The sequence below is a fragment of the Galleria mellonella genome, unplaced genomic scaffold, assembly GCF_026898425.1.
Source record: "Galleria mellonella isolate WM207_F2 unplaced genomic scaffold, CSIRO_AGI_GalMel_v1 utg1260, whole genome shotgun sequence".
NCBI classification, from domain to species: Eukaryota; Metazoa; Arthropoda; class Insecta; order Lepidoptera; family Pyralidae; genus Galleria; species Galleria mellonella.
In genome coordinates this window covers 268,899-543,780 of record NW_026441985.1, presented here as the reverse complement: position 1 = coordinate 543,780, position 274,882 = coordinate 268,899, and the positions used below count along the sequence as shown (strand labels likewise).

Genomic DNA, 274,882 nt, shown 5'->3' with positions numbered 1-274,882 from the left:
ATTTTTATCTAATGTCTAAGTCGTAATGTTTTTTGTGTTACAATTTTAATTTAATTTTTAATAAAATACTTATAATGGTAAAGGAATGTAACTAACAGAAAGTAGATTTTCGAAACGAAAGTAATTTTTTATGCATAATATTTATGCTTAAATCTTATCTTAGTAATATAAAATATTAACTATAAAATGTAATTGTATTGTTGAAATATTTAAAAAGAAAAACTAATGAGAGGAATCTTTAAAAATTAATACGAGGAAATTATGTCTGTCTCTAACTGTATGTTTGTTCCAGTTTTTTATGTTACAGTTTTCACAGTTGTATTTATAAAGGTTTAACTTAAAAATTGGTATATTTTTGATTTGGATAAGTTATCTACAAGTGGCCTATTTTATAGATTTTTTTACTTCTGAAATGCACGCGTACGAAGTAGTGAGCGAAAAGTTGGTTGTAAAATAAAATCTTACTCTAAAAACTGTACAAAGCTAAAGGTAAATTAAGACATAATAAATGTGATTGAAATAAAAAATTAATTTTATATTTCACTATTTTTTTTTTGTAAATTACTTACATAGAAGAAGCTAAACCAATAACCTCGGAACATTGAACCTAGACGTCACGGTTAAATAGTAGGGTTTTAACATCGATTCTAATTATGGTAATTTGCTATTTTGCATAAACGTTTATAGAATATTTAAAGAAGGGAATATCGTTTCTAAGTGTTCAGAAATGGGTACGTACGTTGTATATCAGTTATTTCAAAATATTTCGATATCTATAGATAGATATACCTATCATATACTTCTTTATTTCTTCTTCTTCTTTCTTTACCATCATAATGTAATCGTGTCGTTATCTTCCTACTTTTCCCCAAATCTATTAGGATTTTCTAATAATGACATCTGATAATGACGATGTTAATTCCTACTAGCAATTTACTCTATCAAGCCGATCTTTACGCGATTCTTTATGAAAATCATTCTAGTTAATTCTAGTGAAATTCGTCGTGAGCTAACAGACATACATTCATCCTTACCTATCATCTCTTACTGGTGCTCTGCCAGTGTATCCCAATAATGCAAATAGAGTTACCAGTCTATTTTCAGTCAGTAATTAAAATAATATATTTTTCTCATTCATTTATATCTTTTTACAGTTATCTGAATACTCCCTTTTAATGGTCATGTCATCATTCATAAATATCGTATCATATACTGAAATTTTAGAAATATTAAATATTATTGTTTTGGATTGTGTTATTATCAAAAGACCTTACTGAAACCAATTTGCGATTCTTAGATTTCAAACATCACTAACGATGTCCCAACGCGACCCTCATTTTTTGCCCATCTTGCTAGGTATTTGGATTATAATCAATGTCATTGACAAGTCACTATGTAATCTGTGACTTATTATTATCATTTAATATTGTTCAGGGCTTGAAGCTAAGAAGCTGATATTTTTTTTTATATTATTGATAAATTTTATAGCAACTTTCAAGAATATATTATATTAACTAAAATGCGGTACTATATATATATATATATATATATATATATATATATATATATATATATATATATATATATATATATATATATATATATATATATATATTTAAATTGCGGGTTAATTATAAAATATTGTATTAATTTATTATTTAAGTTCAATAGTTAATCAAGATAAATGATAAAGAACAACGATATTAATAAAAAAAAAAATACTCAATGCTGTATATAATATTTTATGGAATGGTTATTCCAATTTTGTCTTTAAGGTATAACGAATTAAAGTAAAATGTATTATTATTGTCTTATATTTAATTTTTGTATTACGGCTGTATTACATTTTATTTTTATAAATTGCCCGGTTTCAGCTTATGGCATCGTCAAAAGCCTATAAAAATATGTATAGTAATCTTGATGTACTGTCATGTGACGTTATACTTTATTTGCTAGTTTTAATATTAATTATGTACTATAAAATGTATAGAGTTGCTAGTCGGAAAAAAAAACCTCTGTTATGGGAGTTTGATGAACATTATTTTTTTGTAAAATAGTTACTGTGGAATTTTTAATAATGTTATAGAGATTGTTAACTGTTTGTATAAAATATGATATTTGTGAGAAAGTAAATTTTTTATTAATTAATTTAATGTATGTGGGAACAATTATGTCCTTGTGTATGATATAAAAAAAATACAGAGCGATGTAAGAGCTATTTTAATTTATTATTTAAGTAAATTATTACAAAATATTGCGATTAGACAAAAGAAAAGAGATAGAAATTATAAAATTCAAAAAAGTGTGAAATAATTTATTACGAAAAATACAAAAAGATCGATAAAGGTGTTCTAAATGTTGTAAGTCAGTGTTAAATTTTGTAAATAGTAAAAAAAAAAATAGAATTTATGTGATAAGCGTAACTGAAACATTTTTATAGTATAAATTGAAAAACTACCATAAAAACTATTTTTTGACCAAATAAAAACCGAATTCTTGACTTGACGTTTTATTTGAACCCTGAATAATATCATAAAGGTAAAATTTGAGCCTGTTGTTGACATGTTTCTTTTATTACACTCAACTACCAAATAGATTCGCTTGAAAGATGATAGAAAATTTAAAACATACAATTTCGCTGGTACTAGTTGTTTATTTTGTAAACAAACTTGGTATGTTTAAAATATGAATGAACACTTATAACTACAATTCGTAAACAACGAAGAAAATATAATAATTTTAAGAAAAAATACAAATTGAAAACGATAAAATGTCTCATTGAAGATGAAATTCACTAAAGCATTTTACACGTGGGAGTTATACTAAATTAAAGAAACCATAATTTAAAATTTTCATATAATATGTTCGATTTATTTGTGTATTTTCCAGAATACACGTTAAATAAAATAAAATTGAGAAATAAATATTGATTGTCACTAGTTATTTCCCGCGGTTTTTACCGCGTAAATCGAATTATAAGGTATCCAATGTGTTAAGTTAGGATACCCACTTGTGTACCAAATTTCATTCAAATACATTCAGCCGTGATTTAGTAAAAGAAATTTAAACATTGAAACATCTTTACCAACTTTAATATTTATGTTACTAGTAGAACGAGGAATATAGTGTAAATTCAGAATCATTATCCTTATATTCACTTTCCGAGACCCATGTTAGTGAAAGAAACATGGGTTGGATAGCAACAAAGAATTTCAAAGCTTCCATTATATTTTGAGAGTTGGATACATTATTTTAGGATGGTGCAATAGTTTGTGTTGTTTTTTACTCGTAACCAATGTTTATTTGCACATATATTAGTGTTGTGACGTCACATCACTTTTACGTGTATAATGAAAAATAAATTCACTAATGCAAAATTATTGAAAATTAAAAATTATATAAATTAAATACGATGTGTATATATGAACAGCGGGAATTTTATGATCTTATTATGTTAGTCATTTCTGACAATTGTTTCGACTTCATCTGAAAGTCTTCTTCAGGGGCGAATGGCTTTTTGCGTCAAGCCAACGTGACCATTTATTGTTTATGCCAGAGCGAGACATCTACAGAATTATATAATAAAAAAAAGGTTTTGTGCGGGAAAAGTACATTTTAAGTTATCTTTTGGTTTTGGGACATCGGAACAGACTGCCTGAAAGCGAGACTGTCCCACCCAAAGCGGGACATATGGTCACGTGTAGTCATAACGTTTCGTCTTGCACTGCAGGTTGCAGCTCGTATAGCCCTTGAGGACGTCAGTGCAGGCGGAGGTGGAGGTGGAGGTAGCTGTGGTAAGAGAGAATGATGTTGTGCGAAATGACTGGATGTATTCAGTATCGTTGTAGTTGACTGTAAGGGACTCTCATCTTCACTGCTGTAGTTTTCTGAGCTTTAAAAATAATAAAAAAAAATCATAAGTTTAAAAATAATAAAATAAAACATTGAAACATAAAGATAAAATAATAAAATATTCAAGAAATGAAGAAGAATATAAGCTAGGAAACTCGGCTGGAGATTATGGAAGGGGTTACTAAAATGGCCACCAACATATCTATAATTGCTTTAGTGATGTGGGTTCACATGACAGTTACTTACCATCAGGTAACTCTCACTACATTGATACAATTTATGTACTATGTGATGATGAGGTGGTGGAAGAAAAAAAACTTCTATCTCGGAAGCTGGGACATGATAGCTACATCAGTCTACTCGTGACCACGGCCGGTGTAACTTAGTCGAAACCTTGAGATAAATTAGGTAAATTATCGTAGTTTACTTAAATAATATATATATATAGGCATGGCCGTGAGGTCCCGGTATAGAATAAGCCATCCCTTCTTTTCTCGTGGGTGTCGTAAGAGCCGACTAAAGGAGGGCAAGGGATGGGCAGCAGCGTCTTTCTTAAAACATCTCTAAAGCCTGACTGCGGTTGCCAAATCCGCCTACTAAGCCTGGCAATTACCGGTAAAATCCCCCAAGTTGTGAGGCTTATGTTAAGCAGTGGGCAGTTAAACGTTGATATGATGACCTAAATATTTTCGTTAATTATTTTAAATCATACAACGTGCAGGGCGAAAGTCTAAAATTTAATACCGTCAGACTTATCTGACATTAAATTATAGTGCCTCCTGTGTTATAAAAAACACCCACAATTGCAAACAATGCTTCTGATAACATAAAAGGTAGTATTTTACTTTGATTTATAGCACCTCGGAAAATCTTCTCGTATATTTATAACATTATTTATACGAGACCTTTCCTTTCATATTCCATACCATATCGTGCAATTTAAAAGAGATGACACACGTTTAGTTGAGTTGGAGACCATTTTATGAATACCTTATATTTCTGTGTTGTATACGTAGATAGGAAAACCAATTAAAGAGACCACTAGTTCGCGTATCAAGATAAAATAAATACTGGATTTTAAGTAAGACATTTAGAAAAACAACTATCAAACCTGTATTTAGTTTGATGTAGAAGTTTTTGCGTGATACTGGAACAAATATGCAAACAGAAAGACGGCCAGACAGACAGCCAAAGCTTGTAAAAATAATAGCTATCATTAAAACCTATGTTACAATTTTTTTTTAACTCTTCCCGTGCACAGACATCATCTATTTACGATTTCATTATATTACAGATAACAAAGTCTAAAAATAAATAAATATAATCCGAAAACTATGTACAAAAGTCGATTACTTGGGTACCTCTGTCCCATTTGTGTTTCAACCGTGAAGCAGTTGTGTTTCGGTTTGAGGGATGGGATATGGCGTGAATTTATTGGGTACAGAGGAATAACACCTGAGTCCTCAGGAATGGCAATGCATGAGGGGTATCATGTGCGAAACAGTATACTTTGTTATGTCCATGGTACTGCTCATGTCTATAGACGACGGTTACCACTTTCCATCAGGTGGGTCGTCAGCTTGTTTGCCATTCTAAGTTGTATAAAAAAAAATCCTTTAACTATTCTTAAAACATGATTACTTACATTATTTTATTATTTCAATCATTAATTGTCCACTGTATAATGTCCAATGTATATATATAAGTCTTCCCCGTAAGGGGAGTTCTTTAGAAGTTGCCACGCTGGGCGGGCGGATTGGCAACTGCAATTAGGCTTTTGGAAATGTTTTAAAAGGGTCGCTGCTGTCCGTCACTTATCCTTCCTTAGTCCACTCTTACGACACATACATACATTGCCATAAAATAATATATTATAGATATATAAAATATTGAAAATAATTTTTAAGTAAAGCTTAAATGGTAAAATAACTGTACCGTGCTCAAGCATATTTGTCTACCAAATCTCTGTTGGTATGTCTGTTTGTCTATTTATTTATTTCCTCGTATTATTCAAACATTTGAATAGATTTTAATAATTGGATTATTATTGAGTAAGTGGTGAGTTCCCAGAGTGAATTGGTAAGCAAAATGAGAGCCATTGAAACTTGTAATTTTCGCTTACTTAGATTCCGGCTAAATTTCCTATTGAATTCCGCATGATATTGTAAAATAATCAACAAGGAAAGTTCTTATTAGATAAAGCCACGTGTACAAACAATGAAGGTGAATAGAAATACATTGTAATATCGCAATCATCGATTTACATTGGCAATAATCATTACTACTGCATGTCCGTGTATGATTAACTAACATTATTTCAAAAGTGCATTGTGTTATTCGACCATGCACGGGCTTTTAGCGACCATATAATTTTAGACATAGTATATTTTGATAAATACACATAATACTAACACAGATTTAAAAGAGTAACTGTTAAGTTTCTTGTGAGCTCTTCAATATTCAAAATTCAAGTCATCTTCATTCAAAAAGTCTTTTTTACAAGCACTTTTAAATCATCTTTTTTTTTAATCTACTGCAGGAAGGTTGTTATCTGTTGACAAGAGCTCGAGAAGAACTGGAGCTTCGCGTACAACGATGTACAAAGGCATACTTTTTAATTCTGCATGAGAAACAATAAAAACGATGCACGTTTTAAAAATGATATGTTATGTATATTCGTATATGTATTCTTCATTACCCAAAAGTTGCCTTAGAAAGATTTCTTGTACCAGTAAGCCTGTCCTGTTGCATTCATACCAGCAATACATATATTTGTGGTACTGGTGTCATTATCTTATAATTATTTTGTTTATTTCGCTACCATTAGTACGCGAGCGACTGCCAACGCTCGAATATTGTTTACTAGTATAATTATCAGAAGTTCCACAACCTTCCATATTAGCTAACAAACTTCGACCGCCATTCCGTCCACGCACATTTTGCGATACGTGTTTCACCACTAAACGAGGCATCTTCCGACAAATTAATAGATCGCTGCTCGGAGCCTAGTGTGAATGAAAAATAAAAAAAAAAAAAATATACTTATAAACAAAAAGCTGGGTAATTCATATCTTGTATTCGTATTTTGTCTTTTTGTGTTAGTAACAAAATTGTTAATGTTTATTACATTTTGGCTACTATAAATATTCATTGCGTATTCCATGTTATATTCATTCTATAGCAGATTCATTACATATGAGTCGGTACGTGGAATTTTTTTAAATGAACTCTTCGCTATTGATGATTCCCTCTAGATCACACCTACGTCTTAATCCAAAACCAATGGATTTATCCGTCAATTCAATGAATAAATGATGAGGAATCCACGTGTACTCTATGGGCACGTTGGATTAGGCGCGCAACGATACAATATGTTTTTAATTAATAGCCAATTCCGTTATGGGCAAAAAACTCATACAGTTACGTTAGGACATTAATTATTTTTTTTTATATATATCTACCATTTAATTGGAGTCACGCATAATGGTTCACTTGTACAGGGTTATTGTAGCTTTTATAAACGCTGACACTCTAGAAATTAATTGGACCTCTCTCTACACCTATTAAATAAAATCGGTCAGAGGCGAGATGAACGTGCGTCGAGGGTTCCGTGCACAAATATTTAAATATAAGATAAAATGATTTTCATTAAATTTTTCATACGAAATAAACATGTAATAGTTATTATTATTGATACTACAATTCATAATATCTCATATAAGGCCAAAATTATGATTAAAATTGGATCGAATACCTAAGTTCGTTTTAAAAGGATTTTTGATAATTTCTCAAAAATAGTGTCAAAAACTTTATTTTATTTTTTCTGTATAACTATTATACTGTATTTATTTTTGCTTCACTAACTTAGTTGATGAAAAGGCGTGCGAGCTGATGGTGCTTTCCCATATTTTGAATTGTAACCATCGAAAATAAAAATAAATAAAAATCAATTTCAAAATTATTTTGAAATTTTCAGTAGCTTAAAAAATAAAAATATTTTTCTAATTATTTCTATTGCAATATTTGGGGGCAACAATATGTAAAACTATTACAAATTTTAAATAATATTAGTAGTTGTTTTGATATAGTACTGAGACAGTCGGATGAACAGACAAAGTCGCTTCCATAAAGGTTTCTCTGTAACCTTATTGATACGTAACCCTAAAAACAAATTACTTGGTAAAGTGGAATTTAACAATGATATGAAAAAAAAGCTAAGATCATAATCATATTACGTTTTGAAGTTTGCGTTTAGAGATTTATATCTCCCGTTTTGAGAAGCAAGTAGGCAGTATTATTTCCATTTATTATTGTTTACATTAGCTTGTGGTATTTCTAAGTACTTTATTAATATAAGAAACTGTTTTTCTAAGAAACCTTAAATACACATTAATAAAGGCAATATTTCTATTACAATTTCTCCTTTCCCTGAAGTTGTTTTAGAAGCGTTATCTGTTACTACCCACCATAGGACTTTCTAACAATTTTCATTACCATTGTTTTTCTTACTTGTTTATAATATTGGCATTACCTCTTTAGTTTACCGCCTAGTTACAGAGTAACATTACGCCCAATATAATGCTCAATATATTGTAATACAATAATTGCCGTTTAATCCCAGTATAGAATAAAGCGCCCCTTCTTTTCCCGTGGGTGTCGTAAGAGGCGATTAATGGACGGCGAGGGATGTGTAGCAGCGTCCCTCTTGATACATCTCCAAAGTCTAACTGCGGTTGCCAATTCGCCTGCCAAGCGTGGCAACTACTGGCAAAACTCCCTAAGGAGGAGGCTTATGTTCAGCAATGGATAGTTAAAGATATGATGATGATGATGATGATGACAATAATAACAATAAAAATATGCAGCATGGGGTTCTTCAAAAGGGAGGTAAAGAGGTTTCTTTAGGGTCGGCAACGCGCGCGTAATACTCCTGTTATTGCAGGCGTTTATAGACTACGGTAACCTGTTACAATTAGGAATGCCCTATGCTTGTTTGCCACCTCTGTAGCATAAAAAAAGGCGATTTGCCTTTTTTATTATAATGTCAATATCAATAAAAGAATAATATTTTACGCCTTGCCTTACACCCGTGTAATCTAGACTCAGTAAAGGCACATTTATATATCGACAAATATCTTTTAGGTCGTGAATTAATACGAATGATTTTTATTCACGTTTGTATTGTTTGTAAGTTTATTCTTTAGGCAATGTTTCATTGTTTCTAACTCTAAAAGGATTTGTAGATTTTTCATAACAATATTAAACGTCAAAGGTTTACAATGATGTTTGTGTAGCATGCTGGTAGGCATATCAGCATGCTACACAATAAATGTTATTTAATTTGTGTACAATATGTACTCGTATACTGTTGGTGTGCGTAATTCGAAATAAATAAAATAAATAATGCTTTAATAACATGTTGCAGTTTTATATTCATTAATAATTATTAGAAAATTAATATAAAATGATGTACATTGCACCGAGAGTTGTTCTTCATTCTATATTTAGTAACACGAAGTGAATAGTAATTGTTTGTCTAGAGAGAAAGTGAGGTCATCAACATATCAGCCTTTTACTGTCCACTACTAAACATAAACCTCCCCCTTGAGGGGGTTTGGCAGTAGTTGTCACGCTTGGCAATTGGGTCGGCAACCACAGTTAGGCTTTAGAGATATTCTAAGAGGCCCTCCCTTAGTCGACTCTTACAATACTCACAGAAAAGGAAGGGGTGGCCTATTCTATGCTGGGACCACACTAGAAAGTAATATAAAAAAAATATTACAAATAATAGCTTTTTATATTTCCAATACTAAATAATTAATGGGCAATTATAATGCCAAGTTATAATATAATTATATTGTGCTTATAGTGTATTAATTTAAGACCCATTAAGAACAGGAATGTTTCTAAAACAAGAATTAAACACGAGTTAATTATTTAAATCTACGCAGTAAACTAGAAAATTTTAATAGCTATCGAATTAAAATAATTAGATCTCCTTGGCAACTACAAAGATCTCATGAGGTCTTTAATATTACATTGTCCTGAGCACAGATAATATAATACTATCCCTGAGTAAATAATTAAATTGTAAATAATTAATTATCATATTTATATACACTTGCTAAGCTACAACCTATCAGTGGGTCGAAACACGCAGTCAGGCTCGCGCTTGTGTCACAGTTGCTCATGATTAAGAATCACGAATTGTCGAGCTTTTTCGATCTAATTACACACAAGTTAAACTGGTAAAAGATATTGTATATATTATGTTTTTTATTATTATTGTAGTACATTACTGCAGCGGCCAGCAACTGAGGCATTGTTGGACGAACGTGCAAATGTGGGCCGAGGCGCAGCCGAGGCACACATACGTGAGTCCATCAATGTCTAGTAGTGGCCAAGGCTTGTATAGTACTTTTCTCAAACATTGCGCAGAAATCAAAAACATGATTTTACTTTTTAAGTTCAATGACGAATAACAAACAATAATAAGTTCGAAATTTAAATAAAACCTTTTATTAATTACCTCCTTGGTAGCCATGTTTCAAAGGAAAAGGTCATTCTATTTTTAAATTACAGGACAGATATGAGTTTACATAGTAATTTATCTGGCCGCAAAATACGACAGATATGGATTTTCATACAACTTTTGCCGGCCGCTGCCCGCATGTATCTGGCCAGTACGGCAATTTTGATTTATCTCTAAGAAGATTGTCAAAATAATGCTCACATTTCCAAGCATGTTTGAGAAATAACTTATAGTCATCGGTGGTCTATTGTAAATATGAAATAAATATCTCAACCGGTAATCATTAAAAATGTAAAAGCTATGACCTGTTTCACTTAATGTAAACGTAAATGAACTAATAATTGACCCGACCATGAGACATTCTACTAAGGTACAAATAAAAAATCTAATTATTATAAATATTTCCATTTTTTTTTATAATTTCATTTATGATGTGTTTGTGTAATAATTTCAATAAAACTTGCTTACATTTTCATTAAATTTATCGAAACAGATTATATTTCAGTTGAAAGTTTCAACTCAATCATCTGGACGAGTGGCGGTCTTCCACCGTGCGTTTTTCAAGGCACTTTCTTCCACGCACAACCATTCTTTGGAATCAACTTCCAGCAGCAGTATTTCCGAACCGATACGACAACATAACCTTCAAGAAAAGAGTATATTCCTTTTTAAAAGGCCGGCAGCACACCTGCAATGCCGCTGGTGTTGTGGGTGATCATGGGCGGCGGTAGTCACTTACCATCAGGTGAGCCGCATGCTCGTTTGCCCCCTGTGTTGTAAAAAAAAATATTTCTCTTTTTTATATATATCGTTACACTGGTTTTTAATGATTCTTTTTGCAATTCATCATCATCATATTAGCCGTCATCTGTTCATTACTAAACATAGGCCTCCCCTATAAACTGTTATAAGGAACGGTCCTGAACCATCTGCATCCATTGACTCCTTTTATTACGTTTGAGATCATCTCTCTATCTAGTGGGGAATGGGGAGGATCCTGCCGCATTTGCTTGTAAGGGATCGCTACTCAAGAACCTTTCTTCTCGATTGTCGATCGTTGAGTTTTTTCTCTCAAATTTTTTTTTATACAACTTAGAATGACCAACAAGCTGACGGCCCACCTGATGGAAGGTGCTAGTCTTTATTAAAAGTGAAAGTGTATTTGTTTGTTTGTTATCTTTAAACGCTTACAGCTTAACTAATCACTATGAAATATCGTATAGAATTACTGTATTGGATGGAGATATTTTTTGTCTTAGTCATACAAACGAAGTCGCGGCGTTAAAGCTAGTAATAGTATAAAAGTATTTACAAACAAGCCTGTTTGAGTTCTTTTGATTAATTGATATATATATATATATATATATATATATATATATATATATATATATATATATATATATATATATATATATATAGGTTATAAAACTGATCGCAATTACAGACAAGCCCCAATTGTTGAGTTGCCAGATGTTTAACTACAGCTAAAACTTTATCAATTTGACCGGTCTCCATGGAGATCTGTCATAGATCGCCTTTAGTTAAAAATAAACCATATAATATACATGTAGATTTATCTAATATATATTTAAATATCATCATATCAGCCATTAACTGTCCACTGGTGAACATAGGCCTCCCCCATATGGGAGGTTTCGACAATAGTTGCCACGCAGGTAATGTTTTAAGAGGGATGCTGCTGTTCATCCTTCAACTATTAAGTTCCCTTATTCACCTCATACGACACTCACAGGAAAGACAGGAGTGGCTCATTCTATGCCGAGACTACACAACTATCAACATGCAAATTTTATCTAAATCAATTAGCTGCCTGAAAGTTTTTGTCCATTACTTGATACGCGTAGATATCAGAAGGAGACTTCGTACAAAAGTCGATTCCTTGGATACCTCTGTCCCATTCGTGTTTCCACCGTGAAGCAGTTGTGTTTGCATGGCTGTGTTTCGGTTTGAAGGGAAAGTGGCAATCGTCACCTATAAACATGAGCAGTACCAAGGACATAACAGAGTATACTGTTTCGCCCATAATACTCCCCCCTTCCATGCATTGCCATTCTCGAGGACTCAAGTGTTAATCAAAAGAAGTCATCACAGCCTATTAATATAGTTATTTTAAGTATTTGTATTTATGTAAGTTTAATTATAAAATAAAAATGAAAACATATTTATAGGTAATTTTAAGTAACTTCGATGTTCGAGTTTTAGTAATATACTTGACCGATTTTATTTTCTTTACTTCATATGTAAAATATATGTTGTAATTATGAAACATTCATCTCTCACGATATAAGCCAAGTGGGAGATTAGATACTTAGTAATTTTATACTAAATTAATTCTTAGAACTAAGATGTTAATTTATTTTAATATAATTATTAGAAGTACTCGTTACTTCGTTTCAATTATGGTATATAAATAAAAAGAAAATTAAATAATTCTTAATAATTTACATCTACGTACAGTGGAAATGTCTTTTTTTAACTATAATTTTGTATTTATTTATTATCAAATGAGTAAAATTTATGATAACCTATAAAAAACTGACAGTGATCCGATCCGGCTTCGCACGAATAATTTTCCAGAATAGTATAAAGTCTATGTTACTCGTTCCTAATGTATCTTACATATGAATGTATTATGTACATAGGTGAGATTTTTTTAAATCGGTTAAGAAGTTTTTGAGTAAAAAATGAAAAATTTTAAATGATCAAATGTTTTCTCTTTGTAATATTAGTATACATATTATATATATAAAATCAATTTATCTTTTTCACCCTGGTTTCAAGTTTTACACATTTTATGACATCCTTATCAGTATTATAAATTTACCCCTTTACAAAATTTGGTGTACACATCAATCCTAGTATGAGTTAAATAGCTCCTTAGCTAACGATATAGCCTTTCAGGTATACACCCATGTGGTTCTCCCTGGAGCCCTTCGTAGTTAATTTCTATTGAATTCATCGCGATGAATCAATTAACCTGCTTTCAACCTTATCTATAATCTCTCATTAGTACCTCGCCATCGTACATCGATAGCACAGACGGGGTTAGCATTCCATTTTCACCCATTAAAGAAAGTCCTATTATGACGTAGCCCATTCTATATTAAGACCACACAGTAATTATTTTTATTAATTGGTTGCACGAGTATATTTCAATTCGTTATTAATTTCATTTAAATAGAGTTCCATTTTTTATTATATTATTGTATGTAATTGTACGTAAAACTTGGTTATATATAATTCTAATACATACAAAGTTTTATTAAAAAAGACTGCATTGTACCAGAGGGAGACATTGTATAAAAGTTGTTTGCTTAGGCACCTTTGTTTTATTCGTATTTCTACCGTGAAGCAGTTGTGTTTGCATGGCTGTGTTTCGTTTTGAAGGGTGCGATAAGGTAATGAATTTACAGGGTACAGAATAAAAATATCTGAGTCTTCAGGAATGGCAACGCATGGGGGTATCATGGGCGAAACAGTATACTCTGTTATGTCCATGGTACTGCTCATGTCTACCTATAGGCGACGGTTACCACTTTACATCAGGTGGGCCGTCAGCTTGTTTGCCATTCTAAGTTGTATAAAAAAAAACACGTAAACGAAGTCGTAGGTAAAAACACGTGATTATTGGCATAAACGCTTTATAAGAATTCTATTACATAAAATATATGTAATATGTAAGTACCTAATCTAAAATGTAATAAAGTGACTTGGCAGCGTAACCGAAATTCTAAGAACCTCAATTCATATCAACTTAACACTACATCAAACTTGACAAACAATTGTATAACAACTGTTGATTCAGTGTTCCTGATTAGTATATTCCCCGTTTAATTTAGTTACTTTGAGAGCTCTGTCTTCAGCCCGTTGTTACAAAGAGATCGCTGGCTTTGACATAAACATTTTGTCTGTCGTGTATACTATGCATAATATGTTTAAATAGAATGTACTTTAAAAAGGTAAACAAGTTTTTCAGAAATTATCACACAAACTTTCTTTAAATAAACTTAGTAACAAATTAAAATGTTTAATCGATGAATCGCTGAACAGACTGTCTTTTAATCGTGCGAAACTGTCAACTATTCTTTAATTAACATTTTCATTAATTTGTACATTAATTAATTAAAACAGTAAATATACTTAAAAACTCACATCATATCATAATAGCTTTTAACTAGTAATTGCTGAATATAAGCTTCCCCCTAGGGGTGAGGGAAGGGTTGCTAGTAGTTGCTACGCTTGGCAGGCGGATTGGCAACCGCAGTTAATCTTTGGAAATGTTTTAAGAGAGTCGCTGCTGCTCATACCTCGCTCCTCCTTAATCGTCTCTTACGACACCCACGAAAAAGGAAGGGGTGACTTATTCTATGCCAGGACCACACGGGAATTAAAAATCTATGTTAATACCTAATTACTAATAATGATCAAGTCCTTTAGGCAAACATTCTCACGAGAGGACTACTTCATTATACAGTTGCCAATCCCGCTTATTCTCTGTAAGAACGAAGCTGTCTTTTTCCGCAAGACTGCGTCAAAATTCTCTGTATGAGCTTCGGTAAATATTGTTGATGCACTACAGAAGCGCGGAAGCTGCAACACTAATTTAAAATTGTTATTAAATTGGATGCGTAAGGTATTGCATGTCTCCCAGGTATACTGGGATCACAGACTTGCCGAGTATAAAGATATAAATATATGTAATATGCTTTAAACAGTATTTATTATATTCTGGTAGAAAGAGTATTATAAAATATTTTATTAAACTTAGTGTTACAAACAATTTGACGGTCCACCTGATGGGAACCTGATTATCATTTTTATAACATCATGTGCTTTTATAAAAAAAAAATTAAGAGCAGTTATTAAGCTATAATGAAAGAAATTGGTTAGCTAAATAATTGAGTTGTGTCTTTTTTTATTAACTTTCAACCAACTTCAAAAAGAAAGAGGCTTTCAATTCGGTTGTATCTTTTTATGTTTGTTATCTCATACCTCCGTCAGTTCTAAACCGATTTGAAGAATCCGTTCCTTATTTGAAGGAATATACTTACAAATTAGTTTCGTAGAAATTTTATCCAAATCGGTTTAGTAGTTAGTTTTTAAATCAAAATATAAATAAATAATACTGCTTTTGTCACAATTGAAGTTGTTGTTTTTTGTGGGACACAATCTAATTATTTAGTTAATGGTTAAAGTTATTTATTTTTATAATTTATATATATAATTTATAATACAATTTATAAAATATAATATAATAAATTTTATAATAAAGTTGTTAATTAATTAAATAAATATTATTATTATATTATTACTATTAAAGTTTATCTTCAGTAGATCAATTAGTTTATGTATGAAAATAAATTAAATTAATTTAACAGAACAATTAGTTTAAATACCACAACCTAAAGAGCTTATCACCACACCACAGTTAGTAAACCTTTAGTACGTAGTTATTTAAATTTAAGTATATAAATATAAAGTTTATAAATTTTAAATATTTAAACTTAAGTAACTTTTACCCGCGACTTCGTCCACGTGAATGGGATATATTTACTGATCGGGATAAAAAAGTAGTATCTATTCTTCTCCATTTAATACAGTACGTGTATACCAAATTCCATAATAATTAATTAAGCTGTTAAGGTAGCAAACAAACAAACTCACTTTTACATTTATAATATTAGTAAGGATTATCAATAGCTTTTTTTAGTACGCAAAGTTCAAACCAGTTACGGATCGGAACAAATATACGGCACTTGACTAGTATTAATCATAAAAATCTCGAATGTAGATTTATTTGGTAGACTTCCACGTTCTTTACGATCTATAAGAAGTATTAATATACGACTGAAAGATTTCAGAATCCCTACAAATTTCCCTCGAGTCTAGAGGCAAGAGAAGATACTGTTTATTGCTTTATGTAAATAAAGTATGACCCAAGTACATTCCTAATGATGTTGAAAATATGAAATTGAGTACGTCTGTTCGTTCTTTATATTATCATGGTTATGTTTATGGAGCGAATTGGATGAAATTAAAGAGAGAAGTTTCGAGTAGCTTGACTAAGAGTGGACATAGAATATTTTAATTAAATTATTAAATGAATTTTTTTTATTGTTTATTTCTAATAAAAATAAATATTGAATAAATAATTAATATATGTAGATATCGCTAGAAGGACGGGTTTGTCGTCATCGTCATCATTGTATCAGTCATCGGCTGCCATAAAGAATGGATTTAAGTCACCGAGAAGGGGTTTTTATGGATGATAATGGAATGGCAACCCCACTTGCGCTAATGGTATAGGCTGGCGGGACATCAATTAAGGATGATAGGTGAGGATGAAAAGGCAAGTCAGTTAGCCTATTGTGAGAATGCACTAGAATTTAACACGATGGTTTCTAGAGGGGACCACGTGGAGATCGATCTAATAAGATATATTGGTAGCAATGGGATTGGTAGTATGCATTACTAACAATCCCTTCCTCCCCAATTAAGGCATTATACGCCGTTAAAGTTTCATGCCTACTTTACGTAACTTTATCTCAATGATATAGATTTCATAAAGAGAGGATATAAGAGGTCAGTAACCAGAGGTATCGTTATAACCATAGACTTAGTATAACTTACTATGTATTTTATAATTTATTTATTTATAGTTTATTGTATACAAAAAATAGATACATATAATTTATATTAAATATTAAATAAAGGTAAGTACAACAGTATAGTTGTTTCTATTAATAAATATGTTTACATACAAAACATATATATATATATATATATATAATTAAATATCTTATATAAAATAAAATTTATCTACATATATAAAATACGAACATATACATACACAAACATAATTTCGAATTTTCGGACTCTATTTCGTGTTTTTATTTATACCGTAATCGACTCGGTAAACGGAGCTTAACATTTGGTTAGTCATAAATCCTACTACAAAAGTCTGAAGAAATGTTTTTTTTTTTATTTTTTTTAAACAGAAATTAAAAATAAATAAATGTCGGAAAAAATATTATGGTAGGCCCTCTGCTCTTGAATATATTCAACGATTGACTTTCGCGAACATGCAGTGGTAGAGAGTTCTATAGTCTAATCTTTATGGTTATGGTAATCCATCGTTAGATTTCAAAACTGATTTTCTCAAACCGAAACACAGCTATGCAAGTGCAGTTGATTCACGTCAGAAACACGGATTAAACAGAGGTACCTATGCGATAACTTCAGCAGAAAGTTTCTCTCTAGTAATATGTAAATATATTAGAATATATGAAACTCTAACTTCCTTATAAAGTTTACTTCACCTGCAGATGCAAACATAATTTATTTCAGACTTATATTCATGTATCAAAACAAAATATATATATATACTTTCCATTCAAATTCGTATAGTACTTTTTGAATGAAACAGTAACAAATATCCATCCATTCATTGTTAAAAAATTTCGAATTTATTTCAATTTCAATTTATTCTATTCATTACAATATTGCATTGTGTTGAATATTTTTACAAGTGACAAAAAGATATCGTAAAATATAACAAAACAAAAAAAATATGAAGCAACACAATAACCAATAATAATTATCAAAAATAACATTACAATCAATTTACAAATGTCATTAGGAAGGCATAAAATAACAAAAGAGTATTTTAAAATTCATCAATTGAGTAGATGCACCTTTCCAACAAAAGAGTATAAAGTTTTATTTTCAACATTCTCCAATCTTTAATAGTTGTAGTATATTGTATTAATAGGATTCAATAGGATCGGCATAGAACAAGCCACCCCTTCCATTCCCGTGGGTGTCATAAGAGGCGACTAAAGAAGGGCGAGGGACAGGCAGCTGCATTCTTCTTATAACATCTCCAAAGCCTGTCTGCGGTTGCCAATCCGCCTGCCAAGAATGGCAACTACTGGCAAAACTCCCTATTGGCTTATTCAGCAGTGGACAGTTAAAGGATTATATGATTATAATGATGATGATATTAACAGGATTATAACTTAGTACCTCAATAATTGACATGTTTATTAATAAATAAATTAATTTGTACGCAGTATATCTAAATGACGTATTACGCGTGGCATCAGGTGGCAGTCCTCGAATACGTCGGAATACGATATTTTTTCGTCCACCGTTTTATGAAGATTGATGGACGTTCAGTATAGAATCTCACCTTACGGTGAACCAAATTGCATTTGACTCTTGTGTTTATTTCTCAAGGATGAGATTCAGTGAACAATAAAGGTGTGCCATAATTTGTTAGATGTTCCATCGTCATCATCATTTAAGCCATTATCTGTCCACTACTAGACATAGGTCTCCCCCATAGATTGCCATAATAAATGGTCCTGAGCCACCTGCATCCACTGAGTCCCTGCAATGCGTTTGAGGTTGACACTCCATCTAGTGGTGGGTCGTCCTATACTGCGTTTGCCTGTACGAGGTAGCCACTAAATAATCTTTCTTCTCCATCGGTTGTCGGTTCTTCGATCTATATGACTATCCTGTTGCCACTTCAGTTTGTTAGATGTTTAGAATCACTTTAAATGTACTACATTAATATGAGCATCTTACTTCAAAGGCCAGTTGGGCATTCGCGGAACGTTGCTGAGTTACAGTCGTTAACTAAAGTTTAAAATTAACTAAACTTTGACTACGAACTCTAATTATGGTTGGCTATAAGTAAATTGCAATCTTCCAACATCTACTGAGACCATGTTGAAACTAAATTAAGAGTTTTGACTTATTTATTCCAGAATTTATCAAATAGCAAGCAGCCAACTACCGGGTGTAATCAAAATCATTAGCATGTTTTTAAGAGATTAATAATAAAAAAAAAAATAAGAGAATAAGAGAGAATATAATATAATAAAAAAATAAAAAGAACAAGAGAGAGAGATACTCTACAAGAGAAATAAAAAAAAAAAATGTGGATCGAAATACGACAAAAAACTTTATAAATATTTAACTGAATTAGGGTTTATCTTGCGAAAGTTCATATCACTGGTTATTTGTTTAGAATTATTTTGTTTAATTCCGCTATCATTAATACATAAGGTTGTGAAACTTCTAGTAGTAATAGTGGTGGTCAATCTTTGAGTGTTGGCAGTCACACACATACTAATTATAAGGTAGCAGAATTAAACAAAATCTAATCAAGTAAACAAAAAAAAATATATTTTGTGCCATATTAACAGGTCCTTATAACTACAGATAATATAATACTATACTAGAATATTACATATAACGAATATTAGACGCGATATATAATTAAAATTCATCATCATCACCATTTCAGCTGTTAACTGCCTCCTACTAAATATAGACCCCGTCCATAGACTGTCATTCTCATAGATTGCTTTAAGGGATTTTACCAGTAGTTATTATGCTTGGCAGACGGGTTGGCAACTGCAGTTAGACTGGTGATGTTTTTAAAAAGGACGCTGTTGCCCATCCCTCGACCATTAAGTTCTCTTAGTTGTATCTTACGACACCCACGGGAAAAGAATGGGTGGCCCATTCTATGTCGGGACTACACGGCATATCATATATGAGAATGTATTAATTTCGCTTTTGTATGGCTTATATTCCGTACCATAAAAGGAAAAATGGAACCCTTATAAGACCACTTCGTTGTCCATCAGTCAGTGTGTCAAGACCCTTTTTCTCAGGAATGCGTAGCGGTACCAAGCTGAAATTAATATCGAATAAGACAAAAAGAATCAAGCTTCTAAGTCAACGCCATGAAAAGATATACAAACTTGTTATATAACCTTATTTATGAGCGTATAATTTAAAACTTCTCATGAAGTTTGTCCAGCAGCAATGTTATATAGCACAAGTTTAGATTGTATAGATAAAGCATCGGGCTTCAAAAACGGCTCAATTTTTTGTTAGCTCATTGTCAAATTACCTGACTCGGTTTTTTATCAGTGTCCTATATATTTACGCATAAAATTTATCTTGACGTATTATTTTATAAATAAAATTAGCATTTACGAGATTTACCAGAGCGCCCTCTGGTATCTTATATCATCTTGCGTAAATGCTAATTTTATTTGGAGACTTTGTACAAAAGTCGATTGCTTGGGTACCTCTGTCCCATTCGTGTTTCAACCGTAAAGCAGTTGTGTTTGCATGGCTGTGTTTCGGTTTGAAGGGTGGGATATGGCGTGAATTTACTGGGTACAGAGGAATAACACCTGAGTCCTCAGGAATGGCAACGCATGGGGGGTATCATTGGCGAAACAGTATAGTCTGTTATGTCCATGGTACTGCTCATGTCTATAGGCGACGGTTACCACTTTTCACCAGGTGGGCCGTCAGCTTGCTTGCCATTCTAAGTTGTATAAAAAAAAATCAGAAATTATAAGATGAAATAAAAAAGGAATCACTCATAACTATTTATCACACAAAATTGTATGAAAAAAATGTCGACCCACTTTTCTCGAAGCATACATGAATGGAGACACTCTATCTACCTACATACGAGTATATAATCTAAGAGCACAAATAAAAGAAAAAATCTGAAAGATCATAAATTTGTAGTTACATCGCAATAACAAATAAATCTTATTGTTTTTTTTTAATCAATATTTGTACGGAACTCTCGGTGCGGAAGTCCCACACGTACTTGATCGGTTTTTTTTATTCACTCCAACCTATATCAATGTCAAATCAACTGAACGTCATAACAAAAAATGGAATCCATTTTTTTCAGTAATTTACAATATTATGTTCTTTTTCAATTTCGTTAATTTACAAGATTCATTTAGTTATGTGTAGGTCCCGGCATAGAATAGGCCACATTTTCCTTTGTCGTGGATGTCGTAAGAGGGGACTAAGGGAAGCCGAGGGACAGGCAGCAGCGTCCTACATAAAACATCTTCAAAGCCTAACTGCGGCTGCCAATCCGCCTGCCAAGCGTGGAAACTATTGCCAAAACTCCCCAATAGGGAGGCTTATGTTCATCAGAAGAGAGTTACAGGCTAATATGATAATGATGAGTTAGTTTTTAGAGGGAGGATACATTCAAAATTTCTCTGCCCCATTCGTGTTTCAACCGTAAAGCAATTGTGTTTTCATGGCTGTGTTTCGGTTATATGGCATGAATTTACAGGGTACAGAGAAATAACACCTGAGTCCTCAGGAATGGCAACGCATGGGGGAAATCATGGGCGAAACAGTATACTCTTTTATGTCCATGGCATTGCTCATATCAATAGGCGCCAGTTACCTTTCCATCAGGTGGGCCGTCAGCTTGTTTGCCATTCTAAGTTGTATAAAAAAATACATTCAAAATTCAAACTTCATTCCTATTCATATTTATTTCTCGAAGTGTGGTTCTTGAATGTACATTATTACAGTGGTCATTCTTGAAACAGGGGGGAAAGGGATTGTTAGTAATAGAATCCCATTGCTAGCAATATACCCAACCAGGTCGACCTCCTCGCGGTTCTCCCTGGTAACTATCGTGGTTAATTCCTGATGAATTCATCATGATGGGCTAATTGGCCTGTTTTCATTCCCATTTATCACCCTTCACTGGTGCTCCGCCAGCGTATCCCGTTAGCGCAGGCGGGGTGGGGTTACCATACCATTTTCACCCATAAAAAAAACTCTTGAAACAAATTCCAATAGATCGATATTGGAATTTAGTTGAACACTCTCAAATTGCAACGCTAGCGATATAATGGTTCCACATTGTTCCAATAGATGCATATTAGCTAATTATTTGATTGATCCAATTGTAACCAAATTCCTAACTGTTCTTTCATGAGTGCAGTACAAAATTGTTATTGGCAATAAACTGGATTAATATCGATATTAGATTAAAGAGTAGACCTGCAGTTGTAGAGGGAAATATGATAATTTAATGGAAATTTAGTGTTTGAATGTATTATATTTTAAGTCTCAAGAACAAAAAAATATAAGAGTTACCACGAGCATTCCACAGTCTTAACATAAATATGTATGAACTATCAGGTGGACCGTCAGTTTCTTTATCATTTCAGTTTGCATAAAAAAGATTTATAATAATCACGCGTTAATAGTACATTATTGCAGCGGCCAACAACTGAGGCATTGATGGACGAACGTGCAAATACAGGGCGAGGCGTAGCCGAGGCACACATACATGAGTCCATCAATGCCTAGTTGTGGCCAAGGCTTGTATAGTACTTTTTTCAAACAATGCGCCGTAATAAAATACACAATTTTACTTTTAAAGTTCAACGACAAATAATGAACAATAATAATGTTCACGCGCTGTAATGTTCCTTTGTTTTTTTTTTCAATAAATAGCCTTCTATTTGCAAGCCAGTTCGAAATTTAAATAGAACCTTTTATTAGTTACCATGTAGTAGTTAGTAGTAGTTCGATGGTAGCCATGTTTCGAAGTAAAAGGTCGTTTCATTTATCAATAATTTATCTGGCCGCAAAACATATATGGATTTTCATACAACTTTTGCCGGCCGCTGCCCGCATGTATCTGGTCAGTATGGCAATTTTGATTTATCTCGAAGAAGACTGTCAAAATAATGTTCACATTTCCAAGCATGTTTGAGAAAAAAATCTTTCAGTTATATTTATTTGATACTATACCTACGTATATATCGTCAATTTTTTTTTCTATTAATATTATAAATGCGAAAGTTTGTAAAGATGGATGGATAGAAGTTTGTTACTCTTTCACGTAAAAACTACTGAACTAATTTGAGTGAAATTTAGTACACGAGTAGATTATGTTCTAAGTTAGCACATAGAATACTTTATGTAATAAACAACGTGAGCAAAGCCGCTGAAAATAGCTAGTTATATGTAACTAACGATAGCTATATATAAGCTAGTATTAGTACTTATTTCTAGTCAGGTTGCTTACTCCACTCTTTCCGGGTGTATAAAAAAGTTATTGATAATAAGGCCTAGCAACAATGATGGCGGAACCACAGAAATTCATTCCACGTACAGTATTTTATTATTTTCAAGTTTTACGGTAACCATATTACCAGAGGGAGACTTTGTACAAAAGTCGATTGCTTGGGTACCTCTGTTCCATTCGTGTTTCAACCGTGAAGCAGTTGTGTTTTCATGGCTGTGTTTCGGTTTGAAGGGTGGGATATGGCGTGAATTTATTGGGTACAGAGGAATAACACCTGAGTCCTCAGGAATGGCAACGCTTGGGAGGTATCATGGGCGAAACAGTATACTCTGTTATGTCCATGGTACTGCTCATGTCTATAGGCGACGGTTACCACTTTACATCAGGTGGGCCGTCAGCTTGTTTGCCATTCTAAGTTGTATAAAAAAAAAAAAAAAAAAGTCTACAAGAGACCCGGTTATTGTTATTTATGGTATTGAAAAGACCGCTGCTTAATATTATTCTGATCTGAATTACCAGTCCATTCTTAGCACGTTTCAGAATGAACGTGCTTGTCCTAATTTCGTTGGTGAAATAATGCTATCATGCGAAAAGAAATTAGATATTTTTTTTTCTCATATTTGACACTGGCAGTTAATAAGGTCATATGAAGGTTGGTTACCTATTAGCAATTTCAAAAATAGAACACTTACAATTTTGCACTTTAAATAAAATGTTGTTTGGCGGGAATTTATTCGCAACAATGAAGACATTGTAAGTCGACGTCACTTCGAATAAGAAACCATTTGTGTGAAATATATGCACTAGTTCATTGAATTTTAATATTTTGTACTATAAAATAGGGTGATATGTATTGATGTTTTGCATACATATTATAAATAGTTGTATAATACTATGAATAATTATTTTTTTAATAAAATATTTTTTTTTACATTTATTACCTCATAACTCCATTAATTGTAAACCGATTTGGAAAATTCTTGTTTATCTAAAAGGATATACATATAGATTAGTTCCATAGAAAATTTGTCAAAATCAATTCAGTAGTTGAAATTTAAATAAAAATAACTGGTTAAGTTGCAATTGAAGTCACGTTTTATTTTTATGGAATTGTAAATTTATTTCTATGATGGTTGCATAGATTCATTTTACCAGTACCTTGAATTTTAGGACAGTCGACTCTTAATATTTTTGCTAATGTATTTATAACTATTAAAATGTTTTATACCAGGAATGTTCTGTACATTTCGCTTCTACTTTGGTTGCGTTTTGCGTGACAGACTCTGAAATGAGGATATCTCCAAAAGAACCAAAGTAATCAGCATGGCTCGAAGGATAAGCAAGCTGGCAATGTGTTGGTCACATAGCTTAAAGAACTGACAACTGATGGAGAAGAATGGTTCTTGAGTGGCGATACCATACGCGCAAATGCAGTGTAGGACGACCCCCCACTAGATGGAGTTAAATGCAATGCAGGAATCTAGTGAATGCAGGTAGTGGAGGAGTGTTCCTAAGGGAGGCCTATTTTCAGCAGTTGTCAGATAATGGTCGATGTGGTGATGACGATGATCTATAACATAAAAAAATAAAAACTTACATTAATTTTTTTTGTAAATAGAAAACGAAAAAAATTCCTTTAATTTTTTTTTGTAGCTACCAAACGACAGAAAATAAGATTAAATATAGACACGCATGAGAAACAACGAGTCAGCTCCGTTAGCTAATTGCCGGACAGTGGGTGGATTGAGTTTTCTGCTTATATACTAATTGGATTATTTGTCTATAGTACATACCCTTATATCGAAATGTGAGTTTAGATTACGTAACGAGACGCCACCAGATACACAATACGTGACCTAATTACGACTACGTAGTACATATCCGAATATTTATGCTTAGTTTTTTTTTTATAACACAGAGGGCAAACGAGCGTGGGGCTTACCTGATAATAAGTGTTTACCGCGCGAATGTTGCCGGCGTTTAAAAAAGGAACATGATCTTTTATTAAAGGTTAGGATATCGTATCGGTTCGAAAATAGAAATAGAAAGATAGTTTTTTTTAACATACTTATTAGTAGTTATAAGTTTCTGTGGACATTGCGATATAGCCCAAACGAGTCGGCTATCTAAGGCTAAGCTTATAAGCTGTATAATATATATATATATATATATATATATATATGGTAACTAATATTTAATATATATGTTATTGGGTCAATATATGTATAATTATTGTAATTACAATTTATGTTGTATATATTAATGTAGGTTTTTTTATATTTTTATTTTTATATTACCCACCCTTAATACTTAGTATTATCAGTACATTGATTATCCGATTTACGCACACAATGATAAAAATGTTGACCTGTTTTTCGGGAAGCATTTATATGGAGACAATCTATCTATATAATCTAAGTATTTATGACTCATTTGACAACGACTCCCGTGGCGCTCGTTGCTTTGCGTAAATGAGGTCACGGGTTCGATTTCCGGTCGGGCTAATATAGAAAACGTACTTATCCTCCATTTATTAATTTTGATTTTACCATACTTATTAGGGGTGGGTATTATATAGCAATATGTATATATTTTAGTTCCTATATATATATATATATATATATATATATATATATATAATAATGAGAGGTTGCCGTACTATAAGTACGAGCCACAGCCGGTCCTCGAAAGCGACAGCGTCAGGCTCTACTGGGACCGATCCATCATCACGGACAGGACTGTTCTTGCGAACAAACCTGATATCGAGGTGATGGACCGGGCACTTTCGAGGGTGTTTTTGGTGGATGTCACCATACCGCATGACGAGAACCTCGTGAAAGCCGAAACCGAGAAGAAGAGAAAATATCTCGACCTGGCTCACGAGGTGACCGAAATGTGGGGGGTGACATCTACCGAAATCATCCCAATCGTTATGTCGGTGAACGGTCTTATCCCAACCAGTCTGGAACAACATCTCAGACGGTTGGGATTCCGAGGAGGCTCACTCCCGGGAAAGATGCAGAAAGCGGTGCTCTTAGATTCTGCCCGCATTGTACGCCGGTTTCTCTCCCTGGGGCCCTGAACCCCGGCCGACTGTGCTTCTGCCGGGGGTTAGTTGCCATCTCCTCTCCTTAAGAGGGGAGATGAGAATTTTGGTAAAATTTAAAAATAATAATAATATATTTTATTGACTCCAACTTAAGTAGTTACAGTTATTCTTCTTATAAACTATTACATTTTTGTTAAATACGCATCATACATATGATTTACCAGTAGCATCTATACTAGGCCGAGCCTGTATCATAGATACTACCTTCTTCCAGCGACAAATAGGTAAAAATTAAAATGTTGCAATTGCGTGGGTAGATTTACATTTGAACTTGTACAAAATATAAATGAATTGCATTGTCATCAATCCATTTGCAGCTCGTAAACAGGTTTACAAGTGACCCAGCGCGACCACAATAACCACGAACACAAACAATATAATAACGTTAGTTAACAAACTAAAATAATATAGTTTTTAATTTTATCTTTGTATATTTTGAATGTACGGTTAATCTTAAATTTGTTTATAATAATAGTATATCGTAGATGTATATAAATATATATATTGCTTGTTTAAGGTGTATATTTTTAATGTTACATTTCATACTATTTAATAAAGAGATGTATATAAAATGGTATGTATTGTGTTTATGTGTGTGTGTATGTGTATGGGTGTGTGTGATGTTTGTATATGTGTGCGGTTGTATGTGTATGTACTCATGTCATTTTACTGCTATAAGAAGATTTTCAATATCATTGTAATTTAATGATTTTAGCCATACTGTTAGAATTTCTTTACATTTGAAGTAATTGAGGTGATTTATATCGATAATTTTATTAATTTTATTATAAAGCATAGGACCGAGGTATATTTGAAATTTATTAATAAAATAACTTTTGAAGGGAATACTTTGGCAAACATCTTTTCTACGAAGTTTCATCAAATCCATGCTAAATGGAGTTTTTAGGTGTTGGGACAACACTGTATCTCTTACAAACATTTGTCTAATGGTTAGCACATCAGTATCTGCGTATAATTCTATAGTGGGATATCGAAAAGGTTTGAAGGTCATTACTTTTAGTATTGCTCTCTGTGCTTGCTCTATTTTTAATAAATGGGTTTTTCGTGCTCCACCCCAAGTAGCTATACAGTAACTTAATATTGACTGAACTAATGCAAAATAAACTATTTTAATTAATTTAGAATCTGCTATATGTCGTAATGTTTTAAAAATATAAATAAGTCGTCGTGTTCGTGATGATAGCAGGTCAATATGAGGTTTCCACGTTAGGGTTTCGTCGAGTATAACTCCCAGGTATTTAATGGTGTCTGTTTTACATATGTAAACACAGTCACAGCTGTTGTTATTTGCGGTCGTAATATCATTGAAGCATTTATGTATTTTTATGTGAAAATTTTGTTCTGTGGGAATTAATCTTTTTGTAATGCTAAAAGTAATATATTTTGTTTTAGAGATGTTTAGTGTTAAAAGATTAATCTGTAACCATTGAGCCACTATTTGAAGTCCTTTTTCAGTTAGGATTCTCGTCTCCTCCCATGTCTTCCCATAAAAAATTAAAGCAGTATCATCAGCATAAGTGAAGACTTTACAATTTTGAATTAATAAATTACAGAGATCATTGACATAAAGTAAGAAAAGGGTAGGACCGAGGACACTACCTTGTGGGACTCCATGGGATATATCAGCTTTAGGGCTATAATAATCACCAATTTTAACTATTTGTTTACGGTTTTTGAGATAATCTTTGAACAAATCAAGCACTTTACCACGAATTCCACATATTTCCATTTTCTTTAAAAGAGTGGGGACATAAACAGTATCAAAAGCCCTGGCAAGATCCAGAAACACACCAACACACTTATTTTTTGCATCTAAGTGAGTGGCTATAAATTCAGACATTTCTGAGACAGCGTCTTTAGTAGACTTTCCTGGTCTAAATCCGTATTGATTTGTTGACAATATATTATTATCATTAAGGTAAGACAATAGTCTCCTATTTATAATTTTTTCAAGAATTTTAGACATTGCAGGTAACAATGAAATAGGACGGTAGTTGCTTACATTATCACCATCTCCCCCCTTATATATGGGATGTATTATTGATGTTTTAAATACGTTGGGAAAGGTAGCTGAACTTAGGCTCAGGTTAGAAATATGCGTAAGCAAAGGCACCAAAATGTCTTTTGCCAGTTTTAGCAGTCTAGTAGGAATATTATCGTGTCCCATTGCTGAATCAGTTTTTAAATCAAGAATTATTGAATTTACTTCATCTTCTGTAGTTTCGAGCATAACCATGGAATTTACAGGACTATTTTCATTAAGATTTACTATGTCTCCATTATAATAACAAAAATCAGAATTTTTCAGTAGCTTATCTGCTAGGTTCCATCCAACATTGGCAAAGTAGTTATTTACACGTTCTACAGCTTTCTCAGGGGTTTGTTCTATTTTAAGCAAATTAGTTTGAGGTGACTTTATGGTATTTCTATTTGTTATATTATCAATAATCTTCCACGTCAGTTTAGGATTTTTAATGTGTTTTTTTAGTTCATCTTGTTCATAAATTGTTTTTAATCTTTTTAACAAATCATTACAAAAATTTTTGTACCTATTGTAGGTTCTGTTTAATATTAAGTTCGTGGGGTCCTTTTTTGTTCGCATGTGCATCCTGTCCCTATTTTTAATACAGCGTAATAAACCTGGTGTAATCCATGGTTTGAGGCACCATTGTTTTCTAGGAGCAAAAATTTTATGCGTGTGTTTTGCAACTAGTTCTGACAGAGTTTTAATAAGCATATCTGTCGCCCAATTTGCATCAGATGATTTTAAAATGTCTTCAAAATCCGTTTTCTCTAATTCAGCGATGATAGCATTGTAGTTAATTTTGTTCTTAGCATAGTTACGCGGAGTTTTCTCGAGTTTATTATTTACTTTGATAGTAGTTAGAACTGGAGAATGATCGGTTAAAGGAGAGGAAAACACAACAGTAGTTGCCGGTAACCTACATTTGAGCATAACATAATCTATGCAGTTTTTACCTCTAGTAGGAAAATCATGACCAGATAAGAGTCCATGGCTTGCCAACAAATTTAAATAATCGAAGGAATTTTGGTCTTCACTATCCATTTTAATGTCAATATTAACATCCCCGATAATTACAATATTTTTATACTTCGAATATGAAATTAATATATTATTAAGTGACGTAATAAAGTTATAAATAATTCTATGTGAGGGTGATCTATAAATTGCTATTATAACTGTATCTGGGTTTACTATAATAATCATGCATGTTGCGTCAAATAGTTCTTGTTCCTTTACATTACAACAGAAACCTACTTTTGCATACACAACGATACCATCATTCTGATTATAATTTTTTTTAGAGTAGTACGTATCATAGCCCTTTAATGTAGGAAAATTAGATAAATTTCTATTCCATGTTTCAGTTAGTATATAAAGTTCACACTCTATTTCTAACCTAGAAAGGAAGACTTCAAATTTTGAGAAGTTACAGGATATACTCCTTATATTTTGAGTCAAGACTTTAATATTATAATCATAATCCTGTTCTGACTTTATTATTATTTTACAGGTTTCAGGATCGCATAAATATGACATGCCTGTTGATATTTTATCTATGTTGGAATTTAATTTATTATTATTTAAGAAATCGAATTTTATACAGAATGTTTAAGGACTTTAACAAAACTAACAGTAGGCTTCCCATAGCAGATACTTGAATGTATATAAATAGAGTAGTTGTATAGTACTTTTCAGTGTATGTGTATATAAAAATATATGAAACATTATATATTGTATTTTGTAATGTAGGTTTTAAGTAATAAATATAAATAAAAATAAAATTAAGTATTTCTAACCTAGGACATTTATAGTTCCTCTCGTTGCCCACAGAGACTAGTCATATGACATTCTTGATACTGCTTAGTTGAAGTTCGTCCTTTATTTCAATGTGTGACGATTCTTGTGTTTTCCTAATATACACCTTTCCATTGCTTGTCCAGCAGAATTTGTACTGTTCCGATTTTGCTACATTACGAGCCAGAGAAAATAGTGTGCGACTCCTATTGGTAAGCGCTTCAGATACGTAAATTGGCTTTGATTCTCCAGCTAGTCCGATATCACCAGAACTTAGTCTTTTATTAGGATTTTGTCTGTTATATATTCGGGCATTTCTAATAATATCATCCTTTAGGATGTTTCTTGTAAACTCCGTAACTATTGTGTTATTATTACCTTTGCCCTTTAGTAAAATTACATCCTTTATGTCACTTTCTGCAACGGTTACGTTCAGGAGTTTGCAAGTAGATTGTACTATATTGCACATCTCTTTTTTGTTGTTAAATATCTTCTCCTTAGGTAGATTTCTAATTTCTATAGAGGATTTTTTAATAACCCTTTGCAAGTCTTCAACCTTTGTATCCAAGTAGGCTATCTGAGCCATATGGGTTTTACGTTCAGATTCTAAAATTTCAATTTTTTCTCTCATATCTTCGTATTTGCAACTAATAAATTCCAGTGCTTTTTCAATTTCCTTGTTTGATTCTTGTATTTGTGAATTTTGGAGTTTAATTTCGGCAACATCAGATACTAATTTGTTCAAAATTCGATTTTGTTTTTCCTGCCAGCTAGACATCATATTTTTTATATCTTCGGAATGTTCTTTATTTGCAGGAGATCCCCTTCGCCGTTTTGTTCTTTGAGTGATAGGCGATGTGTTGTCATGGTCAATTTTAGTTAGATCTGTATCAGACATCGTAGTCTTTTGATCACGGTTAGGAGGCGATCGGATTGTTTTTGGCATTTTTAATGATTACTAAAATTGTCTTGTGTTCAAAGCTTCTTGGGTCACACTAAGCGTTCAGAAACTTCCAAACTACCTTGAACCGTAACTTCTATTAAGTAGCAGGGTAATAGAGGTCTTGTTATACTGTTTTTTTTGAATAAAAGCGCAACTGACATTTAAAAGAATTCTATTTAAATTTAATATTTTTATGGAAATAAAATATAGTGGACACGACTACACGCAATCGCGACTCGGACGGATAAGATATATATATATATATATATATATATATATATATATATATATATATATATATATATATATATATATATATATATATATATATATATATATATATATTGCTTCAATAACGAATATATTAAAAGTTTGTTAATAAAAATAATATTAAACAATCATCATATTTGAAAATAGATATCCGACAGACATTGGCGATGTCGAAATGAGTAATGACCTTTTTTTTTTCCACCAACAGTGTCCAGAAGAACGAAATAGTATAGATATCAGATCGGTATCATATCTCCCATACCTAGTATATATAAATATATATATATCTCAGTACATGTATGTACATGGCTTTGCACGGATAGTAAAGCATATATGCTTATATTTTTTGCAGCAGCTTCTTGCGTCGCTTATGAATTTTTTTACAGCACAAGGGGCATACGGGCATGCGGATCACCTGATGATAAGTGACTACCGCCGTCCATGATCATCCACAACACCAACGGCCTTTTAAAAAATACTATGCTCTTTTCTTGAAGGTTTAAATTAGATTTAAATGTACCATTACTTGGAGTGTTTTTAACGTAAATTACATTTTTATTTCTATACAACTCCTATCCTGCTAGTATTTAATAATGATTAATACTGTATCCGTTTAAATATATTTTGCATATACCAAAGATACGACAAGATATGCCATTATGAACCTTTTTGTAGATCAATAAAAGAGAAACAATCCCACTATACTTGTACATTGTTTTGTTATATCTCAAATGGATTAGGCAGCGTTTCTGACGAAAACTCTCTGATTTGGCTTGATTTTTTCGGACATCTTCAACAATCATCATCATATTATATATGTATATATTTGTGAAAAAATATGTATGTAAAAATGTGTATAAATCTAAATTGTTTATGTGTCTAAAGTTTATATATTAGTTAATAAGTTTTGTAAGTAGAAGAGGGCCCAAGACTTCGCGACACAGGGAATCCTAGTGTGAAGTTTTGGGAACAAATGTAAAATTAAAACATGTATTTTTGGATTTCATAATAATAATTATTATTATTGTATATTAACTATTTTAAAAAGAAACTTAACAAATTATACACCTAAACCTTTCTTAGGAATCGACCTATTGATTAATAAAAATCGTATAAAATCCGTTCAGTAGTTTTTCAGATTATCGCGTACATATAGACAGACAAACGCGGCAAGGCACTCTGTTTTCAACCGACTTAAAAAAGAAATAGATTCTCAAGTCGATTGTTTTTTTTTATGTTTATTACCTTATAACTCCAATTGTTATAAATATGTCATAAATATTGGCATATTTATAAATACGTACTCGAATATTTTTGAATATAATACAACTAGCTTTCAATTTTACAGTTATTAGACGTAATATCAATTGTTAAGGTTAAAAATAGGATCCATCCAATAGTCGTACATATGATATGAATAGGTACTAGTTTCAGTGATGGGAATAATAATGAATCCCTTACAAACACTTACTCACAATAGAAGCCAGAGATTAATGTCCTTTGAAGTCCCGATTCAATTTGATTCAGCAGATCTAGAATGATCTATTCTAATATATTTTATTTGAAATTTTAACACTATAGACTTTTGCTGTATTGTATTCTAAATTGTCAAAATTTTTGGAAATTATATATTAGAATAGATCATTATAGATTCGTATATTTTTTAATGACTGAAAATGGAACGGTAATCCCGCTTACGCTAACGATATATAATATTATATTGTTTTGTAATATGTAACATGTATAATTTATGTTATTTTTCTTAAAGAGCGATTGTATCTAATTAATGATATTATTTAAATGAAAAGTTTGTTTAGTGTATGTGTAAATAAATAAATAGATATACACTGGCGGGGCACCAGTGAAGGATGACAGGTGAGGATAAAATGACAGGTCAGTTAGCACGATGGTTTCCAAGAGGTACCACGTGAAGGTTGACCTGACAGGGTATATTGCTAGCAATGGGATTTATCGTCCGCATTACTAACAATCCCTCCCTCCTTCCCTATATACATACGTATTAGTGCTCGCAATCAAGCAGAAACACTATAGAGTTCATATCGCTACATTGTCATTATCGTCATATCAGCCTTTAACTGTCCATGGCTGAATATAACCCTGTCGTGGGATTTTACCAGTAGTTGCCATGCTTGCCAGATGGATTGGCAACGGGAAAGAAAGGTGTAGCCCATTCTATGCCAGGACCATATGGCATATCACTACATTATATATAATTAATTAAAGAACACAGTCTTATAAATAAAAAACCGACTTCAATTAGATATGACAAAACCATTTATTTTGATTTAAAAACCATGTTGCCGAATCGAATTTGATAAAATTTCTATGGCAGCAATCTGTAAATATATCCTTTCAGATAACGGAAGAATTCTCTAAATCAGTTTACAAGTAACGGAGTTATGAGGTAACAAACATAAAAAAATATACAACCGAAATAAGAACCTCTTTTTTGAAGTCGGTTGAAAATATATTACAGACGACAATTCATAGAACACCAAAAAGGGATTTAATATATTTCTAAACAAATTATTCTTGGATTTCTTCGTAATCCGTGTGCTTGTTTTTATCAAGGCGTCCTTGCAGCGCCTTATCTGTCAAAGAAACTTTTCTGGCTTCGGTCCAAACGCCAATGTACTTTTACATAATAGCCACTAACAGTCTAAGCCTTTTCAACGTTCCTAAAATAAAATTATAGAAATTGCTTTATATATTCCATTACAGTTGAGAAATACAATATGTTTTCAACCGTCTTCAAAAAGAAATTCTCAATTCTGTTGTATTTTTTTGTTTATTACTTCATATCGTGTAGGTTCCAGAATAGAATGATGTATATATACACATATATGGTCCATTCTAAGTTATATATATATTATCTATATTACTTTAAAGTATATATGTGCGTGCACGCGTGCGTGCGAGCGTGCGTGCGAGCGTGCGTGCGTGCGTGCGTGCGAGCGTTCAGAGAAAAGCCTACCCCTAGTATCGCCCTTATTCATAAAGACTATAACCTACAAATCTACTTCAACTATTACACTGTTTTGTCACTTCCTTTCAAATTGGAAATTTGGTATAAAAGAAAAAGACGAAACAGTTTTATAGCTAAAAGAGGCTTGACTTTTTGTGAATAAATGGATATACCTATCTATATGAGTATTATAGAAATGTTTTTTTAAATTTAAGTCCAAATTAGATTAATTTTTCTAAGTTCACAAGTTTATTTTTATTTTGTTTATCGCACTATTAACATATGGATTGTTGAAGGATTTTTAATAAATATAGTAAAATACAAGGGGTGGTCTTATTGTTATGTAATCTTTTCCAGACAACTAATAATTAACAAATAATAAAACAATAATAAACAAATAACAATAATATCTCCAATATTGCCCATGACTTTACAGATATTTTTAGACTAGAAAGTTCTAATAATGCTCTGAAAGGAATATTAAAATGAGGATTAAAAATTTAATTAAAATACTTTTGCTACAGGGTTTACAGGGAGATTAATATTTTGTCGTTTGACACAATTTTCAACTAGAAAATATTTAGCTCAACTTTTACATACTACTTCATATTACGAACTAAAACTAATATTATTAAACATATCTGTGTAGGTACAGTGCTTTATAATCAGTCACGTAAGTAAGTAATGAAAACATTTCAAAATATAAATTAATTTCAATTAATATATTGACAAAAAAAAAAATATAAATTGAAGTGTAGTTAATATTTCTTTTTTTTTTTTAACCGGTCGCTCTTGTGAGAACGGTCATGGTTTCTATTATGTTTCCTTTGCGTTTCCACTTAATATTTGTTTTGGTAATTCAAATATAATAGTATAATAGTAGACATTTGTTTGTTATTTCATGGCACGTTAACAGAACAATCAATCATTACGAAATTTGGTTTTTTGAATAGATTACGCTATAGGTTAATTTTTTTTATCTAGATCTAGTTAAGAAAATGTTATCTTATTAATATAATAAAATTGTAACCGGACAATTTTTATACACAGAAGATATGGAAGAAAAAATATTAAGAAAGTCGTCAATAAGAGGACTAACAATTTTGTCTGTATATATTTGTTCCGGCATCACCTAAAAATTACTACATTGTATTCAGTTTTTATAGTTGTGTTCCTGAAGATCTAGCCTAAATTTTAGTGTATGTTTTATTTTGATATAATAATAATAATAATAATTCTTTATTTACGGATTACTAAGATCCATTTTTGTTAGTAACAATTGACTTAAACTATGTTAGTAGAGAAAAAAATACAAAATTCATTTTATAGCCCCTATAATAATTTTGACCCACAATGAGAGGATCGGGCTATCGTATTTATTACATAATGCCCTCAGAATGCCGTTACTACTGCCACGCAATCGGTATAAAAGAGATGCAATCCGTTTGCGTCTGATGGCATAGAAGTCATCTGTCCATGCCGCTGCAAACATTGTGGATGCACTACAAAAACGTGGCAGCCGCAACAACACCCTGAAAACATTATTGTATTGAACACGCAGAGCGCTGTATGCCCGCTGTGTATAGTCAACCCACAGGCTGCTCGTGTAAAAAGATTGGCAATATGCCTTGAACAATATTATTTTGACTTCAGTCGAGCAACGAGCAAACCTGCGAGCCAACATATTACCCCTTACAGAACAGCCAGTTCAATGTCAGCATTATCTTTCAAGTCATCGGTAATAATATGTCCTAGATATTTAAACTGACTAACTATTGAGAGGAACACCGTTTAGAAGAATTGGCGGGATTTGTGGATTCTTACTACCTAGACCGAAATACATAAATTCACTTTTTTGTGTATTATATTTCAAACCATGTTTTTCAGCATACTTTTCACACACGCTTAGCAATTTACGTATAGCTCTGATTGATGGACTCAGCAGCACCATGTCGTCAGCGTAACTCAAGTTATTTACAGCAATCCCGTCTATGTAACAGCCCGCATGTATACTGCTGAGCTCAGCGATCAGGCTATTCATATATATATTAAAAAGTGTAGGCGAGGATATACCACCCTGTCTCACTCCACACTCCAATCCATACTCTTCAGATATTTTATCCGCCCATTTAACAACGTTAATTTGATTATCATACCAATACTTAAAAATACCAATCAGTTCAGTAGGAATATTCAGCTTTTGAAGTTTGTTCCACAGGATCTCATAAGACACCAGGTCGAAGGCTTTTGACAAGTCCAAAAAGCACGCGAGGACTGGTGTCTTTCGTTCTAAATAATACTTGACAGTATGCTTTACACTGTATATAGCACTCTCAGTAGAAAGTCCAGGCTGGAAATCAAACTGTGCCTCATGTATTTTAACATTTCCCCTGAGATGAAAATTTCCCATTTGAAAAAAGGTTTATGTCATTGGTTTATTACTTTTAAAATCCATGCTTACGTACTAGGAGACAAAAAGCTAATTGAAATCTGTTCGGGTGATATATCCATATTATGAAATTTAAGTTTTGCTTTTAATTTCGTTCACATGGTGCTTTGTTGGAAGAGACATCAGGCGATTAAGAGTTAAACCAGCTCCATAGCACACTGGCTTACTGTGTAGAAATGGATCACCGAATGGATCACTTAAAAGGGTTCTATAAGGTGAAATGATATAATGATAAATTTTTTATCAAATAAAGTAATAGAATTCCAATAAAAAATATATATGTATATGAAATAGAATATAAAATAGAATGGTGAACAAGCAAATGACCAACCTAATGGAAAGTCGTAACCGTTACCTACAGACATGAATTACACTCTGATTCCATAGTACCACTCATGCGTAAATGCGTTCTCAAACGACAACGCATGAGTGGTAATAATATACCTAATAGAATACTTTACTTCTCAGATTTCTGAGGAAAAAAGTGTTTTATTAGGTATATTATTATTTTTTTAATTATGTACTTGAATGAAACAAGTCTACATATCAAAATATCCGTAATATAATAATACTACATACAATGAGTACAAAATAAAATTAGTTCTATTTATTATCTAAAATCGTGTTACCGTGTGGCCCCGGCATAGAAAAGGCCACCCCTTCCTTTCCTGTGGGTGTCGTAAGAACCGACTAAGGGAAGGCATGGGATAGGCAGCAGCGTCTCTCTTAAAACACCTCCAAAGCCTAACTGCGGTTGCCAATCCACCTGTTAAGCGTGACAACTATTGGCTAAAACCTCCCCAAGGGGGAAGCTTATGTTCAGCAGTGGACAGTTAAAGACTAGTATGATAAAGATGACGATAAGTATCTAAAAATTTATCCTAATAATACATACATATAAGTATATGACCGAAAAGTATACGAATTCGTTACAATATTTCCTCAAATTATTTTTTCAGTTGAGTTGATTTTATGTAATATTTCTAAGAAGTACTCGTATATTTGCTACTATTTCCATCTATAACCCTTCACTGAACTGCTGTTATATAATTTGTTAAAGAAACTATGCCAGTATTTCACTTCACCTTTATAATTTCTGGAAAGATAATATTATTTGTTAGAATTTAATTTAAGCCTGTTTAAAATTAACTTTTAACAATATTAAGTAATACAGGGGGAAGTTTGTGTAATTCGCCTAATCTTACCTCTCATAATTAAACAAAATATTAACCCATGAGTTTGTCTTTCTGTGTGAAGTGTGATACAGGATGTGCAATTTCCGATATAAGAGACATGTAAGTATATATCTGTGTTACATATGGAATGGAAATTCTCGAGTATGCTTCATTCATATGAGTCTTGTTTATTACTAAATGGATATTACGAGTATAATATAATGTAATTTGTGATGTTCATGGTACATGCTACATAGTTCATGATACATGATACGTCATCATGTACATAGTACATGATGACGGTTACTATATTAATGGGTGAAAATGGATTGGTAATCCCGCCCGCGCTATCGGTATACACAGACGAGGCACCAGTGGATGTTAATAGGTGAGAATGAATGCAGGTTAGTTGGCCCACCATGATGAATTCTATAAGAATTAAACATGATGGTTTCCAGGGGAAACCGCGTGGAGGTCAACTTGAGAGAGTATATTGCTTGTAATGGGGCTATTAGACCTCATTACTAACAATCGTTTTCCCCCCGACGGTTACTATTTGTCACCAGATTAGGTCACCAGCTTGTTTGCCATACTAATATAAAAAACTTATACTGTGTTATTATTATTATTATTCCAGCCGTTCACTGTTGGATATAAGCCTTTCCCATAAGGGGAGTTTTGCAGGAGTTGCCACGCTTGGTAGGCGGGTTGGCAACCAGAGTTAAACTTTCAGAGATATTTTAATAGGGACGCTGCTGCCCATCCCTCGCCCTCCCTTAGTTGCCTCTTACGACACACACGGGAAAGGGAGAGGTGGCCCATTCTATGCCGGGCCACCCATGACGATATACTGTGTAGTATTTAGTAATAATTTTCTTTGATTTTTGCTTTACCATAAAATAACATTAATGATATAATATTGTTGTCTCACCATAATAGAAAAATAACAAGATTAATTAGGGCATTATTGTCATTCTTATTAAGTGATATGGTATTGATATTAATCTATACCCTGTAAATTCACTGCCATATCTCACCCTTTCAACCGAAATACAGTCATACAAATACAACTGCTTCACAGTAGAAACACGAATGGGACAGAGGTGCTCAAGCAAACGACTTCTGTACAAAGGCTCCCTCTGGTGAATTCTAAAATTATCATCATATTTGTATCTGTATTTTACAATTATAAAAACAATTAGGTACTTAATCATCATAATGTATTTACACCTCGTTAACGTCGCCAAATTTCTGTTACTTCCATAAAGCAAATTGGTTTCTGCCAGGTAACAAAATTGTGTAATTACTTAACCTAATTTCATTACTATGTTAAAATAGCTATATAAGATTGCCACAATTAAGTTTTAGTTTAAAAGAATAAGTTTAACATTCTAATGATTTTATGGTTACCGGTAGGGCAGTTATAATGGAAGGAAGAGATCGAAGCATACGTAGGCAGCGCATTTTTGAGTAGAGGAAAAATAAAGCAGTACTTGATAAATTCATATATATATATATATATATATTAAAAGGATGACTTTATAAGAAGTGGTGATTTTCAAGGGCTTTTGACTTGATATATTAAAGAAAAAGAAAAAAACTTTAAGCTGTATTTAGTGAACTAAAATAAATAAAAGTAAAATTTGTCAAAAGCACAAAAATTTTACAAGTTTTACATTTATAATATGTGTTAATAGAATTTTAATACATCTTTTTTTTTGTCTTATGTTTTAATAAGAAATAGTCTATTTGTTTACATAATTTCATTTAAATTTATCTAGGCATATAATAAAAATCTGCATAATATTTATAATATCAGTATTAATAACTTAAAAATCGAGGGATGGACAGCAGCGGAGCTCATAAAATGTCATCAAAAACCTAACTGCGATTGCCAATCCGCCTGCCAAGCGTAGAAACTACTGGCAGAACCCCCATTATTATATTCAGCAGAGAACAGTGAACGGTTGATGTAAATAAAATAATATTAATAAGGTTTACCTAGAATTTTCATGGTCTACTTAATGGAATTATTAGAGCATTTTTACTATTAGTATTTACTATTACGTATGCCATTTCTATATAAGCTTATTTATATTTATTTATTTATTATTCAGAGAAAAGTAATAATATCGCAATACATCTAGGAAGAAATATAATATCTTTCCTTATGCGAAATACAACGGAATGGATTCCCATACTATAAATTATGTATTCCCCGTTCGTTATAGACAACTCAAGGTTGTTAATCCAAACGTCTAAAAACAATATAAACAAATTGTTGGTTATCACAGTTATTTTATATATAAAAATATACATATAGCTCGAAAAATCAGCAAGCTGATGTGGTAATAGGCCATGAACAAAGAAGTCTTTGCATTGGTTTTTTCTATAGGTATATACGCAAGCAATCCCAATGCAAAGACGATCCTTCAAATATTAGAGTGATGATCTCGCATGTATTTTTTTTAATGGGTGATAATGGAATGGTAACCTCACCCACGCTATCGGTATATACCAGAGGGGCACCAGTGAAGGATGATAGGTGAAAATGAAGCAGATCAGTTAGCTCATCGTGACGAATTCAACAAGAATTGTTCACGATGGTTTCCAGGGGGAACCCGTAGAGGTCGACCTAATAAGTCATATTGCTAGCAATGGAGCTGGCAAACTTCATTGCTAACAATCCCTTTTCCCCTCTCGCATGTATTTAAAACAGACAGAAGGAACATTACTTGTATTTTGCAATACTTCCAAAATTCCAAACTTCACTCTAAAATTTACATACAACGGATAACAGCGTGAATTGAACACCTTTTTTGAAAATTTGGGAACAGAAAGCTCGTCAGGAGCATGATTGAAAGTGCTGTGCAGACAGTAAATGGCCAGAAATCGTGTTACGTGTTCGAATCTGACGCGCCAGCGATTATCGCGTGAGTTCAGCTGTCAAATTGTGATCGTTTCATTTTATATAGAATGTTTTTTCATCTATCAGGATAGATTAACACTTGTTTTAACCCTACAATGCATTCTGTACCATATCTGGTCAAATAAAATAATTAAGTCTACTGTTCGTTTAAAGACACCTAGCGTCATTTGTCGACCGACAGAATAATCTTTATACATTTAGCAACGGTTTAGTAACGGCAATTGTCACCAGTACGTGTTAGCTATCGATTGATATTGTATTTCGTACACAATTTCAAAGATCGACGCGAACTCGTGGTTTACGTAAATAGAAAATTCTTGAAAAAATAGCTTTTTGAATATTTGGAAGCGGAAAAAATACATTTACATTGGAAATAGTCTATATTAAATGAAGGTAAGTTATTTTTTGAAATATTACTGTTTTATGTTCTAACATATCAACTTATTTAAGAGTACCAGATATGGCACATCATGCATTAGTTCACTTCTAACATTTTGTTTCGGTTGGATTTTATTACAGATTATGGTGAAGAAGGTATTATCTAACGAGTTGATTGAGCAGTATTTATATACCGTCAGGGAATGCAGACGGTCAAGGCTTTTTGGGTGTGGAAAATGATGATAACATGGCGAGAATCAGAGAAAACTTGCACCAAATGAATAAAGATAGTGACTCTTAAAATTATATAGAGCCTACGAGGTATGCATCATTTTCTTCTACTAATTGTGGTACTACCTTCGCTGAAAATGAGAATGAAAAATCAACAAATTCTCAAGCTAGCATTTCAGGGCCAAGTACGTCATGACACCAAAGTAATTTTTTCACTATGCCAGTTTTGGAGTTCTTTCTTGGAAAGTATAAAATAAAAATACATACTAAAAGATGGTATCTGCGTTTATTTTAACATTTTCTAGATATTGTCACCATAAATTGCTGGCTGCTGCACAAAGGGTAAGAGAATAGAAGAATGACCTAACTCAGATTAAATTAGAACATTTTAAACTGGAAATCGCTAAAAGACTTTGTATGAGTGGTCCATCGTTACAAAGAAAAAGAGTAAGATCGCCTTCTACCACAGATGACATGATCGAGAAGAAGAAAAAAAGAGTAATCCTTCCCCCTCGAGATGTAAGATTTGATAAATTTGATCATCTTCCTATATGGAATGAGAAGAGACAATGCTATAAGTATCCACAATGTAAAGGAAATACATATATATTTTGCGAAAAGTGTTGTGTTAAGTTGTGTTTAAACAAAGACAATAATTATTTTAATAAATTTCATTCATAAATAAAGCTATTCTTAATGTAAAACTAAATATATGATTATGTTCATTGTTCCTAATTAAAATCCAAATATTAGTGTTAATGCATACAGTACCACATATGGAACAGAATTGAAAAACTAAATATCTACAAAATCAATGAATTTTAATTGTTATTATTATCATTTACTATGTCTAGACACTATATAGAACCACATATATTTTTTTGACACGATTTAAAAAAATCATGCATTGTAGGGTTAACTTTAACTTTACATTCTACATTTAACCGTTTATTATGTTAATTATACATGTTAACCAGTTAGTTACCAGCTGGCTGGTAACCAGCGCGCGTAATGCCCTTGGTATTGCAAGCATTTGTAAGCTACGGTAACCGTTTACTATCAGGTGGGCCGCAGACTTTGTTTGCCATCTCAGTGGTATAAAAAAAAAATATTTTATATGTGAACAAGAAAGAGAAAGAAATCACATAGCAACTACAAACATTATATTTTTCTGTAAAAAGTTCCTTTACAAATGAAAATCTTGTAAAATAATATGTATTTTTTTAAATATAATTATACTAAAATTCTCTTTGACGAGGTTTCTTATAATAATATTAATATACTTAACAGAATAAAGTTCACTAAGAGAGCATAATAAGCATTAATTTGAAATAATATCTCTGTTTCTACCTTCAAATATTAAATTTATAGGCTTCAATTAGGCAAGTTACAATACGTTTATTTTTTTCTTGTTATGATTCTAATTATTTGTAAACATGTTGTCTTTAGTTTATTATATTTAAGTCCTATTATTTTTCTGTTACACTTTGACCAGACACAATATTAATTATTCTATCCTAAGGTTGCCTGGAAGAGATCGCTGTTTAGTGATAAAACCACCTATTGTTGCCTCTTTGTCTTGCTTTTATGTAATTAAGTATTTAGTTTGGTTGTTAACTTAAGCTTAACAATATTTTATTTATTTACTTATTCGCTCATTTCTTCATACAATCATTCACTTGCTCATTCGGTAATTCATTCATTCGCTCACTTTCTCATTTACTCATTCATCCATTCATTCATTCATTCACTCATTCCTTATTTAACTTCATTTATTTACATTATTATTTATGCAACTTAGAATGGTAAACCAACTGACGGCCCACCTTATAGAAAGTGGTAACCGTCACTTATAGCCGTAAGCAGTACCATGGACATAACAGAGTATACTGTTTTGCCCATAACACTTCTATCCGTTGCCATTCCTGAGGGCTTAGGTTGTATTCCTCTGTACCCTGTAAATTCACTGCAAATTTATCTACCAGCTAACCATTAGGTAAAAACAGAAAGCGCATGAAGGGCAGATGAAGTAAAAAATATGTGACATAATTATAACTTATAACAATATTCAAGCTTTATAATCTGTATCAATATTTGAAGGGAATAGTTAAGAGTTTTCATTCATTCATTCATATTTCATCCAATTATTTTTTCTAAAAAATGACTTTTCATTCATAAAAAAATGACTATTAAAACATATAATTGTTTAATAAAATAAAGATTGTTTTATTAAAAAAACAGCTGAGTTTCCTTAAGTCTGTTCTTCTAAGTTATTTGTACGTCCTTCTCACCTTAAATTGCATTCCGAACTGGGCAGTAGATTAATAAAAGATGACTATACAAAAATACTTATAATTATGTTTAATAAAAATATATTTTACTTTACTTTTTAAGCGATTTATGTCGAAGTCTAGCGTAGTCTGCATCATACGATTATTTTAATTTTCGTAAACAATTTAGTATTCTTTGTTCTTAAATGGATTATTCAAAAATCTACTTTGTAAAACATAGCGCAATCATAACCTGTCATAAGGCATTTGACAGCGATTTCATATTTTGCTTTTGAAGTTTCAAGACACATTTTTTTTTATTAAGAGTAACAAAATCATAATTATACTATTTATAAAGTTATTCAATTTCACAAATCACATATAAGTTTACTTCTAAAAGCCTGTTGGAAATTTCAGAAATAAAGAAGAGCCTCTTACTTTTTTCTGTTCAATGAACAGGTTTAACTAATCTTAGGTGGCAAAAACATAAAATATTGGACATAAAAGGGGATATAACCTTCACCTCTTGTTTTTAATGTTACAACTGATACTAAAACCTTTAAGGAAAGAGCATATTCCCTCATTAAAGGTTACACACCTGCAAAACTCGAATGTTACGGATGCCTATGGGCAGTGGTAATCATTTGCCATTAGGTGAACTGCGTATTCGTTTCTTCTCTATGTTATAAAAAATATACATCATTCTACATAATTGTGTCTCAATGATCTAAGAGCGTCATCATTATCATTATTATATCAGTCGTCTATTGCACACTGCAAAATATAGGCCCCTATTAATAGGGGGTTTTCTCTAGTAATTGCCACGCTTGGCAGGCGGATTGGTAACTACAGTTAAGTTTTCTTGATGTTTTAAGAGGGACGCTGCTCCCATCCCTCAGCCATTAAGTTCTCTTAGTCGCCTTTTACAATACCCATAGGATAGGAAGGGGATGGATCGTTATACAATATATAGGTATTGGTGATTATTACCCATCCCTACGGCTCAGTTGTGATGTTCGAAGTATTGCGAAAGTAAAAGCATCATATATATTTCATCATATATGTATATATATATATATATATATATTTGAAATTCCATCTGAATTCTACAAGGAAAGCGTAAAATATTAATTACGGAGTTATAAGGACTAACTCATAATGGATATGTACCTACATCTACAAAAAAAATATTTAATAATTTATTTAATAACTTTAATACACCAATAAGGTGTAAATAGCGGTTTTAACGCTTTATGGCGTTATCTACCGGTCGACCGTAGACGGGAATAACAGAAAAAATTAATTTTACTTTATACATTTCACGAGAATCCTTTTTTATTTAATAAAAGGTGTAAACAAAAACAGCTTTTGATTATAAAGAACGTTAAAGCTGTCATTCGCATCTCATTGATTTAAAATCATCTACGTAAAATGATATTTTCATGACTTTATTTTTATTAAGAAAGACGTTTCAAAAATACAATACTTATTGTTTTAAGTACCACAAAATACAATTGTAAATTAAGATTTAAAATTGAATTCTACAGAAAAGTTATTTTGAAATTCATTTTACGCATTTATTTGTTGTCTTCTGTATATTTTAGCTGTGATTCGTTTTAGATGTATTTCTTTCATTTGTAAGTTTAACATTATTCAGTTTGGTTCAATACACAGATAACGATTACGTTGAATTCACTTCACATTTTCAAATTTATTGTTAGAACTATTTTCCACTAGCTATATCGTGCGGTTTCACTCGCATCATTTAGTGTATATAAAGCATCCTATATATCAAGTTAGGATATAACCTACTCGTGTCCTAAATTTTGTTCAAAACAGTTCAGTAATTTTTCCTTGAAAGGATAACAAACATCCATCCATATCTTATATACTTTCGCATTTATAATATAATTAGCTATATTCTGCGACTTCACCCGCGTTAATAAGTGTATAAAATATCTTATTTGCCAAGTTAGAATATAACCTATTCGTGGACCAAATTTCGTTCAAAACAGTTTAGCAGTTTTTGCATGAAAGAGTAACAAACATTTATCTATTCATATGGTTGGAAACATTCACATTTATAATATTAATGTCAATCCATGACAAATGACGCTTGAATAATATATGCAAGAGAAGGATGAAACCACGCATGCTATTTTAATAAAATTTTGTTAATACATTTAATAATTGTTTGTTGCAACTTGAGAAGTTTTCATCTGGATAAATAAATAATAGAGATTAGTCAAACATAGAATCTCTAAAAATAGACACGGTAAATGGTAATAGGGGGGGGGGGGAATCTACGTTTTGGGTTAGCTAGTTATTAATTTATAGTCAAAGATCTAATGCTTTTTAGTAGTACCAAATAATAATAATTATTGTTAGAGACAGAGTTGCGACTAATTTAATTGACAGTACAGACGTTACGAGTCTTTTACCTATGAAGTAGCTATGAAAGCAATTCATCATTAACTTCATCATTATCACCTTTGATCTCTGTCGTCGTTTTACTGATATTATAGTATATGATCATGTGTATGTGTATATTTATATTTGTATGTATATTTTTAAGATATATATTTGTATATGTAAGTAATAATTGTTTAATGTACTCATGTAAGTATAGTTTTCCATTTTATGTGTTGTGTAATTTATAAGTCAATATGGATACATCTGTAACTGTTATCTACAACAATTTTCAATTTTTCAACACATAATTACACTTCTGATTTACCAAAGGTTGGCTAGAACAGAATGCTATATAGCATTAAGTTTATATTTTGTACAAAACGGTTTTTTTTAATGTAGTCTATCTGTTTACAAAATATGTCAGTTTTATTTTGATAAAAGAAATAAGAAGTAAGTAAAACCTTTTTGGCACGGTGCCATGTTACTGCGTACAGGGTAAAAACTAAATCGTACCGAGTCAAACTCAACATGCTTTAAAAAATACTGAACGTTTTTCCAAACAGATATAGATCGAAAATCGAACGAAAAGAAAAGATATACACACACACACACAATAAAATGATTTTTTTTCTGTCCTTTATTGGTGGATGTTTCCTTGGAATAAATATTTACTATTACTGCTTGAATATTAAAATAAAAATATGATTTCCATGAAATTAACAGTTCATGAAATATGGATAAATATTCGATACACATTATAATCTATTTCACTTGAAATCACAGAGTACAAAAATTACACATGTTTTTTGGGAGAGTCGCGCAAAACAAGTTTATATAGGAGTAGATACAAAATATCTTTGTAAATTTTGTACTTACTAAATTACGGAAATAAACTCCGTACTTATTACTTGCTTATTAAATTTATACGCATTCATTTTATATGTTAATTCAGACTCTAGCTGTAGCGCCTACAAAATGAAATGAGCAGACACGTGCGATAGTTCAAATAGACTATTACGTGTAATTTTCGTCTCTATATTCAAAATAGGACTTTAAAGGATCTTATCTGACAATACAAATTCGCTTTATCAAGAGCCTTGGTGCAAATTCTCTCACCCATGGTAAAATTAATGATCCCAAAAGGTCTAAAGTACTTCAAACCGCATATTTGACGGTATATGTATTTGCCTCGTGTTACATGGAGTTTTTGCACATTTTAAATTGTCGAGTTTAGCAATTTATTTTCTTTTAAATTAGTTTGTAACTTAACATAAAAAATACACCTAAAATATATGTCATAAAATATATAATAAAAGTTTATTTTTATTAAAAAAAATGCGAATTATTGATACTATTCGATCGGTAAAGAATAATATTACAAAACCTGTGGTAATTTTTTTTTATTGTTAAGGAGGCAAACAAGCAGACTAGTCCACCAGATGGAAAACTGCTACCATCTCCTGTGAACACCTACAACGCGAGAGGAGTTGCTTGTGCTTTGCGGGCCTTAAATCAATTAAAAGTACTTAATACTTATTTCTGGTTATTACTTATTTTGTTATTACTTATTACGTATTTAAGTTAACGAAAAACTGTATTATTAATAAGATTGTGTGGGAGATATTGCTATATAGCATTAGGTCCGCCTTTTATACCAAACATTTTTTGTAATGAGGTCAATGAAGAATAAATAATTAATTATTTTTTTAATTAAATCATAAGCTGCTACCTATTCTTCTAATACGTCTTGAGAAGATTACATAAAGAAATTAATTATGGATAATAATGGTAGGTTTAAGTAAATTATAACTAACAAACTGGACCTTATGCTGACTGAATAAATAAATATTATTATTATATATATTATATGTCTAATAGGCATAGAATAGACTATCCCTTCCAGGGGAAACCCTGGAATGTCGTAAGAGGCGACTAAAGGAGAACGAGGCAGCAGCGTCCCTCTTAAAACATCTCTAAAGCCTAACTGCGGTTGCTAATTCGCCTGCCAAGCATGTTAACTACTGTCAAAGGGGGAGGCTTATGTTCAGCAGTGGACAGTTCAAGGCTGATATGATAAAATTATAGATATAGATATATTTTATACAGTTTATAAGCTTACAAGTAAATTTAGTTTAATTTTTTTATGATTCTTAGAATTACAAATAAACTGATGGTCCACCTGATGGAAAACAGTATCAGTTGCCTCTGGACACGAATAGTAGCATGGATATTACAAAAAGCATGATGCCCCTAGTATTACAAAGTCTCCCTCAGTTATTTTTTTTTTATTTAGCGATGGCTGATAATATTTTTTTTAAATCTGTAAATAGAAAAATATCTCTATATTTTGCTTGATAATACGGGAAACTTAATTTTTTTTAACTCTCGAACCTAATCAGCAACATTAGCACTTGGAATGGAGTCCGAATTACTATTATCAACTCATTCCAATCCGTTGATTGTTATAGGCCTCACTCATTGCCTTCCAAGTGCTATTTGCTTTTTGCAGCGGATTATGAATTCTTTGTAATGTATTAGTAAACTTCTCTTAGTGTAAGCGTGATAAATAGGCAAATATTTGTCTGTCATGTTCTCTCTCTTCAGTCGTACACTCTTGACAGAGTGGTCGTGGTTTTCACAATGACAGTGCATCATCGATGAGGTTCTCCTTCGCGATTGAAGTCCTCGCAATATGTCTCCATCTACTTCTGTTCACAGCCGAGCGAGAGCATTCCACAATAGACTGCTGTGTGGCCGTTTTGATGAGGCCATCATGTTCTAGCAACACAATATTATGACTGCAATAGAAGCGGTGATACTTTCGAAGGAAGTCGAGTTCGTCTTTGAAGACCTTAGCAAAATATCGTAGATTTATGATGATGCTGTTTAATACAGAACGGCTTGACAGTCTTTGTCAATTAATTATCGGACAAACAACATACTAGTTGTATGAGCTTTAAATAGTTTGAGATTAGATAATATTAAAGGTTATTTATTTTTTAACAAAGTATATAAATGTGTATGAAAGAAGAGTATAACTCAATGAAAGGACAACCTTAAATGTACCTGTTAACGGATTACTGTCAACGGATGCGATGGCTTTATTCTATCCTAAAAAGAATTATGAATTCCCAAAACACTTCCCTAAGGCTGATTAGTAGAGAATGCTTTTAGCATTAAGTCCACCTTGTATACATACCTGTCATCATCTTTATCATATCAGGCTATAACTGTCCATTGCTGAATATAAGCCTCTTCCATAAGGGGGCTTTTTGTCGATACATGTCAAACATGGCCAGCGAGTTGGCGAACGCAGTTAGGCTTTAGTAATGTTTTAAGATGGATGCTGCTGCCTATCCTTTGACTATTAAGTTTCCTTAGTTGCCTCATACGACACCCATGGGAAAGTAAGGATGTGGCTCATTCTATACCGTGACTTGTACTTAAAACTAAATGAATAAATTAATGATTGAAATAATAGTGATGAAATAAGGAATAATAAAGAAATATTTTCTAAAGGTGAGTAAAAAATTCATTGCGCAAACAACATCACGTTGTCGGTGGCGGTATTACTTTTACTACCGAACTTGACTTTCTAATTAACATAGATCGTAAAACATAATCGAAAACCGGGTTGTCACAAATACCTAAGTATCTTTCACAAGTAATGCATCATGAGCTATCGCGTAAAATCTGGGTTCCGCATAAACAATGTGTATTTAAATCAAAACCTAGCGACATTCATTCTTGAGATGGACAAACTTTATTTTATAGTTATGGGAATAAAAATTATGGAAAACTTGACTTTATAATAGAAAGAATAAAGCTTTAAGTGGATATTGAAGTAGTCGGTAACCATTAAGTGGGTAAAGTGGGGGGAAAGGAGGCTCTCGCGTGTGCGCAGCCAGTGTGACGCGAGCGTTGGTACGAGCAGTTTTAACGGTTTGTGCTAAGCGCCAAATCGAGACAGAACTGCTTTCAACGAGTGAAAGTGCCAGGATATTGTGAAATGCACGTGTTTATTGTGGAAGTGTTCATGAGTCTAGCATAATTATTAGTGTATGCGTAGGCAAAAAGGACGCTGGGATTTACTTTGTGTACGACCTTAAGGTATGGTTATACTATTTGAAAAATTATTAACTATTGAGAACACCTGTTATGGTATTATTGTCTTTATTTCTATAACGTTATAGTCCATGATAATGCAAAAATCTATGGGCCTATTTTTATCTGTTAAGAATTATTAAGTAAGCAAATCAAGACAGCAATTAAGAAAAGCGAGCATGTTAACAAGTAGAATGATTAATAATTCATTAAGTTTACCAATGAGTATTATAATTCGATCAATTTATACTTCCGTGTTCGGTTCATTGAAGGTTAAACTCGGATAGAAGGGTCTGTTGTCTAAAAACTTGTCTTTAAACTCTACGTGAAGGTCGCCTTATAAGATCATACTAGCTTAAATACTTTGTATTAGTCAATTGAAGTTAAGATACGAGAAGGTATTAGGTCCAAATTATTGTAAGAAACATCAAATTTCAACTATTTTATTATATAAAAGTAAAGAAAATCGACAGATACAAATTAACATAACAAAAACAAAGTTTTTGAATTTACACAGGTAATTTTTAGAGTACCGCACGTTAATTTTATGGAATTATATGGAAACCATGCAAATAATGAGATTTTGATGGAACTATATTTGGATATTATACAGTTTCTTAAACGTTAGGTAAACATAATAAAATGTTTTCTGAAATAAGTTCAGTAAGGTGTTATTAAAAAAAATGTCACAAAATTGTAATTTGTTTATTCAAGGATTCAAGATCATATTGTAAAGATGAACCAAAATCGTTGGACAAGAAGGGTGGTAGAGTGTAGGCCGGCAAAAGGTAGAGAATCACGGAAAGATGTAGAGGAGGCCTATGCCCGAGAACAGACGGTGCAAGATAGATAAATAGTTTCGTATATTCAATACGTAATCGTCCTTGTGCCGGTGGTTATTCTATTTAATATTTAAATATGGAATATATTTCCAATTCATATCCACAAACTCAAATGTTTGTAATGTTTGTAATAATTTTACTAACAACTTACTTTATTATTTAATTATTTAAACCGCTTATTAAGTATCTTTGCACATCCTAAAGCATAGTAGAGAAAGCTAATAGCATTAGGTGCGCTTTTTGTACCACATTTTATTGGTCAATAAAGTCCAAATAAATAAAACTTACGAAAGCAAATAACTCAGTCGTCATCCGATTCTGTTTTCTGAACTAATAACTTTTTATTATTTAAGATAAATTTTGAAAGTGATTCATGAAATAGTAATAAAGTTATAATAAAAAAAATCTTTAAAATTAATATACTATACATAAGTTTGATAAAGATTTACGTCTTTGTTTTTTGATTACCAACAATTTAGAATAGGCCACCCTTTCCTTTCCTGTGGATGTCGTAAAAGGCGACTAAGGGAGAGCAAAGGTTGGGCAGCAGCGTCTCTCTTAAAACATCTCCATAGCCTAACTCTGGTTGTCAATCCACCTGCCAAGCGTGGCAACTACTGGCAAAACCCCCCTAGGGGAAAGCTTATGTTCAGCAGTGGACAGTTAAAGGCTGATATGATATGATGATATGATGATGATGAATGTAAAACATTTAATCGCTATTCTTGCGACTAATGCCTAATTGAAACATCCCTAGTAGTTTAGTCAAATGTTTGTACTTTGCAAAAACAAAACAATCAGAAGGCCAGCCAGTTAAACTGCTATATTACATACATATATTATTTGCTTTAGTTAACTCTATTTAAGTTTTTATCATGTACAATGAAGAGAATTTATGACTTTAATTATATGAGTTACTTTGTATATATGTCAACATATTTATTATTTCTTAATAGGAACAACTATATTGTTTCCTCCTCTATTATTTGTAGTTAGGTTTTTATACTCAATCAGTTGGTAATTAATGCTCTTTACCATTCAGGATTATGCTGAAAGACAACTCTTACAAAATATATCAATCGCCTGTTGTACATCTTTATTTAATATATATTATATGTTTGTAATTTTTTATGTACAATAAAGTATAAATAAATAAATAAAATTTAGTAACAAACATTGAAATCCTAAAGTTTGTTTAGCTCTCTTTTCTTCTTTCTCTATGTTTCATTCTCATTATTCAAGCCCAAATTAAGTGCGGCTCCTACATAAATAATTATTAACTCAATATTGTCATTTAAGAGTTGTAGTTAGATAGACAATTTATTTGCAAACAAATGTACATCAACACAGTGTTAAAAAAAGTAAAAAAACAAAAATACAAAAACAAAATACTGGTTAAATGCAGTGTACCTCTTGAAATATTTTCAGTTACAGTATTTAATTAATGAATTAACCTAAATTATAGATATGTAGTATTATTTACATACAAGTAAATCTATTTAAAGTTGATTTATAAATAAAATAGTTGTTGAGTTGCAATTTATTATTATGAGTGTATAGAAAAACGTCTTCATACATACAAACAGATAAAAATGAGTATACTCTTATTGAGCGAGAATCGAACAAGCGACCAATCGGCAGGTAAATCAATATGATAAACCGTTACACCACCAAGGTCAAATTGTATGGCAAGTTTTTATTTGCTCTTTTACATAGTAAAAAATACTGGGTCAAACCAGTAATCGATTGTAAACGTATCTTAAACAGTTACTATGTGTAGTGGGAACCGAAGAACCGCTAGTAATCGATCATAATTCTTATTCAATAACTTAGCAGTCTTGTACTGTTGTTACTTAGTAACCATGAATTAAAGATAGCAACAGCTGAGTTGCTGTATTTTATTTTTGTATTTATTTCATCATTTCAACCGTTAACTGTCTACTCTTTCGCCTTAAGGAGAGTTTTGGCAATAGTTGCCACGCTTGGCAGGCGGGTTGGCAACGGCAGTTAGGCTTTTAGAGATATTTTAAGAGGAACGCTGCTGCCCATCCCTCTACCTGATGGTATAGTTCCAGGCCAAGGGGTGACCAATTCTATGCCAGGACCATACAGCCATTTTTTTGATGTTGTATTTATTTAATTGGGTTTGATATGTTTCTTAACCTCCTATCAGAAAACTTTCTTAAGGAGTCTTTTTAAAATAGTCACCTGTTTCATTAGTTTTGCAATTAATCAATAAAAAAATTCGCCTACAAGCATTTAAAAGATTGGAAATACACAGTCAACATTTCCGAAACGATTCCCCTGTCCCTTCAGGTAGGGATCGTCTTTCCGCTGAAGTGCCATCTGCACTCGGCCTCGTTACCTCCAGTAAAGCTGTAAAGGCCATCTACGACCAAGAGCATTAGAATAGTTCGGATAAAAGGCAAGTGCCTTCGTGTTGCAAGTATTCATGGGTGATGATAGTCGCTTCCCATTAGGCGGACCGCCTTTTCGTAAGCCTCCGTAATAATAAAAATAACTGTACTTGCATAGCTGTGTTCGAATTTGAAGTGATGGAATATACCAATGAAATTACAGAATACAAGAATAGAATAGAATTTATTACTTGCTAAAAAACACATAGTTACAAACACAAAATACAATGGGCCCCACACTAGGTGAACCTGTATAGTGGGCACTCGAAAGATAAATAAAACACAATGTGTTATAATAAAATAGTATACAGTGGGCGGGTATTAATTTAAAGAAGGAATATAAAATTAAAATAGTGATCACGATCTGATATGGCAATCCCGAAACATTATACAGTGGTATAACATCTCAGTCTTCAGGTATGGGAACGCATTAGGAACAATATGAGCATCATAGTATGTTCCATGGTACCCATGTGGGTACCAGTTACACAAAAATAAAAAATGTATATAAATGCAAGTATTTTAAATCTATTGTGTTTACGAAAAAACCGCTTCATCCATTTGTGTGTTTAAGTCGCTTTGAATTCTTGTTCTTCTGAAAGTGATATTATTGGTAAATGTTAGTAATTTTGTTGTAATCAATGTTGTAATTTTCTTTTTAGAGCGATATGTAACTGTTACTTGTATTACTCCACTATTTAGCAACGTTACAATTGCAAGTAGGTATATGTTGATTTATTTTAACAAAAAAATACCTCATATCCTACACTATCCCAAATATTACGTTATATAAAATTTTATCGTCGATTGGTTGAGTCGTTGAGACGCCAAGAAATAACAAACAAACACATTGGAAGAAGTTATTTACTATATTTACATTACTATACTGTCTATTGATTTTCATTTAATGTCTCTTTAAATTTATGTTATTTTTGATACTAGCAGTTGCCTGCGACTTCGTCCGCGTTTCTGTCGTCACTGCTCTGCTCTTATACATCGTAGCGTGACGAAAAGTAAACTATAACCTGCCAAGGAGTATGAAGAAGAATTGTACCAAGTTTCGTTAAAATCCGTCGGGTAGTTTTTGTTTTTATAACGAACATACAGACAGACAGACAAAAATTTTACAGATTGCATTTTTGGCATCAGCGTCGATCACTAATCACCCCCTGATAGTTATTTTGGAAATATATTTCATGTACAGAATTGACCTCTCTACAGATTTATTATAAGTATAGATAACATAATTATTTGTATTGGTTAATAAATCTTAATGAATGTTGACGACATAAATGGTATATTTTAAACTGTTACATTCCCGATCTCATCAATTTTAATCCCCATTATGCAAGAGATGATTTACTATCTCCTCAATAATGGGAATTAAAATTGATGAGATCTGCGGGAATGAATAATTAAGTGCTTAAATGGATTGTAAAAAATGTCATGAGATATACTAGTAATAAATAGCAATTGGTACATACGAATTGCATATGATATGTAATCGCATATGATTACGAATTACTCTGTAGATAGATGGGACAATAAAACAAAATGTTTTTCATCACAAAAATGTCATAAGAAGTGATTAGATAGGAAAGAAAACAATACACTGATAGAAGAAAAGAAAAACTTGACTATAACAATACAAACATAATGAATATAATAAACAATAAATGTAATTAATAAAAGACAAAATTATAAATGCAGTGTTAAATTTATTTATACATTTTAATAATATTCTTACCTAGATTGTTATACAGTCACTTTATTTTATTATTGACATAAATGTAAAATTAAGAAAATTATACAATTGTAATTTAAAAGTGTGAATAATATGTGTAGTTAAAATTAAAAGCATGCATGAATCTAATTTCAAAAATAATCAAATATTTGCATGCCTTTTCAGAGGCAAAATATATAACGTTCATTATCTTCTATAAAAAAAAAAATACTTATATTATTGCAAAGTAAAAAAAAAAACATGAAAAAAAACTGGACCATATTATATTGACTTGTCCAGTGATGGGTCTTTGTAACAATGAGGATATATTGATCAAGAATAGTACCTGACATTGACAATATAACGTCTAGTAATTTTTTTTAAAAAATCTTATACCAATTTGATATATGACCAAAGAGGTAGAGTTAGAATTTTAAATTATTAATATTATAAATATAAAAAATGATAATGATAGATAGATGGACGATACTCTCTCAAGCAAAAATTACTGAACGGATTTAAATGAAATTTGGCACATGGATAGAGTATATCCTACATTAGCAGATAGGGTACTTTACGAATTAATTCACGCAAGTGTGATAAAGCTAGGTATAAAATATTACATGTTCTAATACAAACTGATAATAACCAACTGCTATCATCCGTATAATATTACTGGTGGTCTATTATCACTGCGATGATTCACAGACAGTTAAAATAAAGTGACCATTAGCTTATCTTGATAAGAATGTCGTCAAACTCTCAGTAATTAGAGTCCCATTAGTTTTCATTACGGCAAACAACATCGTACTTGACTCTTCGTAATGTTACTAATGAATTGTGAAAGTTTGTAAATGACACTTTTTATGTTATTCGGAATGGCATACGAATCATCTGAAGGAAAACTGCAACCGTCGCCTAACTCCGAGCGTTATTACTTCTTCTTCTATTTCTCCAGGACTAAAGGGTAATTTGCTTCCTTATCTTGTAATTTTACTACTATATACAGAGGGAGACTTTGTACAAAAGTCGATTGCTTGGATAAGAATGTCCCATTCGTGTTTCTACCGTGAAGCAGTTGTGTTTGCATGGCTGTGTTTCGGTTTGAAGGGTATATGGCGTGAGTTGATTAGGTACGGAGGAATAACACCTGAGTCCTTAGGAATGGCAACGCATGGGGGGTATCATGGGCGAAACAGTATACTCTGTTATGTCCATGGTACTGCTCATTTCTATAGGCGGCGGTTACCACTTCTCATCAGGTGGGCCGTCAGCTTGTTTGACATTCTAAGTTGTATAAAAAAAATCTTCATATCGAGCGGTGGGGAAGAGATTGTTAGTAATGAGGAGATTAGTCCCCATTGCTAATAATATACCCTGTCAGGTATGCCTCCATGCAGGCAGTTCACCCTGTTATGATGGATTGACTGACCTGTTCTTGTCCTTACCTGTCATCTTTCACTAGTACTCCGCCATTTCATTATCGTCCATACCGAAATGTAGCCCTGTAATCTCTGCTGCTTGGAGACAGAAACACAAATGAGAGAGATGTTTGTTAATCAATCACTCACAATGACAGTACAAATTTGAAGAGATATTTCAGATTAAGATTAGAATATTTTCATTCCGTATTCTAATAAAAACTTTCAATGCTTTAAAATATATGCCTTTCAATACCGCAGAAAATCGTGAATTACAGCTGGTAGGAAATAAACAAGTTGGTGTGTTTCTCAGCAGAAAACAATAAATCAAATCGTGACGAACTTAATATTGTTTAAATATATATTAAGAATTAAAAATATAACATCTTAATTTTAAATAATATTTAATTTTAGAATGCGAAATCGTGTGTCTAAAGTGTTTTAAAGTTGTACGAAGAAAAACGATTAGTAAAATAATATGAGATACACATACTAACCTATAATTCTAAAAATAATTAGGAAAGCAAATTCAGAGCGAACAAAGAGAATTCTTTCTTTAGGAGCTATTTAAGTATATATTTTATTAGCAAATAAGATTGACTTCCGCAACCTTATACTTAGTCCGTGCAGGATAAATAAGCAATATTTGCACGAATATTATGTTCATATTGCGAGTATAATGGAATCGTTGGCGTCACTTACAAGAAATGATGCTAGGGATTTCCTGACATTTGATATACTTCCTTATATAGTTTCCAGGACCCAAAAGTCCGTTTATAGTTAGTAATATTTATAAATAATAATTTATAATTAGTAAGAGAAACTTAAACCAAATGTTATTAGAAAATGCCTTATTTATTTTGCAACGCTCTTCAAGAATTCTAGTGTATCAGGAATACGGTATTTTATAAATAAAATTAATATATTATAATACAATTAGCTCTTATAAGTTTAATTTTGTTATTTTATATTTATTTTTCTGATAAAATTTAATAATATTCAAAGTTAGTCTAAAAATAGCAAAAATTTTAGTACTTCACACGAGAATAAAGTCGCTTTGTTAGTAATATATTCGTATGGTAGATTTATTTAAAAATTTGTATATAAAATATGATAAAAGTTTTAAGCAGATATAATTATATAATTAATTATGTATAAACTTAAGCTTGTCTAGTTCTTCTTGTTTGAAAATTGTCACAATATTGTACACCGCTCTACTCGCTGTCATTGATGCTCCTTGCCACATTAAGTTTCCTGGAAGAGAATTCTTTTAGAGTAAAGCTCGCCTTTGTATATTTGTTAACCTATATCATATGTTTTATATTAGTGTATATAGTAAAGTATAAACAATATAAAACTATAAATTAACGAAGTCGAGTCAATTAGACTCGATCACAATACAGTTTGTTGATGTCCAATCTAAATCACAAATTGATTAATTGAATGTTTCCATTTATTACTAATTTAATTTAGAGAGTCTTTCTGTGATAGTTTCATTAAAACTTAAATCATACAACACTTAGATCATAGCAGAAAACTTAATATGTAACTATTGAATTGACCCAAAACTTTGCTCGCGTCATTGACTGAAATAGATAAAGTGAACAGGAACCCTTCCTTGTCAAATATGGAGTGTTAGCGGTGACACATTCCTAAATCTTTTCCGAGATCTCGATACCTTCTCCTAATAAATTACCGCATACATAAAATCCTTGTAAACGATTCATCTCGAGAGGTACGACATTGGGAACGAGATAGATTTATTACAAGGTCCGTCATTATTCTCGAAGACTTGTCTCTGGCCCACCTGTCGCCGTTGCCATAGTAAAACCTGAATTTGACATTCAAAATACAAGTGTCGTCTTATATTGATTAAATACTACAAAGTTTTTACTCGCGATTTCTTCTGCGTGATATGTTAACTTATCGGGATAGCCTATATGCTTCTTGGTCCTATACGTATGTACGGGTATACTATATTTCATGATAATTTATTAAGCAGTTAAGGGAATAAACAAACTCACTATCAAGTTTACAATATTAGTACAATATAAAGATCTTTTCCTTAATTCTTTACCAGAGAGACTTTATACAAAAGTCGTCTGTTTGAGTATTTATATTCCATTCGTACTTCTGCTGTGAAGCAGTTGTGTTTGCATGGCTGTGTTTCAGTTTGAAGGATGGAATATGGTAATAAAATTACAGAGTACAGAAGAATAACAACAACAGCTCAGTACTCAGGAATGACAATGCATGAAGGGTATTATGGGTGACAGAGTATACTCAGTTGTATCCAATGTATATGGACGATAGTTACCACTTTCTATCAGGTGGGCCACCAGTTTGTTTGCCATTTTAAGTTACATAAATTATTAATATACTATTTATGTTAAACAGAGATATTTTATATATGTAAATATGTAGACTGTATATATGTAGATTCTTCAAGAACTTTTCATCAAGATAATTTAAGTATCAGGTGTGATTTTTATTTAGTAGCTACAAAGTGGATATTATAATAAATTGTATTATACTATGGAACAAATTGAAAAGATTGAAGTTCACATTTCAGGAGTTTTGATTTCTAGTTCGTTTATATGCATGAGTTATTCAGTGAGTTACCATACTTTTTCGGAATGCATCAGTAATGGCGGGTCCGTTAATGATAAAATTTTATACGATATACAAACTAAGTAAGCCACTTCCTTCGAATGGTAATCGAATTTCACTTAATTACTTTTACAAATTAGTTACTTGAATAACGATTTAATTTACTAAGATTCCTTCGTATGCTTCCATGATATGTAAATATATCTTGAACTTAATTTTACATAGCATTTTAACATATTTTCTTTTTAATTTGATTCAATACTCGAAAAAATTATAATTCAACCCATACAGAGGCTATTTCATTCTCTATTACCCATATTTTACAATACAATTTCATCAAATTCCTGCTACTTTTTTAAGTGAAACACTAATTAACCCACCTGCACAGCGTAAAAACTATTGGCAAAACCCCCCTTAGAAGGAAATATACGTTTAACAATGGACAGTTTTACGGTTGATATGGTATGATACATGAAATATTATTTAAATTTGTTACAATGTACTTTGCTACAGTATTAAAGACACTGAAAGAAATCTCACGACGACAGTCAATGTAATAAAATACAAACAAGAAGTCACAACACGAATAGTGAATTAAACAATAACATTGTGAGTTTGTTACGATTTTATTTATTACGTAAAGGTACAAAGATATTAAATTATAAAACATGTGGACTAAATTATATTATATTATAGCTTTGATGTAAGTTTCCAAAACAGCTTTTCACACGATGAGATATTAGTAAATCGTGGAAGTGAACAGGTCAAATATTTGTCATGATTCGACTTGTTTACTAGTTCTAAATATTTCGGAGTAGTACGGATAAACGGGAAAATCAACATCGGTTTATATTGTTGTTAACAATTCGAGTTTGCTAATTAATTATACTTAGTATAGGTATAGTAACATTTAGATGCAAATATTCTAAATGTCATATTAAAAAATATATAAATTTTAATTGTCTCTTATTTATTTATTTTATTCATACACACATTAAAATATGTCTACAGGGCGGACTTAATTCCTAATGACATTCTTAACCAGCCAACCGTTACGCTAAACAGAGAGAGGAAATGGCAGTGCATTTGTATTTGTGCAGTAGATTTGTATTTGTACTATTAGGTATGTGTAATATTGTATATGTATATATATGTACATGTATGTATATATGTTTGTATACGATAATATCTATACAATAGTGTGCCACATACCCTTTGTCTTTTTCTCAATGTCCTCTACCTAAAGGTTGTCTGAAAGAGATTGCTTAGCGATAAAGCCTCCTTTTGTAACACTTTTCATAAAAAAATACTGTATTTATTATTTTTAATTGGCGCAATAAAGTGAAAATAAATAAAATAAATTTAAGTTTATTTGAATCCATTTTTTTCTTTCTTTCTAATTCACAGTTAAATAAAGTCAACAAATTTACGTATATCTTGAAACTGTACGTATATTAACTGTCTTTCCTAAAACTATAAATGTGAAAGTGAATTTATTTGTTACTTCTTAACACCTTAGTGATTAAACCAATATGTATGAAATTTGGTACGTACATGGTATTTGAGATAGAAATTGACATAAACTTTTTCTCTTCACAGTATGTTAATATATTCCAGTCAAGCGGACGAAGTCGTGGGTAAAAACTATTAAATACATTAAAAAAAATATATTTAAAGCTTATGTTTATTTTTATTCAATGTCCATATATATGATGATGTAATTGAGTGAGACTCATATATTGGATATCTTGGATTATATTGCTCGTTATTATTATCTTCTGGATAAGGTCTGGAAAAGAGGTAACCAGAAGGAAATTAGAGGAAATTAATTACTAATGTGATATTTAACCTGTGAGCATGTTGGGTACATTTGTTCTTACTTTTTCCATTTCGTTTAATGCATAAATTAATTTGAGGTTTTCGTTGACGTCACCTTGTTCGAAAATATTAATTAATTAACGTAAATGTATGAATTTCATGCATGAATTATTAGTCAAATTAAACTTTAAAATTTAATTAGACCTACTTAACTATATCATTAAGTAATATGCATTAATTATGTATCTATTATGAGTTTATAATTGAAGTAACAATTTCTGTAAATATTAAAATTTATTTTATTTACAAGAAGAAATAATAACAGAATATTAAAATAAAAATTTAGCGTACTCCAGATAGTTATCAGAATGTCTTTTTTCATAACATTTCCATTATGTACATTTTGAGGCGTAATTTGTCTTCCTTAAGATTGATTTTTGGATTTTTTTTATTTCATATAGCTAAAAATATACAGTCTAGAAATATAGAGAAATGTATTGCAGTCAGTAAAAAGTATTTAATCTAATTATAATATCTATAAAAATATGTTTATTTTTTATTTTACTTTATCCCATATGATTAGTCATCCTAACATTTTTATTGATTGTACCAATTTACGAATAAAATTACCATTGATTCTATTATTAATTCATAATCTCTCACTGCTGTGCAAGGGTCTCCCTTATATACTTCTTAAAATTTTTGCTTTTTGCCACCTTAGATCAATCTCTTTTAAATTCATTTAAATCACTCCATAGCTTTCTGGACCGGTCTCGGTGACGCTGTCCATCTGTAGGCACCCACTCACTGGGGAAAGACTTTTGTCTATCTCTCGGGACTCATGTGGCTAATTTGACTCACCCAATCTCACTTAAGTCTAGCTAACTTCTGGTCTACGTTTATAATACCAGTGGGAGCGACTTATATAGTTGGATACATGATCATAAGGATATAAGATACTCTTTAAATTTAGTCTTAAAAATATTTAGGGATTGACTCTCATGAATAGATATGGAAAGATAATTCCATGATCTAGCAGTATGGATGGTAAAGGATCCGCTATAGTGCTATTTTTATCTATAAAATACTTCGTTCCATTACTTTTTGAAAATATTGAGTGTGAATTTTGTCAAACTTTTATTTATTTATTATATTATTATTATTATATTTAGTATTTATATCTAGTAATGTAGTAAGGAGATAATATTTAAAATATTATCTCCTTTTTGTCACCATCGGATACAAAATAATGTTAATATGCCTGGTCAGCGAAACTTTAAGTAATTTAATTTAATATCGTGACTAAGTAGGTACATGGTGAAAGTTGTGTAAATCCATTAACCGTATTAGGCTATTTATTAATCACAGTGTTTAGCATCAACAAAGCCGATAGTCTGACATTCAAAATAATATGAAAGCATTGACCCATGATTACAAGTAATTATTCATAAGTACCTACCTATTAGTTATCTGACTTCTTTCTTGTTAATATAATGAAATTGTAACTAGACATGGGAGATATTTAAAAAAAAATGAGATTTCTTAATAAATTCCAATATACAAAATTGATAATTTTTAGAAATTCTGTCTCTCTGTCTATGAATTTTTGGCCGGTACGGTTAGGGTACAGTACGGTCGGTACAGTTCCGGCAAATAATAGGCCACCCCTTCCTTTCCAGTGGCTGTCGTAAGAGGCGACTAAGGGAGGGTAAAGGATACCCATCCTTTACCCTCCCTTAGTCGCCTCTTAACTAGCGTTCTCAAGCAGCGTCCCTCTTAAAACATCTCTAAAGCCTGACTGCCGTTGCCAATCTACCTGCCAAGCGTGGCAACTACTGGCACTCCCCCCCGGGGGATGCTTATGTTCAGCAGTGGACAGTTAAGGGCTGACATAATGATGGTGATTACCACTACTACTGAGTGGTAGTAACTTACTGTCAGCCTAACCGTATGCTCAAAAGAGAGCTCGCTTTTGTTGTAACACTTCCTGTGTTACAAAAAAATCGAGCTCTCGTTTTTAACGTTCCTGGTTTATCTTGGATTACATTGTGAGTTATCGATAAAGACTTTGGCCCCCTCTGTGGTGTGTAGATGGATAAATAAAACAAACAATAAATTAAATACACTATAAATTTGTCACTACAGAGATGAATTTTATATGAATATAAATAAGTTAGATAAATAAAGTCAAGTGCGATGTCGTTTAGAAACAGACTGATTATTGAATATTTCAACAAGACTAAATATTCAAATACAATTTTGCATTAGCGAAAAACTAATACAATTTAAATATCATGAATATGAGATTATGTTGATATACTTGCACATAGTACGTTATCAATAGACTTTAAAAAGAAGGATTCGGTCGTTCATTAATCAATTCGGCCTTTTTTTCTTTTTTATTACCTTATAACTCCGTTAGTTTTAAACCGATTTGGAAAATTCTTAATTTATCTCAAAGGATATACCTACAAATTAGCCCCTTGAAAATTTTTTATCAAAATAGATACAGTAATTTAGTTTTAGATCAAAATAAATGGGTTTATCACAATTAAATTAAGTTTTTTTTTTTATGTGGGATACTATAATTTATTATACTACATCTATGGTTGATATGAGATTATAAAGTATATAGGGTAGTAATGTAAAAGAGACGTAACATAAAAACATATATGTTAGAGGGAGATACACAAGCAAGGCATTTCCCTACACGGTATATGTAAGTTCGAAGTTAATTTGGCGGCAGCGTAAACCGAACAAGTTCTAATTACGTTATGCAGTGGTACTAATTTTAAATGAATGTATAGATTGTTGATATTAGTACCCTTTTGTTTTGTTTATATTTTAGCCTATCAATAATACATCCTATTTTTTTGCCCAAATACTCGTATTTTTTGTAATGATATATTCCTTTGAAAGGACACAATAATGAGTTTTCATTCATTTATTTATTAGTTTATTCATTAAATGTTATAGTTTAATTAATTTATTATTTCTTATTTATTAATTTATTTATTACATATAATGTTGAATAGGAATGTCAATGACCTCAATCTGTTAACTGTCTCTTAAGAACTATGACGTTTGTTAATACACTATGAATATTGTTTTTCATAAAACGTAACACAAAAGAAAAGAAAATGTATAATTTTAGCACTAAAGTTTTCAATGCTGACTCATATAGGTCAAAGTTATTAAAATTTATTAACAGTTCCCAATTCCTTGATGAATACCACATTCACCGCATCCGAGCTCTGCTACTGAGAGAAACGATCAAACAAGACAGTAGTAGTATATTTTAACATGTATATTGTTATTTTAATTAGCTAGTTTAATACTCAAGGAAAGTTATACTGGTATAAGTACCGAGATTTACTCGAGAGACTACACCATAAGGTTCTATAACAAAGAGGAAATTGAAAATTAATAAATCCCATGACTAAACCCATCCAATGAACAGAGTTTTATTAACAGTTCTCGTGATAAATTGATTTTAGTGTAATCTCATAGCCTATAAATTGGAATTTCAATATTTTATTATGTGGAGCTATATATATACGATTAATATAGCTCTCAATGGAATTTTGCGCTTATATTCCTACCGTGGTATAAGAATGGCAGCGTTGGCTGAAGCCCTAATATGCCATTTTACAGCATTTATTAAGTTTTTTTAAGACCGCTGTATCTAGTACGTGTACAGTTATTTTAAAGCGTTACAGCGCTATGAGGTTATAAACAAACGCACTTTTACATTTTAAATTGAAGTATGGAATATTAAATTTATGTCGATGAGCAATGTTACTTTTAATATTGTTTTTCACATATTTATAAATGAGGTAAAGTGAAGTAATTGGTTTATTCCGAACAAAACAGCTTTTTTATTTATTCCAAAAAAAAAGTAGATCTCATTTCGTAAAATGTTGCCGTATCGAATTGCTTTATAGTCCAATTTTGTTCAACGGAGCATTAAACTTTGGTATCTAACGATGTGACAAAACGTTTACCGGTATTTGCTCCGTCGTTACAACGAAATTATTTGGTTCTACCTATTTATTTTATAAAAAGTAGTATTTCTTTTATTCATATATTATATAGATAGAATAAAATTGAATATAAAGATTATGTGCTATAAAAAAAAATTACTTCTATTGTAACAAAAGCAGTTAGGCATTTTGATCAAAAAACTAAACTGCTGAACCGATTCTATGGAATTAATCTGTGAATATATCCTTTCAGATAAAAAATAAATCCAAATCGGTTTGCAACTGACGAAATTAATTAAACTGACAAATATAAAAATACAGATCTAAAATGTGTACCTCTTTTTTGAAATCTTTTTTTTACACTTACTTACTTACTTACATAAATACAAATACTTAAAATAACTATATTAATAGGCTGTGAATTAATTTTTTTTTTTATTCAACTTAGAATGGCAAACAAGCTAACGGCCCACCTGATGGAAAGTGGTAACCGTCTCCTATAGACACGAGCAATACCATGAACATAACAGAGTGTACTATTTCGCCCATGATACCCCCCATGCGTTGCCATTCCTGAGGACTCAGATGTTATTCCTCTGTACCCTGTAAATTCACGCCATATCCCACCCTTCAAACCGAAACACAGCCATGCAAACACAACTGCTTTACTGTTAAAACACAAATGGAACAGAGGTACCCAAGCAAACGACTTTTGTACAAAGTCTCCCTCTGGTAAAGTTGTTGGAAATAGAATTTATTTATTCAATTTTATATAGAATGAATTTTAAAGTTTAGTTTATTAAATGGCATAATATTTTTATACCTCGTAACCTACACCTAACTGTAGTTATTGGGGGGTGGGGGGAGGGAAGAGATTATTAGTAATGCGGACTACCAGTCCCATTACTAACAGTATACCCTCAGATCGACCTCCACGTGGTCCTGGAAACCATCCTGTTGAATTCCAGGTGTATTTATCAGGATAAGCTAACTGATCTACCTTTTCGTTCTCACCTATCATCCCTCACTGGTTCTCCGCCAGCGTATACCGTTAGCGCAGGCGAGGTTACCATTTCATTATCATCCATTAAAAACACTATAGTTATTTGCAAATGCTATGAAATTATTTTCATACTCATAAATCTGTAAAGAAATGAGTCAATAGGTCAATAAAACAAATTGATATTATATCTTCATTGGGCAGTACCTAGTTGTTATCTAAAAACTAATAAAACATAGTTTTGCCCCAGTTTTCTCTTTCATTACATACGAGTCACGAAGTCGTGAGCCAAAAGTCGATAACGTTCGAGATATTTCTCGATATTAATGTATGATAAACAGGAAAAATATCGGCATGCTCATGAAATGATGATTTCCTAAAATTATTTTGTTTTTATTAAAATAAGATTGTGTAGGCTGTCTTCTCATTATTTAGGATTTTCAGCAAGAGTAGTTATAACTTTTACCTACCTTCCTAACTGGTACTGTTTTTTCATTTACATTTCCTAAAAAAAACTGATACCCAGTGTGCATTTATTATTATTTATTTCAGTCAATTAGAGTTTATTTTTTATTAATACGTGTACTATATTATTACTTAGTCACTAATAATGAATGACAAACTTCTTATGAGGGACGCTATGTTCAGCAGTGGACAGTTAACGGCTAACATAACAATCTATCTTTGCGGGCTTCAGAATTATTAACTTCGTTTTTTTTTTATACAAATTAGAATGGCGAACAAGCTGACGGCCCACCTGATGGAAAGTGGTAACCGTCGCCTATAGAGATGAGCAGATATAAAAGACTTTTGTTTATGTATTTGAATTAACCATATTTTGCGGCTTCGCCCGTAGTCATAATGTAATGTTAAATAAGCGTCCTTCCTCAAGAAATATGCTATCAAGAGCAAAATAAAAAATTTACAATCCAACTGGTAGTTACAGAAATTAACACATTTTAAACAAACAAATATATTTCTCTATAAACTGCCTTATAGGTATGTTAGTATAGATGAAATAGCTTTCTATCAGCTTGTATGTCATATTAAGTTATGGTATATAAAAAAGAAAGGATCCCTAAACAAATATTTCTACTTGAATGGAAATAATAGACACCGCGTGGGCGACACCACGGAAATAACTTTTCATATTTATATATATATATATACTTCCGTGACAATCCGGTACGTATTTGAGACTTTTGTTCCATCTTATTATCCCACTGGATGGACAGACGTTAATAAATGATATGTTATTAGATACATCGTGATTTCTGAAGTGAAATAGAATTATGAATCGTTCAGATGGTAAGTAGTAGAATGATAGTCAACTTTTATGCCTCTTCGTTATTTATATTATTATTGCAAAGAGGAGAGATTTAAAACTTTCATTTTATTGACACATATTTTAAATACACTGTTGAGACTTAAAACGATGATGATTTATATATGTATTTAGTCGACATTTTATTTAATTATTTTTCTTTACGTTTGTCTGTGACTGTATGATTTTATTTAGGCATTTTCACGTAAAAAAGCAGTTTCAGCTGTCTGATTGTAGTGCTATTGATTATTTTAATAAAATCATTCCAATATTTCTTATATTTTTCAAAGTATTATGAATAAAGTAACAATAGGTAGCTTTGAAAAAGTTGTCTGAAAAAAAAACAATAAAAAAGAAATCTATAATAGCTTGAATGAATATTAATAAAAAATAATTGTAAATTAATATTTCATTAAAATTTGTAATATTAATTTATTGAAATTTGCCAGCACATCTATTGACATTAGTATCCAATGGACCAATTTGGATGCTATTATCGCCAAGTCAATATTACCAATTTGTAATATTAGTAAAATTAAATTGTAACGTAAAATATTCACCTGATTGAGTCTTATTAGAATTCAGATAAGTTTAAATAAAAATCAGTCAGACGAAAATGGTATAATAAAGTTAAAAATAAAGTTAATATATATATATAAAACTAACTAACTAGATGTTTATTGAAATTTAATATTACTGGACAAAATGATAACATTTTATTTACTGAAAAATTTTTTAACACTTATTTTTATTGGTGACTTCGTTAGTTTAACTGGTTTAATAGTGATTGAAAGAAAAAATAAATAAAAAAAAATATTGAATTTTTTATCCTATAAAGTATTAAATAAGGGAAGGATGAAAAAGGCCATATTTTTTTTCACAGCGTGGTAAGTACCACGTTCTGCATACTGAACTTTATGATAAGATGTCAAGACTAAACTAACAAACTTACTCTCATATTATTATAATATTAGAATGAAATGAAATGAATTGAGATTTATTCGTATGAACATAACTGTAGTTTCTTAAATTTACTAATATTAATATTATAATTTTAAAATTATTTTAGAATTATTATTATAAGTATTTTAGATGCAAATACTTATAATATTTTTAAGAAATTTGATATGTTTTTATGGAATTTCTATCCAAATATATTATTGTATCTAATAAATAATATTGACTGTTGATTTTTAAATTATTTCTTACTAAATTTTACTCACAACAATGTCAAATTAATATGTCGTTTAACAGAGACATAAATTTTAAGATTTCATCCAAAAAACAACACAGAATTTAATAATGACAAAATCAGTTATTTTGATTTAAATACTACTGAACAGATTTTGATGAAATTTCTATGGGACCAATCTGAAAATATTCTTTAAAATATAATAAAAGAAATTTCTAAAAAGTTCATTAAAACTTATTTATTTATTAAACTTTAGCAATAAAAAGCAAAGCCGCGAGAAATAGCTAGTTGCATAAAATGTTGTGTATGTAGCATATGTGGTGTACATATACCGGTTTAATGGCGTTGATATTATAGGTATTTATGAGAAGTGGGAGAGTCATAAATAGTAAGAGGTTAGTGATGATAAACTGGACTCGTTAGGGCAGATTTCCTCAATGGGCCTTCTTTAACGAGTACATCTATTCCGTAGTAATGATAATGGCAATAACTGTATTACATTTTTAACTTGTTAATTCCTTACTAATAGTTTAGGGGGGAAGGGATATTTTTTTTTATTGGATGAAAATGGAATGGTAACCCCGCCTGCGCTAACGAGATACGCTGGCGGAGCACCAGTGAAGGGTGATAGATGAGAATGAAAACAGGCCAGTTAGCATAGTTAGGCCATCATGATGAATTCATCTGGAATTAATCATGATAGTTTCGAGGGGGAACCGCGAGGAGGTCGACCTGGTTGGATATATTGCTAGCAATGGGTTTCTTAGTCTCCATTACTAACAATCCCTTTCCCCCCGGGGGGAAGAGATAGTTACTAACTATCCCTTCCCCCCTAAACTATTAGAGATTATACAGATTACCAGTCCCATTACTAGCAGTATACCCTGTTAGGTCGACCTCCACGTAATTCCCCCTGGAATCCATCGTACTGAATTCCAGATATATTGTACACGATGGGTTAACTGACCTGTCTTTTCATTCTCACCTATCGTCTCTTACTGGTGCCCCGCCAATGCATACCGTTAGCGCAGGCGGGGTCAGTATTCCATTTTCAACCACTGAAAAAAAGTACTTTTTTTTGTTGGGTGAAAATGGTATGGTAACCCTGCCTGCGCTAACGGGATACGCTGGCGGAGCACCAGTGAAGGGTGATAGATGAGAATGAAACCAGGCCAGTTAGCCTATCATGATGAATTCATCAGGAATTAATCATGATAGTTTCCAGGGAGAACCGCGAGGAAGTCGACCTGGTTGGATATATTGCTAGCAATAGGATTCTCAGTCTCCATTACTAACAATCCCTTTTCCCCCGAAAAAAAGTACTAATATTATGTGAAAGTGAGTTTATTTTTTGTTTGTTACCTCTTAGCGTTTTAACGCCTTAATCAGTTATTATGAAATTTGGTATATGGAATGATAAATGAAAGGTCAGTGAATATATCCCGATCACGCGGACGAAGTCGCGGGTAAAAGTTAGTATATAATAACATGTATTACGTCTCCATATGTGTTTAAAAATGGATAGAATTTTTATCGTGCCTCCAATCAAACTGTTTATAATTACTCCCTTCCACCCAAAGGTTGGTTAGAAGAGATCGCTTTTAGAGATAAAGCCGCCCATTGTTTACTCAGTGTGATCTTTTCTTGTAATTGTTCGCATTTATAATAAGTTTACTACAGTAATATTTTGAAAGAAATAATAAGAATTATCTAATCTATAAAAAAGGTTATTACAAAATGTTAAATAAATGCTGTGAGCATTTTGGGAATAGTGCTACATTTATTGTATTTTTATTACATTATTAATTTAAGAAAATTTCATTCAATTTAATATTTTATTAAATGCTCAAGTTGTTGTAGTAAGCTTTCATATTTTTAGTTTTATTTTTATTAATTACAAAGATAATAAAATAATTAAACAATTAATTACACTCACGACTGTTATAATAAAAGATTAAAAATAAAATAACATATTCATAATTATTTCTACAAACTCTATAAAATAATTACTAATCTAATCCAGAGACTTCAATATTTAAATATATGGTTATAGGTTAAACACTGTACGTACCTTATCTGTCTACATTTACAGTTCACACTCGTATGGCAATATTGTTAATATTTTAAGGTAGTACCATAAGAACAATTAGATTAATTTAGGTGTATTTTATTTGAGAAAGCTTGACTAGATTCGTGACTATCCCTAGTCAGGTTCACGCTTGCTTCTCGGCTACTCATGACTAAAGGTCCCGGATGGTCCTGAAACTATTTGAGCTTTCTTGACTAAAATGCACGTAAGTAGTTAGTTCTAGTGGTTCATATATCAAAACGTAATGTATACTGACAAAATTTTTAACAGTAAAAAATTGTTAATGATATTGACCATAGAAAGTTAGAACTGCCAGTACTATTCTCAATCAATGACAATTACTCAGATCAAAACAAGTGAATAAAATTATTAATGTATTTTACCAGAGGGACACTTTGTACAAAAGTCGTTTGCTTGGGTACCTCTGTCCCATTCGTGTTTTAACCATGAAGCAGTTGTGTTTGCATGGCTGTGTTTCGGTTTGAAGGGTGGGATATGACGTGAATTTACAGTGTACAGAGGAATAACACCTGAGTCCTCAGGAATGGCAACGCATGGGGGGTATCATGGGCGAAACAGTATACTCTGTTATGTCCATGGTACTGCTCATGTCTATAGGCGACGGTTACCACTTTCCATCAGGTGGGTCGTCAGCTTGTTTGCCATTCTCAGTTGTATCAAAATCAAGTATAGTATAGTAGTAATCAGTCGTATAAAAAAAAAATGTATCATTACTAGTTATGGGTTTCTTTTTCCCGTAAAAGAAGAATAATATTACCACGCTGATCAGGTGGCTAGGTTAAGGTTTGCATAAAAAATGTTCTTTGTACCATCGCGTGACCTATGTTCAGCAATGAATAATGTATGGATTAATAGATGATGTTGAGATGTATACAATATTTCTTTTATATTTTTTCTTTATATTAAATAATACTTATTTGTTGTTTTTATACTTTTATTTTTATATTTTATTAAAATTTTAACAAATTATAATTTAATAAAATAACTATCGGTTTAACTTACGTGAAAATAGATTGAGAAAGCTCGACTAGTTTTGAGACCAATTCGAATTCTTTCATCGTGTGAAGCTTTGTCATCGCTTCCTCGATTTAAACTGCTAGTTTAATAACTATATTAAATTGTTAACACAAACCTTTTTCTCTTACCATAGACAATAATATTATTATTTTAATAATTACAGAACATAAAAAAACTGTGTCTTCAATACACTGACTTATAAATATATCTCTATACTATCAACAGTTTCTTAACTTTGACGGCACGTAACTTTGTAAACTAAGATTTCAGGGGACCCTTATTTCTTTTCAAAGGTTACATCGTATAATGAGTTACCTGAGGTATTCCCTAAAGATCACATTAGAATCTAGTTTTGGGGCTGTACTTGAGATTTTTTTCAATGTTGGCATTACGTAATGTAGTAAATAACGGAGCACTAAGGGCTTTATTATTTATTTTCAAGAGAATTATTTGCTTTTATAAAAATCTTATATATTCCAATTAAATTGTATATAGGTCTACGTCAGTACATATGTCATAATATCCAAATAGAGATTTTGTATAAAAAGTCATTAGGATAGGTACATATGTGACATGTGTGTTCTATTTGTTTTTCCATCGCTAAGCAGCCTTAATGACTGAAAAAAGTTTTTTTTTTATACCGCAGGCTAAGGTAAGAAAACAAGTATAGCCCGTCTGATGGTAAATGGTTACTGTAGCCTATGAATGTCTGAAAAGTTCATCGGAAATCCACGCTACTCCACCATAGATCTCTGACACTATCCGACCGCATACTGCTCCCGTCTCCTCTTAATACTGGTACTAACTAACCTAAAACTAAAATTATTAGAAACCAGACACCAAATATCAGAGAACAAGCCAAAAAACCCGTAACAGAGGCGAATTTCCTAAATTTCTTTCTAAAATTCGTCCGCGAGTCGGATCTCATTTATGCAATCTGACTACCAAACATCCCAGAAAGTCCTTAAGGTGTTATACTCGTAAATTATCCTGCAACATCAATTTGTAACTAAATACGACTGAAATGAAATATGACCTTAACGATGTTTACCTCTTATTTTGCTGTTGAATTAGATACACATTTTACTAGAATTTAGGTATAATATATTACAATTAGACTTTTAGAGATAGACTTTTAGTCGGCAGTAGTCGCTTACCGAGTAACGAATTGAAGATCAGAGATTATCGTCGACTGTTCAAATACGTATTCTCAAGTACTTCGGCCATGTCATTCGGAATGGAAATTGTATGGAGCGTTAATATTGTCCAAGGGTCGGTACAAGGCAAGCGTACTCGGGGTAGATCACCAATGCGAGACTGACCTTATCAAAACGGCCACACAGTCTATTGTGGAATGCTGTCACTCAGCTCCGAGCAGAAATAGATGGAGACACATTGCGAGGATGTTAGTCGCGAAGGAGGGCCTCATCGACGATCCACTATTATCATAAAAACCACGACCACTCTGTCAAGAGTGTACGACTGAAGAGAGAAAGAGAGAGTCACTTATCACGAGGTGAGCCGCATGCTCGTTTGCCCTTGTGTTATAAAAAAAAACAGATTTAATTATTTGTATTGATAAGTGTATAGAATTTTTTCAATATAATAACACTTAAATTACATACTTAACTGTGGTTCATATCATAAAATAAAATAAAAAAATCTATTTAATATCTAATATTTTTATTTGATATATACTCGTACGAATAAAATTCTATTTAATAATAATTTATATATTTAATATTTCTATTTTATAATATAATATTTCTATTTTATAATAGTATTTACAGATATAATATTTGTAATACTACACTTATGTAAAGATTGTGATAAATTCAAATCATCTCAAGAAAATCTTTTATTTTCATATATTTTTAACTGGCTGCATCCTGCGGCTGCGTCCGTGAATTAGTACATAAAGTATCCAGTATACTATGTTAAAATATAACATACTAGCGGCCCGGTACGTACTGCGCTACGTATAAATTGAAATAATAAATAAAAAAAATTAACATTAAATTTATTTATTCAAACAAAAAAACTGTCAACACTGAAAAAGTTTCAATTTGACAGCACAATACCTATCTTAAAAAAAAAATTAATTTGACACAAAAATCCCCATTAACAAAATGATTCGCCAGTTATTGAATTCATTTGTTACAAAAAATGTGAACTATGTAATATAAATGAAGAACCGCTCCATTTTGAGCAAACTTCACATAAACCATCTACTAAATAGTTCGAATAAAGCCTAAACATTTGGTTCGGATAGGTGAGCCCATTCTTGAGTTATAAAATTACGACGAAAAGTGACATTAATTTTTATATATATAGATCCGTGTACCAAATTACATCCAAATCCATTTACAGTAATTTTTTAAATATGTAGAAGAGTAACAAACATCAATTTATCTATCCATCATTATAAACTATTGCATTTATATTATTAATAGGACTATATAAATCAGAATATTTTGGTTTCTGCATACAATTAGGAAAAATAGTAGATTACTGCAGTGGCTAGCAACTGAGGCATTGATGGACGAACGTACAAATGTGGCTAGCGCTGAGGCATTGATGGACGAACGCGCGGAAATACACATTTTTATGTAAGTTCAATGACGAATAACGAACAATAATAATTTTTCACGCGCCATTATGTTCCTTTGTTTTTTTTTTTCAATAAATATCTTTCTATTTGCAAGCCAGTTCGAAATTTAAATAAAACCTTGTATTAGTTACGTGAGTCCGTCATAAAATTACAGGACAGATATGAGTTTAATTTATCTGGCCGCAAAATACGACAGATATGGATTTTCATACAACGTTTGCCGGCCGCTGCCCGCATGTATCTGGTCAGTATGGCAATTTTAATTTATCTCGAAGAAGATTGTCAAAATAATGCTCACATTTCCAAGCATGTTTGAGAAAAAAACATTTTCTTAAACATCTGCTATTTGAGAAAATGTTTTGGTATTACCATTGTATACATAAGAGCGAGTTCTGTAACTGGGGCAAATTTGAAGGGTCAAACCCTTGTTATTCAAATGGGCGAGACGCATGCAAACATTGTTGTTAGGATTAGGATAATAATAACAGTATAGTCTTCTTATAACACACGTTCCCTTAAATATGCTATATATATAGTTATATTAGATAATATATCTATATATAATAGAAATATGTAGTTATGTAATTCAGAAGCAAATCTATAAAATCTCAAGATAGATAATAAATTAAAGTAAAAATTGTGTTATCAATATATGATAATTAAATACCATTGAATATGTTACACAGCGACATCTAGTCTGGAACTAAGCAAAGCTCCTACTATGAATATGGATATTAAAAACACGCTTATCTTTTTTTTGTAAATATATACATGATATACATAACAAACATCCAGACTAATAAACATGGACGTACTCATAAGGATAATTTTTTTTATACAAAGGAGGTGACAAACAGGCATACAGCCCGTCTGATGGTAAACGGTTACTTCCTGCAACACTAAAGGTATTATGTGCGCGTTGCCGACACTGAAGAAATCCTAATATAGCCCATTTTGAAGAACTCCATACTGTAGTCTCTAGGGGAAACCTCAGCAGAGAGCTCATTCCACAGCCTGAGCGTTCGCGGGAGAAAAACTCTTTGAAATCGCACTTTACGTGACCATTTAGGTTCAAGCATGTGAGGATGAATTCTCTATCGATGACGAACGGTGCGATGATAAAAGATGGCTATGGACATAATTTCAAACAATTCCATAAAAAACATATGTTTGTATTGAGCGAGGATCGAACCAGCGATAAGTGAAATGCGGTATTTCAAACCACTAGACAATCAAGGTCAAGGTCATTCCCGTAGCATTATTAATTAATACTTATAATCCTCGGATTTATCTGCTTGAATTGTGGTAAAAATTACTATGTTATAATCTAGATATGTCAGTCAAATTGCTGAACATCTACAGAGATAATTTCATAGTGGCAACGCATCCTCAAATGGCAACGAATTAAGGGTTTTTTTTTTTTTTTTTTACAACACAGGGGGCAAACGAGCATGCGGCTCACCTGATGGTAAGTGACTACCGCCGCCCATGATCATCCACAACACCAGCGGCATTGCAGGTGTGCTGCCGGCCTTTTAAAAAGGAATATACTCTTTTCTTGATGGTTATGTGGTCGTAGCGGTTCGGAAATACTGCTGCTGGAAGTTGATTCCAAAGAATGGTTGTGCGTGGAAGAAAGTGCCTTGAAAAACGCACGGTGGAAGACCGCCACTCGTCCAGATGATTGGGATGAAACTTTATTTGTGGCGGGTTGTACGGTGGTGAAAATCAGCAGCAGGTATCAATCCGAACAATTCCTCAGAACACTCCCCATGATAAATTCGGTAGAAGATGCACAGAGATGCAACATCTCTGCGCAGTTTCAGTGGGTCGAGTCGGACAGTAAGGCGTTGACTATCGATAATTCGAGCCGCCCGACTTTGAATGCGGTCTAACGGAAGGAGTTGGTACTGTGGCGCTCCTGCCCACAGGTGAGAACAGTATTCCATATGCGGCCTGACTTGGGCTTTATATAATTTCAGGCGGTGTTCTGGCATGAAATATCGTCTCACCCTATTGAGCACTCCTATTTTTGGAAGCTATCTTAGCCTTCTCCTCCAGATGACCGCAAAACTGGACGTCGCAAGATATATCAACGCCCAGAATTCCTAGACTCGACTTTTTATCAAGGGAAGTGCCCTGAAAGTGAGGAGATACGACAAACGGCGTCTTTTTTGCGGTAACGGGCATCATTGTATATACTGTTATGTCCATGGTACTGTTTATGTTTATAGGCGATGGTCACTACTCTCCATTAGGTGAGTCATTACCTTATTTACCATACTCAGTTACATAAAACGTTCTTTTTTAATTTCGCTCTATTAGCCAACTTTGGTAAATTTTAATTTCTATGCGAGACTTTTGAAACAGAAAGAACGAGTTCATTTATATCATAAATTTATCTAACTACTATAACTTGCAGATTTGACCTAATAACTACCTATTTTGTAGAAGCTCAGACGACTTAATTTAGAAACAAAAGTTTCTTACTTACTTTGGTGTGGGCGATCCCGTCTCGAATTAGAGTAATAGAATTAGATTCCAACTGAAACATTTCAACTTATAATCTGGTATTTTCTGAAAGAACAAGGCATTACGCATATTTAAAATTTTATTTGTCATTTAACGAATCGACTTATTGAGATGGCCAGATTTGTAGTCATTGGTTAATTTCTTTTTATGCAACTTAGAATGGCAAACAAGCTGATGGTTCACCTGATAACCATATCCTATAGAATGAACAATACCATGAACATAACGGAAAATATTGTTTCCTTTATAGATCATGTAAATTTTCTTCTATCAAAATTTTAGATTTAATTGTAATAATACTAGATAGAATAAAGACTATGGTAAATAGATGTGACAAGGTTTCTAAAGGCTTGACAACTACCGCGTGATCTGTCTGGTGTCGCAGACGTCTATATTTGAATTGACAGTATGTTTGTTAGATATCGCTGTTATTTTAAAAAATCTGTTTCCAAAATTGGCCTAACTGGGAATTGAATTTGTTATATATGTCACAATTCAATAAACTGTCGGTGTTCCTATGAATAAATAATAAAATAAGTAATATGTCCACCGCTCCGACACGGAAGTCATCTTATACATACGTACGAATACATACCGACTATCGTGTCGCCTTTTTTAAACAACTTAAAAAAATAAGGAGGTTCTTAAATTCGGTTGTGTTTTTTGTATTTGTCACCTTATAACTCCGTCAGTTGTAAACGGATTTGGAAAATTCTTTTTTATCTAAAAGGATATAGATATACTTATAGATTTGTTCCACTAGTATTGTCACAATTGAAGTCAGTTTTTTTTTTTATGGAACACAATCTTAATTGATTGGTCATATTTCAGTCGCCAAGAGCAGGTAAGGTCATATCAGCAGGTCTATTCTTGACTCCAATCTCAATATTAATCCAATCTATTGCGAATGACAATTTTTTTGCTGCACTTATGAAACAACGGTTAGGAATTAAGTTATAATTGGGATCGGTTTGCAATAGTTTGCATTCGCAAGTTGCACTAATATGCATCTATCAGAACAATATAGAACCATTGTGTCACTAGTGTTGCAATTCGAGAGTGCGAAACGTTTCAATTTCAATATCGATTTATTGGTATTTATTCCAAGAATGACGCCACAGGTCAATAGAGATACAGGAATTGGTGATACTGTATGGCGTAGTACTTAACTTATGTACTATCAGCCTACTTATACTTCACAGCACGTGCGTACGTGGTCAGTGACTCGATCTAACGGCAGTTAGGACAGACCACAACTCTCAGGTGGTCAATAGTGACTGATTGAACCGCTTTTGGTAAGAACGAGATGCCTGAGTTCTTTTTGGGCTGCACTTTATTATCAACTTACCCCTTAGGTAATGAGGACGTTGTATTATGTCTATTATTTACTTACATTATCAAGACAAATGTATACTAAATATTAAACTACATATGTATACTAAATATATAAACCGCTCTACTAACATTGATGTTCCTTTCCACTTTGGGTTTGCTGGAAGAGATCTCTTTTAAATTTATGCTTGCCTTTGTACATTTGATTGCTTCTATCATATCTTTATATATAATTAGTGTGTACAATAAAGTATTAAATAAAATATAAATAAATAAATAAAAAGTGAAAGAGTTTATTAGTTTGAATCTACTAATCTCTAGGACGTCCAATCAGATTTGAAAAAATCTTTGTGTTTGGATTCATATCTCGTCTCTTGAGGAAGATTGTAGGCTATTCAACATCACAGCGAAACTGCGGGATACAGATAATATTATATACAAGTATTTTTCTGCGAAGACAATAACTTTAATCTTGATTAAAGTAATATTTTTTTTTATTCCACATAGGTGGTAAATAAACATACATCCCATCTAATGGTAAACGTTCACTGTAACCTATGGACACCTTCAATCTTAGGAGCATCACTTTGGTGACTCTGAATATTTTCAGGATCGTCTTAATATACTCTTTTTGAAGAACCTTATTCTGTAATATTTAGTGAAAACCTCGGCAGGAAAATTTCTCTAAAACAGTACTGTACGTGACCATTTATGTTTAAGCGTGTAAGGATGAATTACCTGTCGATGACGTCGGTGCGATAATAAAAGGTGACTCTGGGCATAATTTCAATAAATTCCTATATACTGGTTGTAATCTACATATTATTATTTTAAAATAAAGCTAATGTTCCAAAGAAATAATAAATTTTAAATATTTAAATTTAGAACTCGATATCAATATGTCATCGCATTAATTTAACGACCTTGGTGGTATAGCGGTTTAACATAGTGTCACCTTCCGTGGTTGCAAATTCTATCTTCGCACAATACAAACATTTGTATTCTTGAGTATGTTTGTATTGATTTGGGTGTTTACTGTGAATAATATACATATATGTAAAATAACGTATTTATATAATTGTCTGTTTGTACTGTGATTTCCTGATGGAGCTTCAAACAAACAAAGACATAGGAAAAGACAGTGAACAAAATACAAGTATTTTAAATAATCCATCCGTAACATGGCATATTGGATCCCTAAACTATTATAAGCATTTATGCTTTCATTTATTTGAGAATATTGTCTGATTAGTCATGTTGTAGATATTTATAAAAAAAGTATTTAAGTAATTCTATCAGTTATAACTCTCTCATACTTTACTCATAGTAAAGTTTTCTTAAATTCTGCTTAGTTTGCAGCTAGATGGCGCTTTGTTATATGTTAAAAGCGACGTTTGACGTTAATATTTTAATGAAATATTTGACTTGGCATCTAGTTAAAGTTCGTGTGGGGAAAAGAAAAACCGGGTTTTGCATTTTTGGCGGAATTTTTTATTTTCTCTTTATAAGCATTTTCCACGGACTTCCACAAATATTTGTATAAAAATTAACATAATTGGTCCAGCCGTTCTTAAATTTATGTATATATTTATTATTATATATTTATGTAGAAGACTAGCTTTTACCTGCGACATCGTTCACTCGACCGAGATATGTTTATTGGCCGGTATAAAGTGTAGCCTAATCCATCTTATATAGTATGTATGTGCCAAATGGCATAGTGATTAGTTAAGCAGTTAAAGCGCTATAAGGTAAGAAATTCACGTTTATATTATTAGTAAAAATGATTATTAGATATGTTTATTTTTATTTATTTTATATATTTAATTATGAAAGTACTGCATAACGAGTATACAAATCAAATATAAAGGCGATGAACTGTGAATTACTGTCTACCTTCTTAAGTTTACTTAATTCCCATTTGTCCAATTTTTTCTCGTAACCTTTGCCTTTTCCCGAGACCAACATTATGTAAATGCGATGTGTCTCTGTAGATCCCATTTAATAGATGTCACAACCTAGTGGCGGGTTGTATCGATAAGAAAAAATCTTTCGCAAAACAAAAAACAACCTCACCGACGTGTAGGCTTTACGTAGGATACACAGATACGAATTTGTTATTCTAACACATTTATTCTTTGAATTTCTGATAAATTTCTTTCTAAATCCTATATGAATGATATATTAATCGTAAATCTGTTGAATTTTTATTATTGTTTATTCAATGTACAATGATACACAAATTTATGGTACTGACCGTTATTTATGGGTATGCACAGTTTGATATCCATTTTGAAAATTGTGTAAAATATTCAAAATATAATACTTTTAATATTTCATAACATTAGCGTCTCATAGAATAATTATTGTTCCTTTACTTATAAAATATAAAATAAAATCAAATAAAAGAGAGATAAAGTAAAGGAGTAAGACAATAGTCTATTTGATTATTATAAATCGCCGTATAGTCCTGGAAGATCCCATAGAATGGGCCAACCCTTCCTTTCCCGTGGGTGTCGTAAGAGGCGACAAAGGAAACTAGTTGATCGAAGGAGGAGCAACAGCATCCCTCCTTAAACATCACTAAAGCCTAACTTCGGTTACCAACGGTTATATATATATTAATAAAAATATTATATAGAGGAAAGATTTTATTGTTTGTTTGCATGTTTTTGTAGTAAGTCGTCTAAACATATATTGAATACCTGACGTTTAATTTTACGTTGACAAAAGAAATGCATACTAATAATATTATGAAAAGGAAAGCCTTGTTTGTTTATTTATTTGCAATGAATAAACTCAAACTCAAACAGTACTCTACCGACTTTAAAAATTCTTTCATCTATATTATCAGCAAGTAATTTAGGCCATATATTATTATATATCGCGATTCGAATCGCTAGCATATCGTAATAATCGTCTTTCTTTAATCTTTAAAAGTAAGTTTCTTTTTGGTAACAATAAACAAATGAGTAAAATCTTGAGTAAAATGTTGAAAAATGCTTTAATTAAAAAACATATATCTTCAAATCTTTATTTACGAATCGACACTCGTATAGGGTTAATAAAAAAGTACCAAGAAATCCGCTGAATAATGTTTTGGCAAACAAAAATCGCCTGATATGTTTTCTTCGTAAAAAAAACTATGTTTATTGTTTATAATCAAAATAACTGGTTTTGTCACAATTGAAGTCGGTTTTTTATGGGATATTATTTTTAATTAAATTATAGTAAAAATGCCTTGTTATATCAACAAAATAAGTACTAAGTTATTATCATACTAAATTTTAAAATTGTTTCCAATAGTTTTTGCGTAAATCTGTGCATTGTTATAGTTTTATTATATGCAACAAAAAATTTAAATTATTATTTTTTTTTTATATTACTTCTTACCTATGACCTCGTTCGCATGATGTATACAAATATATTTATTTTTTATTTTATTTATTTAATAAGGTTCACCCACAATTTTTATATTTTACATGCTACTTAATCAATAACACAAAAAATAATTTTGCCTAATGTAAAAGTCTTTTACAGGCGGACACCACATGCACTGTTATAATATTTAATAATTATTAACAATGACAATAACAATATCTGAATAATAAGTAGATTAAGCACTTATGTCTAAGATTTTCCTCAATATATAGTTATATCTGCTGTTGATGGATCCAAAATTGATGTCAATTTGATCGCTGATTGATTGTGAGCATTCAGAATCCTACATAATCTGGGTACAGGCGAGTTGGCTCCTAACACTGTTTTTCTTAACGGAGGACATAAAGGTGTTATCTGTTTCCAAGGTATTCTAGAGGGAACACGAAAGTTAAACAATTGAAGCATTTGTATATATTAATTGATCAAGACAAAGTTTAGCCTACGTTTTTCCCTGTCTTGACTACTCCTTTTTTAAAATTTACCTTTTTTCCATCACTCCACTCATTACATTAATGTTGTTACAACAAATCTATGCTTTTAATTTTGATGGCAATGCTTTTTATAAAGCGAAATTATTTAACCAAAATCTAATAAAGTAATATAAAATTCCGATGGATCATAACTATTTTTTTATTTCGCCATAATCCTTGTATGATGTATCATATTATGTGAAAGTTGGTAATAAAAGAACCATAATTATCAACAGTCTATCAAATTAATATGCGTTCAGTAACTCTTGGTCATGGTGCTTGCGATTGTGTTTTCCCCATACAACCTGCTATAAAAGTAGATACCAAACGGTTGATTTTCCACCTTTTGTGACTGTAAGTGGAGTTGAAATCACTTCAAACTATGGGTAGGGAGACTTAATGTCATTGTAATGAGTAGTGCGTACGTACGTCCAGTCAATCGCGAGATCCAGTGCGCGCGCGTCGTATCGACGCCATTTTGGATTTATAAAACTTTTCTTATTGGCCACCAAGTGCAGTGACAGTTTACTAAAATATTCAATAATCGAAAATTAAATGGAGATTTTATGAATGTGAAAATATTATAAAGATGTGATAACTTGGATTATATTTAAGAAAAAAGGTAATATTGTATTTTTTTATTGAAATAAATTTAAATAAATCAATATTAAGTAGTGGCTGGCTTTAATTAAATTATGCATCAGAAATAATCAAGTGTATCGATTCAAAAAACTTTCTATGTCTATTTATTATTTTTCTAATGAATGGACATGACTTTGTACATGTGAATGAAATGTCTGGACGGTTGTCATGCTTTCTTATCTATTTTATACTTTCTCTAACACAGCATCAAGAATTACGTCAATGCTTTCCGATATTATTATCTAAGCACTTAAATATTTTTTGGATGCTAGAATATTCTTAATGTAAATTTTATCTAATATGAGTGAACAAAACAAATTATGCCGTTTGCGTCATGATTTACTGTATCTAAATATGAATATTTACTAATAAACAATTGAACACGATAAACCTACAGAAACCCGACATTTATTATTTAATCTTTGACAGTTTTATATCTGCTATATAAGAGGTTCTGGCATAGAATGGGCCACCCCCTCCGTTCCTGTAAATGTTGTAAAAGGCAAATAAGGGAAATTAATAGTCGAGGGATAGGCAGCAGCGATGCTCTTAAAACCTCACCGAAGCCTAACCGGTATTGCCAACTCGTCTACCATCTTTGATAGACGAGTTGGCAATACCAAACTACTGACAAAACTCCCCAAATGACTAATGTTATAATGATAATATTGTTACCTACTAAAAATAGACTAATTAGGTTTTTATTCGGTCAGGTATAAATTGATTTCATAACATATTTTATATATATAAATGTGTGCCTATATGACAACATAACTATATTGAGATTTATTTGAAAAATCTTTTATTCGTCCATAATGATGAGTGATTCATCGAGTTGGTATATAGCTATATCGTTTATTTATAACTAACTTTTGCCCGCAACTTTGTATGCGTGGATTTAAAGATTGAAAATTGTTAAGGTGTTAAGGTTCACTTTTCAATATCAATTTAAGGTGCAAGAAAACACACGTCTTTACTGAAATGGATATATTTTCAACTAACTTCAATTTCATAACATTGTTGCTTTTTTATATATATAAATGTACGACGAGACATTAGTCACAACATAACTATATTGAATATTATTTGAAAAACATCTTTTATTTTAAGCCATAATGATGAGTGATTCATCGATTGGTATATAGCTATATCGTTTATTTATAACTAACTTTTGCAGTGTTTGTTTCTATTGTTGACATTATAAGTAAATTACGTTAACAAAAATAGTTAATTATTTCTAGATGCCGTGTAGTCCCTGCCTTTCCCGAGGGTATCGTAGGAGGTGACTAAAGAAACTTAATGGTCGACCAATGAGCAATGTTTCTCTTAAAACATCACCAAAGCCTAACTGCGGTTGCGAACCCGCCGGCCAAGTGTGGCAAATATTGGCAAAACCTCCCATGGGGGAGGCCTATGTTGCATGCAGCAGTGGACAATAAACCGCTGACATGACGATGACGATGAATCACTTTTAGATAGCGTACCAAAATAAAACAGATACCAGATTTTGAATTAGACTTTGGGGGAGAAGGAATTGTTAGGAATGGCGTTTAACAGCCCCATTGCCATTAGGTCAACCTCCACGTAGTTTCCTCTGGAAACCATAATAATAGTGAATAATTCTTGTTGAATTCATCACGATGGGCTAACTGACCTGCTTCATGCTCACCTATCATCCTTCACTGGTGCCCCGCCGGTATATACCGATAGCGCGGGTGGGGTTACAATTCCATTATAATCCATTAAAAAAAAGTCCAGTCATAAATCAAGCATAGATCAAATACCACAGAGTAAGTAAGTAATTCCGTTCGGAAACACATTACAGCAATCATCTTTTATATTTTATAATGAAACACCCGATATAAAGACTGCATTTGTCACGAATGAATTCTTTTGGATGGATTTGAATGAAAAAAAAAACATTAATGATGTCTTTAGGATCAATTTTGTAAATGAATAAACATCGTTCGCGTGTACAATCATGTTATTGTTATGGAGGATACTCGTGCAATTTGACTTTTTTAGTTCAAAAGAAATTCTTTTATGAAATGTATTTTAAAAAACAGGTAATTGCATTGTGCAACGAAGCGGATCCTGCGTATAATTTGACCGCCAGACAACTGTTGCATAAATGCGAATTACGTCATTGGTATCGGTATTCCCAAAGTAGTTAACATATATGTTTAGTTAGTACTGATTTGCATAGCCTATAGAAAGTGTTAGAGTGTAGCGAGCATGGATACAGATGTGAATAGATAGCGCAATCATAGCTACAGTTTGTATCGTGTCTCGTTCATCAACGTTTGTTTTCAAGTCGGTTCCACAAAGTTACTTAATTTTTTGGCTAGATTTCTATTAGGAGTTTTTACATAAACTGAATTGTTGAAACATGTAGTGTAATTAAAATATGTGTAAACAATGCGAAAATTTTAAATTAACTAAAGAGATTTGTTCGAATCGAAGCATTTGACTTTTCATTGTTTCTACCTACCCTAATGAGAGATAAATACATATATGTATGCATGTATGTATGTATTATTTTGCTTTCACAGATCATAGATAGATAGTTCATAGGTAGACTCTTTATTGTTTCCTCCAAAAGATTACAATAGTAAACTTATTATAGATTACAAACAATTACAAGAAATAATCACAGTGAGAAAACAATGGGCGGCAATCATATCCTTGTTTAACACATAGATAGAGTACTATAACATATATTCTAATTTACTCGAGAAAAGCCGTTTATTAAAAGCCAGTATCTAATATAATATTTTCAAACATTAATATACAATATTTCAGCAAATAAGAAGAAAAAGTCGTATGCTTAGGCACTTTGTCCCATTCGTGTTTCTACTGTGAAGCAGTTGTGTTTGCATGGCTGTGTTTCGGTTTGAAGGGTGCGGTATGGCAATAAATTTACAGGGTACAGAGGAATAACATCTGAGACCTCAGGAATGGCAACGCATGGAGGGGGGGGGGGGGGGGGTATCATGGGCGAAACAGTATACTCTGTTATGTCCATGGTACTGCTCATGTCTATAGGCGACGGTTACCACTTTCCATCAGGTGGGCCGTCAACTTGTTTGCCATTCTAGGTTGCATAAAAAAAAAAAACAAAAATACTGATTCATGCAAAATTTCGTAGCTAGTAAAGAATAAAAATGGGCTAAGATAAGAAAAAAATGTTTATGTTACTTCATTTCCTTCCAAGAACATTATTAATATAGTGATATGAGTATCTAAACTTTATCTTAGAAACTCTATAAGGTTTTATAAGCACATATATTGTTGCTTGATAGTCATACCACTTCAATGGTATCCCTACATTATACCACCGGTGTTTATACCATTAGACATATCATAAACTTGTTTATGTTTTACACTGTAGTGAGGGGGGGGGGGGGGAAGGGATTGTTAGTAATGGGGATTAGCAACCCTGTTACTAACAGTATACCCTATCAGGTCGACCTCCTCGCGGTTCTCCCTGGAAACCATAGTGATTGGTTAATTATTGAATCTGTCACGATAGGTTAATTGACCTGCTTCATCTTCACTCATCATCCCGCACTGGTGCCTCGCCAGTGTATACCGATAGCACAAGCGGAGTTACCATTTCATTATCATCCATTAAAAAAAACACTGTAGCGGAAAGTAGTAAATTAAAAATAAATTGGACTAATGGATGTATTCTCAACGCGCTTGTTTCTTTTTTTTTTGCTTTTTGTTGGTATAAGAACTTCAACAATAAAAGGGCATGATTGGAACGCGTGACTTTGTTGAGGGCCAATTATTATACGATGAATTTAATGCCGTCATTACTGAGATATGTAATGTATTAATTGACAACTACCTGTTCTTACCAGTAATTGGAACATTCCTGTACTCGTTATGTTCTAATTTCTATTTCTTAATAACTGGTTTACGTATCAATAATTAGAGTTTACCCGTGACTTAGTTCGCGAGACTGGAATATATTGATTTACCAAGAAAAATAATTGAGATTATGTTCCACAAAAAAAAAACTACATTAGTTGTGATAAAACCAGTTATTTTGATTTAGAAACTAAAGTACAGAACCGATTTTAAAAGCGTGAATTTACTGGGTACAGAGGAATAACACCTGAGTCCTCAGGAATGGCAACGCGTGGGAGGTTTATGGGCAAAACAGTATACTCTGTTATGTCCATGGTACTGTTCATGTCTATAGGCGACGGTTATCTTCCATTACGGGTACTTTCCATTAGGTGGGCGGTCAGCTTGTTTGCTATTCTAAGTTGAAAATATAAAAACAAATATTTAAGTTTTGTTTAGTAGTATCAAAAGATTACGATTTTATTGATATTACAAAGAAAAAATATTTATTTATATTATAGAGTAATCCATATACTATTTATAGCATAGGTTACTAGTGTGGGTAAGTTACGGATTCACAAACGGATATGAATTGAAAGAAAGTAAAAGGTGCTTTTGTTGAGATGCGAGTATTTTTCCTCAAACAGATAAAATGTGGAGGATGCAGCTTACCATCCATTTATTATATCCGTATCTATGAGTATCGTAAATAATATTATAAATATAAAGTGTATAAATGTGTGTGAGTTCCTTTATTTGTTTGTTACCTTATAGTACGATAATGGCTTAACCAACTCACTATAAAATTTGGCATACACTTTGGAGATAGATATAGGTCACTTTTTATCTCTGTCAGTAAATATATTCCGGTTATGAGGACAAAGTCGCGAGTAAATTATTTATGAATATCCTTTGCTTTTAAATATTCTTTGAAATCAACTTCCAGTACAGATAATAAAAAAACCTTTAAGAAAAGAGCATATTCCTTTTTAAAAAGATACAATTCTTCACTTACCATCAGATGAGCATAAAAAATTAAACTTATAAGTGAATTAACATTGTTTTCAATTTGTTAAAATATAAATGGGCGTCCTTTTGTTTAGTAAATAATTTAAAGTAAAAATATTGTTATACATAAAAAAAAATTGTCTACAGATAATAAAAAAAAAAATCCGATACAACAACATATAAGGCATCCATGTATATATGCCAGCATAATCATTTATAGTCAAATTAACAGTCCAAAAATATTAATTAACTCTCGATTTACCGTTTTCACTGTCATCTTCATCATCATATTGGCCTTTAACTGTTCACTGTTAAACATAAGCCTCCCCCTTGAGGGTTTTGCCAGTAGTTTCCACGATTGGTAGGCAGATTGGCAACCGCAGCCAGGCTCTAGAAATGTTTTAAGAGGGACGCTGCTGCCCATTCCTCGCCCTCCCTTAGTTGATTCTTACAACATCCATCCACGGGATAGGAAGAATAATTTCATTGTCATATCAGCTAATATCTCTCCACTGCTGAACATAGGCATCCCTCATAGACTGTCATAAGGCGCAGGGCAGTTCCTTATGGTCGTTTACCATTAGGAGATTTTACTAGTTGTTGCTATGTTTGGCAGACGGGTTGGCAACCGCAATTTGGCTTTTGGTGATGTTTTAAAAAGGACGCTACTACCCATCCCTTGACCATTAAGTTCCCTTAATCCCTTCTTATAATACCCATGGGAAAGGAAGGGTTTACCGCTTTGGTATCTTATTATTTTCGAATTACTGTATTCAGAAAAATAATGTTACAACTTTTACTTTCCAGTGGAAACCAATTTCATATGGATTGCATTTGGTTTCGAACTAGCAATAATCGAAATATATTCGAAAGAGTTCTGTGAAAAAAATAATGAGTTTTCACAGTTTTGTAATAACCATTTTATAAATAAATGCTCGTACGATGGCGTTTAATGTTGGCTCTTTGAGAAAATTACTTAGCTTTTACATTACATGTACCGACTTCTTTAGTTTTTTTCTGATTTGACCATTTTTTTATAACACAAAGGTATTGAACAAACATACTGCCTATGTGATAATAAATGTTAACGGTAGTATAATATAAATTCTCAATAATAAATAATACGCATATGGCAACTATTATGGTATACGCCTATAACATAGTGGTTGCCATATACGTATTTTTTTATTATTGAGAAACTTTTTAAATACTCCAATTATAAAGAAAAGTCTTTTAATACTTTCAACCGACTTTAAAAAGAATAAGATACTTAATTCGCGATTATGATGCTTGATTACTGCGCAGTTTATTGCGCAAAATGTATGTATAATATATCCGTGTGGTCCCAATATAGAATAAGGTCACACCTTCCTTTCCTGTGGGTGTCGTAAGAGGCGACTAAGGGAAGGTGAGGGATGGGCAGCAGCATCCCTCTTTAAGCATCTCTAAAGCCTAACTGCGGTTGCCAATCCGCCTACCAAGCATGGCGACTATTAATTAAACCCCGCAACGGGTAGGCTTATGTTCTGTTCTGGACACCTAAATGCTGATCTGATGGCGATAAAAGGGCAAGGCATGGCGGCTGCTTTCTCTTACCCCCTGGGTACGCCCATGATAGTGAGACTCAAAATTTTTTCAATGTAAAAGTATTCAATTTAGTCGGTAGAATACATCTTTCAAAGAATCCTTTTGATTTCGATTTAATTCTATATATTTATTTAACTCTTTATTGCACCGTAATAAATAAAATAATAATAAAAATAAAAATGTTTATTTGGGAACCTTAGCTTAATTTACAGTTTTTTTAGGATCGATAATAACTGCGTTAGTCACAAAAAGACTGTGTCGCAGCTATAAACGTCCGCTCCATAACATGGGGTACAAAATTTAAATAACTATAACGCAGGAGAAAATTAATGAAATTACTAAAAATAAAATAATCAAAGGATTTTTTTTTATTTTTTTATACACTTTAGAATGGCAAACAAGCTGACGGCCCACCTGATGGAAAGTGGTAACCGTCGCCTATAGACATGAGCAGTACCATGGACATGGACGTATACTGTTTCGCCCATGATACCCCCATACGTTGCCATTCCTGAGGGTTCAGGTGTTATTCCTCTGTACCCAGTAAATTCACTCCACATCCCACCCTTCAAACTGAAACACAGCGATGCAAACACAACTGCTTCACGGTTGAAACACGAATGGGACAGAGGTATCCAAACAATCGACTTTTGTACAAAGTCTCCCTCTGGTAAAATCTTTGGACTTTGAAGTCATATCCCTTAAAAATAAATAAAATAATAACTATAATATAATAAATAAAATTATGTCTATGATTGTACCAAACATTCAAAGATGATCCTTTCATTTTGACAAAGATGAATTGCAACCTTTAGGTAATTAAGATAAGATTAACAAGGAGACGAGTGGGCGTGGGACCACATGGTTTATTACTCAAACATATGTATATTGTATATTATATTAGAACAAGCTAAAGTTAAAGTGATAATTCTATGCACTTATACATATGTATATATATATTTATCCATTTACTTATTTACGTATTTATTTATTTATTTATACACAGTTTGTGTTTGTATGTCGTATTTACATTATTTCTACTGGTACCTTCCCTGCACTGGATTACCCAAATTATTTTCTCTCTAACTACACTGGGTTGGCTGGAAGAGATCTCTTAAAAAAGAAGTAGGTTTTCAATCGATTTGGAAAATTCTTTTTTTTTTTATATGAAAAGACATATGTACAGATTAGTCCCATAGAAATTTTATTAAAAGCGGTTCAATAGTTTTTGTTCAAAATAACTGGTTTTGTTATAAATGAAGTTGGTTTCATCTTTTTTTTTCTATGCAACTTAAAACAGCAAACAAGCTGACAAATCGTTATCGTCATCATGTCAGCCATTAACTGCTTACTGTGAATAAAGGCCTCCCTTATAAGGAGGGTTTTGCCAGTAGTTGCCACGCTTGGCAGGTGGGTTGGCAACCACAGTTAGGCTTTTGGTGATGTTTTAAAAGGGACGCTGCTGCCCATCACTCGACCATTAAGTACCCTTATTCGCCCCGACGACACCCACGGGAAAGGAAGGTATGGCCGATTCCATGACGGGAATATGCGACAAATTTTAGGAATAAATTGTTGTAATAAACTGCGACCAATATATAATAATTTTTTTTTAATATTTGAAGATGGGAACTTCTGTTTTTCTTTATAAAATAAAAAATGCTTAATGGTAAAGTCTACTTACTTACGTATTACATACACTAGACATGCGATTCCGCGTATTAAATTCAAATATTTCCATCTAGCTGTATATCGCGACTTCGCCGGCGTGAATCAGTATAGTTAAAATATCCTATGTGCTAAATTAGGATATAACCTAACCCTGTAGCAAATTTCATTTAATCTGTTCTATAGTTTTTACGTAAATACGTAATATATAGCAATAACCATACATTTTAGTTACAGTATCTATATATTGGTCCTAAAACTAATATGTTAAAAGTCTATTATCCAAAAAAAAAAATTAAATAGTAGAGTTTTAACATATTCGAACATAGATATCGGACATATAGATAGACAAAATTTACTAGTTTATCTTATTATATTATTATACATGTAACATAACGTAACATATAACACGCGTATGTAACGACAAATCGGGCTCACTTTCACGTAGTTCGACACGTCATTCACCGGCTTTGGAGTATATCATTTTTGTCAAACTTGTGATGCAGAAAATTGTCAATTTCCTATAGCTCCATAGCTGTGTCATACTACGAGCCACATAAAAATATTTGTGGTATGCTTTGTAAATCGTATATTGACATTATCCGAATATTATTAATGTTCTGATAATGTTAGCGAAATAACACATATAACACTTATATATTGATATAATATTATAAATAACTATATATTAGTATTTTATTTCGTATTTTTTTAGGACGGCCATAAGTTGAACTATAAGACGTTTCATGGATATCCATTCATTACCGGACACCCTGTATATATATATATATATATATATATATATATATATATATATATATAACTTATTACATAAATCTGATTATATATATGACAACTTAGGTGATAAAGATACTTGGTTAGCTGATAGAGAATGCCGTATGGATTTAAGCTCGCCACTTGTACAAAGCTTTATTGCTCAATAAAGAATAAATAAACAAAGGACTGATTCGGGATGAACATTTTATTCATAAGAAAATGAATGGCAAACAAGCTGACTGCCCACCTGATTGAAAGTTGTAACCGCCACCTGTAGACAACTGTTTATGGGTATCATAGAATATATTGTAATGTCTATGGTGTAGAGACGGGTGATATCCGATATATATATACATTGAGTTCTTTTGAACATTGATGACCACCCACTGCAATATATATATTCGATAGTTATATGGTATATATAGTTCTATTATAGAGTTACAATATTTGTTAAGGATAAGCAAGCTGAAGTGGCATTGAACTGGTCACATAGCATGAAGAACCGATAACCGATGAGGAAGAAAGATTCTCGAGGGACGGCTACGGGCAAATATGGAGTACGACCTGAAATGCATTGATACTGGATGCATAATATCATTATGGCAGTCTATGGAGGAGGCTTATGTCCACCAGTGGACGAATAATGGCTGAAATGTTGAATATAGTATATATACATATATATGTATATTACTCACTCTCACTATGGTCCTCCTCATATAAACGTATGGTAACTCATTCTTGGGAACTAAGACGTTATGCATCCGTATCTCATAATTTTACTGACTTAGTTATTAGATCCTTCATCGAAACAGCCATGCAAATAATTGTTTCATGGCAAAATATCAAAGAGACAAACAAGATGTATACAATAAGATCTTTGACCGTACAAAATCTGTGTTTACATATTGACATATAATTTATTAACTTCATTATACCATACCGACTAACTCAGGTATGTGGGAGGAGGTGATTCGCGTTTAAAACATCTCAAGGACATCATTCTATAGGTATTCTCTTGTCTGTACAAATATGAGGGGTCGATGACTTCACTAGCTTGAATGAGTCATTATTATGATGTTGTGCAATGGAGCAATCACAGACTGTATGTGCTGTTTAGAATTTGTCAAATGATATTATGGTTGTCAACCTGAGAAAATTGGGGGAAGGGATCGTTAGTAATGCGAGCTACCAGTCCCATTGCTAGCAATATACCCTGTCCGGTCGACCTCCACGCGGTTCCCCCTGGAAACCATCGTGCTGAGTTCCAGGTGTATTCTATAATGAGCAAAAAAACTAAATTGTTGCTTTTTTCAAACAGCAGTTGAATATTTTTTTATTATTTTTGCCTTCTCATTAGCCAAATCTTTAAATTTTCCATGTAATATTTTAGCATGAATCATCGTCATCGTCATATAAGCCTTTGACTGTCCACTGCTGAACATAAGCCTTGGAGGGTTTTATCAGTAGTTGGCACGCTTGGCAGGCTGATTGGCAATCGCAACTAAGCTTTGGAGATGTTTTAAGAGGGAAGCTGCTGCCCATCTCTTGCCCTCCCCTAGTCGTCTCTTACGACACCTTCAGGAATGGAAGGGATGACCTATTCTATGCCGGGACCACACAGAATTTTGCATGAATATAAACTAGTTAATTTTAAACTTTCGCATTGTTTACACATATTTTAAATACACAATCGGGACTTCTTAACGCGATGTAAAAACTTTTACAGGTAAATAGTACCTACATATTTGTTTCTTTATTGCTGACGTTTCAACGTGGATTGCACCACGTAGTCGCCAGGAAAGTCCCAATTGTGTATTTAAAACACGAATATAACCTACCAAATAGCTGAAGATTATAAGCGTGAACGAGTTTGTTTATTACCTCTTATTCGGTTAATAAGTTAATTATTGGTGTTTACGTTCCATTGAGCATTGCAATATTGGATTCGAAATGAAGTTGATAATTTCAACAGTAATATATATTGGCTAACAATTTAAATAGGGCAAATTAATTATAAAACACGATTGACAACCCTAAATGAAATATAATATATAAGTATTTATTTACTCATTTTGTATCGAGTTAGTTACTAGGGTGAGGTCTATGAAGCGCAAAATATTCGAGTAGTTCATAGAGGGAGCATTAGACGAGAGGGCAAGGACACTGAGTGCCTTCTTATGTTTAGAATAGTTCGTTTGATTTAGTTTATTTTAAGATTGTGAAAATGTATTATTTTTATTCTAAAATGAAATCTTTCACTTGGATACTTTTAAAGTCAGCAAGATTTGATTTTGATACAAATAATACATAAAAAATTAGCACTGAACCTATTTATATATATATATATATATATATATATATATATATATATATATATATATATATATATATATATATATATATATTTTCTAATCCACATCTACTATATGTGGGGGGGGGGAATATACGAGATTAAATTGAAAATATTTGATGGAGACACAGAGAATCCCATTGCTAGCAATATACATAACCAGGTCGACCTCCTCGCGGTTCTCCTTGGGAACTATCATGGTTAATTCCTGATGAATTCATTATGATGGGCTAACTGGCCTGTTTTCATTCTCATCTATCACCCTTCACTGGTGCTCCGCCAGCGTATCCTGTTAGCGCAGACGGGGTCACCATACCATTATCACCCATTAAAAAAAAATCCACATCTACTTTTGATAGCATTTAGAGAATTGGTTTAGCCTGTGTATGTAACCGTGGCCGGTCCATCAAATGGTGAAAGCCGATGGCCGGCACGATTTGCCGCGCCGTGATCAAGTAGATCACGTTAAATTTCAACCAACTAGCTGTTTATTTTGTTCATTGTTCCGATGAGCGCTATACACTCGAAGCTAACAGTAAAAGCGGGCTACGGACGTGCCGAGAGTTGCAAACTCTTGTATATATATGTATCAGGTTGACATCTCAATAAAAAGTCATTTTTTAAAAGCTAAGCATGCGTAGGGTTGTCTCGTCTTGTAAAATCAACAAATCGAAGACAAGTTAAACTGAACTCTCTTATTAATTAAAATGTCAAATAATCATATACCTATTTCAGCCATAGAATTTTTTTTATGTAACTTAAAATGGCAAATAAGTTGCGGTCCACTTGATGGAAAGTAGTAACCATCGCCTAAAGACATGGGCATAACAGAGTATACTGTATCGTTCATGATACCCCTCATGCGTTACCATTTTTGAGGGCTAAGATGTTATTCTTCTGTACCCTGTAAATTTATTACCTTATTCCACCCTTCAAATAGAAACACAGCCATGCAAACACAACTGCTTCACAGTTGAAACACGAATGGGACAGAGGTACCCAAATAAACGACTTTTGTATAAAGTCTCCCTCCGGTTGAATTGTTTTGACTCTTTTTTTGTGCTCAATTTAAATAAAAGTGACAAAACAGTGTTAAAAAAGGTTTAATAGTTTAAATAGAGATACTGCGAAGTTTTGGAAGAAATCTCTTTTAGTATTTTATCAATAAACTTATTGTTGTTATAAAATATATATATATATATATATATATATATATATATATATATATATATATATATATATATATATATATATATATATATATATATATTTTAAATTTTTGGGGCTACCAAATTTTGATAGAGAAATTTATTTAACACATTCAAAAACAATAAAGTCGGATTACGAAAATATTATTAATTAATTCTGAAAGTTAATAATCAACATTACTAATATCATCTTACCCAGACATTCGTGGAACGCCACCCAGACGTAAACAAGTACGTGAAAACTCGAAGGAATGGAAACCCTAACCACTTATACACAGCGAAGGAAACCGCTAGCATTTTTTTTTTTCGAATATTAAATTTTATCAAAATTATTTCAGTATTTCTTGCAGAAGGATCTATTGTTGTCGGTAACAACGCTGTCTGTCCATATGTCCATCTGTCAGGACTATTATTTGTTAGAGATGCTGTGTACGCAGTCATGTGGATAGTGATAAATGTAAGAATCCCTACTAACATTATAAATGTGGAAGTGAGTTTGTTTGTTTGTCAGTTACCTTATAGAGCGTTAACAGATTAACCGATCATTATAAAATTTGGTATACAAGTATAGTACTTGAGATAAAGAAAGATATAGGCTCCTTTTCATCTCTCTCAGTAAACATATGCCAGTCACGCGGTCGAAGTCATGGGTAAAAGCTAGTATATTATTTGTGGAATATTTTTAAGTATTTACTTCGGATCCCTTCGAGAAGGATTTATCTATAATTGTATTGTGGCTATATTACATCACTATTTGTGGACTGATTTTAATTATTCCTTTTTGTAAATGATTGGAATTATTTCCGCATTATTTTTGGTTGTATATGTTGTATAGAAGAGGCAAAATGCTGGGCCATCTTATACGACATGTCGATTTTTTTAAGAGTATAGTAGAAGGAAAAATAGAAGGCAAAAGAGGAAGGGGGAAGACCAAGGAATGGACATGGGACAGATAAAAGAAACATGCTGGAAGAAGATGCATGAATTAGTTGCATCGACAAGAAAAAAGTCTTAATTGAAAAGAGAGAGATGTTGTATTAATTTATATTTCACAAGAAACCGACATCCATTGCGGCAAAACCATTTACTTTGTTTTGAAAATTAAAGTGCTTAATCAATTTTAATAAAATTCTTATGGAATCAATCTGTTACTACGAGTATATTCTTTTACACAAAACAGAACTTTCCAAATCCTTTTATAACTGACGATATATTATAACTAACGAAGTAACAAACATAAAAAAAATAGAGACGAATTGAGAATCACTTTCTTTTTGAAGTCGGTTGAAAGAAAAATAATAATAATTGATTTATTCAGACAACATAAGCCCCATTCTGTTAGTTACAAATTTACTTAATCTATGTTAGTAAACACAATTATAAACATATTATAAACACAAAACTGCGCATTCTAAATTCAAATATATCCAATCAAACGTATCTATGACACATCTCTTTATTTATCCGTGTGTGTGTATGCATTTGTACTTCGTCCTAGTTTTAATCCCAACTGTAGCCAGAATCAGCTTACCTGCTATTTCTATTCTACATTTTCTGATATTGTGCATCTTATTCTCAGAAAATGTATTGTACTTATTATCATAAAATCATTTGCTATAGTTTGAGTACAACTGTACTTAGATTACTGCTTCATTTCATAATTTCTTAGGATATTATGAATAGAAGTGGTGATAATATTATTAGTACATTAAAAGTCAATGGTAAATGGTGACAGTAAATTCTAAGTATAATATTATACTCAGAATTATATAATTCTAAGTATAATACGATATTTTCAGCATTCATCCTTAAGTCAATAACCGATAAAACCCCACAATATTAATGCCTCATCAGAGATATTAGATTTTAGGTATAAATAATATATATATATATATATATATATATATATATATATATATATATATATATATATATATATATATATATTCTTGAGAGGTGACCCGATAGATACCCTTTATTGTTTCCTCCAAAAGATTACAATAGTAAACTTATTATAAATATAAAAAAATTACAAGAAATAATTACAATGAGAAGAATAATTACAATTACTCTTCCAGGCAACATGTGTGTGTGTGTGTGTGTGTGTGTGTGTGTGTGTACGTATGTGCGTGCGTGCTGGCATGCGTGCGTGTGTGCGTGAGTGCGTGCATGCATGTGTGCGTGTGTGTGTGTATGTATGTATATGTATATATATTGTTCAAAACAAAATGAAACAAGTAGATATCGCCTTTCGATAAAGAGAGAGAACAAGATCAATCAAGTTCATGTTCTTGTCAGGTCTTTGTAATAAAACAATTAATACTTCCCCTTCAGCATATCCGATAAAATCAATACAACGCAATAACGAATTCTACAACAACTTTGTTTCATTTGAAGTCAACCGTGTTCTTTATGTAAAATTACGCCATATTTTGAGTGGTCTTAAATAACATTTTAAGCGTATTTAAAAAAACTTAAAGTCTCAATTCGTCTGTATATTTTGCTAGCTATACTATGCACATTCACTCGTGCATCAGTATCATCATCATCATCATCATCATCATTTCAGTTATATATCCACTGCTGAAAATAGGCCTCCCCCATAGACAACAATAAGGAACGATCCTGAGCCACCTGCATCCACTGATTCCTTGCAAAGCATTTAATGTCATCACTCCATCTAGTGGGGAGTTATTAATATATATATATATTCTTTATTGCACTAAAACATACAGTAATAACAATAAGTTAATAACAATGTTAGCTAAGGTGAACTTATCTCTAAAAGAGATCTCTTCCAGTCAACCTAACACAGTGGAATAGGAAGTAGTGAGTGGGCAGTAGTAGTGCAAGACAGAAATTATAATAAATATTTACATAAATAATAAATCATTATATATATATATATATATATATACAATATTAAAACATACATATGAATATAAACCTACATAAATAAGAATATATGTACATACACACACACTCGTACATATAATTTTATAAAGGCGAAAGATTGTAACGATTAATCGATAGACGGATAGATAGATATTTGTTACACTTTGATGCAATATTTTTTTTTTTTATACAACTTAGAATGGCAAACAAGCTGATGGCCCACCTGATGGAAAGTGGTAACCGTCGCCTATAGACATGAGCAGTACCATGAACATAACAGAGTACACTGTTTCGCCCACGATACCCCCCATGCGTTGCCATTCCTGAGGACTCAGATGTTATTCCTCTGTACCCAGTAAATTCACGCCATATCCCACCCTTCAAACCGAAACACAGCCATGCAAATACAACTGCTCCACGGTTGAAACACGAATAAGACAGAGGTACCCAAGCAATCGACTTTTGTACAAAGTCTCCCTCTGGTATACTGGATTATTACTGGACGGTTTTGAATTAATAATAAATAAATAGATAAAATTTATCTATTTATAAAATTTATATATATATATCCTAACTTAGCATTTAAGGTATGACTTATGTATTGATTTACGTAAGCATAACTGCGGGACACAGATATTAATAATTTCACATTCTGAATTCAAATAATTTCAATGTAATGTATTGATTAAATACATATACATTCGTCAATATGTTCTATTCATTTAAATTCGGAATAGCAATTGATTAAATTCCTCATTTGAAATCGTAGTTTTTTTTTTATATTTTACTGAACTAGGTATTATTTTTGCGGAAATCCATGTCACCGGTCATTTGATTAGTGTTTGCAGTCACACGCATACTAATGTTAGTGGAATTAAACAAAATAATTCTAATCATATAACCAGTAGTTTTTATAGCAGAACAAAATCTACATATTTTAATATACATCAAGTTTTTTTTATTACTATATACCTATTGTCTATATTAGCATACCAATTACACCGCAAAATTAGTAATTCTAATTATTATGGTCATTGATCGATATCAAATTATGTAGAACGGTGCTAGACTTCTTGTCGTTGTTGAATTTGAATGTCTTTGACTATTACTTATTTGTCGAAAAGATATTTTAATTATAAGAATAATTACTGTTTTACTAAAAAAGTGAAACTAGTGATGGGCTATATAATATGTTTACATGGCATACTACAAAAAGGCGTCAAGCAAAAATTTACGTGTAATATTTTACTGTGTGTGTGTGCGAAAGAAAGTAATTAATTTAAAATTTTAATACGAGTACAATAATCTATATAGATTTGATATATAAAGTTAAGAATGAACATTATTGCACTGATTAAAAATTTTTACTTTGTAGTAAACATTTATTTTGTTTAAATTATTATTTTGTTTAATTCCGCTATTATGCTGCAAAATAAGTCTAATAGACTAACTAGTGATATAGACTTTCACATAATAACACTAACATTAAAAAAAAAGTTTCGTTAAACACTGTTTTAATAGGCAATATTTTAAATTATTATTAAATAAAATAGAATAAAAAATATTTATTGCCAGAAAAACGCTTAATTATAACAGAAATTACATAAATACTATACAAATTCAAATTATCTTTATTCGAATAGACTTGTTTATAAACACTTTTAAATCTTCATTTTTTTTAAATCTACTGCAGGATGCGGAGTCGTTATCTGGTGAGAAGGGCCCGCAAGAAACTCAACAGTTACTCTTGTAAATCTCTGTTAACATTATGTATATTTATTTAAATGTACCAAAATTACATAGTCACTAAAAAGCCCGTGCATGATCGACTAGCACCATGCACATTCGCCATTCAAGCAATCATTTACAGGGTAATAGGCTTTGTTCAATAAGTATTTTTTAATAACAGTTTTAAATTTATTAAAAGGTAGATCCAAAATATTTTTCGGTATCTTATTATAATATTTAATGCCCATTCCTATAAAAGACCTATTAACTTTTTCTATATGCGTATAAGAAGTATCTCATAATAGGCAAAAGGAACTGACTCAGCGGATGCTGGGAGTGTCCCAGTGAAATGTGTATAGCTGCACAGCGCTGGTTTTCAGCCAGTCCAGTATTTTAGTGCGACCATTAATGTCTAAAACACGTAATATATCTACCATAACGTTAAGAGTAAATAAAATCTTTCCAAGTGACCCGTCCGAAATTGCAATCCCGCTAACAGATTTCTGTTTACCTTCACCCGTACCTTTATTTTCATGACACGTAGATTTATTAAATTATCCGCATTCAAAAAAGACAATTCCAGCAGAAAAAAAATACGTTTTCTGATTCTAAAATTATCTCCGAAAGACAATGTCATGAATATGTAAATTCCTTTTTACATTTCGTTCATTTATATTATTATACGCCTGGAACTGTTTCCTTGCTTTTGTGATTTCATTATTAAATATATATTTATAAAATATAAAGACTTTGAACTTTGTAGCCTTCTTTATACTGCGTGTAAGTAAATGTAAGACTACAATCAATCCTTTATATTTTGTACCCGAATTGAGTGCATACTTTATTGTTACTAACATTTTGATGTATAGAATTCCTTACGTAGAAATATTTTGTTAAGTATTTTCTAAGAACAGTCTATATTCCTTTTATCTGTTTATAGGAATTTGTGTAAAAAATTCACAAAATTGCAGGGAAGGTCTATGTTCAGCAATGTACAGTTAAAGGCCATAAGGAACGGTCCTGAGTCACCTGCATTCATAGACTCCCTGAAGTTCATTTAAGGTCATAACTCCATTTAGTCTGGGGGGAGTCTTACACTGTTAGAAGAAAATGAAAAAGCAGGTCAGTTAGTCCATCGTGATGAATACGTCTGGAATTCATCATGATTATTTCCAGAGGAAACCACGTGGAGGTCGACCTGACAAGGGTGTATTGCTAGCAATAGGACAGGTAGCCCGCATTACTAACAGTCCCTTCCCCCCAATGTGTAGTAGTTAGTTAGTAGTTGGACTTTCGTTTCCAAATTTTAAGGTATTTTGGAAGAGAAGATGTGGCGTAATTTTCTAAACGCCTACTTGCATACCTACCCCTTATGTCATCTATATTTCAGCAAAACCGCAAATAACTCTAAATTTGTTATTGTCACACAAATTTCAATCCCACGTGCAGGTACGTAGGTATACTTTGCCTATTTGTCTGCGTCAAACATCAACGATTTATTGAGTCTGCACTAATTAGAGGATCGAGTTGGCAGTGTATAAATTATTTGCAACATAAATAAATTCCACTTAAAAAATTCAAAAGCAATACAATCTTTATTAAGATTATAACTATGAAAATGAGTTTGTTTGTTTGTCATCTCTTAGCGCCTTAACAGCTTAACTAATCACTATAAAAATTGGCCACTTAATGAGAAGGAGAAGGATAAACGCTACTTTTCATCTTCGTCTATTACCGTTAACAAAGTCGCGGGTATAAGTTACTATCATTAGTTAGTATGTTTTTTTTTTAATTAATTTAATAAAAAATATGAGATGAAAACGATGAGATATTATGAAAATAGATTGTAAATATTTGAATTTAGAACACGGAACCGCGTTTACATGTATATTTTGCTTCGCAATTCTTATAAGCATTTATAAAACGTAAAAAAAACATTTTTTTTTTGCAACTTAGAATGGAAAACAAGCCTGATAGAAATTGATATCAGTCGCCTATTACAAAATTATTATAGAATCAATATACAAACTTAGGTTTCATGTATATTTTTATAATTACTCGTAATAACGCAACTTTTAAAATATTTGTAGTCTATTATTATTTAAATCATTATAATTGTTACTTCATTTTCTCGCATTGTATAACTATGTTAATGTAAATGCTGTGAATACCTATAATAGGCATGTGCATTAATATTGTATTATATTTAATGTTTGTTATATATGTTATAATGCAATATGCTGTTGGTGTTCCTTTGTGGAAATCTGTACAGAATTAACGACATTGCAAAAAAAACTAGATTAATCGAGTAGTCGACGTTTAAAGATATTTATCATTATTGGCTCTGCGATTATCGTATTATTGCGATGATGTATCTTCACAATGCTGTTGTCAAATCAAGTGCCTCAATACAAAAGAGAAAGTTCCTATTGGTATGAGATGAAAGAATATTGTTATCTCCCACTAACGATCTAAAGGTCAACGCTATTATGAAGAGAATATCTTACATAAGAATATGTTGCGCAAATCTTAAAGCGACTTTCAATACAAGAAATGTTATGAATTCGTCCGTACTTTTTGTGTATAGATTATGCAATATCGTCGTCAATTAAGGGCCAATTTTGATAATTCTTTTTACAATCAGTGAAGTTTACTCTCATATTTTTCCAATGTAAACTTTGAAATTAATAAAGAAAGAAAAATAAAACTATCTAGTGAAATACATAGACATTATAGGTACTATCAGTATAAGCAAATTTTAGTCAATATAGTCTTTTAGCATAGCATATGTTTTTATGGCTCTCTGACGCTAATCTTATTTTTTTTCTTTTTTTTTTCCTTCATCTTTGTCCAATGTATTCTTTGCGGAGCAACTCCAACTTGTAAACACACGATTCTGTGTTCTAAATTCAAATACTTTATTTGGAAATATTTAAATACTAAACCCTAGATTTGGGAAACTTAAATAACTAACACATTGAAAAACTAAAATTCTTTTTAATATATGTAAATTTGAAAAACAATATTTGTATTTTAAATGTAAAGTTATGTTTCACAGATGAATTATCTCATGGTAATTTTTCGTGGGTAATTTTTGTGCGTTTCGAAATAACAATTGTGAGATTACTAGTCAATGTTAATTTTATCAGCACTGAGATATCATTCTTTTTCGCTTTAGAGCTAATTCGACTGATGACGTAGATTTCATTTTTTATTGTTATAATTTTATTTGAAGATTAGTTTTCCTAAACACTCATATTTATTTTTATTTGTTATATAATAATTTATATTGTTCTAGTAATTTATAATAATTGAACTTATACATGTACTCGTATAATTTGAAAATTTTTCAAAATTTGTATATGATTTAAACGAGATTAAACTATTTTCAAATGACTTCAAGAAAGGGAAGGTTCTTAAGTCAGTGTTATTTTTTGCGTTTGTTATCTAATAACTATCATTTATAAAACGATTTTATCTGAAGGGATATACTTTTAGATTAGTTCCATAGAAATTTTATCAAAATCTGTTCAGTATTTCTGAAGTCTTTGCGGAACAGATCTTAAATTATGTTTAAAAAAGTAAAATCGCGTAAAAGAAAAATAATACGAAATAACTCCTCTTTTCCAAGTCGCGTAATAAAACGCCTCATTGATTTTATAGATTCAATATCGATTTGTGAATTCAGACGTTGGCTTTAGAAGAGAACAATTTAGCTTTTGAGACAGGTAATGTAAAAGCATAGAAAAAGAAATACTTGTTCACTTTTTCATGTGTCATAAGAAATAAAATCAACTAATCACAAATGGGCTGTTTATAATATTTTTATATATCTAGCGTATTCATTAAACATGCTTGATAAGTAATTTTATCGAAATGCGCCATCTATGAATTGAATATACAAAAAATAATTGCTAGAAAGTATTACCTACCTACCTACCCTGTATTATTTCGTTTAAAAGAACAGTTAGACAAGTTAGCAAACTTCATTCTTATGTTTCCATTATTACCTACTATAAATTGTGATAACTCTATTTCATAAGATTTTTTTTTATTTTTTTTTATACCACTAAAGTGTTAAACAAGCATACGGCATATCTACTGGTAAGCAGTCACCGTAGCCAATGAACGCCTGCAATACCAGATACATTACGCGCGCGTTACCGACCCTGAAGAAATCTCTTTATCCCTTTTTTGATGAACCCCAAATCTTTTGAAAATATCATTATAATATCAATAGAAATACATGTTACAAACATAAACAGTGAAATAAAAACCCATTTGGAGTTTATTTGTCACTGTTCGAATACATTTACTCGCACTGTCGCTTATTTGGAAAATAGTTTGGCAAAAACTCAATTGTTTTTACATTTTTGTGTCATTAAAATCGATTAAGTAGTTTAGTTTTTAGATCAAAAGAACTGGTTTTGAACTGGAGTCGTTTTTTGTGGAATACTACCTAAATATTTTGTGTACATATTACGCAGTAACTTCGATTATTCGGTCTCAATTCCAATAGTTATTTAGGTTTGATTGTATTACAAATCTCAGAACCTCATTGAATACGTATTACTAATTCCACAAATTAATTTATTATTGACTGAAATTGATCACCTACCAAGAACGAAGTTCTTATAAAATGGCGTTAATTTGGAAAACAATTAGTAATGATTAGATTGAATACTCTTAATGATGGAATCAATCTTTTTAATCAATATAGATTATACAGTATACTATAATAACAGATTAATAATTTAAAATGTATAGTTTAGGTAAATAGCTTAATAATTAGTTTAATTAGTATGCGTAAATATTTTACTTGTTCGTGATTAAATTGGATATTTTTTTATCCAACTTAGAATGGCAATCAAGCTGACGGCCCACCTGATGAAAAGTGGTATCCGTCGCCTATAGACATTAGCAGTACCATAGACATAACAGAGCATACTATTTCGCCCATGAAACCTCCCCACCCCACTCTACTCATGATACGCGTAGTTGCCATTCCTGAGGATTCAAGTGTTATTTCTCTGTACCCTGTAAATTTCTTGCCATACCCCACCCTTCAATCCGAAACACAGCCATGCAAACGCAACTGCTTCACAGTAGAAACACGAATGGGACAAAGGTGCCTAAGCATACGACTTTTGTACAAAGTCTCTCTCTGGTGATATTAAATACTAGTAATAAGTAGGTGAGTGTCAAAAGGGAAGGAAGGAGGACGAGAGATGGGCAGCAGCGTCTCTCTTAATACACCTCTAAAGCCTGACTACGGTTTCCAATCCGCCTGCCAAGCGAGGCAACTATTGGCCAACCCCTCCCCCAAGGGAGGCTAATGTTCAGCAGTGATCAGTTAAAGGCTGAAATGATGACGATGATGATGGTGATGAATATTAAGTATATTGCAGTAATTTACTGCCAGATAATCTCAAAATTAAATATAATAATTAAGTATCAATAAATATAATATATGGCTATATCTTATTAATATTGTAAGATGCTTATTACACATTACATTGGTTAAGTTTTAATAAACAGTCGACTAACAAATAACAACTCTATGCTATAACATAGTATATTACAACTGACTTCAAAAGGAAGGTTATCAATTCGGTTGATTTTTTTTTATCTTTGTTATAACTCCGTCAAGTCTAAACCCTTTTGGAATTTTTTTTTCCAGTCGTGGCCAGCCTATAAATTTTCCAGAACCCACGCATAATCTGTTCTGATGATAGTTTTAAAAATAAAACACCTGTTTCGATAACCATAAAATTTGTTTTATTTGTAATATAATTATTCATTAAAAAATTTAACAAATAAATTGCATACATATTCTTGCTCTATTCATTCATAAAACTAACATGGATAACATGATAATTTATATTATTTTTTCATGGATAGTTTTTTTAACTGACTTTAAACCCACGCAGACTCTGTTCTGATGTAGTTTTTTTATGTTTGTTATACAGTATCTCATATACTTCGTCAGTGGTAAACCGATATAGAAAATACTTTTTTATCTGATAGGATATACAATTTGTATGTAATTTTATTGTAATGTTATCAAAATCAATTTATTAGTTTAATTTTTGAATCAAAGTAACTGATTTTAAACCATATGGAAAGTTTTTTATTGATACAAAAAACAAAATTTTTTTTTATGAAACATAATATATACAATCAAACTCACGATTGTCTCCCATTTTTTAAGCAGAATCAAAATGCCAAATGCTTTTTTTCAAACAATTATCTTAATTACATTATATGCCTATTTTGGTTGTAAAAAAATCGCTTTTCGATACAATGCAGATGAAAAATTCAATAATATCTTACTTCACGCCGAATTCTTTGTGGTGTAAAAGGAAGGAACTAACTGTCAAAGGCCTATTATTAAACACACACACACACACATATAAACACACACACACACACACACTTCATCTACTTTTATAACTATACGCGTATTTAGAGGAGTGATGCAAGATGCAAGCGAAGCTTCACAAAGACGTGTCTGAGCCTATGCGCCTTTTTAAGGAACTACCCTCCCCAATCACTAGAAACAATCCTAACACACACCAATATTCATAACTCATTAAGAGTTGTACTCTTTATAGTTATGAAAAGCAGAAGACTTAAGAAATATAAAATGTTAAGTTGTTTACATTAATAATTTTTACATTTAAATTGTATATATAGAGCATCGAGTTTCAAAAACAAGTCAACATTTGAAAATTTTTAAAAAAATTGTCAAATTAGTTGACACGTTTTTTTATCAATGTTATATAATATATACATACGCACATAATGTACTTTGCTGTATATTTAATTATTCAATAAATAAAGTAAGTTTTTACACATTAAAACGATGCAAAAATATATTAAACAAAATAAACATAGAAGTTTTAAGGAAACCCTCATAACTACAGGCAAAATTGTATGAAAAAAATTACCCGCCTTTCTCTAAGCATTTGTATGGAGACAATCTATTTATATAATCTAAGTTTATAAAATACAATTTTAAATCGAAAGCACAAACATAGCAGCAAAGTTTGTTGAAATGAACAATTTTCCTGCTAAAACTGCATTCAAATTTAGCGGTAAAATAGTAAAACTTTTAACTTAAGTAAAACATAAGTTACTTGAATAATAATAATTTCTATTCTAAACTATGCACTTTGTTGTTACAGATTCAAATGGATTACACGAGTGCATCAGATGTGTTGTTGTGTAACAGTGTGAAATATCGTGCATGAAGTGAAGTGATGACACAGTGCAGTGAGATAACGTCATCAATGAAGCGACGTAAACAGCGAACATTTTCCAATAGAAGACCGGCAGTTCAGTGAAATTGTACAATATGTATGCTGTATCAGTTTGGATATTGTTTACAGCATGTATAACAATCGGTAAGAACATTTTATTTATAAATAGTTTAGCTATATCGTTATTTTTTTTAGGGTTTCTGACGTCCTTAATGGAGTACCGTTTGAACACACTCCTTGGAGGAAAAGAACTATTAGTAATGAGGATCTGACAGTTCCATTGCTAGCAATGTACCCTATCAAGTCGACTTTTATGCGGATCCTCCTGGAAACTATCTTAGTCAGTTTTTATGGAATTCGTCACGATGGACTAACGAACCTATTATTTCTCACTGGTGCCCCGCCAGTGATAGCACAGGCGGGGTTACCACTTCATTATCGTTCAATATAGAAATTTGCACGAAATTTCATTAGTACGTCTCTCTCTCTCTCTCTCTCTCTCTCTCTCTCTCTCTGTGTGTGTGTGTGTGTGTGTGTGTGTGTGTGTGTGTGTGTGTGTGTGTATATGCATGCGTACGTGCGTGCGTGCGTACGTTCGTTCGTGCGTACGTGCGTGCGTATGTGTGTGTAATTTATTTATTTTTGCATATATGATAACATCTTTATTTTTTATATATCTGTGATAAAATAATAATTAAAAATGTTATGTGTAACAAACTAGTGACTTAGTGGTTAGCATCAAAATTTAATTAAACATCTTTTAATTAACATTTTAAAATTGAATTTTTCAATTCATTTGAATACAAAACTTTTGATTCTATCATGGTGTTCATAATGGTAGTCGTTTAAAACGTTTTAAATCTTTTCACGGCCGGTACTGTTTCAGGAAAACACGAAAAACCTTTTAAAAAATTAGGAACTTTAGCACCAAGCTTAGCATGCTATTACAAAATACCTAAGACATTTATATATCTGAAGCCCTAGATACATAATCAAAGATTTAAAAAATGTCCTTATATATAAATTTTGGTATTATATTTTTTTTATGAAATATATTAATTATATCAGAAGAGATTTAAAAAGACTACTTCCACTGTAAATAACAGCATTTTTTTTGTATTTTTTTTTATGTTTGTGTCTTCATAAATATTCTTTTTTATCTGTCATTTTTATTATTTTTTTATTTAAGGAATATATATCATTATTTCTATTGCTTTTTTATTATTATTACATATTTTTTATTCTTATTATTGACCATTGATATTTCATGAATTTAATAATTGACTAAATAAAATAATTGAACCAATTTTTTTTTCATATTTTAATTTGTTTTTCTTATTATGTAATTAATAAGAAAAACAAATTATATTTTTTTAAACATTTTAAATTATTGAACTTTTGCCTTCAATATTTGCACATTTTTCATTTTGTAATTCAAAAGAATTAAATAAGGTTCTCAATTCGATTGTATTTTTTTTATGTAGAACCTGTTTCTTTATAACTCACGTCTTTTAATATCCAATATATTATTAATAATAATTCATTTATTTGGAAAAGTTTTTACTGAACAAAGTTTTTTGCATCTAAACAATCAATCAATCTCTTTATTCATACAGATTAGATACCCATGTATAATTATAATAATTACTATAGAAAATAATATTGAGTTAAGAAAAAATGCAATAATTACATTTACAATAATCACATTAATACAAAATTCAAATCCATTCTTTTGTCATTTAAATAGTCATTTTTGTACAGAGAGTGTAATAAAAACGTCATCTGGAAGTTTATTATAAAAACGTAGTCCCCATGAAAGATGTTTTTTCTGTAGGATCTAATAATTTTTAAAAAGATAATTTTTACTACATATTATATTATTATACCTGTTTGCTTTTTTTATTATTATTACATATTTTTTATTTCTATTTAGTGATCATATATGGGAGCCCCATTGCAACTTATAATCAACTACTATGATATCTTCAAATCTAATTAATAGCTTTCACTTTTGGATATGGAAAATCTGATACATTTAGTTTTTTTTGAATTAAGTACTAATTATTTGACGTAAATATCAAATAACAAAGAACATTTACATGGTCAAGGTTATGTTAACTTTATTTGAAGTTCATCATTTTTTTTACGGTATCATTCATGTATACAAGAAAAAGAAAAGGACCCAAAATAGATCCCTGAGGCACACCCATTTCAATATAAGATCCACTAGAATTGACACCGTTTACTTCTACTATTTGAATTCTTGAATTTAAGTAAGATTTTAAGAGATCTAAAGACTTATTTCTAACTCCATAATGTTCAAGCTTCATTAATAAAGTTTTATGATCGACGCAATAATGCCTTAGAAAGATCACAAAATACACCAATTACATCTTGTGAATTCTCCCATGATGCATTGCATTAAATTAATTTCAAATGCATCGTCCTTTTGTAAATCCATATTGTTGCTTGTGGAGTAAGTCACGTAAATTGAAATGGTCTTTTGTAGAAGAATTAATTTTTCGAAAATCTTATAAATACTGGTAGAATTGAGATTGGCCTAAAGTTGTATATCACCAGACTTAAATAACGGCATTATTTTACAAATTAATTAATTCCTTGATCAATACTCTTGTTAAATATTATAGCCAGATATTTCATTTATTACAGATTTCATTACCTTTACTGACATACCCCAAATATCTTCCGTATTTTTCAAATTGAGAGAGTTAAAGGCTTTTATTATACAAGAAGAATTTATGTAATGAAACCTAAAATCATAGATAGATACAGGAACTCACAGTGTTTTTTAATAAATGTTTAGCTAAATCAGGTGATGAATTTAATGATTTTGTTGCTTTTAAAGGTATTGTTGAGAAAAAATTTTCGAAAACTTGAGCAACTTGATCATTTTTATCAACGATACCATTTTCAGTTTTCAGCCTATATTTTAACTGACGACTTTTTGTTACCTATTTCCGTGTTTATTATGTTCCATAGTCTTTATTTTGTCTTTAGATGTTGTAATTTTACGTTTTAAGTGAAGTATCTTAGCAGCGTTACACACTCTTTTAAATATTTTTGAGTAATTTTTCACATATTCAACAAAAATAGGTACTTTAGTATATCATACAGTTGATACATATTCTCTCTACTTTTTCTAATACCAAACGTAGACCATTAATAAATTTTGAATTCTTAATCTTTGACTTCTTAATTGGAAAATTATTATCAAAATGAGATTTTACTAATGTATTGAAAAATCGGTCATATAATGTACTAGGATTTATATTATTATCATCATACTTTAAAAAAGGTAGGCTTTCCTTTAATCTATCCCTGAATTTCTGCAATTTATATGCTGTTGTTGGTCTATAGAGTTTATAGGTATCTTCCGTAATTTCACTACATGTAAATGTCACACTTTGTCCGCAATTTTGTTATTTATGTTAATGATAGCTGAATTAGGCTACCATTAACATTAATAATCCAGGGGAAATGTGGTCTGACTGACCTATTGATCCATTACACTCTACCTGGTCGATCTCCACGCGGTTCCGTTTGGAAACCATCATAGTTAATTCTAGTGGAATTCGTCACAATGGGCGAACTGATCTGCTTCATCGTCACTTATCATTTTTCATTGGTGCCCCGTCAGCGAATATCGATAGCGCGGGCGGGGTTACCATTCCACTATCACCCATTAAAAAAATTAATAATCCTAAGTAATATTATAAACAATAATATTTAACTATATTTTAATAATATTATCTTACACTTACTTTTGTAATTGTAACAATTTTTTTTGGTTCCAATAAAATATATTATATTATTTTTATTATATCAAAATCGATTATGATGAACTTTGGTACAGAGATAGATGTGACTTTGAAGATGGTTACAGGTTACTTTCTCTTGCGAAAAACTTACAGGAGTTGGAGTGAACGAGGGGTAACTTTTGTATGAAACTTTCGTCGTCAGATTTGCTTCAAACTTTGCAAAATTATACATAATTAATGTATACATATTTCTTTTATTAAATTACTCCGTTAAGGGGGTAAGTTTCTTTTTATAACTATTTTATCCCTACCTATATCAATAACTAGTATTACTAGTTTACACAAGCAAAGCCAGCTAGATAAGAGCCAGCCCACTTGACCAACATGACCCTAATAAAGAAAAGCCTACGTCCAGCAGTGAATAGTTAACGGCTGATATGATGACATAGGGGAGGGGAGGATGGGTTAGGTCGACCTCTACGTGGTCCCCCCTGGAAACCATTGTGCTGTGTTATATATATATATATATATATATATATATATATATATATATATATCAAACTGCTCGTATCTCAAAGCAATTTTCCCCATTTAAATGAATTGAAATGCTATTAATCCGTAGTCCCAAAAAACCATCTCAGTTGTTTTTGTTAAGTGTTAGTCTGAGGTGGGAGAAACTTATTCACCAACATCCACTCCGCATGTTGGAGTCGTATGTAACAGTGTAGTATGCGATTCCTCGTATCTCAAATCTTGCTCTCATCTCAAAGCAAAATATCGATCGCTCGGCGGCTCATATCTCAAAACAGTAGTATATTAGGGCACTCGTATATCGAGGTACCACTGTATTACTAAGATTTTACAGTTATATTAAAATTGCGTGCCATGAGAGTACCATCTCTAATCTCTAAATAGTATAAAACAAATTGGCTATTCGTGTCTGTTTGTATATCCAATTATATCTAAATTACGCAACGTACTTACGAGTTTGATACTGGTTTCACTATCGTTTGAAATTTTCAAGAGATTCTCAATTCGGTTTTTTTATGTTTGTAACTTCATAACTTTATTAGTTGTATACCGATTTGAAAAATTCTTTTTTTTTATCTGAAAGGATATACTTATATATTGGTTTCATAGAAATTTTATCAAAATCAGATTAGTTTTTTTTTTGTATTATTCTCCAGTTCATTAGTTTAGTTTTTAAATCAAAATAACTGGTTTTCCCACAATTGAAGTTGTTTTTTTTTTTCCTGGAACACTATCCTAATAAAAACAAAGGATGTCTACAATTTGCATCCACACGAAGTCGGAAATTTCGCTAGCATATAAATTTATATTTATTATCAACACATTTTTTTTTATACTACTTAGAATGGCAAACAAGCTAACTGCCCACTTGATGGAAAGTGATAACCGTCGCCTATAGACATGAGCAGTACCATGGACATAACAGAGTATACTGTTTCGCCCATGATACCTCCCATGCGTTGCTATTCCTGAGGACTTAGGTGTTATTCCTCTGTACCCAGTAAATTCACATATTTCTATAATACAAAACAAAAAGGAATTTAGTTATGCATGAGGAAATATTTTATATAATCATTTATCATTATTGTCGTATATTATAAATATGTAACTAATTTGATCATAATTATGTTCATTAATTTAATTAAATTGTCCTTACTATGTGATTTTTTTATTGCATTTTAGTAGCAATGGCTAGTTCTATTAATAATCTATTTGGTATGAAAAAGGACAAGTCTATTGTTTGTCCTAGTACATAGAAAAAATCGCAGCACCAGTTTGAACATATTAGAAACTGGGTTCTAAAATGCATTAGAATTCCTCAAAGTATTAGATGTTCTTAGAAAGTACTAGGATATAAGGAGGTACGAGTAGGTCTAGCCTAGCGTTCCCTACGGCACGCAATCCAGAACATATACGAACACATACGTACGTACCCGTCTATGATCCTTGTGACTGTTTCGTTCTAACACATGAAAAGGAGGGAGACGACAAACGGGTTTGTGTCTAGCGTAGGTGTATTGAATAGGGTTAGCATGTCGGGTTGTCTCGTTGTAGCGGTAGTGTGGATGAGCTTTTCTTAGTCTATCTACACACGCTACTCCTATTGTACTAGGATAACAGGATATTGTAAGAGATGTGCGAATAAATAAAATGTGAACTCGTAGATTGGCCTTATTACTGCGTACATAAATATTAAATCGATATAATAAATAATAACAGTTAATACATGAGGTTATAGAAAAAAATTTTTTTGTTTACGAGCCAAATGTTATTGTAAAATAGGTAGCGATTATAATCGAAAATAATATGTTAATTATTATTATAGGTTTCTATCTTTTAACAAACTCACTTTTACACTTACAATATTAGTAATAAAGTAAGGACATTAGAAATAAGGATAAAATGTAAATAAGGATTCTAATAGAAACCAAATTGGTATGTATTATATAAATAAATTGTGTCTTACTAACTTCTCTGTAAACCGGACAGATGGGCATTCCATAAACGTTTTTAATTATTACCGGGTTTCGCATTTGAAAAAAAACTTGAACAGTACGATTTCTATCAGCTTTCGTTTTAAAAAAAAGTCGATTCCATTTTATGAGCACAACGACGATAGTAGTTTTATGTCTCATCGATTACAATAATAACTGCAGAGCAACTAATCAGTTAATAGATTTAGTAGATATTTATTTATCTACTATTATTTTAAATGACAGTAGATAAATAAATATTATTAGAAACTCTTTTTATTGATTTTTATACGTTTTAATCAAAATGCTTTATAATTTAAAATAAGAATTTTGTGTAAAAGAAACAGACCTATGATTTAAAATTTGAATATGGAATAAGAACTTTATTTCATTCTTTTTTATCGTTTGTATTTAGAAACAATAAAATTAAGCTTACTCAGACAACCGAGAGTTCTGTGTATTAAATAAACATCTTTCAAATATAACTTTCTTGTTCAATTGTGTACACATAAACACATGTACTAGGGTTACTGTGTAAATAAATTTATAACTTAAACAAATGTAACTAGTAACTGAGAGTGCATAGTTTTAAAGTACACATTATTTAGTAAAGCCGGTTTATATATTCTCTAAAGAGGTTCGAACATTCTGCTGCACGCGGTCGCTTGAAATATTAGTTTTGTTTCCCAAAGTTCTTGATAGTTTAAATGTTTTTGCTTAAAAAATCTTGCCGCACTATTAAGCTTGTTGGTGCGCATTTTATTAGTATTCAAACACACGCCTGAGACATTAAATTTATGTCTTAGTATTGTTGAAAATAGACTTTAAGGCAATTTAAAAACTTGATCCAATATGGTATATACCTTAACTTAGGAGTATAAGAAAGGTCTACGACCTCTGATATCATCTGATATATCTTGCAGTTTGCAATAATCAATAATTGCTAGATATTAACTCTCAATCGTCATTTTTAACATATTTTGTATCATTTAAAAGGGATTAGCGAACGAATAGTAATAAATATTGGTATTGCCTCTACAGAGCGATTTAGGAACTAAAATTAATTTTATAAATGAGTTCTATTTCCAATTGAGAGCTAGCGGTGCTATTTATCAAGGAAGCGTGCATCTTATTCATTTAGCAATTAGGAAGCAATCTTGCTAAGTAATAGCTACATTTTTGATATATTGTATAAATCGATCATGGAATTATCGTACAGGATTTGTAAAATAGGTATCCTACTATTATAACTAAAATTAAAATATTGAGATCGAAATTCGACGTAAAATAGTAAAAAAAAGATGAAAACTGGCCATCGTGTTCACTCGATAAACAATAATAATGATGGCAGTATGTGTATGTGTTGTTGCATCCCTAGTATATATATTGTTGTTTGTCCACTACTGGACATAGACTATTCCCATAAACTGTCATAAGAAACGGTCCTGAGCCACTTATATCCTTTGATTCTAAAATGTATTTGAGATCGTCACTCCATCTAATGGGAGGTACTCTTACATTGCGTTTGCCCGTACAATATTGCCACACAAGAACGTTTCTTCCCCATCGGTTAACGGTTCTTCTAGCAATATTATTACCTCATTGCCACTTCAGCTTGTGTACTAATACAGGCATATTATTGTTGTATGGTCCCGACATAAAATGGACCACCCATTCTTTTCCCATGGATATCGTAAGAGGCAACGAAGGAAATTTATCGGGCTAGAGATGAACAATAGCGTCCCTCTTGAAATATCGCTAAAGTCTAACTGCGGTTGCCAACCCGCTTGCCAAGCGTGGCAACTATTGACTTAACCCCCCAATCTATGGGGGAGGCTTATATTCAACAGTGGACAGATATGGGTGATATGATGAGTTGAGTGAATCAGTGCGTAGTTAAAGCATAGTAATATACTGCGTAAAAAGTAAATAAATAACTTTTGTGTGTGGTATTTTGTTTAATATGAAAAAAATGTCCCACACTAAATGTATATCTAAATTTAATATATTTATAAGAGTCAGCAAAACATTCTCTAAAAACGCATTATGTATAGGTAGTAACTGAATGTTAGATCATAAATCTACAAAATCATTATCCGTGGCTTCATGTTCACACTGAAAAGAAAAAAATATTGGCCTTCGCCTTTTTTTATCTATGAATTCACGAATTTAATGCCACCTGGCTATAAATATCTATGGTTTGTGCACCTGCCGATCGTTTATTACTTTATAGTTCTAGTCTTTTAAAAATGTTCGTACTTTCTATCTATTAGTAGGGTCGATTTTGAGTGATCATTTTTCTATCCTTAAAATTAAAATTTCTTATGAAAATAAAATCTTTATTGTAAGAATCAATATGAATTAAATTTCAAATAGGTTTAAGTAAAAAAAACGGAATTCAAAGTTAGCAAACATAAAAAAATAAACGAGTTGTCAGCCGCTTCCTTTTTTAAAATCCGATGAAAAAGAAAATAGAATTATAACAATCTAAAGAACTTTCTACCCTATCCTAGTTGTTATTTACGCTATGGTCTTATTATTATCTGTGGTATTAGTAAGTAGAAAATTTCAAATTTCGAGAGTCACTCATTTGGGTCACGCGTTAATATGTAAGACAAACATTCAGTTTCTAATCTTACATGTATATTAAACGGATTTATTCGTACGATAAATGACAGAGTAAGAATATAGTGTGTTATCGTTCTGTTTCATCTCCAGAATGTAACAGGCGACTAAGGAAACAAAGCAATACCAGTGAAAGAAAGGGCTAACTCATAATAAAAGTATAACAGATTTATCATAATGATAATAAACTACTTTATAATGTAATCTTTAATCTAACGATATTTTTAACCGAAACAGAGGAAGGTTCACAATTTGTTTATATTTTTTTTTTATGTTCAATTCTGTCAGTTCTATACCGATTGGAAAAATACTTTTTTAACTGTAATATTACAGTTTGGTTCCGTAGAAATTTTATCGAAATCGGTTCAGGAGTTTAGTTTTTTAATCTAATTACCTACTTTTGTTAAAATTGAAGTCGAAATGACTATTAAAAATTACATTGTGACAAAATAATACTATAAAATTTTTTGAAATATTTATGTAAGTAGGTAAATTTACATATATTTATATTCATATATTACAGCGTTTATTGGTATGTACCATTATCAAGCTTTTCAGAATTGATGTGAATTGTTTCTGTATTCACACATTATTGTCACTATGTAGGTGAGTACTCAATACGAAGCACCATTGGCAAGTACTAGACGCAGTTTCCGCCTGAATGAGGTGGCATGGTGTCCACAAGAAAGTTCACATCACATAACTTCGCTTTGACAGTACCAACCAATAAGTATACACGACCTTGTCAGTTACATACATAACCGTGACGTGCGAGAGAGACAAACGATGGCAGCTGCATGTGAGTCTATGTGACCTTGATATATGGTATGAGAGTCTCGCCGGTGCGACACGTATGTGTTGGACGCTACCAAGCCAGCATAAATGCATTGGAGGTTCGATGGAAATGATGTGAATTTATATTCGACCTTTCACGTACGCATTTAAGTTCTAATATTGTTTGATGGGTATTGGAAAAATCAGGAAACAACGTATAGTGTGTGTTCAAGGTGTTTCATACGCAACGTTTGTGCATTTAGCTTGCTTGTAGTAAGTACCACTTAGGAGGAACAAGTTTGTGTGAGTGAGTGTAGGTATTAGTATAGTACCTACTACACTTACAAACATATTATAAACTCCTAATATAATATAGAAATAGTTCGATATCTATAAACACCTAATATTATAATTAAAGAATAAATTTTGTTTGTTGGTTTATAAAATGTAGAGGGTCACAGTGAAAAATAATATTCTTTAGAACAACAATATATATATATATATATATATATATATATATATATATATATATATATATATATATATATATATATATATATATATATATATATATATATATATATATATATATACATATACGATACAACAATTTGAATAGAAACAAAAACCGCTTAGAAAAATAATATTAACATATATATGTGGCCAGACTTAAAATTACAGCATGGCCACAAAGAATCTTATGGACTGTAAAATAAAACATAGTGATAAGAGGTGGCGAATATTGTAACAGGGAATTTGAGAGTGCGTGTTTAATGCGTAAGAGAAATGAGTTCTATGGCTCGAACGTTTAGGGCATCTCTCTCATCAGGGAAAGGATGTATGTAAACTTTTAAATAAATGTGGCATGAATGTAAATGTTAAGGAGTTACATAATTTACATAATTGTGATGTATGTATGAAAGGTAAAATGTCCATGTTGCCCTTTCCCGTTACTGAAGGACCTTGCAACGAGAAATTAAGAATTGTATACACTGATATAGTCGGTCCAATGAGAGTACAGTCAAGAGTAGGCTCAAAGTATTTCATTACTTTTATTGATGACTGTACACGTTGGTGCGAAGTATATTTTCTGAATGCAAAAAGTAAGGCTTTAGAACAACAATATATATATAATATAAAAATGAATTTGTTGACATTTTAAATTAAACGACGCTTTAAAAGGTGAAGAACAAAATATAAATTGTCTTGTTTAATTACACATCTGACATTTTAATAATGATCAATAAATACCTAAGTAACCTTACCTCTTTTTAACCTCCAACGCAAAAAGAGGGGTATTATAAGTTTGACGCATCTGTGTCTGTCAGTGGCATCGTAAAAAATAACAAACTTAAATAAAATACAACCGAGGAACCTTCTTCTTTTTTAAAGTTTGTTGAGAAGTATGTCAGTTCCAAAGAGTTGTTTGGCTCTTCAGTCATTATTCGATCTAATTAACCAATATGAAAGTAGCAAGGTATTAACTCCTATGAATATTTTAAATGCGGAAGATTGTAATTATGGATGAATGGACGTTACTCTTTCACATAAAAACTGCTGAACAAATTTGAATGAAATTAAGTGCACGGATAGGTTATATTCTAACTTAGCACGCAGTACATTTTATATGCTGATTCATGCAGGTAAAATCGCGGAAAACAACTAGTAATAAATAATTATAATACATGTATTTTTAATCTATGATAACAAAAAGGATAGAAACTGTGGCTCCCTCTTTCTACGGTCTTTATAATTTATTTTATTATTTCAGCCATTACCTGTCCACTGCTGAACATAAGCCTTCCCCATAAGGGGAGTTATGCCAGTAGTTGTCACGCTTGGCAGGCGGGTTGGCAACCACAGTTAGACTTTTAGAGAAGTTTTAAGAGAGACGCTGCTGCCCATTCCTCGCCTTTCCTTAGTCGCCTCTTACGACACTCACTCTATTTTATACATATATAATAGTATATAATAAAATAAATATTATATTTTAATGAACTACGTGTATTTTGTATAAAAAAATATAATCAACTAATTAAAAAGACAATTTACCCGCGACTTTAATAACCAGGATAAAAAAATAGGCTATATCCTTCTCCGTCCCATATAGCATGCATATACTAAATTTAATAATGATCGGTTAAGCCGTTAAGACGCTAAAAGGTAACAAACAAACTCACTTTCACATTTATAATATTCGTAAGGGTTTCGACATCGCCAAAAGGTAGATACCATGTTATATCACTTTGTTTTCTGATACTTCAAGGTCAGCAGCGACGTAAAATGTTTATTAACATCCGTGTCTATAGTAGCCAATAAGGTTTGATGTAAGTATTTAATATCCGCTTGTATCCGTTAATGTCATAATCGTGGTTATGGCCCTCAGGCGATACAGTTTTTTTTTTTATATAACGAATGTAGCAACCAACCAGACAGCCTCTCTAATGGTAAACGGTTACCATCCTATGAACACTGCAATCGGGAGTGTCAAATGTGTATAGCCAACCCTAAGGAATTTCAGTGTCATCTTTTAAGTGGTAAATAATAAGCAGGGTATTCATACTTGTATAAAAAATGAGATAGATACTATTCCGACAATTCTATACAAAGTACATCAGAAGGAAACATTGTACAAAACTCGTCTTCATATTTATATATTTCATATTTGCCTTTCTAAATATTCATATCGTAAAAAAAATTATATTTCTAAAAAATTTCATCATTTGAGAATAATGATAATGAATCATCATCAGTTAAGAAATATTTTCCTATTTTAAATATTCGTATTATAAAAATGTATATTTCATTCACATTTAAGAATGATATTGATGAATTATGATATCATCATTAATTGAGATGCATTCTTAATATGTCACTTTGACTCAACTCGAAAAAATATTTTGAAATTCCATAGATAAATACAATTAAAATAAATAATAAAAACTTTCATAATGTTCTAACGTTTTTTTGTACTTATTTATAGATCAGTAGTAATAGATACTTGTAAAAAGTTTAAAAAAAAATTGTGTTGAACAATTGGGGAAAGTTATTTAGTTTCATAAGGTTTCGAGATTTGAGTATATACATCCCACCAAAAACATAAAATGTAAAAATATGCCAAGTCTCACAACACAGTTCATTCATTACAAAAAGTTGTAAAACCTCATATAAAACCAAGTCAGTTATTTTAGTAAGTGTCTAAGCACCTATTTAATAATTTTGTTATAAATTATTATGTAACCAATTACCTATCAACATGTATGGTGACCGTATCAATGTTAGACATCTTTATTTCTATAATAATTATACAAGTAATGACAATTGTATGGCACCATTTGTAAACCATAAAGTATAGGTATATTAGCATTAAAGCCAGTTATTGTGTGTTCTTTTAGTAAGGGCGAATAATATATAGCAATATCTATATATTATAGTTACATACATTGGCTTAATAACAGATATATTAGATATCGGTCATCCAGGATATATATATATATATATATATATATATATATATATATATATATATATATATATATATATATATATATATATAAGAAGAATCCGCTCGTAATGAACACAGATATCCAACTGATATGGGCGATATCGCAATAGGTGGTTATAAATGTCTAGAAAACTCAATATATCGCTTCAAGAAAAGGATGGTACGACTGTGCTCAACATGACGGGTGCACTGCCGTGCCTCCTGATCACAATAAACCCTTTATTATAAGCAAAGCGTTCAGAAATAGAATACTAATCTGCTTTAAATAAAATCAAAACCAAATTCGAAGAAGTAATAACGTCATTTGTTAAAGTAATCGTATTACTCTGTAATCCAATATAATTATGCACAATGTAATTGTGCTTTGCAGCTTACAGTCTATTTTTGTGTATACCATCAAAAGAGGAGTAGGATGTAAATTTTGTCTTTATTTATTTAGGAACTTTGATCTACTTTGAATACGACAGTCCTATTATACCTTAATCAAATTTAGAATGTCACATCATGAGGTTTATTCTAATTTAAAAGATGTTCCAGTAATAAAACATTTAATACAGTATGTGATCAATAATGTTTCGTTACATTTTTATCTATGGTTTCAATCGTAAAGCAGTTGTGTTTGCATGGCTGTGTTTCGGTTTGAAGGGTGGGATATGGCGTAAATTTACTGGGTACGGAGGAATAACACCTGAGTGCTCAGGAATGGCAACGTATAGGGGGTATCATGGGCGAAACAGTATACCCTGTTATGTCCGTGGTACCATCTTTTACCACTTTCCATTAGGTGAGCCGTCAGCTTGCTTGCCATTCTAAGTTGTATAAAAAAAAATTATCCAACTTAGAATCGTCGCTTATAAACATGAGCAGCATCATGGACATACCAGAGTATACTGTTTCGTCCATGATACTCCCCATGCGATGTCATTTCTGGAGGCTACGGTGTTATTCCTCTATACACTGTAAATTCACTGCCATATCCCACCCTTCAAACCGAAACACAGTTATGCAAACGCAACTGCTTCATCGTAGAAACACGAATGGGACAGAATGATTTTGTTTTTTGAGATCTGGCTTTGAATAATATCAATATTCTAGTGTAAATACTCGTATAAGATAAAAATTTCTTACAATAATGAGAAAAATTTGAATTTCATAACGTCGTTTTATATTCATCATTTTAGTGGTTATAATTTAGGATTGTTTCACAAAAAAATCTACTTAAATTGTGACAAAACCAATTATTTTGATGTCGTTTAAAAACTAAACTACTGGGATTATTTAGATATTTTTTTATGAAATTAATCTGCAAGTATATCCTTTCTGATAAAAAAGAATACTGTAATAAACATAAAAAATATAACTGAATTAAGAACCTTCTTTTTGAAGTAGCTTCTTTGTGCAAGGATTTACACAAACTGACAAACATCGAAAGGTTAGGTAATGTGTTAACTGTTACACCAACAAATGAATCAACTAAATCAATTTGTTAGTGTATTTTTACACTTAAGTGTGCTGTAACAGAGCTCCTAAATAGAAAGTTGAGATGGTAAATTCGATTGTATTGCAATAAGAAAAATATAGGGAAATATAAATAAATGTAGTTTATAATAAACGTGAAATGTGTATATTACATAGATGAAGTTTGAAAATACCAGCCATAATAGGTAAGTAAATATTTAGCTAAATTGATAAGTCCAAAATAATTTGTTTTACTTTCATTATTATTTTCTACTGATCAATATTATGGGGAAGTCAATTGTAATAGGGGAGTGTAATATATAACAATATCTATATATCGACCAAATCCTATTAGTCTCATCTAATTAATATAATAAAACTGTAATTGCACGATGTTTTACATGGGAGTTATTAAAGAAAAAATAAAAGGAGTAGTTTTAATAAGACCAGTAGATACTAAAAGAATATTTTTTAGAAATGTTGTCTGTCTATCTGCATGCTTATTCCAGAATCCAGAATGTTATAGGCACAAGAATAAAAATAATGTTGTAAAGATTATATTCATGGAACACAAGTGGCCATAAATATAGAAAGAGAGTTAAATTCTTAAGTTTAGTGACATATACTATATGACATATCTTAAAAGGAAGTGAATACTAAGGTTACTACATATAGAGGCAAGCCTAAGTTACATTTGCTCTAAATTAACTAAACTGACCAAAAAGATCACGATGCGCATACTGAGTTTTGTTAAATACTATTTATATAGTGTTTTAAATATTTTTTTTAAGTAGGACCGATAAAATTTGATTCCAGTTAATCAATATATTTTAGACACACAGAGAAAGCAGCGTATACAGTTGTTAATAATAATATTATAATAAACTATTTCTTGAGCACAAAAAAAAAAAAAACAACAAAAGAACATTATGTCGGAGACAACAGGCGTACTTAGCACTGTAAGCTATCGCTTGCAATCTCCCTGATCGTTACAAGAGACTAATTGATATACGGTTACGGAAACTTGCAACACAATAAGTAAAGGAAAGAAAGAAAGAAAAGGAATCCTTTTTTACAGTGGGTACCGTGTAAGTTTCTACTAAGAAATTATTTTTAGAAAATCCCACCGGAAAACGGGTTCGGCGCAGCCAAATCCCTTAATTCTATTATGTCTGTACTAATATAGACAGGCACAAGTAGATCTTGCTGCGCAAAATAACAACAACTTCAAATGAAACGAGAAAAATCAATATTGACTAGTTACCTCGTAATTCTTATAGTAAAATGGATAATTGGCTCTAATTAAAAACGAGATGTTATCGGTCTTATCACAGAAAACATAAATTTGTAATAGACAGGTATTAAGTACATATTTAAACGTCGTACAATAACCTATTTAAGATCTATTTACGTCTGAACAAAAGTATGTCTAATTGAAAATAAAATGAGCTTAAAGTAATAAATATACCCATAATAGTCTTTAAATTTTAGTGCATAAAATATTAAATAAATATTATTATACTGATTAAACAATATTTATCCCTTAATAAATGTTTGCGAACATAATTTTTTAAAAATATTATGCTTTTACATAATGATAATATTCCCAGAAACTTATATAAATAATTAAGAAAAACGAAGAAAACTTTTTTTGTTATCGTTTTAAGCTGTTACCTGTTGTTCCATAGATATGAATTTAGATAGATGGAGTTATTGCATATAGTCATATGAACTTTAATCTTATATTTTAAAGGTACATTATTAAATTTATATTTCACAAAAAAAAAGACTTTAACTGTGACAAAACGGGTTATTTTAATTTCAAAACTATACTGCTAAACGGATTTCACAAAATTTTCATGGGATCAATCAATAAATACTTATAGTTAAAGAAAATAATTTTCCAAATCGATTTGGAACTGATGGAGTTACGAGGTAACAAACATAACAAAAATACAACCGAATTGAGAATCTTGTTTTTGAAGTTGATTAAAAAGTACCAAATTGCTGTCAACTATTTCGATTCTGACAATTAATATGAAATGTTTAATGATAAAAAATTAAATTTTAAATATGCATCAACAGCTTTACACAATTATAAATTATTGTAGCTATGATCACATATATCTGACACTATAGTATATACATCTTATAGAAAAATTTCCTATATTATTGATTGATATGACAGAGATATACACTATATTCCCGTGTGGTCCTAACATAGAATAGGATACCCCTTCCTTTCTCGTAAGTGCCATAAGAGGCAACTAAGGGAGGGCGAGGGAAGGGCAGCAACGTCCCTCTTAAAATAACTTCAAAGCCTAACTACGATTGCTAATCGTGGCAACTACTGGAAAAACCCCACTAGGAGAAGGCTTATGTTCAGCAGTAGACAGTTCAAAGCTGACATGACGATAGTATACATCTTATAGAAAATTTTCCTATATTACTGATTGATACGACAGAGGTACACATACTTTATTTGTAAACCATTTTATTTAGTTTACACTACAATGCTAATATAGTTATATTATTAGCATCACCAATAAAATTTACAATGCAACTTTTAAGCAACGAACGAAAATATTCTTAAAAATATACATTTTTATGTATATGTTACACACCTACCTGTATCATGTGGCTTTATCCACGTGAATCAGAACATACAATATCCCATGTGATGAGTTAGGTTATAACCTACCCGTATTAAAAATTCAAATGCGTTCAGTAGATTTTACGTGAAAAAGTAACAAACAAATCATCAAGTAACAAATCCATGTATAGTTCTAACTTTTTAAGTAATAATATATTCCCCTAATTCTGTCCTATTTAATCTGATATATTATTGTAGTCTATTAAGTTTTTGATCTGCTTTCATGCTCACCTATCATCATTTACTGTTGTTCCGCCAGGGTATACTGATAGCTCAGGCGGGGTTATCACTCTATTATTTTATTTTATTTTATTTAAATAACTTTACTTAAACTAAACTATTTTAATTCATTAAATAATAGATTTTATTCCAAAAAACTAAAAACAGAATACTGACTTTAATCTTGGCAAACCAAGTTATTTTGATTTAATAACCAAAATATTGAAGTAATTTTGATGAAATTTCTATAAAATCAGTCTCAAAGTAAGTAAATATTTTTAAATAAAAAAAAAAGATTTTGCCAAATTAGTTTACAAATAACAGAGTTAGTTATTGGGTAAAAAAAGCATTATAAAATACAGCCGAAATAATTATATTTATATATTTATTATTTTTTTTAAGTTTTGTATTAAAAAATCATACTCCAACTATGTAACAATCGTGCCAATGAAGAAAAAATATGATATTAGTGCGTTATTTCATACTTTATATACATTTCCCATTTCTTCGAAGTGTGTACATTCAGAAAGTTATTAAAGCAATAAATCCCAAACAAGTCCCGTTCATACGAAATCATTATTCAGTATTCTATGGAATTTCATTAATACTCTCTAACTAAATAATAAAGTCAAATGCTCAAACATATAATAGTGCTAATAATACTATTATATTAGGACACTAGCTCTTACCCGCGTCTTTGCTCGCATGAATCCGTATATAAAGTACTCTTGTCTTCTAAGTTAGGTAGTTCTAAGTTAGTTATAATCTATTCAAGTGTCAAATTTAATTCACATTCATTTAATAGATTTTCTTTTATACAGTTTAGAATAGCAAACAAGCTGACAGCCCACCTGATGGAAAGTGGTAACCGTCACCTATAGACATGAGCAGTACCATGGACATAAGAGAGTAGGCTGTTTCGCCCATAGTACTCCCCATGCGTTGCCATTCCTGAGGACTCAGGTGTTATTCCTCTGCGCTCTGTAAATTCACGCCATATCCCACCCTTCAAACTGAAACACAGCCATGCAAACACAATTGCTTCACAGTTGAAACGAATAGGACAGATGTAAACTTTGTGCAAACGACTTTTGCACAAAGTTTCCCTCTGGTAGTTTTTGCATGAAATAGTATAAAACATCTATCTATCCTTAAAATTGTTGTATTTATATTAGAAGTATGTATAAAATGATACGTGAAAATACAATTTATCTAAACTAACTTAAAATTTCAGATTTTTTAACAATTAAGATTAATTGTTATTATCTCTAAAGCCTGACTGTGCCAATTCGCCTGCCAAACGTGGCAACTATTGGCAAACCCCCTAAGGAGGAGGTTTATGTTCAGCAGTGGACAGTTCAGGGCTGACATGATGATGGTGAAGAGTAAATTGAAGAAAAACAATTACTTTAAATTTTAAATACAAAATTTAGAATATCAAACAAATTGATGACTCATTTGATGGAAAGTGGTAACTGTCTAAACCTAAATAGTATTACTAACGTCACAGAATAATAATATACTGTTTAATATCCTTGAACGATGTCATTTCTGAACACTAAGATTTTATGATTCCGTACCCTGTAATTTCACTGCTATATCCCATTCTTCCAACCGAAACATACGCAGTCATAGCTGCTTAGCGACAGAAACACAAGTGGAACATAAGTACTCACGCAGATGACTTTTATACAGCGTTGCTCTGGAAAATTTTGTTTATAAATCAAAGATAAACGTAAATATATTATTTGTGGGTTATTGACTTGTGTTGAGCACTTGTCAAATATGGTATACGTCATCTGGCAATAGTGTTATTTAATAAATTACCTGTCCAGTTGAAAATTGTACATAATCTCAATTCCTTTAAAATGAAACTACGATCCCTTTTATTGAAAAAATGCTATTACTCCGTTAATGACTTTTGTACTGGTGATTAAAGTAAATACTTGAATAAAAAAAATAATTTGACATATATTAGGTATATATGTCAATTTTTTTTTATGGAGGTGACATTGTTGATTGTAAAATATATTTATTATTGCCTTACCTTTGCTTACGTATATCCAGTTGTCACTGATTGTTATTTAAATACTTGTGACACGGGTTCTTTGGATACCCAGTTCAGGCACCAGTTTTCTACAACTTTGATATATCTATGGTATTATTTTAAATGTTTCATTGTACTCAAAAAAGTTGTGAGATTAATAAATAAACATTATTATATTATACCTATTATTATATTGTTATTCAATACTTGTAACATTCAATATGATTTAATGCTTTTTTGAATCATCATACTATTTGGGACACAATGTAATTTTTTTTTTTATAAACGACTTAAAAATCTTCAATTTTTCTTATTAATTTCACTCTTCAAACCGAAATGTGTCTTGCAAGCAAGTTGTTAGACTACTGTAAAATTTGAGGCAAAAGTACTCAATCATATTATTTTTCCTGTCTCCTTATGGTTCATTTTAACATGAAGATACCAAAGTGACTCCTAAAATATTTTATTATCTCTATACATAGGTCTATCTATGACTAAACTGTATGAATTCAATAAAGATTTAATGTAATGGTTTCACATAAAAATGCTGATGCCCGTAACGTCGGTGTAAATCGAGATATAAAGTTGGTTTACAAAGCCTTCACTGTTTTGGACGCAAATGGATTTCTCAGCAGTCAAGATCTTGTTAACATCAAACGGTAGTTTGAGAACTATTGCATTATGACTACATCTATCTCGTGGTCGCGTTTTAAAGCTGTAAATTAGAAAGGGAGAGACGATTCTTCGGTTAAATAAACACGGAACGTTCGGTGAGCGGCCATGCGGGTGAAAGTACAGGCCTCGCACTTTCACTGACAGAATAACCTTGGGTTACGAATGAAATACGTAATATTACAATGTTGCTTATGTATTCATTTCGCGTATTTTGTAACATAGAATAATTTTCACGGCAATGACATTATGAGCTATTTTAATTCTGAATTACAAGAGTGAATGTGCATTTCTTCATACACAAGGATGTATATGACATTATTTTTGGAATATAAAATTCTGTAATGACTGTCTAAATAGTTTTTAGTAATATAACACAGTATATATTTCTTTATTGATTGTTCTAAAAAATATCATGTTTCGTTATAAAAAGGTGGATTTAAACAAACCGAGTAAATACACGTTTTTTTTTCTTTACATCTCCAATAATTGTTTAGTGTAAACAAGTTAAAAGAATTCTAAGAGTAATCTTAAATTCTTTACTAGTTTCTGAATTGTAGTTACAAATAATTCTGTAAATGTATGAATGAATGAAAACTATTTGTCGTTCCCTTCAAAGAAAGGAACTGATTACAAAAAATGACAATATGTACCTAAAAAATAATAAATAATTAGAAAGAAAGAAAGAAAGAAAAAAATTAAATATAAAAACCAAGATAAATAGGCAATAATGGGCGACTTTATTGCTAAATAGGTTCTTGCTCTTCCAGGAAATCTTAGAATAGAGAGAAATATGCGGTGTGTGTTCTGTGTTATGTCCTATAGACTAAATCCACCTTGAGACTTTATCTAATGAGATTAGATACTGAGGATATTCGGTTACTGATTCTCAGTATTATATATAACAAGTCTATAGAACTTTCTCTCTTGTTGTTCAATTATCTAATAGTCCATTATATAAGGTATCTTATTAATAAATACTACTTAAGAGCTTTCATACCAAAGTGTACAACTGAACAGTGTTGGGGGAAAGGGATTGTTAGTAATGGCGACTAAAAATCCCATTGCTAGCAATATAACCAACCAGGTCGTTCCTCGCGGTTCCCCCTGGAAACTATCATGGTTAATTCCTGATGTATTCATCATGATGGGCTAACTGGCCTGTTTTCATTCTCATCAATCACCCTTCACTGGTGCCCCGCCAGCGTATTCCGTTAGCGCAGGCGGGGTTACCATTCCATTTTCACCCATCAAAAAAAAAAAGAACTGAACGGTGTTCACTGGTTAATCAATTAGCATTTTTTTGTTTAATTCCGCTACCAACAGTACGTGTGTGACTGCCAACATTTAAAGATTGAATATTATTATTTTCAACAAATTCTACGACATATTCGTCATCAATTTCCCACACACACACGTCAACATTTTCCAACCGTTATTCAGTCCACGCATATGTTGTAACACGTGTTTTACCTCTGAATAAGGCATCTTCAGGCAATTTAATATATCGCTGCTCCCTAGCTCGCAGTTTGGACTCCGATATAGAAGGTCATACTTCTTCTACTGATAATAAAAATTGACAATATTCAAATATCGGCAGTCACAAACATACTAATGGTAGCGAAAATAAACAAAATAATTATAATCGACTAACCAGTGATGTGAATTTTTCAAATTAACATTTTATTAAGTAACTTCAGAGAATTAAGAAAATTTAAACAATTTTCAATATTTCTGATTAGTTAATTAAAAAAATTGGTCTGATGGTCAACCAAAATGTATGTAACCAAATGCGGTATGGTTGTTATTGAACTATCAGCGAACTACTCGAATATATTAGATTTTGATAGCAGAAAGTTCAAAAGTTTTAGTGAAAAATGTATGTGTAACATATTTTTTATATATATATATTATCAAAGCTCTTTTTTAATAGACCGATCAGAATGACTTTGTCACACTTCAAAATCAATATGGTATGAACACTCTTAAGACAAATGTCAAGTGGTATCTTGACATATAAGAAGTCTTGTAAAAGTTCTATGTAAATATAAGGTCCAATAAAACTCATATACGAATATAAGGGTTTTAAGAGAGCGTTATTTGGCAAAGTAACAGATGAAACTGGAGGGTTGCCATAGACTGTTATTCCCTTCAGTTTATGGTAAAAATGTTGTGTAGCAGCCGTTGTCGCTACTTTTATACCGTCGTATGTTTTTTTTATATTTACAAGGTTGTATGAGATTTTATATTAGCACGTTTTTTGATGAAACCAAAATGAGGATATCTGCAAAAAACCCAAAATGACCGATATAGCGTGAAAGATAAGCATGCTAAAGTGGCAATGGGGTGGTAACATAGCTCGAAGAACTCAAAACCAACGGAGAAGAAGGTACTGTAAGGGTAAGCGCAGTGTAGGACGACTCCCACTAGATGAAGTGACGACCTTGAATACATTGTAGGGAATCAATGGATGCAGGTAACTTAGGACCTTTCCTTATGGCATTCTATGGGAGGCCTATGTTCAGCAGTGGAAAGAAATAATTTAACGAAAATAAGAAATTTAACGTTATGAATTTATAGGTACCCTTTAATTCTTTGTGTAATCTTTTATATACTTTAAACTGCTTTAAATTATAATGTTGAATACATATAAAAACAGAGACACTGATAAATATGGTTTAAATATTAACGCGTAGCCAAAACTACTTAGTCTAGATAACTGAATTTAGAACATAGATTTATTGTATAACGTAACCGTTTGCTAAGAAAGTATTTTTGAAAATGTTAACCTAAAAGAAAAACATTACACAACATGTGCAAAGCCGTGGGTAACAGCTAGTCTATAATATTTATAAGGGTGACATTTCCATTTACATATTATTTACTTAAAATATCTAGTTATAATGGATTAAGCTATTAAATTAATATTTGAGATATTACACTGCTTCACTGATCCACGTTATCACTGCTTTATGGTATTTTAAGTTCTAAGAATTATCAAATAAATTTATTTAATTTCAACTTTACGGCTTTTGAAATAAGATCCTCGTCCTTATTTTAAACTATGCATATTGTTCCATCCCCACACATCAGAACCAGAACGGGCACACATAGTGTGATTTCAGAGGAGCTTCCTCTCGCAAACATTAAAATTGTTGATCTTTCTGTTGAGGCTTTGCAGATAGCATGAGGTTCTTAAAAATGGCGTATTAAGGTTTCCTAAGGGTCAGCAACGCGCGCGTGATATCCTTGGTGTTACAGGCGCTCATAGGTTACAGGAATTCTTATGGGCGGCGGTAGTCACTTACCATCAGGTGAACCGTATGCTCGTTTGTGTGTGTGTGTGTGTGTTACAAAAAGGAAGTCCTCCTAAAAGTGTCCGAATTCTGCTGTCGACGTGATTATTCACATTCCATTCGATTGAGCATCTGACCTTCTTTATTGATTGTAATTTAGTATATATCTAATGATTATATTTAGGAACATACGAGAACAAAATTATGACGTGAAAATTTTGATTAAATTGTTTCATTTATTTTGTAAGGTGACTTTCATATATAATACTCCTCTGTACCACCCACATATCGTCTATCAAACGTAGATCTATTGTCTACAAATATTTACTATACAATATATTAGCTTTAACCCGCGAATTCGTCCGCATGACCTGGATATGTTTACTGACCGAGATAAAAAATATTCTACAGCCTTCTCATCACAAAGGTTGTCTGTAAGAGATTGTCCTAGCGATAAGACTGCCTTTTGTACCTTTTTATGTATATTTTAATCTGTACTTCATGCTACTGTATTTCAGTTGATTTGTTTATACGTTATTGTTTATTTTGCATTTTGGTGCAGTAAAGAGTTAAATAAATAATAAATTAATTAATTAAACTAATTAATTGCTAGAAATTAGTATTTATATTTCTAGTTTTAGAGATGGTTCGCAATACGGTTGTATTACTTTTGTACAAAAGTCGATTGCTTGGGTACCTCTGTCCCATTCGTGTTTCTACCGTGAAGCAGTTGTGTTTGCATGGCTGTGTTTCGGTTTGAAGGGTGGGATATAAAGTGAATTTACTGGATACAGAGGAATAACACCTGAGTCCTCAGGAATGGCAATGCATGGGGGATATCATGGGCGATACAGTATACTCTGTTATGTCCATGGTACTGCTCATGTCTATAGGCGACGGTTACCACTTTCCATCAGGTGGGCCGTCAGCTTGTTTGCCATTCTAAGTTGTATAAAAATAAAAAATAAAAGATTTAGAAAACATTTTTTTTTACTAAAAAGATATATTTATAGATACGATCCTTAAAAATTTTATTAAAATCAGTTCAGTAGTTTAGGTATTAAATCAAAATAACTGGTTTTGCCACAATTGAAATCGATTTTTTTTGTAGATCACAATTTAATTATTTAAATATACAAATAAACCTTTATCTTTTTTTTTATTATTTGGTTATCTTTAATTTATATTTCTTAATGGAAGAACTGTCAATAAATTAAATAAAAAATGTCAGCTTTGTGTTGTAATATTATAAGTTTCTTTTTTTTATAAATAGAGATTTTTAATTGCCACGAACCTTTTTCTTGTTGACAGCTTTTGATAGCAAAATTATAATACCTAGTGTCAAAACTATAGAAAATATGTGAAAAAAATAAACAAAAAACTCACTTGAGAAGCGTGCAACATTTTAAGCGTGCGACCATGAGCTCCCTAACCGGTTTTAGTCGAATCATTTTGTGTTACACGCAAGTCGGTAAAATCAAAAGGTTTCTTTTGGTGTTTACAGACTTAAAAAAATAATACAAAAAAACAGTGATTACGAGTACGTGGCCTCATTGTACACGCAACCACATATACCGCAGTGTATAAATCGTAACGAAAACATATGTTATAATTTATTACGAAACCGTTTAAATATTTATTACTAGCTTTTACCCCCATCTCTGTCCGCGTATCCGGGATATATTAACTTAATGTTCTCCATGTCATAAAATGCGTATATTTTTTTATGCAACTTAGAACGATAAACAAGCTGACGGCCCACCTAATAGAAAATGGTAACCGTCGCCTATAAACATGAGCAGTATTTAGTTACAGTTCTTAGTCGCCTCTTACGACACCCACAGGAAAGGAAGGGACAGATTATTCTATGATATATAGAAGTATATACAAAGTATTTTTATTAACCTACGATGCAATTAATTTGCATAACAATGTTTTTGTGGTTGAATAATTCTCGAACTCGTAAAAAATTAACATTTTTTTCACAAGTATTTTCATTCTAAACTCAATGTTATTGCAAAGTTTTATTAAAATCTGTTAGAAAGTTTTTAACATGAAGCGCAGTTGAAGAAAAGTATAAACAGGAATTCTTAAAAAAAATTTTATTGTAAAAAAATATTCATAATAAACGTACTAACTCAGTTTCCAAGACTTTTTATAATATAGTAATATAAGATTTCCATAAAAAAATAAACTTCAATATGTGAATGAAAGCGAAGCCGTTGTAAATAGCTAGTTTTATATTAATATTAGAAAACTAATTTCATTAAAATACACTTAATTATTGTTTTGTTAAGAGAATCTTATAAAAACATTCCATAGAATGATTTTGTAATTTCCCGGAAGCTATTTCAATTATATTTTGAGTGAATGTCGCGTATTTATTCTGAATAAGTATCGCTTATTATCTCCTAATGAATCGAAATGATTAAAATATTGGGTCAGTACAAACGTACCACAACCTATACGTAAACGTTAAATATTATTTTATGTATAAAATATGGATACAAAATTAAACAAAAGTAATATTAAAAATGCTGCTGAAATCTAGAAGAAGCGTTAATGAGAAAGCGTTAAAAAGAAAAGAAAACCATATTTCATCAATAATACTAATTATTTTCCGAAAGAAAAGTCTTGAAAACGTAAAAAAAATATAGGCCAGTCGATTAGATTTTTTTTTTTATAATATTTTATTATTATTATTTTAGACATTAATTGTCCACTGCTAGATATAGGCCTTCTCCATTAGGAGAGTTTTGCCAGTTGTTGCCACGCTTGGCAAGCGAGTTGGCAACCGCAGTTAGGCCTTTAGAGATACTTTAAAAGAAACGTTGCTGCCCATTCTGCATGCCTCCTTTAGTCGCCTCTTACGTCACCCACGGGTAAGGAAGGGGTGGCCCATTCTATGCCAGGACACACACAACGAAATACAATATAGTGTAGATAAATTATTAGCCATATGATCTCGACGGGCCATATTTTCCAGTGGGTGTCGTAAGAGGCGACTAAAGGAATTTAATGATTGAGGTATGAGCAGCAACGTCCTTCTCAAAATATCATCAAAGCCTAACTGCGGTTGCCAATCCCCTGCCAAGCGTGGTAACTACTGGCAAACTCCTCCTTACGGGGGAGGCCTACGTTCAACAGTGGACAGTTAGCGGCTGATATTATGATGATAAATAATAATAATAAATTTATTTAAACAAAAATGTGGAATCACAATTTACTTATCAGTGATTACTACATTAGGCGCGCAAATCTGTTTCGTTAGTAATCGGTGAATTACTTATTAAATTTGTACATATTTATTACATTATATTTTAAATAAATAGATTATCTTGAAAATAATATTATTATATTATCACCTGTAAAAATAATATAATTTCCATATATTAACATAATTAGTCCCAATTGCGTTATCTTTACGATTGCAATGCCATTTCATGGGGAATAGAAGGACGTAATTCTATGTTCACTCCATTACCATATAGCACACTCTCTTTTAAGGAGAGATCTGTGTCTAACGGTGCAATGTTGAGCATGTTATGGTAATAAAATTCCCCTACCGTCTTACTTATGTCATAATATGGGCTCGTTAAGGTTTCTTTATGCCATCAACGCTTTTATAAACCATTCCCCCTTTATCCGGCTTCGATACATCTTCGTCAGTCCCGACACCCTGACTATGACGTATTGTACCGGTTTCATAAGTAGATCAATTTATATTAAAATTTGCTAATAAATACTGTGAAACTAAATAACTTTCGGGAGTAATGATATAAGGTTATTTTTTTTTAATACAACTTAGAATGGCAAACAAGCTGACGGCCCACCTGATGGAAAGTGGTAACCGTCGCCTATAGACATGAGCAGTACTATGGATATAACAGAGTATACTGTTTCGCCCATGATACCTCCAATGCGTTGCCATTCCTGAGGATTCAGGTGGTATTCCTCTGTACCCAGTAAGTTCACGCCATATTCCACCCTTCAAACCGAAACACAGCCATGCATATGCAAACACAACTGCTTCACGATTGAAACACGAATGGGACAGAGGTACCCAAGCAATCGACTTTTGTACAAAGTCTCCCTTTGGTAAAGGATATTATGTATATGTATATATATATATATATATATATATATATATATATATATATATATATATATATATATATATATATATATATATATATATATATATTATTTTTTATAAATTATTACTATTATTTTTTTTAATCTGTTAAGTATTTTTCGAGTGTATCCATTATGAACTAAAAATCAAGTCTCATCTTTTTTAAATATTATAAACTAATATGTGAAACGTAAGACATGCTCGTCTATATGGGTTCTTATCGAGTTCAAAACTAGTAGAGATAGGTACGCCAAACATAAATCTTTGAGTGTAACATATAAATTAATATGAAACTAAACATTTTAAATCCTGGTTATAAATGTTAAAGTGATTTATTTGTATATTTATTACTTTTTATTAATTTTATTACTTCTCTGTTTTAAAACCTCAACTAATTGTCATATAAATTAAATATACACATTCTATTTGGGATGGAAGGGATGTAAGTTATAAATTTCACTCATATTCCAGTCACACGAGGCGTAATTAGCGTACTTATTTTTAAACGACTTTTTAACAATCTAATTAAGTTACAATTTAAGTAATTAAGTCTTAATTAAATAATTACAACTTATGGAAATAGGTCAAGAGTGAATTAGGTCAACAATTCTGTGCAGTGAGTGCATTAAAATAGTTTGAAGGAAACTAAACAATCTCTAACTTTTCAGCTTACACTAACTGTATTAGAAAATTCGTTGGGCAGAATTTATTTCACTGAATATGTAGGCACATTTAAGAATTAAATGTACATGCAAATTAGAATCCAAAAGTATGAAAAATTAGTAGTATTTGTTAATCATCGATCGTATTAATAGGAGTATCGATAACATACAATATGAATCATAATTAACTACGACGGATTTTTACGGACACCACGTGGAGGCTGACCTAATAGGATATATTGCAACTAATAAAGTAACTAGATGGTATTATCATATAATAGAAAATGAGATTTAATATAGGAAAACGTTAGTAAGATACGAGTAAAAAGTTATGTACAAAAATCTTTTTTTATGCTTTTTTTTGAATCAATAAAAAATAAGTTAAAAGCATTCGAGACTATATGAATTGATGATAGTTTCCTGTAGTTAAAAATTTTTAATTTTGTTTTGGAGCCTTCAATAAAAAACATCTTTAAAAATGTTAATAGGACAGTTAATAGTTTTGATAAATGAATAGACATATTTTTATAATAATAAAAATTTATAGATATACACAAAAATTACGCTTTTTTATATCACTAAGGTGGCAAACAAGATTACAGCCCCTCTAATGGTAAACGGTTACTGTAACCTATGAAGACCTGCCATACTAGGAGCGTCACGTGCGCGTTGCTGACCCTAAAGAAACATAAATATAACATTTTTGAAACAATAAATAAAGCATTCGAAATTAATATTATTAATGATTTTAATATTTAACTTTCATTTGAAATTCTTTATTAAAAATATCTTTTACAATTTGCAGCCTGTCAGCTCATTTAAAGGTATATGGTAACCGTCACCAATAGATATGAACAACACAATAGGCATCACGTGGAATATTATGCCATAAACGTGGCATCTCATTAACGATACAAAGGATAGGATAATTAATATAATACACGATAATTAACACTGTAATAACACCATGCATCTATAATATAGTTGATTTAACGATTTAAATCATTTTCATGTTTTATTTTAACTAGTATGTAGTGTAGGGACAAAAATTGAAAAAGGAATGTTGCGTTGGTTTGTCCATTTGGAGAGGATTTTTGTTTTTCTTTTTATGTAACCTAGAATGGCAAACAAGCTGATGATCCATCTGATGGAAAGTGGTAGCCGTCGCCTATAGACATGATCAATACCATGGACATAACAGAGTATACTCTTTCGGCTATTATACTGCCCATGGATGATGATGATGAATGAAAGAAGGATTACGAAAGAGATTTATCGAGCACGAATGAATGGAGATGTCGGTAGGGCCGCTCTAGATGGATGTATGGTGATCAAGTAGGCGACGTGCGGAAGAAGGGCCAAATTAAAAGTACCCGTAACCGGCGAGCGTGTATGAAAAGATTGATGTAGAGGAAACAAAAGAGATCTGTTTGAATCGAAGCCTTTGGCATCCTATTGTTTCTGCTTACTCTAATGGGTGACAGGCGTGATAGATTATGTATGTATCTAGTATGTATAGAATTTTTAAACGCCTTCGAAAATAAAGAGGTAAAAGTTTACATTACGCAAAATAAATCGGGTTAATATATAATGGGTCATTTCTTAAACGGACCTAACTGAGAATCGAACCCGAAACTTAAATTACTCAAAGCTCCGTAACGACGGAAGGGAAAAGGATTGTTAATAATGGGGTCTGAAAGCCCCATTGTTAGCAAAATACTTTATCAGGTCGACATGCACGCAGTTCCCCCTGGAAACTATTGTGGCTAATTCCTGTGAATTTGTTGCTTTCTTTCTCACACGTTGTCTTTCACTGGTCATTACATTTTCAACCGAGTTTAAACAGAAGGAGGTTATCAATTTGATTATGTATTTTTTTATGTTTGTTATCTCATAACTCTAACTCCGTCAATTTTAAACCGATTTGGAAAATAAAATTTTTATCTAAAAATATATACTTACAGATGGGCCTCGTAGAAATTTTATTTAAATCGGTTCAGTAGTTTAGTTTTTAAATCAAAATAAAAAAATAAATAATAAAAAAACCGACTTCAATTGTAAAAAAAAAACATTTTTTTCGGTTTTTTGTTGTGGAGCAAAATCTTTAATGATTATTCATGAAAACTACTACGGCCACGTGGGGTACAATTTAATTTTTTAATGCAACTTGGAATGGAAGCTGGAAACAAAAGACAATAAGAACATACAAAGTTTCCCTTACTTTATACTATAATTAAATTTAAATATATTTTTCTTTACAGTGTCCACACAACTACAATTGGGGTTCAATCTGCCACCAATAATCCACGTAGAACGCAACTGGGTTGTGGCTTCCACGGATCCTATCGGTTTGGTAGTGACCAGGGTAAACAGAGAGAGGACCGGCAACCACAACACTACATTCGGGCTGGAGACCTTCGGCCCACCGGCACCATTCTCTATTAACCCTAAAACTGGAGTTGTGACTGTCAACGATACGCTTATCGATAAGGTATAATGCTTTACTTCCTTCTAAAGTATTATTATTACATTACTAGTCTTCACTCGCTACTTTAAATAACCACTGTTGAATATGGGTCTCTCCCTATTTTGGTTGTCAGTAGTTGCTATGTTTGGCAGGTGGATTGGCAACCTCAATTAGGTTTTAGTATGTTTTAAGAGGGACGCTGCTCATCTCTCCCTTAGTCGCTTCTAACCCACAAAAAAGGAAAGGTTGGCCCATTCTGTATCGGAATCAGACGGCGGCAAAGCAACTTTAAATGCATAACCAGAATAAATAGTCTAATCACTTTCACACTAGAAGCCTTACTGTACTTATACAATTGTATCGTTATGTTTGTAAATTGTCTTGTTTATTTCCTATATTGTATAATGCAAATAAAGTATACTCATTCATTCATTAGAAGTACAGAACTTATGCAATGTTGATCTCTATTTATGATATTATTTACATTGTTTCTTAGAAAGACATTCGTTATCTTCATTCAAATTCATTACATCGTTTATACGCGATATAATTTAATAATTATCATATAAGCATTATAATTTTATCATAAATTCTGACACGTAATTACCTAAACTCATTACACACTGTCACATTTATTATACTTTTAATGATTATTAAAAATGTTAATCAATTTCATTTTATCTACTTACGGTTGTATGATATTTATTTTCTCTTTTTAAAGAGATATCTAATAAATAATCATATTAACCTCTGTAATGAATATAAGGCAATTTTTAAGGTTTTTTTTATGCAACTTAGAATGGCAAACAAGCTTACGGCCCATCTGATGGAAACTGGTAACCGTCGCCTATAGACATGAGCAATAATATGGACATAACAGAGCATACTGTTTCACCTATGATACGCCCATGAATTGGCATCCCTGAGAACTTAGGTGTTATTCCTCTGTACCCTGTCAATTCACTGCAATATTCCACTCTTCAAACCGAAATACAGTCATGCAAACACAACTGCTTCATGGTAGTAACACGAACGGTACAGAAGTGCCCAAGCAAACGATTTTTGTACAAAGTTTCCCTCTGGTTTGTTCTTTATGTGCTGGTTCGTGTAAATTTTTAATCATATCTTATTTATTTTTCAGGAAAATCGATCATACTCTCTATGGGTGACAGCTGCAGATGATGGCTCTATACCACAGAGAACAGAAGTGTTGGCGACAGTAACAGACAGTTCGGGACGTAGACCGAATTCGCCTCATCCGCCACCGTTCCCCCCTCTACCACCTAAATACCCTACGATACCACTTCCACCAAAGTTTACCAGAATACCACAAAGCACCACCAAAGCAACTGAAAAGTTTATCAACGATGTCACAGTACCTGAAACAACATTAGTCACAACTCTTAGTCCACTTAGAACAACATTTAATACTCCAACAGAGAGTAATAATATAGATCATGATTTAAAGAATAATAACATCTCGGATTCCTCTGCTGAAGAGTCATCACCTAATAATGATATTACATTGACAGTAATACCTTTTATAGCAATAGTTTGCTTGGTAATAATTGTGGCTGTGGTCATATTTTTTGTCAGAAAGAGAAACGGTTCGAGCAAATCATCCGCAAAAAAGGACGACATGGTTAGTTTCTAGAATTATTACTCTAAAAAATAAGAATTATTACAAAATACTGTTAAAATATAAGTAATTTTTTTTTTAAACTTACATCATGATAACAAGATTTTTTACCACAACGGACCAAATATTCTATTATCTATATATGATACTATTACTTATTCCAAAAGTTTAGTTATTTTAAGTTTGCATATTAAACTGTATATTTATTTAATTAATGCAGTCTTGTTTATTATCATATTATACACATTATATTTATATTGCGTATTATTAATTAGCTTGTCTTTAATAACAAAAATATTTGTTTCCAATAATGAGTCCCCCTATCGTCCACAGAGCAAGAACGCAAGTGGTATTGTCCTCCAAGATTCGTCTGTAAACTTGTGGAATCGTCCTCGAACTTACTCCAACCGTTACGAGTCCTGGGACAACAATCATTTGCAGGTCAGTTTATGACCTTTCAATATTAGAATTTTTCAAAGCACCATCCTCATTATATTTACGATCAGCTTCGTACCAGACTCTTATAGCGAAGTTTCGCAAACTTTCATTCATACGCTTGAAATTCTCGTTCATAATTTGTTTGTTACCATCACCTCCGAGCTAATTAAATCGAATGATATGAACAAACTTGTTTATATTCCTTGATAGAATAACATTTCACATCGTGAAAATATTTTGCAATATGAAGTAAATTGCTTATAACGAGACAAACTTTTGATTGTTAAAATCTTCGCAATGTTATACCGAATGTTTATTAAATTAAATGTCAGACTAGGACACTTTGATTTTCAATAAACGGGAAAATTATAGAAAATATTTAGTATGTACTAGCGGCCCGTCCTGGCGTTGCACGGGTGGACATTTTTAACATTTCCCTTCACTGATCTGCTCCTATTGATCGTAGTGTGATGAAAAGTATACTATAACCTGCCCATGAGTATAAAGAATAATTGTACCAAGTTTCGTTAAAATCCGTCGAGTAATTATTGTTTCTATAACGAACATACAGAAAGACACAAAAATTTTACTGATTGCATTTTTGGCATCAGTATCGATCACTAATCACCCCCTGATAGTTATTTTGGAAATACATTTCATGTACGGAATTGACCTCTCTACAGATTTATTATAAGTATAGATTATATATGATATATATTAAATTTGTGTGTTTGTACAACTTAAAGTTATGACATCTAAAGATTGTTTTTTACTTAATTCAGAATAACAAATAAAATTTATCCATAACTTTAATCATTCATTTAATTTGTATGCAACAAAATTTGTTTAAATTTAATTTTTTTTTTATTTCTATAATCAAAATAATTGTAGAGCAGCTACTTTAACCATAACAACATCATATGGGGTAAACATGAGAATAAACGATATTGAATGCAAAAAATAAAAATAAAATAAAAATCAATTCCAAATTTGAATCTGATTCAAATGTACAAACGAAACAACCTTCTTCTTTTTTAAACCATTTCAAATAAATGCAATTTTAAAGTAAATATCAGCAAATTTAAAGCATCACCTGTATAATTTAAAAATATCAATCCCTCCTACTCCCAATCCTTGACTATGCAGACGTCGCTTATTCAGATCTAAATATTGATATGCTAAATAAATTAGAACGACTTCAAAACCTCTGCATACGATTTGTTTTTGGTCTGCGCAAATTTGATCATGTATCGCACTATCGCTCTCAGCTTAAATGGCTTCCCATACGCCGGCGATTAGTCCATTACCTTAAGGTTGTCTTGAAAAGATTGCTCTCAGCAATAAGACCGCCTTACTGTACTTATACAATTGTATCGTTATGTTTGTAAATTGTCTTGTTTATTTCCTATATTGTATAATGCAAATAAAGTATACTCATTCATTCATTCATTAATATAATTTAGAAGAAAATTGTTATCACCCTCGATATCACTTTCTATAAACAAGACCACAAAAGAAAATATTCAATATGTTACGAGTACATTTCCATTGAATTACATGTCTACATTTATGATTAAAACATTTTAATATTACAAAATCACTTTTGATTTTAATAAAGAAAAGTGTCATTTGAATAAAAAGCATATCAATTTCAGATATCGCAAATTTATTATAATTGTAATGATTTATGAAACAAAGGCCTAAATTGTTAAACTAAATCGTTGCTAGATTCTATTAAGTACATTTGATACAATGAGTTGATTGTTATAACGATATTGAATTTTATTTATATTTATATACGACGATTAAAAATGGATAATAATTAGCGTGAATTAATTTAATCTAGACTAGATTAAATTTTATTTGAAGCCATGCTATAATAACCAGCTATGAGTATATTGTATATAGTCATTATACTACAATAAATGAGCAGAGAAGAATACAATACAAATAATTTTTATTTTAACAAATTTGGAATTATTTTTAAATTGTTAATTTATTATAACTCTATCGCTGCATTCGAAATGTTGGTATCTGTCTAGAAGAATCCGCAAAAAACTCAATAGTTACTAAATATAATGACTACAAAATTATTCGTTTAAATAATTATTATATACAGGAAATAGCATAATTTTACCAGCCATTAGTCATTTATTCAAAAAGGCAATGTACATTGTGTCTGAAATTATGTATGATTGTTACAAAAAAAAATTAATTAAATTGAATTTTAGAAGTATTTTAGTAATAATAATAAATACATTTTACAATTTAATTATTAAAACAAAAGTCATTAACAGAGTAATTACATTTTTCCAATAAAACGGATCGTAGTTTAATTTAAAAAATAGAAGTTTTTTTTTATACATCTTAGAATGGCAAACAAGCTGACGGCCCACCTGATGTAAAGTAATAATCGTCGCCTATAGACATGAGCAGTACCATAGACATAATACTGTATACTGTTTCGCCCATGATACCCCCCATGCGTTGCCATTCCTGAGAACTCAGGTGTTATTCCTCTGTACCCAGTAAATTCACGCCACGTTATGTATAATTTTCAACTGGATAGGCAATTTATTAAATAACACTACTGCTTGATGATGTGTACCGTGTTTGAGAATGTTCAGACCAGGTATAAAGTTAGCACTAACATTCTTTCTCCTAGTAGGCTCCCAGTTCTTTCTATATTTGTTTATATCTATAGTATATTGAAGAAATTAATATATCGTTAAAAAATTAACTCCTGTATCGACTCTTATATCCTAGGATCGTATCATCCATAACATATGTATGTGATTTGTTGGAGATGCTTTTAATTATTTATCTGCAACGATACCATGAACATAAAAAATTAAAAGAGTCTTCATACGCAAGCATACCTACTTTGCTCGCCTATTATATTATATCTTGCCAGTACTGTACAGTACGAACTGTGCTATATTACAATAAATTATATAAGTATCCAATAATGTGAACATCGACCATTTTCTTGGAAATACTAATGTTCGTTTGATACGTCACGTAACGCTATTTTGTCTCAGTAGTTACGAACAATCTAATATGAAAACCAATAAGTTGATGCCTAAACTATTTAAAATGTCGATAATTATTTTTTAATTACTTCACCACTTACAGATACTTATTTTTATTTATATCTATATCCTTATATCTGACAGTCTCTGTGGCGTAATGGTAGACGTTAAATTACCCGTTTAATTTCAGTCGGACCAAATTTGGTAACTGACTTTTCAAATTTGGATTTTATCTTCTAATATTTATTGTTTAATTTCTCACATCACAGACTTCTCTAACTTGAATTATAAACAATTGGTGTGATTGAGAGCTTTTATAATATTTTTTTCTAGAACTTCGTGATATAAAAAAAAAAAAACACTAGAGACTGACGAAATTGTTAAAATGATAAAATAAATTAGTAGAATGTATAATAATATGATTGGATTGTGTATGGAAACACGTTTAATTTCACGTGATAATATAATATATGCTTGTAAGCATAGTGGAAATTGTAAAAATATCCTCTTACAAATGCATACATTTTGCTCTCCTGTTAAGTAGGTATATTTATTTATTTATTTTTAATTTTAATGCACAGTGAAACTATATACATATGGCGGACTTAACACCGAACGGTGTTCTCTATCAGTCAACCATTGAGCAAACCGAGAAATAAATAGGCGGTGCATTATTGAATTGAGGAAATATAAAAAGTTATACTTAATATATTCATATATTATAAACATATAAATGGACTAATATAAATATAATATATTAAATAAATATATTCATGTATAAATAAGTACATACGTAAATAAATAAATAAATGTTATATATAAGAAATAATTAACTATATTAGAATAGCAAATGAAACAATAACAACAGTATATAACAAAAATAACAAGAGTATATCTAGGCGATAACATTGTTTCGTACCTATTATAAAAGTGTCCATTCTGTATTATTTTTCTCACAATATCTTGTTAGTATTTATCATTTGAAATCCTTTTCAGATATTCTAAGAAAAGTTTAATAAGACGTTGCATTCTTGTCCTTTCCTGGTAAAAAATCTTAGCATTATGTACATCTTTTATTTATTTATTTATTGAAAAACAAACAGCTTACAATTTATAGCTTAAAATACCAATAATTTATCTAAAAAAGCCAATTGTAGGTTTTCCCTGATCGGCAATACAAATTTGTCGTGGAATAATAGAAATAGTTTACTAAATTTAGCAGGTAGTCAATAATTATTTGAACACTATATAAGTACACCATAACAATAATAAGAAGTTTATAAGTAGTATCATCATCATCTTCCTACCCTTATCGCAGTTATTATTTAGGGTCGGCGTAATATTTTTTTATCCATATTACAAAAAGAAGTTTATAAGTAGTATCATAGTGAGTAAAAACCATGCATGTAGGTTGTATGTGTGTGTGTGTGTGTGTGTGTGCGAGCTTGCGTGCGTGTGAGTGCGAGTGAGTGAGTGTGTATAGGTGTGATTAGAGATGGGCAATCCACCTGGGTGGGTTTAAAGTCTGGTGGGTAAAAACCGGGTGTTTTGGGTTTATTGGGTTTAAACCCCATAAACACCCAAATTTTTGGGTGTTTATGATTTTGTACTTCATCATCGTCATCTCAGCCGCAAGACGTCCACTATACTGGACATAGACAATATTATTATGCAGCCTACAGAATAAAAAACTTTTAATTTGATTTTGAGTTTATTAAGAAAGAGATGAAAGTAAAATGTAAAACTACAGTCAATCACTGTCAGATTCAGAGTTATTACAAGCGATGAATTGTATAGGTTCGATAGGCTCTATTTCGTCTAAACTGTTATGTTCATTTACTTGCTCAATGAAAGCTTCTAAGGTATTTTCTTCATTAAACTGAATGTCCTCGCATTCAGCTTTATGTTTAAGATTCCAGTTATAACAAATGAATGAAATTTTTTCAGTTCTTTCAGTTGTAAGTCGATTTCTTTTGTTATTATGTATGTAGCCTTGGATACTAAAGGAACGCTCAGTGGCTGCCGAAGTACAGGGAGCTGATAGAATACGAATCGCTACTTTGCTTAACTCAGTGGAACCACAAATACCTTTCCACCATATTAGGGGCTCAATGCTATCTAATGAGCTCCATACAAATCCTCTGGCCCAAAAGTTTTCTTTAGCTTTATAACACGCCAAATCTGCCATTACATTTGACAAACTTAAGTGTTGGCTTAAATTGTAGATAAACTCCATACCCTTAAGTTCTTCCTCTTGAGTAAGTTCGACTCCTAGAGTCCTGGGGTCTAGAATATATGCTGCAAAATGTATTGGCCTCATTGCCATATTGCATCTTGAAGATACTGATGTTAGAATCTGCTGTTTGCTTTCTTCGCTCAATGTCGAAATCTCATTTAATGCAAAACGTATCTTAGCTTGTACATCTCTAAATGTAATGTATGTGCGATGCAAACGATTCTGGTCGCTCTCTAAGTAAAATATGCTTTCAGTGACTGGTTCCAAAATACTTATACATTCCCCTGTCTTCGTCCAGAAATCATCACTTAGAATTAAATCTTTAATATCTCTTGAAATTACCACATCTTCTCTAACTGTTAATATTTGCAAAGCTATCTTATTTGCTTTCAAACTTTTTAACGAAGTAACATGACTTCCCCATCTTGTAGCACAAGGCAATTTTAGTGTTTGTGTAGAATCTTCACCCTGCCTTGATTTTATCAACAAGGAACTTAATCGTTGACTCCTTTTAACAGTTTTTATTATATTTATGGCTTGCATAATAAACACAGTTACTTCTTGTATCTTTACAATATCTTGGCACAACAAGTTAAGGATATGTGCACAGCAACCGAGAGGAACAACATGTGGATATTTGAGTTTTGTTAATTCGAATGCCTTTTGTATATTTCTAGCGTTATCGCCAATAAGTACAAGAAACTTATTTGCTCCATACACTTTCATTACTTTTTCAACTTCTTGGCTAAGGTATTCACTAGTGTGAGGATTACTTTCTGTATTCAAACTTTTAACGTATGCAGGTTGAGGTTTTGATATAAGAAAGTTTATTATTCCTTCATTTCTTAAATTAGACCAGCCATCGCACTGAAGGTGTAAGTAACTACAAGCATTTAGTTCCTCATTTAACTCAAAACGCATTTCTCTATATATTTTATCTAAGTATTTTGTCGCTAAAGCTTTACGTGAAGGTATTTTAAATTTTGGTTGCAATTTTTCGAAAAATTGTATCCATAAATAGATGTTGCACCATCGATAATGGCGTCCCTGTTACAAATATAGCTCTCGCTAATTCTGTTTTTATATGATCATCGGTGTCTTGAAACTCAGCATTTATTGTAGTGTTAGCAGACGACGAGGGGCTTATAAAAGAATCATTTGTCTCTATCTCTGACAGTCCAGACATTTTGGTTTTGGACGAGCTATCTTTTATAAGTTTCATAGAGTCTTTTAATGTTTCTGGAGATTTTGGACAAGTGATAAGATGTTGAAGCATTTTGGCAGCATTACTGAATTTGTAGACCTTATTACAAAGCTTGCAAGAAACAGACTTGTTTGGTAAAGTACGGTAGTGCTCCCATATGCGTAAATCTTTAGGTCTCCCCATTGAACCTAAAAAAATGAACGATGATTAGTTGGTCTGACGAAAATTCAACAATAGAGTGCCTATTTTTTTACAATGATTATTTCTTGTTATTTACAATAAATTTATTAAAAAAATAATAAAATAAATACAAAAAACCTTTGTAAAATTACATCTCCTCGGAGGATTAAACGCAGACGCTAGTTTATTATCGTATTGTTCTGTATTTTTCTCAGCAACTTCTTTAATTCGATTAGGTACTTACGCATATTATGTTAAAAATAAATATCTAGTACACATCTTAGGCTATCCACCATTATTATCCAATGACGACTCTCAGCTAACTATGCACTATCATCCAAAATAAACGTGTATGGAAAATTTTATCCCAGTCGGTTGAGGATTGAGGATAATTGCATCAACATACGAACATACCTACATACTTTTATTTACATAACGCAAGCTAAATAAAAGCTTGTAATAATACATCTAATTTTAAGTTAAAATTGTTAAGTGATCATGATATAATTGTATCATTCAAAAATCCACTTACCTTTAATTATTTCTTGTTAAGTATAAATATTATTTCAAATCTGCTCCCTTAATATGCACTTTTTTACTGCTTTTCCTACCTAACACGTTACCAGGAAGTCACGTTACCAGAGTCAGAGTAATAGTGAACACGTTTGACAGTGATTGTCGTCGCCTCATATTCAGCGTCGACGAATAGGGGAATCCCCAGTCATAATGTATTGCATGCGTGGCGGTCTTACTTCAAATCCATAAACAAAGAGATAATTACAGAACTCGATACTAGATGGCGCTGTTTTTGTTTGAAGAAAGTTTGCGGGCTAAAATACATAGAATTTCATCAATGACTTCCACAAAGAACAACATTTCTGTTTTTTCTATCCGTATCTCTTCCGTATATTTCATAAGATATAAGCTTGGGCTACATTGTTATGCAACGTGATTTTGTCGCTGTCTTGCTAGCAGGGTTGACAGATATACGATTTAAATCGTACTCATACTATTATTTGTCTATTTTTTAATGTACGATCGTAAAGATTATGATCGTAATTCGCACAAAAACATACGACTTTTTGGTTACCTGGCAACATTTTTATTATGAAACGAACATGACATCATCAGTCACATGCAACAATTTATTGGGGATTTCCCCTTCACATCTGGCAGTCCTGCTTGCTAGAATATAGGTAAGTCAGCCACAGTTACTGACGATCGATATTTAAAGGGTATTGTTTTTGTGCTAAATATTTCATAAAAACGTTATTTAATACTTTGTGGATTATTAATTTAGTTGATAATCACTGGAAGTAAAATGGATGCTAATTTGAGAGATCAAGATCTTCGTATAAAACAGTTAATAAAAGAAAATCTACGTAAGTACTCTTTTTATACCTAGGTAGGTAAGGTATAATAAACACAAAAGGTACTTAGATCGCGTGTGTTCGAAGCATTTATTCTAATAAATTTAATTTAAAATTGTAGAAAGAAAAAAATGTCTGCCAAGCCGTAGCCGAAGCCGATCTCCAAATATATTTGGCGATAGTGAGACCCAGTGTCCAGATGATTTACCCAGCGTCGTCGCAACAAAGAAAAAAACGAGGATAAAGTAAAAGAAAATTTACTGAAAGAAGAAACAAACTGTTCTAAATGCTTAATTTATGGAGAAGAGGATAAAAGAAATGAGTATTTCGGACTGTTAGTGGCTCAAGAATTTAAATATATACGGCCATGTGTGCGAACGAGGTGTTATGAAGAAATTTTAAAGTATCTACGGGAAGCAAAAGGCCAACATGTTGATCAACTGCAACATGAAAACACTGAAAATTAATTACTTTCATTTTATTATATATAGATTTTTAAAATTTCCTGAAATATTATTAGTTAACGTTTTATTTAATATTGTAGAATTGATCAATACAATTTATAAAAATAATTTATTGGTATTACTTACATATTTTCAAAAAAATACGTAAAAACCTATTTTTTTGGGTGATTATGGGAGTTTATGGGTGTTTATTGGGTTTTTACCAAAGCACCGGGTTTAAACCCGGTGCTTTGCCCATCTGTAGGTGTGATCATACTGTATATTTTTCATAGCTTTTCTTACTTGTAAATAGTTTGATATTAATCAATATAATAGATGTGTATATGAGTGACTTAATATTTTTTATCCATCTTTTATAATTTAACATAACTTTTAACGATTATATCATTACAATTACATTATGCTAACATAACTTCTTTCTTCTGCTTTCTTTCACGTCGTAAACGTCCACGATATATTCTGATATATCGTCTCAATCTTATTATCTACAAAGTTTTAATATATTATTAATTATTCATATGTTATAATTAATAATAAAGTAACATCTTCGTTTAATTTCATAAAGTTTGCTTTTCTATCATATCACGACGAATGATACCGTGTCATGTTATGGTTAATTATAAAAGTTCATCATAATAAAGTTCAAAGTCTTGTACTAGTGATAATCTCTTGTGGAATTACACGTTGTTTAGATAATTCTGAGTTATTTCTCGACATTTGTCATATTGTTAAATGTGTTACTTCATCTCATCATGTCTATATTTCGGTTCATTAAATATAACAAGATACAAATGCATAAAAACCAACTGTTTACCTCAAGCATTTGACAGTTTATGGTGGCCATTATTATTTTATGTAGTCATCATGTAGCCCGTAATGCTTCCACAATTAAAAGGAATCTTACGACATGCTTTTATTAGAATTCATCAATCCATTTGGGTTATATACTAGAATAATTTAGGATAGTACGATCTATGCTTGCGGGTTCAGTTCTCGCGTAATACAAAAATGTGTTTTCATGAACATGTCTATTTTTGTTAGAATTGATATATTCTATGTTTTATAATACTAATAATAATACATAAAGAAAAGTATTTCATATATATTAATTGTCTAGTAGGTATTTATATTACACGCCTTATATTAACACATAATACACATATTTTTATTTATTCATACATATAATATATCCGATAATTTAAGAATATGTCCTCCAAAAAAACCGGCTTTAATTTGAAAATTACACAATTGAATGGATTTTTATAAAACTTCTATGGAACCAGTATGAAAATATGTTCTTTCAATAAAAAAAAAAAATTCCAAGTCTGCTAAATAACTAGAAAAGTTATAAAAGGTAACAAATATAAAATCTACACAAGCAAATTTTGAACCTCCTCTTTTTTTAAAATCAATTGAAAAGTATCCTCCTTTTTTGAAATTTAACAAAAATTTTTTTTTATACCACTGAGGTGGCAAACAAGCATACGGCCCACCTAATGGTAAGTGGTTACCGTAGCCTAAAAAATAGAAGAGACTATTTATTTACATCTTTCAAACATAATGTAAAAGCGACCCACTCTTAAAAGTAGATTATAGATATTCTCTTTTCGTTTGATCGCTTTCATTGATCATGTTGTCTTTGTGTTCACTCAGGATAGTGTGGTCACATCTCGAGCTATGTATAATAATTTTTTTTAACTCTTATTTAGTTTTCAATTAGAAGTTATATACAGTTATATAGTTTTATAATATAAAGTTTTACCAGAGGGAGACTTTGTACAAAAGTCGATTGCTTGGGTACCTCTGTCCCATTCGTGTTTCAACCGTAAAGCAGTTGTGTTTGCATGGCTGTGTTTCGGTTTGAAGGGTGGGATATGGCGTGAATTTACTGGATACGGAGAAATAACACCTGAGTCCTCAGGAATGGCAACGCATGGGGGGTATCATGGGCGAAACAGTATACTCTGTTATGTCCATGGTACTGCTCATGTCTATAGGCGACGGTTACCACTTTCCATCAGGTGGGGCAAAAAAAAAAACCTATGTAACGGGAAATTTATGAACTCACTATGTTTTCGTCGTTTCCGAACAACTGTTTCGACTTGATCCAGAAATCTTCTTGAGCATTTGGCTTTTTGCATTACGGAATCTCGCCTCGCACTGAACTTAAAAATAATATAGTTTGCAATTCATAGAAAACAGTAAAAGACAACGTTTCTTGTACTTTCAGCTTTCTGAAGAGACGACAATCACGAAAGAAGAACCACCAGACGAATGGGAGTTCCCACGCCATCGACTGAGGATTTTCAATATTGTTGGAGAGGGTGCTTTTGGCCAGGTCTGGCGGGCCCAAGCCATAGACATTGACGGTATTTATATCTCCATATTAATGAAATTTAGCTCTATTAAATCGATTTAGTGGTTTTTGCGTGAACGAGTAACAAATATCTATCTATTCATTGTATTTATAAATTTTCGCATTTATAATATTATAAATAGACCTCTATATTACTGAAAGCTAACTGTAACTTGCGGCTTTACTTGCGTGAATTAGTATATAAAATATCCTATCTGCTAAGTTAGGATATAATCTGTCTATGTACTAAATTTCATTGAAATGTGTTCTGTAGTTTTTGTGTGAAAAAGTAACAAATATCTTTCTCTCGCTCTCTCTATATTATTGAAAGCTAACCGTAACCTGCGGCTTCACTTGCGTGAATTAGTATATAAACTATCCTTTCTACTAAGTTTGGATATAACCTATCCATGTACCAAATTTAATTGTAATATGTTCTGTAGTTTTTGTGTGAAAGAGTAATAAACACCCATCCATAGGTACAAACTTTTGTATTTACAATATTAACAGGATCTAGTGGTGTAGCGGTTTTACAAATTGTCTTAGGAGAGAAAATGGATTGCTCGTAATGGGGTCTAACAGCCCCATTGGTAGCAATATACCCCATTAGGTTGGTCTTCATGTTGTTGCTTTGAAAAACACCATGGTTTAGACTTAACTTCATCCTCACCTATCATCATTCACTGGCACCCCGTCAGCATATACTAATGGCGCAAGCGGGGTTATTATTCCATTTTTAGACCATTAAAAACATACTGCCTCAAGAGTGCTTGCGCTCTCGATCCCTACACAACATAATCATGAATATAACATGAGTATGTTTGTATTGATTTGGTTGTTTATATGTATTATGAGGATGTTCGTACAAAAAAATATTCAGTCTTATTTCAAACTAGTAAACGATGGTAAAATTCTATCTAGTCGCCACGCTCGCAGCAGATTTGCAACCGCAGTTTTTTTTTACAACACAGGGGGCAAACGAGCATGCGGCTCACCTGGTGGTAAGTGACTACCGCCGCCCATGATCACCCACAACACTAACGACATTGCAGGTGTGCTGCCGGCCTTTTAAAAAGGAATATGTTCTTTTCTTGAAGGTCTTATCGTATCGGTTCGGAAATACGTTTTAAATTACTTTATTAAAAAAAATTAATTTGACTCAAATTTTGTTCACGATTAGATTATGTCCTAATTTAAAGACAGAATATTTTATATACTGATTCATGTAGGCGAAGCTGCGGGAAATAACTAGTAATCATTTATAATTCTTGGAAATTTAATAAGATTCTTTACCTGAAGGCACTTTAATAAAGTATTATTTAGTTTGCATTTAATTTCCAGGCAAGAAAGGGGAACAAACAGTGGCAGTAAAAACGCTCAAAGAGAATGCATCAGAAAAAGAAAAGACTGACTTATTGCAGGAACTACTTGTAATGAAGAACTTGGGGCCTCATCCTAATGTTGTACGGCTTATCGGATGCTGTACCGAGAAGGTTCGTTATATAAATAACTTAACAGTAATTGTCTATTCATTTTAAAACGACTTTAAATACTACAATGAGAATTCCTCCGATTTTGTGTGTGTGTGTGTGTATACGTGCGTGCGTGCGTGCGTGCATGTGTGTGTGTGTGTGTGTGTGTGTGTGTGTGCGTGCGTGCGTGTGTGTGTGTGTGTGTGTGTGTGTGTGTGTGTGTGTGTGTGTGTGTGTGTGTGTGTGATATTTAGCAATCTTTTTTTTTATACAACTTAGAATGGCAAACAAGCTGACGGCCCACCTGATGAAAATGGTAACCGTCGTCTATAGACATGAACAGTACTATTGACGTAATAGAGTATACTGTTTCGCTCATGATACCCCCCATGCATTGCCATTCCTGAGGATTCAGATGTTATTCCTCTGTTCCCTGTAAATTCACGCCATATCCCACCCTTCAAACCGAAACACAGCCATGCAAAAAATCTTATAAAGTTTATTGAAGTATATTTTGTAAAAATAAATTCAATATCTATTAATATATCTAGCAATATAATATATATATATATATATATATATATATATATATATATATATATATATATATATATATATATATATATATATATATATATATATATATATATATATATATATATATATAAGACAAAATAAGAACTTCCTCTTATTGAAAATCATAATTTAATACGACAGCTAAAAAATAAAAATCCAGCAGTTTCAAATTGTTAGGATATGTATAAATTAATATGCAGACACCCAAGCGACGGCGTTGATTCATAATTTATGACTCAGATGACCCGGTTTAGGTTTTATTATAGGCATCAATAATCAATATCTAAGAATTATTTGTTCATACTAATATTATAAATATGAATGTATGTTTGTTTCTTACATCCTTGGTATATAACTTGGTATACACATATTATTTGTATTAGATACTCATAAGAATTTTTATTCTGATCAATAAATACTAGTACCTATTTACTCACATTGACGAAGTATTTCGGGTAAAAATTAATGAATGAATGAGTATACATTATTTGCATTATACAATATAGGAAATAAGCAAGGCAATTTACAAACATAACGATACAATTGTATAAGTACAGTAAGGCGGTCTTATTGCTGAGAGCAATCTTTTCAAGACAACTGTAAGGTTGTTAATATTATAGTTAAAAAAATACCATCCTTATTAAATGAATTATTATGAAAATTCACCACATTTGCCCATAGTCTCCCTTCTAACTGTATCAGCGGCACTACTTATTAATGGGGATGTGCATACCTTGTACTTTTTTTTAATGGGTGATAATGGAATGATATAATGGCCTGTGCTATCGGGATATGTTGGTCAGGCTCCAGTGAAGGATAATAGGTGAGGATGAAAAGATAGGTCAGTTAGAGCCCATCATGACGAATTTCACTAGAATTAACCACGATGGTTTTCAGGGTATTAATAACAATGGTTCAATTAGATCCCATTACTAACAATCCCTTTCCCCTCACCTACCTTGTACTGTATAATGCTGTTGATTCAGATACAGGTTGTTTTTTTTTAATCTCTAAATAATGAATAACACCAGTTTTAAAGAACAGGTTACGTTAATTAACATACTGTATATAAGCATATTAAAGTAACTATATAAATTATAAATATTAATATTGATTAATGTCGCTCCAATGTTTTCTTTAATTAAAATTTTTTAACATTCTTTTATAGGAACCAACGTTTGTGATAATGGAATTTGTCAGTCTGGGCAAATTGCAGCAGTTTCTCCGAGACTCAAGAGCTGAAAGACACTACGGGAACACCCATGGTGGAAGTCAGTTTCTGACCTCCAGAGACTTGACTCACTTCGCATTCCAAGTGGCAAGAGGCATGGACTTCCTTAGTTCTAAAGGGGTAAGATGAAAAACATTTCACTTCGAGAGAAACGAAATATAAATAATTACAATACATTACGACTCACGAGTTATTATTCAAAAGTAAAGGGGTATTTTATTATTAAAAATACAGTTTATTTTTGTAAATCCTTCATAATTATCATCGTATCAGCCGTTAACTGTCCACTGCTGAACATAAACTTCCCACTTGGAGGGTTTTGCCAGTAGTTGCCACGCTTTGATTGGTTATGTTACATGAATTTTTAAAGTTTGGCGAGATTTTGTCCAATTTCATTTTTATACAACTTAAAATGATAAACAAGCTGACGATCCACCTGATGGAAAGTTGTAACCGTCGCCTTTAGGAGATAACAGAGTATACTGTTTCGCCCATGATACCCCCCATGCTTTGCCATTCCTGGGGACTCAGGTGTTATTTCTATACCCTGTAAATTCACTGCCATATCCTTTAAGCCCTTTAAGCCAGTGTTTCACAATCTTTTTTGTGCCACGCCCCACTTGAACATTTCTAAAATTTTTATGCCCCCATACATAATTTTCCCCGACAAAGTTTACTTGACGACTCTAATCGCCCAGTTGATATTTTGGTAACGTTAAACGAAATTATACCTAATAAATATTTTCAGCATTTTTTTTTACTTGTCATTCCTGAGGACCCGGGTGTTATTCCTTTGTACCCTGTAAATTCACTATCTTACCCCCCATTAAAAACCGAAATACAGCCGTGCAAACAACTGCTTCACGGTAGAAACACGAATGGGACAGAGGTGTACAAGCAAACGACTTTTGTACCAAGTCTCCTTCTCTCAATTCTTTTAAGAACACTACAATGGATAAATATAAATGGATTACCATACTTTAAGATTTCTTCCGTCAATTCATTTCATTAAACTATTTCACGAATGGTTAACAATAACAATGTACCTATTAGGACAAATACAAGACAATAATCAAGTTGTATTATATCTACACATAATACATAGGTATATGTAATTATGTCGTGTATCAATAATAACTAATCGTGAAATCGATTAAAAGCCAATTAATTTCTTGTTTATCTTCTGATTTAGTTCTCTAGACAATCGGACAGTGTTAATATGTTTTCAATCAATCAAATGTTTTATTTTGTGATGAATACGTAGGTGCGTAACATACATATGATGTTTTTTTTTTTAATGTATAATAATGGAATAGTACCCCGCATGAGATATCAGTATACATTGGCGGGGCATCGAGGGGTTGATTGGAGAGAATAAAAAGACTGGTCAGTTAGCTCATCGTAATGAATTCAACGGTAAATTAGTCACGAGGGTTTCCAGGGGAATCGCGTGAAGATCGACCTGTTAGCAATGGAGACTGACCTCCCCATTATTAACAATCCCTTCCCCCCATACATATGATGTGGTGACGAAATATTATTTAGTCCTTACAATCTTATAGATGGTACAAAATATTTAATAATTTACAGACACAGTAGTCGTAATTTTATAAATTCAAATATAAGTTTGCTTGTTTATTTTTAATATTTTATATATTGTTTTTTTATAATTCCATACTTGTGACAAGTATTTACTAACCGGGATAGTAACCTATGTCCTTCGTCGTCCCATATGGTACCTGTATACCAAATGTCACAGTGATTGATTAATCCGTTAAGGCGCTAAGAGGCAACAAACAAACTCACTTTCACATTTATAATATTAGTAATGTTTATCACGACTGACGATCCACCTGATGGAAAATGATAACCGTCGCTTATATACATGAGCAGTACCATGGACATGACAGAGTATACTGTTTCGCCCATGATACCCCCCATGCGTTTCCATTCCTAAGGACTCAGGTATTATTTCTCTGTACCCAGTAAATTCACGCCATATTACGCCCTTCAAACTGAAACACATAAAAGTATAAAATAAAGTCGCTGTCGCTATCTGTTTTTCCCTATGTATGCTTAAATCTTTAAAATTACGCAACGGATTTTGAAGCGGTTTTTTTAATAGACAGAGTGATTCAAGAGGAAAGTTTATATGTATAATATAGTAAAGAAACACTGGTAATTTTAGAGATTTCTAATGTGATGAGATGTAGTGTGCACCCGTGCGAAGCCGGAGTGGGTTGCTAGTAAATTATATATCATAGTTTTGAAGAGTTTGGATAATCTATTTTCAGATTCAGCAACAGACTTAGATGTAATGGAAAGCTACCAAGGATTTATCGGTAAAATAAATAGGCAGTACGTTTCCTAGGCAAACTAATTAATCTCTTCGGGGCACCTTATGTCTATGGAGAGTTCTATATATTGCTAATATCAAGATTAGAAAAATTTATAAATCTGAAAGTATATTATTTTAGATAGAAAAATAATTTTCCAAACTGACGGAATTATTACATAATAACTCCTGCATAACAAACTTGAAATTATTACGTAATAGGTAAACATAGAAAAATACAATCGAATTGAGAACCCTCTGCTTTTTAAAGTCGGTTTGAAAAGTGATTTAAACTAATTCTCGCTATGAAATCTGAGAACACTTTATTAAATCAAGCCACTATAACAATAAAGTATAATGGACACTTAAACGAAGTGGGAATGTCTTAAGTGCGCCCCCTTTGTTGTGGTAAACCCCATTAATTTAGGTAATAACAGTTTTAGTACAGGCTTATCCGTTTTAATTCCATGGATAACATAATGAGGTCGCTTCCGAGGCTCCATTTGCTAAACGTGTCTTTATAATTTTGAGTACAGAACGGAGTGTTGGGCAGCAAATGTGATGAATAAAAAGTCTACATTAACTGAGATATGAATGTTAAGACGAATATGTCACAAAAATGGACAGAGTATACCAGAGAAGCAGTGTGTGGTCCCGGCATATAATTGGCCAACCCTTTCCCATGTGTGTTGTAAGAGGCGTGAATTTACTAGGTACAGAGGAATAACATCTGAGTCCTCAGGAATGGCAACGCATGGGGGTATCATGAGCGGAACAGTATACTCTGTTATGTCCATGGTACTGCTCATGTCTATAGGCGACGGTTATCACTTTCCATCAGGTAGGCCGTCAGCTTGTTTACCATTCTAAGCTGTATAAAAAAAAGGCAACTATGAGAACTGAATGGTCGAGGGATGGGCAGCAGCATCCCTCTTAAAAATTTATCAAAGCCTATGCACTTGACAATCGTGACAACTACAGGCAAGACCCTCCTTATGGTGGAGACCTATGCTCAACAATGGACAGTTAAAGGCTGATATGAGGATGATGATAATACCAGAGGAAGAAAGAAAAGAAGCATCTGTTATAAAAAAGTTAAGAAGTAATAAGTATTCCTAAAAAAAAAAAGCATTGTATATAAATGTGGATGGTTGGAATAGGAGTGAATTTGGAACTGGTTGCCAGTAGAAATGAATGGAAGAGAAAAACATATTATACCGAATTACGAATAATTGAAATAAGAGCAGAATGATGATATTTTTTTCCATTTTTTTGAGTAAACTATCAATGACTGAATAAAGAGTACAAACAATTAATGAAGGGAAATATTGGCTAAAGTTGGCACCAAAACCGTTTCGTTTCTTTTCAAATATTATATAAATAATCTAAATATTGAAAAGTAATGAAAAATTAATGATTTTATTGTCGACTATACATCACATATTCTAATATACAGATTCTTTTTAAAATAAACATAGAACAATACAACTACTAGCCTATATATATAATTAGAGATAATTAATTAAAAAATTAAAATATATATATATATATATATATATATATATATATATATATATATATATATATATATATATATATATATATTTAAAGATAAAAAAATTCTTTGAGATCACTGCCAGCTGGTGCCTAGGATACTTAATGAAAAATTATATAAGTCTTTCAGAGATTAGTTATTTAAAAATAATTCCAAAAAAAATTTAATCCATTAATAATATCAACATCATTGAAAAAAGCGTTATATGAATTCACAAGTCTATATATTACAATTATATTACATTGTTTTCCACAAAGAAAATCGCTTCAATAGTTAAGCATTTTTGTAGCTAAATAATTATTTATATATAAAAATTACAATATTACAAATTATTGAGGACTAAACTAATTCTAACTCAATTTATTCTAAATTTAGTTAATATTGATTCTTAGTTTACTTATAGTTCATTCGTAATATCAAAATGTTTTTTTCTTTATTAAGAATTCAATTCAAATACAAACTCTAACCAATGGTTTTTTTTTTCCTGCATAAATTAGAATAAAAAAGTAATCTAAGTACTAATTTATTTGTATATTTAATTTTCTTTGAATTCATTTTAACATTTTTAATAATTTTGTATTTGAAAATTTAAATTAATTATTATCATATTTTTTCAACTGTTAATTTAAAACACTCTATTTGCTCTACGTGATTGAACTTCGAATTTTCACATTTATCATATTTATAATTTCTACGTGAAACGGTTGGAAGAGATTTTCAGAAAATAACCAAGAAGCAACTATTAGAATAAGTTTTTTTTTCATAAGTTTACTTTTAAATTTAGTGTTTATTTTTAAAGGCAGTGTTAAGTTGATCTGAATAAATGCTATATTATTATTATTATATTATACCTGAATCTAGTCTTAGTCTACGATTTGGTTTGCATGACTGGGATATATTGATTGACCGGTCTTGTAGATTATATTTAATTATATTAAATATTTTAATAATACATAGGCGCTTTAACAACTAAAATACAAACTCACTACTATAATATGAATATATTTTAAATACACAATCGGGACTTAACAAGATAAAAAAGCTTTTACAGATAAATAGTACCTATATACCTGCTTCTTTATTTCTGACGTTTCGACGTGGATTGTACCACGTCGTGGTCATGGAAGGACACGACAGTTAAGTCCCGATAGTGTATTATTAAAATATGTATAAACAACGCGAAAGTTTAAAATAACTAGGTATAAATATGTTGTTTTTTTTTAATAATTTTAAAATAAATAAAATTAATTAATATATTGTCACTTTCAGATAATTCATAGAGATTTAGCAGCGAGGAATGTGCTTATCACAGAAGAGAGGACGTGTAAAGTAGCGGACTTCGGCTTCGCTAGAGACATAGCCGGGGCACATGTGTATGAAAGGAAGAGCGACGGTCGGTTACCTATCAGGTCAGTTACTATTATAATATCGAAATCGGTTTTATTTATCATTTATTTATTTATTTATTAGAACATGTACGTGTACAAGGTGAACTTAATGCTAAAATTAATTCCAGTCAACCTTAGGGAAGTTTTAGAACACTCAAACGTGAGAAATTTTAATAGAAGAAGAAGAAGAGAACATTTATTGCCAAGAACAATAAAAGTTACACTTATTAACAATACAAAACAAATTTCATATTTGTTATTGCGAACGTGGCCACAACTCAGTGTGTGCTGTAGCTAATTAATTGCTACAGCGTTGATATTCTCTGGTGGTCATGCATAACATCACAAATGGTGACATTAAATAAAGAAATACTATAGAAATATAATGGAACATAAAAATGGATATTGCTCATACAGTGTTCATGTACACACATATATATTACATACATATATATACACAGCAGATAAGACATACACATATATAGTACTAGCAATAATGGATATACATAGATAGTTACAACGTTTAATTTGTGTAGGTAGACTTCTAATTTCGTAATGTCTGACAATACAACGGCCGTCATCTAACAGTATTGTAATAAAATATGTTATTTTAACATTCAATAATTCATTATTTATTTACATTTGTTAACGAATAAACGAATAAATGAAAAATCTTTCTTGTTCCAAGAAAAAGACAATTTAGTACATAAAAATATATATTTAAAGTTAGAATTACAAGAAATAAGTTAAACAATGAGAACAATGAACGTACTTATCAATAATAAATAAAAAAATAAATAGTAATCTCTTCTAAACAATGGTAATTTACTTAATTGCCACCAATTAATTTATTTACCTGGTAACTATATATATATATATATAAAGAAATCGCTTTAGCAATAACACAACCTTTTGAACTTTTATAAGCGTAATATGATATATATATTTTTCCAACGGACATCAAAAAGAAGGAGATTCTAAATTCAATTATATTTATTGTGTTTGTTACCTCGTAACTCTATCAGTTGTAAACCGATTTTTTTTATCTGGAAGAACATACTTACAGACTGGTCGTATAAAGGTTTTATATAACTCAGTATTTTTTTGTATTATTATTTAAGTGATATAATAAATAGTTAATACATAAATAAAGTTATTACTGTTATTTATTTATATATTTATTCATTAAAAGTAATTATAGGATTATGACAGATAAAGTTAAATCAATGTTATAAATTATATAGCACACTAGCTAACATACAAAATTATAATAAAAGTATTTAATCCGAGTTCAGATATTTCTGAGTCGTTTCTAATATCTTTGGTAGGCTACTACTAAAAATATCAATGATGTTTATAATATTATTTAATAACTGTACTGCGTGAGTTAAGGAAGCAGCTGGAAGTGCTGAAGTAGGTTAGTTCTGACATTTATTCTGACATTTATTATCATTATAAAAATAATTTCTAACTTCTTTTTCAAACATATATCAGATTTTAAATTGAATGAAAAATACAACTTTTAATAAAAAATACAACTTAAAAGAATATCCAATTTGGTGGTAGTTTTTGTATGATACCGGAATACATTGACATACTATTTGTTTTATTAAAACCCTTCATATATATATTTTTTTAATATCTCCCATGTATAAAAATCGTGTAGTTACTATAATGTTGTAAAACATTAGATGTGCTTTGCACGCTTAAATAACTTGTCTTTATAATAAAAAAAAAAACTGCTTATAAAATGAATATGCACTTTTTATTGAAGGACGCCATGACAGACTCGCTTAATTTCATTTTCCAATGTTGCCAACCTTAGGTACAATAATTTCCAATATACTACAGTTACAATTTGATCGAATTAGATTCTAGGTATAACATACTAGTGTGTGTAATAACTAGACGCCATCGAATTCTCGCGAAATACTAATATAGAGTTAATTAGGTGGTAAAAATTATTTCTGCCAGTCTATCTGCCAATCTTCGCCAGTTCTAATTGGATGTTGTTCCCTTGCTAATTCCCCTCAAAAGAAGATACGCTTAATTTCCCCTGAGTTAAAAAATAGCCATTATCCATTTTTCACTTTAAAAATTTAATTTTACTTACAATTAAATTCGAAAATTATATTTGCTAACACTTTAGCATATTCCAAGCAATTGTGTACCAAATCAGGACGCAGCCGTCTCACTCTCATTTTACATATCTTGCGCAATTGTTCTATCTAAATATGTCCTTTAGATGACAGTTAGAAAAAAAATATTTAAACTGTGGTAATGGTACTTACTAAAAGGTTAATTCTGACCTGCCACCCAATAAACTTAATCACTTTTTCATTTTAAATATATTATCCCAGAAGGATGGTAATTTAAATTAACAGGATACCTTTAGCTGTTTAAAAATTCTCTTTTCAATTCTCACTTTTAGAAAGGTATTTAAATTATTAGAACAAAATCATAATTTAAAAGGACTTGTCTCATGAATGTATGAATAATTTAGAATTCAACATTTCTAACACAGAGGTTCTTATTTTATAATTCCTTTACATTTTGAGCAATGCAATAGCAACTTATATATTAAGTAGACGGATAAAAACGAAATGGCCGTATGGTCCCGGCATAGAATGGGCAATCCTTTCTTTTCCCGTGGATGTCATCAGTAACGACTTAAAGAACTTAATGGTCAAGGAATGAACAGCAGCGTCCGTCTTTAAACATTACCAAAGCCTGACTGCGGTTGCCAACCCAACTGCCAAGCATGGTTACTGCTAACAAAACCCCCCAAGGGGGGATTAGTTCAAAATAGTTAACGGCTAGTATGGTATAAAAACGAAAAAAAAGTATTTATTGATTTTACATTTTTGCATGTGCTATGCCATGTTAATGTTACAAATGCATTATTACAGGAAAATTTACAGATACAAAAAATAAAAACATTTTTTCTGTGCATGTATTCACAATATTATATATCATACTATTAAAAGGATTTCCATGCAATTATACACATTTATTATTTTAGCCATTAACTATCCACTGCTGGACATAAGCCTTCCCCATTATTTCCTAATATATTTACGAGTATATACATACATACATATCTGTCACGCCTGTCTCCCATTAGGGTAGGCAGAAACAATGGAACGCCAAATGCTTCGATTCAAACAAACCTCTTTCGCTTCTTCCACATTCATCAACCTTTTCATACATGCTCGCCGGTTACGGGTATTTACGAGTATATAAATTAAAATTAATTGTCCAAAGTTTATAGTATGTTTTATTTGGTTATTGCGTCATTTCAGAACTATATATATATATGGTTTATTTTCTTCATTAGTACAAAGTCACAGCAGGCAACTAGTTATGAATATATTATAATAAAATCATATGATATCGAGTAGTGATATTATAAGCCCATTGTCTTCGCGATAAGAGAGGCCATAGTTTTAATTAATCTTTGCAGACAGATCTATATCGTATTAATGTTATAAATGCGAAAGATTGTAACGAAGGATGAATAGATGTTTGTAACTCCTTCAAGCAAAAACTACTGAATAAATTTGAATGCAATTCGGTACACTGACAAGTTATATCTTAACTTGGCACATAGGATATATTATGTACTAATTCACGCAAGTGAAGCAGCGGGGTATAGTTAGTTAATAATAATATAAATTTTCTTTATTATTGGATTAATGAATATTGTTAATTTGCTATCTGAAGATTACAACAATCATAATGATAAACATAATTGTTACAAGTTAAATAACGTGTTTCTTAGTTGATTTGTTTAGGTAAAATTTTCCAAGAAGAATTAGAACCAGTTCCTCCTAAACAATTTTGCTGAAATTTTGTATACCTACACATTTAGTCCTGATGACAATACAGTATGCAATAGTCATTTCTATAAATATTATTATATAAATGCGAAAGTTTGTAAGGAATAGATGGATGGATTTTTGTCAGTCTTTCACGTAAAAACTATTAAACGGAATTGAATGAAATTTAGTACACAGATAGATTATATGCTTTAATAGTACATGAACATCTTATTTACTGATTCATGTAAGCGTAGCTGCGGGAATAATAAACATTTTCAAAATGGCCGTCGCCATGAAATAACAGTGTATTATGACTGTTATTCGGGTACTAACAAAATTGTTTAAAGAATAGGTAACGATAAAATAAATAACATCTTTTAATACGACTGCTGGCACAAATTGTCAGCTTATTATAAAAGCTTGTTTCACCAAAATGTTTTTAAACGCATTTGTTTTTCTTTTTACAAGATGGATGGCGCCGGAATCACTCTACGATGACATATTTAGCGTTAAGTCAGACATTTGGAGCTTCGGTGTGCTGCTTTGGGAGATAGTGACTCTTGGATCCACCCCTTATCCAGGCTTGTCAGCTGGCGATGTGATGCGGAAGGTACATTTTTTGTTTTTCTTTTTATATAATTTATATTTTAAAAAAATATTAAACATAATCTTATTTACGAGTATATTCCTTCGAAAAATGTCGATACCTGTTTACTAATTCACAGTATTATTTAACTAAAAAAAATATAAAGATATGCCTGTGCCTTCTAATTTTAAGACTTTCAATCTATTACGCTAATCGATGCTGATTTTTTTTGATGGATGATAATGGAATGGTAACTTCGCCTGTAACGGTATACGCTGACGGGGCACCAGTGAGGGATGATACATAGATGGATAATAAAAGAGCAGGTCATTTAGTACTATTACCATTACCCATAGTAATGAATACACCTGGAATTCAGCACGATGGTTTCGTAGATGGAGCGGGAATCGCGTTGAGGTCAATCTGATAGGGTATATTGCTAGCAATGGGACTGGCAGCCCGCTTTACTAACAATCTCTTCCCCCCAGAATCGATGCTTATTAATTACTCTCTTTTATAATATATATAGTTCTATATATGTCTATAGGCGAGAGGTATTGATTTTTAAAAAGTGGGACGTTAGCTTGTTTACCATTCTAAACCCTATCATTTGTTTACTCACTTCAAAAAAAAACAATTGAATAGATTTGAATAAAATATGATATATATATAATATGATATATATATGTAGGCCATATTCTGGATTAACATATAAAGTATTTTATAATTTAATTTATATGCATAAAGTTATGGATTGTAACTATTTAAAAATATTCACAGGTCCGTGATGGCTATCGACTGGAAAAGCCAGAACACTGTCGGCGAGAACTGTACAATATCATGTATTACTGCTGGGAAGCGGAGCCTCCAGCTCGCCCCGACTTCAAGGAGGTAGTCGCTATGCTCGAACGACTGCTGTGTACTGAAATGGACTATATAGAACTGGAAAGATTCCCAGACCATTCGTATTACAATGTTCAAGAATTGGACGGCGAGAAATTATAACGTAAACAGTATCTTTACGCAGTGATTGTTGATTTGGAGGCGGGTGTCCAGTGAAATGGTAGCTAAACTGGTAAGAACACTAGCTCTGATATAACCTCAAAGGTGCGGGTTCAAATCCCAACTGATTCGATTAGAATTCTTTTTAATCACACCATATTTATTTAAATATGATTTTCATATTTTAATAATATTTGATTATAATTTTTCTTACAAAGTGATGTAAATATTAAATTGAGATTTGTTAATATACAATTTCTATGTCTCAGATAGATCAGTCACAGAATATTTTAAGAATTGACAGTAATTTTACTCTTTTCTGTGTTAATTTTAGTTTCACACGATATAAGAAATAATTTCAATACATACGTAATAATGTCATGAATGAATATAACGATATCATATGAAAAAAAGATTTTTTTTTACAACAAAAGTCTAGTTTTGTTTATTTATAATATGGAGTAAATTATAAAGATATTAGATTTATTAAACAAACAACAGTATTTACATTTGATATTAAAATCAATCCCTGTTCCAATGGTAGAATGTCTAATTAAACCTCTGTTTCTTTATACAACTGTGGGGAATTGCAAACAGAAATGAAATAACATTTTATTTGTAATTTATATTTCCCCCAGTTATTCTATTTTTAACAATCAACCTACAGTATTTTATTACAGTTTAGAATAACAAACTGCGTTAAAAACTTATAACTAATTTTAATTTTATATAATAATAACATTATGAAACGATAATAAATTTATAACAAAAGCAAAATGCTAGCAAAAACAAAGATTTCGTATGAATTTATTTATTCATTATTTTTTTTATATTCAGTGCATAATAATACTGCATGTTTTATCTTTTACACGAAAAATTAACGTTGACTTCTTTAACAGTTTAAAAGAAAAAAAAAATAGTCTGAGTACATAGTAAGTATTTTATATTAATCACATAGTTAATTTTTATATATTACATTTTATATTTACGGAATTATTTACTATTACTGGAAGAACTTATTTTTATGTATTGTTCCATTTATATAAAAACATATTTGAATACAATTACAATAAACGAGTAAAGCTAGTATGTACGTATATAACAAATTTAATTTTATCAATAAATAACAAAACAAAAAAGAAATCGCTAAATTAACAATTTTATTTTGTATATACATTTTGTATAAATAATAATATGAGATTATTATATCTAATTTGAATAATTATTATGTATAATACAAAATATGATGAATTTTTTATAAAAATATGCACTATTTTTTGCAGCATTGCTAGAACAGAAAAAAAAACATTTCAATAAGTGCTAAAGCTCATGTATTGTAATTAATTTGATATAACTTTATTAAATCGTCAAAATTGTACCTTATGAATATTTGAAAATTAGGTATAGATATTAATAGTTACTAGTCTTTATAATTAAGGTTATAACGGTGTATTTATAACTGTATATATAAACAATATTAAGATACGTCTGTATTAATTAAGACTTAGTATATATTGTTCATGGTAATAAATGTTTTGTTAACATATAATAGTTTTATTTATTAAAAACCATATCGAAATTAAAATATGGTTGATAATTCTTTAGAATGTCAAAACATAAAGAATGCCAGGGATGTCACAGCGATATTCATGCTGCTGCTCATAGTAATAGGCGACGGTTACTATTTTCCATCGTATGGGCTGTCAACTTGTTTGTCATTCTAAATAAAAAACTATAATATAGTGTGTCAATACCAAACTATAGGGCTTGTTGTTAAAAAAGTAATTAATTCATAACAAACCTAATACCATAATAAACCCTTCTAAAATATAGTCCTTTTTTGTCAAACCTCTAATCGTTTTGTTAACTCAATTTCATATACGAATTTCAATTTTAAATTAAATTTTAATTTAAGTCTAAAAAAATGTAATAAAAAAATATAATTTTATGTCTAATAGTGGCTTAATACTAAGAAAAGATTACCAGAAATTCTCGTGAATTCATAATGTGAATAACATTCCCTAATCAATTTTCACATATTTTTTGCATCTTAACATGATATTTTTTATATAATAATTATCGCATGCAATTTCTATTAAAAACAGTAAAGAACCTATAATAAATCCTAGAATAAGTACTGTAAATCCACCCTGTAGATGTTCAATCGACAATGGACTTACATTTGTTGTTCTAATATCCAAAGAACGTAATAAATGTGCTCGTCTTCTTTTATTAATGGTTGCAAATTGACGTCTTATAATCGAATTAATACCATTTTGTTTAAACGCACTTATAGTATTTGAGAATTTATCAATCAAAGCGAAGCCTTTTAAAGCTAACATTTCAAGTGGAACAGAAAACATATCTAAATCGAATGTGTAGTAGTTATTGTTTCCAAAACTGTCACTAAGTTCGGGCATTACAGAGGACACGTGAGCCAATTGAAGACGACTGCACAGAAATGAAAAATTTCTATGGACAACTACATCGATCAATGCTTGGGTTATATTAATGATATTTATCCATTTTTCACCAATATAATTATCGAAAGGGTCACTTGAATTAACATACAAATCTCTCAATTCTTCGAAACCACCAAATTTCAAATCACTGGCAGCGAGTTCTTCGACTGTTTGAATCTGGTATTCTGATGTTGGGTTTCTCAAAACATCTATAAGTTTAGTATTATAAGCGGTCACTGTCAACACACAATAAATATTGAAAGAAACGTAAAATATGCGTAAAGCTTGTTTAGTAGGACGCTTGTATGATGTTTGGCCTAATGAGCAAAGCCATGTATTAAGAAAACAATGTGGAAAAAGCTTGTTGTATCTAGAATCGTCACTTAAATAGCCCAATATCATCCAAATAAAAACACAAGTAATAAAGACAATTATAAAACAACACCAAACAATTTTTTGAAAAATGATTATAAGGGCTACTGAATTTGGTGACAAGTATGCTCGAGGAACAACCCATGTATAGGTGTCTGCTAAGTAATATGTACTATATTCAAAATCTTCGTGGACATCATAGTCTGGAAATATTCCCCCCAAAAGTATTTGGGCCTTTTTCGCTGTAAGAAATTTCAAAGCACCATCCCATTGACCATTATGATTTCTTTCTCCTCTATTATAGTCAATAATTTCAAATTCTGTTTTTATTTTTATTTGTCCAAATACTTGATTTATCAATATTTTTTCTATATTAGGGTCACCTTTTTTTGCACTAATAAATGGTTGTCGTTGCAAAGCAAGTACATGTATCTGACATCCTAACATGTTATGTGGAACTTTTTCCTCAAAGACATAATTATTATACTTAATGACTCCCTTTTCACAAATATTTTGTATGATTGATCTATTTACAGCAGTTTCATTAAAATATCCACAGTATTTTGGTGGATCGTATGGTCGCCAACTTAGAATTATTGAGTTTCGTATATTTTTTTCTTCAGGCACTATTACAATAATGTTAATTGCATTAAATTTAAATAAGCATGTCAATATACTTTCCACGTGGTTAACATTATTTTTTCTATCAGAAAAATTAAATAGCAACATTACAAATTTCGCTTTTGGGTTCCAAGTCCTTGAACGAATCAACTTACTCGCTAGATGATTGAAATCTTCGTAGCTATCTATAATAATAATGTAGTAATCAGCCACAGGAATTGCTTCATAATGATCCAGGTGAAAATGTTCGTTTATTACTTCTTGATCACAAATCAAAACTTCATTAACTGGACTAGCAATTTGAACTGTATATCTAAGGTCTCTATGAATATATTCTAATAATTCTTTCCGAATTGAAGCAACTGAAGTACTCACATTATTTGTATTTGCAAAAATTACAAGACTCGGTTTTGTAAAGTACATTTCCATTATACTGACTATACAGTTTTTGAAGTCATTAATAACTGTTGGGCCATTTGGATTCAATACTGCTCTAGTTCCATAATTATGTAACAGGACTATAATTGTAATAATTTTGAACATCTCTGATTAAAAGTATAAATGATCCAAATACATTCGTAGTCAAATATTAACTAACAAAGTTACGAATCGTCATCGTGACTAACCTGCATTTCGTGATATTGCTATCTACATAGATCACTACTTTAAATTATTTCATGGAAGATAATAAAAACGCAAAACGATCCTCCCATAATTAGAAATAGAAATTAAAATACGCCTCACTTAAATAAATGCAAATATTAATTATAATAGTGGCTATACTGTCAATACTAAAAGTTTACGAACGTATCCAAATATGTCACACTATACATTTTCGTTAACTTCTTAATCCCTGGAGGTATAAATTGTTTTTGAATTCGTCGAAATTTGATAAGATACCTTAAAAAGGTATTATAAGTATTTAAATATATGTAATATATACACGTACATATGATTATTTGCATATGTTTTATTAACATTAACGTTTTTTATTAGATATACCTATTAAGGAAAATAGCTACCATATTTTTCTTTTCTCCTCTACCCAATAGTTGTCTAGAAGAGATTCCTTTAGCAATAAGACCACCATTTGTACTTCATAAGTGTAAAATATATTTTATTATTATTCTTTAAGTGGTGAAATAAAGAATAAATAAATAAATAAACTAAAAAGAAGAATTGTATATAACATTTTTTCGAAGAGTTGCGTTAATAATCTGTGCGTCCATGCAGAATAAAGAAACGAAAAAAATTATCTATTGCCACAAGAATTTTTTTGATGTCCTACGCGTAACCCAGGCTAAATATATGAAATACGGAATATCTGTTATTATTATTATTAAAATACGGGCGTTTTTAGGCAGAAAACCCTACCCTACCCTAACACTCCGATCTTTCTATAACCTTTTGTGCTCGCCCTTTTTTTAAACTTCGTTGCTAATTCCTATCAATGTCAGGAATTTTAAGATGTTCTTTGTAGGGATGTTTTTATCTACACAGGATATAAAGTGCATTTTCAATTTTTTTTTTTATTTATATCTTTTATGTATGAGTCAGCTACAGTCGCAAACAATGTCGTCATTGTGACAAAATCTGCAAACACTTTTTTGGCATAATCCTAGTTAGGCCATGTGTTTGTATAGTTTGCAATGTCCAGTGAGAGCTCTTGTGAATACACACACTTTTTTTTACTCAAAAGAATTCAGTCAGAACTCAATCAGGAATCTGGAGTCATTTAATCCTGGCAATAAGAGCTAACTATTATTTGCTTTATTTTTAAGCTTTCAAGTTCAAGATGTCTGAGCTTTAGGCTTCAAGGCACACCACAGTAAGGAAACGGACCTATTTCGACATTCTTTGCACCTGCTTTTGCTTTTGGTCAGCTGTTTGATTTCCATAAATGTTTGAGTGGCCAGGGATGCATCTCAAGGAAAATCTAGTCTTTGCATACGAGTATACTTTGTTTCCCTACTATAAACTTTTGAGGAGAGCAATAAATAGTATTTTAAATATAGAAAAAAAAACTAAATAGATAAATAATAAATAGATTTTTAAATGAATGAACTCTTTTATATAAAAATCTTCTGTAAAAGTACAGAATGAGTACCTAATAGTGTTATTATTTCTTCCTTATCTTGCCTTTAAATTTACGGGAGGTATAATTTTTAAAATTATGGAACTATAGATTCAAGGTAATTTGCCAATTATCAACAAATACGCACGCTTCTGAATGCCACTCTTGCTCACTTTTTAAATATATATTTTACTGAATCAGTAATGTTGGGCGGGTATCTAGAGTAATTTAGTTAAAAGGGTCCGTTTGAGGATCATCTGCTAAGTATATGAAACTTTATTCGCAACCACTTATTTTATGGTCACACACCCAAAACTTTGTTTTCTCACGAAACGAATTAGGCAGGTAATTTACGAGTATTCTTTTAGATTAGTTAGCAGACAAAGAAAGAAAGAAATATTTTTATTTAAGTGAACTTAAATTAAGCATTTTTGAATAGTCATTTTTTCATTACAGCTCATTCGGAACGCAATTTCAGCCAAGAATAATGGGCAAGAAACACAGCTGTTGCTCTTTTCAAAAAGTTTAATTATATAAATAAAAAATGTGTGTGAATACAAACAACTAAGCAGTATCAGATCATAAAATATAAAATATATATTATATAATTAAAACAAATCATAAAAATAAATTGATTGCAGTGACCAAAGCAGACCAGTTCCTACAGGCAGCACCCGTAGACATTTAAAGACATTATCAAAAGTTCCATACAATTTCACTACTGTTTGTAGTTTTACTAGCCGTGAAGTTGACTAGAAAAACTACAAAATAAAAGAAAACATTCTTGTTTCGACTATATTTTTATGTTTTATTACGGTATTGATCTAATACTACCATTTTATTGAATTACGTATTATTTTGCCAAAGTTCATATTACTAGTAGTTAGTTTTTTTTTTCTTTTGATGGGTGAAAATGGTATGGTAACCCCGCCTGCGCTAACGGGATACGCTGGCAGAGCACCAGTGAAGGGTAATAGATGAGAATGAAAACAGGCCAGTTAGCCCATCATGATGAATTCACAATGATAGTTTCAAGGGAGAACCGCGAGGAGGTCGACCTGGTTGGGTATATTGCTAGCAATAGGATTCTCAGTCTTCATTACTAACAATCCCTTTCCCCCCTAACTACTAGTACTTAGTTAGTCCATATTACTAATTATTTTAATTTCACAATGATTAGTCTACTAACATTTGACAATTAACTGCTATTATGCCTATAAAAATTTAATTACATTTTTTATATAATAATTAATTTATCCGAATTCTCTTAGTGCAATAATGATTAATTCGTTTATTGAGTAAACTTATAATAAATCCGCCATTACGTATTATATCTTTTAATGTTTCCAATATAAGTTATGTACAATAAAGATTTTACAATACAATACAAAAAACTTTTTTCCATTATGTCACCTTTTTGAAAATGGTATCTATATTATTTTTAGTAAAGATTACAATTTAATAAACTGTATTTTTTTGCACAAACTTTGATGTTTATGGAAGTTATAGTACATGTAACTAGATTACATCAATCTTCACCATCGAACTACGCAGTTTGAAGGACCATTATCCCCATAGAATTGTTACAGCCTCAAATCGTTTAAATTGTTTCATTGATTTGCTTCTAAGAAATCCTTGAAATTGTTCGCAAAATTACATCATCATCATCATCATTTTAGGCATTCATTGTCTGCAGTGCGTACCTAAGGAGACAAAGGTAAGGCAATGACGACTAGTGATTGTTAAATATGTACTTTAAGACATTTTCTTCTGAATAGATAGAAATGATAAATTTGAAGCCATCATAAAATCAATATGGTATAAATCACCATTACGTTTTCTATGATATAAAATTGTCTCTGCATTTATATTTATGTTCTATTTGTATGAATGCATAGAAGAAGAGAATGTGGTAAGAAAGGTAAACAATTTATAAAAGTGGATGATCGTGAGTGCAGAGATAGACCCAGAAAGAGATGGATGGACTGTGTGAACGATAATATGCTGGGAAAGGGACTGAATAATGAAAATGACTACAAATAGTGATAAATAAAAATAGTAAACAAAAAATAATAAAGTGTAAATAAATAAATAAATAAACATAATATTACAGAGACTTTGTACAAAAGTCGATTGCTTGCGTACCTCTGTCCCATTCGTGTTTCTACCGTAAAGCAGTGTGTTTGCATGGCTGTGTTTCGGTTTGAAGGGTGGGATATGGCGTGAATTTATTGGGCACGGAGGAATAACACCTGAGTCCTCAGGAATGACAACGCATGGGAGTATCATGGGGGAAACAGTATACTCTGTTATGTTCCTGGTACTGCTCATGTCTATAGGCGACGGTTACCACTTTCCATCAGGTGGGCTGTCAGCTTGTTTGCCACTCTAAGTTATATAAAAAAAATCTCAAATGGATATGGGGGAGAACTTAAAGAAGATTATGTAAGATTTAAACGCATGGATCAATTTCGATAATTGATTTTAGTCACATAAATTCCTGACTATCTTTATTAAAAATCAATTAATTTTATTGCAGATTCTTAAACCACTTAAAAATTCAAATATAATTTTGTGTGTCTTACTTCACGGTATCTTCGTTAATTATAAAGTGATTATGTTTATTCTCTTTACAGTTGATCGGATTTCACACGTTAATCCCATATTAATTCTGGCTAAAGCAGCTTTTTTCGTATAAAAACCTAAATCTTTAATACTTACTTTTTTATACAGTCTGTTCCTCTATTGTCAAATATTACTTCAGTCGACGTTCGAACTAAATTTATTAGTAATTCATATAAATCTTTGGCGCTTTTAAATCACGACTACTGATAGTAAAGACAATTTAATACATAATTTCGATAGTTTAAATATTATTTATCAAAATATATGTACTCGTAACGTAGCTTTTTGCTCACTTCTTCGTACGCGTGGCATTTCCATGCGGCACGATACCCGAGTGACATGGCATTGCAGAATGATTTCTCGATCACATTAGCACAGAAGAGATCGTAAGCTTGTTTACAGATGCTGCAGTTCCAATACAAATTCTCAATTTTTTTAAAACAACCAGCACATTGTATCACTCCAGAATATATTTTAATTAGTAAATTGGTACTAATATTATAATGCTAGAAAATGCGGTGAAGCAACGAACAGAGGCCGAATAAACTAAAAAGAGCACAATATTTCGCATTGCGCGACATCAATCTCTCGATAAATTGTTATTTTTATAAATTGTTGTTGTTATTGTTAAACACTTTTAAGATTTAATAAATGTTTGAAATTGTAAACATAAAATACGTATAATGATTAATTGTGTAGGCAGGAAGATGCAATCTATGATTTGTATACTTATTCCACTCACTTTACATTTAAACTACTACGTGTATGGTTATGCTCTTTACACTAATTTGAACCAATATAATTGAGGAATAAATTAATATATATATGTTATTTACAGCAATTCAGGTATATCTGTTATTTTTTTTTTACAACAAAGAGGCAAACGAGCATGCGGTTCACCTGATGGTAAGTGACTACCGCCGCCCATGATCACCCACAACACCAGCGGCATTGCAGGTGTGCTGCCGGCCTTTTAAAAAGGAATATACTCTTTTCTTGAAGGTTATGTTGTTGTATCGGTTCGGAAATACTGCTGCTGGAAGTTGATTCCAAAGAATATTATTAAAAGAATGTTAAAACGTACAAAACATGTCTAATCCGTTTGACCGTTCGGACTACCCTCCTTATTTATATTGAATTGATTATTCCAAATAGTATGAAATGTTATATTGTATGAGTATTAATACTAGTAGTCTCTTTTACTAATAAATAAATATATTTCGCCATGTCGACCTCTACGCTGTCCCTTTTGAAACTATCGTGATTAATTTCCGGCTAATCCGGCCAACTGACCTGATTTCAACCTCACCTATCATCTGTTACAAATGCTCTTTGGTTTAACCATAGCAACTAATAACACAAGCAAAGTTATGGTTACATCACATCTATTAAAAATATATCCATACTTTGTAATTTGAATATATTTAATTTGTATTTGTTTTCATATTCTGTGTAGGTCTTGACTTATTTATTTAATTTTTAACACACAAAAACTATGTGTATTAATAATTTATAAATAAGTGTATTTTGTTTTTAATATATATATATATATATATATATATATATATATATATATATATATATATATATATATACGAATAAACAAATACATTTCTGATTTGTTTGTTTGCTCAATGACGTTATTATACATATATATACATTTGTTCGGAGGAGAAGGGATTGTTAGTAATGCGGACTATCAGTCCCATTGCTAGCAATATACCCTATCAGGTCGACCTCCACGATGTCCCCCCTAGAAACTTTCGTGCTGAATTCTAAGTGTATTCATCACGATGGGCTAACTGACCTATCCTTTTATCCTCACTTATCACCCCTCACTGGTGCCCCACCAGCGTATACCGTTAGCGCAGGCGGGGTTGCATTTCCATTATCGTCTATTGAAAAAAAATGCATATGTTTATAGTATCATACATTTATGGTCAGGACAACCGATTTTATAAATATAGCAAAAGATTAGGCTATACGTACTCTTCATAGATATGAAGAAAATGAAATAAAACTACGACGAGACGAGAATTAGTTACGAAAAAAAAATAATGTCATTTGTCATAAGTTATTCTAAGAATTGTGTGTAAAAGTGTATTTAGTTTCCTCTTCTTAACATCCAATTTTATTATTACATTACTTATTTTTCATTGCGTTTATTTTAGTTACGTGTATTGATGTAAATGTAATGTGAACATATCTATGTATGAGATCGAATTTCTTTTTTTTTTTATGATAAAGTTATTTGGTTATTATTTTGGATGGTGTTGTTTTTATTAAGGAGAGACTTTGTGCGGGCACTATGGTATATATGGCTGTTTAGCTGTAAAGTAATATTATTAAAAGGTAACGTCTTTAATGACAAAGTCGACCTAGTTTAATAAATTAATATTAAGTTTCTTGAAAGTGATTTATGTGTTTTTATCATAATTTAATTAAAGTGTAAGTAAAGTTTGTAGCACATTTTTCTATAAATTTTAATTAAGCCTCTTATACATATATTTCGAAATAGTACTAAAAATAACACATATATTTGGGTCGTGATATTACATACATACATACATACATATCTGTCACACCTGTCTCCCATTAGGGTAGGCAGAAACAATGGAACGCCAAATGCTTCGATTCAAACAAACCTCTTTCGCTTCTTCATTATAGGTCAGAAAACCTAAGAAGTGTCACCATAATGGGAGCCATAGGTGTCACAGTATATACCCTCTGATAGCCATGATATTGTTCATGAGTATAGGCAGCAGTTCCATTTACCATTAATGGACTTGTTTCCTTCCTCCATTTCTTTATTTATTTTGTTTTCATTTCGATGAATAGATATGACAAAATTGTTTACGTATACATACCTATTCAGGCGAAGATATTATTCCGATCCAGTCCATCTAGTTATAGGTTTTATTAGTAAAATTACCGTATGTCAAGAGTTTCTATAATCGCCTAGAGATGTATGTAAAAACAGCTTACTGACACTCGTTAAAGCGTAACAAGTGTCAATCACATCTTTTATTATCCGCCTCAGAAAAACAGAAAGATCTAAGAGAAACAGCTTGGAGCGTAATAAAGACAAATTTAATCACGGCACAAACACACACAAACATGTACTCGCACACACGCACTAGCAGCCACGCAAAACACGCACGCGCCCACGCACACCAAACCGGCAACTAGATATTCCGTAGATACTCTACATTGTAAATATTTGAATTTAGAACATGAAATTACATACATAGACTTTGATTTGCAATATTTTTTTTTTGCTGTACAAATAAAAACGTCAGTTTCAATAGTCACAAAATTAAAATAAGACCAAACAAGTTTTATTCTATTAACGTTATTAGAAGTTGAAGGTTTCCAATAAGTCAATCAATCAGGTAAAAATACCGGCGATTGTAAATATAATATCTAAAATGAGATTTTTGCTATATGCCCCTAAAGTTTTTCAATACAAACTTTGAAAGAGCAGCTGGCGGAATTTCTACTTGTCTGCAAACTTTTGCAGAGTTAAACCTTTTAAACGATCGCATTTTAAAAAACTCTGATCTTTTCATTACACACTGCATTACTCATTCTATTGAAATTATTGGAAAATAAATGTGACAATAACAGGGCAAATATAGTCTAAACTTATATAAAATTGTTGAAAATTTACCCCAACTTAATCGTATTAAAAACAATTTGCCATCCGTCAATTTTTACACCCACCCAAATTACTATAATTTTTTAGATCAACAAACCGAAATTAAATAAAAAAATCATATCCAAAATAGAAAGTATATAAATTATTCTCACAATGCAATTGAAAGAAAAGATAAATTCAAGGGCAAAATATCTAAAATAGTAAAAAATATATTTTTTAATAAAATAGTTAAATAATAAAATTCATCCAACCATTTTACAATTCAAAGGTAGCCTTTGACAGGACAACGAATTTAAGACAGTTGGATACAATATATTATGTCTGTTAATAATATTTGAAAAAATATACGAGAAAGTGAAAATTTTGGATTAAAAAGGGAAGATTCGGTCTCATTTTCTTCTTTAGAAAACCCCTGCAAAGCTGGGATGGGCAGATAGTGATAATATACTCATAAATCTAAAAAGAAGTGAAAAATTTTAATCTCTAGTTTCGTGATTCAATTTATCGTGATTTATGAGTGAAGTAAGACTCTTATTTATGAGTTCATTTACTTTACCGCTTCATATCTGGACCTCTACACAGTTTTTATAAAGCACCTATAATATAATTTACCTTCTTATAGGAATAATAGTTTCTTAATAATTACAAGACAAATTCATGAATATTACTAGAAGAAAAACTCAGTAAAATTTACCTAAGTTCAATACTCGAATAAGTTTATACAATGTAAGTCATTATTAGACTATATAAGTCATATATTATTACACATATACTTCTAAATACATATACAAAATACACACACATTGATAAAAATAGAGGCATATATTTAAATAAATATATATTAATATATATAAATAACCGTGTGGTCACAGCATAGAAGAGGCCACCTTTTCCATTCCCCTGTCGTAAAGTCAACTAAGGATATTTAGTGGTCGAGGAATGAACCGCAGCGTCTCTCTTAAAACATTACCAGAGGCTAACTGCATTTACCAACCCATCTGCCAAACGAGGCAACTACGGACAACCCCCCTTCCTTTATGGGGGATGCCTATATTTAGCAACAAACAGTTAACGGCTGATATGATGATCATGATGATATAAAATAATAAATATAAATAAAATTTATAAAATTAAAGAAAATTTGCCTATAAAAATATTATACAAATAGTTTTATGATGTGAGGTATTTTAATTGTTAAACACTTTTCGTGTTACCATTTTATTCAGTTTTGAAATCAATATTTCAAATAGGAAACACAAAAAAAAAACATAAACACGTCTACAGTAGAGCATAAATTGTTTAAAGGACGTGAATAATTCATAAATTATACCAACAATTTAAGGAGCGCTAGTGAACGAGTCTGTTTTGTATAAATTCAAAATACATTCTCTTTTGCAGCTGAAACTTGGGAGCAGACGAGCCCTAGAGCGAATACTTTGTACGATGACGCCGACGACATACAAAAACAATTAGATAATGAAGCCAGAGATAGACTTAAGTATGGACGGGTCAGTTAATACCATCATACTTCTTCTTACCAACAGACCAACCGTTGATAATAAAACATTCTCGTTTCGGTTTATCTTCACCATGGATCATGTTCTCCCTATGTTCGTTTAAGACGGCATGGTCATATATCTATCTATACTTATAATAAATCTCTAGAGAGGTCCATTCTGTATATGAAATATTTTTCCAAAATAACTATCAGGGGGTGTTTAGTGATCGATACTGATGCCAAAAATGCAATCAGTAAAATTTTTGTCTGTCTGTCTGTATGTTCATTATAGAAACAAAAGCTACTCAACGGATTTTAACAAAACTTGGTACGATTATTCTTCATACTCCTGGGCAGGTTATAGTATACTTTTCATCACGCTACTCTTAATAGGAGCAGAGCATCGAAGGCAAATGTTGGGAAAACGGGAGAAGTTACTCCATTTTTAAGCTTCCGTCGCGTGTGCAGCCATAATGACCACTTTTTAAAATGTAAAAATATCTACCCGTGCGACGCTGGGACGGGCCGCTAGTCATGCTTATATTAATAAAAGGCGTGTTTGTATTTCTAACACAAATCATCAGGCTGTGTTTTGATTTAAAGCGTGGAATATGGCAATGAAATTACAAGTAATATAGGCATAATACATTAGTCCTAAAGTATAGCTACGCGTGGAGTTTCGAGACCCAAAAAAGGTTTTTTCCTAAATTGACCTAAACGATAATCGAACCTTACCTAAAAAAAACACCTGTATCACTGCGCCATGAAGTTTAACATTTATGCTAATAAAGTTGAATAGAATATAAAATTTTTACTTTATAAATTATAAGAAAACCAAAGTAAAAGAAGAAACGGTAAATTTACGTTACAACAAAGTTTGTAAGGGAGAATCCCTTACAAACTCTAAACTACACAAATTTGCAAGCCGACTGTTCAATGAACTGTGAACTTTATATTTTCACTAGCTTTTACCCGCCATTACGTCCGTGTGACCGGGATATATTTACTAACTAGGATAAAAAGTAGCCTAGTTTTAGTCTCCTCTATCACATATGATTGTACTAATTGGTTAAACTGTTATAGGGCTATATGGTAGGAAACAAACAAATAAATTTACTTTCACATTTACAATATTAATAAGGATAATACTAAGAATTAAAAAAAAATTAGCAACTTACCTTATTACTTTACCAGAGGGAGACTTTGTACAAAAGCCGATGGCTTGGGTACCTCTGTCCCATTCGTGTTTCTACCGTGAAGCAGTTGTGTTTGCATGGCTGTGTTTCGGTTTGAAGGATGGAATATGGCGTGAATTTACAGGGTACAGAGTTTGCCACACCTGAGTCCTCAGGAATGGCAACGCGTGAGGGATATCGAAACAGTATAGTCTATTATGTAAATGGTACTGCTATAGGCGTGTCTATAGGCGACGGTTGCCACTTTCCATCAGGTGGGCCGTCAGCTTGTTTGCCATTCTAAGTTGTATAAAAAAAACCTTATATAATACCTTATAGAAATTAGTAATTCTCCCTTGTTGTTATAATTAGTGACGGTTATATTAACTTTTCAAGATTTGCATGCCTTTTAAAAGGAATAATACTACAGCACTGCCAGGTGAAACCACCTTGGTATCAACATTGTATATCGGGCTGTATGGAAATAAATGTTCATTCATTCATTTAATTATTCATTTATTCATTCTATGCATATCTAAACATTTGATTGTGTTACCTTACTTATATTTCACTAGCTGTTTCCTGTGGCTTTACATGCGATCAAAGTATACAAAGTATCCTTATATATTATGTTCAGATATAGCCTGCCCGTATTCCAAATGTTGTTTAAATCCATTCAGCAGTTCTAGCTTTTAAGTTCATTTTGTTTTAATCAAAACTTGTTATATAATAAAAGTAAAAATATTTCTTCCATTTCGACACATATCTATAACTCATTTTTTTAATTAATAAACTTAACAAGCATTGCATATATTTACATTTGTTTATTATTTTATTTTAATTTATTTTGTGCACAATTATTCTTGACAATACAAACATAATTATAATTTTTTAAGGCAACATCTGGTGATAAAGAGTTAATTAGTCAAAAAACAAATTTTACATAATATTATTTTAAGCATTCCCTAACGAGCGTTAAATGTTCATTAAGATTCCATTTTTTTTTGTATATAAATGATTGGTCCTAACCTGACTTGACAATCCACTTTACATATTTTTTTTATACCACTATGGTGGCAAACAATCATACGGCCCACCTGATGGTAAGTAGTTACCGTAGCCTATGAACACCTACAATACCAGAGGTATTACGCGTGTGTTGCCGACCCTGAAGAAACCTCTTTACCCCTCTTTTGAGGAACTCCATGCTGTAGTCCATCTTATCATCATCATCATCATATCAGCCTTTAACTGTCCACTGCTGAACATACGCCTTGGGGGATTTTACCAGTAGTTACCATACTTGGCAGGCGGATTGGCAACCGCAGTCAGGCTGTACAGATGTTTTAAGAGGAACACTACTGCCTATCCCTCGCCCTTCTTTAATCGGCTCTCACGACATCAACGGGAAAGGGAGAGGTGGCCTACTCTATGCCGGGACCACACGGACATTAATTAACACGGACGTTAATTATAGATCTTATAATTAACGTAAGATGAAAGCCAATATCGATTTTATTCAATATCGATTTTAATTCTGAAATATCCTAAAGTTACTTTGTTTGTTATCTCTAGGTACCTTTAATAGTTCAACTAATCCATATATGTGACGGAAAAGGTCTCCTTTTTCCCTTATATACATGTATCCTGGTTACACAGATGAAAATAGTAATATGTATGTATAACAAACAAGTTAGTAACATCAAACAAAAAAAAACCAAAACAGATAATGTTATAGTAAAACATACGATCCTTTCATTTTTAGAAAAAAAAAATAACTCTATGTTATTCATAATAACCTATCAAACCTTTCTTAGTAGATACCTAGACTGCCATTTCACCTTTAGTCTAGTTCATATAATAATATTATGGTGGAAACTGCGCGTAAAATATCAATTTCATATTCAGAAACTCTCTAAATATTGAAAGTAGGTTTATTTTTGTTTACGCATTCATGAATAATATGGTAAATAGACTTAGCACGACTTTATATTATTATTCAAAGTACTTGTACTTTGTTTCACTGTGTTTATCAATTTTTTTTTTACTATTTATATTTATTTATTTATTTATTTACACTTTATTTATATACAGTAAATATTAATGAGAAGTGATACAAAAAAAATATATACGCGACAAGTTTCGAAACTTTCAGGGGTATATACTTTGATAGGTTACGACCTTATCTCGATCCACTTTCTATGTAAGAGATTTATAGTCTGCGTTCTAAAAATACAGGGAGTCACTTCACATATTTTTTACACAATACATCCCATTGGGTCTAAGTGCACTTAGCTCTACCCTACATAATCTAATAATATGCATTCTTCAGAGACAAATGTCTCCGTAATATAAAAATAACTGGCAGCCGACAAGGTTTGATACTAAAAGAACTATGTTTAGTGTCTCCTTGCTTTTTTCCGGCTTGACAAGACAACTGAAAGTGATTCGAATGGTAACAGACAGCTTTGTCATCTTCATAAGGAGTACATTCTTCAATTTAGGTTTTCAATTATTTCTAGAAACTTTTTTAAATCAAATTATTCGTTTAGTTTTTTTTTTTTGTTTATTTAAATCGAAAAATTCTAATTTAGGTCATACAAATTAAGCACTTTTATTTTACTAATTAGAACTATATTTTATCTTATTTCAGCCGAAAACAATTTGGGTATTTCACTTGCCTACGCAGTTTCCGGATTTAAATGCGAAAGACGTTTCAAGCGATTATAGGAATTTTGTGAGTATTCCTTAATTATCGTTCAGGTAATATATTTTCTTTTTTTATTCTAATAATAAACGTACAAGATCTTTGAATATTGTACATAAATGTACTATGTATCGAATAAATATACGCAATAAATAAAAAAATAATAAAAATATTATGAAGATGACACAATAACAATTTAACAATAGTAAACAGATAAAAAACAAAAAAAAATGGATATGGTATAATCTATTTTTTATTATGAAAAGTCAACAGCTAGAAAATTTCATAATAAAAAAAAGACATTAAAAACAAAAAGTCAATTACAGGTTTTCACAAATAAAAATAAGATTTAATTAATTAATACACATGACATCACTAACACTTACAATCAACTAATTTAAACTTAGAATAACAACATTATAGTTATACAAACATTATAGACAGGCAGTTATGCAAAATAAAACGTTGAAATAATACTATCACAGTATCGCAGTATCTCTAGTATGTCAGTCAATTCAATTTCATTGATGCACTACATTGAATAGGATATGCCATAAAAGCTGATCCCCAATAATCGTATTATTTAGCTACAAAAACTATACTCGCTTAATTGCATTTTGCAGTGTTCCGTTCCATGGATAGTTAAATAGTTGAAACGGGACCCTTATAACTTTGTTAGCCGTTACGATGAAACTGCAATATGTCATTTTCGACAAAATTATAATGTACATATAGAAAAAAATATATGCCATTTTAACGACCCTTGACCTTTCCCCTTTCTCTTTTTTCTCTTTATTACAAAATAAAGTTTAAAGATGAAGGTTTTTAACCAATACCTGTTGCTAGTCATGACCTATGGAACATAAACATGGTGCTGCACGGTTGCTCATATGCAAAATCTTAAATTTACACAGCATGCTATCGATAGAGAGTTGGAGTTTCTTAGCGTGACAAAATCCGAAATGAGGATATCCGCAAAAGAACCAAAGTCACCGACATAGCTCGAAGGATAAGCAAGCTGAAGTGGCAATAGGCTGGTCACATAGCTCGAAGACCCGACAATCAAATGTACGGGAAACGTAGTGTAAGACGACCCCCACTAGATACAGTGACGACCGCGAATGCATTGCAGGAAGTCTGTGGATGCCGGTGGCTCAGGAACGTTCCATGTGGCATCTATGGGGGGGGGGGGGGGCTATGTTTAGCAGTGGATGGCTGAGATGATGATGATTAATACAAATTAGTCTAAGCCATTTTGGATTTTTTATTTTATTTATTTGTAAATAAAAAAATAATTGCTAAAATAAACTTTTTATTTATTCTAATTTCCAGTTGTCTATAGATAGGTATGTAATGTTTTAAATACAATCTTCTATACTTATAATAAATCTGTAGAGGGATCAATTCTGTAGATGAAATACATTTCCAAAATAACTATCAGGGGGTGATTAGTGATCGTTACTGATGCCAAAAATGCAATCAGTAAAATTTTTGTCTGTCTGTCTGTATGTTCGTTATAGAAACAAAAACTACTCGACGGATTTTAACGAAACTTGTTACTTATTCTTCATACTCCTAGGCAGGTAATAGTATACTTTTCATCACGCTACGATCAATAGGAGCAGAGCAGTGAAGGAAAATGTTGGGAAAACGGGAGAAGTTACTCCATTTTTAAGCTTCCGTCGCATGTGCCGCCTTAATGGCCACTTTTTAAAATGTAAAAATGTCCGCCCGTGCGAAGCCAGTACGAGCCGCTAGTATGAAATGAATTGTAATACCACTAATATATATTAATAAACATATATAAACCACGAAAAAAGTTATCTAAATATCAAAAATATTTATCTTTTATTATTTATTATAATTATAAGGGATGAGAGTGTACTGAACCTCATACAGTTTGAATGTACTATACCATAGATACTCACAAAACTCCAAACGAGTATGTATATTTTACTGTTATGAGAGTTAAAATTACGGCGTTTTGATAACGAATAACAGTAACTATCAGATTAATGGGTATACCAGTTTAATAACTTATACTTGTAAACCCCTTAATAAAGGTCCGATATGACCTCTAACTCAATATAGTGAACAAAATTACTTTATCAATAACTATATGTAAACTTAAATTTAATTCTCTTACCATAAAATATTAAATTAAATTTGGCACTAGTTGGGGCTACCTTTTTATTGTTGGCAACACCAGCAAACAAAATTTAAGTTATTATGTGAACACAATTGTAAACTAATGTCCCTCTTTTTATATGTTGAATGCCATCTTCTGTGTATGACATTGTTCCATTCATCCATTTAGTAAATTAATAGTTTAGAGTTAAGTGACCCCCCCCCCTGTACATGATGTTATAATATCATTACCCCTGCGTTCAATCCAGCCTGAAATATCACCAACAAATCCGCATTGCAGCGTTCATCGTTTCATTATCGTATTTATGTAATTTTGTGGTTATGTAGTTCTACAGCCATGTGACATGCCGTGTTTAATTGCCGTGTGGTCCCGACATAGAATAGGCCACCCCTTCCTTTTCCATGGCTGTTGAAGGAAGCGACTAAGGAAGGATTGAGAAATAAACAACAGCGTCCCTTTTAAAACATCACTAAGGCCTAACTGCAGTTTGCAAACCGTTAGCCAAGGGTGGCAACTATGGGCAAACCTTTCTTACAGGAGAGCCTCCCCCATAAGAAAGATTTTGCCAGTAGTTGCCTCCCCTGGGGAGGTTTATGTTCAATAGTGGACACTTAACGACTGACATGATACGATGATATAACATGTAAAAACTGTAACCTTAGTCGCCTTTCAAGACACCCACTGGAAAGGAAGCTGTAGATCATTCTATGCCGGGACCACACGACTCACATGAGATATTATTTACAAATATATTCTAGTTTTTAGTAAATTTACTGTATGTACGTAGTGTTAGTGTTAGGCACTTGTTTAATATATAAAAAAAAAACTTTTTGCCACACACCGGAGTTTTTTATTTTATATTTTACACAGTTACCAGTGCACTTTTAACTAATTTGAAGGTTCACTTTGACTCGCGACGCGCGAGACCCTTGGTTCAGGGTTTTATTGAGGCTGGATAATAAATCTAACTAGTTAATTTTACTTGCCAGACTGGCAGGCGTAAACCAGGTCGGTAGCTGGGCAGTAATTTGACTAGCTAAATTACGACTGACTGATTTAGAGTTTGTATTAGTTTATATAGGCATAATACTGCTGATTTAAATGGAAATAAATGATATTGCTATTCAGCAATAATATATTGTAACAGTACGTATGCCAGTAATTAAATTGGTAAAAAAATCTTTCACGACAAACACACAACTTTACTTCTGCTATATATATATATATATATATATATATATATATATATATATATATATATATATATATATATATATATATATATATATATATATATATATCGTTCTATATTTTCATCTAATTCTTTTCTTGCTTAATTTGAATCACTAACTCATATTTTTTTATAAATTAAAATGATAACTAACTTGAGAACAAAAATATCTAAGTATTGTATTAAGATAATCTTTTAATATGAAAATCACGACATCAAAACAAATTATACTTTCAGAACTCATTAAGACAGTGGAGAAGGGAAAACGACGTGGAAATCTTATCTTACACTCCAAGTAATTGTTTATTATTGTGAGTTTATTGCCATCAAAGTGTCACCAAGATATCTAGACTTCTCAAGTTGGATAAAATCTTAAGTCGCTGAACCCTTAAATTAAAACTGTCACAGAAGAATACAGAAATTAAATATCCAGGTGGAAGTGGCATCTGATTATTACTCTATGATTATGATTCACTTAACTCGCTGTTTTATAAAAACAATGATAATTAAATACAATAACAATAATAATAACTCACCGTGTGATCCCGGCATAGAATAGGCTACCCTTACATCATAAGCCTCCTCCCCTTGGGGGGTTTTGTCAACAATTAACACGCTTGGTACGCAAGGTGGCAACCGCAGTTAGGCTTTGGTGATGTTTAAAAGAGACGCTGCTGCCCCTGCCTCGGCCAATAAGTTCTCTAAGTCGCCTTTATCGATACTCACGGAAAAGAAAAGGCCACCACTTTATGTGTTTTTATGCCAAGACCACATGGTTGAACTACAATAGAAGTCCTGTGGAGTACTCTAATAAGAAAAGTACATTATTGCAGTATTGTCTCATTCGCGAAATGAATTATTATCAGTGTCACTTCTACCTAGTCTGTTTATTGTCATGGCCTAAACAGACGGAAGATAGTACTGATGGCCACTTTTTGTCGAAAATAAAAACATAATTTGTATGACTAAGGGAAAGGGATTTTTGTTAATGGTGGCTAAATTTGCGATATAGCTTATCAGGTCGATCTCCACGAGGTTCCTATATGAAACCATCGTGCTTAATTCTCGAATTCATCACGATGGGTTAACTAACCAGCTTTCATCCTCACTTATCATCTTTCACTAGTGCTTTGCCAGCCTTTATCTATAGTGCGGGCAGGATTACTACTTGATCATTACCTATTAAAGAAAACTTGTACAAGTATTTTATACTACATTTAAAGTACGAGTACAAAAAAAATCCAAATATTTTTTTATGCAACTTAGAATGCCAAACAAGTTGGCAGCCCACCTGATGGATAGTGGAAACCGTCGCCCATAGATATGAGCAGTACCATGTACATAACAGAGTATACTCTGTTATGGCAACGCATGGGGGGTATCATGGGCGAAACAGTATACTGTTTCGCCCATGATACCCCCCATGCGTTGTCATTCCTGAGGATTCAGGTCTTATTCCTCTGTACTCTGTAAATTCACTGCCATATCCCACCTTCCAAACATGCATGCATTGGGGGGGGGGGGGGCAGTTTGCATGGGGGGTAATGATAATATAATAAAAAAAAATATAATAACACTTTCCACACTCCAGAAAATTCTCTCGTCTCAAAAGATCGTCAGAAAAGTCTCTCGTCTGTTTAGACCTTAAATGTTCGCTTTTTGGTAGTTCATAAAATGTAGAAGTTTCATTAGTGGATTCTACAGGTCATTTAGATTTCTAGATAAGTAATATTATTTAGTAAATAGTAAAACATTGTTTCTGAACATAATGGCCGTGTCGTCAAATAGTTAATTATATTGAATTAGGTAAGTATACTCATATGTCAACAAAGTTTTAGGGACAGAATATTAAATTTGCTCTTACAAATCTTCCGTTCCTCGAAGTTCGCCGCTGTAGGTATTAAATTCCTTATTTATAATAAAATTGTTCAGATTTTCACAAGCAGATGTCATTTTAAACGACTTTTCAAAAGAGGAAGTTCTTGTTCTTTAAGATTAGTATGAGGGATACTATGGGTGACACAGTATATTCTGTGAGGTCGACGGTACAGATGATGTGTATAGGTGACGGTCACCACTTTGAATTAATCGGGCCATTAGTTTGTTTAATTTCTAAGTATCATAAACAATAGATATTTTCAAAATTTCATTAAAATCGATTATAAGAGTTTCTAAAAAAACGATATACAACTCGATTTACTATTAAAACTACAATATTTCCGGAACCATAAAACCTGCACAATTGAATTTCGAAGGTTGCCCGCATTATGTGGGCATCCAAGGGGTCCCACGGGGGCGGACAGCGAAAATAGCCGGGCCCTCACTGACGGCGTGGAATTTCTTTTACTAATAGTATTAGTTTGGTAACTTATAGCTTGCCTTTGTAAATTTCATACTTTAAGTTTTGCTACACAATAAACGAACTATAAAATAAACAATAAATATATTTTGAAGTCTTATGGTAATAATATAGAATAAATACGGGAGTGAACTATATTAACTGCAATAAGAATCATTAAAAGTGATGAAAATTACGATGAAGTCGCGTAACAAATGTACATAAAAAAATTATACATCTTGTTCGACTAAAATGGAATTATTCTGACAACGTTATATCTATCAATTGCAAAAAGAGTCGTACTAATTAGTTCAAGTCTATTAAATAAAAAATGATAATCAAAATCAGTTTTAATTTGGCGATTTTATCGCTTAATAAATGTACACACAAAATATATGCGAACTAAGAAACTCTCCTTTGAATTCGTAATATTCATATTATAAATTTGAAAGTTTGTAACGATGGATAGATGAATGTTTGTTACTCTTTTAAGTAAAAACTACTGAACTGATTTGAATGAAATTTGGTATACGGATAGGTAACTTAAGGTATCATAAATTAACATGTAAGATACTTTATATACTGTACACGAGAAAAGCTGCGGGATATAGCTAGTACAATTAATATTGTGTTGTTTTTGAAATAAATTTTTAATTAAAACCATTTTAGTAAAAAGATTGTCTGATTGAAATAAATACTTTACCGAATTGTGTTTCAGTTTCAGCTGTATCTCTAAAAGACTGGGATTATGAAGGTAAGACCTTGTCAAGTTAAATTTAATTGTTAAAATTATTATACAAGCTACCCACAAAATTCTTTGAAATAAACTATTCACTTACCATTTTATTATCAGCCATAAAAAATGGACCGTGTGGTCCCGGCATAGAATAGGCCACTCCTTCCTTTCCCATGACTGTCGTAAGACGCGACTAATGGAACTTAATGGTCGAGGGATGAGCAGCAGCGTCCCTCTTTACACTAACTGTGATTGCCAACCCACATGCCAAGCGTGGCAACTACTGGCAAAACCCCCTATTAAGGGAATGCCTATTCAATAGTGGACAGTTAACGACTGATATAAAAATCCTCATCATGAAAAATATTTAAAAAGTAAAAAAAATCTTCAGGCCAAGAAAAATGGGCAGTTCTGTACCCACAGTGTGGGGGGCATTCACAGTCACCAGTAGATGTGCCAGTCGACAGGCTGATCACGACGAAGGGCGCCAGCCCAATCCTGTTCTACAATTACAACGCAGTACCAACCTCGCTCACATTGGAAAACAACGGCAAGAGCGGTAAATTTAATTTTAATATAATTTATACATTATTTATGTACATAATTATTTATATAATTTATTCATCAACGTAACCGGAATATGTTTACTGACCGGGATAAAAAGTTGCCTATATATATAGTACGTGTATATCAAATTTCAAAGAGATTGATTAAGCCCTTAAGGCATCATAAGGTAAACAAATAAATGTGCTCACTTTGATATTTATAATATATCCTCAAAAATAGTAAATTAAATTAAATTATTCTCATTCTTATGCTCATTCTCATTCCCATTCCCATTGCCATTCCCATTCCCACTCTCACTCTGACTCTGTCTCTCTCTTACACACTCACACTCTTATTCAATTCTGCCCTAAATTAAAATGGCGTATATTACTCCATATTTTTTTATTACTATCTTTCCAATGATGCTGAAGACTGGTAACATCTGGACTAATTTTACTAGTAGTGGAATAATTTTAATAGTTTTACCCGTGATTTTGTCCGCGTGACCAGGAATTGACCGGAATAAAAAATAACCTGCATATTTTTCCTCTCTGATGTCGATTGTTATTTTTGCTTAATAATGTTACTATCATTATGAATGTGAATTTGAGTTTGTAAGTTTGCTACCTTATAGCACCTTAATAACTTAACCAACCGCTATGAAAATTGGTATACACATCTTATATTGAATGGAGAAGAATATAGATTAAGAAAGGAGTTAATTATCTGCTTATTTATGTACAGATATGTACTTGTAAATAAACTGCGCTCAGTAGGAATAAGTAGAAATGAATTTCCATTCATCTCTATCAGTGGAAATAGGTGGAAGAAAATTCCACTCTTACCAGCAAACATTGCTAGGAACAAGTGGACTTGGCATTTTTTATTCCAATCAGTAAATATATTCTGGGCACGCGAACAAAGTCGTTTGGTAAAAGCTAATATTGCAACAAATAAGAATAAGCAAATTAGGAATTTAAAAAATTCTGTATTAATAATATGTTTCAAATATCCAGCTAAATGAGGTCACTCATAAACGATAAACAATGTTTAAAACTTTATCAAGGAACAGCCTAAATAGTAAATGGCGCTATAAAAAAGCAATGACCGACATTTTAAAAGTACTATCACAGCAAATAGAAATTCAGTATCCCTTGTAAGATTTGTTTAGTATAGTAGTAACATATATATGCTTACTTTTCTATATATATTATATATACGACTTTTGTATAGTCTACCTATGATATTATATATACCGAGTTTACCTATAAGTTCTGTTACAAATGAAAATGCATTTTTATATAAAGTAATGTAATAATATTAAAATTTATATATTTATTTTATAATTTATTTATGTAAGGTTTTAAAATTATAAACGTGTTCCAAATTCAAAATAATTAAAAAGTTGTAATAAAGAAATGTTTTTCTGTAACAGTATTTATGGCCAGACTCGTTATATATGCTACGAATTAAGAGCAAACATTTCCTCAGCAATATTTCCTCTTCAAATCGTAAGATACATAGCCTTGCAAGTCCTCAACCGCGGAGACACGGTTGAGAGAAACAAAGTTACCTATCCATGCAGACGACTTTACAAAGGCTCCCTCTAATTAATTGAAATTCTACATAATACTAGCCATAATTTGCGGCTTTACCTGAATTATTATTATATCATTACGTAATATTAAGGTATTTTTTATTTGTGTACCAAATTTAATTTAATTTCTTTAAACCGTTCAAGTGTAATTAAGTAATAGTCATCCAAACAACTTAACATCTTACAAACTTTCACTTTAATTAAATCTCTTTCCTCAAAATGCAAATTTTAAAATCTTTTTCCATTTTTATCACTGGAATAACTTCAAAAATCGTGAATTATGGTGAACATTTTTTACCGTCTGTCAACAGCAAGAAGAGAGGAATTATCTCCGCTATTAGCAAATATTGTTCGTTCCTTTTTATAAGTGTCATAAAGTTTGTGACGCCGCGGACGTGAATAGCCAACTTTTTACAGTTATGAAAACTCTGTCAGCTGTGCCCCTAACTAAAGTTCTTCTACAGATAACAACTCGGTCAAGTGCGAACGGAATTCATACAGTAAGCATTTTGTATACAAAATTATCAAATATTATATACAAGGTTCAAGCCTCACCTCTTTTTATCTCTCTAATTACATATAATATTATATCAGCCTTTAGCTGTCCACTGCTGAACATAAGCCTTCCCCTAGAAGGTTTTGCCAATAGTTGGCACGCTTGGCAGGCGGATTGGCAACCGCAGTTATACTTTGGAGTTGTTTTAAGAGGAACACTGCTGCCCATCCTTCGCCCTCCCTTAATCGCCTCTTACGACTTCCACGAGAAAGGAAAAGATGGCCTATTCTATGCCGGGACCACACGGGAACCTCTCTAATAAAATATAAACATTATTTGCAGTTGCTAACATATAGTTATAGGTAAATAAATAGTATATCGTCATAGTCGTAGAATACTGACGGATCTGACGAATATTACATATATAGATCCGTCAGTATTCTACGACTGTACGATATGTTTGGGCTAGTATAATATTGATAATCCGATACCGTTCGCACCGCACTGCTTAAAGGTCGTTTACTACGTAAGAGGGTGCTTTTTTTTAATAGATGAAAATGGGATGGTAACCCTGCCCGCGCTATCAGTATACACCGACGAGGCACCAGTGAAAGATACTAGGTGAGAATGAAAGCAGATCAGTTGGCCCACCATGATGAATTCGACAAGAATTAACCATGATAGTTTCCAGGGAGAACCGCGTGGAGGTCAATCTGAGAGGGTCAGTTGCTAGCAACGGGGCTATTAGACCTCATTACCAACGATCCCTTTCCCTCCGTAAGAGGGTGCTGTCTGGGATCGGATATAAAAAAAAAACAATATGGCGTTGGCGGGAAAAAGTGATCTTGGGATGTTAGAAGCATATACTCCGTACTGTGTATTTCTTTTAGAACAAGCGACATTTAAGTGAAATTCTTTTTTTTTATACAACTTAGAATGGCAAACAAGCTGACGGTCCACCTGATGGAAAGTGGTAACCGTCGCCTATAGACATGAGCAGTACCATGGACATAACAGAGTGTACTGTTTCGCCCATGATACCCCCTATGCGTTGCCATTCCTGAGGACTCAGGTGTTATTCCTCTGTACCCTGTAAATACACGCCTGTAAATAAACCACGTCATAGTTTGCTATGACGTGGTTTTGTGTTCAACTTGATAGATGTCATAATAAGACTAAGTTTCTATTCGTTTATGTCGTGGACATGTGAAGTACCTTACGTCACGCCACCCTATTTTAATATAAGTTGGTATCAGTTTCGTTAATATGTAATTGATGACTTAAGAAAATGTTCTGTACATCTGTAATTGATGTAAATGCAAGATGCAAGCCCTGTATATCGGGGGGAAGGGATTGTTAGCAATGGAGTTTGACAGCCCCATTGCTAGCAATATGCCCTATTAGGCGACCTCCACGTGGTTCCCCCTGGAAACCATCGTGAACAATTCTTGTTGAATTTGTCACAATGGGTTAACTGACCTGCTTCATCCTCGCCTATCATCCTTCACTGGTGTCCCACCGGTGTATACCGATAACGCGGGTGGGGTTACCGTTCCATTATCACCCATAAAAAAAGCCCTGTATATCAATTAAAATTAATGTCTGTATTTACATTGTTGATGTATCTTTGAAAATAAATAAATAAGTTTTCTGCATGCTCCGGAGCTCGTGAGGATCGTTACGCTGCGTGGTGGAAGACAGTAGCCCAAGGAACCCAAGGACATTAGCCAGATGAACCAGCTCATCAAAGAGATGCGGTTATTTTAAATTGTTGCGAACGGCATACCGGTCTGGAAAGTCACGTTAACCACCATCTCTGCCGACTCCTGAACTTTTGGTTTTTCACCCACACAATATAACAAGTACTCATATAATTGCTATAATTTTTCTGCATGTTACGAAAAAAGTAAGAACATAAATGCACAACTAAAATGGCGTGTGTGCTACAATAATACAAAACAAAGAACGAAAAGAGAACAAAAGAATAACCACAGACAAACAGACCTAGTCGTACTATAAAGGTTTATTTTCACTTTTTTTTTTATACGGAAATCTAAAAAGGTATTGTTTTACTAAGTAGGTCGAAGTGATAAATAAGACAAAGAGAATTAATACGAACACCGCCCAGATATTTGCATTTCTTTTTCCCGTTCCAAAAGATTGAGCCGCCAAATTGCACAGGAAAGTTTTCAATATCGTCCCGTGAAATTTTATGACATTGAATTTCCTTGGTGCCAACATTTTGTTAGTAAAACATGATTTTTATTGAAAATGTTTACCGTTTCTCGTGTATTGACAGATTCAAATCTTCTGCAAATATGAAACGCTTTCTACAATATATCTCCAACGCTCTATACATTTTCTATTGAAAATACTTTAACAATGCATATAGGTCAATAAAGTGTCATAAAATGTAAACAAATATATAGGGCTTGGGTATCTTTAGATCATAAATTGCCCTGTCAGAGATAGACGCATAAGATCGAACAAAACGGAAAAAATAGCACGAAAGTTGGTCCGGGCTACAGTTGGGATTAAAACTAGGCAGAAGAAATTGATAAAAATCTTATATGAAGATAATACATAGTAGTACATATATACATTTATTATATAAGTAGGTAGGTATCATATGTATTTATAGTGTATGTATTTATGTAATATTTTATTATATATTTTATTTAACTGTATATTTGTTTATGTATTAATGGTTGTAGCACTTCATCTGCCCGCTAACGAAATGTTTTCTTACTGTACTGGGTTGACTGGAAGAGATCTCTGTCAGAGATAAGTCCACCCTTGCTCACAACATTTATAAATACATTATTTTATATGTAACTTACAAGTGCAATAATAAAGTATTAGTACTTAGCCTCGAGATTTGGCTATAATACTTGATATGAAATACGTGCACATTATAGTGATTAATGTAATTAAACTAATCATAGCATTATGTTAATGTTTTATTCTGATATATAAGTTGTTTAGTGAATTATGGAGTGACATATGCATGAATATTAATAATTTACCAGAGGGAGACTGTACAAAAATCGATTGCTTGGGTAGCTCTGTCCCATTCGTGTTTCTACCGTGAAGCAGTTGTGTTTGCATGCCTGTGTTTCGGTTTGAAGGGTGGGATATGGCATAAATTTACAGGGTACAGAGGAATAACACCTGAGTCCTCAGGAATTGCAACGCATGGGGGGTATCATGGGTGAAACGGTATACTCTGTTATGTCCATGGTACTGCTCATATCTATAGGCGACAGTTACCACTTTCCATAAGGTGGGCCATCAGCTTGTTTACCATTCTAAGTTGTATAAAAAAAAAGAATATTTTAGTATTCATGTGTCTCTCTAAGTGATAAAATCCGAAGTGAGGATATTCCTTTCAAATTTTATTTTATTACGTGACAAATAAAACGTAATTGAGTTTACTCTTATCGATAGTGGATCGCGGACGATGGGATTAGAAGTCCGTGATTGCCATTGTAAAATTATTATTCCGCGTACCACACAGTATACAAAATTGTTTGCATTGTGTGGATTATAACAATATTTCTTTATTCAAAAGCACATTACGCCTTCTATAAGCACCGTATCTTTTTGTACTATTATTGTTATGTAATCTATGGCAATAATAATAAAACCAGTAGCTTAATAACATAGTTTTATGAGTTATTATTAAATGTCTCCTATTATCAGTCTAGTATAATATCCGGAATTATTTGGATAAGTTGTTTTCAAGTGTGAAACCTTACCTATCATTTGAGATATTACTGGTAATCTATCATATTTTGTTTCATACGTATATAATATCTGATTAGATATAATATGATGCTACTGGATGAAGTTGAATTATTTTCATGGAATCATATTACAAGTGACACGTTTTGACGTTTTTGTTAATGAAATATGAGTTAGAGGTTAACTAGAAATTGCATCTCCTTTATTAATATGACGCGTCTAGGTGGTGGTGATATGGGAAACCCTAAAACTTTTTTTTTTAAATAGGATGGGAAGATGATGATGTGTTTCTGTATCTCTGTATGATCTTTATTCCATTTGCTAGTACTTTAGCTTCTATTCGTTAAGGCCCTTCATTTATTTTTTTCTTAAGAGCATTCATTATCTTTAATTTAACGAAGTGCGGCAAATTTACAATTATCTGTCAATTTTCAAAAACAATTAAAGGATTTTCAATATTTCGGATTGAATATTTAAAAAGTGCTCTTTTTACGAGTTAAACATTAATCATAGAATAACATACTTTTAAGTTATCACTGAAAATTTGGATATTAGTAAACAAGTATTTGAAAGAGTTCAAAGCAAAACATGAAGTATATGCTGTATAAATGTACTTTATGTTTAAGGTTTTAATTCGCTAGTAAAGCACCTTTTAAATAATTACTATTTATTCATTTATTTATATGCTTTTGTGCATTCACTAATAATATAGATAATAAGGTATACCAAAATGTACACAGGCGGACTTATCCTTGAAGGAGACTTCTTCCAGTCAACCTTGATAACACGAAAGGAGAAAGTATTTATAGGGTTTGTTTATAAGGCATAACATATATGGTGAAAAAATTATATTACACTTTAAATAATATATATAAACATAGAATAACTATTATACATATAATTAACTTAACTATCAATTGTATTATAAAATATTTTTTTGAGCTTTGAAAGCAAGAACGGTCTTCACCATTCTGGTATCATTTGGAAGGAAATTCCAGAGTCTAGCAGCTTGCAGATCAAAAAATTTTATGTAGGTATGGGAATTGTGGATAAGTAATTCCAATGTATGATGTTTTAGACTACACACACGGAGATCGGGGATTCTAAAGGAAATTTTTTCTTGAAGATAATCTTTCTGATTGAAACTTCTTCAATTGTTTTTAAAAATTAACAGATGATTGCAATGTTGCTCTTAATCGTGTCCTGTATTATACAGTTTTTTTTTTTTTTATGAGTGAAAATGGTATGGTAACCCCGCCTGCGCTAGCGGGATACTCTAACGGAACACCAGTGAAGGGTGATAGATGAGAATGAAAACAGGCCAGTTAGCCCATCATGATGAATTCATCAGGAATTAACCATGATAGTTTCTAGGGAGAACAGCGGGAGGTCGACGTGGTTGGGTATATTGCTAGCAATGGGATTCTCAGTCTCCATTACTAACAACCCCTTTCCCCCCTGTATTGTACAGTTATCGTCTAGTTACAATTGTTATGTAGCAGTAAGATGTAAGTAGATATATGTTCAGTAGTTACGTATTCACACATCAATTCTAAGATAATGGCATTAAACATGTTACAGTATACATACATATTATTAATTATCTCAGATTATTCTCTGCATAGGAATTTCTGATTTGAATAGATAGTCTTTATAATTAGGTCTTGGATATTCTGTGTTAATGGCATAACTGAAAGTAAAACAATAGCGTTATTGTTCTTAGTTCTGGTCAGACCTTTATCTGGTTATTGTGTTAATTTTGGTTGATAGAAATTATTAGAGTACTAACTAGTTTCATTGAATAAAGCAATTTGGGATTATAATTTTATTAGATGATAAATAACAAATTGAAATGTATATATGTTTATCATCTGGCAAGATCAAAACTTTGTAAACATTTATCTGACATAAATGTTCCTTTTTTAGGGTAATACAATTGTTTATCATCTGGCAAGATCAAAACTTTGTAAACATTTATCTGACATAAATGTTCCTTTTTTAGGGTAATTAGTAAACAATGTATTTATAGATCTTATTTAGAGATCGCACTTGTATTTTACAATAACGCCCGCATTGATACTATGTAAAATAAATAAAGTAATAGCACAATCAGTATAGTCGCTATTTTCTATAGTATGGATTTTTGAGGTAGAATAATAAATAATCAAAACTGTACAGTTTGAATCAAACTGTAGATCTTTAGTTTATTGAAATGTGCATAACTATTCTGAACCTATATTCTTGCCACTCAAATTTTTCGCCCATTTGTTGTCAGTAAGTTCTTTAAGCTATATTATCGAGTATTATATGTTGCTATGCTATACCACGTCAACTTTTTTTAGGTTACCTTAAATAGCAAATAAGTTGACGGTCCTCCAAGTACAAACTGATGCAAAACACTATAATGGCTATGGTTACCATTGTATCCTTCATATGTTGCTATTATGAAGAATTTAGATATTATACCTTATGTAGCCCAGTTATTCTATTGTCATACCTTATTTACTTTTAATTCTTTTCTTTTCTAGTAACACTTCGCGGAGAATGGAAGAATAAATTAAGGCCATTAGTTTATGGCGGAGCTGCACACAGTCGACGTTACGTCTTCCACTCCCTGACGCTCCACTGGCCTTCTGAACATACTGTAGGGGGCCTACAGTATCCACTAGAGAGTCAAGTTTTGCATATATCAGCTGAATACAGAACTTTAGAAGAGGCACTCGAAGCATACGCAAGAGATCCTCAAGCTATACTTGGTATTGTAAATTTGTATAAGGTACGTTCTTCAATTTGTAATAAAAATATAGATCAATTCGAAAATATTTTTGAAACCAGATTGATGATCTGAAGATGAAGTTGATATATTTGATTGACATTTATTTATTTACGAATTTTTACTGCATTATTTCGCGGAAGTCCACGTCACTGGAATTATTTTGTTTAATTCCGCTACCATCACTATGTGTGTGCGTGAACAAAATGGTAGTCGGGAATTGATGACTAATATTTCCATATTTTAGGTTGTGGAACTTCTGGTAGTAATAGTGATAGTTAGTTTTTTAGTGTTGGCAGTCATACACATACTAATGGTAGCGGAATTAAACAAAATAATTCTAATTGAATAACCAATTTATCTTGATATAATGAATATTTAATTAATAAAAACAATCGTATACTCGTAGATGACATAATTTATATCAAAGATAATAGAAACCAGAGCATAATACCAATGCATAATAATTTTGACAATGTCATAATTCTTAGACATTTTATTGATAATAATTATATTGACTACCTTCATAATTGTTGTGATTAATTGTATGATAACAATATTTTGACACATGTATAAATATTTAATGCATTAATTGTAATGTTTTTATATGTATTTTGATAAAACTTTCAAGGCATCACAGCGCGGTGAGCCAAATTTTCTTTTTATACAACAAGTTGTTGAACTCTCTAAAATATGGTTAAATGGTCACATTTGGGATGGTTAGGATTAGTGTTTCCCATAGCACTGCACACGTGGCGTTCAATCTTTCCTTTAAATCTCCTTTAAATGTTTAATAATCCCTTCTTAGCTTATCTTAAAATAAACCTATGTTAGAAATTTTGAGTTTTCTAGACTTAGTAGATTAGATTATGCTTTGATAGTTAATCACTGTAAACGATATTATAAGTATAGATTAATGTAGTCACGACATAGAATGGGACACCCCTTCCTTTGCCGTGGGTGTCGTAAGAGGCGAGTAAGGGAACTTAATAGTCGAGGAATTGGCAACAGCGTTCCTCTTAAAACGTCACTAAAAACCAAACTGTTGTTGCCAATCCGCCTGTCAAGCGTGGCAATTACTGGCAAACTGCCTTTATGGGGGAGGCTTATGTTCAGCAAGAGACAGGTTAATTTGGTAATCTAATGTGTCTATGAAAGATATCATCATTTATTAATACATTTTATTTATTTAAAAAAAAAATGAGATTTCTAGTGAATATTAATTTTGTAGCTGTAATTTATTTTTGCCGCAAAATCTACGTGAAAAACAATAACTTATCAGCGTCTGACAAATGAAAGTATTAGTATCAACAACAATCTCGATAATGGAAATGAATTTTTCAATTAAAATTCTGTTGCCATCTAAATGGGGTTTGTCCATCAATGTCAAATGAGATTTGTATAATTTAACTGAATATTCCCATAATACCCTATTAATAATTATTTCTCTGCTTTTAAGATTTACATTTTGTACTAATACTTTCCTATCCAAGACAAATGGTATTTCAACTAGTAACTAACAAAAAGTAGATACATTTATAATATTTTTATTTTTTTTTTTATATAATATTTTCTGTTGCTTTTATATGCGGTACTCTTTTTATAAAATACTAATGAATCATCCCGGTTTCGCACGAGTGTAAATTGTAGATACAAACCTCCCGTAGAAAAATCCAAATACAGAATTAATTTTAAAATCGGTTGGTGACTTAAAAGAAGTAAGCGGAGAAACAGAGAGATACGAGTGTATCTTTATTTTATATTATTTAAAAAACCTAAATAGATAATTACCATTTATAATGGTAATTATATGATAAAAAGGGATCTTATTTTATTTATGTATTTTATTTATTAAAATTAAAAAAAAATAGTTATGTAGTAACTATTACATAAACTATTGGTGCTGTTGAATGCGAAAATTTTACGAAATACATACTACTAATAACAGATATTATTAGCAATTTTTTAAAGGAATATTCTACCACCGAATTTCCGTTACCCGTATCCAATAACGAGACTTGATGTCTAAACAAAGCATCTTAAAACATAAAAACAATCTAAGACTAAGAGAACTTAAAAGCCTGATTTTTTAAATCAGATTAAAAAATATATAAGTGTACCCTTTACTGTGTTTACTAATGGGGAAAAATAGTAAAAAAATCAAAACGACTTTTTAATATATTTTGAAAAAAAACATTAGGCATTACGGTAATCAATATATTTAAATTTATTTAACAATGAAACAATGCAAACCCCGGTGTCAAATTTGAAACTTCAGGCATTTAAGGGTTAATTGTTGAAGAATGGGCAGCAGCGCGCCTCTTAAAACATCACCAAGATCTCGGTTACTAAATCGACTGCCAAGCGTGGCAACTGCTGGTAAACCTCCCTTTATGGGAGAGGCCTGTATTCACCAGTGGACAATTAAGGCTGATATGATAATGATGTAGATTGTATCAAAGAGAGACTTTGTATAAAAGTCGATTGCTTGGGTACCTCTGTCCCATTCGTGTTTCTACCGTGAAATAGTTGTGTTTTCATGGCTGTGTTTCGGTTTGAAGGGTGGAATATGGCGTGAATTTACATTCGTGTTTCTACCGTGAAATAGTTGTGTTTGCATGGCTGTGTTTCGGTTTGAAGGGTGAAATATGGCGTGAATTTACAGGGTACAGAGGAATAACATCTGAGTCCTCAGGAATGGCTTGAATTGGCAGAAATTGTTTGCCATTCTAAATTGTATAAAAAAAATTGGAATAACAATAGACTCTTGTTTATTTCAGTTCGATAATAACACTCAAAAAGGATTAAGTGTACTGCTCAAGACGGTATCAAAAATGACCAGTGTTAGGGAATCAGTTGCCAGAAACCCTTTAAGCTACTTCAGTCCGCCATTGAAAGAATACGCGTACTACCAGGGCTCTTTGACAACACCACCTTGCACGGAATCCGTCATGTGGCTAATTCGTGGACGGGCATTATCCGTAACTAGGGTAAGGACGAATATTATTGTAAATAATAAATACCATTAGATACGTAACGTAGCGCCATCTAGTCTGAAACTAAGGTACTAACAATATTTTTGTTGGATGTTTGTTTTTAGTTGAAATTCCTTTACCAGCTAATCAGTATGTATTGAATGGAAAATTTTCATTTTCCAAAATAAATATCGTTTTAAAATTATGTATCATTCTTTTCCAGGATTACATGGAAATGGTACGTGGTTTACTGGAGGAGTTCAGTGAACCTGAAAAAACATTTCATCGACGAGTGCAGCCTCTCAATGATAGAAAGATTTTTTTCTTTAATTAAAATTATAACAGCTTAAATATTTGCATCATTGATATATTTATTAATATACACATAAACACAAATATATAAATACAAATTCAATATAAGAACCAATGAATCAAATTATGACAAAGCGTAAATTGAACTATTTTTTTGAGTAATTTATTTCATCAAATCAAAAATAATTTATTCTATAAAGTGGTAAATATAAAGATGCTCAATATTATCATAATATTAATTTTATATATACAATAAATGATTTAAATTCTAAATATCTGTCACAGACATATTCATCAATTCAATAATAATTTTTTTCAATCATATTATTTTTATAAGTTCTTGAGTTATCTGATTTCTTAATTTATAAAATTAAAGTATGAAATTGTAAATGAGTTTTCAATACTTCAAAATGAAGAAAGTTCTCAATTAGGCTGCATTTTTTTTTTGTTTATTACCTCATAATTACATCAGTTCTGTTACCGATTTGGAAAATCCTATTTTTTCTGAAAGAATATACTTAGCTAGCTATGGAGAGGGCTATGCTCAGAATTTCATGGCGTGACTGAATCCGGAACAAAAATATCCGCAAAAGAACCAAAGTGGCCAATATAACCCGAAGAATAAGCAAGCTGAAGTGGTCACATAGCTCGAAAAACTAACAACTGATAGGGAAGAAAGATTCTTGAGTGGCAACCCAGTACAGGCAAACGCAGTGTAGGAGGACCTCCCAGTAAATGCATTGCAAGAAGTCATCCACTGACTCCCTGTAATTCTTTGGGTATAATATTATATAATTTTCGTAAATTACAGTCACAAATGATTCATAATGATTATATGTTATTCAATCTACCAGAGACCTCTCTCTATCTACCTTTCTACCTCTGTCCCATTCGTGTTTCAACCGTAAAGCAGTTGTGTTTGCATAGCTGTATTTCGATTTGAAGGGTGGGATATAGCGTGAATTTACAGGGTACAGAGGAATAACACCTGAGTCCTCAGGAATGGCAACGCATGGTATCATGGGCGAAACAGTATTATGTCCATGGGCTCATGTCTATAGGCGAGAATTACCACTTTCCATCAGGTGGTCCGTCAGCTTGTTTGCCATTCTAAATTGTATAAAAAATACCATAATAAATATAGTTCTATATGTAGTATATAGTACTAAGGAATTAGGGCACATCATAGCCATGGGAAAAGGGCGGCGATATGTCGATATCAAATAAATAATTTAACAGTTGCATTGAAAGAATATAACGACCTCTTTCTTAGCCTTTAAAGGGCGGTTTCACTGTATTTGATGTTTAAATTAATCGACTAAACCCCCTTTTTATTATAGTAGTGGTAATGTACGACACTGTTTTTTTAACACGAGTGGTATAATGATACATTTATTTAATAAAAATAAAATGGTACTTCGAACTATTTAAGCAATGTTATATCAGTTAAGGATAAGACGAGGAATATAGATTCATTAACTGTATTCCGCGGCTTTGCTCGTGTGAATCAGTTCATAATGTACGCTATGTGTTAAATTTAGGATAAAACCTATCCGTGCACGAAATTTCATTTAAATTTATTCAGTCGTTTTTGCATGAAACAGTAAGAAACATTCATTCAACCATACATCATACTTACAAATTTTCACATTTATAATATTAATAAGATTTGGCCTATCGTGTCAAAATCGCGTGGAGATTGTTCTAACTAGATATGTTAGGAGGATTGTTAGTAATTGGTTCTATTACTAACAATATATCTTATCAGGTCGACCTCCACACGGTTTTCCCTGGAAACCATCATGGTTAATTCTTGTAGAATTCCTCATGATGGTTTATCTGACCTGGTTTCATCCTCAACTATCATCTCTCACTGGTGCTGGCTTAATATTCCATTTTCACCAATTTCTAAGAGGAACTATATGGAAGTCAACCTAATACAATATATTGCTTGCTATGGGACTGTTAGCTCCCATTAATAACAATCACATTAATAATATTAATAACAATTGCTTGGGCACCTCTGTCCCATTCCTGTTTCAACCGAAAAGCGGATTCGGTTTGAAGGGTGGGATATGGCAGTGAATTTACAGAGTACAGAGAAATAGCGCCTTAGTTCTTAAGAACATCAACACATGGGGGATATCATGGGCGAAACAGTATACTCTGTTATGTCCATGGTATTGCTCATGTCTATAGGCGACGGTTACCACCTTGCATTAGGCCATCTACTTGTTTGCCATTCTAAGTTGCAAAAAAAATCCCTTTCCTCCCTGATACCATGTGTATTCCCGTATATTTTGTAATAGTTGGCTATTACACAATCAGGAGATAACAATCATTGTTTACCAATTTAAGTTACATAAAATAAATAAAAGTAATATAAAAGATAATCGTGTTATAGAAAACAGAGGTTAAACACGTGCACACGTCCACTTCAAGGCAGTATTGTCGATGTCTTATCGAGGCTAGTCTCGCGGCAGCCGACGCGACACGAAACAATTCGTATAATTTTATGTTTACGTTCTATGGATTATATCGGCCACTGCCCTAATCCATTCGATAATAAATGATAGATCAAATCTCTAAACAGTAGTCGTAATAAAATTGGTCAAGCACGACTAGAACTCGCAGCAATGAGAGTTCCGTCCATTATCCTCTAATAGTACAGGCTGAAGTCAAAATCATAAGCGTTGTTTTCAGAGAGCGATCTCTCAGAAAAACTGTTTATTTTTCCCAAACGTCCAGTTTTCAAGTTTGTAACAGTCTCAAAATGTTTCTTTGGGGGAAAAGTTCTCTCTCGTCAAGAATAGTAGAACGCTATAAGAATTACGTCGATACCAACCTATACATATGAAAGTGAGTTTGTTTGCAACCTCTCGGTACTCCAATAGTCGTGAAAAGCAAAAATTTGGGATGAAGAAGGACATAGATTATATTTTTATACAGATCAAGCAACATACTCGGGTTATGTGGAAGAAGTCGCGGATAAAAACTAGTAAGTTGCAAGAAACTTGTTATCATATTTTTACTATTCATTTTGTGCCGTTTGATTCAGGAATAGAATAAATAGGTCACCACTTCCTTTTCTATGGGTGCCATAAGAGGCGACTAAAGAAACTTATAGGCCAGGGGATAAGCAGAAGTGTCCCTCTTAAAACATCATCAAAGCTTAACTGCGGTTCTCAACTCGCCTGCCAAGCGTGGCAACTACTGGCAAAGTCCCTTTTATGAGGGAAGCTTATGCAGCAGTGGACAGTTGACGGCTGATATGAGGATGATGGTGATATTTTTAACTATAGTCTGACCAGTGAGCAAATTATTAAAACGCCTTTTTTTATTGCGTCAAACATTACATTAATTATAATATTATAAAACTGGTCAATAAAACTATTTATTTTTATTGATCAAATTTTTTTATGCAGTTTAAAATGGCAAACAAGCTGACGGCTCCCCTGATGGAAAGTGTTAATTGTCACCTACAGACACGAACAGTACGGTTAAAATAGACTACAGAAATCGAAATAGAAATAATTAGTATCTATTTAAAGGTGTGTTCTAAAAGTGACATGGAATATTTTTCGTAAAGTAATACGAATTCATAAATGACAAAAAGTGTTAGGCCTCCCATGTTAAGCAAACACACAGCTGTTAAATTAGCATGGGTAACTCAAAATTGTGTCGTTTTTAAACCTTTCAGTCACGAAACTTCTATCCTAATATATTCCTATATATTTTGCATGTGGTTCTTAGATTTACGTACGCCTAATGACTTAGATATCACTTTTATTTTTGAACTAGCTATCCGGCTCGATTTTGCACGAGTAAATAGATTTTACAAACATAATATACAGACTATCTCACTCATTTACAATGTAGCTTTCTATTGGTGAAAGAATTTTTAAATGATTTTAAGTAGTTTTTGTATTTATCCAGTACTAACAAGCAAACAAACAATCAAATCTTTTGTCTTTATAATATTAATGTATCTATATATCAAATTATTTTATTTTTTATTTATAGTGCTTACATACAAAATGTGTAATAACATTATGTCTAATGCAGACCTGTGGTTTAAAAAAATATAGATAGTTACATCACAGATTCTATATTATTGTATCATAAAAGGGTTTTTACAATCCTTTAAAGTACATGCCATACTTAAAGTATGGTATGAAACTAACCCTCGGCCTTCATTTCCATGTACGAACCCAACCCGCCCTTCCTTTACAATAAACCTTTCAAAGCTCTTGTTAAATTAAGGGCTGTATTGCGGTTTTATTTACATAATATTATAATATTCTTTATTACTTAATTATAACAGCAATATAAAATATTAAAATGTCAGATTAGTTTGTTTTCCTTGCCCTTCTCTGGACTTGACCTGACCTCTCACTAATTTGTCTTAATTTAGTCAAATTTTGTGTTAATATTATTGATCAAGACTCAAACTGTACAGATACTGATATGGAATACACGATACCTGGGGGGAAAGGGATTGTTAGTAATGGAGACTGAGAATCCCATTGCTAGCAATATGCCCAACCAGGTCGACCTCCTCGCGGTTCCCCTTGGAAACTATCATGGTTAATTCCTGATGAATTCATCATGATGGGCTAACTGGCCTGTTTTCATTCTCATCTATCACCCTTCACTGGTGCTCCGCCAGCGTATCCCGTTAGCGCAGGCGGGTTACCATACCATTGTCACCCATAAAAAAAAATACACGATACCTCTTATACGTTGTCATTGGTTAGCATTATAATACTAGGATTTTATATTCTATAGTTTTAGTGTATCTCCAACTTTAACTGAAACATAGCGAAGCAATCACAACTGATGAGCAGCAGAAATGTGCGGAACAGCGGCAATCTTACAAATGACATTCTACAGTCTAACTTTAGTAACAGGGGACTGATACAACTATACGAAACCCTAATATAGTCGATGACAAGGTTAAACTACACATAACCATTGTGATTATGGTATTAAAAACGTCTATATTCATCATAAACTGAGATTTTTGTCGAGTTTATCTGAACATGCAACAGTAGTGGTTGAGATTATCTTAGCACGTACATATCTCTAGAATTTCTGTTGTATATCATGTTACCGGGTCTTATCTGAGCGTCATCGTATCAAGTAGATAGGCATTTCACCGCAGATAAAAATAAAATACTCATGTCGACTTTCTTTGTTATTCATATCTATAAGTGCTGGTAATTTTTTTTATACAACTTAGAATGCCAAACAAACTGACGGCCCACCTGATGGAAAGTGGTAACCGTCGCCTATAGACATGAGCAGTATCATGGACATAACAGAGTATACTGTTTCGCCCATGATACCCCACATGCGTTGCCATTCCTGAGGACTCAGGTATTATTCCTCTGTACCTAGTAAATTCACGCCATATCCCACACTTCAAACCGAAACACAGCCATGCGAACACAACTGCTTCACGGTAGAAACACGAATGGGACAGAGGTACCAAAGCAATCGACTTTTGTACAAAGTCTCCCTCTGGTAATTTGTATAATTTAAGACTGGAAGCAAGCAAATGGGCCGCCCACCTGATGAAAAGTCTTAACTATTGCATCATGGTGATGTGGTGATTTAGTACAATGTGTTACTTTGCAAAGGTCGTAACCTCGATCACTAGATCATACAAATATTTGTAATAATAATAATAATATTTGTAATTAAGTGTATTAGTATTATAGAGAATTAAAGAAATAACAATAATGGATATAATATTTTATGTATTTAACATTACAATCTTTTTTTATTCCACTGACGTGGCAAACAAGTAGACGGCCTACCTAATGGTAAGCAATTAACCTTTACGCACTTACCTTAATTTAGAGTAAAAATTTATAATCTGGTATCCAAATTCACGCACACATAGATAAAAAAAGTTGACCCATTTCTGGCGAAGCATTAGTATGTAGACACTCTATCTATATAATCTAAGCTTCCAATAAAGTATCTCAAAGATTTGCATACGAGAACAATCTTAAGAAAAGAATATATGTATCTTGTCTTGATAGAGAAAATTTGTTACTTGATTCCGTCATACAAATTGTTCATAATTCGCCGAGCAGTATTAAAATTTAACGTAATAATTAATTAGAGGGATATTTCATAGAGTCACCCGCTTATATTTTGTCTCTGTTGTAAAGGGTGGGTTATGACGGTGAAATTACTGGCTGCAGAGTTAATTGCATTATATACCGCGTAATCTAAGATGCCCTTAGTGTATATATGTATATATACATTCATGAGTGTCGCTCTATATTCATTAACCCTGGCTGTTTATATCCGTATGTGTATATCAACCGTTTTTTTTTTTTTTTTTTTTTACAAAAAAAATGTGATTTCTGTCGCTATCTTTGAGGCGACAACTTTCTAATCTGTTTATATTTATATCTGTAAAATTTATAACTGTGTATTTTTTTTTTTTTTTTTTTTCCTGTATTTATTATTATATGTATATATATATATGTACATTAACTATAGTAAAGTCCGAGTTATGTATTTTGTCAATCCATGTATTTAGTGCCATTCTCCTGCCCTATTACTTTAAATATCATTTTAGCGAATTGTATTAATTGGAACCTGCTGGAATCGTCTTCAAATATATTTTTTAAGTTTTCTTTTGTTATATTAGTATTTGTAAGAAATTCAAAATTTAATCTTTTATATGAAAATCTAGTACATTCTATAAGGAGATGCATAATAGTTTGCGGAGTTTCACCATCACAGGTACAATTTGGTGAATCAATTAATTTAAATCTATGCAAATATGATCTATTTCCCCCGTGTCCAGTTAATAGATGAGTAATTGTATTGTCTATCCTTACTGCTTTTAAAATTTTGTGTGCTTTTTTAATATCTGGTAAAAATTCCTTAGTAATACTTCCGGTTTTAGTTTCTGAATAAAATTTTTGTAATGTTTTGATGGATTTTTCTCTTATTTCTCGCTTAACCAGAGACAGGGGAAATCGATCATATGAGGGTAGGGTATCATTTTGCTGAGCAGCAGCTTTAGCTAGAGTGTCTGCTCTTTCATTACCTGGGATGCCTATATGAGCTTTAACCCAGTGTAAAAGAACCTTCCCTCCTCTCGCCTCATGAGCCTGTATTTGGTTGCGTATTTCTACTGATAATGGGTGTAAGGAGCATGAATCGGAGACACTGTCTAAAGCCGACATAGAATCGCTTAGAATGTTCGCCTTATAATACTGTGGCTTTGTTTTCATAATTTCGAGTGCTTTGAGTATTGCTGTTAATTCAGCCTGAAAAACTGAGCAATAATCTTCCAAGCGGAAATTAGTATAAAAGTTTTCTTCATCATTTATCCAGGCTGAAACTGATCCCCCTACCTTATCGTGAATTTTACTTCCATCCGTATACAATTGGGGCTAATCATTGATGTTCTCGCTAAGATCTTTGGAGTCGTTTATAATATTATATTTAATATTGAGTCTTACAGCAGGATGAGGTAGGGTGGTAACTGAGATTAAAGATTCCAGCTTTTTCCCCGGTAGTTCCTGTAGCTGGCGGCCTCTCTTTATACAAAATAGTTCCGCGTGTTCTTGCGCCTTAAGCTTGAGCGGCAGCACACCAGCAAGGACTACGCTTGATGCAAAAGACGTGGTTCTATGGGCTTTTGTGATTTTTATGGAAAACAATCTCGTTACTCTATCGAGAATGGCCTCATTAGAGTATTTATTGGCTGCATGTGCCCAACAATTAGCAGCATAGAGAATGGTAGGCTCAACCACCGCGCCATATATCAGCTTGAGAACTTCAGAGTTGAGTCCCCACTGTGCTCTAGCCATTTTAGAAACCGCCTTATATATATTTAAAGCCTTAACTGTAACATTTTTGAGATGGGCATTAAAATTAAGGTTGCAGTCGATTGTTAGGCCCAAAACTTTAATGTCTTTTTGTAACTGAACTGTGACACCATCCATATAGAGCTTGGGAGTGTAATATTTAAGTTTTTTGGTGAAAAGGACCGCTTGCGTCTTATGGGGAGCGAATTTAAGTTTGAGTCGGCTACCCCATTGTACAAGCTGTGAAAGTGCAAGATTCAAGTTCCTTTCCACCTCTTCACCTGTGTTTCCTCGCGCTATTAGAAGTATGTCGTCCGCAAACGCCTGGATATGAACACCACGATACTGCGATGGCTCCAGGACTTGGTCTAGTTGCACATTCCAAAGGATGGGACCACAGACCGAGCCCTGGATACATCCTCTGTCCGTGCTCCTGGATAAAGTACTGCCAGCGTATTTCAACATGATTTTCCTCTCCGATAGATATGACACTATAAGGTGAAGAATGTCCGAATCAATTCCCATCTCATATAGTTGCGTTGTAATGGCAGGCCACCAAGCACTGTCGAACGCACCTTGTATATCGAGGGAGACCATTACAGCGATTTGTTTAGATTTTAATGTATCCTTGATGATCTCAAGAGCGTCAAAGAGTGCATCTTCTGTGCTGCGTTGCGGAGTAAACCCGTATTGATTGGGTTGTAGTGTACCCTTGTTCGTGAGCTCCCATTGCAAACGCTTTGCAAGTATTTTTTCAAGTAATTTCCCTAAAAGAGGAAGAAGGCCAATGGGACGAAAAGACTTGGGTTTGCTATAGTCGGTTTTCCCAGGTTTAGGAATGGTTTTTATAACAGCTTCCTTCCATATCCTCGGAAAGTGACTCAGTCTCAAACATTGATTGTATATAGCAAGTAGGGTCTCTTTATCTGCTTCATAAGCATTTTGACAAATATCGGCTGTAAAACCATCCCTTCCAGGTGCCTTTTTGGGTTTCATTTGCTTCAATGCTGTTTGTAACTCATGATGAGTGAATGCAGTGAGGTGCCTGTCAGTCGGTGGTTTGAATGTTAATAAGTTTGCCTTTTGTCTCACAGTAATATGTTCACTAGTATCATTTATAGGATCATCATGAGGAAAAAATGTGTCTGCCAATAGTGATACGGATTCATCTGGAGTAAGAGTAGTACCGTTGTTGTCTGTAAGAAGATTTTCACGTGTTATTTTGCCACTATGTTTTATAATCCTGTAGGATCTCTTCCAAACTGTTTCTTTTTCCTCGCCTGTGCAAAACTTCTTCCAGCTGTTAGTTATTGAGTCTTCTATAGCTTTTTTGTATATACTCTTCTTTTGTAAATATTCCTGTATAATATATTCCTTCCTTTGTAAATTAGCCTTTTTAATTTTATTTTTTGTCCTTTTTAGATCTGATTTTAATTCACTGAGTTCTTTTGTCCACCACTTAGCTTTTTTATTTTTTATTTTCGGTTTCTGGATCCTTGGAATACAGTTTGCACATGCTTGGGTGATTGTGTCCTGGTAATCTATTATTAGTCTTTCAAGCTCTTCAATACCTAAGGTATTCAGCACAGTATCGGGATTGATGTTCCGCGTTGCAAGCGTTTCTTGTAGTGTATCACGAAACTTATTCCAGTCAACTTCACCAGTATAATAAATTCGTGTAGAGGGAGTAGGTTCTGTAAGATCAATCTGATGATTATTAATATCAAATGTGATTGGGATATGGTCGGATAGAGTACATAGGTTGGGATTTATTCTCCAGTCTGTGACTTGATTCAATATTTGGGAAGAGCAGGTAGTTATGTCGATAATGCTGTTACACAATTGTCCCTGGCGGTAAGCGGTGAATGTCGGTGTTGATCCCGCATTGAGCACTTCCAGATCAAGTTCGGTCAGAGCGTCCATTAGATGTGATCCCCTGGTATCCTCCGTGTCACAGCCCCACCAGATACTTCTTGCGTTAACATCACCTGCTAAAATTAAATTAGATGCTCCTGTGTTTGTAATTATATTACGTAAGGAGTTCAAGGTATCGTGTATGTCATGGGTCTTAACGAAGTAAGCTCTCTGCCGGTTTTTATTTTGATAGCGACTATGTCTTCAGTCATCCAACTGGGGCTCTCGATTACTTCAAGGCTATTAGGGTTCAGAATAACTATAGCAGAACGAACAGGATGGGAAACATCGTTGGGCAGTTTCTGTATTACTCGATAACTGGAACCTATCGCTAGGTAACCTTTAGATCCGACATATGGTTCCTGAAGAAGCATAATCGAAAACCCCTTGTTGACTGCTGTCTGAAGACATTCATGAGTAGCTGCATATCCTCTACCGAGATTTATTTGGACTACACTAATTTTACTCTGTGATGATTATATCAACCGTTAACTGTCCATTGCTGAACATAGCTTCTCCCATAAGGTTTTGCCAATAACTGCCACGTTTGGCAGGCGGGATGGCAACCGCAGTTTAGTTTTTGGTGATGTTTTAAGAGGAACTTTTACTGCTCATCCTTCTACCATAAGCTCCCTCAGCCTTTTACGACATCCACGGGAAAGGAAGGGGTAGCTTATTCTATGCCAGGACCTACACGGTATATATCCATAGGCGACGATTTATTACCGTGTAACTGATCAGTCACCAGCCCGTTTGCCATTTCGAAAAGAAAACATAAGTGGTTTTTATACATTATTTTACTAAAGTCATCGGTGATCACGAATTTCGAGATAGCATCGATGTTAAATTATTTATTAGCTAGATTGTTGCAACAAAATTGGTTCGTGGGTGTGCGATATTGCTTGTGTTGACACGCTGAAGTGTAGTTTTGCATTAAGTCTCTATAATAATCTTAAAAAAAGGACTTGATCGTCGTGGCTGGAGTTTCTATGTATATTATATTAAAACTGACTCTTGAGAATAAAAATTGTATGCCACTATATCAAATACGGTCTTTAAATCGAAACATGGCCACACAAGTTCAGCTGCTTAGCAGCAGACATACTTTTTGAAGAAAACGTGTGTGATCACTATGTGTGTGAGTCTGTCCATCTTAATCTCGCTTTCTATGGATGTGTTTCTCTCTCTCTCTCTCTATCTCTCTTTATCTATGCCTATATTAGTCTCTGTATATACAAACATATAATACACATGTATGTAATATATTTCTAAATGATTAATCAATTACCCAGAAACATTCAAAATAAAGTGACGCTCAAGCTGTGGTATGAGCTCCCTGCCGAGATTTCCCCTAGAGACGGGAATGGGCTTATTACAAAAAGGTATTAAGGTTTCTTCAGGGTCGGCGCACGTAACGCCCCTAGTGTTGCAGTCGTTCATAGGCTACAGTGACTATTTACCATCAAACGGGCTGTATGCTTGATAGCCACCTTTGTGATATAAAAAAAAATTGCTGCAGTCATATTTTTATCAATAACAGTTACAAGAATTACACTAACCCAGTTTACAAATTACATAATAAGATTACAACATTATTGATGCCGAATAGAACAGACAAAAGAATATAAATATAAATTAAACAAGTACGATTATATATTATATAATGATATTATTGAATTATATAAGGTCCAGATAAATATTAAGTAGTGGCTCTTAGATAAATTGTGTTCTATACATTTTTCGTGTCTATATATTAGTATAAAATCACCAATAATCCTCCTTAATGTACTTATCAAACGTCAGCCAATCATCAAAAACACGATAAAAATTCGCAATATCTAATCTAAGGTTCCACTTCGAATCGAATTGTTTTCGAATTTTCCGTATGTGAAATATAGACGTTTACTTACAGTGTTACATAATTGTTTATTTAGTCGTAAAAAAAAGAAAAAAGAAAAATATTAAAATGGAAAATAAAATCGTGAGATCCGATCTAAACTCAGTGACTGTTGAAATGAAGAATACATTAACACTCTCAGATGGTATTTTTTATTTGTTTATTTTACATGTAAAATATGTTTAATTATTAAATTATTAAATTTACAATATATATTTTTATTTATTTATTTTATTTGTTTATTTTACATTATAGTAAATAATTATTTTGTTTATTTTGTTTAGCTAAATACTTCACCTACAATAAATTTATTACAATTGTCGGAAATCACAAATATAAATTCTTCTTTAAAATTTCTGTTATACATATTATATGCATCGTCAGAAAATGAACATAAATAAAAAAAAAGAATAAATTAGTATAGAACTATCCTGAAAGTAGAACAATTCGAAAAGTAATCATCAAAATTGGTTTACAAATCTGTGAAAATAATTATAGAACACATATCATACTCGTAAATACAATAAAATCGAGAACTGTTTGAGCCGGAGAACAGAATCGAGAACAGCCATTTTCTCGAAGTGAGGCTTATAAAGAGTTATTAAACAAGATTTATCTGAAAGTCCCGCGTCTCGCGTAGGCGTTTCGAAGAAACACTGTACACAAAGATTGTAAATAAGCGACTGAGCAAAAAGTCTGTTTCAATAGAAATTAATATACATGTAAACAACCGAATATTTGAGCCGACCTTAAGATAGTCTGTTAATGAACAATGTACTACAAATAATAAATGGATTAATTAAGCGAATGTTTCTATTGGTTACTAATTTCATTTACTAATGGTTTCTAACAGCCCCATTGCTAGTATCTATCCTACCAGATTGACCTTAACGCGGTTTCCCTGGAAACCATCGTGGTTAATTCTTGTAGAATTCTTCACGATGGGCCGACTGGCCTATCTTCATCCTCGTCTATTATCTATCACTGGTGCCCCGCCAGCGTATACAGATAGCGTAAGCGGGGTTACGTTTTCATTTTCTTACATTAAAAAAAAAAACATTTAAAGAGAGTATCTTTGATAGTTTCAATAAAGCAATTCTATTTTACCATCAATTTTATTAAATCCTAGAAAATTGTAATTAGAATAAGTTAAGTCAATTATTGGGATGAAAACTATCCTACCTCTGGAATTTTCATACAGCATACTTTTTTCATTCCACTGAGGTGGCAAACAAGCATACAGCCCACCTGATTATAAGCGGTCACCGTAGCCCACACTTGTACTTGATATGCACATTTATGGAAAAAAAGGGTCAAAACAAATTGTCCTTCTATCTTATTAATTCAAGTCTTTGTAAAGGAGATTTTTAAACATAATTTTTAACTCTAAGTAGCTGGACGAATTTAAATGAAATTTGGCACACTGGTAGGTTACTTTATTATGTTAGGTACTTTATTATATAAAGATTTATGCTGTGTAAATCCGTGGGAAATAGCTAGTAGTAGCATAAGTTATGATTTTTATAACTTTTGCATAGCATCACTTATGGTTTATATGAGATGTCGCACATCAATTTCCATCACTTATAAACCATAAGATATGACCCATTCTTAAATGTTCAAACTTCTTCAAATTTCTTCAATTCAAAGTTCTTGACAATCATTTATTAGTCTCGAAAGCATTTTTTTCCATCCAAAAGTTTGATTATACGTTTATACATATGTAGATGTGGGCTTGATGATATTTATATATATAAGAAAGTAGAATTTTTGGCCGAAACTAGCCGAAACCGAAACCGAAATTTCGATCGGACACTAATAATAAGTCGCGATACAAAATATTGTTAGATAAAAATAGACAAGAGAATTGTCAAGAACATCATTATTTATGTTTCTACAACTACGTAAGTTTGAAATAGATTGGTACCCTACACATATATTTCACGATCCACCTTGATCTACATTAAATGATGATGATGCATTATTTATGAAATTCTTAGTACAGTTGTTTAGATGTTTTTTTATACCACTGAAGTGGCAAAAAGTATATGGCCCACCTGATGGTAAGCAGTTCATTCATTTTCATTTAAGAGTTTCTTCTTATCCTTCCTCCAGCCAGCTCTATCCCAGGCCATATCCTTTATCTCCCTATACGACATGACGTCTAGTGTTTCCTTTATCTGTCCCATGTAGTTAATCTTCGGTCTTCCTCTTCCTCTTTTGCCCTCTATCTTTCCTTCTATTTAAGCAAAGGTAAGCAGTTACCGTAGCCTAAAAAAGCTTGCAATACCAGGGGTATTACGCGCGCACTGCCGACCTTGAAGAAACCTCTTTATCCCTTCTTTGAAGTACCCCATGCTATTTAAATGTCGAATAGACTATATTTTAGATTACCAAAAATCTTTATCGTAACATAAGCGATCAAACCTATTGGAAATAGATAGTAAATAATAACTGAATATTTTTAGACATTTAATAAAAAAAATAAGCAGAATCCTATAAATATATGAGATTTTGCGTAGTTTCTAGTAAGTTCTTTGATAGATAGGTAACATCAGTACTGCGAATCAGTTATAATGGTCCATTTTTAAGCCTAAAAGATAGAAATATAATACTAAAAAAAAGCTTTTTTACTTTCCATATTAATACATATATAATTTATATAAAATTTTGTAATATTTTTATAATTTATAAATGTACAAATTTCTAATGTCGTTTGGAAGTTTGTTACACCAACGCTCTAAGTGTACACTGTACCTGAATGAAATACTTTACTTTTATTATTTTTACTTAAATTTATATAATATACTTTAATTTATCTTTCTTTATTATTTTCTCTAACTTCTAAAACACATTTTTTTATGCAACTTAGAATGTTAAACAAGCTGACGGCCCACCTGATGAAAAATGGTTACCGTTATCTATAGATATGAGCAGTATCATGGACATAACATAGTATACTGTTTCGTAAATGATACCCCCCATGCGTTGCCATTCCTAAGGACTCAGGTGTTATTCATCTGTACCCTGTAAATACACTGCCATATCCCACCCTTCACACAGTCATTTATTTACATTTAAAGTAACTAAATGACTTATTAAATGATAATAATTTCATTTGTTAATCCAAAATAAAATTAAATAATTAAAATATATTAACTTTATCCTAAATTAACTCCCGCAGGTACATAGACGGTGAAGGGGTAACTAAATTTATCGTCGACAAATGCATGTAACTCTCCTATTGAGGATTATTATCGTGAGCATTATTATTCTATTTCTTTTTTATTTTAACACAATTTAAATAGCTTTTGTTTTTTGTTTAGCAAAACCTTTTTGTTTGTACAGAAAATGATTTAACAAGTTATAAATAGCGTGGAACGCACCTGACCAATATTCTGTGCTGGACCAACGTTATTAAGTTCCCTTTGTGCGGAACATAAGTAGGTTAGGATATCAATATAGGTAACCTGATAGATCGTACCCGTATCACGTCAGATTCAATTTCTCTTTGACGTAAAAGTTAGATATTTGCTTAATATATATTTTTTAAGTCGTACTATAGATATATAAAATATCATTATAATATTAATATAATATATATGGAATTTTGTAAAAAATATTTACATGCTTAGATAACTAGATAGTTAAAGTTAAAGTTAAGCATGTAAATATTTCGTCAAACTTGACGGATTTAATGCAGCTTTTATGGTATTTATTAGTATACCCTGGATTAAATAGAGGATTTTTTACGCGAAATTACACAGAAATAACCGTGGGACAAGGATCAGTAAGGGGGAATTTTTAAAATTTTCACGAAGCTGGAATGCAATAAGATCTGCGCAGGTTAGGCATAGCTTTACTATGAGAAATAGGTATTATTAAAATATTTTCTATTTTTATCCCGTGACTGCGTGTTTTATAGGAAAGGTTTTAAAAAGAATTTTAAAAACCTTTCCTATGAAATATTTTTCCATTGTTAAGAGAAATTATTTAATTTTACAAATACTTCGTAAAATTTTAGATTTTAATAAGTACTGTTTTCATAATATCCTGTGGAGATCTACAGAATTATTATTTATATACGTATATCGTTGGTTTAGATCCGGCTCAAAGGACTAGACAACGAGTTATTTGAAAATTGATAAATCCACTGGTAACCGTTAGAATATCAGTTATCATAAATAGGCTGGCAAAAAATAATATTTTTTGTCAAGCTCACTCAACAGAGAGGTTAAAATGGTAACATAAAGCACCTTTTGTGTTACCATTTGGAGCTACGTCAAAAAAAAAAGGAGCTAATGGATTACACAGTAATTTTTGGATATATTACTAGTTTTTTTTTATTTCGTCATATGTAAATCGATTTTTATCGATTTTTTCTATTGAAAACATTTACTCTGGTGTCATTTCGTAGTTATTTCCATCATATCCCATGAGAACTGAGCACGGTACGGATACAGAATCCTTAACAATCAACCATATAACTTCGTATCTACTCCTCGCTTTTATGGTATGCTCTTAGCCCTTAGGGCCATAATTATTTCAAGCATTATGTTATATTCTATGAGTCTATAAGACTGTCAGTTATGCATTGTTACTAATTTCTTTTTTATTTCATCATAAAATGCGAGTCTATTTTGATAGTATTTTTCTCTATCGAAAGTGTTTACTCCAGTATCATTCTGTAGTTATTTCCAACATATCCCATGGGGGCTGAGCTCGTAGAAGATACAAAGTTTTTAACAATCAATCATATAACTTCATATATACTTCTCGGGATTAAAGTATGCTCTTAGTCCTTAGGGCTATAAATATCGTAAGCTTTGTGCTATATTCAGCGAGGTCTGTGATGCTGTTCATATCTATAAGATTTTACTGCATTCAATCAGGTTTTTTTATAAATGATAATGTAATGGTACCTCGCTTGCGCTATCGGTATACACTGGCGGGGCACCAATTAGGGTTGATAGGTGAATGAATGAGAAGACAGGGGACCGTTTTACCAGAGGGAGACTTTGTACAAAAGTCGATTGCTTGGGTACCTCTATCCCATTCGTGTCTCAACCGTGAAGCAGTTGTGTGTGTGGCTGTGTTTCGGTTTGAAGGGTGGGATATGGCGTGAATTTACTGGGTACAGAGGAATAACACCTGAGTCCTCAGTAATGGCAACGCATGGAGGGTATCATGGACGAAACAGTATACTCTGTTATGTTCATGGTACCGCTCATGTCTATAGGCAACGGTTACCACTTTCCATCAGGTGGGCCGTCAACTTGTTTGTCATTCTAAGTTGTATAAAAAAAAGACAGATCAGTTAGCTCATTGTGACGAATTCAACGGTAAATTAGTCACGATGGTCCAGGGGGAAATGTGTGGAGCTCGACCTGATATGGTATTGCATATTGATAGCAATGGGGACTAACCTCGCCGTTACTAACAATTCCTTCCCCATTAGCTTGTTTATAATTCCGAGTTGTATTTTTATTATATGTAAGCACTTGATGGAAAGTAGTAACCGACGCTCATATACATGAACAGAACCGTGAATATCACAGAATATACAATGACGCCTTTGATAACCCTCATGCATTGTCATTACTCTGTATTATGGTATTATTCTTCACTATTCTATAATTTTACTGCCATACTTCACTCTTTACCTCGCCCTTTATACCGAAACACAGTTACAAAGTATAGCTTCTTCACTGCAGAAATATGATTAGGACAGAGGTATCCGAGTATCTTTATAGTAAAAAATTATGTATGACTAGTTATAACTCGTGATTTCGCCCGTGTGAATACACAAAGTATCTTATATTTTAAGGTAGGATATAACTTATCTCTGTATAAAATTTCATTCAAATCCGTTTAGTAGTTTTTCATAAGAGAATAACAAACATTCATCTTTACAAAGTTTCGCATTAATGTTAGTAATAGGATTATAATATGATATTATATACCTGTTTTTGATTACAGCGGCACATATTTCGAGACTACGGCCATCGCAATCTCCCATCGCTATATCTCTACAAAAATGCCCTACCTGGACTTCCCTGGATCCACTCAGGTTCAAGGGATACTGGGATAACTTATCGACTGGAGTACTTGTTAATACGGGGCAAACAGGTGAGTGAAACAGTTATAAGAAGTCTAAATGTCAAAAATAATCGAACGAATATCGCCTCACTTGTAAAGTGAGGTCTTCATCATCATCATCTCCATCTCAGTCTTTAACTATTCACTGCTGAACATTAGCCTCCCCCTTGTGGAGTTAAGCCAATAGTTGCCACGCTTGGCAGGCGCATTAGCAACCGCAGTTAGGCTTTGGAAATGTTTTAAAATGGATGCTGCTGCTCATATCGTTAGTCGCCTCTTACGACATCCACGGAAAAGGGATGGCCTATTCTTATATTATAAAGTGAGATCTTATTTTAAATAAAAACTAATAAAAAAAAACAATTCATTTGAATGCAAATAGAATTGTCGTTTTACATACGTATAGTATATATCTGTCACACCTATCTCCCATTAGGGCAGGCAGAAATAATGGAACGCCAAATGCTTCGATTCAAACAGGCCTCTTTCACTTCTTTCACATTCATCAATCTTTTCATACACGCTCGCTGTTTTTGTATAACAAAATGATAACTTTGTTTTTCTACATTCGTATTGTCACTTCTTGTACCTATTGGATGTTTTTGAACAAGTGCGATTTCTGTTGAATTTCTGTGAACCTTTTAGGTTTCGGGTCTTCAGAAAAGCTGATGTCCCCAGAAAGCATTTGACACAATGCTCCTTTCAATATTTCGGGGATATCAGCTTTTCTAGGAACACGAAGTTGAAAGCACAATTGAAAGGATTCACCGAAGTTCGACAAGGGTTGTATTTATTGAAAATCAGCCTATGTATATATTTTTTATATGGAAATAGTATAATATTATATATATAATTAACATCATATTTCTGCATCTAAATAACTTCTAAAAATTGGTAAACAGTAGGAAAATTATACGTTAATGAATGGAATGGAAACGGAATGGCAACGCATGGGGGGTGTCATAGACGAAACAGTATACTCTGTTATGTCCATGGTACTGCTCATGTCTATAGGCGACGGTTACCACTTTCCATCAGGTGGACAGTCAGCTTGTTTGCCATTATAAGTTGCGTAAAAAAAAAGTTACTTTTATACGACACATAAGGTGTATTTTTGGGTAGACGGCACCTTTTACGAAGGTAATATATCAATGCCATTGGTGTCTAATACTTATACGCTATTCAGAGTATTCTCTGATTGTTTACTATTCTGTATATCAATGGCGTTTACTTAATACATTAAAAGGCACTATTTGCACTATTCATGTAAGTAAAGAAACTTCGACTCTATTATATTGTATTTTGATGTTATTTTTTTATACTTAAAATGACAAACAAGCTAACGGCATAATTAATGAAAACAGGTGGGGGTAAGGGATTGTTAGTAATAGGTAAGTTAGCCCCCATCGCTATTAATATACCTTATCAGGTCGATCTCCACGCGTTTCCCCCTGGAAACCGTCGTAACTAATTTATCGTTGAATTCGTCACGATGGGCTAAAACCAATTATTGGGAGAGGGGGGATTGTTAGTAATGCAGACTATTAGTCCCATTGCTAGCAATACACCTTATCAGGTCAACCTCCACGTGATCCCCCCTGGAAACCATCGTGCTGAATTCCAGGTGTATTTATCACACCACAACACCATTCAATACACCTGGAATTCAGCCACCGTCAGCGTATACCGATAGCGCAGGCGAGGCTACCATTCCATTATCAACCATTAAAAAAATACCACTTATCTCTCACTGGTGCCCCGCTAGTGTATACCGATGGCGCAGGCGGAGTTACCATTAAAAATAAATGGAAACAGGTAATCGTTGGCTATATATTTTTTTTCAATAGATGAAAATGGAATGGTAACTCCACCTGGGCTATCGATATATACTGATGGAACACCAGTGAAGGATAGGTAAGGATGAAACAGGTCAGTAGCCCATCGTGATGAATTCATCTAAAACTAATCACGATGGTTTCCAGGGAGATCTGCGTGAAGGTCGACCTGTTTGGATATATTGTTAGTAATTAGCCTGTTATATCTCATTACTAACAATCTCTTTCCCCCTGTCTATAGACTTTTTTTTTAATGGATGATAATGGCATGGTAACCTCGCCTACACTCTCGGTATACACCGGCGGGGCACCAGTGAAGAATGATAGGCGAGAATGAAGCAGGTCAGTTAGCCCATCGTGACGAATTCAACAACGAATCAATCATGATGGTTTCCAGGGGGAACCGCGTGGAGGTCGACCTAATAGGGTTTATTGCTAGCAATGAGGTTGCTAATCCCCATTACTAACAATCCCTTCTCCCCCCCCCTGTCTATAGATTTGAACAGCATCATGGATATTACAGAATATTATTATGGCCATAATGCCCCATGATGCGGTGCCATTCCTGAGGATTATGATGTTGTACCTCTGTAGGTACCCTCTAATTTCAGCCCATATCCCATTTTTCAAACCACTGTTTTAGAGTAGAAACGTAAATAGGACAGAAGTACATTTGCAGATGTTTTTTGCACAAAGTCTCCTTTTAGTAAATATGACGGTACCTCTACCCACATTTATGGTTTGCACTAATGAAGTACCAGTGATGTGAAATAGGTGATGAATAAGTCAGGTCAGTGGGCCCATCGCTAATGTTTCGCCCATGATACCCCCCATATGTTGCTATTCCTGAGGACTCAGGTGTTATTCCTCTGTGCCCTGTAAATTCACTAATAATAAATATTTAATAATAAATGTTTATGTTTTATTTTAGTAACAATGATCCGTCTCTTAGTAACAATCTTTATCTTACAAAGCAATGTTAGTAAACGATAAACACGGTTGAGATAGTTTTGTAACTTGCTGCATCAAAGTTCTCAGTAAGCAGTGGAGCAAGTGGTTTTCAATTCGTCTGAATTTATATACATACTTAATTAAAAGTGTCTATGAGACATCTCACCGTGCATCTGTCTATGTGTTTATAAAGTTGATTTTTACAGACTAAAAAGTTTTATATAATTTTTTCATGTCTTTCATTTATTTTAACAATTATTTTTTTAAGTTATGGATAGTTTTTTATTCTTTATCAGCTTTTGTCCACAACTTCGTCCGCTTGACCGAGATATCTTTGCTGATCAGGATAAAAAATACTCTATATCCTTCTCCATTCGATATTAAGAAACGATACGAGAAGGATATACCAAATCACGTCTATACCAATTTTAAAAATGATTCGTTAAGCCATTAAGGTGCTATATTGTAAGAAACAAACTTATTTCACATTTATAATATTAGTAACTATTAAAATAATCTCTATCTGTAGCTATTCTAAAATTGATTAATGTAAGATGGCACTGGCGGCCTAAAATGTGCAAACATTCTTAAATAAATAAAATAAAAAAAATCTAGAATTGTTTTTAAAATGTCATATTTCTAGAATTAACGTTTTTAGCTGTGCGTCGATACTGTATTGCAGTATATAATTTAATCTTTTATAATAAATTGAAATTTCATCATTTTAATCTATATGAACAATACACATTTTGTCTATTACATACAGCGAAATCAACGAAATTCTCAACGTATTATCTAGTAATGATAAGATTACAATGTCAAGTACATTTAATCAACACAATGTCGTGATAATATCGACATTATATTTTATTTGATTTATTTCCCGTCTGTCTGTTTGTCTATGTTATGTAATAAGTCTCGTTTTTTATTCAATATGTACACATTTCTGATGACCTCGTTGGCATAGCGGTTTAAGATAATACCTCACATTCCGATGATTGCGAGTTCGATCCCCGCATAATACATTTCTATTTATGAGTAAAGAATGCGATGCACTGTTTGATAGAAAATTGTTATCGTCATCACATACATGGACTACATATCCATGTATTTGGCGACATCCTGTGACTTCCATAGCATAGCGTTTTTTCATTCAGTTAAATATTTTTAAGTGTATCACTTGAGATATTATTAGTAGAAGGGATTATTTGTGACATTGTATGGATTTAGGATATGATAGAGCATATACTTTATTTACATTAGTGATACAGATTTCTATAAAAAATAGACACAAAATAAAAGGTTTATTTATTTATTTATTTATAAATTACTCACCACACTTACAATCTCCCAAAACGTGTAGTGAGCCATAGGTTTATTTTACAAACTTAAAAATTTTGTATAACATTTTAAAAATATATCTATTTTGTCATTAAATATATCAATATCTGACTGCTGAGCAATCAGAGAATTGAGCAGAGAAATATTTTATTCGTCTTTTCATTTTTAACCGTAAAATAATAATATTAATGATAGATTTTAATTTATAATTTACGGTTTATAAATATTTTACTGTTATTTTAACGAAATTTAATTACTTGAACATCAAACAACGGAGATCGTCAGAAATCCTATTAATATTTTTTTATTTATTTATATTATAAATGCCATGTGATCCCGGTAGAGAATACGCCATCCCTTTTTTGCCATGGGTGGTCGTAAAAAGTGACTAAGGGATTTAATGATAAAGGGATGGGCAGCATCGTCTCTCCTTAAACATCATCAAAGCCTAATTGAGGTTGCCAATATGCCTGCTAAACGTGGCAACTACTAGCCAAACCCCCGTTTTGGGGGAGGCCTATGTTCATCAATGGACAGGAGACAGCTGATATGATACAATATGTTATTATAAATGCGAAAGTTTGTAAGTATGGATCGATGGATGGATTGATGTATGGATAGATGCATGGATGGATTAATTTATTAGAGGGAGACTTTGGACAAAAGTCGATTGCTTAGGCACCTCTGTCCCATTCGTGTTTCAATCGTGAAGCGGTTGTGTTTGTATCGTTGTGTTTCGGTTTGAAGGGTGGGATATGGCGTCAATTTACTGCGTATAGAGGAATAACACCTAAGTCCTCAGGAATGGCAACGCATGGGAGGTATCATGGGCGAAAAAGTATACTCTGTTATGTCCATGGTACTGCTCATGTTTATAGGCGACGATTACCACTTTCCATCAGGTGGGCCGTCAACTTATTTGCCATTCTAAGTTGTATAAAAAAAAAAAAACTTTCGAATTAGAAATGCGTTTCGAAAATTGATTCAGAATAAGTGACATAATTATATAACATAATTTAAACTACGGATACAATCGCATAAATATTCAGAAGAATTTAAAACCATTTGTAGGTAGTATAAAAAAGAAAAGAAAATATATAGGTAACAGCGTAGTTTGTTGCAGCATATTTTACGTTCGATGCATCGGCAGAGCGGCCCGTACTGAATGGTGGGCCTTTAATTGGACAGTATATATTTGAACAAATGCATTTCCACTGGTCTGTAGATGAGTATACGGGATGTGAACACGTATTGGATGGACGAGGGTAAGCACATTTACTGTTTTATTTTACTTCTAAATATCTATGGATGTGATTTTTTACTGCAATTCATAATGATAAATAAATTGATAAATAATTAATTGATTGGTTAACCTATTGACTGGTCGATCGATTAATTGCTTGATTTAATGATTGATTACATTTTTTGTGTACAATGTATAGTAAAAATACATACCAGTAGATTAGAAATATATATTATGTAGCAAATAATACGAGGGTAAGGTAAAAAGTTCTCGTCCTGACAATGAAAGACTGCGATATTCAGTAAAAAAATATTTTTATTTTTCTACGTAATATCCCTTGACTTTAACACACTTGATCTAACGTTTCTCTAACATTAATATTCTTTTCCGGAAGTGAGAGTCTGGATGGTTGTAAAAATATTAATTTACGGCCCTCTCAACTTCTTTATCGGACGTGAACCGCTTTCCAAAAACAATTTTTTTTATATTTAAGAATAGATAGAAGTCTAAAGGTGGCAAATCTAAACTTAAACTTGTCATACAAACATATACACTTAGGCAAAAAAAAATAGCTGATTAAAACACCATTTGTGTCAGGCCGAGAACTTTTTACCTTATCATCGTATAACGATTGGATCAGGATTTGGTAACCCTTTTAAATAATGACCTTCGTATGGTAAACACATTGCTTTGCATAATAAGGTCCCGAGTTTGATTTCAGTCGAGTCAATTTAAGGAAGGAACTTTGCTAAATTGACACGTGTCTCAGTATTCTGGATTATATGTTACATGGTTTTTCATAACACAGAGTCTCAAAACTTTGAGAACGAGAAGAACTGTGTGACTGACACATATCATTTACCTATTATTCATTCCAGGTATGCAGCGGAATGTCACTTCGTCCATTATAATAGTAAATATCAATCTATGGAGGCAGCTATGGGGTATCCCGATGGTCTCGCTGTGGTAGGCTTTTTCCTTGAAGAAGTAGATGCTCCTAATCCAAAATTTGACAGCCTTGTTCATGGTTTGGAGGGGATCTCGAAGAGAGAAAATTCAGTAGTGCTAACTGCAGGTTAGTATTAAGTAATAGTAATGGATTGTGATTTAAACTCTCAACAAAAGTAGGTATCGTATGAAGCGGTTAAGGGTAGAGTTTTTTACTTGATGAAATAAAGTGTTAAATAAATAAATAAGGGAACTTAATTGTCGAGAAATGAATAACAACGACACTCTTAAAACTCACCATTTACGATCTACTAAGGAATTAAGAAATAATATGCTTTTAAAAATGTACATATTTACTTACAAATGATTCTGTTTATAGAATCAGGAATAACAATTAAATATTTATTTATGACTAAATAAATTCCTAACGATTTAGTTATACTAATATTATTAAAATAGTTAAAATTATAATATTATTTAAAAGCCGTAAATAAGTTTGTTTGTTCACAATGAATCACAATTTGTAGGTATAATGCTGTTGTATAATCACAAATTACCAGATCACAAATCTTACCAGAGGGAGACTTTGTACAAAAGTCGTTTGCTTGGATACCTCTGTCCATTCGTGTTTCTACCGTAAAGCAGTTGTATTAACATGGCTGTGTATCGGTTTAAAGGGTGGAATATGAATGAATTTACAGGGTACAGAGGAATAACACCTGAGTCCTCAGAAATGGCAACGCATGAGGGGTGTGATGAACGAAAAAATATATTTTGTTGTGTCTCATTGTATAGCTCATGTCTATAGGTGACGGTTACCACTTTTCATCAGATGGGCCGTCAGCTTATTTGCCATTCTAACAATAAAAAAATATAATTTATTTATTTATTAATTATATTATTTTTTAATAATTAATTATGTATTTATATTGTGATTATTCAAAAATATACTCATTCAATTTTGCATATATTAGGTAAAATAAACAGAGTCTACAAATTAACAGAATTCTAAAAAAATCTCAAAAATTATTTTTAACTATTTTTATAATTATCTTATTTCTAATAAATAAATTACAGAATCGTTATCATGGATGAACAGCAGTAACCTACACGAGGGTAGCTATGTGACGTACAAAGGTTCATTAACAACACCGCCATACACCGAATGTGTAACTTGGATTATTTATGAAAAACCAGTACAAATTGGCAGTCAACAGGTAACTATGGTTTTATTAATATTTTATTTATTTATATATACGCTTTTGTACATTCACTTATATTATAGATATTAGGTTACCAAAATAATCTTACTTATACGGTAACCACATATTATTAGGTGGGCCGTAAGCTTGTTTGCCACCTCAGTGGTATAAAGAAAAAATTATTGCAAATTTTCCATTATTAAAATATTAAAGATTTCAAATATTACGAGTAATAATAGTTAATAATTTTATTATTGGTATATATACATTAAAATTACCGTGTGGTCCCGGTATAGAATAGGCCACCTCTTCCTTTCCCGTGGGTGTCGTAAGAGACGACTAAGGGAATATATGTAATTATTTATGTTGTTTTTTGTATATATGTAAATTATAGTATGTATATATATATCAATTAATTCTAGTACCACATTCGAACATTCTGACGTTTCCCTAAGGCTATCTAGGAGAGAATGCTTTTAGCACTAAGTCTGCCTCGTACAAATACATGTATTAATGAATAAATAAATAGCTACAAACTTATGATAATCCTTTTAAACTGCGCCATCTACTGTATTAATTGATATAAAGGTCCATTAACCTATATTTAGAACGAAAGGTCACAAACAGGAATAACGAATGACATTGTCTAAATATTTTATCCACAATAGTTTTAGATTTTATCAAAACATTACACACATCTTAAAGGTTTCTAAAGGGAATATCTTTCACAATTATTTGTAGTTGGAGTGTTTTTAAATAATACTATAAAGTAACAATAATTTCGTGAAAAACTACGTATGTATCAATGCTCAAAAATATTTTTTCTGTGTCAATATTAAAGTAGCCTGGAATGACCTTTCAGGTAATTCATCTTTCATTCTTCGTTTAAATACATATATCACAGTCCATCTTATATGTAGCTCACTATTGTTATTCTAATAATAATAAGAATATACATTACAAGCTTTATCCTGCGGCTCCGCCCACATGAATCGGTAAACAAAATATATATGGTAGTATATTTTGCGTAGTGATTCACTTGGGCAGAGCATAGTGTACCAAATTTTCATTGAAATCTCTTCAGTAGCTTTTTCTTGAAAGAGTAACAAAAGCACCTCTATCCATAAATCGGTACATACTTTCACATTTATTATGTTAATAGGCTATACATATACTATAAAGTAAACCATTTTTTACCATGACAGATATATATCTAATGAATAAACAACATTTCCAAGATATAAACACATTTTTAAAAACGTTCACCAAGTTAAGCGCCTAAATTTAATAGCTTTTTACGTTATTGTGCTGGATATTTACAGCGGCTATAAAACGCTTTCCTTATACTAACAAAATTGCTGCGTACCTTTTAAATGACTTAATAACATTTAACTTCCATTGTACGAATGATTTGCAGCTGAGCCTTATGAGGAAACTGGAGGGACCTAACAGCTTGCCTATAGAGAGAAACGTAAGGCCTACGCAGCGACAACCGCCGGGACACTCTGTAATATATGTGAAACAAGTCGAACAATCTAAGCTATGACATTGTATATTAAAAATAAATTGTTATATCTATATAATCAACTCATTTCTTTATTATTATATTTCCCCCCAAAAAGAACAAATGATGTTATGTTGAAAAAATGCATTACAAGATCGAAAATATAACAATTTTGAGGTGGATATCATTACAAAATCTCAATATAATGTGTTAACATCTACTTTTCAACCGATTTCAAAAATGAGGTTCTCAGATCAGTTGTATTTGTTTTATGTTTATTACTTTATAACTCTGTCAATAGTAAACAGATTTGGAAAATTATTTTTTATCTGAAAGGTATACTTACAATTTTGTCTCGTATAAATTTTATCAAATTCCATTGATAAAATTTAAAAAGTTTAGTTTTTAAATTAAAATAGTTGGTTTACAAATAAAGTCGGTTAATTGTGAAACATAATCTTTAATAATATATAGTAGAGCAAATACATCTATCCTGATAACTTTCTCTATTAATATTACAATAATGAAAGAAAAATAAGTTGTTTGAACTAACTAACTTTAAAGTAACAACATAGTTGAATTATTGGCACTTGATTATTGTTTTTTTTTTCTCTTAAATTTACTGAGAAATAATATTCAGTATTTCAAAATAATAATATTATACTACCTCCACATATAAATAAATAAATAAAAGATTTATTGCACATAAAAATATACAGTCATGGGCTTACAGTAATTTCAAAGTGAAATATATATGTATAAATAATGAAGCATAAATAATGTATAAAATGTAATAAAACATATGCAAGTAGTATACTTCATTATATTATAAATTGATAAAAAAAAATAAAATGTAGACATAAATTTAATTATCAACGACAAAAATCAAATTCTATCCATTTGTTCAAATCTAAACTACTTAGAATTCCTACAACAGTCTCAATAGCTGTTGAAACATGCTCATATGCGTATATATAGAATACGTTTCTGATTATATTTATGGTGTGAGGATCTACAGTTAAAGATTCAATTCTGTGATAACTTTCACTGGGCTCTGACTGTTCTGGGATTTCTTTTTTATAATTTATCATATCTAAAACACGCTTGTAGCTTAAATCAAAACTATCAACCATCTTTCCTAATAACAATTTCGTAGCTCGATATTTATGAGTTATAAGATCCTCGCCTTCATTCCAGGGCTTCAATAACTCCATATGTGATTTTCTAAGCAACTCGTAATACTTGATTCTTTCATCATATGCTTTTTCCATCATCTTCTGCCTCCAATTACTAATGGATAAGTCCCATAACTCACCCGGTACCATTTCTGTATACATATCTTTCATTTTATTGACTTCAGTCTGATGATAGAAGCATGTAGGGTTTTTCATATTAAATATCTCTGATTCCAAAATATTTTTTTTATACGGGTATATCTGGGGTTCAGTTATTGTGGCTTTATGTACTATATCTTCTAACAAGTCCATAACTATATTATTTATAGCTTTTCTATTTATTCTATTTTTAAGTGTCTCTATTTTTCTTTTAATATTTACTATATTTTCAACGGAGTCCCCATGTAAGTTTATAATTAACTTATCTGCTAAAGTATCAAAAAAGCAAATATTACAAAAGCTTAGTTCCCAAATTTCACTGTATATACCAACTTTGTCTGATACAAATGTAAAAGATAGTTGTTTACTTTGTCCGGGCGATAAAACATCTTCATTTTTATTAAAAAAGAAGACTGGTGTATGAAAATCTTCAGGAATAAAAGGAATAGATCGTTTAATTTTCTTCCAACTATATCTCAATGCAACAGTCCCAAGATTTTCCAAAAATAATTTACTTCTTCCCGCTCTTTTTAAAGGAACATTGAAATAATATGTCCATGAGGTGCACGGTTCATGCCAACTTTCTCTTTGCATTTTCTGTATAATTTCAACATTTTGGCCAGGAATATATTTAAAAATTACAGTATTATTAATTCTAACAGCATATATACTGCATGTTATATTTTCAGACACTAAAGACGGAACTACACTAATTGAAGGTATTGGTAGTATTTTCTTTGGCGGCGGTACAGGTTTACTGCCTTTTATTATAAGTTTACTTACATCAGGTCTGCAAGTATGCAAACAAGTGACATGAACAATAATTTTGTACAATTTGTAACTTTTCTTGTATATTGTTCTTTATTTTCATATAAAATAATAAATCTACGCAGGTCTGGTAGATGGTTTATCAACGCAGATTTTAAACCATTACATTAAAATTTTATAGACATACACTAATATTAAAAATTTGAGAATCAATTTGTACGTTTGTTACCTTTTTGACTCAACTAAATGGCTTGAAACTTAAAGTTCACATATTATTTCACACAGAGAAGGATATTAAGCTATTTTTATTTCAATCAATCAACATAATATGCCAGACATTGCAATGAAGTCGCAGATGAAAACTAGTTAGTAGTGAAAAATTTCTTATAACTAATTTATTGCACAATTGTCATTGAGTATTTAAACTTGTTATTACATTATTCTTACTGATATTATAAATGTGAAAGTGAGGTTGTTTGTTACCTTATAAAGCCTTAACGGTTTAACTAATCACTGTAAAAATTTATATATACGTACGATATAGGATGTAGAAGGAGTATGAGCTATTTTTTGTCCCAGTCGGTAAAAATATCCCAAATACACGAAAGTTGCAAGTAAAAGCTTATACATACGTATTTTAAAAATTTAATAACGATATTACAATATTTACCTGAAAGGGTCTATTTTCTCTATTTTATGAACCAATTCTTTTTCTCTCTTCATTCTATAGTTGACATAATCTTCATCGAGTTGATTACAAGTCTTTCGTTTGGAAACTCCAGTTAAACCTTTTTCATTGAATTGAATATAATCAGGAACTCCTACATGTTCAATAACAGACGGATGACCAAGTTCAACTTGTGTTCTATGCACTTCATAGACTGGATTGCAGTAACATTTTTGCTTTAGTCTAACTGGTTGTTCCCATAAATTATTCCTTACTGTTGGTTTTTTCTCAACCTGTGCATGTTCTAATACCACTTTACGTTCTTTATCTTCACGTACTTTTTCTAACAAATTCATTGTCAAATCTACTGGTGGTCTGTTAGTTCTTTCTCCTAATCGTTTTGTCTCTTCTTTACGAATTCTTATCCATTTTTCCCAAACGAGTAACTCATGATCAGGATCTATATGATCTTTAACAAAAAATTCTCGATTTTGAAGATTTTCCATGATACGTAATATACCAAGCAAAGTTACAATCAAAGTTACTGTCTTTGAAAGACTTCAAGCGTCTTATTATTAATAATAAATCGTTTCTATTTGCATCATTTTACATATTTCAATTGCAATGATGTATCTGGAAAGAATGGCATTTATATATTTTTTTCAAATTGACGGTAAAATCTAGTAGTTATATGAAATAAACGTCATGCCTTTTATTTTGTTCTTAGATTAAGAAGTAAGATTTCATTTTAGGTTGCTCATATTCTTTGTTATATTATTTACATTATTTCCACGTTAGGTCTCATTCTATAATAGAACAAAAACTTCTGTAATAGAATATAAACACAAATGTAATGTTGGCATGGAAAAAGATAGGATACTTTTTTCACCTGTCATGCAAACGAGGTCGTAGTTACAGTATTATATTTTTCTTGTACGTTATTATTTAGTATCTAATTTGTGGTTCTTTACTAATTAATAGAGAGTACAACATAAATCAAAAATACAACTATTTTTTTTATTAATAAATTTAATTAGAAACCATTAGAGTTGAACGTACGCTACGAACACTTTCTTTATCTACGACCAATGATTTGTGTTTTGTTAATGCTGAAGCATGATGATTGATGTTGTTAGTTCCTTTTCCAATTCCATTGTCAATAAATTAAAAGTACTTACCTACTTCTATGATATTATTTGATTAATCTCAAATCTCTCTGATGAAATTAATATTTTTATTTTGAAAATTATGTAGTGCCTAATTTTAGATTTCTATATAATCCAAATAATAAGTAAATTGTCAAGATTTTTTCTAATAAATAAAATAATATGCCTACTATTATCCCCATGATACAACCAGGTAATAACATACTATTATACACAGTACTTCTTTATATGAAGGTAAAATTCCTATTTGGTATTATTATATCACAATGTTTTTATGTTTTTGAAACAGAAGAAGAAGAGGAAGCTCCTAAAGTAGAGGTCAAAGTTGAACCTCCATACGGAACAATAGAATGGATATACTACTGGAGTGAATTTGAAGGAGATCTGCCAACTCCAATTGACATATCCATAACTGGTTCTATCCGATACAAATGTCCAGAACTGAAATGGTTCAACTTTGATGTGTTCCCACATAAAATGAAATTAACCAATACTGGATACACAGGTTCTTATTGTCATAAAGAATAATAAAATTGTATAAAATATATTTAGATTACTGTTGGATATCAAAGCAAGTTCCAAGAGATACTTTATGAGAATCGAAAACTAAAGATTTACATGTTTTTATTTCATGCTTATAATATTTTTTAAAGGAGTTTTGCCAGTAGTTATCACGCTTGGTAAGAGGGTTGGCAACAGTTAATCTTTGATGAAGTATTAAGAGTGATGCTATTGTCCATCCCTCGACCATTAAATCCCCTTAGTTTGACACCCAGGGGAAAGGAAAGGTAGGTCCATTCTATGCCGGGACCACACGGCGGCTATTATTAACTCAGTATATTTATGTATTTAACTTTCACACTTACATTAAACGCATTCTCTTGTCTATCAGTTAACTATGAGACAAAAAGAAAAGTTTGTTGGCAGTACAATTGAAAATATAAAAAAAAGAAAAATAATATCTACTATCATAACACTTAAAATAATCTAAAAAAAACATTCCAAAAGACTATATGTTTTTTAATCATACCTAGAAAGAATTTTGATTTTCTAAATAATATTCCTTATGTAAAAAACTACTGAGTGAAACTAAAATCATTAGCATGTTTGAGATAACTAAGTTGATAGTTGGACGTATTATGTTAGCAAAGAGAGCTGAAATTGTTTCGCATTAGTCTAAGAATTGTTATTGTCTTTTCGAAAAAGTATTTTTATTAGTTTTCTCTTTACGCAACTTAGAATGGCAAACAAGCTGACGGCCCACCTGATGGAATGTGGTAACCGTCGCCTATAGACATGAGTAGTAGATAGACATAACAGAGTATACTGTTTCGCCTAGGATACCCCCCATACGTTGCCATTCCTGAGCACTCAGGTGTTAGTCCTCTGTACCCTGTAAATTCACTGCCATATCCCACCATTTAAACCGAAACATAGCCAAGCAAACACAGCTGCTTCACGGTAGAAACACCAACGGGACAGAGGTGCCCAAACAAACGAGTTTTGTAAAAAGTCTCCCTCTGGTAGAAAATTCCAATAACAGCGTCAGATAATATCAATTTCAATTTGTAAACAAAGAATGTTTGAAACTACAATCCATTTATATTGTCTCAAGTTAAAATCGAACTGGGACCACGTTAGTACTGTGAAAATAACTTAATTACTTTAAATAACTTGTAGTACTATTAGGATGTAAATGGAAAGCTGAAAGGCCTTACTTGGAAGGCGGTCCATTTTTGGAAAAACACATTTTCTCACAAATTCACTTCCATTAGGGATCAAACATGATGGAAGGCAGTGAGCATTCTGTGGACAAAAGCCAATATCCTGGCGAAATGCAGGTTTGTACCTACAAAAAAAAAAATATAGATAAAAAAATATAATTTTTCAAAACTTCATATACACAGTCACACATATTATTAGTTTCAATTTTACTTTTAAAATTTTATGCAATTTACAAATTTTGCAAAAATATATAAAACAAAAAAGAATGAACGGATTTGATAATTGTACGTTCTCCATAACAATATACATACATATATATATATATATATTACTACCATTTTTTGTTTATTAGTTACTAACAATTTATATTAACACATTTGTATAAATCAAAACGAACTCAGGTAGGCACTACTATAAATCCTATGAATTTTTTGTCAGGCGACTTTTTTCAAATCGGAGTACATTACTCAAGACGAAGCCTTTCAACATGATGATGGTGTTGTAATTATTTGTTACATTATTAAGGTAAATAATTTTGTTAATTATATATTACAAAGATTAGGTAGGTTTAAAGTGCTTCACGATTTCTGCTTAAAATATTGAACCTAACCCTGCAATCTTTTACTCCGGAAAGATTGCAGATTTTTTGCAAAGTCACAAAGACAGAAATTATCCATTATCTCTTAATCCTGTAAAAATTTTATAAAATTACTCTATAATATTTACAAAAATGTGTACAATATTTTCCTTCTAAATATACTAGTCATTTTAAAAAGCAGAGTCATTTTAAATATAATAACTAGTAAAAAGGAATGAGACACTTTTTTTTACTAATAAATAAATAGTCCCATGATTGGCTTTAATTTTAATTAATTTAAAAGTCTAGATACTATAAACATCACAGAATATATGTGACGTCTCATGCATCCTTAAGACAAAGGTATTCTGCTCGGTACTCACAAACTTAAAGTACTTAAATCTTAAGGACTTGAATATACAGCAGTTACCTATTTAGAATCTAAATGGTTAATTTAATTAAGCCAACTTTCCACATAACAATTTGCCGTCGACTTGTTCTTGTGATTAATGGATTTCTCACAATCAAAAGATACGTAGACGACAGCCAATTATTAACGATATATTAGGTACTCAGGTTACTTTACTTTTTTGTCAAAGGTCAAACTATATATAAATGATCTCGTCTGTTGCCATTTGCTAGTTCATCCTTCGGACTATATAGTTCAGTTAGTAATACTGTGGATATCTAGCTTGCTGAGTAAATTAGAGTTTCCACATATCACTACAGAAGTTAATATCTCTTTACTTCAATTCCCAGAATCATGATAACATCTGACATCTGAAGTGAAGAAACAGTTTATGTGATTTTTTTATACATTAACCATTATTCTCAGTACGGAGTAAACCCTGACGAACGTCTAAACTGGGTTATTGAAGGATTCTCTCGGATACAGGAGGCACAAACGCATACACGCATAGGACCCTACCCTTTGTCACGTCTGATGCCAATGTTCTTCGAGGACTACTTCCTTTATTGGGGTTCTTTGAAGACAGTGAGAAACGAAAGCTACGTGGTTAGATGGCTCATTCCAAGAATTACTCTATTTGCTTCATTAGATCAGGTAACGTATAATGTTTTAAAACAATTTGCACTTTTCGTGTGGTCGTATTCTTTACAGATATTATCACTATCATTAATTATATTTCTTCTATTCACGTCTTTATTTTCGGAATTCTCCAAATCGTTTTGCACTCAATAGAAACTCGTTTCGTAATTATAATACTCAGAATATTATAAGAAACGAGTAAGAGAATTACAGTTAATACAAAAGAACACGCGATAGAAAATTATATGTTAAGCTCTCTGGCCAAGGTGGTACATATTATATAAAGGTATATCACTTTACCGAGCTCTATAGTATGAAAATTTTGAACTCAGCAATGTAACTACTATATCTTGTCCTTCAAACCGAAACATAGCATGCAAGAAATATTCCTTGTATCAAACATGTATTGAACAAAAAACGAAGGTACTCATTAATACAACTTTTTTTCAAGTCAGGAGTAAGAGTTAGTAGGTGAATAAAATCTTACATGTATTGTTTAATTATTTTATAAATAGATAAACGAATTCCGCAAACTATGGAATCCCTGGGACGAGCCGAACTTAGGCAATTGCAGACCGCTACAAGAAGCAGCCGATCGCCATATTTTCTTTATTAACCCGCATTGGAATCAGTATAACTCCTTATTGCCTATACCGAGATTACCAGAACCCTCCATATCAGTTTTATCTCCGGCTTATGAAGAACATCTTTGGTTACTGCCCCCTCAAAATGCCTATATGCTGCCACCGCCTGAAGAAACTCCGAATAAAGAAGAAATCCCTAAAACTGAAGAACGATAGATAGATAGATACTTATTACACATTATATTTGTTTATCTCAGCAAATGCAAACAGCAAACAAGCTAAAAACCTAATGGAAATTAATAAAAGTTGCTTATAAACATGAATATCACTCCTTATATGTTACAATTCCTGAACCTGACGCAGGTGTTATGCCTATATATCCTGTAATATTGTTGCCATATCCCACATTGCACATCGAAATATATCTATGTAAGCACAACTGCTTGATATCAGAAATACAATTGGAGCAAATATCCCCATACAAACGATTATTCTACAGTTTCCCTCTGCAAATTATTAACACCACTGTTAGTATTCATCGGTAGAAAAAAAGTCATCAATCAACTGTGGTCAAAACTGAAATGAATTTAAATACTAATGAAACAAATTTACAACAGTATTCCATGGAATATATATGTGTGTACACCTTTATATATTCGGTGTAATACATTACAAAATTTTTAGAGTGCGAAACTTTCTTCAGTTGCTCTTTTATTATATTGTATTACCTACATTAAAAATAACGTAACTACAGAATAGATAATAATATCCAAGATCTACGCTATCTTTAAACGTAATGATCAAATGCTTAGTGGTTTCCTCAAATAGAGCATAGACTTATATATACAGACATAATATATTAGGGTCGTAACAATTTATTTCAGCATTTGAATCGGGACAAAGCATTTTGAATCTTACATGCTACGCGAAACAATACCTATCTATATCAATGGCGACCATTGAATCAAATGGCGTTGTCCGGCAATTTATTGAGGTATTGGCTTACCAAAACCTCCCCAGGGATCGATTGACATTGAATGGCTATCATGCCCCTATAATTTCGGTAAAGGGCGCTGAAAACGAAAGCGCGTAAAGTTTCACTACTCTGTAAAGCAATATCATAATATTATAATTTCAATAGATAAATTTCTTATAGAAATTAAAATGGAATAGTTTCTCCATCTGCGCTATTAGCATACACTGATGAGGTATCAGTGAGGAAGGACGAATGAGAATACAGTCAGGTCAGTGTAGGCCAATGCCTATCGTGATGTGATGGATTGATCATAGTTTCCAGGGATAACCATGTAGGTATACTGCTAACAATCTCCTAATTACTAACAATACTTTCCCAGTATATAAGGTTATATTGTTTAACGGAAAATAACTGAAATATGAATTACATAATCGTGATCTAGATATGATTATGGTTTATAACTATATTATACTTTCCCTAAGAAATCCCAAATGATATCCATAAACAATATAAATGCCTAGGTAATTGCGTCACTCCACTTCAAGTGACTCTTCAACCTTCGTCAAATCGACGACGCAGTTTCGAAAAACTCGCGATAAATTTTATGTACGTGGTCGTACCCTATTAAACTCCCAGCTATTCTTTATCGGCCTTCTGTATTTGTGATGGAAAACTGTGTGCACCATTCCAGCAACCATTGCACATTTATGAGACTTTTTTCGCAAAGCATAGGATGAAAAAGAAAGTGCCGAAAATACTTACGTGATAAACACAAATTTGATATCTGTCATGAATATGTTAATACTTTATAAAATTTTATTAAAATATATTTTTATCTTTTTATTTTATTAGATTTAATATACTTTTTAACTAAAAATATTTAATTATAAAATATAATAATTAATTACAAATATTAATTGTATTTAGTTTAATACTTTTAGTTTATTTTTGTAAAGATTTCATCACAATATCGTATGAAAGCACTTTAAAAGTTTAACCATTTTTTTATATACTAAAATATAAATAATTTTACTTTTTTAAACCATCATCGAGTATCTCTGTACATCCTAAAGATTGTTTATAGCATTAAATCCGTTTTTTCGCATTTCCGATCGAGTCTTTTCCCAAGTGTCTACCTATAATGCAGCATTAAGAAATGTATGATAATAGTGTATTTCAGAAAAAAAAAATAACTACACAAAAAATCAAGCAGTTGAAATTCAAAATAGGTATACTATTTTACAGAATTAGGTGATATTTTGTAGAAATAATATCACTATATTAATTGTGATTATTTTGTTTAATACTGCACCAAATTGGATGCAATTTTACAGTCGTGTTTCTGAAGGTCTAATTTAATATATGATGTATGTGTAATCTTGATACGCCATCTAGTGGTCCATTTCATTAGTTTTCCTACTTCTGAAATCCTCGAGTACAAAGTAGCAGGCAAAAAGTTAGTTACTCATAAATCCATTAATTATACTATGAAGTAACAAAACCTATTACAGTTAAATGAAAGCTGAGCCATGAAAGCAAGTCCATGAGTGGGAACGAGAAATCGGACGTTGCTATCTCATTCTATCTCTTGGATTCACTACTGATAACGATTCTATCATTGGATTCGCTCGCCACTTGTCTAGAGAGTCTGGTATAAATTAGGATAAGAAATTATTATAACTGTGAAACAAGAATACTGCCGGGTTGTTTTCTTTAAATAGAATACTAAATGAAAAAAAATATTCGAAGTGAAAAATAGAAGAGCTCTATATCATTGAATTTTCACGTATAATAAAGTATTTTTAATACTTGGTTATAATTTCTGTTTCTCCCAAAAAGGTCACTGTTACTTGCTACCTTGATAGTACCTACATAATAGGTATCTACATGTTAAGTCGGCAGCACTGTTGACACGCGATAGCATGCAGTTGGCTCATATTCGATTGCGTGTTCACAGATAGATGATAATAATAATAAATTTCAGTCTTAATAATTACAGGAACAAAAATCTTTGTACATTGCTAGTGATTCTGACCAGGTAATATTGACGAACAAACTGATGTTTACGCTATTAATAGTGGTGCCGGTTTTACTTTCTGTATATTTATTAAAACAGCTAAATAACCAATATATTTTTCTCCTTTTTTTCGATATAAAATTAAAATGATAGCAGCAAAATAAAATTGGTTTAGTAAAATAGAGTTTTTGTCTTACCCATTATTCAAAAACGATATTGTCAATGTCAACGTCTAAATACAGCATCAACTGTCAAAATAACAGCAGATTTTAGTAATAGTGATTCAGTATCTAAGTTTCCATTATCGATAATGTTAATAAACAAATAAAGATAAAATCATAATCAAGACGCTTTATATTTTTTTGTTTGCCTTTATCAACTATAAAAACAAATTCTGTTAAAGTGATTTTAAACCCAATACAAATTTCAAAGTTTATTGACATCATATATTAGGTAAAGACTTAACAGATATATGTACCTTATCCTTAAGCATCTTTTCCCAATAGATAATATGCTTTAAAATAATAGTTCGTGATTTCATTGACAGTTAAATTCTTTGTACAAATATGTACATAACCTAAAAAATTGTCATTAAAATTTAAGTCTTCTGTTTCTTCTTAAAACTTATTATTCTTTTCATTTTATTGTTCTTACTTTTAAGTAATCTTATTGTTCTCTAAAATGACTTATTTGGGAAAAAATGAATAAAATCGATAAGTATTATATCTTATACTACATTAAAATACTATTAATATTCTAAAATGGTTTCTACGGACAAAAGTTATTTCGTAAACATTTCATAATTTGAAATTACTAGACAACTAATTTTTTTTTTTTTTCATTTAAAATATTACTAAAGAATTAGTTATTACCAATACAGTATTTTACATTAATATGAACTTGTCTTTTTTTTTTAATTCACCACTAAAATTATTAATATAAAATAATAATCTCCTTTTTTATCTATTTTAAATAATTATCATTTCAACACAAATACAAACAATTATAATAATCTATAACGCACAACACTAGTGCCGTCAGCTGTTCCTTGAGCTATTCTATCTAGCTGTCATTCAATTGTCATAATACGTCCTTATATCAAATCTATCGGTCAACAAAAAATGCTCTTCTAATTTTGGTTAACTGAAATACTTTAATAATTCTTACAAAATGTTTAAAAATATAGTACGTTTTAACCGATGGTTGGTGCGTAAACAAATTTATAGTCGCCCTTATGTGATAGTCCGTCAATATTCACAAGTTTCGAAGTTACAATCTGTAATTAACAATCCTTGTCTCCGGTTATTTTCGGCGAGTAAGAACGTTGAATCACCACCACCGGTGAATCCCGCAGATTTCGAGGAGATTTGTAATGAAACTTTAGAGTCTTTGTGTGAATATTTTGAAGAATTAGTGGAACAATCATCAAATTTGAAGGGTGCTGATGTTACCTATAGTGTAAGTTATTTATGAAAAGTACCTTCATGAATTAATAATTGATGTGTATTTGTAATCATTATGAAATACATTAACACTTTTGTAGCTATATAAATAAACATAAAGGCATATGCGTCTAGGTTATTTATGTAGTAAGGTATGAGTGAAAGGTTATTATAATGAAGAGAAAAAAATTACTGAAATGTTACATGTTTAAGCATTGAATTTTATGCAACTGAGGTGATAAACAAGCAGACGGCCAACTTGATAGTAAGCAGTTACTATAATCTATGGACACCTGCAATACTAGGGGCATTTCTGAAATTTGCATTGCTGACCTTGAAGAAACCTCTTTACCCCTTTTTTGAAGACATGACTGTGATAGATTTTGGACTTAAAAAATCTCAATAAATTTCTTTTACATTTGAACAGTCAAAATGTCTACTGTCACAGATTATCTTTATTGTTTATTATTATGTCATAAACACTTGCAGTATGTCTGTGTATAAATAACTGTATACTGTAACATACAACTTCCTCTGTGTGACTTAATCATCCAGAATAAAAACTAGCCTTATACCCTTCTCCATTTAAAATAGTACATATATATTGAATTTCATAATTATCGCGTGACCTATTAAGGCATTAAGAAGTAAACTACTCACTTTCATATTTAGAATATTAATAAGATAAATCAAATCATAAAGATTTCTTGCCATAAAAAGGTTTCTTCGGGATCGTAACATATGTGTAATACCCCTGGTATTGCAGGTGTTCATAGGCTATGTAAACCACTTACTATCAGGTGGACATATGCTTGTTTGCCACCTAATGTGTAATAGCCATGTAATGTTGAATTTGTGAAAAAATGCATGTTCACTCCCCTGACATAAAACAAGACTGGATATTTTAAAGTACCCTCAGGCACAATATATGCCTCTATCACAGTGGTAAAAAGAAAGTGATAAGTTGAGAGTATTTTACCCAACTAAAATTACATAATCAGATAGAAACCTTGTTCAAAGTCATCTACATGAATAAATCTGTGTACTTGTGAAAGACAAGTCAATGCACAGCTGTGTTGTATGATTGGGGGATGATTGTTAACAGTTGGGTCCTCTGTCCCCATTGCTAGTAATTTTATATATATTCTTTATTGCACTTGTAAATTACATTGTTAATACATTTATAAATGTTGTGAGCAAGGGTGGACTTCCCTCTGACAGAGATCTTTTCCAGTCAATCCAATACAGTTGGAAAGAATGTCATTAGTGGGCAGCTAAAATTTTTTTTTTTATGCAACTTAGAATGGCAAACAAGCTGACGGCCCACCTGATGGAAAGTGGTAACCGTTGCCTATAGACATGAGCAGTACCATGGACATAACAGAGTATACTGTTTCGCCCATGATACCCCCATGCATTGCCATTCCTGAGGACTCAGGTGTTATTCCACTGTACCCAGTAAATTCACGCCATATCCCACCCTTCAAACCAAAACACAGCCATGCAAACACAACTGCTTCACGGTAGAAACACGAATGAGACAGAGGTACCCAAGCAATCGACTTTTGTACAAAGTCTCCCTCTGGTGTAAAGTGCTACAATTATTAATATTCAGTATAGAAATTACTATTATCACTGATACATAAATAAATATAAAATTAAATGAAATATTAAAATATATAATAAAATATTACATAAATACATATACTATAAATAAATATAACACCCACCTACTTATACAATAAGTGTTAAAATAAATAAATATACTACCTACATTAGAAACATAGTTAAATGCTTTAAGATTTGACAGTTCAATCAGATAATTTAAAAATTAAGATTATGACTCAAGAGAAAGAAAATGTAATTACAACATTTTCTTGAAAGAGGTAATAGGACTCTCTTGTGTGTAAAAAGGGAGTTTGTTCCATAATTGGGCAACTTGATATGAGAAAGAGTTGCCCATAAAATGTGTCCTACACAAAGGAAGTTCCAGCATCCTGGACTGAACTTGATAGGAGGATTACATTTACTCTGTTAGCTTGCACTCCATGTGGTCCATCCTGCTACAGTTCATCCATACTGGTTATCAATATATACCTTTAATGATGGTGCAAATACCATTAACACAGGTTTTCATTACATTTTATTGTATAAAAAATATCTTTATACACAGGAGTGGCATACTATAAGAGGTACCATGAATATTATAGTGTTTTCTGTTATGTTTATGGTGCTATTCATGTGTATAGGGGACAATTATAACTTCCTTCAGGTGGACTATTTAATTGTCATGCAAAGATATATATAAAAATAGTTAAAGGATTTTTTTTTAATTTCAGGATGGAGTGTTAACTGTATTTCTTGGTGCAGACTATGGCACTTATGTAATCAATAGACAATCTCCTAATAAACAAATATGGCTGAGTTCTCCTGTGTCTGGACCGAAACGCTATGATTTAATTCCAAAGAATGGAGGTTATTGGGTGTACAGACATGATGGTGTGTCACTACATAGATTACTTCAAGATGAAATATCTAAAATAGTAGAAAACAAAGTGGATTTCAAAAATTGTGCTCATAGTCTAGTTTGAATAAATTCTGGTATACAGTCAATGTAAAATTAATGAACACCAATTGCCAAAACCTGTAAATATTGTTGCATATCTATATAAGTAACTCGACAAGGTGAACACCAGAATTTGATGGACATTCTGTAAAGTACATATATATAGAGGTGTATTATTAAAGTATGAGGTTTATGTGTATCTCAAAGTGCAATATATTACAGCGCCATCTGTTAGTGTAATGTATAACCAAAAATTTCTTGAATATCATTGTGAATAATTACCGATTTTAATATTACTCTAGTTATACCTACTATTATTTGTTTTAACAATTATAAATGTTAATAATACATTGATTGTTAATTGTAACTAAAAGATGCATTTTATTTGTTATCAGATTTGTTAGAAATAGTGTTGTTTATTTTGTAAGTAAATTTTTAGAACATTTTTGTTTGTTTTTTTTTTTATTTCTTTTTAATATCGTCACTATAATCATGGACAGTTATAACAGTTTTATCTAGGGAATTTAGCTTATTTATCATATGTGGTAAATTTTTTATAACTGTAATTTATTTATAACTATATTTTTTTATAACTATAATTTATATAAAAATTGGAATTCTATATATAGTATTATTTAAGACAATTCATTACAACTTTATTTTAATCAACTAAATGTTGTTTGTTAATTTTTTCATTTAAAAAAGAAATCGAATAAATATCCACTTCAAAGGTTAATAAATTTACGGATATTTGACATTTTTTTTAAAAAAAGGAGGTATCTATAACTTCAAGTCAGTTGTTTAGTAAAGTAGGCAGAGAGAACACAATGTAAATAGCTACTCGTAATATCTATTGGTTACCTATTGTAATGGATGTATTTTTTATGGATGATAATGGAATGGTAACCTCGCTTGCACTATCGGTATACGTTGGCGGGGCACCAGTGAGGGGTGATAGGTGAGCAGATGAAGTAGGTCAGTTAGCCCATCGTGACGAATTCAACAAGAATTGTTCACGATGGTTTCCAGGGGGAACCATGTGGAGGTCGACCTAATAAGGCATATTGCTAGCAATAGGGCTGTCAAACTTCATTACTAACAATCCCTTCCCCCCTGAAGCAGGTCAGTTAGCCCACCGTAACGAATCTAACAATAAATCAATCACGATGGTTTCCAGAGCGAACTACGAGGAGGTCGACCTGACGGAGTATATTGCTAGCAACGGGGCTACTAATCCCCATTACTAACAATCTCTTCTCCCCCCAATATTTGCTGGTTAGGCCACCAATAAACTCTGTGTTTTTATGTGGCATTTTTTCTCGTGAGTGTCGTAAGAGCCCAACGTGACGAGTTCCACAATAATTAACTACGATGATTTACAGAGAGAGCCGTGTGGAGTTGATAGGCTATATTATTAGCAATGGAGCTGTTAGGTCCCATTACTGACAGTACCTTATAATAAATTGGCTATTCATATATATGAATATATACATGAATATAAATGGTGGGATATGGCAGTGAATTTACCGAGTACAGAGGAATAACATCCGAGTCCTCAGAAATGGCAACGTATTGGAGGTATCATGGGCGAAACAGTGTACTCTGTTGTGTCCGTGGTACTGCTCATGTCTATAGGCGACGGTTACTACTTTCCACCAGATGGGCCGTCAGCTTGTTGCCATTTAAAGTTGAGTAAAAAATAATGTGTCCTACTGAACCGAATAGATGCGAATACATTTCGTACCAGCCAAATACCTGGTACTAATTTAATCAATAAATTCTACTCTGATGTTTAGCTTCAGTCCATGTCTGTATTACATAATTTCTTTCGCGTAGCTCCTTCGTCTGTTTAATTTCTAATTCTATATTTTGTGTTTTATTTAAATTAAAATATAAATAAAGAGGAAAATAAATACTGCTAGAATACTTTATGTATTAACAGTGAACTTCTTATCTGTGTTTATAAATAATGCTTACGTGTAAGTTGATATATAAACCTAAACTTATTTATTTTTTAAAGGTTTTTTTGGAAGATTAATAGTATTTAGTGAATACAAAATAGGCAAGTGTGTCTATAATAATATAATTTGTTGATAATTTATTAAGTACTAAGTTGTTAATAGATTTTGTTTGCTAATAGTTTTATGTTTTATATTTAAAGTGTTTCATTTCAGGACTAAGTATTCGTATGCTATTTGTCGTAAAATATCCAATAAAAATATTTATAGTCAAGTAATATTTTGCATTAATACCTATTTGTGTACACATCGCTAAAACATTATAAATAATTAAAATGGAGGTCATTGAAGATGGAAATATTATGGATCGTATCCCCATTTTGTTGCAAAGAGATTTGGAATATTATCAGGTGAGTACATGTCATTAATAATTTTATAATAATGATTCCTTAGATATAAATGATTATAACTATATAAAGAAATCCAAAAAGGAATGGACTGTGTGAAATGTCATTCTTGACATAGTCTAGCTATGTTGTCACTGCAAATGAAGACGAACAAGAAAAGATATCACATCATCTTCATTATATGTCGTTCTCTGTCTACTGTTGGACATAGACCTCCTCCGTAGACTGTTATAAGTAACGGTTCCAAGCCACAAAAGATATTACGCCGACCCAAAATGAATTTATTGTACTAATATTTATAAATGAAACTAACTATCTGTCTGTATGTTTGTTCTAATATCATGCAAAAACTACTGCACCAAATTGAATGTGGTTTTCACAGGAGTATTCCGCAAGATATAACTTAAAATCTAGTGTGTATTTTGTCTTAAATAACCCATCTAGACTAAGTGGTCTACTTTATTGTTTTTTTCTTACTAAAAACCACGTATATGTAGTTTCGGATTTTTTGCCCGAAACTTTCTAGTTCATAGCATAAAGGCAATTAGATGATGAATTTATTAAATTAAATAAAAAATTTATTGATTTTTCATATAAAATTAAAATATGAAAAATACTACGACATATATGTCATATCTAATAGAAATCAAATAAATACTTAGATAAGTATAAAATGGACTTCAGAGAAAAATCTTTGCGTAAATGTTAAAAGATGTTATAATTTTTTTTTATATTTTTTTTTGGAAATTAACAAATAATATAAACGTTGTCAAATCCGGTATCATGCTCTTAAATATAAATAATTCTCTCCCTTTGTGTTCCAGAAAAATCAGACTGTATTATCAGAAACTGTGTGCCCAGGTGTGGTGGGAGGTAGATTGGACTTTCCAAGGAATGCTTCTTTTGCGGCGGTGAAAATAGTCCTATGGCTTGAAGAGGAGTTCTCTATAGCATTCCAGTAATTCTATTATACAATTCAATATCATAATATAATAAATGACATCATTTGTGTGTGATTCTTTTCGCTTCTGAAGTGAGGTCTAAGGTGTTATGAATAAATATTAATTAATATAATGAAACACAGCATAACGCCATCTAGTCCCAAACTAAGCAGAACTTGTACTATATATATGTTTATTAGACAATTCATATCATAGATTATGGATAATACCTGCGGTTCTATTAATATAAAAAAAAAATACTCTTTTGTAAGTATAGAATATATCCAGTTACAATGACGATTATGATCAATATTCTAGAGTATAAAAAGGTTTTGTATAAACTTTAAATATTGTGACGTCATAAGGAAGGAACAGTCTCTCAATACAGTTATTGGCTCCTAGTTTGTGGTTCAGAGATTTAAAAAACATGTCTAAACACTAGATGTATTTAGACATGTTTTTCTAATTACGTTTACATATATATACTTGCTTATTTCCGATATCTATACATATGAAATCCCGAGCAAAGGTTTGTTATAAATAAGCATTTTATTTAAACAGGCATGGATCGGGAATGTTTGTCATGACTGAAGATGATGACAACCGCGATAGCGGCGTGGCGAAGACTTCGGACCCTGACAAGTTTGTTCAGCTGGCCATCAAATCCAGTAACTTATTACTAGGTATGATATGAAGTATATATTTGTGCTGCTACTAATATTATAAACTAGCTATATTTCACGACTTAGACCGCGTGATCAGTACATAAAGTATCTTATGAGTTAACTTGGGATATATTCCACCTGTGTATCAGATTTCATTCAAGCCTCTTTAAAAGTTTTTGCATGAAAGAGTAACAAATATTCAATCATTCATTCATCCTTTTTAATTTTGAGCATTTATAATATTAATAAGATACGAAAGTATTTTACAAATTGAGTTTTGGAGGTTTGTTACTCAATCCCTCTTAAACTGCTGAATGGATTTGATTCAAAATTTGGTATGTAGATAGACGCTGCTATGGAGTAATAAATACCTTACTTATACTTTCGATTTATTTACGTTTACATTTTAAATGTAAATAGCCATGAGACATATATCAGACACCTTAATTATCATAATAAAACTCTTGATTTTATTGAAGAATATGATAATGGGCAATAGTGAAATCATGTCCTTGTATTTCTATATTAAATAAAAGAGTATAATAGAAACGGTCCCAAAGGTTGACTCTGAATTCTGTTATTTTTAAAAGTATAGATTGTCTAGGATAATATGGCACGCTCCTCCAAAAACCAAAGAACTAAAAATATATGAGTAACAATATTTACAAGATTTTGACCAAGGAATGAAGACGTCTCCTCACAACTACAAACAGAGCACCACGTCTGTATAAGGTCACACACATTGAAGTTAAAAGTTGAAGAGGCTTGCCAAGTTAACGTAGACAATTTTGGAAATCCATTGTCATATCTCAAATCGCAACCCTGTATGTAAGCAAGCTGTTTAGTAGCAGAATTAATATGCAAGACAAAAATCTTTATTAATTAACTTTATACTTTTTCTCTCTGGTAATAACGTATATTATGCTCTGATAGAACATCTACATATGTTGGTGCAAGAAGCGCTCGACCATGCCGACCTTCCAGTACTAACCGCCACGTTAGGAGCGGCAGCCCTACTGAAGAACAGTCTCTTCTGCTATGTACAACATGCCGAGGACATGGGCAGTCCTGAGAGGGTGTCTTCTTTGCAGGTAATGTATGAGATAAATAAAAAATAATTTTCTACCTTGTAACCTAGAATTTGTTTATATTTTTGTAAGAATAACATATATAATACATCATCATTACCATATCTGCCGTTAACTAGGACATAGGGCTTGGGAGGCTTTGCCAGTGGTTGCTACGCTTGGCAGGCAGATTAAAAACCACAAGCTTTATTGATGTTATAAATTTCTTAGTCTCCTCTTACGACACTCACGAGAAAATATGCCACATTTTTATGTGACAACACAGTGTTTATTGGTGGCCTAACCAGCAAATATTGGGGGAGAAGGGATTGTTAGTAATGGAGATTAGTAGCCCCGTTGCTAGCAATATACTCCGTCAGGTCGACTTCCTCGTGGTTCGCTCTGGAAACCATCGTGATTGATTTATTGTTAGATTCGTTACGGTGGGCTAACTGACCTGCTTCATCCTCACCTATTATTCCTCATTGGTGCCCCGCCGGTGTATACCGATAGTACCGGTGGGGCTACCATACCATTATCATTCATTAAAAAAAAACAGTATATATTGACAAACCCTCCAAGACGGGGAGGACTAAATCCAGCAGAGCTGCAGACAGTTGACGGCTGAATGATGATGAAAATGATATATGTATATTCTAGGCCTGTTACAAGCGCTACGTGACGATGTCTGAAGCTGTCGCCGAGCGGGTACTGGATTTGCACAACCGGGTGTTGTCGCTGTACATCCTGCAGGACTCGGGCGGGAGGCCCATCGATGGGAACACGAGGACTGTCCACCAGGCCGGCACTCCTTCCGTGCAGGGCTGGTGGCTTTATATGAATGGTTAGTTATCTTCTAGACATGTTATAAACCCCGATGTCTCATTTAAGACTTTGACGACAAACTATTATGGTTGTTTTTGATTTGGAGAATGTGATATGATAGTAAAATTATTGGGTACAGAGGAATATACCCTGTCAAGTTGATTTTTACACAGTCCTTTGTCTGGGAATTCTGGTAGTTCAAGTAATATGAATTCCTTTTCATCTATTGTCCTTTACGGAGTCTCCACCGATGTTTTTTTTTTATACAACGTAGAATGGCAAACAAATTGACGGCTCACCTGATGGAAAGTGGTAACCATCGCCTATAGACATGAGCAGTACCATGGATATAACAAAGTATACTGTTCCGCCCATGATACCCCCCATGTGTTGTCATTCCTGAGGACTCAGATGTTATTCCTCTGTACCATGTAAATTCACGCCATATCCCACCCTTCAAATCGAAACACAGCCATGCAAACAACTGCTTCACGGTAGAAACACGAATGGGACAGAGGTACCCAAACAATCGAATTTTGTACAAAGTCTCCCTCTGGTATGATATAGGATAGTCTATGTATTACTATAACTTTGATTATATATTTATATATATATATATATATTTATTAAAATACACACACATCACATGTTACAGGGAGTAGAAAAGATTTGTGGGACACAGTCCCGCCAAGGATGGCGCAGAGAATTTTCGCAGGAATGCTCAATGAAACGTTAACTATATTGACTGTCAGATACTGCCAGGTAAATATAATACTTGTAAAACTATTAATTTTAATATTATTATTATATATAATATATAATTTTATTATTATTTACTTCCTTTCCTTTTCACGTCATTAAATAATGACGTGAAAAGGAAAGGAAGTAAAAATTTATTTATTCATAGACACATGCGACTCACACAGTAACATAAATAAAACATCGTCTGGGGTTATGTTCGCCAAATGTACATAGATTTACACTGTGCATTGAAGTTTATATAAATAAATATATAAAAAAAAAAAAAACTAAGTGTAACAATATTAGATACAAGCCAAAACAAAAAGAAAGGAAAAAAAAAATAGTAAATATAAAAAAGCACGTACCTGGTCAGATGAAGTCTAAATTTAAAGTTATACAAATAAGTGCAAGTGTATGCGTGTCTGTGTCGCAATGTTCTATAAACTAGACCTATGGTCAGCTTGTTAAGACATTACGGTGATTTTCAGCACAATATATGGCGTCCCAGGTAAAAGATTAATTCTCGTAATATATATATAAATATATATATATATATATATATATATATATATATATATATATATATATTGGTAATGTAAGAGAGACAAAATATAGTAACGTGTATGTATATTACAGTAAGTTAGACAGTTCATTTACGTACTTACCATGGGTTTGAAAGCCTATTTTTATATTCTGAAGTTCTCTTTTAATTATTATTATATCAGTCGTTATCTGTCCACTGCTGAACATAGGCCTTCCCTTATTGGGCGGTTTAACTAGTAGTTGCCACGCATAGTAGGTAGGTTCGCAACCGCTGTCAGGTTCCGATGATGTTTTAAGAGGGACGCTGCTGCCCATTCCTCGAAAATTAAGTTTTCGTGGTCGCCTTTTACGATACTCAGACTCAGGAGAAGGTTTATTGTTCAATCAGTTTACATCTTAATACAATTTGGACAAAAAAAATTAAAAATATGACTGCTACATTTAAAAAAAAACTATATCTATGTTATTTCAGACGAATACAACCGAATCAACAACACCGCTGCTTTTAAATGACATCCTAAACATTTTACTATGCGTTGCGCAACTGTTGCCATCGATATGCACCAACGGTTCAGACTTGGCCGGTTTGGAGGTGAAGCAACAAACAAGAGACGTCAGGGATGTCCACGCTAAATGTAATGAACTGTTCAAATGTTTGGTATACAGAGGAGCTGAACTGCACTTTATTCATCAGGTAATAAGACACAAATTAGCATCACATGTTTAAGATTCGTTTTCGCCGAAAGCATTGATATAAGACGATGTAGAGGGCAGGACTATGTACTATGCTACTGTACAGTAAACCATATCAGACGTTTCGTGTATAGTGGATCCGACGTAGTAATTGGACACCAGGGGGCGCCATACTCGCGTAAATAATAGTAGGGATCATAATATAGCTATATTAGACGACCTTTGTGACACGATGGTGGGCACATTCAATTATGGGTCTAAATTGGTTTCTTGGTCAGGTCAGTAAATAATAAGTCTGGAATAACATCTCAGACCATTGAGATTTTGAGGCGACTCATTCCCGAAAAAGATGCAGAAAGCGGTGATCTTAGATACTGTCGAGCATACTAAGTCGATTTCTCTCTCTGAGGCACTGAACACCGGTCGACTGTGCTTCTGTTGGGGGTTAGTTTGCCATCTGCTCTCTTTAAGAGAGGAGATGTGAATTTTCTTTAAAAAAATATGCAATAGAAAATACAAATGCATTACATAAGATACATATTTAGAATACTTATCGATTCTGTGTAAATGATAATCCAGCTCAAAGATCTATTTTGTCCTTTTCGATCGCTGTGTTTACGTATTATTTATTTATTATTTATATTTATATATGTAGGTACTGAATGTACCCGTGACATCGTCCACTTGATTACGATCAAAATATCCATTTATACATAGAAATTTCATGACATTTGGTTCAGCCATTAAAGTGTCAAGTAATCACAAATTGATACATTTATAGTTAACGATTTTATGCACAAATTGCATTAGAACTCATTTTGTATCGATCAAAATAGAATTAGTGACCTTAGTCTCTTGGGATAGTGTAAACCAGACTTTCATAACTCCTTTTTAATTCTTACTCCTTTTTTCTTTTGCCTTTAAATATCAAACAAATTTGATTTACAGGTATTCAAAGACCAGGAAGTGACTGAATCGACCAAAAACAGCCCGTACCCGTGGTTCATATTCGTTAGTCCAAATCTCTTCGCTAATAATCTAGATGACGTCAGATTGACCACGCAAGAGTTACCAGACAAGACTGGAATAGGATTGGAGCTGTTAGTGCTGTTAGCACAACCCCAGCCGTCTTGGCCTTTAGTGGTCAAGGTATGGAAGTTTTATTACAACACTAGCATTTACCTGCGACTTTGTCCGCGTGACTGCGATAAAAAGTAACCTAGGTCCTTCACCATACCTTATAGTATGTATATACCAAATTTCATAGTGATTGGTTAAGCCGTTAAGACACCAAGAGGTAACAAACAGATTTACTTTCACATTTATAATATTAGTAAAAATATCTCAGTCTAGTGCTTAATCGGAAACCATTCCAATTCCATACTTCCTGGAAACAATCGTGATTAATCCTTGTTAAATTCGTCACTGTGGGCTAACCGACCTGCCTTCATCCTCACTTATCATCTCTCACTGGTGCCTCGTTAGCGTATACCGATAGCGTAGGCAGAGTTGCTATTCCATTATCGTCTAGAAAAAAAGTCATGATTCCTGCAAGACTGTTTGGAAACTTTTCACCCATAAAAAATGTAGCTTAATTTCTTATTTGTATTTCTTAATTTCTTTAATTTCATATATTTAACTGGGATAAAGTTAATTTAGAATGCGGAATTTTGTAGATATAGGACACTCGATCGATCACATCCTGTTAATTGCAAAAAGAATCATCAAACCTTTTTTTTTAAATTAGCAACTTAATCGTGTAATACCACAAAAAGAAATACAGACGAGTTGGGAACCTCCAACTTTTCAAACGACTTTAAAAAAAGAAGATTTATGTTTGTTACCTCAAATCTTCAACATTGTTAAACCGATTTGAAAAATTCTGTTTTTATCTGAAAAGATTTTTATCTGTCAGAATGATCTAATAGAAATTTTATCAAAATCGGTTTAGTAGTTTAGTTTTTAAATATAAATAATTGGTTTTGTCATTAGTTAAGTAAATTAATTCCAAATCTTTATCTATATTATTTTCAGGCGCTAATGATGCGTCAATGTCATTTATCCCGGATGTTACTAATACACGCCGTGAGGCACAGCTCGATTGATAACTCGCGGTGGCCAGCGAACGGATTATGGTACAGTGTGGATGGAAAACAGAGGAAATGCGATGGCTTTTTATGCACGGCTGATGGGTTTTGTAAATTTAAACAAGATAACAACGGTTAGTGTTGTTTATTGCTAGAAATATTTCTTCTTGTTTAAAGAATGGATTGGCAATACATGGGCACTTAATTTTTTTTACCACCATACCAGTGTCTATCTATCTATCCTATTTAAAACCTGCGCTCTTGTCAGTGGAGCTCTTGCCACTCATTACGATTTTCAGCGTTGTGACATGGCGTCAAACGACCGCCATCTAATAGGTCTTTCCCTAACGTTGGCCAGTGGCAGCGCTAGTACTGGCAGAGGGCCGAAGAAATTATTTTGGGAAGGGCCTTTGACCAGATATCAGCAGACAGGTAACTCTGGCTGGTGTACCACGGTGTGGAAGGTAAATGGGGAAACCACCACACAAATTTCCCTAACAAATGGAGCACACATACTTGTGTATTTAGTAATAATTTTTTTTGTACTGTTTACGTCTATAGATGACCGGTATCACTTTCAATCAGGTATACCCTTAGCTTGTTCGCCCTTCTATGTAAATTGTCTGTGATAACATGACATGTTCTCTCTAAAATCTAAAGAATTAAAAAATGTGTGAGTAGAAGGTTTTTTTTTTTTTTTATACCACTGTGGTGGCAAACAAGCATACGGCCCACCTGATGGTAAGCGGTTACCGTAGCCTATGAACGCCTGCAATACCAGAGGTATTACGCGCGCGTTGCCGACCCTGAAGAAACCTCTTTACCCCCTTTTAGAAGAACCCCATGCTGTAGTCTCTCGGGAAAACCTCGGCAGGGAGCTCATTCCATAACCTGAGTGTTCGTGGGAGAAAGCATCTCTGAAACCGCGTTGTACGCGACCATTTAGGCTGTAAGGTATGAGGGTGAACTCCCTGTCGATGGCGAGCCGTACGATGATAGAAAGTGGCCGTAGGCATCATATTGAACAATTCCTCTGAGCACAATCCGTTGTATAAGCGGTAGAACACGCAGAGTGAGGCAAAATCTCTCCTAAGACTTAAGGGTTCAATACCGCTTGCAAGCATGGGATCATCGACAATTCTCATAGCTCGCCGTTGCACTGAGTCGAAGGGTTCAAGCTGGTATCTAGGTGCTCCCGCCCATAAGTGACAGCAATACATAAATTGTAAAGCATTAATCGTTGATCCGGCGTGAAGTAATGCTTCGCTCTATTGAGCACACCGAGTTTTTTAGATGCCAGCTTCACCTTATCTTCGAGGTTACGGAACTGTACGTCACTAGAGATGTCGACACCAAGGATCCCAATGCTTTTAGAGATGTTAAGAGACGTGCCTTGGAACTGTGGGGCCACAGCAAATGGGGTTTTCTTAGCGGTGAACGCGCAAGCTTGTGTCTTAGAGGGGTTAAATTGGACCAAGTTTTGTCGTCCCCAATCAGAGACTCCAGTTAGTGTTCTCTCGATTTCAGACACAAGCTGTTCACGATTGTTCTCCACGATGGAACGGGAGACATTGGTACGACCCGTATAAAGGGCATCCCCGGTGCTGTCATCCGCATAACAATGAATGCTATCGAAGGTTAACATAATTAATATGCAGTAGAAACAGCGTTGGGGACAGCACAGAGCCCTGCGGGACGCCAGCGTTAATATCCATGCTATCGGAGCAGCAACCATCTATAACGGTTTTTATACGTCTGCCGGATAAAAAAACTGGCGACCCATTTACAGAGGCTGTCGGGAAGTCCATAGTAGGGCAATTTCGATAGAAGACCCCGATGCCAGACCCGGTCAAATGCCTTTGCAATATCGAGACTGACAGCGAGCGCCTCACCCTGACTCTCAATGGCTGATGCCCATCGGTGCGTAAGATATACCAAGAGGTCACCAGTTGAGCGACTATGGCGAAAGCCATATTGGCGGTCACTCAATAAATCGTGATCCTCTAGGTATTTTAACAGCTGTACGTTAACTATACGCTCCATCACCTTAGAGAGAAGGGAAGCGATCGCAATCGGTCTGTAATTTGAAGGGTCCGACTTATCGCCCTTTTTAGGTACAGGATGTACAAGGGTGGTCTTCCATGTCGAAGGAAATTGCCCTGTGGAGTACGAGATCGTGAAGAGACGCGTTAGTACAGGACACAATTCCGGAGCACACTGCTTTAGGACCACTGCCGGTATACCGTCTGGCCCACTCGACTTATGAACATCTAAGGATAGTAACTCCCGCCGGACTTTACATTGTGTTATAGTAATTTCCGGCATGGAGCTTCCGCAACACAAGATGGTAGGTGGTACAGAATTACCTTCGTCCATAGTTGAGTTAGAGGCAAAGAGAATGCCAAATAAGTCGGCTTTCTCTTTAGCACTGTATGGATTTCGGTTTCCGAAGTGGTGGAAAAGACGACTGACAAAAGTTTCCTTGGGCAGCTTTAGCAAGCGACCAGAAAGCACGATTACCAGAAGGAAGGCTTGATAGTCGCCTACCAATTCTGCCCACAAATTCAAATTTGGCTTTTACTCTCTTACTGCATAGCAGCATTTAATTTCCGCTTTGCATCACTGATTCCAGGATCAGAGTTAGTGCGAGCCGTAGTCCAAGCCTTGTATGCAGCTTGCTGAGCAAATCTGGCTTTCTTACAAGACCGGTTAAACCACGGACGCTTCTTCGATCCCATTGCCACTAGCGGGTTGGGGATAAATAGCTTCATACCTTCAATGATAGCCTCGCTAACGGCAATTGCGCAGTCGTTAGGATCATGTGATGCAAAACAAAGCTGCTTCCACGGGTACGATGCATAAAATTCTCGCAATCCATCCCAGTTTGCTGACTTAAAGTGCCACACGCGACGTCGTCCAATAGGACGGGGTGGATCAGGTCGAGTGTTGGGGACATCAGCCCGGATAAGACAATGGTCGGATGAGCCAATTGGCGCATCCACTCTGACGGTGTATCCATCCGGGTGTGTTGTCAGCAGAAGGTCCAGCAAGGAGCTTGTATGGTTCTCTATATCTGGTATTCTCGTTGGAGAATGAACCAGCTGAGAGAATCCATAGGTAAGAGCAAATTCATGAGCAGCTTTTCCCGCGCAGTTAGTGGACCGAGAACAAAGCCACTCGGAGTGGTGAGCATTAAAGTCTCCAAGTATCACTAACTCCGCAGAAGGGTACTGCTCGAGAACCTTATCAATCGTCGTTTGCAGGTGCTCAAAAAGACGGAAAGTGTCCAGATCACCGCTGTGAGACCTGTAAAGGCACGCGTAAATACGAGTGTGGCTCCCGTAATCCACACGTATCCATAATACTGACAGGTCTCTGTCTTCAAGGCCATGGAGACGGCGGTAACAGACATCCGTCCGGATATACATACAAACCCCGGCATGACGAACAAATTTATGCTCGAGTTTGTAACCGGGGTATAGTAAGATGTATCAGCCGGACATGATATCTGCGTCTCGGTGAGGAATAACAGAGTCGGCTTCGCAGTTTCGAGATGACAGTGAATTGCGTTGATGTTAGAATGAATACCTCTGATATTGCAGAAGTCCACTGTAAATGTGGATGAGGGTGCCGCTGTGTAACGTCTATTTTTTTTAGATCTGGCCATAAAGTGTTAGGGTATTTGGAGGTTAATAGGGAAAGATTGTGCCGATATCAAAGGAACAAAGTGGTGTCCACTCCGTCCCTGCGCTAAACAGGTTGTGCAAATTACCGACGCGGCGGCCGGAAGGGCCCCCGGTCCCCCCACTGATGTAGTAGCCGGGTCCACTCCGGTCTCCTCCTCCGGCATGACTACCACACCAGGGATTATGCACAGGCGGCGGTTCAGCCTCCCAGGGCGGAGATTAGGTAATCCCTGGGTTCGGGAACCCAACAACCTGCGGGCGGCCAGCGAGCAACCGTTTCACCGGGTCTCCCTGAACGCCGCGTCAGCACTTCGCGTCTGCCCAGCACAAAGACAGTATTAAAACACCTGGTCCCTCCGATATCGGCACAACCCCTCCCCAAGATGGAACTGGATACCTTACTCACCGCAGGAACACAACGCTATAAAAACAGCGTTGTTTGGCTGCGAACTTCTGCAAGGTGGAGGTCCTTCCCCAGGCGGGCGGTTCCGTTTATGAGCGAGAGTCCCGCTATGCCCTACCTCTCTTAGAAGGTTTCGACCAAGGAGTATAATACTCCTCTGGCTGGGCTGCTACTGAAGACGTTTCCTCACAAACACAAACAGAACACCACGTCTGTATATGGGCACACATGGTGAAGTTAAAAGTTGGAAGGGGTGCCATGTTAACCCTTCTTTGCATTATTTTTTTTATTGGCGAAATAAATCAAAGTGATATAATTCATGTTCAGAGTTAAAGGACAAATGGTTAAAGAAATAAATTTGACAGCTATGTTTTTTTTTTCTGCAATGGACATTTAAAAGGTATCCAGACACGATCAACTTAAACTCGTTCTTTTATATAATTTTTGGATATTCAAATTATGATGGGAATTTCCACCATTATGCAAAGAAGGGTTAACGTAGGTAATCTATAGAGTCTTTCTGCTCGGTAATAAACATAGAACATTCACGTTATGGGAGGGAGGACATTTTTATTTATACTTATTAATGGATTAGCAAATCCACTTTTTTTTTACAACACAGGGGGCAAACGAGCATGCGGCTCACCTGATAGTAAGTGACTACCGCCGCCTATGATCACCCACAACACCAACGGCATTGTAGGTGCGGATCCAGGCTTTTAAAAAGGAATATGCTCTTTTCTTGAAGGGTATGATGTTGTATCGGTTCGGAAATACTGCTGCTGGAAGTTGATTCCAAAGAGTGGTTGTTATTCCATCTTTCGGTAACATGGTATCAGTAAAATATGATAGGTAAGTATGAAGTTAGGCTAGTTGGACCATGTCTATAAACATATATATAATAAAACGATACCCACAGGAAAGGAATAAATGGCTCATTGTATGCTGGGACTACACGTCAATTTTATAGCTTACTGAACCATTATTATTAAAGATTGTTATTTAACTATATTTTGTAGCTGGGGAAGAGTATGCTAGAGCTGCGGGAGCATTGACCTATATTTTGGCATCAATCGGCAGTAAATCAGAACTAAAGTCTACACTTTGCTACGCGCTCGAAATCTCTGGGAGAGATTGGTCTGCGTGTTTGGACAAACGACAGGTCAGAAATCTAATACTTATTTGGTCTTGTTCTCTTCACGATATTTGCATGATGTTAGTGTCTTTTTTTCTGGTTTAGAGGATATTCCGATTGTTCATTTTTCAACTTTTTTTTTTTCATTTAGTACAATATACTATCATTATCTGGTCCAGTGGTCCCGGCACAGAAAAGACCACCGTGACTTTTTCCGTGGGTGTCGTAAGAACTGACTAAGGGAGGGTGAGGGGTAGGCAACAGCGTCCCTCTTAAAACATCTCTAAAACCAGACTGCGGTTGCCAATTCGTCTGTTAAGCATGGCAACTACGAACATAACACCCCAAGAGGAGGCTTATGTTCAGCAGTGGACAGTTAAAGGCTGATATGATGATATGATCATCGTCATCATCATCATATATAATCATCTTAAAATTTATTTATTTATTTACACTTTATTGCACCAAGTAAAAAGAGAAATAACAAATATAGTAAATATTAATGAGAAGTGATACATAAGGCGACCTTGTCGCTAAGCAATCTCTTTCAGACAACCTTTGGGTAGAGGACATTGAGAAAAAGACAAAAATTCCCATAGATATGAATATTTAATACATTAATAATTGTAGGTCTGGTGCGATAGAAGGCCACCATGGCTCGCTGGAATTTTGTCATTAGTTGGATCAGTTCTTCAGTTCTTACCACGAATATTAGTGAATGCTATACAGAGCGGGGCCTCTATGTATCAGGTAAGTAATTTTCTTTTTCTTGTACTAAATTGAACTGATTCGGTATAAAATATCTTTTTTATTAAAATCGGTTAAACAGTTTCGATGATTAGCGTGAATCAACATGATACTTACTTTTTAACTTAAGGTTTCATATATAATCAAGATTGGAAATTTGGCCTTTGCTACCTTATGTCATGTTTATTTTTTATACAACGCCATCTAGTGGTACGAATTGTACTTACAATTTACGAATCAATCGATATATATGGGAATCAGTCATATTAAGTATTACAAAATAGTTTCTTTTAATGATTTTTTTTTAATTAATGTCTTTATGTTTTTAGACGATGTCTCTCTGTTTGACGTGTATATCAAGATCTCTAGATTGCATTCCCCGTACGTTTGTGAACGTATGTTCCATGTTGGAAAAGAGTTTACCCTCCCACATCAACCCTGTGGGGGGCAGTGTGCTGTTGCAAATGCTTATAACTGTAACTTACGAAGAAATGCAAAATTGGGCAAAAGTAGAGGGGATGAAAGAAAAAGTTGGTGAGTGATTTTTCCCAAAACTGAATAGTCTTTGTTTCACACTAGCATAAAAGTAACACATAATATATATTGTCTATGTTCTTTTTTTTGTATTTACAAAGAACTGGAAAAGTGCCTTAAAACTTGTCAGCAGCCAGATGTCGCCACTCTTGCAGTAGTGTTTGTACATAACTGTGCTTTAAATACCATTAATATTATAAGAATATTGATTAATATTTATTTATAATTGTTTTAATTAAGTTAAATTTAATAATCATATTTATGTAAAGGGAACACGCAGCGCCATCTATTATCGCTTTGGGAAGATTCCAGCGCACGCCATATTGTATCCCCTCTCTGATTTCTTCTGTCACTCTCTTTTGTTGTCTATTTCTCGATCCATCCATCTCAACAATAATATATATTTATTAATTTGCGTAATATTATTTACAGCGACATCAGCTGTTAACGGACAACCTCATACAATGAGTGCTGGATCAAACAAACCCAAAAAACATGTGAGAATCGTCAGCCTGGCCAATACAAGTGAGTTCATGAAATAAATTTTAATAACACGTATTGTTTTTCATCAGATGGCTCGTCAGCTTGCTTGCTATTTCGACTAATTCAAACTAAATAAAGAATTTATATATATCGCCGTGTGTGTCCCGGCATAGAATGGGAGGGAGACTTTTTACAAAAGTCGTTTGTTTGGGTACCTCTGTCCCATTTGTGTTTCTACCATGGAGCAGTTGTATTTGCATGGTGGTGTTTCGGTTTAAAGGGTGCATTGCATGGGGGTATCATGGGCGAAACAGTATACTCTGTTATGGCCATAGTACTGCACATGTCTATAGGCGACGGTAACCACTTTCCATCAGGTGGACTGTCAGCTTGTTTGCCATTCTAAGTTGTATAAAAAAAAAACTCTGTTATATCCATGCTACTGCTCATGTCTATAGGCAACGGTTACCACTTTCCATCAGGTGGGCCGTCAGCTTGTTTGCCATTCTAAGTTGTATAAAAAAAAAAAAAAAAAATGTTTTAAACATTTGAAAATGTTTAAAAATAAACATTCAAATTTTTCCAGCTACATCTAGCTCCATAAGTTTTGATGCGACCCATAGTACGCCATCGTCCATAGCCCTTGCTGTAGCCGAAGCGTTATGCTCCATAGATGAAGACGACAAGCACACGCAAGAGATAGAGCAACTAGTCGCTCAGTCTAAGAAGACCTTCACTATATCCAGCCAGTTCGGCCTGGAAGACTTTCCCGAGTTCGCGGAGTTATTTCAAGAGGTTGGTAAAGGGTACTAGTAACGCTTACCTTATTAATATTGTAAATATAAAAGTTTGTTTGTTTAATACCTCCATAACACTTAAACGATATAAGAAATAATTATAAAATTCGGTACAAATGTGTCATATGGGATGGAGAAGGACAAAGGCTACTTTTTATCTTGGTTAGTGAACACAGTCCGGCCAGAAGGACCAAAGTCTCGGGTAAGAGCTAGTAAATAATAAATAATCAATGTTTGGTTGAGGTAAAGATATAATATTATTCCATCTTTAAATGTGAGTACACGGATGATGTCGCGGGTTCAGTCTAGTAAAAAAAATAAAAGGGGAAAAGAAACGTAAATAGGTAATAAGTAGTTATATTCATTATCATCATTTCAGCCATTATCCGTCCACTGTTGGACATAAGCCTCCCTTATAGACTGCCATAAAGAACGGTCCTGAGCTACGTGCATCCACTGACTCCCTGCAACGCATTTCAGGTCGTCACTCCATCTAGTGGGGGGTTGTCCTACACTGCGTTTACCCGTACGTGGTCGCCACTCAAGGATCTTTACAAGTAGTTATATTGTACTCCTATTAATAATATTATAAATGCGAAAGATTGTGATGATGGGTCAATAGGTGTTTGTTACTCTTTCACGCAAAAACTATTGAACGGATTTAAATAAAATTTGGTACATGGGTAGGTTATATCCTGTCTTATAATACCCATGTGCCATATTTTTTCATTATTAAACTCCTATGTCCTAAAACATAGGATACTTAATGTGTGTGGACGAAGCCGCGGGAAATAGCTAGTGAATTAAAATGCATACACACAGTATATGTCTATATCTTACGATTTATCCACAGTTATTAGTTTTGTATTTATTATGTTGTTTAGTTTTTTTTTTTAATTAATTTATTTCATACGTTTATTATAGGGTGATGTGCCAGGAGCGAATGCAGAACGATCAAGCGACGCAGCGGCACTGACAAGTCAAATACTGATGACTTCACCTGGAAGAGATAGTCTCAGAGTAAATTTTAGATGATTAATAGATTGATTCGATTGATCGATATTCGATCGAATCAAGGTGGCAAGTATCTAATGGGGAAATCGTATTGAATTCTTTTAATGGGTAAAATAGTGAACACGCCTGCGCTGTCGGTATACACTGGCAGGGCACTAGTGAGGGATCATAAGCGAGAAAGAAGGCAGGCCAGTGGAACCGAATGGAGGTCGACCTGATAGGATATATTGCTAGCAATGGATATAATTTATTTGCATTACTTCCAGCACAAAAAAAAAACGACGATAGACGGAGATAGATATATGCAAAAAAGAGATAGAAGAATATATTTATATAAAAAAAGCAAAATGCATAAAAGAAAAAACATTTTGTTCCCATCATGCGTGCCTTCAAAAGAGCAAACTACTGTTATATTGTTGTGACCAAAAGCTAGTCGCGAAATTCCTTAACAAAAATGAAAGAAAAAATTGGGTAGTTTGCTTTCCTGATGCTTATTTATTTATTTTAAAATGTCAAAATGTATATAAACTGTACCGTTTAATCAGTCCTTTTAAACTGAAACTAATTCTTTTTTATTCACATATTATTTCAAAAATTCCTACGGGAAAGATTATTTCGTAGAAGCGACAACGGAGTTTTTTATATGAACCACATGAATTTTTTTAATTATAGAAAAAAGTAATAATTCGTCTGGATTTAGATAATATTTATTTATTTATTTTTTATTTATTCTTTATTGCAAAATAAAATTTTGTACAAATGGCGAACTTAATGCCATATGGCATTCTCTACCAGCTAACCATTGGGTAAAAACAGAAAGCGTACGAAGGGCAGATGTGGTGAAAAATATGTGACAATTGTAGTAGCACATTAAGGCAATACACAATATAAATATAATATACACATAAGAAATACACATATAATACATAAACATTACTTTTAATACATATGGATAAACTAATACATATGAAATATATACATATTATTAAATACTTAAATAATTTACATAGATACTTGTAATTTCAAAATATTTGTTCTAGGTGATCTACAACCACCTTCAGTTGCATTCAGAGAGGATATACAAGGAGTTGGGCATACAAGATGCAAGCGACTCCGAAGTGCCAATGAGCAAGGCACCATTATTGTACATAATGTTTCACATTGGACGGAGACCTTTCGATCAGGTGATTATTTTATAACTAGCTATTGCACGTGGCTTTGCACGCATGAAATCGTTTCCCTCACCACCCTTTAAGTTGACATTTTAAAAAATCCGTTCTTTGCGTATGCTTAAGTTGTAAAATAAAGTTATGTTCCAAATTCAAATCTCTAGATTTAGTAATGATATAGGCTGTACTTTATTTGTCAGCCAGGATAATTACCAAAAACAAATAGTTAGCCCATCGTGACGAATTCCACTAGAATTAATCACGATAGTTTCCAGGAGAAACCGCGTGGAGGTCGACCTGATAGGGTGTATTGCTGGCAATGGGTCAATTAGCCCCATTACTAACAATTCCTTTCCCACCATTACACAGTATTACTCTTATGTACTACTAAATAAAGACTTTTTTGTTAATATTTAATTATTGCTTTTAGTTTCTCCGTGGAGAGTGGCCAATGCCGTGGAGCAAGCTGGTCGCAGTAGCCAAATCGTGGTCGGGTATCGAAGGCGCCCGCGTCCACATCAACAGACGGACAGACATACGCAATGTGAAGTCACACGGCAAATCTAATAAGCAGCTTATCGAATTGTATGGATTATTTAAATCGCCTGTAAAAGGAGTACTATAAAAGATAATGCCTAATATAGATTTAAAATTGTGCTTATTAATAGAAATATGATTATTACTGTTATCAACATGAAGCCATTTTGATTGAACTGTTTTTTTTTTAATAGATGATAATAGAATGAAAATAGAATGGTAAATGATAATAGATGGCTATAAGTGCAGAGGAAGGCCTAAAAAGACATGGATGGACTGTGTGAAAGACGATATGGCCAGAATGGGAGTGAATGCGGAAATGACTGGGAATAGAGAAGAACGGAAAAGGAAAATTATGCCGACCCCAAATAATAATTGGGATAAGGGTAGGAATGACGGATGACGATGATTATAGAATGGTTACCCCGCTAGTGCTATCGATATACGCTGGTGGAGCGCCAGTGTGGGATGATAGGTGACGATGAAAGTAGATCAGTTAGCCCATTGTGATGAATTTCATTAGAATTAATCACGATGGTTTCCAGGGAGAACCATGTGGAAGTCGACCTGTTAGGGTCTATTTCTAGCAATGGGTCAGTTAGATCCCATTATTAATAATTCCTTTCCTTCATGATTAAACACTTGGAAGGCATTGAAAAAGGTTATAAGTATAGCCTTCCTCAATGTCTTCCAACAAATGTATTTTTTTTATACTATAAGCAAGCTGAAGTGTCAATGGATTGGTCACATAGCTCGAAGACTTGATAATAGATGATGGATCTTAATCCACCTGCGTTCACTGACTATAAGGGAGGCCTATGTTCAGCAGTGGACGGATAATGGCCGAGATGATGATGATGATGATGATGACGAAACAAAAACTGTTATTTTATTTTTTTACAATTACTTAAGTTTCTTATATGTATATAAGAAACTTAAGTAATTGTAAAAAAATAAAAATATATGTGGGATTGGTATGAAACGGAACGTATGTTAAAAGTGAATGTTGTATGCATAGATTGGAATACGAGGAAGAATGACAGATGTGGAGTGAAGTGAGAAACGGTTGGAAAAGTGAAAGTGGGAAGATGGACGACAAGTGAACGAGTGTGTATGCTCCTACGATTATTTTTCTAAGATTTAAATTTTGCAATTATATAAAGTTGAATCGCTTGTGTAAAAAGGAATTTTATTTCTGGCTCCTTGGACTACATATATAAGGAATAAGTTGATAAAAATATTGTTATTAATTCTAGGACAATTTGTATGCGAGCGATTACCAACATTTAAAGATTATCTATATTTTTTTTTAATGGATGATAATGGACTGGTACTTCTCGCCTACGCTAACGGCAAGTATACGCTGGTGGGGCACCAGTGAGAGGTGATAGGGTATTTACTAGCAAAGGGACTGGTAATCTGCATTACTAACATCCCCCCTCCAATTGACTATTATTAGTAAAGATTCTACGACTTTCCTTAATGATAGCAGTATTAAACAAAACAATTGTAAGCAACTAACCAGTGATATGGAATTCCAAAATATAACATTCCATTCTAAATTGTATAAAAAACATAGGTTCAAACATTTGTGTAAAGGTGACAATTTTTTTTTTATTATATGTATGTATAGATTTTCGAAAATTCTATCTACTCGTGCGAAGCCGTATCGGATCGCTTTAGGACGGCTTTACCAACTAGGTTTTTTTTTACAACTTAGAATGGCAAAAAAGCTGTCGGCCCACCTGATGGAAAGTGGTAATTGTCGCCTATAAACATGAGCAGACATAACAGAGTATACTGTTTCGCCCATGATACCCCCATGCGTTACTATTCCTGAGGACTCAGGTGTAATTCCTCTGTACCCTGTAAATTCACGCCATATCCCACCGTTCAAAACGGAACATAGCCATGCAAACACAACTGCTTTACGGTTGAAACACGAATGAGACAGAGGTACCCAAGCAAACGACTTGTACAAAGTCTCCCTCTGGTTAATATAACTTTAGTCTCCGAACTTATATTGAATTGAACAGTATAAAAACTATACATCTCTGGAAATTGTCTATATAATTGACTTATCTCAGTATCCACTGCGGTCCGATAGCAAACTTATAAGAAACAAGTTAAAGAAAATCCCAACTTTAAAGTTAAAGTTGCCTTCAGATGTCAATGCGAATAACGTAGCTATAAATTCACTTGAGAAAGTTATGACACCCTACCACCAAGTTACATTCTATTCTATAAACCTTGTTGTAAACTTTCCAGAGAGCTTACGCTGCTCAGAAATGTTTTTTAACGTCACAACTTTGTGATATTTATTTGGGGAAGTTATTCAGTTTTGTCTCAAGAACGCGAGTTTGGACTATAATAATCTGGACTTTTTTTTTTAATGTTACGCTTATATAGGTTTACTTAAATTCTTTGTAACATCGGTTTAAATCTAACGTGGTAATTGGACAATTTTAATAACATTTAACTAGTTTATTGTTTAAAGTTTTGTAAGTACACATCATATTTTAATGTAAAAACACCACAATTAATTTACCACAGTTATTTTTTAGTCGATATTGCTCAACTAGTTTCGGGACCATCCGGGACCCTTAGTCATGAGCGGCCGTGACGCGAGCGCAACCTAAATCAAGTCATTAGATTAATCTCCACAGGAGACAATAATACCTAAATCAAGTCAAGCACTACTAATAGAGCATTCACATTTAAATTACACTTAAATTAATCCCGGTATCCTTACATGAAAATACTTTGAATTAGGATTTTTTTTTAATGTAAGAAAATGCAATGATAATCCTGCCTATGCTATTGGTTGTACTATTGGTATATGGTGAGGTACCAGCTAGACATGAAAGGTATAGATCGATGAAGTCAGATCTATTAGCCTATCGAAAGTAATTCAGGATCAGTCACGATAGTTTCCAGTGGGAACCGCGCGGAGTTAATAATAATACGGGATATTGCTAGCCTAAGACTGTTAGTTCTTGTTAGTAACAAGATTAGATAATTAGGAACTTGGCATTAGGCATTTATCTTCGCCAAATTTCTCGACAGACAGATACTTCTAATCGTTGTAGTTGAGGATTGTTATTTATCTATTTTATATTTATTAATAATTAAAATATATGAGTAGCTCGTGCCTAAGTCGTTTGGTCCTGGCATTGAATGACCACGCATACCTTTTTCGTGGGTGTCGTAAAAGAACGGTCGATGGTTGGATAGCAGCGGTCCTCTTACATCACCAAAAGCCTAACCCGCCTGCCAAGCGTAGCAACTATTGGCATAGCCACTTTCTGGAGGAGATCTATATTCAGCAGTGGATAGTTAACAGCTAATATGATGATGCTGATGGATAAGTAAGCTGAAGTGGCAATGGGCTGGTCACATAGCTCGAAGAACCGACAACCGATGGGGAAGAAAGATTCTTGAGTGGCGACCGCGTACGGGCAAACGCAGTGTAGAACGACCACCCATTAGATGGAGTGACGACCTGAAATGCATTGCAGGGAGTCAGTTGATGCAGGTGGCTCAGGACCGTTCTTTATGGCTGTCTATGGGGGAGGCTTATGTTCAGCAGTGGACGGATAATGACTTGAAAGACGATGATGACGACTCCACCAATTAAAAATCGGTCAGCGAGCTTGAAACAACTATTCAGTCAGTTAGGAACAACTATGCATAGAATGTCTCTGAGGGATCGGATGAGAAACGAAGAAATTCGCTAAAGGACCAAGGAAACTGGTTATATCTGCCGTAGAACCGACAACCGTTAGAGCAGACATATTATGAAGTTAGAACCGCGTATTAGCAAGCGTAGTATAAAAAAGTTTGCGGCTAGATGTAGCAACCACATATTTTTTTATACAACTTAGAATGGCAAACAAGCTGACGGTCCTCCTGACGGAAAGTGGTAACCGTCGCCTATAGACAAGAGCAACACCATGGTCATAACAGAGTATACTGTTTCGCCCATGATACCCCCCATGCGTTGCCATTCCTGAGGACTCGGATGTTATTCACGCCATATCCCACCCTTCAAACCGAAACACAGCCATGCAAACACAACTGCTTCACGGTAGTAACGACTTTTGTACAAAGTCTCCCTCTGGTAATGTATGTAGAGTGGCTGGTAAAAACTTAAAACGAATAGCTGAAGATCATGTTGAAAGTACGCCACTTTGAGAGAGGCCAATGTTCTATAGCAGACTATTAAGCTGATTATGAGAATGATGAATGATGCTGATGAATTAATGATACAATTACTTTTTGTGTACAATAAAGAATGAAGAATGAATGGATGAATTTTTTTTTAAATAAAATCCAATTTAAATCGAGGTAAGATTGGAATGTTTTTCCTTGTTTTATGGAAGATCTTAAATTACCTACTATTTATGATCCTAATTGAAACTTGATCAAACACTGATGCAACGAACACGACACATGTTGCTTAATTAAATTTAGATACCAACCTATGTATGTACCAAGACTGTTTACTGTTAGTCAAATTGTTGATTCAGACGTTTCAGATCGTTTTGCTAAGTTTCTACACCTATTGGTAGATGGCTGCCTACCGATACAGGGTACGTTCGTTCAGGTAGACATACATAGACACGAATACGCATACAATTGCTAAGTACGCACATGAGTAAGGGATCGAAATGTAACATGTAAATTGAAGGCTACCATGTGGACGAGTACTATGGAAACTCATTCGAAATTCAAATGTAACTTACATTATATTTTAAAGTAATAACTACCGGTTTATCATCATCATCATCATATCAGCCTTTAACTGTTCACTGCTGATCATAAGCCTTCTCTTTGGGGTTACAACAGTAGTTACCACGCTTGGTAGGCAGATTGGCAATCACAGTTAGACTTTAGTGATGTTTAAAGAGGGACGCTGCTTCCCGTTCCTCGACCATTATTAGGTTTGTTTACTCACCTTTTGTGACACCCATGAGGAAGGTAGGAGTGAACTATTCTATCCCAGGCAGACAAGGTTAAGTTTCATGCCAAAACTAATAACAAAATAATCACTATCTGTTATTATGTCGATGCTGACGTTTGTAGACACTTGTGTAATTTGGAATTCATCTATACTTATAATAAATCTGAAGAGAGGTCATTTCTGTACATGAAATATATTTCCAAAATAACTATCAGGGAGTGATAATGTGATTGAAACTGATGCCAAAAATGCAATCAGTAAAATTTTTGTCTGTCTGTATGTTAATTATAGAAACAAAAACTGGTCAACGGATTTTAATGAAACTTGGTACAATTATTCTACCTACTTCTGGGCAGGTTATAGTATACTTTTCATCACGCTACAATCAATAGGAGCAGAGCAGTGAAGGGAAATGTTAAAAATGTCCACCCGTGCGACGCCGGGACGGGCCGCTAGTCTTTAATAAATCATAAAAATCTGTAATTTGTTGTGGGTACAATATATAACATTATTATCATTACCTCGTAGTTTTTTCAATTTTACTAATATTGTAAACGGAAAAATTTCTGTGGACGGTAAGGTGCTTATTTCTCTTTCACTCGAAATCTACTAAATGGAATTGAATAAAAATTGCTACACTTATAGATTATACCTCCACGTATTTTATATACTGATTCATGCGAACGAAGCAAACAAACAAACAACGAAAAAACAAACTACAGTAGAACTAGTAAGGGCCAGTAGTAAGGGCTTGAGTTTGTCTCGGATTGTTTATTCAATGCACAGCATGAACGTCATAGGATTGTTATGCATCCTGTGACGTCCAAACCGGAATCTGATTTATTTACGCTTGTTAGTGTCTGACTTTGTTTAGATGTCTATACATAAGTAGGTACTTTTTAAATTATGTATAAGTATTTTATAGTTTTTTTTTTATTTACATATATATAGTATACACTCACGAGGCACCAGTGGGGGCTCAGTTAGCGCGATGAATTCTATATATGTAATATTGCTATTTCCTAAGGGTTTCATACTTATATATATATATATATATATATATATATATATATATATTGATAAAAAATACATATATATGTCCATGGTACTGCTCATGTCTATAGGCGACGGTTACAACTTTCCATCAGGTGGACCGTCAGCTTGTTTGCCGTTCTAAGTTGTATAAAAAAAAATGTATTATTTATTTTGTGTAGGTATACATTATTAGTTGTTATTTTCCTATTCCAATAATTAAATTCCGCGATTGTGATTCACTCTTCATCTCAAAGGTTAACTGGTAGAGAATGCTACTAGAATTAAGTCCGACTTTAATTGTACTTTATCATTAAGTGTATCTTATTTTATTTTGGTCGATAAAGTTGTTTAAATAAATAAATAATTTTATAGTTTATCTGTCTGTTTGTCACACAAACAATGATATAGGTAATTATTACAAGTTTGACCGATTACTTCTGTTAAATTTGAAAAATTGTGCCAAATTTTTTTTTTATATGGCATACGTAACAACAATACGTACATACTCGAGATCATAATATTAATCATTTTACCAAAATGATCACGTTCAAACTTTCAAATATGCCTACCTATTGCACTGTAACTATTCTGAGACAGATTTACATTGAAATTCCAGTTGGATCCTACAGAATTCTTACTTTACCAAGATTTCAATATAAGTACTGTGAGACAACTCACACATTTGTGTGAGTATTTCGAATAAAATACAATATAGATGCGGCTATTTCATTAAACGGGTTGCCCCAGCCGATATCCGAAACACATAAACAATGATTTCCAATTTCCCCTTCTACTAAGACGACCTCTGGCGCAATCTTAGTTGAAACCAAACTATTGACGATGGAACTTGTAGTGAGCATAAATTGTCTTCTTGCCAATAGTTCTAGAACTAACGGAACTAATGTCCTGCCTTTGTTAGGTAAGTATTCTGCACCAAAGCGCAGTTGGGGGTGTTTATTTAGTAAATTAACGGAGCCTTTGGTTTCTGCTTAGTTCGAGTTATAATAATAAGCGAATATAATAATTTATGTGCTGTAAATAAATACAACACCTATATGTATATATGTACAGGTAAAATTGCAAAACTTGTTCTTAGTAATGGTTAAATAATGCATGCGTTGTTTTAATTTGAAGTGTAAAATAGCAAGTGGAATATTTATAAAGGAGTATGGAGAAGGAGTAAATGGTCAAGCGGCTTAAATAAAGCATCTATATTTTGCTGCATCTCTTTAGTATTCATAATGCAGATATATCAGCAGTAAAAATGCGGGATTAATCTAGCTGCTAACCTGTGAATAGAAATCATAGCGTAAGAACACATTCCCTTAAATGGCCAAAAATTAAGACAATCAAATGCCAAAATCCTCTATCGTTACAACTCTTGCTTCAGCTTTTATAAATCGTCCTACATGCCGATTTTGAAGAATTCTGACATTCCCCTTGGATACTTAGTATGCGATTTATCTGCTTTTTTTTTATATATATAAGTAGCTATTTAGCTATATTTAGACAGGGAGCTTAGGTGTCCTACAATTTTACAGTGAAACGTGCACGTCTGTAATTAATCTGAAGACGTAGAAAGCATCATAGACAAGCATACACATAAACGTATTACGAAATGGCACGATTACGTTACTGGGGAGCTTAGGTCAACAACGGAAACGCCATGGTCGTGTAGGACTGTAGCGAAAACTTCAAAAACGTCTCTATACAAATGTATACATTTTGCTCTCACATTGTATCGTATCTGCGCTGAGGTTCCAGAATAAAATAGACCATTCCTGTGACGTGGGTGTCGTAAGAGGCGACTAAGAGAACTTAATAGGTAGGGGATGGACAGCAGCGTCCTTCTTAAAACATCACCAAAGGCTAACTGCGGTTGACAACTTCGTTGCCAAGCGTGCCAACTACTGACAAAACCTCTTTTATGGGGGAGATCTATATATATATATATATATATTGAATATAACAGTGCACAATTAATGACTGTTATATATATATATATATATATATATATATATATATATATATATATATATATATATAATATATATAGAGACGTTGTTAAATTATAAAGATGTAGGCAAATTAGGTAGTTATGACCTATCGTGCTGTTGTAAATCTTTCTATAGATACAAGTACGACACGAAGACCAGAGCTGGCGAGATTGTTTCGAAACTGAATTCACCATGAAATGGATTGAGCTTTTGATAATCCTCCTTTGATGGTGTTCGTAATTTCAGATAGGTATCGATGATATCTATTTAGATGCTTCTGACTGCACATTATGTCTGTTTGATGTGCATATTTCTCCTTTTTTTTTTTGGAAATTATAATATTGTGTAAGTTATAAGGTAAGTGTAATAAGTTATATGTGTTTAATAGGGTCCTCAGATACAGACTCGATCCATATGGGGATAATTGTTAAGCAATTTTGTAATTTACTGTTTCTAAATAAAGTTTATTTTTGTTATTTTTCTGGGAAGACAAGTAAATATTGCAGAAAAGAAGAGAAATTTGTTATTAATAATCATCATGTAAGCCGTTAAGTGTCCACTGCTGCCTCTCTAAGTTGAAGTAATTTTATTATTTTTATTTTACACGGATAGATTTTTGATACCCTTAGTTACTGTTATTACTGTTATTTGCAAAGTGATCTCTATTTAAAAAAAAAAAGATGTAGCTACTATTACTTGCTGAAAATGGAGTTTTCTTATAGGTGAAAGAATTTTTAAATTCATTTGAGTAGTGTTTTGAAAAAAAAAAAAACAAACAAATTTACAAAAATAAACATGCTGATGGCTATCGTTGAGAACATAAATTTTAACAGAAGAAGAGACTACAAAAGTTTAGAACTGACGGAGTATGAGCTAACAAGCATAAAACAAAAAAAAACTGATTAAAAATCTCCTGTTTTTAAGTCAGTTGGAAACGAATTTTCCAAATTGATTTATAAAAGACAGAGAAATGTTTGTTACTTTACAAACATAAAAAATACATCCAAATTGAGAAGATCCTTCTTTTTTGAAGTCTAACAAGATACACGCATCCTATACTCAAATTTCACAATAGCCATTAACAACCCTAACGTGATTCGAATTAAATAAGCAAAATCCCGAGTCCAGAACCTAGAAATCAAGATCGACACCAAATAACTAACCTATTGTCCAAGTTGGGACGGCTATAAATCCTGTCCCGGCCAATAGTTAGGAAGTCGATGTTCATCGATTTTCTTACATCGCGACCACAAATTGTGAAACTTGCTCCTATTGTTGTACGCTGCAATATGAACCGGGGAGCGGGCTGCAATGACTTCTGCGAATTGTCGCTGGAGTATTGATGAATTGTATTTGCTTTTAATATACACGAACTGTCCTATCTTCTTGTAACCGGCTCGATTCTCGTGAAAGCAAAATATTGAACTTCAGAAGTCCTTCCGTTAGAGATCGATCCCGCCCAGTTTATTAGAAAGTCTTTGGTTTTATCTAAGACCATGCCGATTTTTTTGGTTTATATTCTTATCAATATTACATATTTATCAATTGACTTGTCAAGTAAAAATGTAAGAAATATTTTTTGGTATTTTTTTATGGATGAGAATGGAATGATAAACCCGTTTGTGCTATTGATATATGTTTAAGTTTGTTTGTTACCTGTTAACGCCTTAATGGCCTAACAAATTATTACCGAGTTTGATATAAATATTCTATACGTAACGAAAAAAGTTGTAGGTTATATACATATATCTATATATATATATATATATATATATATATAATATAACTGCAGTTGCCAATCCTCCTGCCAAACGTGGCAACTACTGGCAAAATCCTCCAAGGAGGAGGCTTATATTTAGCAGTGGACAGTTAAAGGCTAATATAAATACTAAAGTAACATTGGATAGTTGGATGGATGCATGCTCTTGTGTTCCTGAAGGACAAACAAAATATGGTATATATTTACCAGGGAGTTCACCCTTATACACTACAGCCTAAATGGTGGCGTACAATGCGGATTCAGATATGTTTTCTCCTACTAACACGAGACTACAGCATGGGGTTCTTCAATAGGGGAGTAAAGAGGTTGCTTCTGGTAATGCAGGCGTTCATAGACTACGGTAACCGCTTACCATCAGGTAGTTCGTATGCTTGATTGCCACCTCAGTGGTATAAAAAAATATGTTTTGAAGTTGATTAAAAATACAAAAGTATCTGGGTAAAATCCTAGTGCTTTAACTCCTTTACATCAAATCTAACAGGATATAGCGCAAATATAGATAGATTTTACATAAAATAGCATAATAATGAAAATTGTTCCATGTAAATACATGAGGTACTTAATGTAAAGAAATTTTATCGGGCTATTTACGCTCCACTGCTTTTAAAACCAATACATTGCAATCTTTTTTTACAGTTAGCTGAATAAAGGACAAAATTGTGGACAGTATTTTCTTGTTTACTATTATAAAAATATATTGGAAGCACAAGTGTGCCCGATATTGATCTGGCTGGGTTATAATTGAGAGAGATCTTAGTTAGTAAGTTTTTAAAAATTGTAGTACCTATTTTGTTCAGTATGTAATATGTGTTTTACGCAATATCTCTATCAGTTTTTGATAGAACAATAGATTTTGGTATTTGTTTTTGTAACATATAGTGTTTTTTTAATTTACGAACACATACGGGTTTTCTTTTAATGGAATGGTAACCCCACGATTGGTACACATACAGAGTGATAGGTGGATGAAGTAGGTCAGTTAGCCCATCGTGACGAGTTCAACAAGAATTGTTCACGATGGTTTCCAGGAGGAACCACGTGGAGGTCGACCTAATAGGGCATATTGCTAGCTATGAGGCTGTCAAACTCCATTACAAACAATCCCTTTCCCCCCACACATACAGGGTTAGTGTTGGGAGGAACATTAAGCGGCTAAAACTCAGACCCAAATATACTGGCTTACTGTGTAGAAATGGATCACCCATGGTTCATGCCATTGTAAGTCTTATATTAATATTATTTTGTTTTATAATTGGACTAGAACACTTTCAATAATGTAAAAAATGTGAAAGTTTACGAAGCTTTAGTTTTTTTTTCTTTAATTTGATTTTGTACAGGATTTGTTTTAAAATCTTTGGTAAAGCGCATATAGTAATGATATGATAATGACTAAGTTAGAGTCAACACTACCTTTATATTAACAAAACTGGATAATAAATCTATGTAACCATTTCTAAGTATAAAGACAATAAAATTAATAAATGCATATTTATAATGTTAAATTTTGAATTAATTACACCGAGTTATATAATTTTTGTTTGCTGAAAGTTGTAAAGGACTATGCTAAAGGTATTTTTTTATAATCATTGTAATATTTAATATATTTTAGTCCATGATATATTTATATAAAGCATAATTTATATCCTAATCAACGTGAACAAATCTCTGGAATACAGCTAGTCGAAAATAATAAAATGTACTTTAAAATTAACATTTGGAAGTTTCTATCGGCTGTTTAATTATAAGTTTTATAGGTATATACGTACCTTTATTTGAATTACACTGGCAAGGTGCGCCTGAAGTTTTGATTAATGCCTGCATTATGACTAAGTCGAAACAACTAACTCGTTTATGATTGACGGCATTAAGCAAACGCTGCTCCTTCGGGAATTTCAAACAATACGAGTAAATTTACATCGTTCGTACAAGAGGTCATGTTTGTGGATTAATATTATTTAATTAATGTTATAATAAAATGCGTATTCCGTTGCGTTCAAGAATAATGTATGTTCCAGTATTATTTTTTAGCCCATCTGA

General features: G+C 32.4%; 10 protein-coding genes across 15 annotated transcripts; 6 read left to right on the top strand and 4 right to left on the bottom strand.

The window, feature by feature from the left end:
• Window positions 1–30,296: 30,296 nt before the first annotated feature.
• On the bottom strand, window positions 30,297–31,199 carry LOC113520970 (uncharacterized). The gene has a single exon (XM_026906400.3). It carries the CDS (start codon window positions 31,197–31,199, stop codon window positions 30,297–30,299), a length of 903 nt encoding a protein of 300 aa, XP_026762201.1.
• An 18,997-nt stretch (window positions 31,200–50,196) lies between these two features.
• LOC113515402 (tyrosine kinase receptor Cad96Ca) lies at window positions 50,197–166,243 on the top strand. 3 transcript variants are annotated; one of them, XM_031911354.2, is made up of 11 exons: window positions 50,197–50,406; window positions 107,149–107,367; window positions 137,814–138,043; window positions 139,161–139,661; window positions 139,992–140,099; window positions 150,813–150,951; window positions 152,280–152,431; window positions 154,155–154,337; window positions 159,377–159,516; window positions 163,785–163,926; window positions 164,683–166,243. In XM_031911354.2, the coding sequence occupies exons 2-11, from the start codon at window positions 107,319–107,321 to the stop codon at window positions 164,905–164,907; spliced, it is 1,869 nt and encodes a 622-aa protein (XP_031767214.1). In that variant the 5' UTR covers window positions 50,197–50,406; window positions 107,149–107,318; the 3' UTR covers window positions 164,908–166,243. The 3 variants fall into 3 exon arrangements, with proteins under 3 accessions (XP_031767214.1, XP_026755395.1, XP_026755396.1); XM_026899594.3 differs by lacking the exon at window positions 50,197–50,406 and adding an exon at window positions 82,672–82,865; XM_026899595.3 differs by lacking the exons at window positions 50,197–50,406; window positions 139,992–140,099 and adding an exon at window positions 82,672–82,865.
• On the bottom strand, window positions 144,617–147,633 carry LOC128201848 (uncharacterized). Its single transcript, XM_052900039.1, has 2 exons — window positions 147,281–147,633; window positions 144,617–146,756 (listed from the first exon to the last, which is right to left on the bottom strand). Exon 2 carries the CDS (start codon window positions 146,283–146,285, stop codon window positions 144,879–144,881), a length of 1,407 nt encoding a protein of 468 aa, XP_052755999.1. The 5' UTR covers window positions 146,286–146,756; window positions 147,281–147,633; the 3' UTR covers window positions 144,617–144,878.
• LOC113515589 (uncharacterized) lies at window positions 166,242–168,912 on the bottom strand. Its single transcript, XM_026899849.3, has one exon. The coding sequence runs from the start codon at window positions 168,900–168,902 to the stop codon at window positions 166,926–166,928; it is 1,977 nt and encodes a 658-aa protein (XP_026755650.1). The 5' UTR covers window positions 168,903–168,912; the 3' UTR covers window positions 166,242–166,925.
• A 6,250-nt stretch (window positions 168,913–175,162) lies between these two features.
• Window positions 175,163–201,245, top strand: LOC113515591 (carbonic anhydrase 6-like). The gene is made up of 9 exons (XM_052900047.1): window positions 175,163–175,410; window positions 178,115–178,224; window positions 182,043–182,126; window positions 185,714–185,771; window positions 188,533–188,568; window positions 188,942–189,109; window positions 197,462–197,709; window positions 200,487–200,696; window positions 200,905–201,245. Exons 1-9 carry the CDS (start codon window positions 175,326–175,328, stop codon window positions 201,013–201,015), a joined length of 1,110 nt encoding a protein of 369 aa, XP_052756007.1. The 5' UTR covers window positions 175,163–175,325; the 3' UTR covers window positions 201,016–201,245.
• Window positions 201,246–203,483: 2,238 nt separating this feature from the next.
• Window positions 203,484–227,851, top strand: LOC113516501 (carbonic anhydrase 1). 4 transcript variants are annotated; one of them, XM_052900121.1, is made up of 7 exons: window positions 212,657–212,790; window positions 215,830–215,904; window positions 218,625–218,774; window positions 223,985–224,136; window positions 224,993–225,189; window positions 226,140–226,279; window positions 227,682–227,851. In XM_052900121.1, exons 2-7 carry the CDS (start codon window positions 215,872–215,874, stop codon window positions 227,808–227,810), a joined length of 801 nt encoding a protein of 266 aa, XP_052756081.1. In that variant the 5' UTR covers window positions 212,657–212,790; window positions 215,830–215,871; the 3' UTR covers window positions 227,811–227,851. The 4 variants fall into 4 exon arrangements, with proteins under 4 accessions (XP_052756072.1, XP_052756076.1, XP_052756085.1 ...); XM_052900112.1 differs by lacking the exons at window positions 212,657–212,790; window positions 215,830–215,904 and adding an exon at window positions 203,484–203,991 and having other exon boundaries at window positions 223,995–224,136; XM_052900116.1 differs by lacking the exon at window positions 215,830–215,904 and having other exon boundaries at window positions 212,619–212,790; window positions 223,995–224,136.
• A 563-nt stretch (window positions 227,852–228,414) lies between these two features.
• On the bottom strand, window positions 228,415–231,138 carry LOC113513617 (MYCBP-associated protein-like). The gene is made up of 2 exons (XM_031911755.2): window positions 230,541–231,138; window positions 228,415–229,892 (listed from the first exon to the last, which is right to left on the bottom strand). The coding sequence occupies exons 1-2, from the start codon at window positions 231,041–231,043 to the stop codon at window positions 228,641–228,643; spliced, it is 1,755 nt and encodes a 584-aa protein (XP_031767615.2). The 5' UTR covers window positions 231,044–231,138; the 3' UTR covers window positions 228,415–228,640.
• A 533-nt stretch (window positions 231,139–231,671) lies between these two features.
• On the top strand, window positions 231,672–235,853 carry LOC113513618 (carbonic anhydrase 1-like). The gene is given in 6 exon segments (XM_052900043.1): window positions 231,672–231,896; window positions 231,993–232,208; window positions 233,384–233,544; window positions 233,867–233,953; window positions 234,841–235,068; window positions 235,569–235,853. Coding segments are annotated over 6 exon segments (1,008 nt in total). The 5' UTR covers window positions 231,672–231,865.
• Window positions 235,854–239,693: 3,840 nt separating this feature from the next.
• Window positions 239,694–243,083, top strand: LOC128201861 (frataxin homolog, mitochondrial). Its single transcript, XM_052900098.1, has 2 exons — window positions 239,694–240,088; window positions 242,412–243,083. The coding sequence occupies exons 1-2, from the start codon at window positions 239,801–239,803 to the stop codon at window positions 242,661–242,663; spliced, it is 540 nt and encodes a 179-aa protein (XP_052756058.1). The 5' UTR covers window positions 239,694–239,800; the 3' UTR covers window positions 242,664–243,083.
• A 1,516-nt stretch (window positions 243,084–244,599) lies between these two features.
• On the top strand, window positions 244,600–263,247 carry LOC113517891 (uncharacterized). Its single transcript, XM_052900094.1, has 18 exons — window positions 244,600–244,617; window positions 244,813–245,006; window positions 245,828–245,961; window positions 246,506–246,627; window positions 247,543–247,700; window positions 248,337–248,520; window positions 249,157–249,263; window positions 250,258–250,479; window positions 251,427–251,627; window positions 252,513–252,699; window positions 257,674–257,816; window positions 258,420–258,539; window positions 258,866–259,070; window positions 259,503–259,595; window positions 260,140–260,348; window positions 261,275–261,370; window positions 262,405–262,548; window positions 262,964–263,247. Exons 2-18 carry the CDS (start codon window positions 244,932–244,934, stop codon window positions 263,156–263,158), a joined length of 2,595 nt encoding a protein of 864 aa, XP_052756054.1. The 5' UTR covers window positions 244,600–244,617; window positions 244,813–244,931; the 3' UTR covers window positions 263,159–263,247.
• Window positions 263,248–274,882: the final 11,635 nt, after the last annotated feature.

Bases quoted from the DNA above. Each gene is read 5' to 3' on its own strand.
- LOC113515591 (XM_052900047.1), top strand. From the start codon at position 175,326: ATGGTGTTGTTTTTATTAAGGAGAGACTTTGTGCGGGCACTATGGTAT. The intron at 178,225-182,042 runs GTCAGTTAATAC...ATCTTATTTCAG, and splicing joins ATAGACTTAAGTATGGACGG to CCGAAAACAATTTGGGTATT. The intron at 200,697-200,904 runs GTAAGGACGAAT...ATTCTTTTCCAG, and splicing joins GGGCATTATCCGTAACTAGG to GATTACATGGAAATGGTACG.
- LOC113513617 (XM_031911755.2), bottom strand. From the start codon at position 231,043: ATGGAAAATCTTCAAAATCGAGAATTTTTTGTTAAAGATCATATAGAT. The intron at 229,893-230,540 runs GTAAATATTGTA...GCATACTTGCAG, and splicing joins GAGAAAATAGACCCTTTCAG to ACCTGATGTAAGTAAACTTA.
- LOC113516501 (XM_052900112.1), top strand. From the start codon at position 203,847: ATGAAAGTGAGTTTGTTTGCAACCTCTCGGTACTCCAATAGTCGTGAA. The intron at 224,137-224,992 runs GTAAGCACATTT...TATTCATTCCAG, and splicing joins CACGTATTGGATGGACGAGG to GTATGCAGCGGAATGTCACT. The intron at 225,190-226,139 runs GTTAGTATTAAG...AATAAATTACAG, and splicing joins TTCAGTAGTGCTAACTGCAG to AATCGTTATCATGGATGAAC.
- LOC128201848 (XM_052900039.1), bottom strand. From the start codon at position 146,285: ATGCGTTTTGAGTTAAATGAGGAACTAAATGCTTGTAGTTACTTACAC.
- LOC113517891 (XM_052900094.1), top strand. From the start codon at position 244,932: ATGGAGGTCATTGAAGATGGAAATATTATGGATCGTATCCCCATTTTG. The intron at 252,700-257,673 runs GTTAGTGTTGTT...TATATTTTGTAG, and splicing joins ATTTAAACAAGATAACAACG to CTGGGGAAGAGTATGCTAGA. The intron at 257,817-258,419 runs GTCAGAAATCTA...TAATAATTGTAG, and splicing joins CGTGTTTGGACAAACGACAG to GTCTGGTGCGATAGAAGGCC.
- LOC128201861 (XM_052900098.1), top strand. From the start codon at position 239,801: ATGTTTAAAAATATAGTACGTTTTAACCGATGGTTGGTGCGTAAACAA. The intron at 240,089-242,411 runs GTAAGTTATTTA...TTTTAATTTCAG, and splicing joins GTGCTGATGTTACCTATAGT to GATGGAGTGTTAACTGTATT.
- LOC113520970 (XM_026906400.3), bottom strand. From the start codon at position 31,199: ATGCCAAAAACAATCCGATCGCCTCCTAACCGTGATCAAAAGACTACG.
- LOC113515589 (XM_026899849.3), bottom strand. From the start codon at position 168,902: ATGTTCAAAATTATTACAATTATAGTCCTGTTACATAATTATGGAACT.
- LOC113515402 (XM_031911354.2), top strand. From the start codon at position 107,319: ATGTATGCTGTATCAGTTTGGATATTGTTTACAGCATGTATAACAATC. The intron at 107,368-137,813 runs GTAAGAACATTT...TTTTCTTTACAG, and splicing joins TACAGCATGTATAACAATCG to TGTCCACACAACTACAATTG. The intron at 139,662-139,991 runs GTTAGTTTCTAG...TATCGTCCACAG, and splicing joins CCGCAAAAAAGGACGACATG to AGCAAGAACGCAAGTGGTAT.